At 30.5% G+C, this 225,608-nt stretch overlaps 1 protein-coding gene across 3 annotated transcripts; it reads left to right on the top strand.

The window, feature by feature from the left end:
* Window positions 1–49,088: 49,088 nt before the first annotated feature.
* On the top strand, window positions 49,089–221,969 carry LOC129958152 (TBC1 domain family member 4-like). Of its 3 annotated transcripts, XM_056070384.1 has the most exons (23): window positions 49,793–49,931; window positions 69,503–69,572; window positions 89,007–89,150; window positions 93,516–93,830; window positions 95,118–95,666; window positions 108,776–108,880; window positions 114,546–114,699; window positions 115,932–116,023; window positions 118,185–118,307; window positions 119,494–119,595; window positions 121,797–121,856; window positions 123,247–123,458; window positions 123,959–124,077; window positions 132,830–132,988; window positions 135,080–135,238; window positions 137,616–137,774; window positions 196,281–196,432; window positions 211,465–211,557; window positions 213,382–213,541; window positions 214,504–214,673; window positions 214,911–215,081; window positions 217,971–218,283; window positions 221,361–221,969. In XM_056070384.1, the coding sequence occupies exons 2-23, from the start codon at window positions 69,567–69,569 to the stop codon at window positions 221,564–221,566; spliced, it is 3,723 nt and encodes a 1,240-aa protein (XP_055926359.1). In that variant the 5' UTR covers window positions 49,793–49,931; window positions 69,503–69,566; the 3' UTR covers window positions 221,567–221,969. The 3 variants fall into 3 exon arrangements, with proteins under 3 accessions (XP_055926357.1, XP_055926359.1, XP_055926358.1); XM_056070382.1 differs by lacking the exon at window positions 69,503–69,572 and having other exon boundaries at window positions 49,089–49,931; XM_056070383.1 differs by lacking the exons at window positions 49,793–49,931; window positions 69,503–69,572 and adding an exon at window positions 81,610–81,630.
* The last annotated feature ends 3,639 nt before the right edge of the window (window positions 221,970–225,608 follow it).

Below are 225,608 nucleotides of genomic sequence, written 5' to 3'. Positions count from 1 at the left end.
CCTTGCTTTGATTTTTTGTGGCCATCAGAAAGATCAATATTTAGAAAAATTCTGGAATATTTTGCCTTAATAATCACTTGCAAAACTCAGTTTATGCGTACCGCTTCCATTCGAAAAGACATAAAAGTGATCCCATCTGTTCCTATTTATCATACCGGAGCGCCAACTTTTCCAGGATGAACAAATGTTTCCGTTCGATAAAAGTCGCCTAAGCGAACCACATTCGTTCGATTTATGTACTTAATGGCGAGTTAATATCAGTTTCTAAATAATGTTTTTAATTTTTTTGAAGGGGGAGGGGACTCGCTGCAAAATCACGCTTCAGCTTTCCACTCTTTATATTTATTATTCGAAAACCTTATTTTAGACAGCCCTCATTCTTCTGAAAATCATAATTGCGAGTGAACTTTTTAAATATATTTAACTTTTTCCTTAAAATTTTACAACAAAAAAAAAGCAAGCCTATTAAGCTCTTATAAAAATCGAAGATATTGTGTACATTATGTTTAGTAAACTCTTGAAATTTCAAGGTTTATTCAAACTTTCCCAATTTCATTATTTTAATGAAGGTTTTTATCGTTTTATTATTCTTTTTTAAGCATTTCAGCACGACCTACTCCAAATTTATTAACGAGATTCATTAATTTTTCATCGTTAGAGAAGTTCATTAATTTTCTTTTCATCTTTTCCAAGCATTTTTAAAATTACGTGTTTCTCGACTTGGTGCAGATTTTTATATTTTCCTTTGTCCTGCTACAGCATTTTTCACTCACGGCAATAATTAATAAGGAGACAAACCTGAATTTAAGAGTGCAATAATGTCACTAAACATTCTTCACTTTTCTTATGTCGTGCCAAGACAGTGGTTTATTTTCGAATCACTGCTCTTCTGAAACTGCTGAAGAAATAGGGAGAGGAGAACTAATTGTTTATTTATGCATTTAAATATTTTTTTTCTAAATTTATACTCGAATCATAATTTTCAATTTTTTTTTCTTTGCGAACTTACTTGTCTCCTGAAATCTAAACAAACGGCATTTTGAAAACTTTCTTATATTTTAAATTTTAATAGAAAAATGATTATGTTTGGGGCACTTAGATGTTGTTAAAAGAAAAAAATTCGCCTGCCAATTTTCAGGAGTTGTAAACAAAAATTTGCTTCCTGTTTACGGGTTTGGAAATACAAGTATAAGCTGCGTTGAATACTTGCATATAAGGCAGGGTATTTTGTCAAAACAAGCCCAAGAAATTCTCCTTTTTGTTTCTTTGAATCCTGTAATGTAAGAGGAGAAAAGAGCTATTGTATGAGAAGCAGTTTCATTTAAAAGATTTTGAAAGATCGGATTAAGTCCTCTGGGCCCTTCGGGTCCTTCTTTTTTCCCCCTATGATCCAAAATGAGATATTTTAATTGATTTTAATTTAATATCTATATAAAATGTTTAAGTAGCAAATTTTGGCTAACTCAAATAACAAGATATTTAATTGCAGGTCGCTTTCAGAGCATCAGGTTCAAAAAAAAAATCGAAAATTAAATTTAAAAGTAATATTAAACTACTTTAGAATATATAAATTATTTTACAATATGTTCGGATATTCCGTAAATTATAAAACAACATACTTTTTATAATTATAAAACATCATAATATAAAAAAAGGCAAAAGGTAATTAATTTTGGAATGATTTTAGAATAACGTTTTAAAACTTTGAATTTGATTTTTTAAACATGCATTTGAACATTTACACATTTGAAGATTTTTTGAATTGATTTTTTTTAACATGCAGCTAGATTAATTTTGCTCAGAGTTTCTTATGGTGTTTAGGTTTTGAAATAATAATAATTTGAGGAAGTAGGGAAGCTCGTTAGCGAAGAGGACTTTTAGTTTTCAGAATAACTTTCTCAGCTTTTAAGACGGAGATGCATCTGAAAATAGCTAAAATAGCTAATCTACCTGCTGTTGATATAACGTAACGCCTTCAGAGACTTCACCAAGACTCCAGAGAGACGAAAAAATTCGATTTCTTCGAAATCTTTAGTGATGAAGCTGAATGTACTTATCACTCAGTCCATATAATGGGACCCACTATATCTGATGCTTCCTAACACCTATGCATAAACCGGCTTCTTCAAATCTTACTGAATCCAGGAAACGTTCTAAAATGGACTTCAGGTCTCCTCCTGTCATCAAGACTTGCTCTTTACACATAGGTTGTTTCAAAATCAGTAATCTCTTGCCGACAACTACCAGCCTTGCTGCTGTTGTATATTCCCATCGCTTTTACTTTAGTACTTGACCATCCTTTGATCTTCACCACCACACTATGCCACTTGCTGGTGAAATCTCAAAGCCAGCGGACGGAAACCACTGAAAGTTCGAGGGGTTGATGAAGTGAGGCTAAATCACTGGCTGCAGCAACTGATTTCACCTACTCCAAAAGATAATCCCTGCTCTAACTCTGGAGGGTGAATTACCAAGAAGAGCGTATGAGTTCCAAAAGTGAAAGATTCATCTGATTTTTTTTTTCATTTAGGAGTGAAAAATTTATCTTAATTTTAAGAAAATTTAATGTAAAATTAAAATAAATTTTATTAATTAAACAGTTACAACTTTAAATGCCCTGATTTGTAACATCCATGATTGTTACAACTTGTTATTTAGATATGAAATATGTGAAATGAAGTTCGAGATAAAAAGATATTAATGATTGGTATTAAATAAGTAGTTTAAGTTCAAAGCCTCAAATAGTAGTAATTGTAAACCTCGTGTTTTTGGAATTAAACTTGAATTTATTACGTCTAACTGCTAAAATAAAAGTATAGTAAATGAAGCACGACAATTTAATTATTTATTTAATAAAATAAACAACTTAATCAGATCTAAATATTACCTGCAATCATATTTGGATAATAAATTAATTTCTAAAAAGTAGTTGATTTGGAAGCTACATTTAAAATTATTATTCTACATTTAAGGAAGGAACATAATACAAAAATACTTTATAAAAATTAGTGTTTACAATTAAACTTAATATATATATATATATAGAGAGAGAGAGAGAGGGAGAGAGAGAGAGAGAGAGAGACAGGATGTTCCAAAAAGTTAAATAAACATTTATCTCCTTAACTATTCCAATTAAAATATACTTCTGATTGCAAAAATTTCATCGAATGACCCAAATATATGAAAACACTTCGATTTTTATAGATATTGGAATTTAAAAGATATAAAAATTAAATTTGTTGCACAACCTCCATAACGAAAAAATGTTACTGTGTAAAATGCGGTGTTTTTACACTCATCCCTTAGCACACAAAGTTTTATTCTTCCATTTGAAGAATTTGCTGATGTATTAAAAGGCAAATTTATTTATTATTTAGATATTTTTTCTATACCTCAGACTGATGTTTAAGCGAGTCGCTCGTTGATGTTGTCAGAGATAATATGCATACCACAAAAGATTATTAAAAAGGACGGAATCACAATACATTTATATAGTAAGGCATTTATTAACTTTTATGAAATTTTGAAAAATTGTTAGACACTACATAAAGGAAATGTGTACAAAATTTGTTTAAAATGAACACCTTCGGCATCTGTACAAAATTGCATTCTTCTAACAGTATGTGCGTACATTCCAACTGGTTTATCACTTGTTATATCAAGACATGCTTCTTGAATTAGTCGGCGAAGATCTGCTGCTTCTGCAAGAGACGCGTTATACACTGAAGAATGTAACCAACACCACAAAAAAAAGTCTGTGGGCTCCAAGTGAGGTAATATTGGAGGAAATTCTCGCACTGTCGTTTTTGGAATGAGATGTTCTGAACTGACTGTTCATACACCAGCATGAGTGTAACTTGAAAAGAAATTAGCCAAAATGTCAGTTATCGTATAACGCCTCATCCTCTCAGGGGAAGAATAATTTGTAACCTCTAAACCATCCGAAAATACATTTTTCAAAAAGAATGCTGGAAAATCAGTAAATGATGCTTGTATTTTTCTGCAGTTAGGTCTATATTACAATTACATACGATATAAATCATCATCATTTCAGAAGGTTCCGTTACGGAAATATGTCATTCTTTTGGAAAGCCAATTATTACACGCACAACTGTAAACAAAACATTTTTTTTTTTTTTTAGGTGTTCCATTACTTCTCTGAGAGATTCTGTTTCTCAAATTTTAATGTAATGAATGTTTAAATCGAGATTTGAATATAATTAACGTTTCCTTTTAAATTTGTGACAAGCTATTCTAAATTTCAAAATAAAACTATCTCAGCAAATTTTTCGATAGATGCTTGAGACACGTTTTGTACACATAGATCAATGCAAGAGAAACATTTTAACAATGTGCGAATCGCATAAAAGTTTAATTTTTTAACTTTTTATTATCAACTTCCACAAAAGCCAAAATGTTTTATGCAGTTGTCTTCCTTATTTAATGAACCATTGTAAGAGGAGGTATGTATTTAGGTGCAATAGTCAAAGATTAAAAGATTTGTTCCAATTTTTGGAACACCGTGTATGTTCCAAAATACATAAGAATACCTATGAATAAATATTTAACAAATAATATCTATATTATTAATATTTACTATGAAAATATGAATTGATACGTCTTTTAAAAAATTCTGATGGCTTGCATATATTAATTCTCTTTAATGAATATCGTATTGGCTTGAAAAAAACGGCAGGGAAATTTTGAATGACTGTATGTGTGTGTGTGTGTGTGTGTGTCTGTTAATGATATTTTTAAATCTATTTAAACCCTAATTAATTTCATAATTTTTATTTTTATTTAGTCCGCGTTAACTTTATTCTAAAATATTCTCTTATTTCCGGATCCATTTCTCACTTTTTTATTTAATTAATTCTAACTCGTGAATAGTAAAACTGTTGATTCCGTAATTCCAATAGAAAGAACAAAGGAATAAAAATCTCTAGAATTCACAGTACTTTTCAAAGGTAACTAAGACTCTCTAGCCTAAATTGACATGTGGAAAAGAAATCCTTATCAGAATATTATAGTAAAATGACTGAAGGTAACATTTTCTGCCACTTTGCTCTTATAACGCGATGTAAATAATCGCCAATTTATCATCGCCTCTCTTCCTGTGCAAAAAATTATGACTCCAGTCGTAAAATAAATCGAAGTTAAAATTTCAAAAATTTCTCCTGTTCGGCCACGCATCTTCAAAATTATGTTTGCAGCAGTAAAAGATTGCCCATTTCATACAAGCAGTTGACGCAGCTGAAAAATAAGCAAAGAATAAATGTGTTCGTATGCTTTTAATCATACAGAGTATATCAGGTTATATAATGTGATTCTTATAATTGTGCGAATACTATGAATAATGCAATAATAATTATTATTATTTCTGTTCTTCATTTATTGGAATTTAAATTATACACTTAATTTGCATGTACTCGTGAATATTTTATAATTTAAACATCACTATTTAAAGAACTAAAGTTTAAAAAATAACAATTTTTGGGAAATCCTCCATCATATTCTTTCTCTTCGAGACTAATTGAAAATCAATTCACTGAAATATCGATAGCTCCCTGAATTTTAACGTTGTTCACTTAAATTTTTTATAAGTTGCCATTCATATCTGGCTATGAAATTATAACAAAAGAAATACGAAAGAAGACTTCACGCAATAAAAAATTAAAATTAAATTAATTTAAATAAATCTACGCGCAATTAAAATTTATTTACTTCAATTTTCTCAAATATTCAACATATTTTCTTCAAATCTTAATATAATGCTGCGCTGCCATATTGTTACATATTCTGCAAGTTTCGTATAATGTGGGTGAAAACTCTGTATGTTATAATCAAACAAGATTTCAAAAAAAAAAAAAAATCAATTTTTATATCTTTCCGAATACATCTGCCACTTTTACGAAAATGCAGATAAGTATTGCACACAGCATACAAAAACCATAATTGAAAGTTATCTTTCATTAATGGTTTTGTTAAGGTTCTTATCTGTTTTCTGTGAAGCAGCGGTAGCTAAAACGAATTTTATTTTCATCAGTTTCTGACTCATCCTCTAAATGCTCTCATAATTGAATCTTCACGTCATTGCGAGCCTATTTCTTGCATGGCAGAAACTCAAGTGCAATTCTAACTTTTCTGTAGAAATTCGATAGCAATATGTAAATTGGAAAGTGACTTTGGATCACATAGTGTATTTTCTGTCAACTTTAGAGGAAACATACGAGCTAAAGATATAGACTGATTTAATTTTTTTAATGCTTTGAAGATGCAAGAGTATAAGCAACCAAAGCTTTAATAAGGGGATAAAAATTTTAAAATTTCATATTGAATGATAAATATTCAATTTTCACCATTTTTTGTGACACTTGAAGCTCATGTAGGACTGGAAGACAATAGCTCTTATTTCTGGTTTTTTTTTTTTTTTTTTTTTTTATGAACTTGCAATTTTTCTACAACAGAGCTGCTTGGAAATTCTTTTATCTTTTTTTCGGCAAACTTTAAAACTTCATCATTTCTTAGATTGAAAATTTAACAAGCATAGCTTATAGAAGTCCTTGCTTAAAAATTAAGTTTACAGCATTTATTAATTTGCAGGGTTTTTTTTTTCATACATCTAGTTCTAATTAGCTGTTACAAAAGACTAAAATGCTACGATTATTTAAATTTTTTAAAGTCTCCCATACTTATCTTTTCTGTAATGTACTATATACCACAAGGAACTAATTTTTATGAATGAGTATGTATTGTACGCAGTTGTATCTCTCACAAGTATTTTTTCCTTTTTATTTAAAATTTCTTAACGGTTCAAAATAAAAATTTATCCATTTACTCAGAAAGTTTGTGCATTAAACGAAATATTAATCCCGTCTTATTTTTTTAAACCGAAGAGTTTTGATCCTCTAGAAATGTTCATAAGAAGAAGTAAATGATTCAGTTAAAAAAAAGGATAAAATCCAATCCTTGCACAATTTCAACAAAAAATTTTCTCAGTGTTGAAAGTTATATGAATATTAGATTAAACTGGGAAAAGAGTTCATTTTGTTATGACACATTATGATCGCGAAACTTGGGCGGCAAAGTATTTTATACCTTGCCAACAAAGCTTCGTAATGAATAATTAATCAATTTTCCAGGTCTAGAAGAATTTAATTATTACCTTCCTGTGTAGAAAAGGCGTTTCTTTTGACCACGTTTTCTGAAGATCAAGCTTTATTAAGTTGCAGAGCATATTTAGTTTCTTTTTGTTTGCGAAGCAGAATTAAATATTAAAAATCTCATTAAAATGTATTTTGATGCTACTAGACATCTCTGCATAAGAAAGCTCTTCGCCTAGGCCATTTTATTGAAAAGGTAAAGTAAAAAGTCTTATTGTTCGGAAGGAAAAAAAAGTTACAAAAGACCTCTCTCAGAAGATATTCTATTCAAAAGCCTTTCGATAAAAATTTAGCAGCTATCTCTCACAATGGTAGCTGCATATTCTTTAATAATGTCAGGTTAGAAATAAATTCATAACGTTTTATAAATTTTCTATGCATCTAATGGGTGGAAATTCAACATTAGAACCATAGTAGCTTTAGAATGTTTACGATTTTAATATGAAACATTAAAGCATCAGAATGCTAATCATTATATAATATTTTTTTGAAAAAGAGATATTTTAGGATTTAAGAATGAAAACTTGAACATAAATCCTCTTCGTTGCAATATATTAAGGATTTATTTCGCTTTTCATTTTCATTCCCTTGGTGACATATATGTAACCAAGTTTCGACTGAAGTGAAGAGCAATGCCTTGCAGGAGGTAAACCGTAAAAGTCAGTACGTAATAACATGAAAAGGCAGGTGCCAGCGCAAATGCGCAGTTCTTTTAAAAAACATAGCAAAAATAAAGGGGAGTTCAAGCGAAAGCTGTGGTGGTTGTTGAACAAGGAAATTTATTAAAAAATCGGGATTATCAATAACGGTAAAAAAGGAGAAATGCTGACAATAAATTGAGTAATTTTAAATTTAAAATCAAATATAACAGATCGGAAGCTGGATAGTAGCATAACTGACGTTTTTCACTACTGTTGGCAGAACTGAAAAGTCCTGGTCGAAAAACGATGGTTTCAAGCATAAAGTTTAACATTAGGACTTTGAGTAACGAGAACAATAGCAATTTATCGATGACTAAAAGAAAATTCAAATGATGTAAAAAATAAGAAATTCAAACAAAGTGAGTGATAGATTTTTGTCAGATAAAATGAGAGAGGTTATGAAGATCTTGAGCGTCGCCGAGCACACGTTGGACACACAGAATAATAATAATAATAAAAATGTTTTGAATGTTTTCGAAGAATTCAGAAAATAACGTATTTCAAATAACATATTATACATTTTATTAAACACATACATATTAGTAGACAAGTAGAGTAACGGTCTGTTTTTGCTAATTGTAACAAAAAATAACTTCCTCTCGTTGGTTGGTATGGAAGCTTGGAGAATGAGTTGACGAATCAAATGTCTTCCTCATCAAAATTATGATCTTTAAACAGCCCTTGTATGGCTTTAAAGCAGGTCGGTAATTTAACATAATGCAACAATACATTTAGCGCTGTCGTGAATGGACAAGAATTCATAAATCAAATCAAATAAAAAAGATCCAATCGAATCATTTTTCTTTCTTCCAGAAACATTAAGGTCAAACCAAAATGAGCTACACAAAGTCATCAACCCATCTTTGGTGGCTGCAAATAAGCAAAAGGAAATATTGAAAAGCAAATCAAACATCTCAGCTTCTTACTTTTTACCGATGTGAAACTCGAATTGCTAGGAATTGTGTTTATTTTATTAAAAAAGCAGATAGTTTGTCTCAGTCATTGATTTCTGAGTCATTCAGTTGCAGTGAAGTCAATGAAAGCCCACGCACAATTTGTAGACATATTGTTTTGAATTTTAGTGACAATTGATTTGATATGATTAATTGTGGAAGTTATTATACCAGAAATACGTATAGTCGCGGAAAAGAAAGGAGCCACTCAACTTTATTCTGCTGCTGATCATCATATATTAAAACTAAAAATATCATTTTATAGCTAGTAACATATACTAAAAAAGGTATGTGCCTGGAAACGTTCATAGAAGATTGTCTACATATTTAAAATTGTGTAACTTTGGAATTTCTTGCAGCATCACCCTTTTTTTCACATCCTGAATATATTATGCATCGAAAAATAAGGAAAAATATACATTGTGATTAATGTATCATCGGGAGATATTTGGCATTTTCTTTTAAAGAGTCATTTCCATATTTAGATGTGTAAGGTTTATACGTTCTCTTGATATCGGTGATCGTATTTTTTACTTTTGTGACATTTTAAAAGCTGCTTTAGAGTTGCCATCTGCGTGTTAAAATTATTTCATACTTCATGCAGGATGAAAAATTCAGAGTGAAAATTTTTGAGGGAAGTTTGACTTTTTTCTACGAAGAAATATTCAAAAGCATTGAAAGTTTTCCTTAAAATGCGTTTGAGTTTAAATCGTCATTTCGCTGAAAGCATCAAAATTGAAAGTTTTGTTGTATGAGTAAAATAAATGAAAGTGAATATATATATATATATATATATAGTGCCTTTTATTCACTGATAAATGTAAATCAGTTTTCTTCCATACTTTATCTTTAACTTGACGTTTTCTACAAAGGCTTTTTGATTGCTAAAGAATCCATTACATGAAGACACGTATACAGGATATACACTTATTACAGTCGTGGAGTGAAAATCCCAGAACATCATTTTAAATATCTATTAATTAATTCTACAGGTTTTTGCCGGCGTCCTGGCATAGGGGTAGCGCGTCTTCCCCGTGATCTGGGCGTCCCGGGTTCGAGTCCCGGTTTGGGCATGGTTGTTCTTCTGTTGTTGTATCTGTGGGATGTGTGAATGTCCCCTCCTGTAAAAAGGGGTTGTGCAAGCGAATGAGTGATGCGTGAGTAGCAAAGTCGTACTCTTGGTCCTAGTTGGCGCTGCTATAAAAAATAAGAGACGTCCCCCTCAGGCTTAAATCGCTGTCTTCGTAACAGCGGGCTTGTCAGTGGCAAGTGCCATAAGAAACAAACAAACAAACAGGTTTTTAGTTTCCATTATTGTTGCACTTTTCTATACTATTATTCCTCCCATATTTTGCTGCTTTTGATTTGAATAGAAATTTGAAAGCAGATATAATTATAGGGATAATTATTATATTTATATAATTATGAGAGCAATTATTTCGTAGGATATTTTAAGAAACTCTAGTTTAATAATCGAAAATTTATGTTAAAATGTGTCATTTTTGTACAATATGTGCTTTGATTCTTAACATTTTAAAAGTCTTTTTCAAAACGATAAAAGAGTAACGCTTTAATGCGCTTGAACAGAATAAATGGGCAAATTGCAAATGTTTATGTCATTGAGATCGAATAAAAAATTATCCCAAACGTTTTTATTTATGATCTCTTGTCCCCTTTGTAAGTATCAAATATTTAAAAAAAGTATTAACTTAAAAATAAATTTCATTTGAAATTGTGTGCAATATTTTATTTTAAAATATTTTTGCTTATCAAGAGTCATTCTTACAAAAGTTTATTTTTCAAGAAGATCATTTCGACTTTCAAGTAAAATGAAGTTTATTGTTTAAAAATTTATTTGATTTGCTTCGACGTTTCATTTCAATACCAAGCAAAAACGACGTGATTTTTTACATAGAAAATCCTTAAAGTTATTTGAAATTCTTCGCTCTTACATGTCAATAGAATAAATGGAAGATATGTTTTGCATTCAAAAGATTATTATTCAATGCGTTATCTAATAATGTTTTGTTGCTAGAATGTTTTCCCATTTATGATTATATTTAATAATATAATAATTACAATGACGGCAGATTTATTTTATGAAATTTGAAACTTTTGTGAAAGATGTTGAGCACTTAAACAAATATCAATAAATTTAATCTCGAAATACCTTTTTCTAGTTACAGAACATGGAGTTCATTATGCATTAATTATAAAGAGAAATCATTTTCTCAGCATGCTGGGATTGTAACTATTTCCTTTTACATAGTATTTATTAAAAAATGAAATTCATATTCCCATTCTTCAGTCATTTCTTATATTCTGCAAATGACATTTTTAAGCCGATGGATGAAAATTCTAGCTTACCACAAGAACAGAGATTATAATAAACACTTAAATACCGCGATTATTAACAAAATATTATGGCAATGGAAAGCTTTTTTCTTACTTTGTATATATAACTTACATTAAAACAAAACAATGCAGAAAACGACATTTGGGTCACGAAATTCATGATCTGAATGAATGCCAAATAAAATTCTATTGACATTTTGAAATGTGTGAATGCTCCCCTAACTGCATCCTTTTAAAGGCAAAACAGAAAACATAATGTAACGGGAAAACTACTCATAGAAATGAACTAAAAATTTTGCATACCCCCATAAAATAACCCTGTCCTTCAATTTATGGCTAAATTTTAGAGTGTTTATATTTAAGAATCTTTAGACTCTAATCATGAAATTTTTTCGCATATTAAAAATTACTTTTTAAATGATAAATATGTGTGCAAAATGTATAAAATACGTTACATTCTCATATCAAAAGTATTGAGATCAATAAAAAAAATCATTATTATTTTTTAAGATATGAATAAAAGCTAAAAATTTATTTTAACATTAGAAAGCCAAAACTTTGGTAGCTCATCATTTCTAAATGAATCAATCAGGACTAATGAAATTTGATTTCCAGGAAGAACTTTTGATGGAGTTTTGAAATTTGCTGAGAAAAATGGGTGTTGCTATTGGAAATTTTTAAATTTGTATAGAAGGCTCCTTATTAAATTTTTAATTCAAAAATCTTTAAGAATACGTTGATTTTTTTTGAATAATAGCCTTTTTATGTTTGTACGATGAACGATGCCGGAATAAAGTTAGGTAGCTCCTTTTTTTTCCGCAACTGTACATATGAGACGGAATTTTCAGACTCAATTGTTGTTCTTTGCTTTAAAAATTGATATTAATTCAGTAATAATTTCTTTTCCACTTGCAAGCTGTTTTGACAAAAATAAATAAATAAAATTCATTTCCCATTTTCTCAGGAACCATTTAAGCCGTATATTAACATTTTATTTCTTCCACTTGCTAGATAGTTTGGCAAAAATAAATGAATAAATGCGTGACCCATTTTCTCAAGAAACATTTAATTACCACACCGAAAGCGGAAATTGGAAAATTAAATATAAAAGCTTTTAAGAATTTTCGCGAAACATTTTATGCTAAAATAATCTATTAAGATTCAATGAAAAAAAATTATTTACAACAATATTTCTTGGAAATATGATTTCAATATATATCTTGTAGTCATAAAGTTGCGTGAATAAGATCGATTCGAGATCAAACCTCATTTATGAAATTCGATAATATACTATTTTTAAACATTTCTCTTTCAAATAAAAATAAATATTATATTGATTGTATTTTCAGTACAACACTCCGGTTTAATGATGGTAAAATAATAAAATACTGAAAATATTGAAATCTAAATATTGCAATTGCAGTATCTAAACTTTAACAAAATGTATTTTTAATTCATAAAGTTTGTGAAAATTATCTAATCATACATTCAAAATCTGAAACGTTATCAGAAAAATTTATTATTCTTAAGTTTATTCTTATTATTTTTACGTTTGATTCGGATTAGATAAAAAGAAAACTTACCTTTTAAATAAGTAATTTCATCATTATTTTATTCCTTTTGAAAGCATATCCGTAGCTTACTTAAACTAACCGTTTATAGAAAAACTGAAAAATAGTAGAAAAATATATTTTTTTTATTTATTTATGTATTCAGTAAACATTTATATTAAAACGAAAAAAATTTACGACTTTCGCATCCATTTTTATCTGAAATTTACAAATGAATATTAATTTAATATAACCATCGAAAAGTTGCGACCCATTTATCCCAAATTCTGAACGAGACAGTAAGTGTATAACGTTTTTGAAAATACCTTTATTCTTTCCACAATTGATATCATAGATTATAATATTCCCTTTGGTTGGAATATCAGAACCTTTAATAGCAGATTCAGTAATTTTGAACTATAATTAAATGCAATAATAATAATAATAATAATAATAATAAATGCCAAAACATTAAATTCCGCACTGAATAATACAAAGAGCAGGTTCATTTAGTAACGCCAGGCTTACATACACGATGGATATTTGATCCATTTAACTCAAAGTTTCTCTTTAATTATTCAGAATCCTTGAATATGAATTTCTTTTTCAAATAATTATTAATGATGAAGCATTTAAAATTTCTTATTTATCACCTAGTAGTTACTGATTTTAAGTTTGAAAATATTATTCGGTATATATTGTGAAAAGAGAACAAATTAACATAATTTTATAATTCGGTATAATAATAATTAACGGTAATGATAATAATATAATTCGGTATATATTATGAAAAGAGGAACAAATTAATATAATTTTTTGTTAGCAAGTTGTGTTACTTTTAAAATTGAATTAATTGATTATATAACTAAATGTATATTAATCGATTAAATATACGAAACGAAATTCCCCAGAAACATGAACTAAGTAAAACCAAATTCCTTCTCATAATTTCCCCTTTTGAACTGCGCTTAAAAGCTAATCATTAAGATTGCGTTTGCAACGAAAGAATTTTCAAAATGTTCATAAATGTGTCTCTTACGTACTCTTTTTCTTCCCTGTATAAATTTACGTTTCTTAAATGGATGTCATGTTTAAAGCTTTCGTTACGGATGATCATCGTCCATTCACGTATCATCTACGGAGGCTTGTCCTCAAACATTTTTGCGATAAGAAATTGAACGCAAGACATTTTTATAGTTCGCACATTGAAAGCTTTCCTTTCTCCTGGAAGGTTGAAAGCAAAAGAGGGAGAGAGAGCTATTTCGCACCTCCAGAGGTGCTATGTGGGGTGTCTGCAAAATAAGGAGTGGCATTTGTAGGCTTAAATGATACTAGAAGCCACTGAGGTATCGACAATGCGTGCTTTTTTTTGTTTTGTTATTCTAAAGAACAATTTTTTTATTTTATATATTTCGCTAAAAATAAATTGATATTTCATTTAATATTTCTTTCTTATATTGATTAATAATGCGTCCTTTTCTCAACCTTCTTATATAAGGTTTTCGTATTTGGGTGATATTTAGAAATTCAGCTTTAAAAGAGTCAAGATCGAAAAAATAGTTGAAAAGTTATACTATAAATATTCGTTAGTTATTGTAAATTGATTTTTCACACAACAGTTTTTAAATATTCGACATTGCCTTGTATTCAACATAGCTGAGAATTCGAATGATAAACAACAAGTTTTACGTTTTCTACTGAAACAGATTAAATCTCAAAAAAGATTATTTTATTTTACAAATTTCATTTTGTCCTACATTTCCTTTATATTAATTGTAATTTTCTCAAATTCACGTTTTTTAGAAACGAAATTAATTCACTGTGTATATTAAAAAAATATATGAACATTTCAAAAATTGTTATGAGATCTGAAGCTTCGTTTGAAAAAAAATAAAAAAATATCAACCAATGGGCTTTATTGATTTCAGAGTAAACGTTTTGCATAGGATTCTCATGCATGTCCCTTTGTAATATTTAACTTGAATTAATATTTGAAATAAATTCTGTCCGACTTCGGAGTCATAAATTAATTCTGCATCTGAAAAATATGTTTTTTACGTAGCCATAGAGCTCATTCTATATCAAAAATAATAAATTCACTTTGAAATTTATTTTTCCTTAGTTTACTAATGTCTGGATATTTCTGGCATTAATTTCCGTTTTTTCTCTTTCCTGTATCATATCAGTTCATTTCTTATATATATATATATATATATATATATACATTTTCATTCAGTACACATGATTTTATATTTATAATTGATTTTGAATTCTATTGAGGATCTCGACACACTAGACAGTACAATTAGTAAATGTAAAGAGCAAATGAATTCATCCATCAATCCTCAAGTGCGCTTCGATTTAAGTATGTCGAGTATGATGACTACAAAGTACCCTAGTGATCACAAAGGAGGAAACCGAATCCTGGAATGCTTCAATTCATTCCTTATTGACTTCGGGTGGGCGGTGACTTTGAAGTCCAAATTTTCTCTCAAATTTCGTAAAGTTAAAAAGTGAAGTCATAACTTCATAAAACCTAGAATATGTCACAAGTAATTAGTCCCAATCTTGCTCTTATTTCATTTTCTGAAATCGAATTTGTAATCAAATAAATCACAAAGGTTTGTCACAGCATGCCGCTTCTGTATTCATCCGTTGGATTTTTTTTTTAATTCCTACAAACTTAGTAGTTTTCACTTTTTCTACGCCCCAAATCCATTCGTGCACTCTCATTCCTCAACTGTTTAAAGCTCTCCCCGGATTTCCCTTAAATCTTCAATTTCATTCTTTTTAAAAAGTGTGAAAATGGGTTAGCCAGAAGAAGAGAATAGCTAGTTAGTTCCCTGTGGGATGCCTTTTATTTGTATGAAAATACTTTTTTAACCATTTCACATTGATTTATCCTTTGATTATGCGACTGTTGTTTTGACTGAATTGTTCTACCTTTTGTTTTACTATTTGCTTTCAAATGTGTTACTAAATTATGATCTACTTCCTCGACTTCTTTGAACTATAGCATTTTGTGCAATCATTGTGATTGTGTTTTATAAATACCGTCACTCCCAACTTTTTCTGCACTTTTTGCATTTTTCTTCTTTATTCAGGTTACTTTCGAATTTCTACTTTTTTTGTATACATTTATATATATTTTTTGTTTTCAAAAAAAATAAAAAATACTAAGACTACTATAATGCTTAACATATCTCACAATGGGATCCAAAAACTCTGGGTACAGTTTCAACCCTAAAATCGTTTCGAGAATACCTCTCCTAAGTTGGCCTTATATTACAGAATTCCTACAGAAGGTCATATTCTAGCTTTTTTTTTTGTTCAAGGAAGGAGGATTGCTGCTACGCCTCAACTCATTTCACATAATTTCGCTGCATTAGGGACAAAAATATCAGTTCTTAAGGTATAAAAATGCCATCACAATTATTATATGCAAGAAGGCCACTTGTGATTGTCCATCCTGATCGAGACAGAGAAATGCCGTTGATACTGGACAGTAGAACGTATTACATGCACCAACAACTGCACCCTTCATGGATGAGTCCAATTTTACTCTAGATAGTGATTCAGATCGTGTTCTGGCATGAAAAGTACAATGAAGAGTACACTTGCATAAAGAGTATATCAATCTGAAGTTGTTAAAAGGCTTTGCTATAGAGGAAATGGAATCATGGTTAATATAAGTATCATATTGGGTGGTCTCACAGACTAGTTAGTTATAGATGTACTCCATGGATAACTAACTCTTAATTTTCATTGCTGTGAGATATAAAGACCAGATGTAAGATCCATATATTGAGTGAATGGACTCATCAGTTCAATCTCCAGAACTTAATCCGGTTAAGCATCATCGAAACTATTTCGGAAGACTTGTGGCTGCTTCAAGTATACTTCCAAAGACTTGAGTTAACTTTTAACAAGAGTTCTCCATGAAAGGTCTTTACATCACTTTTAAAATCCGAGAAATAATTTGAAAACACCGAAAATTGATGCCGCCATCGCATTACAACTAAGGAAAGACACACTCTTTATTAAAACTTATTGATCTATATTTTCAATAAATATCTTTCATTTATTACTTTTCTCCTCTTATTGACTTTCATAGAAAGATGTATTAGTTTAATTGTAAATTATTCTAGATGCTAAAATTAACTGAAATTCAAGAAATAAGTTTATTCAAAATTTTGTATGATTTCATTCAGTCTTAGAGTCTACGTAGATGGATTCCACATAATTCAACATAAAAGAGTCAAAGCACTCAAATTTTGCATTAAACATGAATAAAAATTCAAAAATTGTTCTTAACAAATATATATATTGATGTGTTTTTTATTTAAGCTTAAAAAAACAACTTATTCAATAAAAAAAGGGGAAACTAGCTCATTAAATCATCAATTCTTAAATGAATTATATTGCATTTTACTATAAACAAAGTACTCTCATGTCAAATTTTATATTCCGTCAAAGCATCGAGTTGGAATAAATAATGCAATTTTTTTTTCAAAAGTGCTGAATGGTAAGTATACTGTATTCATAATACTTGTATAAAAAGAAGCGAGCTAAAAGGACTCCTCCAAAGGAGCATTTTTAGAAATTAGCACTTTTAAATAGTTTAAGATAATTTTAAAAAAAAATACTATCTACTTGAGCTTCAAAGTAAATGATTAAAATTCATCCACTGTTCCTTTTTTTTTTTTAAACTTATTTTCTTAAAAATGATAATGTGAATTGCAAAACGAAACAAAAATGAGACAGCTTCAAATATATCTACACAAAAGTGTACCATAAATGAATTGAAATCTTAAATTCAGTTTATTTATATATTTCTTGATTTCGATCAAGAAATTTCGATTTTAAATCAACATTCTTGTAAAGCAAAAAAAGATATTGTAGTACTAAAGGATAACAAAAAATTAATTTTGCAGGGAAACACAAAAATGCATATTAAGCAATATCAAGGTATTATTTTTGAAATGGCAATAAAAGAAATAATTGGATAATAAATGATGACAAAAGAAATCGGAGTAAAATTTTACGAATACAAAAACAATTAGTGAAAGATATCAAAATATTGAATAGTTTATTTTAATTGTCGACCTTATGTGTCTATAATTTTCTAATATATATATATATATAGATAAATAAACTCATTTTGAATAAATCAGGGCTAAGTAGGGTTATCTTATATTAGTCTGCAAATAGTATTTCGTGGCATATTTTCGAACACAAAATGATCTCAAATGTATATAATGAGAAATTGTGCGTGTGAGAAATGTTGATTGCAGACCATCTACAATAAACTGGAATTGATACATTTTCCTATTCGTATATTTAAGGAAATGAATGTCCTTAAAATACTTTTCACACAAATTATTCTCTTGATTAAAATTATTTAAAGAAGAGACAATTGAAAAAAAGGGCTGTTTTCCCTGATCAAGAATCAAAATTATGTACTGTTTTCATGTAATGTTCGTTTCAAGGTCCACAGATTAGCACTTTTCGACGATTGTACTTCACTAAGAGGTGATGCGCAGAAAGATGAGTGGTTATCACTCCTACTAATTCTGAACGAATAGTCTGAATTCATCCTTTCACTAAATGTAAACATCCCCTCCTATCCTTTCATTCCCTTTTTCAGGAAATAAATGTCTCCTGATGCATGTGCAAAAGCGAAGAGAGTTTCCGAAACCGCGAATGAAATTCAACTTAGTATAATGTTGTGATGATGTGCCATAACAATCTCAAGATGAATTTTGATGATAAAAACATAAATTGGATAGAAATCCATCTGTGTTTAAGCTCCACATTTGGCTTCAGATTTGGGCTGGAATTCAAAACATTATTTGCATTTTGTTCGAGATAAATTAGATAAGTATTTTTATGTTCTATGAACTAACTATTTTAATATTGAACAATCGCATTTACTGTCATGCGTGCGAGTGTAAGTAGCTACAAAATATCTGAAAGTAAATATTTAATCTCAAAGTTCAAGTAGTAGTTGTGAATGTTCAAGTAGATACTCATTTATTTTTATGTATGGTATTGTATTTGATTGCTCAACATGAATCTTTTGAATTTCTATCTCAAGAGACAATGGAATGCCCCTCTCGAACTCCTCTATCTCTTCCTGCTGGTAAATGTAAAAAATGTCTTTTATCTTAATAAATCTGTTCATGCTTCAGGAGAGTGGTGGAGGAAGAAAGTGCGGTACACTTGCCGGGCTTCGGTTATCAAAAAGAAGTAAAATAAGAATGGTAAAAAAAAGAAGCATTAAAGTTAAGGAGAAAGAAAACTATTCTCACTTTGGGGCTAGAAACTTATAATTTTATTGGTCGGTTAGGAATCACTACTATTTAAGACCATAATTAATGTGTTAAGCAACCCTCGAATGGAACTTCAGAATGCAAATATCCTTAATAGGCTTTCTTCTTAAACAAAAAATCTGAGAAATGAACACAGATATAGATGCCTTATTTATATTCCCCTAGTTCTATCACGTCCAGTTAAAATAGCAGAATCACTCCAGTTTTCTTTAATCACTTCTTCTGGAACAGAATATAACAATAAACATTCAATGAAAACCTCTTCATAGTTATTGCTCTTGTGAACGTAATTAGCATCATGAATAAAGTGGGCGAATCACCAAAGAAATGTTTTCTTCTGTACACAAAGCACACAAATTGGAAGTGAGGTCGGGAGGATAGCTTGTAAGTAATTATATACTTATGTCAAACTAGTACTTATTTCTCCCATCATTTAATATGGGTGTTTGTTTATTTTTAAAGAAAAAAAAGTATATGGAAATTTTCTTTAAAGATTCTGTCACTCTTAAAGTAAAGGCTGCGATGTCGTTAACTCGGCGTTGGCTTAGCACTGCAATGTATAACGAATAGATTTTGAACCCGGCCCAAGATCTCCAGGCGAGTGGAAACTGTCTCTTGCAAATGTGCTTAAAACCATCATGAGCTCGCTTAATAAATTGCACAGTCTTAAATCATTTATCATTGAATAAAAACATCTACTTGTTTTCTCACAAATCACTGAATTTCATCACAAAAGAAAATAAAGCTAAACAGATATTATTCCGCTCATTGACAGAGCATGATAATAAAAACATGCCTACTCTTCCATCTGTTCACTTTTCATTAATGAATTGACACGTCATTTTCAATATGTAAGAAAGAAAGAGAAATATGGTGAAATGCTCTTAGTAAAATAAACCACTCGCATAAAAAACAGGGAGGTGAAGAGGCAAAATCTCTCTTTTTAATTGTTGTACCTATTTGAAGTTCGCCAATTAATAATAATAAAAAAGATTATGCAAGGTTCTTTGCTGCCATAGTAATTAGTTAGTATTTAACAAATTCAGGAAAATTGTATTCCCTACCATTTTCCTTAGCACTTCAAAGAAGCGTACCAATAGCAATTCATCTCTCTCTCTCTAAACTTTCTGCTGAGAGAGATTTCAGAATCTAATGATTTGAGATCCGCCTTGTTTGTAAGCATAGGAATGAAGCGTGAGGCGGCTCTCAAGATTCAAGATGTAGCTTCGCAATGGAATGTTTATCTAACAAATCAATCGCTAAGCAGTATACTAAATATGAATAAATTCTTTCGTTGTTCCTCTTCATAAAATTGAGTTACTTTAGAGGAAAGGAACCGAAATCTGTTGTTTAACTTCGCTTCTGTGATTTCCTGTTATGTTGCATGATGAAAAACGTCTACTCATTACCTACCTCTACAAATATTTCTATAGAGGTAAAAAGAACTCAACTCACTCCGGCTTTGAACTCAAATCAAGAAGAGCAAACTTCAGAAATAGGAAGAAAACGGAAAATAACTTTAACGTCAAGAAAGTATTCAAATATTTATTCACGTTCGTCTCAATTTTTTTCCCTCTCCTTTGCAGCGAAAAACTTTGAATAAAAGTGTTGAAATGTGCTTTTATTCTTGAATATTCGCATGAGCAAGATTAAGAGATTTTTAAAGCTGTGAAAGTTCGAAAAAATTCTATTTCGTTGTGCTGATTTTGAAGTAAAAAACATGCCCATTTCTATCTAATATTCATTCTAAAAGAATAGTATTTGGCCATACTCGTCCATTTCCTACGGTTAACTAAAATATTTTCGAAATGATTGGATTAATGATCAATTCTGGTTTTAAAACAGAAAAGTCACTGTAAGAATGAAAGGTAAATGTTTCATGCAGAAGTAATGATTTGCAGAAAGGATAATTTTTTTTCGCTTAACAATAAAAATTCTATCTACAAAAATTCTTACAGATCAATAATCAATGCTAATGAATTCATACAGATAACGAATGTTTGGGACATGTCCTTTTAATGAAACAATGTGACAAACTTTAGTGTAAAATATAAAGGCGCCAATAAAAGTAGTCTCATTTTGCATTACATGGCTCTTATCATCTCGGATTTTTTGTCTTATCAAATTAAAAATTAAAATATGTTCATTCTTAATTTTCAATAGGAATTTAGAAACTAACATACTGTTTTATGATCTGGAATTCTAGAATCGACAAGCTTTTAATAAGATTTTCGTTGTAAATTAAAAAAATTCACATTCATAAATTCGGGATGATGATATTTATATGAATGAAGATGACAAACTAATCAAAATTACTCTAACATAATGCCAGTATAGTACAAAAATGAGCAGAACAAAATATATGGAACATTTTCGACGGTATGCGGTGAAATAAATGAAATGCTCTCTGCATAAATTGAAAAATATGCCCACCTTTTGCTGAAAAAACTATCACTATGGGTGTTTTATTGAAATATTTTTGTCATGCACTACAAGCAGTATTTACAATGCCATGGTACAATGATCAAAATTATGCGACTAGTTATAGAATAGACAATCTCACCCTTGTATCAATGCTATGAAGAGTATAAAGATAAATTTAGGAGGAGGATGATATGTTGCAACCTTTAACTTTTTTGACCATTGTATTCAAATCAGGAGAGAAAGTCCACCATTCCAAACAGATGATGACTTCTCTAAAACATGCGTCCACCATGGTTCCACGGAAAGGATGGGTGCTTTTATTTTTAAAAATTTGCACCCATTACATCCCTTTGGAAACTAGCATTTTGTTACAGAATGAACAAAATGTCTTGTCATTTGTCCTATAAATATGTCTTGTCATGATTCCACACTGGATATGGAGAAATATTCGAGAGCTCAGGTTAACACTATATCAAAGAAAAATTCTAAGGTCACCATAGAAATGACAGTCAAAGGAGTTATCTTAAATACAATATATCCCTGGCTCTCGACTCCACTGAAATTACAGAAATCATTGGTACAAAAAAATATTGGAAAAAAATATTTTCGTCAATTTAGGATTGGTTTCTCATTCTCATGAAATTCTGTCTCCGAAAGGGATCTTTCTCGAGACTTAAAAAAATCCTAAAATAGTCTTAATTTTCAAATGCAACAACAAGGCCAATTTAGAAAATTAATAGTTTTCAGCGTCCAGCAATGCTAGCAATCATTGGTGCCTTCGGCATTACTCCTACATCAGATCTTCAAACTACCTTAGAACTAGAATCTGCGGATCTTATTTGTGAAATATAAACTGCCTTGTTTAATATAAAACATTACCCAAAAAACATACATTTTTTACGACATTGGTGGAAGGCTCTAAGCTCGCTTGTGTCGAAGATTCTCTGGTTCAATTTAGCCAATGTTCTTCAGTGCAGTGGGATTGTTCTAACTTCTGTAAACCGCTATTTTTTGCAGACGGTTCCAAATTTAATGGCCAATGAAGAGCATCTGTCTGTATTTTTTACAATAATTTCATGAACGAGATTCAGAACAGACTTGATGGCCATTGCTCTGTTTTTCAAACTGAGCTCCTAATCATATACAAAGATCTAGCCTGGGAGAAGCATAACAGACCTAATGATACTGGACATCTATTCACTGGCAGAATGTCAGTTCTGAAAGTTCTTCAAACATTTTATCTTAAAAATAAGATTCTTGAAGACGTTAAGATGCTTGTTGATGGGATGATTTTATTGCACTGGATTAAAGCCCACATTGGCATAGCTAGAAATGAAGCAGCCTATAAAGCAGCTAAGACTGCCGCGACTAAAGCAGAAATGAAAATAAATCACATTTCAGAAAGATCTATTAAAATGTCACTGAAAAGCACTCTATTAAAGGGATGACAAAATTGCTGAAATAATGTAGAGAAAAACCAATTTAATTTTCAGATTTTTATTAATGTCGAAAATTCTAAATGTATAATCAATAGACATTTTTCTCAAAGAGCAACGAGCCATGCATTGTACCCCAAATGCTTGAGAAGGTTTAAATTTTGCAATTGCAGTTGCCGTTGTGGATATGATGAAGATATTAAGTATTATGCATTCAAGTTCCCTCTCACCAATCTCCTAAGGAGGAGGGTACCCGGTAATACAACCTTCTTTTTATCCTCTCTAACTTATTATTTATTGTTTATTGTTAACTTATTATTTATTAGCTATTTAATTTATTGTAATCGAACTCTGCAACTTTTCTGATCCGCACGAGGAATTGACCGTTGTTTAGTGAACTCTACCATTGTCTAAACCGCTTTGAATATTGAACAGCAGTTAATTCTACTAATTCTTTAGTTCTTTTTATTCATTTTTTTTTAATTATTTCTATGAATAATATTACATTTTTTTTCTTCCTTTCTTTCTTTCGCATTTATTTCCCTTTTTTCTTATCATTTCTCCTTATTAATGTTTTAATTTTTAATTTCTTTATTTTTATCTTTTTTGTTCCCTTTTCGCATCCAGTATGTGTTATCTAGTGTCTTTGTTTCCTAATTTGCAGGCCTTACTTTTTTTTTGTCAGCAAAATTCTAATTTTTATTTAAGACCACTAAAGGAAGTGGAAATCAAAATTTCATTCTATCCAAAAAACCACGCATCCCTCGAACAACGAAGAAGTCTAAGATTCTTAAAATCATTAATCATGTTTCAAATGTGATGGAAATCTGGATCTAAATGCACAATGCTAAGCATACGGATGCTCTCTGGGCATGTGCAAGACATCGACACTTAAAATTTCAATTAATTTATAGATATTTTGTCGTCAAATTTTATTTTAGGAAGTATAGAATAAGTATTGGAATAAATACTTATTCTATTCGTATAGAATAAGTATGGATAAATACTTATAGAATTCGTGTAGAATAAGTATGGAGAAAAATAATAAATAAAAACAAAGAATAAAAAATTATACGTCTACTTCCAGACTTGAACTTAAGTCCACCAAAAAGGAGACCAAATCAACGCGTCATTCTATACACCAGGCCACGGATCCCTCAAGTTATGCAGCAGACTCAGATTCTTAATACCATCAACGAAGTTTCAACTAGGGAAATATCGATCTAAATGCACAATGCTAAGCGTACGGTTGATCTCAGCGCATGTGCAAGACATCAACATTTAAAATTTCAATTAAATTTGTAGACATTTTGACGTCCAATTTTATTTTAGGAAGTATGAAAATTGATCGAATTCGTAGTAACTATAGAATAAGTATGAAGGAAAGAAAAGATTGAAAAAAATTATTCGTCGATATCCAGACTCGAACTTAAGACCACTAAAAAGAAGAAAAAATCAATATGTCATTCTATCCAACAGGCCACGCATCCAGTCTAAGATTCTTAATACCATCAAACAAGTTTCAAATGTGATGGAAATCTGGATCTAAATGCATAATTCTAAGCATACGGATGATCTCTGCGCATGTGCAAGACATCGACATTTAAAATTTCAATTAAATTTATACATATTTTGAAGTCAAATTTTATCACATAAGGTATGAAATTTGATCGAATTCTTAGTAACTATAGAATAAGTATGGAGAAAAAAAAATGATTGAAAAAAATTATTCAGCGGCTTCGAGACTTGAACACCAGAAAAGACAAGAAAATCAACATTTCATTCTATCCAAAAAAACCACGCATCCCTCGAACAACGCAGCAGCCTAAGAATCTTAATACCATTTATCAAGTTCCAAATGTGATGGAAATCGGGATCTAAATGCACAATGCTGAGTGTACGGTTGATCTCTGCGCATCTGCAAGACATCAACACTTAAAATTTTTATTAAATTTATAGATATTTTGACGATAAATTTTATTTTAGGAAGTATAAAAATTGATCGAATTCGTAGTAACTATAGAATAAGTATGGAAAAAAATAACAAATAAAAATAATGAATGAAAAAAAAATATTCGTCGGCTTCTAGACTCGAACTTAAGATCACCAAAAATAAGAGTGATTCAACATATCATTCTATCCGTAGAAACACGTCCCTCAATCAACGCGGAAGTTCAAGTTTCTTATTGCCATTAATCAAGTTTCAAATGTAGAAATTATTCGTCGATTTCCAGACTCGAACCTAAAGTGAATATCAATGAGTTCTTCACCGGTCTAACAGCATTAATGGCTCATACTCTACATTCATTAATCTTACTCAATTTTAATTCCCAGGCATGGGAAAAATTCATCAAATTTTGCTAGTTATAGATCAGTTTGTATCCTTTCTACATAATTAAAAACTTATAAAAGCTCAATACAAATCAAACTGGAGATTCTTGGAAGGTTATCAACTTATGATTTTCCTAAAAATCAACATATATTTTAAACGAATCATGGTACCATTATTGTCCTCGAGAAAACTGTGAAAATCATCAATTATGGAAAATTAGAAAATAGAATTACCTATATGATCGCCCTGAACATTTAAAATACTTTTAGACACATTTTAAACAGCTAATTGTAAAATACAAAACCTCAAAAAGTATTTATCTATTAAGAGACAGTTTTCTTTCAAACAGAAATGTTAAAGTAACCATTAAAACTCAATAGTCTGGTGTTCCAGACTATTCTTGTGAAGAATATCTAATTTGGTGATTAGTGGCTAAAGAGTATCGGCTCTGTTAGATGAGAACACTTAGGTTCAAGAATGTGGGGACGATGCCTATACATCATATCCTTTTGCAACTATTAGTAATATTCATTATTAAACCGTATAGAGTTGAGCTTCAAAATGCAGATGGGATTTTATTCAGAATAAATCTGGATTTATCATGTTTAAAAATTGTATGAAGATCACAAATTCCCCAGTATTTTGCTTAACGGCGCAGAATTACATACAGAAAACATTAAAAAAATTAAGTATCAGTTTCGATCCAAATATATCATTTCTTCTTTATTGAAATGAAATTTCATGCAAAATTTGTAACATTAATGAAAAACAAAGTAGGATTTCATGAGTCACTTGCAGGTCTCTGTCACTGTTCGTTAAAGAAAGGTATTTAAATAATATTTATGAAATTCTATTTTATGGTGAGAAATTTGATACAGGGCTTAACTAAAATTAAAAAATAATTAGTACATATTCAAAAGTCATCTTTAATGTCCATAACAGAAACATACAGCATAGTTTCAAACGAAGGCGCTATAGGGATGAATTTCAACTGGCATAAAGTTGACGGAGAAAATACCAATGGCAAAGGTGATAAAGATATTTAAAAGGAAACTGGTTTGGGATACATTTCAAAATTTTGATTGAGAGGATTTACCAAACTTTGGAACACATCTACATTTCATTTTTGAGAAATTAGTTCGGGAAAAATATTTATACTCATGAAATTAAAAAAAATTATATCGATAAATCGTGTTCTTCTTTTCATCGGTCTCAGTCATAAAGAACCGCTCATTTCTGAATCTGCAATCTGAGTATATAATAAATTTTTTCCTTATTCGGCTGTTTCATTCTTGAATTTTGACTCTAATTTTGATCTCTGATATTTCAACGAGAATTTTTTGCATACTTCTAGGCGTAATCTTTCATGAAAAGATTTGCAATTCCTTTAAATGTATAGAAATAGATTTTTCGTTCTAAGATTAAAATTCAGTCCTAAAATCATTAAAATCGAATTAGAGCTTGTAATATTTCTTTTAACAAAAGAAACTTTAAACTCACTCAGATGAAATTACTTTCGCTGCCGTAAACGGAGAGCCTTTTCACATTAAGCAGATTCAATTAAAATTATTTGATATAAGATCATAAAAGAAAAAGAAATGTGAAACAGTTTGCAAGGAAAGAATCAATTTCGTTTAATTTTCAATCAAATTACTAGATGGAATATTTTCTTCCTTTTCTTTAGAGCTTTTGATAAATTTGAGATCAGTTTAAAATGAATCTCTTTGCAATTAATATCATTTCAATTTTCTAGACAGATATGTTCTCTACTGGACTTATTGAGAAAACTGATATTTTAGTTAACAACAGAAAAAATGGGTTAAGAATTTGAAAGCTTAAAAAGCATTACTATGTAATTTAACTGAAGGAAATATAAAATATTCTTTCTATAAATCGTCTTTCCTGTCTGATTATACATTTACTTTAATGTTCTTTTCTTGGAATTTCAACTTCTTTCAGAGCAAAACGATCAATAACATGCATCTGAACTTCAGCATATGTGTCGGTAAACTTTTGAGTCTTGGCAGCTGAAATGACTTTTCGTATTTGTTTGTTCATTTGGAGCCTATTGCTCAAGGTAATACCCATTCTGGCGCACTATCTTCAAATTATCTAACGGGACATTGGAAGAACATTAATAAATTTTTAAATGTACCGCGTTAAAATTAAACAAATTGAAGCGAATTTAGTATAAATTTTGGACAAAGATTTTTATAATTCATCGGTAATATTTATGGATTAGAACATTTTAATAAATTTTTAACTTTTATATAAAATGACATTTTTTAATTAAAAAAAAAACAATTTTTTTGGAAGGAAAGTGTAATGGAAGGAAATGATACTCACAATCTTATTCATATTTTAAACATTCTTTGACTCAATACCATAATGTCTATAAGCTTTATTAAATTCTTCATCACAACCTTAAAATCTGTTACTTTTCCATGATGTTAAATGACAAACTGAGAAGTGGTGTTATAATATTTAAAAATTTCATTTATAATCAACCGCTTTATCAAGCTTTTCCAATTGTATTTTCTCTCATACTTTGATATCTACAAGCTAAAGTCCAATCTAAATCACTAACATTATCTAAAAAATAGATCGCTTAATGTGTAATATTCAGAAATAGATTTCCAATGAAATTTATGAGAATGCATTGATATAAATTTTTCAAATAATCGTTGATATTTACAAATGGTATCCCAATCAATGAAATTTTCATTGTCAGCTATCAATTTTTGAAACAATTTACTATAAGCTAACATGTTTTGTCAACTGAATTTAAATTCTAAAATGAATTTTTCGAGCTTTTGAAACCTAGAAATCACATTCACTTAACTTTATCTTTAAATTTTTTATTTCATTTTCAGTCAATCCATCATTTTTTAAAAATGATGGATTGACTGATGGATCTTTGCTCATTTATTCGAGGAAAAAATGTTTTTTTTTTGGGGGGGGGATGATAGACTTAAGTCTTTAAAGGCGATGTCTTTAATAATTTTCTCAAAATAAAAATAAATTTTCATTCTTCTAAATATAATATTGCTTGAATTGTAAGCAATTGTATATATATTTTACATATCATTAATATTGTCACACAAAAAATTAAAAAGTCTTTTTTATCTCTAACAATAAGCTATTATTATCAGATCAGAGGTCTGAAATCAAAACATCATTAGGTCGTATTTGTTTTTGCTGAAAACTACCTTCAAAAGTTAATTCCCAAAACAGTATTGTTTTCATATATATATATATATCACAATTTGGTCACATTTTAGATGTTAATAAATTGATACTGAATGTATTAATTTTACTAAAGTTCTCCAAGAATGTAAGTGTGATAGTCTTCAATAAAGTCTTTTTCAATAAAGATGGAACGAAAGTCCATCATGATCTCTCATTCAAATAGCACAAACTCTTTTTTGTTATTTATTTTTCTTTTCTCTTATCTGCATATTGTTTAAGAATTCCGTCATTTTTATTTGGAGGATTTGAAAAGTGTTTCAATCCAATGTTCTTCATAGTGTAAATTCCTTCATTAAAAGCTAATGATTATTTTCTGAATATGGTTTACTGGCAATGTTCATATCACAGACTGAATTTCTGACATTGGTAATAATTTTACCTCTTGCATCAGAACTACTGCATTCAGAATGAATAAAAACTCTTTGAAAATTCAACCACTTGAGATTTTAAATCTGAATCGAATCAGCATACAGTTTAGTGGCTGAATCATTTATATTAATCAGATCTTTTACACTTTGGGTCGTTTTTTACCATATCATAATGTCTTTCATCTGTTAATATCAAACCAATAGATCCTTCTTTAACATTGCCATCAAAAAAGGATAATAAATAGTCATTTATAAAGAATAGAATTATTAAGCTATAGACATAAGCCCTATATAGCTATAATTTTAGTCTTTATTTTCTATTAATCATCATTGAATTTTTAAATCATTTTTTTTTTAATTCTTTTGTTCTTTCAAGTTAAAATAAAATATATAATTTTTTGAGTATTATTTTTCAATCTCCAATTGAATTGTAATGCCCTTATTTTAGAGAAGTAAAGTTTTTATCATGTGACAAATTGAAAAAGATAATTATATATTTATTATATAATTATCTTTTTCAAAATGTGTATAGTAATTATACAACCTGTTTCAAATATCAAAATGTGTATAGTAATTATACAACCTGTTTCAAATATCAAAATGTGTATAGTAATTATGCAACCTGTTTCTAAAGTAGGATTAAGAACATCTGTAATTACATTCCATACTATTATTTCTTTGAAATTCCATTGAAACATGAAATCCTGCAAACATTTTCTATATTCATTGAAAATATTAATGACATATTTCAAAGCAGTTCATACATGAACGGCTTGACCATTTTTCATCTTTTCTGAAATGAATGCCTTAAAACTTAATCTAAAATCGAACAATAATTATGATTTTATTCAATTATATAACTTCCACTGATTAGTTTTTTAGCTTTAGTAAAATCACCATAATTTACTAAAGCGATGTTTTTCATTTTCACTTTGATCGCCATTATTTTTGAGAATTTCCGATTGTTGATGTAGATAGACTTCAGAATAAAATATATTATCAACTTCACCTAGAATATCAAATGCATAAACAAAATCTTCATAAGGAATAAAAGTTTTATTTTCTCATTGATTTCCACTTATTCAAATTCTTTGATAATTTAATTTTAAAAATAACGAGCAACCGTTAAACCAAAATTTTTGTCCATTTATTAAAGAAAGAATATATTGTGGAAAAATTAGATTCACCAAACCTTCACAAAACGAAATGGCAACACATGTGAGTAGCGTTGTTTATGGTAACGCGCTTCCTGGGTTGACAGAATGTTCGATTAATTCGATTCTAACAACAGACAGAATTTGATTTTGTTAACTTTCTTCTCGTAAATATATCTTATAAATAAACCTCTTTTCTTTTTTCCTCTTATTTTATAGTATGTTTTGGTGACACGGAGATATAAACATGTTTGATACTCAACATGTTGGTACCGAAACACGTCCTTAAACGTCAATTACCTTCAAAACGATGGCGGAAGAGAAGATTAAGCTCCTGAAATCGAAATGGCAAGAACTCCTGTTTCTTTATTTATTATATAATAATTAATTAGTTAATGTCAGAATTGAATATTGAAGAATTGAATGATACTGTAAAATATAAAATTAATCATCTAATTGATTCTTTTAACTAACTGACAATCCTAAACCATGAAATTCATGATTTATTTACGAATTCGTATTATGATATTAATTTTGTGAAATGTGAAGCGTACTTGTGAAAAAACTGAAATCATTCGTGGCGATATTGAAGAATGGTAATATTTTTAGAACCTATTTAAACTATCTATGATGGCAATCCGAATTTCTCTGATATTAACAAACACGTTTATTTGTGAGTTTATTTACAAGACCCCACACACACACACACACATTTTCTTCTTCTTTTTTTATGAAATTAGGGATTTGAAAATAATCATTTAATGGCATCGGAATCTCGTGAGATTGATGTTCGAAGTATTTGGACTAAACCTAAATTGATTGGACGAATGTGAGTGATAATAATGATAGTGACAATAAGAAAAACATTCATCCTTTTGAAATCCGCATTTTTACGTAAGATAAAATCTTCAAGTTAGCAGATATCCATCCAATCGAATTTCTTATAGGTAGTGATCTGTCTCGGACCACCTGAGGCATTCAATTATATATCACCGTCATTTACACTTATTCTTCCCGAATTAGGTTCGATGATTAAAGATGACGGACGCTCCAATCGAATGTAAAATTGAATAGATCAGTGCGCATTTAGTAGCAATATTGATGTGGTAGATTCGAACACTCACCTGAATAATCCGAATGTAGCTTTTAAGAACTTTATCAATAGGAATTTATGATAAATTAAAAGATGAAGGGGAGCGCCCTAAAATGCCATTGTGTAATGCTGAACTTTTTCAAGCATTTTTAGATTCATGTAATATTGAAAATAAAAGAAGTGTGGTCAGTTCATCATGGAAACTGGATATATTTATTATCTCAGATAATAAAATGGCAACTCTGCCTCATTTTAATACTTTCGAATAAGATTAAATTTTAATATGGATTTCAGAGCTATTTATATTCAAATTATTGCGTCAGAGAAAAATACAAAACAATGTTTGAAGATTTATTCAACAGAGGAAAAAAGAAAAATGCCTCAATGACCGATTTATCGCTATTTTATTATTCAGCCACCATTAATATTAAAAAGAATAGTGATAATTTTTTCTTTAATGTTCAACCAAAAGGAAAGAAACAAATTATAGATGGTAAATTAAACATGAAGGAATTTAAATAATTATGTAATAAACCTATTCAAAAACTTTATGAATTTTTATTATAGAATTTGAATCTGAAAATAGGATATCGAAAATATCTTCAAAATATATAAATATGGATAGAGACATATTTAGTAAAACGACTTTTTGTGCATCAAAAGAGTTTTAATTATTTTCAAAAAATATTAAATCATTATCAGTCATTACATATATTTGAAATAGAACGGATTTATCTGCATTTGTATTTTTACCATTAGACACTTTAAGCTGAGTGATGGAATCGTCAAAATTATTGAAAAATCTTTGAATATTATAAAACTAAAAGAAGATTATAAACAAGTTTATAAATGTTATAAGCAGGTGCTCATTTTTGTAATTTGATATCTTTTTAGAGCAAAGAAAAATATAAAAAAAAAGCTGAATTTATAATTGTTAAAGTTTATATTTGTTGAAAAATACGTTAAATAAACTCAACTGAATGATTATAAATCAATTTATACTCAAATAAGCGCAATGCGTAAAAAGAATACTCATACATTTGAAGAAATCAACGATACAGATACCAATGGAATAGCTAAAGGCGCCGAAACTGTTTGCTGGTAGCCAGAGAAATTAAATGCTTTTGAAATGCTCATTCCAGGATTTAAATGTTTTGGACCGTTTACAAAATCAGGATGACGTTTTAAAAGTAGGTATCCAGCTAAGATACAAAAAAAACAAAAACAAAAAAAAAAACCGCATGGCAGGTCAGGTGAGTTTAAATGATTTAGAAGCGATTGGCAATTCAAGTAGTGACTTTACCTTTTAGGTGAAAAAATAAGCCGAAGCCCTTATTAACCCTTTTATTAAAGCAAAAAAAATAGATTAGTTATAGTTGATAAAACATATTTTTTAAATGTAAAACACATACAGAAACAAAAGATATGAAAGAAAAATTCTATGTAAAAATAACAGCCCTGCATTAACGATGGGTTATTATAGAATCAAAGAACTAAAAAGAAAAACTAGAAGAAGTAAAAAATAAATAACAGACTTTTTATAGGAGCAAGGCATTTATATTAAATATAAGCTTTTTATTAGATTTTTTAAAAAAAGAGCATTTGTGCCATATTGAAGATTAATAACAATTTGACCTATTAGTCATCAAACACTTTAATTAATAAAATAACGGTATCAATTATTTATTAACAATTATTACATTTTTAGCAAATATAATTCGGCCATTCTAAACAAAAGAAAAACGGAACATATAAAAGTTAAAAAAATCCTAAAAAAATACAAACAGAAAAAGGAGCAGAGATTTTTAATAAAGTAACATAAAAATCTTTAAAGATTATAATATGCATTGGCTTACAACCAAAAATGTAGAAATTAAATGTAGAAATGTAGAAACGTTGGAGAAATTAAATGTTGTAAACTCACTTTATAAAGTAAAAAGTATTTAGCTGCTAATAATATAAAAAGATATATTGAAGTATTAGATCAATTAGTTAAAAATTATAATAATTGATATCATATATCTATTAAAAAATATCTATTGAAGCAAGGAAAGAGGAAAATGAATAATCAGTTTATCAGAATTTATTCAAAGAAAAAAATGATACGATAACCAAGATTTAAAACTGGCAATACTGTTAGCATATCAAATATATAGAGGTCTTTACAAAAGAGGTCTTAATCTAACTTTTATGGAAACTTTTTTATTATAATTTGCATGCTGAAAAGGAATCCCATCATTTATGGAATTTCTGATTTAAAACAACAAAATGTTAAAGAAACTGTTACCAAACTGTTAAATATAATTTAAAAAATTAAAATGGAAAAAATTACCAAAAAGAAAGAAAATCAGTGTTTAGTTAAATGACTTGGATATCCAGATGAATATAACAGATGGATTAATATAAAAGATATTTAATTAATATTAATAAATTTTAATTATATAAAAGAATTAATTTTTCAATATCTTGCTTAAATTGTTCTGGTTTCTTTTCCATTCTTAAATGACTGAATTTAACTTTTATTCATGTTATATTTTCTTTTATTCCATTAAAAAGATTTGTAGCATTTCGATTATTCTTAATTGTATGAAATATTATTAAATTAGGATATATATTTATTAAATTATACATAGCTTTTTAAATATTTCATTTTGACATCTAATTGCATAATACGGATAATCAGAATCGTTCTTATTTTATTTTATTTTTTTAAAACTACAAACTTTTTCAGCCTACAATGTTTTAGGTGTAATACCTTCGTCGTATTTTTAGTTTTATATTTTCAATTCCTTCATTTTAAATTTTAATTTATTTAGTTTCTTTTTTAATCTGTTTTCATTGTTTTTGTATCGTTCAATAAATTCCTTAGCTTCATAATTCTGTTATTACATCCTCCACTTTTTTTTCAAAATTCAAGAGAAATCCAACATGCTATATTTACAGTTAAATCCATTAATAGTATTACATTTAGCTCCTTCTCTGATTTCATAACAAGTTTTATGGCAAGTGGAATTATAGCTGCCTAGTATTGCTTCTGAGTGATAGAATAAAACGTTCGATTCTTGGTTTTGCGATCAATCTTTAAATCTTTTCCCTCCTTGTTTGCATTTCTTTGCTATGTTAAAATAACGAGTATTTTTTTAAATCTATAATTAAAGATTGCCAGACTTTCCAAAATAGAAATTATTCTTTAATTTTGTTATACCAAGTATCGCAATTTTATTTCTAAATTAATTTCTTTAAAAAAAAATTCGATTTAATAATATAATAAAAATATAAACGAATAACATAATAAATAATAAATACAATATAATAAATAAAAAAATATTTACGTATTTATAATAAATTAAATTATTGTTTTAATTATTGTTAATACTTATTATCATCTAAATATATAATAATCTTAAAATATGAGACCTAAAAAATTAAATAATATAACATCATTCTTAATTTCTAATCTAATTCGTGTATAACATTTTCTTTTAGATTGTTATAATCATACAACCTAATAATTTAAAAAGTAATTATAACCTTATAACTTATGATTGTTCTTAATATAGAATGATATTAAATTTATAATAATCATAATTTCATTTAATTTGTCATCTTAAAATTTTCTTAGAATAAATCAATCTTTACTATTGTTCAATAAAAAAATCCGCTCTTCTCTGCATATCTGTCATTAAGTAAAGAGACTGAACGATGAGATATCAGCAGCATATCAGTCATTCAGGTTGATTCAATGTTTGATAAAATGTTCATCCGAAAACTAAGCGCAGCCTTTGAAATGCAGATTTCCGAATTGATTGATCTCTTCTTAAAAATAAAAAAAATACAATCGCCATCTAATAAGTAATTAATTTAACAATTCTCTGAAAATGAATGTTACTATTAGTTCTATTGCAATAATTACGAATTCTTTAAAAATGCAATAATTAATTTATATTAATAACGCAATAGTTTATGTCATCTATATTTCATCCTAAAACTTAATTTCAATCATAACTTGCACATAAATGTTTAAAGTTCAAAAATTATTGTAAATTTTTTCAATGCCACTGTCCTTGGCACATCATGGCTGATATTCAGCAGTCCATGCTCAATATTTATTTCACCAAATCAAAATGTGAAAATACATCAATGGGCTTTTTTTCCATTTTATTTATATTTGTACATCGAATTTAATGTCATAAACAATATTAAACACGTTATTTATTTTCATTCTTAAAACTGCTTACAGCGCGTTGCTGACACACTAAATATGCCTAATTTTATAAAAATTGATAGAATTTGCAGCTGCCGGTAAAAGTACTGAAAAATATTTTTGGCCATTGATAGACAGTACTTAATGAACTGTTGATATGGATTTACATTAAATGAGTTCGAGATTTTAACGATGTAAAATGAAATTTTTTTTCATTTGATTTAAATAACAATTGAGAATAATGAAACATTACTTATCTTAGCACTAATCTTACATAATTGACATAATACAAAATTGTTAAATCTTTAATATAAAAACTCATGTATTTGTTATAATAACTAGCTATTGATAGAATTTAATGAATTTTTTCATTTAACACCTTATACGTCCTTCATTCATTTTAAGACTATTTACCTGAAATTATTTGAATTTGAATTCATTTTCACTTGCTGGATCATTTAAAGAATAAATATACTTATAACACTTGAAATACGCAAACAAAAACTGAATAAATATGAATACTCGTTTTATAGAACATAATATACAATTTATGCTTTCATTAATAGATAGTATATTTGCAGTTTATATATAAATATTTATTATGCTAATTTAACATTCTGAAAATTAAACTAAATTAGCAAGAAAAACGACAACAAAAAACAATATCCTGAAAATTAGTATTATCTACAATTGTCTTTTTAATATATGCATTTCAAACAACAGCTTAAGGTTTTGAATTCTTATATAAACGCAGTTCAAATGCAAATAAAAATAGCGCTTATTTAGTTTAGTAGTATAATGAATTATATAATCGGAAGTGAGGAAACCTGACAGAAAACATGGACAAACATTTAAAAACAAAATTTTGTCACATTTACTGTCAAATATATTATTGACGTTAATAAATTTTAAATATAAATTTTTAGATTTTTCCTCCTTCTTTTTATTTCACTACTCTAACAGGTCATGAATAAAAACGTTTTACAGATTTATTTGTCTCTTATGTTGAGAGCTTTGTGAGCTCTTGAGTCCTTTTTAATGTCCCTATTCTTCCGATTCGCCGGGAATTTTGCTATGACGCCCATCTCTTCAGAGAATGAAACTGAACACAATCGAACTAGCCCAATGCCACTTGTCTTCGTCGATTAGTTGAGGGCCCGAACACAATCAACTCGCGTTCTATCATCCGAATCCACCGCAACCGCTGCGTGTGAACGTACCTTAAGGGTAAAGCTTATGGTGACACCATTCAGAAATCAACAGTGCGTCTTATTTCTTTCTTTCTTTCTCCCCCCCCCCCCCCCACACTTCTTCTTTTTTTGTTGGGAACAATGAAAAATTTTTTTAAACCTGATCGGCATTTTTTCATTACCTTCCTTTCTTCTTCTTTTCCACCCCCACCCATTTCCGCACTGATAGTTTAACGTTTCTTATCCTCTAGGACAAGGAGTGGATTTGATGTTAAATTTTAAGGTTCAAACCCATAGTTTTTTTTTTTTTTTTTTTTTTGCAAGCAATTAGAGCGTTCTACCTCGGGTTAAACATTTTTTTTTATATAAATATAGCCCTTCGTATATGACCCAATTAATAAAAAATAACGAAAGATTAGTCAAGCGAAAACAAATTAACAAAAGTTAAAGCAAAGCATTTCATGTTTAATATTAAAACAACGATTTTTTTTTAAAAAAAATTATGAATATTTTAAGTATATTTATGTCGATACGTGCTGCCATCTAGTTTTAAAAGTTAGCATTGAATAAATAAATGTATTCGAATATTTTAAACACTTTTATAACTAGAAATGATGGAGTTTTGAAAAAAATGATTGGGATGAATTGCTTTCTCACTAATTAGATGGATTTTTTGGAATTTAAAAAATAAGGTTATCTGTTAACGATAATATGCATTTTTATGACATCGCTCAAACTGATTTTTTTAAACAGAAGTATGAAAGCCGTCAATGATATTTTAATAAATTGAAAGATAAACACAAGTTGGAATTCATGGAGCAAGCACATGAAATGTTTTTAAATTATTTTGATTTCATATATTTTGAAAAATATATGAACTATTTTCATATTCATATTTCATATTATACATATTTTAAAAGAGATGCGGGAATTTTATAATATGCCAAATAATATAAAAATTAGGATCTTTAATAAATTTAAACGTACATATCAGAAGTCATTAAATGACTTTTTTTTTACAAAATGAAAATTTTCTATTTTAAAAGAAGTGTAATAAATAGAATACAAGATTTACAAACAATGTCAAATATCTAAATCCTTAACAGAAATAGAATTTTAATCTTATATATATTTATTATCATTATTATTACGATTGTAGATTACAAAATATTTTAAAATATAATATGATGTGGAAAAAATATATAAATAACGCGTAAAAATAGATATTTTAGATGCAAATACCATATGAAAACTGTGCAATTAATAAGTAAGGGGTTGGGGTTTAATAACTAAAGAGCCAGTTTTGAGTAAGCTGCGCCATAAGTTAGTTTAAAAATTTATCCTTTTATAATAAGTTCAAAATTAAAGAGAGAAAAGTATCAATAAATTACTAAACGCATTAAAACAATTAAATTTTAAGCAATTTCAGAATGCAAAAAAGTGATTTAATCAGATTTTTAACCAAATATATTAGAGAGAGATAAGTAAATATAAATCTGTTTTATTAGATTTATTGCAAATAGATGTTGTAAATTATTTAAATAAAAAATAAGACATTATTTATTAAATATACTGAAGAAGGCCTAAATTTAAAAAATTTAATTCATTTGGATTACAATTTAACAATAATAATAATAAAGATAAAGATATGCCTAAACAAAATATGATACTCGTGGTTAATATTATAAAAATTATATGAAAAACAACATTTACAAAGTTTAAATGTAACGTGCAATCATTGTTAAAGATGAACAAATTGAAGAAGAAAAAAAAACTGCTTTTAAAGAAAAACTAAAAGCATATTGGATAAAACCTTTACAAAAAATTTATCATAATCGTTCTCACATAACAATAACAACTCATTTCACCTTGGAAACAATCTTTTTGGAAAGTAAAAGAACTATTGTTGTAAATCAGATTAAAGATATAAAAGATATAATAATTCATTAAAATAAGCAATTAAAAATAAATTAAAAACTATATTTCGATTATCAAAGAAAAAATTAATTTTAATTTTAAAATTAACATTTTTAGATTATTTTAAAATTGCGTCTGTCAGCACAGCAAAATAAAAAAAAAAATGAGGAAATCTGTGTTTAAGAAACAAGACAATTTTTCTGAAAATAACTTAGAGGCGAGAAACCTCCAATGTAGAACTTGTCATAAAAAGGGCACTTAGCTTTACGATTATATGAATTCTGAAGAAGAAACAAAATTATTTAATAAAAAAGAATTTTATAGTCAAAATAAAATGTGATAAACCTATTTATGTTGAAACGAGGTATTAGATTCATCAAAATATTTAATGTACGATTTTTATTATAACGTTATGAAATAAAAAATATGATGATAAAGCTATGTTGATGTACAGGGTGGTTATAATTAAAGTGACCCTCTTCAGTCCTCCTCTAGAACCCGTTCCATTCATCGGATTTTGATTAAACTTGGTATACACGTTATATGGACTATGGGAAAAAGATTTCTGCAATAAAAATTAGTTCAAATTTTGCCCAATAGAGGGCATTTTTTAAAAATTCCTTATAGAAATTAGTGAAATCTATAAATAGGCTTGTAGTCACAGCCCGAAAACCATTCTTCGTGCCTTTGTCATTCTTAATCATGCCCTTTTAGAGGAAAGATCGAGTTTTACTGGTAAAACTGGGTTACCAAAACAGCAGTAATAGAACTGCGGGAATATAGTCGTTTAAAGGGATTGCGAAACGAGCCCATGTCGAAGAACGGTTTGATGAAGATGATTATGAAATTTGAAGGAACTGGAAACTTGGGTGTGCTGCCAGTAAGAGGGCGGAAACCTTTTGCGAATGAAACTGTTGAAGAAATCGCACTTTGATTAAAATAGCTTCCAGTTTCGGCTATTCTTCAGCAAGTGCTCGATCGGCGTCACTTGTTAGCGAATCGTGGTAGTATCGTGGTCGACAATACGAAAAATACTGCGATCCATTTTAAACGGGGTATTCATATAAGATGCAAATGCTGCCACCGAACACGATATAAATTTGCTTGCCGATTTTCAGCGAGAATGGAAGTTGAGGACTCGTGGCCTTGGCAAATTCTATAGCCAGATGAGTACTTGCAGAGAGTCAGAGGTGTACTTTTCTTTAAACGGAGCTGTGAATAATCAAAATTGCCGCATATGGGGTGTTTCACTTCTTAGTGACCTACACCAACAACAACTGATTATGTGACTGTATGGTGTAAATGTACTACTGATTTTATCTCCGGGCCGTTTTTCTTTAAAATTCTCACTCCTCAAGATCCAAAAACATGTTCTGCCACGAGTGCATGGTACAGTAAACTCCTTCGACAAAAAGCCATTCCTGCTTTACAGGAATGGTAATGTTTGCAGACTACTGCGTCCATGCAAGATGGAACAACTCCCCACACTGGGCATCAAGTCAAAGACCTGCTTCGTGCTAACTTTGACGAAAATCGTGTTATATCCAGAGCTTTTCTGGATGCCTGGTCTCCTCGTTCACCCGATTTAAATCCCTGTGATTTCTGGTTGTGGAGATTGCTAAAAGAGGACTTTACTTGAGTTGAAAGCCAACCTTACATGCCATGTTGCTGCAATCCCTCGAGAGTTTCTTCGCGCTACCATTGAGAACTCTATAATGCTCTTTCAACACGCAGTTGATGCCAATGGAGCATACACTGAGAGCATTCTGTAATTGAAGAAATTTTGATGATTCTGACAGATATTTTTACCTTCTTTCATCACCAAGCATAAAATACTACTTCATACAAACAAATAATATTTTACTAAATTAAAAATGCACATGATATTTTGATAAATTACTGAGAAAGCAATACTTTTGAAAACATAAAATTCCATTTCTGGTATCAATTAAATAAAAAGTATATTTAAGTATAGCTTTCAAGATATAAAATAATTATTCGTATTTTTACTTTATATAAGCAATAAAAGACTCTTTATTATTCGAAGTAAAAACATATAGAATAAAACAGCAAAATCATACTCAACAATTAATATAATTCGAATAATATAATATAAAGGCAGATTTTATGAACGTGGAAACAGACTAAAAAAAAGCTTCGATGAATATCGAGATAATTTTGTGGATGCATTAGCAAATTAAAAAAAATAATAATAATGTTGCATCTCAATCGTACAATGGTGTTTTGATAAATTCATCAAAAAGAAGTCATTCTTTTAAAAATGTGTAGATCTTCTCATGAAGACATAACTAAATCCGAATTTTAATAAGTTTACAAAATATTTGCACTTAAATGTATGGAGCAATAAACAATTTGTTATCTTTGGAGTAAAAATCCTATATCAAATGACTTTAAAACTGATTATGTATTTTTCTATAACAAATCAGTTTACCATTCATGAAATAATTAATTGTGTATTGAATTTTTAAAAATTATCTTGTATTTGTGAAAACGGTAAATATAAATCTCCTTGAGAAATCGAAAATTCCTCTTCCAAGATCAGTATATAACAAGAAACATATTTTGATGCATACTCATTCATTCGAATAGAAAAAGACCATTCAAAATATCATACTGAACAAAATCCGAAGAACTGCGTCAGAGGGACTTTTCATTCCCAATGCACCCAGAATTATTGAGCAAAATGTTATTCGGCGATTTAAACGGGCGAAATTCTATTCGATGTTTTGCTATTGGAATAAGAAATCAGCGCTTGAATTGGATATTCAAGGATAAATCGCATTATGTATATAGCTGTAAAGAGTAACACGACCCCCCCCCCCTTTCAGTTGCATGGCTTCATTCCTTTTGTTGCTTCTTTTGGAGTGTGCGAATTACTTGGTATAGGCATTTCTTCATCACATCATCACTTCAACTTAGAAGATTCACTTTGGAATATTGTTTTTAATTCTTCCCAAAGAATAATCCTATGACTAAAATATATTTTGAACTGTTTAATAAAACATGACAGATATTTACATTTCTTTCAACAGTACCTTTCAAAACTAAATTTAGACTATGGGCCGAACTGTACAAAATAAGCACTTGGGATTTTTTCTATTATACGTTGTTGCTCACCAGTGTATGCCTTGCTCATTACTGCTGCACCATTAAATCCTTGCTCTCAACATTTTATGAAGTCCTTTTTCATGGCCTTGATCTTTTATTCTCCTAAAAGAGAGAGAGAGAGAGAGAGAAAACCTTCACAAATGTTTAATTCATCGGGTTTTGCAGTTTCGTCATTCACTAGTTTCACATATGTATAAAACTAACCAAACTAATCTTTATCCTCGCATGCTAAGAACTTGATAAACTAATTTTGGATTTTGAGACATGAATATTTTTCCTCACCATGAGAACGCTACATTCGCACAATACTAGATCATTCTTTACTCAATTCCTCTTATTTTTAGATTCAAATCCATCACTAAAGTCACAAAAGCAAAACTGCTTGCAGCAAGAGTTTGGGTTACGTTCAAAATTCTGAATAATTTCTAATCAGAACTATTCTTTATCTTCCATTTTTCTATTCTTTTCTTTTGCTATAATCCGATTTCCCTTACTACATTTAATTCCCATTCTTGTGCCAAAGCACGACTATGGATTCCGCATTCTTTATTGTTTCCTATCTGGTGTCCGAAAATTTTTGAGTTCTTCGGCCGTTCTTTTCTTGGGAAAACAACCAACAAAGTAGACAATAAACGCAATCAAGTCTCATGGAGTACACTGCTTGAAAAAAGTGGAAGGACAATAAAATTTTGTAAATTATGCTTTGTGTTTTGATTCTATCCAGCTAAATTTCTTTTTTATACGTTGTTTGACTAGTTTTTAATTTTATTTTAAATTAGTAAATTTTATGTATTACTAATAAAAATTTACAAAACAGTATTAACGATTTTTGGTGTGTGAAAAAAGTAGAACTGAAACTAAAATAATTATTTTGGAAGATATTGTTACCCTTAAAAGTGGGTGTTTCATTCTTTTTAACATTTATTGTTAAGAATAACCGACTATTTTATTAAAAACCTCGTTTCCATTTTTTTTTTATTTATTATTTTTTTTTTTTAGAATGCCTAGAAATAAACCTTTAAAGTGAGTTTCAAAAAGACCAAATTGTCCCCTACCTGAATGATGGTAAAGCTTTGAGAAAGATTGCAAGCCAGCTACATATCAATCCGCATACTGTTTCTAACTTCATTAGAGATCCTAGTAGTCAGGAGACAGAAAAAAAGACTATCAGATCTAAAAAACTAATGCAACGCGACCAAGGAAAAATCAATAGAGAACTAAAATAAAATTTTTAAAAAAACGGATGGAAGTGCTGCCAAAGCTCAAAATAAGACAGGTATCACACAAGTTTCAAGAAGAACTGTCTACAACTACGAAAAGAAGCCCAAAAAAGCTCATATTCAGAAAGAAGAAGTACCAGCTTAAATGGATTGACACCAACACGGATTGAACACCGACTACAGTGAATTCTAAACCACATGTCTGGGAATTCAGAATGGATCTCCGTCATATTTTCTGATGAAAAAAAAATTATTTAGACGGTCCAGATGACTGTTAATACTGTTGGTATCACCTCGATAATGAAGAAAAGAATTATTCTACCTGACAGATGAGAGGCGAGAGTTTAATGATTTGATTGGAATCAGGCATGAAGGAAAAACAAGCATAGTGTTCCTGAATGGCACAGACTATATCCAAATCTAGAATTGATACATTCTTCTCTGTGACGCTATGTGGAAATGACTGGATTTTTCAACATGTCGGAGTATTAATTCGCACAACAGGGGGGATTAAAAATTAGTTAGTAGTAAATAATGTTCGGCTTTGCCCTGATCTGCTAAAAGTCCCGCCCTCAACATTACAGAGAACATGCGGAAAAAGATTGTTCGTCATGTTAAAGGGAATGGCAAATAGTTTGAATCTGTAGCTGAACTTTGGAGAGCTTTGAATGATATATGGGAACGTTTTTGCCAAACAGGAATTCAAACTTTATATGATTCGATGTCAAGACGAATCTTTGAAGTGATGAAAACCAATGATGGAAGAATTCTCTATTAATAAGATTTTTATTTGCAATATTAAGAAGTATCTTTTTACTTTTTTCACAGATTATGGTATAGTCAAAACTGAGTTTTTTTATTGTAATTGACTTTGTAATTTGTTTTACTTCAAGTTTCAGATACAGTTATCTGTTTGTAAAGATATATCTAAAGTGGTGATCATTATATTGTTCTGAAAAAATTCAGTGTTCTTCATTTATCTAAAAAAAAGTTTTGTATCATTTTACTTTTTTCATGTAGTGTAGACGACTAATATCTATTTATTTTAAATCCATCTTTAGTTTCAAAAAAATATGTTGAAATATGAACGACCTTATTTCTCGTCATCTCTTGGAAAAGGGTAATCAGATTGGTTTGGACTAGCCACTTTGGTCTTCTGCTCACTCTCTGGGTCTTCGATAATATTAGAGAAGAAATTATACTCGATAACTTCCTTTTTGTGTTCTGAATTTTCACAGTATGATGTAATCTACAAATAAAGAGACAGGCATAGAGTAATTTAAATAGTTTCTCAGTTTGTCAAGTTAAAATGTAAATACCATTAGCAAAGTTTAAAATTTCAACATTTTAAAGTAGAACTTCCTATATATATATATACACAAAGAAATCGACGCATTTTGTGTTTCGTTCCTGTTCCTTCACTGATAATTACTACCTTGAACGAGAGTAAGAGGCAACAGGAGCGTGGCATATATATATCAAGCTCCTGAACCGTACATACATAAAATGGCATCCAGTGCAAAGTTACCTAAAGCAGCGCCCCTTCCACCTTTCTTAAAAAACTACCATCCTCATACCAACCCATTAAAAATTTATGGGAATTGAGTTAAATAATTATATGTAAAATATTTTTGAATAATATGATCTAGCAGCTGATATAAATTGTTCAATCACATTAATTAAATTGTTTTATAAAAATTAAATAATATAACAATTATAAAGAGAATTGCGAACAAAAATATAGTTAAGATGTGTAAAAGTATTTAAAATTATATTTTAAATCGTTATGACTCATCAGTCGAATTGAATATTATATGAGATTTTCTTAGAGCGCTCCCCCCCCCCCAAAAAAAAAGTTTATTCCGAGTAAAACAAGATCAACTACATATTGATACTCACTACATACCGATTTTAAACTTTTAGAATAAATAAATATTTTCACAGGAAGAACTGTTCGAATTTTTTATTCAAATCCTTTTGAAGTTTGAAGGTTTGAAACATTAATATATGAAACATTTCTTGAATAATTGAAAATTATCGTTAAAAACTTTCGAAACAATTTCAAAAAATTTAAAACTTTTTCATGATATATCATTACGATGCCTTTTAGTTGTAAGAACTCATTTAATATACTTTTTGCAATTATTTCTATTTAATACTACTAAAAGCGAAATTGTGTGACTCTGTTCGTTGGTGCAGTCAAAGCCAAACAGTTTGATTTAGTTTTTTTTTTTCTTTCGAATTTGACTCAGATATATTTTGGATGGCGAGAACTTCCACCACTAAATGTTTTTCGAAACCTTAATTAACTTAATTTCTTGTCGGCGTCATGGCATACGGGTAGCGCGTCTTCCCCGTTATCTGGGCGTCCGGGGTTCGAGTCCCGGTTTGGGCATGGTTGTTCATAATCTTTCCTATATGTAAGATGTGTGAATGTGCCACCCTGTAAAAAGGGATTGTGCAAGCAAATGTGATGCGTAAGTACCTCAGTCGTACTCTTGGCCCTAGTTGGAGCTACTAAAAACAAGAGACGCTACCCCACCTGCTTAAATCGCTGTCTTCGTAACAGCGGGCTTGTTCATGGCAAGTGCCGTAAGAAACACCAACACAACAGCTTAATTGCTTAAAAATAAAGCGAAATTTCTTTCGTCAGTAATAATTTCTAAAAACATTAAACGATGCGTCTTATGCTGTCTACAATTCGAAAACTCATCTCTTCTATGTTATATAGTTGTGCACTTTTCCCCAGTTTTAATTATTTTAAAAAAAGTATTTCTAGATTTGATTTGCAACAGTACTTCTCCTTGTTGTGATTTAAATCAGACCTATTTTATCATTTCACCAAAGTTTTAAATAATTTTGTTTTTCTTCTGTTGGAAAAGATTAATATACTTACTATAATTTTTTTGATAAAGAATTTTGATCAGCGAAATGGTGATAAATGATTTTGTAGCTTATCAGATTATTTCTCTTTCTATACAAAGTTGATCCTACGGTAACTTTTATTTCTTGGTTAGATTCGTTATATAATATTAATTAAGTATATATGAATTAGTTTGGAGATTTTCGTATATTATTTTGGAGATTTCGTATTATTATTTCGTATATACATATTTCTGAAAAAAAATTGGGTAATTTTTACAAATTAGCTTTTAATTCTGGTCTGATATTTTGGAAGTGTAAAGAAATTCAAATCAAGTAATTTGAATTGTGTTTGACATTTAGTATTTTGTTGGAGACATGATTTAAATACCCAGATGACCTGATGGCAAATTTTCGACTTTAAAATCGAAGAACCGCAATTCGAAACCCAATCTCACCAAAGAACTAGAAAGTAGTTCTGGTGCCATCCTGCCAGTGTGGTAAAGAAGTTTTTTAAGGGGTTCCCAGCTCATTTGTTGAAAATTAATAAATCGCTGTTCAAAATTAAGTTGCCCGTCACAAAATAGATTTGTTGTTAATTCAGAATGAAATGTTAATGTAATTAACAAAATAGGAGATTATGATGTCGCATTAAACTAAATTGCTGTGAAGAATTGAGCAATGAATTCATCAAACACGTTCGAAAAAAATTTTGTTACGCTTACAGAACTAATTAGAGTAGTAAAAAGTTCTGGAAAATTCTTGATTTATGAAATAATAAAGGATAACGCAGACTAATAAAAGAATAACAAATAATAAAAATTAATGCAGGTATATTAGTATTTTTTGCTCTGGAAAGCTTGCAAAATTCTGTTGATTTTTAGATTTTGAGTGTTTAATTAAAAAAATGTAATGAAAGCCATTGCCCATATTTAATTTCTGTTATGGGGACAGAGCATGACAACCTTATTATTTATTATATATGCATAAAGCGTTTTAATATTTTCAGAATTTAGCTTTCAATTAATTCACTGATTTAATTAAATTTTGATTCCATGGGAGAAATGTCAACTGATAGGGAATTCGAGAAAATTGATTTCAAAATTCCAGAATATCTATTATCTATACTTATAATAGAGCTCAATGTGTGTGTGTGTGTGTGTTGGCGCTCTACAGGCCAGGTCATTTGACATACAGCTATCAAATTTGGTACATGTATACCTTAGAGGTCGGGAATGTGCACCTGGGGTCCCTTTTTTTGAAATTTTAATTAGAATTTTAATTATTAATTAAAAACTAACTTTCCCGCCAAAAAAATCTTCCATTTTCCCCACCGCCAACTTTTCCGCCAAAAAAAATCTTCTATTTTCCCCACCGCCAAATGAGTAAGGCTTTAGTTTTTTTTTTGTTTTTTCTCCCAACAGTAATGATGCTAGGGTTAACATTTTTCGGCCGATTATTTCAAACGATTCTGTTTATTTTCTTAATGTTTTATGCATTTAAAATTAAACATTGTTAATTAATCCATGTTTCAGATTCCTTCTGAAGTACTTTTGAATTAAAATAACACAGAATAAAGGAAATTAAAAATGTCTAATCTGCATAGCGTTACCCCAACTGGCGTAGGAAAATTCACGCATTTGCGTTACCGTAAGTGGCGAAGAAAATTCACGCATGCGTATTCTGATTGCTGCCATGACAACCGTTATCAACGGATGATTAAAATTATTTTTAGGTTAGTTGCATGCTTTTGTAATTAAATTGTATTTATGTTAGCTATATACTTTTTTGTATATGCTTATAGTTTTAAGTACATCGTTTTTTAAGTAGTATTTTTAAACCTGTTTTCGACCGATTATTTTAAACGATTCATTTTATTTTCTTAGTGTTTGATGCATTTAAAATTAAACATTGTTAATGAATCGATCTGTTCATGATGAATCTGAGAAATTTTTGTTGACAAATTCTTGAGATATTACATAAATTAAGAAAGATATTCTTTAGTGCCCATAAAGTTTAAACGCTCAGTGACTCTATTATCAGTAATCATATTATTAAAAAAAATGCTTTGTTTCAGTAAAAAATATTATTATATTAATTGCAGATTAATCATTTACACTTTAATTTAAAGCATAATTTCTACGAGGGGTAACAGAAAATTAGAGAGATACATATCACGCTATGACTAAAGTCCTTTATAATATTATGAGTGAATTATATGACTATCAAAATTTGAAGTTTTAAAATATTTTGCTGAAGAATCTATTAAAGTTGGAATTGCGTAAAATATTTAATGGTACAACCGGAGTTTAACCCCCTGCTTGGCGCACTTTTTAAAAATCGCCAACTACGGCCTTGCGAATTGTTCAAAAGCAAAGGAGCAGATGTTCAATTATAGTGCATAATAAAGATTGCCACCTTTGGAGCGTTATCGCATCTTGGCGAAGAAGGGGGTTAAACTCCGGTTCAACCTATTTAATTATTAAAATTTAAACGAACATTAAGAGTGGCGAACCGGCTGGTCGCCAAAGGCGGATAGTAATGTAATAAAAATTCAAGATAAAATAGCAGAAAACAATTAAAATTAAAAAAAAAAAACTTTTTAGTCCATCAATGAAAGCGTGTTTTTTTAATTTGTCTTCAAACTTATTTGACTCAAATTATTTTTAGTTGGATATTTAAAAATTAAATTCTACTTTTTATTTTTAAATTTTCATACTCAAGAAATCTAAAAAAGGGAAATGCAGATTCGCTTTGTTTTCCCAGAGATGGAGTTTTTAAATGTTTCGAATAGATCGAATGTACTTTCATAGATTTAATTGTTTTGTCACAAGTAATTGATTTATCTAAGCAGGAAATAAGCCACCATTCAATGGTGAATGTGAAATATTAGCATTATTAAGAAGATGCGCAGAATTTTCATGATATAACAAATTTATTTGTGCAGTTTGCATTTAAACTTGCTTTTGTACATCCAATTTTATTAAAATATTTTTATTTTTAATACATATGTGTAATATGTACACGTGAACCGAAAAAAAAAAAGAATTAAAAGTAAACATGGAAGTTAAGCCGCCATCGTAAATAATAAAAGAAAAAGTATTTACAGTTTATTCTGCTACTATTCTTAATTATAAGTAAAGAATTTGTAAACACTTTTATTAACGATATGCATGGATAAAATTTTATTCTTTATTATGATTTCATCAGTGAGCAATAATGAAAATAAATTTGAATATAAACACGAATGCATTTTTAAGGATTTCTAATGAATTTGAAATCAAATCGCTCTCGGAGTTATTACCATTTTTACGGATTTGCTACTGTACCTACAGTGTTTGTTACAAGGTCTCCACTTGGCCTTGGAAGTAACAATAACAGGTCGTATAAGAGTTAAGTTTTCATTCCATAGATGGCGCTGTTGCTCTACCAATAAACAGAAATGGGCGGTAAAGAATTGTGGAGCGAAGGTGATGAATAAATAATGTATGCAAGAAAAACACCGTTTCGGCGCTGTTTTGTTTTGGCATGTTTCATAGTGGTATATTGGTAAGTGTAGTTTGAACGGCGATTATGTAATTGTGTGGGATGCTCCAAAATGTAGTACTTAAGAATTTCTGTACTGCTGTTTGAACAGTGTTTATTCGAAGAAAGTTGTGATTTATTTTTAAGAATGGAGATTTCTCACGTGTGTTATTTCTTCCAAAGATGGAAACCTACCTATGCCTCTGGATTGAGTGAATTTGTTAGTGGTGCTAAGAAAATGAGTTTAATTAACTTCCAATATTCATAAAGTACAAATTTATAGCAAAATTTAGAAAAAGAAAGCTTTGTTGCATGAATGATACTTTTAAAATGTCGCACCAACAGTCAAACCTAAAATCATCAAAAGATTTGGAAACATTTCATTCGAATGAAAAATGTAATATTCCAAAGTCTGAATCATTTTCTTCAAAGAACAGCACAAATCATGTCACCTTCCAAAGAACCTACAGGGTATTTTACCTTGGTTATGCCGTGCTTGACCGTAGATATACTCTACCCATGTTACCATGGGTAATAGCCGAAATAAAAAGACATGGCTCGGATAATGAAGAAGAAATAGATATAGAAGTAACTGAGCAATCTTTGAAAGCTACAAGTTGTGCGACTAAAATGCTAATTTTTGAGCATAAACTGCAAACGATATCCAAGTTTGCTCAGTCTTCTCAAGATCCCTCCTGTTTCACTTACATGACTCGTGAGGTGTCAGCAGGCCCATGTGCATATCATGTGTTTCAAGCCAATAATGAAAAGATAGTAAGAATTATTTATTTTATTAATATTGAGCTTCCAAACTTGTATTAGTTTGGAAATTTTTATTCTTATTATGGTAGTTTTAAAGTATTTGTGTTGATTGGAATGACATATTATTTATATATAAACATTCTTTTTAAAATATACTTTTGTATATTTATAAATTGACAATGAGACATAGCTTGATCTTGAAGTTTGGTTAAAATTTAAGTCATGTATTTAAAATTTCTTTGCATATTTTTAAATTGTCAAAGGCAATTGAGTATGAAAAGAATTTATATTTGGTTAGTTGTAAAGAAGAGAAAAAAGTTATAAAGATTCTTTAAAATTGAAAGTATTGAGTATACATTTTAATGAGAATAACAAAATTTGCATTTGAGTCTTTTCTAAAAAGATTGATCTAGTGTTTTAAAGGGGAAAGAATAAAATGCAGGCTTCTTTTGTATATTATAACTGTGATATTATAATCCTATTGTATGCATTTAATGTTTGTTTTTTTAGCATTAAAGGAAATGTTTTAGAAATACTACTTTACTGAATTTTTAAAGTATTTTTTTTTCTTTTTGTTTGTTTATAATATTTCACTGTTTATCATATGACCTTTAAAATCTTGCATTATTTATTTATTTATTTTTCTGTAGTGCATTATCTTATTTCTTATAAAAGTGCATAGATTGGCAATTCTGGAGAATTTGATATACTTCAGTTTTATAAATATGTTTTAAATAATAGGTGGTTGGTTATTCAGCAATTTCATATTCATTCAGAATATTAGAATCAATAGGCTGTTGTACTGTGTTCTACAAAGATCCATTTCCTGAATACGTAACATGCATTAAAATTAGGATACATAATCTACTACATGCCTCATAAATGAAATAATTTTATTTTCTTCAATTATTATCTACTTGGAATTCCACCTTATGATTGCTAGTAGTCTAAATGAACTAATTGTGCTCATAAAAACTTTCATAGCTCATAAATTACCTTGAAATGAAGGAATGCTACAAAAAAGAAATATTCATCTAATTTTAAGATACAAAAATATTTGTTCAGTATTAAGATTTACTTTTAAATTGTCATGCAATTAACCTATCAGTTATAGTACTGAATGAATTGAGCTAAAAATTGATGTACATGTACTATAATGAAGTATATGGAAATTTTAATATTATATCTTGTCTACTGATTTGTAAAATTTGTAGGATAAATTAAGGTAAATTATTAAATCTATGACAACTGAATATTAAGCTCTTAACTTTTTTTAGTGTTACTGAAGAATAGCACTAATATAATTTAAAACTCCATAATGAAATAAAATATAAATTCATTAGCGGTATTAATTGGATAATTAGATATTGATTTATGTTAGTATTGAAAATTAATTATGCAGCAAATTGTTAATATGCAATAAATGTCAAGTATGAATGTTTGAAAATAATTATCTGGTCATAAATTATCAATTAGTATATCATAAATTTTCCATTAATGAGTATTGGTGGAACTTGTAGCAGTTTATAGCATATTTCAGCAATCAAATTTTCTGTTTCACTATTATTCTCGACTCATTTATTGATGAGTTTTCCTTTCTTTCTCTTTCTCAGTGGTGTGTTCAACTGAAATCAGTTTGAACAATACTGATAGGAAAATGCTTTTTATTGTTTTATGAATTATAAAGAAAAAAAAAAGGAGCATGCTAAGTAGAATACCTGCCTTTTTTGTTCCCAGCCTTCATCTACTATAAAAGTATGCATCTCTTTGGGAGATAATTACGTAAACAGACGTGACAGCAGGGTTGGATACATATTAATATTTGAGAGGGAGGGGAGGGGAGTTCATGACCATTATTATAGTCTTGGGTATGGAAGTTTTCTGTAAGTTTTTAAGGACCAATACAAAGTCTCAAATTGGCTTATGATGAGACATTTGGGACTACACTGTGTCGTCATATGCTGTGTGATTTTATTTTAAATTTGAATGTACTACTAACATGTTCAAACTTTAGTTGATTAATTTTGTTGAAAATAAAAGGAATTGTTAGTGCAAATCATCACTTCAAGTTTCCGTGATTGCCATCTTGCAATATTAAATTTACCTGTAGCTTTGACCATGTAATACTTTATATGTAATATACGGAGTATATTACAACTTCCTTGATAGTGCATCACAAATAGTATGGACGTGCAGGTTTGACTGTGCAGAATGTTTTATGTTTAGTATTCATAACACTGACTAGACAAGAGTCCACAAAGTCGAATTTGCTACAATTTGCTTTGCATTCATGTTTATATGAATGCAAAGATATAAAGTTGCATGTATGATTACATCCTATTGAACTAAGATTAAATACAATTTAGAGGGGGGGGGAGAACACTTCATGGTTAAAATTTAATGAAGTATTTTAACTTGCATTTGCTGTTAAATAATAATTGAAAAACCTGCAATTAAAGTGCCACTAAAAGAGTTATAATAAATTTTTAAAGTGAAGCTGCTGTTTTTGTTTTTCTTATTCAGACTGGCTGAAACTAAGTAACATTTAGGAAACCTGTTATTGATATTTCTTGACATAATTACTTGAATGTGTGTCATAATTTAATTCTATCTGAATTTCACTTATATTTTGAAAAATTAGTTATTCGTTGAATTAATAAATGTATTAAGATAATTTTAGTTACAATGCTGAAATAATGTGGCTCAGACAGTTAATAGTTAAAATTAGTATATTCATAAGATGTTAAAACATAGATATCTGATCCTTGTGTGGAATTTGGGGGGGGGGGGTCCAGAAAACCAATTTTGATAATGAAATGCTGTTTGAAGTTTTTAACTATTTTTTACTTATTTTTTGAGTCATTTGGAATTGACAATTTATGTATTTATCAGCAAATTAGTTTCAATTGAAGAATTAAACTAAAATTAAATATTGAAATAAATTTGCCTAGATTTCATGTTTTTTGTTCTTTGCTTATATTATTAGAACTTATCTAGTGCTTTGCATTGCATTTTATATTCAAGTAGTATTAATTTATAATGAAACATATCTTAAATCATATTTGGAACAAAAGCTAAAAAAATTATCCTTTCTAAAGTCATGTGGAATGATGGCCACCAAATTTTTTAATTTTTACCAGCTGCCATTTTTTAAAAAATTTTGAAACCACAAAAAAAAAAAAAAAAAAAGAAACGATCACTTATTGATCTAATGGGGTTTTAACAATGTAATTGTCCATCAGCTTTTATTTATTTTATTTTTAAGGTTAAAATAAATGTCAGCACTGAAAGGAAGATTCAGGTGTAGTCATGCCAGTTTTTTTTAAATAAAGCAAGAACCTAAACCTTTCACTTTCTTATCTTAAATCCTCTTACACAATGTCGTGAAATGCTTATAAACTATTAATAATTCAAATTTATTATCATATTTATTTAATCTAATAAACTAAATTTTTCTGAAATCAATTTCATTTTAATATAACCTTATTTATAAAATATGATTCTTTAAAGGTTTAAATAAGCTTCGATGAATATATCTTAGAAAATCATTTCATTTATTATTGATTGTAAATGGAAAAGACCGGTTATTCATTAATGTGGCGCTTAGTTGTTGTCTAGGTTGTTCAGATAACCTTGACTTGCTATCTTTCTCCAATTCTTCTTTTAAGATTTTCCGATCGTCATTGTTCATGCAATCATAATTGAATTTCCCTTGCTCTTGTCCTATGTTTTTTAAACGGAAATCATTATTCTTCCGTTTAATTTTTTTTTTTTTTTTTTACTTTTGTTATCCCAAATTTGATTATTTTGATTCAGATTTTAATTAAAAATATTTTCTTGTACTTGTATCTTCTCCAGACTACAAACAATAAATAACAGATTGAAGTAATATGGGATATTTCTGTTTTTCTAATAGAAATTTTTATAAGCTGAAAATGCAATATACTTGAACTGTGGACGTTTTTCCAACAATTAATTTCTTTAACCTTGTTTTAAAAAACTTAGTTTTAGGTCCAGAATGTATTTGATTGAATAGAATATTTTGAAATAGGAATTTAACATAATCGATTTGGAATAAAAGAATAATAAATAATAAAAATAATTTGGAATAAAAAAGTTCAAAACTTGCTGTACAATTTTTAGTTTTATCGACAGGAATGCCGTGGGTTCATGAAGAGGTTGGATACATTGGAGCATGGGCAATTGAAACTTTTTTAAATCAATTTTGTCGGCGAATTTTTTCTGGGTTTTTGAACATCCTGTTAATATAATGTTAAACATCAAATTCAAAATTGTGCGAAGTCCTTATCTCCTGTCACACTTACACTCCCAGCCTGCTCCTGCTTAAAGACACGTTTTAAATAATACATTAATCCTGAATGGCTTGCACTTCAAATATCTTTGTTCTACTATTTGCGTTTAACCATTTCCAATTGAACAGAAACCACATTCCAAGATATTTGTATTTTTAAAAGAAGCCGGTGTAACACCTGATATTTGATTTTAGCTATTCATGCATTTTTTTGGGACGCGGTGGTCTGGTGGTAAGGTCTGGGCTTCGAGACAGGAAGGCTGCAGGGGACTCGATTCCAGCGAAGAACCGCCGTGTAAGCGGGTCTGGCGCTGTTAAATCTGTAGGGGCCAAATGCCCTCCCGCTGGTGTGATGCGGAAGTGTGGAGAGGAGGGAGGTGCAAGCTGAGGTACCGTTCTTGTCATCTGAGCGAGGTTCAAAATTACAAAGTTCATCACAAAATAGTCCTAGTGTAATAATATTCACCTTCATTTATTATTTCTGCGCTTTATGTCCCTAATGATCATGTGCAAATTATTATTTTAAGGTCCTTAATTCATTTTAGTACTTTACTGCTCTATAATGTATTCAGTCCAAAGAGCAATCATAATTTCTAATTTTTCAACTGTTTTGAGTGCCTGACATGTGAATTGTTCTATTCAAAGTTGTATCCAACATTTTTTGCATTCAAAGTGCTTTATGCTGTTAAAATAATTTATTGGAATTATTACTTGTAAAATTATATTACTTTATTTGTTAAAATTGACTGTTATTGATTAAAACTGTTAAATAATAATATATGTTTATGGCCACTTTTAGTTTAAAATTATTGTTTTCTCTTTCGGTACTGCTTTTAGAATTGCTAAATTCGAATTTTCGTTGTGGTCCAGAAGTTGTTAAGTTTTGAGTTAGCCAAGTTCCGCGTATTGTATCGTCGATTTCAGCCCTATATGAAATGCTTGCTATTCAAGTGCTCTAAGAAGAAAAATCCCTCTTAACAACACCAATTTCGAGAAAATATGGTAATAAACTTAATAACTTTTAAAAAATACGTTGAAAATAAGCTTCCACTGAAACTTAGATCGATCACAAGAAGTTATTGAAAAAAAATCTGAAAATAATTTTCACGCTTCATGAAACGATCGATTAATGTCCTCGCACATTTTATCTTGGAATAAAAATGTTATGTTTTATTTTATCTGAAATAGTTCTTTATGTATTTCGATCTAGGTGGCGAAATATCCCCCTCCCCCTTTTTTTTTTGTTTCTTAAATTATATACATTTTTATTGGTCGCTTTTCACAACTGCACAGTAATGGAGGATCCGCTAAATTCTTTGTATAGTCATATTTGGGAAAAGAAGTTTATTCTCAATATAAATATATATATACAGTATTTGTTGTCATAATTGCTGTAGTTTAGATTGCGAATGCTTTTATTTTTTTTTCTTGCATGTAATACATTTAGTTTTTATATTTTATTAATTTCATTTTGAGGGAAAATTGAAAATGAATAGAAACTTAAGCTTTGTTGACAGATGGCATCTTACTATTGGAACCTTTTCTTTTACGTGTCTTCCAGTTTTTTTATAGTCTTCAATTTATTCATGCTGTTGCATTTCCTTGGGACACTATTTAATCTTTTTGTAGAAATTTATGCCTTAATCCTGTGTGATGTTTATAGTATGATGGCTTGAGTTATATTTTGAAAGCTGGGGATTTTAGCATTAAGTTTTGCTATTAATTTTTGTTTTTACAAAAAATACCTGTTGGCAGGAATGGGAAGGAGACCATCCTATCCCCCCCCCCCGAAATTTGTATGAGAATGGGTATTTAGAAATAGAACCTTGTTTCTTGCATGGAATTTAGTCTGGTGTTCGATCTAGTCAAATAAGTTTTTGATCTTCCTGTGCTCATGAGTTGTACTGTAATTATGAGTGTGTGCCTGTATGGGATAATTTTTTCACTAATTTTATTACATATCTATATTATTTTTCAAATGCATCTATTAGTTTTACAGAAATTCGACAAAATGTGAATTTTTTAAAAAAATTTTCAATACCAGGGTAGAAAATTTACTTTGCTCGCTTTGCGATAACAGATAAACTAGCTAAAAAATCTTGTTTTCTTTTGTGGTTATCGATTTTTACTCCTTGCAAATAAATAGAATAAAAATTCACGATCATTGTAAACATTTTTATCATTTTAACTATTACGTAAATGTTGCTTTGGAAGATTAAAGAATATATATATATATATTAATTCCATTGATTTTTTTTTTCTGTGCTCATTTGTATATTTAAAACTTTTTTAAATCTTCATATATTTCAATTTTGTAAACTTCAAATATTATTGCTACTTTTAAGTATTTTGTAATTCAGATAAAGTGATAATATTCTTGATGTCAAACCTGTTTAATCCGAATTTCCCGCGCTGTGCCTCGTTATCTTTTCATTGAAAGCTGAACTGAAAATGCTCCAAGGGAATTGATGTATTCCGTGATATTGTATACAAGAGGGGGGATATGTAAAAACTGGGGCGCAGAGTAGTATTTGTACAATTATTTTTACTTTTTCGAATACAAAGTGAAATATTATAATTGTCGAAAAATTCGACATCGAGATTTTAACGAATTTTCACGTTTCAGACTTCAGAATACAACATTTTGAGAATTTGCCTGTCTGTGAAAACAATAACTTATATAACTGATCTTCAGTTAATTTTGCTTGTAAATGGTCATGATAATTCAGTTTAATCTGATTTTGATATTTGTCAAGTTCCGTCCGAAATTTGTTGGATCTTACTGGTTTTAAAATTGTGACAAAAAAAAGTAAAAAGAGACCTAAAAATCATACTAATCCAAAGGCAGAGATCAGCAATGAAAGCTATCCAGATACAGTCTACTTTAAACTCGCTTCCATGCAAGTATTTTATCTGTCTGCGCAAGCAGCTGAAATTCTATCTAACCACAGTTCAAAGTTGCGAAGTCTGTTTCAAAAGGAGAAGTAAATATAATTAAGGTGAGCAGATTTTCTAACTTCGCTCTGCGAAGCTCGTGGAACCCTAGCGCACAATCCAGGATAATTCGTAATATATATATATAATATAACGAAACCAGGAATGTTTAACGAAGCACAATTAAAATATTTTGCATTTCCATTTACAATTTTTCTCTAGTTTGAGTCAACTATTTTTATTATATTAAGAAAGTACCTATCAAAATACAATGACTATTAAAAATTAGAAAAAATTGTTTGTAAAATAATTTTTGTAATCGATTTTTCACTCCCTTCTTGATGTGCTAAAGTTCTAAAACTTCATTAAGTTGTGTACTCACGGTGACAACACTGTATTTGAACATCATGTTTTCAGCACTTAAATTAATTGATTAACTGAATTAAATTGTGATTCTGTTAGTGTTGCCATCTAATAGAGAATTTGAGAAAAATTAATTTGGAGATTTCACATTATTTATTATAATGAATTATGAAAGGTATTTAAAACTAAGAATTAGAAAATATAGAATACAAATGTTTTTAAAAGTACGTTTTGATTATTGTTCTAGAAAGTTGATGATAATTTTTTAAAAGTTCATATTTTTGATAAAATTATTATTAAAATGCGAAGTGCTGAAAACAGTTGTATTAAGAAATTCCAGTGAATATCATAAGAAGTTTCTTAATTATTCATTAATCAAAATTAGAATATATGACGAATGTAATTGAAATTCCAGTTTATTTAAAATATTTCTATATGTACCTCAGTCTTTTACGATATTGTTTTGAAGTCCATATTTTTGATAAGAATATTTTCTACTTTCTGATTCAGTAATAAAAAATTGTTTTTAAAAAGTTTTTTTTGAAATTTTTTATTTTTAACATGTTTGTGTCTTGCGTTTTTACCAGAACACTGTTAATCCTCCCTCCCCCATTTTTCTCCAGTGAGGCAAAGATAAGCGAAAGCTTGCTCTAAATAGGCCTGTTTGAAGATTGAAAGGTGACGAAACATGCTAAAAAATGGTCAAAATACAAGAGCAATTGTATTAAAGACTATAATAAATACTTCACTAGTTTGAGCTTTTTAAAATTACACGGCATTTGTATTTTATCCCCAGAGTTAAGTTTATGCACTTGTTTGGCAAAAATGTAGCTTAATAGGTATTTCTAGTTGCTAAGGACGGAGAACACTATCACTTATAAAAACAACAACAACAACAACAAAAAAAAAAAAATGTGGAGAACTAGAATAAGTGCGGAAAAGGTATGCAAATTTTCTTTTATAGGCCATTTATGATAACGCTGATAAGAGATTTAAAGAATTTGACCGCGTTTGGACAGTTTTGTCCAGATAAAAAGTTTCCGACGAAATAGAGATTTTCTGTATGTCTTCCTTCTATCACTTAGATAATTTTACACGTGCCGTATCATTGGCATAATCTAAGAAAGACGAAAAATAATTGTTGTTGCCAAGGAGCTAGAATCGCTCGGAGCTTGTTTCACGGTTTTGGAAAAGATTTTAAACAACTTAAATATATAGTAAGCGTCGCAGGGAAGGTCGTGTTGTAGAAATACCATGCCTGGAGGAGATATCCATATTGTCCTATTGGCAAAATGGAACTGCTGCATCATAACTCAGTAGTTTGCAGATATGGTACAGAATCAACCCCAAACCTCGTATTTCGTACCACATTAACATTTTTCTTTCGTTTCAATAGTTAACGAATAATAGTTATAGTTTTAAAAGCTTATAATTTACTGAGCACACATCGTTTCCGTAAATTAACTTCAAAAATTTTCCTAATTATGGATTATTTAAATTCAGAGGTCAATTCAAACTTAGATGTGAAGGTGCATTTTAGTGCTTTGCGTGTAGCGGAATTCCGTCAAGAATACTCCTGTAATTGGAGGCAAATCAGTTTCTTGCTGCCACAGGACAACGAATCTCTCCAAAAACCGTAGTCAGGTGTTTGGTTTGAGAATTATCCGACAGAAACCTGTAGTGTGTACCCTGTTACTTCACACTTGCATGTAGCATCCTTTTATAGAGGCGTCGTTAGCATCACAATTGGATTGAATAGGCTTGCATTCTAATCTCAGATCAGAGTACGTTCAGTCTGTCATTGGATTATAGACGGACGTCGGAGTGGCTTAGTTACCTACAAAAAAATGAAATTTTTATATGATTTCAAATAATAGAAATGTCAGCATTACATTAATTTTTATGATTTAAAAAAATTATTTAAGTTTTTCTTACATTATTGTCAACTTAAATATCATAAAAATCCTGTTGTATTACTAGTAGAAGCTCTTCCTACATGAAGCATCCCGAATTCATATACTTTAATCTGCTAAAAAAATTACTTAGCGCCAACTTATTGGAAAGGCATACTTAGATTATGAAAAAAAAAATAAACCTATTACAAATTTCATGTATAGTAATAATAAGCACAATTTAACTTATGTAGAAACTTTCATAAATCTTTAAGGCGTTAGATAATCTCTGCTTTGATATTTGACAAAAGAAAGGACTTTAATTTCATAGCCATTAGATTCAAGTGCTTCAATTAAATTCTTTGGAAACGCTAGTAATCTTCAAAGAGGATTAGGGATGATGCCAAGCATATTAAGTCGGTTTTTGATCCATTTAAGATTTTTCTTTCTCTTTTTTTCTCATTAAATTCATTCATACGAGTAGAACTTAGAAACATTGAAACATGCCCCATTTTCAGTTCATGGATTCAGGAAGATTAAAGATTGTTTTGGAACTCTCGATAACTGTTAAAAGTTGACGAGAAATTTCGTGAATAGTTTCGCTTAAACGTACCGCAATTCAACTACCTACCAACTTCCTGTGGCAATATTAGGAAATGATATATATTCATCTAACCGCTTAGAATTTGTTTTTAGGAAGTGCTCTCTATATTTGCCCGATTTTGATCTTTTTTTTTTTCAGTTTATCTCTGATTCTAACTTTTAAATCATTTAAATTGTCTTCTAAAAGAGATGGAGCACCATGTTCTTGTATTATATAATTTAAAGAAGCACACTTTCTTTTTCTTTTCATTAGTTGTCATTTACCAAACCTCGAAAAAATTTCGGCGCGAAATTGCGTAATCATCTGTAATGAAAACTAGTGCTAATGTCGCAAATACACGCTAGCACATTTAAATATTTTCTATATATTACAAATAAATCTTTCCGTTAGACGTAATTACACATTGGTACAATGTAATATAATGCCCTAAAACTCAAGTTCAAATTCAGTTATTCAATTTTTTCATATTGGGGAATAAAAGAAAAAAAAAAAAAAAACACCCAACCTACGATTAATTTTATATATTCGTGATTAAATTAAAACATATTAATGTGAAATCGTAAATAAACTAATAATGATATTTCTATAAAAGATAACCCATAGTCACTACTAGCACACAGAAGTATGGATTATTCATCAAGGAAACTCAGACGAATGACTTGATCGCTTAGAACACTTGATAAGTACAGCAATTGGATTGTTCGACTTCTTTTTTTTTTTTTTTTTTTCTTCTAGTGTTTGGTTTTTAGAATGTAAACCTTTGTTCTAGATAATATAGTTTGTTTCTTATGTAAAAAAAAAAAAAAAAAAAAAATTGAACTGCTTAGACGATAAGAAAATTAATTTAGGTTCCTCTAAATTTCGAAAATACCAGTGTGCGATGGGAAGAAAAATGAACTGAATGTAGAGGAGACAATGAGTTCACTACCGGAAAAAAGTACTGCTCTCTCCTGCGAAAATATTAAGTTTTTTATTTCTTATATAAGAAAAAAAAAATATTTTAATGCACTTGAAGCGCTTTTTTAAAATGTGGGAAATTATCTTTTCATTGGTATGAAATGTTGTTCCGTGCAATTTTTTGTGAGTTTTTAAATTAAATCTTTAGTCATATTTCAAATTGTATGCTGAGCCAATCTTTCAAGAAATTCTATTATCTTACCACAAACAGAATCTATAAATATTGAAACAATAAATGAAAAAAAATTAAACAGCGTTTTACTTGTATAAATTTATAAAAGAAAACATTTCTCTAACTTCTGATTAATATGAATTGCGTTTAAATATACCGTAATAATAGATCAAGCAATAAGGATTATTGCATTTTTTAAAATTTTAACTTATGCCTATTTTATATTTTTATGCCATGTTTGCTGGAAATTGTATCGAATTTCAAATTGTTTAAATGATGCAACAAGAAGTTTAAACCAATATTTGAGATGTGGCGAAAGCTTCCCTACTGATAAATTTTGAAGTTTGAATTGATGCACCCCTGAAAATGATTCACATTTAATTCTGATACTTTTGAATTTCATTTTTTATTTTGGAATTAATTGGATATTTATCTGGTTAAGTATTAAAGATTGAATCTGAAAGGTTATTTATTTCTTAAAAAATAAACATTTTCTTAAAAAATTTTACTTGATTTATAATAGTTTAAATCCACAATTTTATCCATCGTCTTTCTCAAAAATGATGCTTCAGTTTGCTCAGAAATTCCACTTGAAAATTACTTTGTCAAATAGATTTAATATCAGATTATTAGTGGAAAGTGCAACACCAGTGTCTATTTTAAACAATTCTAATTTTGTACTCTTTCAGTCCCATAATAATAATGGAAGTTGATGAATTTAGTTTGTCCTATAATTATAGTAGCATATATAATATAAAATATGTGACTAAAAAAAGCAGGAGCTTGTAGGTATGATCTCATGATTTCGAAATTTTGCTCTTTTTTTATTGTTTTTTGTATTAAAAAGGCTTTATGGTGCTTGAAACTCATTTTGTGAATTTTCCTTTTTTCAAAATTGAGTAATCTAAAAGAGATTTGCAGGGATTTTTAATAACTGCTTGATCAGTGACCCTGGCATCGATGATAAACTTGGCGATGAAAATAAAGATCGTGGAAAAAAAAAAAAGTAGGAATTATGGCCATATCGCCATTAAGAACTGAGAGCTGGACACCCTTCTATAGAATTCCATAACACATTGTCAGAAAACCTATATAACCAAAGAAGCTGAAGAGCAATAATTCTCTGTTGTTGAATTCATAGAGCGAGATAGAAACTTCAGTGGTTGAGTGCAGTTATTGTTATTGGCGATTTGCTGTCAGCGTGTGAAGTTAATGTTTACAAATGCTGTTCTTTGTGTACATCTTTGCTGTGTATTTGGTTCCTTTGTTTCATTTTTCCTGGAATATTCATGGAATAAATAAAGCGTTGCTTTTCATTATGGACTTATTTCGTGTTGTGTATTGCATGCATTATGTTGGACTTGTTTCATTATACAACCACCGAACCATTTTTGTAACAATAGACTCACAAATTAAGGATGTAAAATGTGTATGAGCAGCATTCCGCTTTTCTCCAGTCTATGTGAACGGCTGTGGAGGTTGCTGTCATTTTCCCCTCGACTAATTTCTGAAGTTCATTTTTTTTGTTTTTGTTTTGTTTATATTTCTGTACACTTTTCTTAATTTTGACCAAGGATTAATTTATGTTTACTGACTGTACTTTTTTTGAGTGAAGGATATTGTTTTGTTTTTTTAATTTGACTTTAATTCGTTGGCATTTACGCAAAAAAAAAAAAAAATGTCGCATTTAGGATAAAATTGGAATATTTCCTCTTTAGATGAGCAATATTCCATGATTTTCTTTCCATAATAAATTTTGTTGACCTTGTGTTTGTTTTCCCTTTTTTTTGTGTGTGTTTATATAACAAGTCATAAACAAATATTCTCTACGTCATCTTCCGGCTTTGTTGTAGATCTTATATTTTCTTATGGAACTCTATTTTAATTTCCTCTAAATTATTAAGTAGAAAAGATTTAACCTGTATTTAATTATTTGTTTCATTATAAAGCTGCATAATCCATCGTTTACTTTTGATTATCTTTAAAATATTTAAAAAAAAATACCCTGGAAAATTCAAGTTGACCTAAGCTGTGTATAAAAAAAAAATTTAAATCAATTTTTGGGAATATCACTTGTAATTAGGGATCATTTTTCTGCTTCTTAGTCTTTAATTTATAATTCATTATTATAAATATGAAATCAGATCAATTTTTTTCTCGTATTCACTACCAGGCGGTATAACTTTCCAGGGGTTAAAATATGATTAACTGATAATTAAGTTTCGAAAATATTGAAATATTACAATGTCATATAGAACATACAAGAGTACAAAATTTCAAAATGCTTCAGGAAGAAGTTTAAATATCTATAACAAAATTCGATCATCAAAGCATGAAAGAAATCAAATTAAAATATATATAAAATGAGAGTTTCTTGTTGACTCTCTGTCATTATAATTCGTGAACAATGAACAATGATGTATAAAATAATCTAACATGCTTATCAGATTGTATGTACTCTAAATTAAAAGCGTTCATTTAAAGGCCGTCCTACTAAAAAAAAAAAAATCACTTGTTAGATTGCCGTTTTTCCCCCCATCCCAGAGAAGAATGAAGAAAGTGATGTCTCAAGTGTCTCATTGCATCACGCAGAATTATAAATCATTTTACAAATGACATTGAACGGAAATAACATATCATGTGCGTCTTCAATATAAATTTGATATATCCTGTTTTGAACTGAGTTGGGGAAATAAAATTATTTTGTTCCTCATCATACATAATATGTGTACCTCCACAAACTTCCGTGTACCATTAGAATATGGCAAGAAATACATTTTCCAAAATGTTTACTATTCAAGGTCTTATCAGTTATCGTTATGAGAGAAAATTTGAATTTTAAAGTTCCTTAAAATATCTTTTTTTTTTCGGAGGGTTTCAAGAGAAACCAGCGTTTCACTCCTCGTTTTAATTGTTAATAAGAAGAAACACTTAAATTATGGCTGCAGATAAAATAATGTTACATCGTACAACCCTTACTTTATGTTGGATCCGTTTTGTGCTGCAGTAGAACTTGGGAGGGGGGGGGGAATCGGAAATCAAATGTATAAATTGTCTTTATTCCTGAATTATTTTCTTTGGTTAAATATATCTTAAGTGATTACGGATGAATAATATTTTAAAATTCATTTGCAGACTTAATTGCTGTACAATAATGATAAACACAGATTCTCGTTTTTTAAAGAAGGTTTTTAACTCATGAAATGAGAATTGTACTGTTGAATGTTTTATTTTGTAATCGCTGCATTCAGTGTACATTATTTAGTTTGTACATTATCTTTGAAATCTATTTTAAAAGTTTGTTTTATTGAGGTTAATGTGCAATTTTTTCTTTATTCTTAACAAAATGGAAAGATAAGATACCCTTTCTCGACTAAACGATATGTAGAGCACAATAAAAGAACAATGCTCTATTTAAACACTTGATAGTCAAGATTCTGTATTTCATTTTTATAACGACCTGATTATCATTTATCTTCACCACTATCAGCCGAAAGCTCAATTCATTGTGGAAAAAAGTGAGCTATTATATATATTTTTAGTTTGAAAATAAAAGTTGCCGGCTCCCCCCCCCCCCTCATATTTTTCATCATTTACCCCAATTTTGTTTGCTCACCCAAAACATCATCTTTTTAAATGGAAGTTTGGAACTTTTCATTTCTTCAGTATGTGTATAAATGACAAATAAACTGCTTATTAGTGGTGTTTTTTAGAATTCTTAAAAGTTGATATGACTATTATCATATAATATATATATTATTTAATGAGTTGACGTTTTATGGAAAAACATGCCAGATATTCTCCTGTAAATTAGATGTAATTCAGAAAAAAAAAAATCGCAATTATTTTTTTCTTTTTCTCTGAAGTCTATCGGACTTGATTAGCAATGCCTCATATAAGTCCAAAATTGATTGCCTCATAAAATTCAAAATTGCTTGCTTGATTGACTTGCAACCAATTTTGAATGCAAAATCACTTTTGCAACACAATAATTTGCATGCTTCGTTCTGTTCAAATTGATTATTTTTCTTAAGATTAAAATTTAATTGGATTGAAAGTAGACGAATCTCAAAGCGAAGCAAATAAAAGAAAACCAGTTATTCTGTACATTTTATTGTTTTCAACTTTGAAATTCCACTGGGCTTTTTTGAAGTTGCTTACCATTTCCTACAGAGAAGTCTCTCTTTGTTTTATACTTAGTCTGCTATTTGTGTCACTTTTGATGCACATAGATTTGCTTCTCCTTCATAGTTAAGTAATTTATACCTTTGTCCATGAAAAAAAGTTGCCTTAAAATCGGGAATTTTGTGGGACACACTTTTTTTTCCTTGGTTCTAAATTTACTCGTGTGATAACTTTTCAGGTAGAGAAGGATTGGAATCATTCAATCGCGTTGCATTTGTTTTGTTTGTGTTTTGCTTTATTTGCATAGTTCATCAAAAAAGTCTTACGTCTTATTGCTCGTAATCTGTAAAAGTTAAATTCATGGAGGAAAAAATGTCATTCGATTCGAGAGATTCGATTAAGTATATGTGAACTGCATTCTCCATAATGTGCTATCTACAAATTTATACTATCTACCAATAAGTAATTGAACACCTATGATAAAACAGATAAACACAATTTATTTTTATCCAATAGTTAGTAGAGCCTCTACTTGAGGCAATTACAGCCCTGACCTTCCAGGGCATACTTTCCACAAGTGTTTGGATTATGGACAGTCATATTTTCTTCTCGGCTTGTAAAAGACATGCAAGTTCTTTCATCGGTTTTGAACGGTTGCTACGCCACTTAATTCCGCGATCCAACTCGGCTCAGAGGTTTACTATATGATTCAAGTCTGGACTCTGGGCAGACCAGTCACCCATTGTCAACATATCAATCCATGATGGATCTCGTAACATGAAAAGTGGCGTTGCCATCTTAGAAATAATGATCCAACTTGTAAAATTGCCATAGCGTAGGATGCGCATTGTTGTCCAGAATAGTGGAGTAGGAGTCGTTATTGAGCTTACCATGAATTGGGATCAAGGATCCCTGTCCATATCACAAGAAACATCTCCAGACCATAATTCCATCTCCTCCAAACTTTAATGTAGGCACAGTGCATTTCAGCAAAAGACGTTCTTCATGCATACACCAAACCCAAATCTGCCATATGATTGATAGAGATTGAATCTTGATTCGTCACTCCAGGGAACCTGTTTCCACTCATCTACGGTCCTTGCAACACCTCAAACGCGTAGCGCGTTTGGATTTTGTAATTAAAGGCTTATGTGCGGCAACACGACCATAGAAACCAAGCAAATGTACTTACTTGCGGATGGTATTTATCGAAACAATAGTCCCAGATACTTGTTGGAACTCCTGGAATATGTGGGCCATCGGTTTGGTGCGGTTTTTCCGAATTTTTTGGGGCACTACTCTTCGGTCTCTTATCTCTTAGTTTCATGGTTCTGCCGGGTCAAAGCACATTTCGACAATCACCAGTCATCTTCCATTTCTTAATCAGAAAAGCCACTCTTTATTTTGGAATGTTTAACTCCCTGGATATGTCCTTTAAGGACCGGCCATTTCTATGATATCCGACAATTACGCCTTTTTCGAAGTCAGATAGCTCTGAATTTCATGGCATCTTAAATGCGACTAATGCCAGTGCTGTTTCTTACCCGATATTTAGGTACAGAAGGCGTGACCTAGATCAGGACCGCAAGTATCCTCATTTGCATGGGTGTCCGAATACTTATTGGTAGGTAGTGTATATTTGCATCATCTTAATATTTTCCAATCGGGACCTTTAATTTTTCTCTTAAGAGATTCTGCGCAATGACGAATCCTCAGATCTAAAATATTAGACTGGTTGATTCAAAATAACTGGAGACATACGAGAAAAAGGTTTTAGGGTCTGTTTCAGTGTATGCAGACGCAGCAAATAGGTCACTATTAGTACTTGCCTTTATTTCATTTCAGTCGTTAATATAGTAAAGTTGCTGTAAGAAAGATTAATATATTTAAAAAAGTTTTCCGTTGATAATAATAATAAATGAAATTAAATAAGAATTCAAAATGTTTGCTTTTATTTGTATATTTTATCACAAATAAATAATATTTTTGAATCATAATGTTTGAAATAAGATTTCTGGATAAATGTAGCAATAAATATTAATAAAAATTTAAATTAAAAGTTTTAGGAGTAGCTGAAAATGAAAGTCAGATGCTTATTTTCTGAAACATTCTTTTGTAATTGAAATCTAAATAACATTATGCCGTTGATTTTGTATTCAGGTTTTCATCAATCAATACTTAAAATCATTTTTAAGAATTTTGTTTTCATTTAATTCTTTTTTATGAGAAAGAATATTAAATAAGATATAATTAATCGAAACGTTTATAAACTTCTGTTTCATTTTTTATAGATATTTTTTTGAAAGTTTAGTGACATTGCATTATCCACTCACAAAGAGTTGCTTTTGTAATTCAATAATGTTTTATTTATTTATATTTTTTACGCTACATAATTTATACTTTTTTCAATAATTAAAGATTTCAAAAATCATTTCTACTTCTGTAATTGGTTTAATTGTCTGAAACGAAACTTCGCTTGAAATATTAGAGAAGTAGAATCTCTTACATGTATTGGTTTTTTTAAAAAATTCACAATCATATTTATTTTTTAAAAAAGTATTTTTGTATATATCTTAAGTAACGTTGAAAGGATATGCGTTGTTTTCAGTTTCATTTAAGGGATTTTTTTATTCTTGTTAGAGAATTCTTTTTATAATCTTAAGATGCACCCTCCCCCCGAAAAAAAAATAAAAATGGGAAAATCATATTGTTGTGCAAGTTTTCGGTTATTGCTACATATTATTACTTCGATAGAGAGAATGGTTTAAATAGTGAGGTTTTAGGACCTGTTTTTCAGTTGCTATCAAAATCCGAGTTTCTGTTTATTAATAAATTTTTTACTTGTGAATTAAAAAAATAATTAAATATAAAATATGTTTTCATATTTTAAAAACTTCATAACTGTTGCTTTATTTACTGAGTGTTTTAATGTAAAATAAGAATTATTTTCGAAGATTTATTATATCTTGAAATATATTGAAAAACAAACAAACAAACGAGAGCTCTAATTTAGCATTAAGAATGTAAATTTTCAATTGCTTATAGCCCGTCAATCATTTAGTCAAAATTGCAAAATTTTAAATGTATCCAAGCTATTTTAATTTGGAGAATTCATACAAATATTGAAAATCAGGTGTTGCTTTTAGGGGAAAAAAATGTTTATGTGAATCTCAATATGGTGACGACCCCTTATATGAAAAATTATTTCAAACACTTTTAGAGAATATATTTTTACATCGACTGGTATTAAAATGCTTATTCTGTTCTAATTGGTGTCGGTATATAGAGCTGTAACCAGATACGTTTTTGATGGTCTGTACAAATGTTTGAAAGTTGATTTTTTTTCCTGTACAATGTGTCAAAAAAAGTATTACTAGTTGTAATTTTAAAAACAAGCCTCGCACTTGGATCAATATCAGTGGATTAAGGATAGGCTTTAAAATTTATTAATATTATGATTAGAATATCAGTGAAGTCGTATTTTTTAAATAATGGTGTCCATTTTTAAATACATTCAAATTCTCCAAACTCGATTATGAGCATAAAATTTAACTTGAGTAGTTGTGTGTATAAAAAAAGATACAATGCAAGATGTAGAGCGCAGTACAACTAAGGGGCATCGCAAATTATATCCTACTTTTTGCAAAATGAGTCTTACAGTGAATTAGCTGGACACAAACAAGAATTTCTTTAATTTCGCTGCAAAACGTAAAAACCGTTCGTTCTCCATCGTGCTGGCCGGTTTCCATGCGGAATGAAGTAGAAAAGGCTGCTCGAAATATCACCTTCCATACTGAGAAAATCCAGCGCTGCTATTTGGTTAGCATGTGCTAATATTTATCTTTAACAGATATATTAACCTATAGAATTCATACTTAGAAGAATAGTTACTGCCACTGACGTCATAGGAGAATCGATATGATTAATACTGAATGACAAGGGTTTTCCTAATATTTTGGTCTCTCATTGCATGTTAGTTTTATAAGTTGAAAACATGTTTTTTCCGCAGACGTTTCCATTTTTTTTTTTCAACTTATAAAAAAAGTTTAACCCCAACAAAATTTTTTTAGTACTGTTTTAGAACCATAAATGCTCTTGATTTTTTTTTTTTTTTTTGTTATGATATATGCATCTATTTCTTTAATGGTTATTATTTAATTAATGGTTGCTTATTTATATAGTGATTCAGAAATGTGTCAGAATTTAATCCTTTATATATTTTAGATGCTGTCTTGGTTTGTAGATTTCACCTAAAAGATAATTTCATTTCGAATGAAAGATTCCATCCATGAAAGTAAGATACATCTCTCGTAAAAATGAAATATGTGTTTTAACGTGAGTCTCAATAACGTTTTTATCTTTCACGTGTCACCCAAACTTGGACATTGTTTGCTGTCTCAGGTTTTTACTTTCCCTACATTTCCTTTGGTTGACACTTTTTATTTAAGAGGAGATGTTCGTTATCTTTTTTTTTTTTTTTTTTTTTCCCCTGAAAGAAGAAACGTTTTTGAGCCATCAGTTGCGTTTAAGCTAACACATTTACTACTTTCGCGAAATATCTGTCTGTAGAGAATTCTCTGTAATAAAGTAAAACTTGAAAAATAGAAACTTGCAATTAAAATAAATACCTTATTAAATACAATTCTAATATTGCATTTTCTATCAATTTTCGAAAATTATTGTTAAAAAGCAAACGGCGATTAGAGTGACCTGGCAATCTGAAAACTTTTCATTCAACCTTCAAAAACATTTAGTGTGTCCCCTTTTATTACTTACTGGTATACGAATTTGATACAGGAAGTATTGGAATGTTATGTCGCGAGATTTTGAAGAACCACCACGTTTTCAAACATCTTATTTTTGCAGTTATGTTTGTGATTATGATAATTCAACTAGTTAAAAGGATCAAATTTGTTATGCGGTCTTTTATGCATCTTGCAAATTCTGTATGAGATTCGTCCGTGTGCGTGTGAACGAGCAAGATAGATAAAAATCATGTAGAGTATAGAAAATTTGTTGAATTGTCAGATATAAAGTCTATTAACTTTTCATATAAATACAATCTAGAAACGTTGGTATTTCTCATTTGGTGATAATTAATTTGAATATTTTCGTAATATTCACGGAAATCGTTTCTTATGTGACATTGTGAAAAATTAATAGCCTCCAAATGCCTACCTTCTTCGTTATGTATTTTGAGCATTTGTGGAATATAAAAGAGTTCATTTCGCGCTTAATGTCATAGTTGTTGAAAATTTAACTAGAGAATTCTTTTTAAAAATATCTTAACATTTGTAAACTGAAAATAACTAAAACATTTCAAATTTATCAAATCAATAGTTTTACTTCAATATTTATCAGTAATTTAGTATTTAGTAGTATTTTACCATTGAATTAGTAATAATAGGTAGTATTTATCGTTTATTATCATTTTATTTGTGTATCTTCCTGCGTTTCTCATGCGTTGTTTTTAGGATTGTAATATCAAAGCTATGATTACAATGAATGTCCGTCATATATGTGAACACGAAATACAACACGTCTAAGCTACCCCCTATTGATGAATCGCCGAAGTTAGAAGATAGTGGGTGTGTCGTTTTCAACTGACCAGTGTTCAATATTATTGTTGTGTAGACTCATAACTGGATCAGGTGTATGTTAATATTTTGTAGAACAAAATCCAGATTTGGCTATGCTGCACTAAACTCGTACTGATAATAAAACAGTAAAAGAAAAAAGAAAATATAAATCAGATTCGTTTGTTCGAATTAACTCACGGTGTGTTTATAATTTAGTGTGCGAGTTTTTTTATACCTATCTATGTTAACAATTTCTGCTTGTATAAACTATTTTTGATATGAATGTTAGTGTCATTTAATAGTGATTAAAAAGATTGCTGTACTTAGTCAGCTTCGATTTTCGTTTTACTTAAAAAAACTTATTCACTCCATTTCGAGGAAATAGAATGGCATAAAAAGAAAGTATAGTAATAAAATAAATTAAAAGATGTAATTCTAGTATTGTTCAAGTGTTTGATACCAATAAACTTTTAAAAAGAATAATATTTTTCCTAAGCTATTGACAAGATTCTCGCGTCGTAATTAACTACCGAGGCACAGCAATTAGGAAGAACAAAAGAAAAATAATTCTATATCCAAAGCTCTTCGAATTTTTATTGGAAATATCTGCGATTTCAATTTTATATATTATCATGTGGCTGGCTTTAGCGCCATAAAAATCCAAAGTTCAGCTCTTTTCTACATGAATATTAATAGGTCGATATAGTGACATCATAACAACTGTGACTAAGTATGTCAAAAAAAAAAAAAAAAAAAAAAAAACGCTATCCCTTCAAATGATTTTTTAGAAGGTAAAATTAGATTTATACGGTACACATAACATAACATCATCCTGCGCCTCCAGTGGCTATAACACTATCTAACCATTTCGATAAGCACAAGAGAGAAGGAAAGGGGGGGGGGGTCTGAAAAAAATAAAAATTGATAATTAACATTGGGGTATAACAGTTACGATGGAAGAATTTAAATTCATCAACCGTGGACATATTCTTTACACATATGGACGGCATAGTGTGGGCAGTGACATAGTGTCAATTAATGAGGTGCTGAGGCTCTAAGCGGTCAATAACAAAAATATACATCTTTTTGGTATTTTTAAAAAAAATCGACCTCCCCCCCTGTCAAACTCACCTGCTTTCTTCCTTCTCTTCATGAATTACCCCCATCTCGCCTTCTAAAGGTGCAATACTATCTCTTGGAGAATGAAAATTCAAACACTATAGACAGTAACTTCAATTACAAATTCAAAGGAATACTTTGCAGTATTATGAAAAACTTAACTGAATTTATTCCATTTATCAAGGAAGGTAATTGGGCTAATGCGTGAGAAATTCAGCTCGGATTCAATGATGGTATATTCAGTAACATAGATTAATGGTTTCTAATAATTTTCTTCAGATATGAGGAAAGTGCAGTTGAGACAAATGCATTGAAGACGGATTAGCGATATTTATAGAAAGACTGTTGGTGGGAGATCCCAAATTTTCTATTCTTTGGGGAGGGAGGAGAAAAAGGCATAAAAGAAGGAGAGAGGGAACCTCCCCAAATGTTTCTTTTCTGCTTACTCACACAGGTAATTGAAATCAGGAAAATTATAATATCTGTCCCACCGTAGCTTCAAATCTTTTATGACTGAACACAATATTCTATTTCTTAATGATTTGTGATGTAATTCTGACCTTTTCTCTAATAGAAGCATTTAAAACCAGACCTAATGTCTTTATATTGTGCCTTTTATAGGTTGCCAAAATTGCAAAATGATGAGTCATTTTGTAATTTGAAAGAGAATTTTTAAATCTCATACTCATTGTTTTTATTATTTATTATATAATCATTCTATTTTTTTTTTTTTTAAATTCTGTATAAGAATAATAGAAAATGTTTCCATCGTCAGAAAATTCGAGCTCGAGATTTTGATGAATCTTCCAATTATAAACCTTTAAAAATATGAAAACACTGTTTTATCTATATGTGAAACGATAATTGCAAAGACGAATGACACCGGAATTTTAGATTAGAAACTTTCTGAATTTTTCAAATTTTGGGCGAAATCCATTGATGAGAAGTCTGTTTATTCTTCCTAAAATGTCGAAAGCAGAGCATCCAGCTGATTTTGTGAAGCACAAGGAGCATCTCGAGTTTTTTAATTAGTTTTTCGGGATACGACAGAACACCCATCTTTAGTTTAGTAGTAGCATATCTGATGACATCATTATCCAGGGTGAAAAAACCCTCAATTAAACGAGAATAAGATTTCTGAAAAAAGTAACTGAAATTTTTTTCCAATGAAGATGGGAACGCAATTTTGAGATAAGAGACTTCATAACACATTATTTTTAGATTTGTATTTAATTTTGCTTTTTTTGGAATGGAGTTGAATGCGAACACATTTCAAAGAAAACTCCAAGGCACATGCAACTCACGTGATTTTCAAAGATCCTAGACACCTTTCAGCTGGCAAAGAGAAACGATGGGGAAAGAAAAAGAACGTGGTAGGATCGACTTGTGCTCAGGAAATAGGGAGAACAACAGAGTTGAAGAGCTCCGTGTCTTTCGAACTGCTCTTAGCAACAAGCACCAAAAGTTGGCTGACGGACAGCGCAGTTATTTTTAAACTCATCAGAAAAGATGCATAAGGAGAATTTTCGTTTTTTTTTTTTTTTAAATTTAATATTCTACAATAAAAAGAAGAGTTATTTTGTGAGAACTGTTTATTACGTTTGGATGATATTAATCAGAAACGTGACTACAGTCCTCGTAAATGTTGAGAATATGGGGCCCCTTAGAAATTTAACTTATAGCTAATTATAAAAGTATATGAGTATATGTTTTTAGATGTTTCTGTTACTTTTCTGTTAGTTGATATGCAAGGATCTTATTATTTCGAAGAAAAATGTTATGGTTTAAATTTGTGTTATTCGGCACAGCATTGATTTTATGAATATATTTTTTCTTAAGGATAGGATATTAGCGATGTTTATGCTCATATCCAGGGAGGGGGCTTAGGTCCCTGATATTTTGCCATCATAAATTAGCAACTGATATTAATAAACTTTGCTTAGCTGTACCTATGTGTATTATTGCCAAAGGCGTCAATGGATTTCACTATCATTTTTCATAGAATTCTTTACATTATTTACTGTTAATATATTATTTTGCATATATACCTGTATACAACTCTGCTGTGATTTGGTGTCGTGAGTTTGCTAAGATCCGTTTTTTGTCTAAATCTTCTGCGCGTTAATTCCTTTCGAATTGAAGCGGCCTTTCACTGATATAGAAGTTACCGGCTCGTTTCAAAATCTCTCTTGATAGTCTTAGATCAGCGTCAAAGCAGCCAGCAGAGTGTTAAAATATCAAATTAAAAGCTTGTCTGTGAAGCTAGTGAGGACTCTGTATTATATAGTATATGAACAAATAAAATGATGTATAGTGCGAGAAAACGAATTTGCACTCCCGCATTATTTTGCCGAAATAACAAATAAAAGGCAAATGGGATGATATTGTTATTCATTTAAATAAAAAATACTCGTCATATCTGTCTAAAGTAATAATATTTATTTTAAAAAGAAATTAAATAACATTTTCTCGTGCCAAAAGAAGCACTTGCATTTATTGTGCCTTATGGATTTTGTTTTCAGCACATTTTTTACAAACTTATTCCGATTAACATGACTCTAATGGTTATGTAGGAAGAAGTTGAAAAGTCAATTTCATCTTTTGTTTTCTTCTAAAAAAAAAGTAAGTCTAAGACGGAAAAACATACCACAAATCATTGAACAGAGCCATAACTGAAATTGTATAAACCGAATATTAGTCGTATTTGGTAATCATAAATGTTCTCTAAATTTTTTATTTTCATTGCTTTTTATTGATAGATACTTTTTGTTACGAATATCCGTTATTTATATTTTACTACTTTTGAATATGTATATTAAGTGCCGGAATCCTGGCATAGGGTCAACGCATCTTTCCCGTGATCTGGGCGTCCTGGGTTCGAGTCCCTGTTCGGGCATGGTTGTTCTTCACCTGTTCTATCTATGAGATGTGTGAATGTGCCCCCTGTAAAAAGGGGTTGTGCAAACGAATGTGATGCGTGAGTAGCTAAGACGTACTCTTGGCCCTAGTTGGCGCTACTAAAAATAAGAGACGCTCCCTTGGTTTAAAATCGCTGACTTAGTCAGCAAGCGTGTCCATGGCAAGTGCCATTAGAAACAACAGCAACAAATGTATTTTAAGTGAGATATCAAATATATTTGTTTTGTAAATTTTTTTCTCCTTTACATTCGTAGTTCAATTAGTGTTTATTTATGTTGAGAGTAAAATTATAATGTACGGTTTACTTTCATCGAAATTATGACTGCTGAAATACATGTTAATTAACGGGTATTCAAAGATGTTTCAGTGTTAGGAACATATTAATCTCTAGATTTCAATCTCATTGAGAATTTTGGATCTGCAAAGTGGGAAAGAAAGGATGATTTCATGGAGGAATAGCTAAAATTTAGTGACTATGTCTTAATTGAATAAAGGGATGCATTCCAAACATTAGTACTATTTGATAATGTTAAATATTTCCTACCTTTTTATTTTTCTTGGTAATGTTCATTTGCAAGGTCTGTTATTCATGCGTTTTTTATGTAAATATCAAATTGGATAGAAATGCAGTTTTTATTTATTTATATGTTGCTGATAAAATAATATAGTTTGAATTTTTTTTTTTTTTTTTTTTTTTTTCCTTCTGTATGCCGCTCTCAATTTTTATGAAATTAATATGTTGGGTAAATGCACATTGTAAATTATACACTGTTGAAACGTGATATAAAAATTTTCTTTTATATTTTGTATATAGAATTTTTAAAACAATACAAGCTATTGAAATATTTACTAATTAAACGCAGTTATGTTCGAAATTAAATTAAAATTATATATATAAACATTACATATATTTATGCATCATATAAAAGAAAATCGTTTAAAAACATGTTCGCAATGCAATACATTACTTTCAAAAGATAAAGATTAGTGTTCTGTTAGAACTCATGTTATTGAAGTTTCTTTTATTTAGTTTCCGGGAAAGGTAAAAGTAAATCGTCCGTTATATTTTTCGAAATCTTATTGCACTATCATAAATTTTGCTATGAAGATTACTTAATCCCTTAATAGATATTAAATCATTTTTTTATTTTAAAAAACAGACGTTCTGCGGTAAAAAAAAAAAAAAAAAAAAAAAAAAAAAAAAAAAAAAAAAACGCTTTTTAAAGATATCTGAAATTGTTAAATTCAATGAACATTTTTTTTTTTTTTTTTTTTTTTGAAGAATAGCATTTTCTTCTTGGGATACAATGACACGCTTTTGTTGGGAAAAAATATTGCATTTTTTAAAAACACAGTTACAAAAAAAGCAAGATGAACGAGCGGAACACGGAAACGAATTCGGTCCATATTATGGAAGGAATTCAAGTTTATTATCGCATCATGAGAAATACCAGCGTTTCTCGACTGTATTTATATGCGAAGTTAATAGATTTTCTATCTGAAAACTGAATGAAAATTATAGAAAATTTATTATTTTATCTATCTTGCTTGATAGAAAATGTCAGACCATGAAGAAACAAATTCATGTCAACCATATTTCCATGGAAATACACTCACACATACGATGCTAAATAAGATGATTCGCATAGAGGATATAAGATTTCTCGAAGCGTTTGAATCTGGGGGATTGAAGACTGAAGCTATGAACAGTTAGTTCACTAATACAACAGAGAAACTTCATTGCATTTTAAATATTGTACCATGTGAACTGTAACATTAAATATTATTGAAAAGCAATTCATTTGATTTTTTTTGGTTGATTATAATGCAATAAAAGAGAATGTGAAGCAGCTTTTGAAAGGTAGATGCTAAAAATTGTAGAAATTTTAAATGGAAAATTACAAATATCTATTATAATTATTAATGTATGCAGAATGTTAATCACAATAGTTTACGTTATACCGTTTTTTCAGATTTAAAATTAGTTTGACATTTACTGATTAATACTGTGAAAGGAAATGAACTTAAATTTGTATTAAAAGAAATTGAGAAAATTTTTAAAATAAGATTTCTGTTGAATATTATGTTTAAATTTTTGAAAATAACACTTTCACGTGACTACAAAAAATGATAGCCAAAATCTTATTTATAGAGGGACTTATACATTCTGATAATTAAATGAGTAGAATTAATTGACGAATAAAAAGCGCAAATTTTATTCAAAATATAATTGGATTGTCTTTATTTTTGTTATGAAGAATTCTGTGCTTGATATGGTTTTCAGTTGTGTCTTCTGTTGCAAAAGTAATCCTTGTCCAAAGTGAGCCAGTAAAATTGTGTGTGATTGATGTTTAGTTTCTAAAAAGATACATAACGGATTTGGGAGTTTTGTTCTTTTTATGTAGTGCATTATGCGGTGAGTTAAAAAAAAATCAGTATACTTTAGCGATGGATATTTTCCAAAATAAATATTGAAATCTTTAAAATTCTATTCACATAATCAATGTTAGTTAAAATTATTCCATTATTTCAGGAATTTTATGTGTATTTTAATAAAAAAAATTCGCAATAGATCTATAGAAAACATATCTGTCATAATTTTCATTTATAAAATTTGCAAAATATGCTTGATATAGGAAGAAATAAAGTTTTTCGTTGTAAATGGTCGTATTTATGGTTTTAAATCTTAAGTTTTTGTAAACTAAGTTTATAAAGTAACAAAGAGAAATAAGTACAATGATCAGAGAATTCTAAACAGTTACCCTTGAATAAGGTTTCTATTCTTTGACAGTTTTGTCGAGTAATTTAAGAAGGAAAATATCTTGTTGTACTATTAATGCTTGATTTTAAAATGGTATTTAAGTCGCGAAAGAAAAGAAAGGTTGCCATATATGAAACACCTAAACAATTTTTAATGTAGAGTGACTTAAGAGTTATTCACCAATTCACATTAGTACATTAGGCATGAACCCAAATATGACATTCTATGCACAATATATTATTGCCTTGTATTCTTCTCTATGCGCTGTATCATCTGCAACGCAGTTAATATTTGTTCTGTGTGAAGCAACACTTGGTGTCTTGGAAGTCCCTTTAAGTTTTTTTTTAATCTTTTGTTTGATCCACTTCTAATTTATGAGGATTACTAGTTATTATCGCTGCGTTCTGAAGTTCCTTTGATTCGAGATAATAGTCACTTTGAAGAACTGTTTGTGAAACAATCTGAACAATTTTTTAACAGCAAAGTTCAAAATATATTTATAAAATTATTATAGTTCATTATAGTTATATATTATTGTAAATTATAAGTTTTTTTATTAAAATATTTGATTATTTTTAAATATAAGTACTTGTTTACTAACTACAACCACGTAGCAGTTTCTCTAAAAGAAGGGGGGGGGGGCGCATCATATTTACGTCGTTGCAATATAGATTTCTTATTTTTTGGCCTATACATTCAAAAGAATTGATATTACGATAAAAGTTCAATCTCCAAATATCTCTCCCCTATTTGCAAGAAATTCAAGAAATCAACTGAGAAAACTATTCATGGTAATTCAAACTATTTATAAAACTATGCTATTTCTTAGATTGCGTTTACGCATACTTAGAACTAACTGGATATACGCATTAAGGCACTGATAATGCTTCTAAGGAATTGCGAATGAAGCGTTACTTCCTGACCCTATACCTGAAAACTAAGTATCACTTGTAGACGTATGTAGCCTCTTTTACGTATATTCAATCATCTTACCTTGCAGTCGATAGTTATTTTTTTTTCTTTATTTAAATTTTCTACATTAAATAATATATACATTGAGGCTTTTTATTATGAAGTTTTAAACGTACCATTTTCTCGCACATTCATTCTCAGCCTCTGGGGATTTTCCGTAGTCGTTCATTCTCACTGTCCATCTGCCCCAAATTCTTACACTGAGGGTTGAAAGAAAGCAAATTGCTCTGCTCTGCGGGATATCACAACATTCACCTTGAAAAGAAATTCATTAGCATTTATTTTTAAATTTCGTCATTTCCGTCCCGTCTGGTTTTGGCTTGCCTTCTTATTATTTTGCTAAAAAACTGATTTTAACGCAACTTGCTAACCTAACTTCGATGTAATAAAGCATTTATTAACGATTTTCAAATATTGACTTGGAGATTAAATATTTGTTAAAAAAGAAATTTTTGATTTCAATATTTCTTATTAATTTTTATTTGGTTAGATAATTTTTCTATACGTCCCCTCCTTGCCATTATTTTATTAGTTTTTTTAAAAAATTCTTTTCATGAAACTTTGTATTGAATAATTTTTAAGAACAAATTGACACACTGCATCGCAAGAAAGATTTTGTACACAAAACAATAGTGGAAAAACCATAAGTTGCGTAATGAAGATAAAATCAGAGAAGAAAGTATAATTGTATATTCTGTAGTGTGATTTTGCCAACCAGTTCTTTATAATTTATCTTAATAAAATTAAAAAGGCAATATATGTTAAAAAAATAAGCGGCATTTTATTTTTAAGGTTCCTCTGACTGTCTGGTGCATTTTAAAAGAGGAAACTTAATGCTGTCCTTAGTATATTATGTAGCTTAGGGCTCCACCAAATCTAAAGCAATCTACGAGTATCGTCAAATATTATTTTGAAACATTTGCATTAATTTTGTTTTTATTCATTTACTATAAACGAATTAGATTTTAATTAATTATAATTTTTAAATAATTTTAACTGTAAATTTGATAGTCTTGTAGGAGATAGGTAACAGTTTAATAAATTAATAAAATACTGTAATAATATTTTATCAAACTTTGGATGCATTAAAATCTTTTCTGCGAATCGAGGAATCTACAGTATTTAATTTATACTTAAAAGGAACTTTAAGAGTTTGTTGGACATCAGTCATTTTGAGATTGTACTAATTACCGTATAATCATGGGAATACTATTGCCTAAAAATATTATTCTCAATCTTTTTTATCCATTAAAGAATGCAATAGGAAATACACTATTTTAATGTTTTCTGAACTTAATCATTCGTTGATTGATCTTGATTAAATTTTGATTCCATACAAGTAGCACCGTTTAATAGTAATTTCGAAAAAAAAAATGATTGTAGTAATCTATATTACTTATCATAAAGAATTATAAATTAGAGACTGAAGAGTAGAAAGTAATACAGAAAATGTTTTAAAAATTCACTTTTATTAATGTGTTAAAAACGAGAAATTTTTATAAAAAATATATGCCAGGAGGGTGGGTCAAAAAAAAAAAATGTTGAGCATGATGTTCTTAAAAAACGAGAAGGAAATTCCTAAACATTCATTAAAAATTAAATGCAAGACTTCATTGTACGGTATGAGTTTTTCACCGAAATATTGCGAAGCATTAAGTATGTAGATATCCTTGTAACATAGTGTTACCATATTGGTGAGTTATCGCCGAAAGTTCAAGTTTCGCGAACGTAACGTACAATTAAATATAGGTAATTAAATGAAATATATTGTAAATGTGATTAAAATTCTAATTTAGTTAAAGCATTTTTATCAGCGCTTCATACTCCTGTGTTTTTCTTTTGAATCTCAAATTTTTGGTTTAAAAAAATTCTGCTGTTCATTAAACTGATAAAACATGTTATAAAGTTTTTAAAATTTATTTTATTTCAATTTTCGTACGATTTCTTAATTTCTTTTGCATTGTTATTGCTATTCGAATTAGATTATATTACACGTCTCTTACTTTAATTGGGAAATGCGAGGAGTATGTATAATATTTCGCAATTTCTTTTCCGAGACACTTTAAATTCAGATCAAATCAGACATTTGTTCCACTTCATACGATTCGCTTATGGGTATATCTCTGCTAATTATTTCCTGGTATCAACTTATGCCACCAGAAAAGAGTTGCAAGTCTCTTGAAGTGTTTAGAAAGTTTTTCCTTGTACATAAAAAGAGGAAATAAAGAATAAAAGCTTAGAAGAATTTCAGAATAAAAACTTAACATAGAGAAGATGAAAGGAGGAAGTGGACACATTTTTGGAAAATTCTTTTTTTATGAAGAAAAATTTACAAACTTTTTTTTCTTAAAACTATCTAAGTTAAAGCAGAAATTGTATAAGCTTATAAGAAATGGTAATTTTAATCACTTACATAATCTATTTTGAGTTTTGATGAATTTAAAGAATTTTCTCTCTTTTAGTATCTGTGTTTCAATTTCCTAATCTTGCCTCAAGCTCTTGTGATTTTTGCTTCGACATTTAGGTATTTGATAAAAAAAAAATTAATATCTTATAAAAGCGTGCGTTTTATTAAAACTCTTATTTTCTATTTATTATTAATATATTTAATAATTCATTATCATAATTACAATACAACACTTTAACCGGGAAAGTATAAATCGTGGAAAACCTTTTACATTGAATACCACATAAGCTTAATCTGAGGAAACCGACAAAATGCTGATTAATATTGAATTATGAAATCTTATGATCAGTTTTTCTCAAATTCGCTATCAGATGGCGCCACGTATTGAGTTGAAACTTCTGCTGTTTTCACTAATTAATTCTTAAAAAATTTAAATGCGTAACATCTTATGACATTTCAATAAAACAGTCTTCCTGACTTAAAATGGAGGAGAAAAATTAACATTTGTCGAAGTCTTAATCTGATCACCTAACCATTGACAGTAATAATTGCTCAATCGAACACACGGTATTTGATGAAATATAAGGTGATGATGGTAAGAAATTTCTTTAAAAGAGAAATGGTTATGTTTTATGCTTTGTAAAAATTGCGAAGAAGAATTCTTCAAACGGTAATTCGAATTAGTGATTTTTCTCATTACCATGAACTATTTACTCTGTAGATAGTTCGAAGCGTCTTATACGAAATATTTGGTCACTTTATTTTCCTTTATATTTGAATATGTGACTACTTTCTAGGAAATCCAAAATTTACCTTAGCAAAATGATGAAAATATTTCATTATTATTTTTTTTAAAGTAAATTTGCTAATTTAGTTCAATTATATCATAAAAGAAAATTCTTTATATTTCGACATAAAGATGGATTGTTGTAAACACTACTGATGATGTATCAATTCATAACAATGCAGTAAATCTTGAAGAGGACCCATTTTAAATCTTAGAGCTTTAACATAACACATTCGAACAAATATTTATAAACAGTTTTGGAGTTGAACATCTTGAAAAAAATAAATATAGCAAAGGCAGTGGGTCAGAAGGAAAAATAAATCACGTTCTGGAGATTTTCCAAACTTACTTCTTTCGTCAAAAGAAGAAAAATATGGATTATGCCTTTTAGTGATTATCACGGAGGGAATAATTGAAGAGAATGGAGTATCCTTCCATAATGAAGAAAATGAAGTGAAATCGTTGTACACATTTACAAGTTTGTATGTGAAAGGGCACTAGATATCAGAGATATACAGAGCGGCAGTCGGGTGGACCTCGGATTTTGTCAAAATTTTGAAACAGATCCATAGTTATGATTACTAAACGATGTGATAAATTTCATCTTTCTATCTCATTGCGCTTTTAAACGCTCTTACTCGCATGTTTCATGGTTGTAAGGATGGAATTTTTTTTACCGTTTAGTCCCCGGTAACAATAGAACGTTTTTTTTTTTTTTTTTTTCAATTTTAGAGTTCTTTATTATCAGTTGATATGTTAATTTAGCACAACCTTTATGAAATTAATTTTCAACTATCTAGAAATCAATTAGAGGAATACCAATTTTCAGATCACATAATATTTGCAGTTATGGATCATGTAATATATTACAGACTACGTTGTAGAAAATAAGAAAGATAAAAATAAATTTTATTGACTGCTTTATTATTTAAAAAAATATTTCCTATATTTTAGTAATCGAAAATCAAGCAATATTATATAGAAAAATACAATTTAATCATTTAAAGTTAAAATGTGATAGAAATGTAATGAATATTCCAATTTACATGATTTTTTTGGAATTGCATGCATTTTTTGCTTTTATTTTCATGAAAAAAAAATTAAAGTATAAATTTAAAAATATTAAAAAAAAAGATAAATTATATTCTATAAAAAGATATATTCTTAGAATAGGAATATTATTAATTTGAATATAATTTTAAATATGTACAAATTAGAATATTTATTCTTAAACTTCTAGAATATCAATAGAGATGAACTGTAATGATTATTTGGAATCTGAATGTCAATGTGAAGAAAGCCAATTGATTTAATATAGCAGTCTACCTACGGCAATGCAACGTGAAAGTGGCCGCATTCCATTCTCGGATAAAGCTGAGATGTTTGGCATCTTTTTTTAGCCATGATGAATATCACGAGAAATAAAGATTAAAAATTAGAAAATAATAAATGTTAAAGCTTTTTAAAAAATGCTTTTAACAGTGTATTAAAAAAGAATCATCTTTATACAAAGCAAAAATCATAAAAGCATGAGACTCGGAAAATAATTGGTGAAGGATATAAAGCCATAAGGAATATATATCATAAGGAACAAAATTTCAGATATTCATACTTTAAATATTAAATGCACTATAAGTATGATTGGGATGCTAATTTACTAAAAGCTTTTCTTTCTTCCTCCGATGCTTTTTCGATTTTTGTTTTAGCTTCTAATTTTTAGTCCACAATGATTTTCCATTTTAATACATCGATAAGAGATTTTTAAAAGAAGTTTCTTATATTTAATGTGCTTAATTTATAATGTGAATGCATAATAGCTTTTTATTGTGTTATATTTATGAGTCATTAGACGCATTAATGTACTGATAAACCATCCATAACAGATTTCGTTCAAAAAATTATGTTTATCTAAAATATTCGTGTATATACCATGTTAATGGCTGTATTTCATATACGAAAAAAAGTAAAGAGCGACAAGAACTACAACTTTTCAAAATATTCAAATACCCCTGCGGGAAATTCAAAGGATTGTTAATAAACAACAAGGATAATGTATAATAAAGTAATTGCTCTATCATAACAATTATGATTACTCTATGATCATTATTATGATTGTTCTAATCATAATAATGTAAGCATAATTATTTTCTTTTTCGATGACGCAGTTTACTATTTTATTAGAGCTTATAATTTTACCCTTGGCAATAATCCTTGCACAAAATAATGCAATGCAGATTATTAAATATTTTCGGACATCACTCATCAAGGTTTACACTTACGGATGAGCTATCTTCGATCGATCAGATTTATTAGGAAGAATAGAAAAATTTCTGAGCTTTGCAAACATGACACATTTCTGTGGATATCATTGCTTTCGGAATCTAATTTTATTATTCTTGAGATGGCTTACAATCTTTGTTTATTTAATAATTCTACAATGTTTTTAATATTTCAAGCATTTTGTAGAAATTTGTTCCAAACTTCTCTCATGTCTGACTAGAAGAAGTTGCATAGGATGAAATGTCAAACCTTCACATGCTTTCAGAACATGCTGATATCTATCCGGGAACGCTTTATATATCCGAATTTATTTTAATAACTGTAATGATGTATATTTCAATTGCATATGACTTATGCATCTTCTTTGTAACTTTGGCAGTAATCTATCATCACTACAATGACAGGGATATGATTTTGCTGTCATTTGCAGTTGATGATTGCGTTAATGCAATTATCAGTTGCGAATACCTTTCAACCCCAATACGTTAAACACGACAACTGTTTGTGTGTGTGTGTGTGTGTGTGTGTGTGTGTGTGTGTGTGTGTGTGTGTGTGTGTGTGTGTGTGTGTGTGTGTGTGTGTGTGTGTGTGTGTGTGTGTGTGTGTGTGTGTGGTAAAGGAAGGAAAATATTTCGGCTTAAATATACATATATATATTCATTTCATCTTTCGATTGATTTATCCACTCGCAAGATTTGTCAGTTTTCAAAGTGACTTAATTTTGTGCTTTCATCTAAATCACTAGTGCCGTGTATTTGAACTTTTTAAAATTTAAATCAAATATCGTTTAAAATTTGAAATTATTTTAACAATATTCCTAATTAATTACTTTTTACGAATGTCATATGTTGCTTTATTAAATATATTTCTTTATAATTAAATATAATATTGATTTAATTAAAAATGTCTTTATTTTTTTAATTTTGTCTAAAACTTAATGTGTTTGTTTATACGTAAAACCACAACTTTTTCCATAAACGCAATTTTTTTCCATAAAAAGTCATTGCTTCGGGAAATGCGAATACCGTGAAGATATTATATACCTATGTAACTATGGGTGTTTATTAAAAGAATGAACTCTTATTTTTAGACGTAAACAGTTGTTAATCGGATTGAAGATTAAGTTCACTACTGTAAGAATGACTGAGTGATGGATATTCTTTGTTATGCAACAGCTGATGCTATCAAGATAAGAAAATGCAAACGAATTCAGCCAAACATGTCATTCTATAGTATCTCGAACCAGAGGTTCGAAATCATTTTAATGATATTTTTAAAATATTTTCCACCTAATTAAAGAAGTTTATGAATGCGTACTCAACATTAAGCTATTTTAAGTACTAATTAATTTTTACTATTTGTGTTAATTTACTGAATGGTAAGAAATTGTACGGATTTCCTGGAATCTCGATTTCATTTACTTGCAAATGATAACTGCCGATAAAGAGCAAAAATTAAACATTCCAACGATCAATCTATCCTGCAATCTAATTTTATATCGTCTGAGTAAAAAAAAGAAACATTAATTTAAAAAAAAACTGAGCATTCATGTTCAATTAAAATCGCCCGATCTGAAAACAAATTTAATATTTAACTAAATGTGATATTATAATGGCCGTTAAAGCTCGTGCTTCGTAAAAATTAGATCTTTAAATACAAATAAATTTTAGATACGGTCCCTCAAAAAGACTGGATATTTTGCAGTCTTTGTGAATATTTCGAAAGCTGTTTGAGGTATGAGCATAATTTTCTGGATTTCGACAATTTAGCATGTCAGCTTTGCTCCCATGCAAAAATTTTACTATGTTACAATTCAGGTTCTTCTCACATTCATCTTTAAAAATTCTTAAAAATATTAAATTTTAATTATTTGTGCATTTATTTCATGAATTTATGAAATACGATTACTTTATTTAGGTAAGGGAATAAAGTTTTAAGAAATATGTTAATAGTTTCAGAGATATTTCCAAAAGTTCATAAGATTCATTTAACATTGGAGGCCTTATTTTTCAAAACCCTATAACTCTCGAAATTAGCATTTAAATTCTATGAAATTTTATTGGGAGGGTTAATTTTATTTCATTACGAAAAAACAATTAAAAAAAGATTGTACTCAATTAACCATGTTAATTAACTCGATAAATCATTTTGTCTATCTCAACAAATCTGTATCCTCGAGTCATTTCCATCAACACCAAAGTTGTGTAGATGCGATAATAAATAACAAAATTATAGTTCAGCAACGGATTGTAAAACCCTCCGCGTTTTTGCGCATCCGTTAGGATGGGTTTAATTCTTCAAAATAGGGGTGAAAGGAGGAGATGTTTACATTTACAGTACACTCCCGATTATCCGCGGAATTGGGTGGCGCGGCCGCCGCGGATAACAAAAATCGCGGATAATCCGAAAAAAGCTAAAAACGGGTATAGCAAAAGAGAAAACAGTCATTCCAACTTTGAAAAATCGTTTTATGTACAATAAAACGTAAAATAAACAGCACGAAATGTTTATCTAACGCTTACTATTTTAGTATATCGCTCAAAACTAACCGAAAATGCATTTTGTTAATGAAAACAGAAAAGTGCTTTGTACTTACGAGAGGTGTCAAGGATGCATAGAAAAAGTAATACACATGTACTGTTTTAATACTATAATGTATTATGTAATTACAAAAGTATAACTGTAAAACTGCACCTTTTTGAAAAAATCAATAAAAAGAAAGAAAAAAAAAAAAACTTTGTGCGGGAGGCGCGGATAATCGGGAGTCTACTGTACTAGTATCTAATAGGTGAAATCCAAGGTCAAAGAGAATACCGGAAATGCACTCATCGTTCCGCGTCTCACCCCTTAATGAGATGGAGTCGTCGAAATGTGGTCGTCTCAGAATCCGTTGACGAACTATACTGGGGTCTCTTCCCCCTTTAATTGACGACTGTGCAAGGAAAATAAATGCGCATGCTAGGGGGTTTGTCAGTAAGTGCAATAGGCGGGGGAAGAGCAAAACGGAATTTATTTTCTGAACACGCATCGTGCTTTAAAGAAATTATCTAATATCGACTCATTAGTCCAATGCATTATACCTACACAAAAATGTTTGTTTTCGAATTCCCCTTAAAATAATTTTAGAATTGTACACATGATTACACATTTGGTGGAGAGAGGCTATTTACTGAATAATGGTTAAATCGCGTTGAAAAGTTTAGTTCATAATATTTTCATAACCTAGTTCAGGTGTCGACCTCGTTCTATGACCACGTTTAAAAATTATGAGGTCCATCTGAAAATAGCACTCGTGTTGCTTCGAAGCGGGACGTAATGATAACTAAACAAACTCTGCATAATGTTTGCGAAACTAAAGTCAGTGATTGAATCGTATGTTATTAAATGTTGGAATTTTAATAAATTACCTGCATTATAAAATCTTTTATGGGGCCAAATTTTTTTATGCATTATTAGATGAAAAGTTTTTTTTTTTTTTTTCACATATATGTTTGCTTTTTATGCTTAAGGTATAAATAAGTTATAGTATCTCTAAAAAATATCAATGGAATATTTAGAAGGAAATTTTTATATAGGCATATGCAACCTTGATAAAATTTTGAGCCATTAATTCCCCCTCCCCTTTAAATTGATTGAGAAACATCTGTTTGAACTATTTCTAGAAAGTTTGCTGCTAGAATGAGGAGAGTTAAACAAGCTATTAACAATGTGTTTCATTTGCTATTTAAACATATAGAATTGAAGGAAAAATGTTTCACCTGCTGAATTCACGAATTCATTGATGAAGCAGCTGTAATGAATCGAATTGAATTCACCGAGTTCAAGTGGTTTACGGATTTATTAATTAATACGAGCCAGATGTAGCTTTTCACGAATATAAACTAAAAATGTTTTTACTTATGGATATGTTTAGTTGCATGTTATTGTGAACTAAAATTGCAGAATATATAGATCTGAAATTGAAGGTTTATGCTTTGATCTTGTCTTTTTGAATGCATCTGATTTATAGCTAGTTTAATCGTTAGGTTAATGTGAAATATCTATTAATCGCGGAAAGTTTCATATATCCTTATTCTGTGTTGTAGGAGGTAAATTCCTTCTCATCTTACAATTTAACATTGATTACCCCTTTTTTGTAGAGGATGAGCCTGATTATGTTTAACTAGTTTCATAATTTTGTAAGTCTGAAATTTCCATTCTATTCTAAAAAAATTCTTCATATATCGTTTACACAGAAAAAGAGGAATTACATTCGTAATAAATTTCGTTCCATTAGGCCGCCCTTTATCTTTTTCTTTCTTTCTTTTTTTTTTTGTATCTATTTGTTTTTATAAAATATTTATGAAAATAATAAGAATCGATCTAAGTTTCGCATAAACTTTGATCGATTCTTATTATTAAGTTTCGCATAAACTTTCTCTCTTCTTTCTTTCATTTTAATTTGTCTATATTTTTTCCTTTCTTTACCAAAGATATTGGGATATATTTGTCGAAAATCATTTTTCCTATTTGTTTATATACAATTCACATTTTTCTTAATTTGTAAAGGTAGAATTTTGTAATTGATTTTTCATTCGCAGCATGGTGTGCCACGTTTTAAAATTTTGTAGGTAATAATTTTTAATTTAATTTTTTCTAGATATTATAGTTTAATGTTTTCAAACTTTAATTATCAGTTAAAAGAATTAAATTTTGATTCTATATAATTTGATTCTATATAAGCAGCACTAAGACTGAAAAGTAGGAAATAATTAGGATAAAACAAATATAACCTTTTAATTTACTAATAAAATTTTCCTTTAATTAATCTCTTTAAAAATCTTAAAATAGAGATTTATTTTTTCTTAAATTAATTTCTGTTGTTGCCATTTTAATATTTATTTTTTTTCCTCCACATTTTCTAGGTGATCGAATTATTTACAGCCATGCGAGAAATGAGCAAAGAAATGCACCACCCTGTCCTGACGAAAACAAGTAGCGGAGTAGCACTTGAGACTATCATTCATGGATGTCAGCAGTATGAAGTTCTTTACTTGGGAAGAATTAAGGTATTTAACCCTTTAAAGGGTCATTTTTTTTCTAGTCATATTATGTTAAAATATTTTTAGGCTTGAAATTAGAATAAGAAAAGGGATTCATTTAACTTATTAGATAAATTTATTAATTAATTAATTTGGTTAATTAATAATTAAGTAACAAATCAAGACACATCATTTTGTGTAAGATAAGGAACTGAAGCATCTAAATTTCTGTCTTTCTAAAAAAAAGTGTCTGTACTTATGCCAACCTACATAATTTCATACAAAGATTGATAAATTTGGTGGGAAACATGCTTCCTACGGCCCTAGAAAGGGTTAAAATATTAAAGCATTTTTAAATGTTTCAGTTGTTAAAAGTGTGTCGAAAATGGATGTTGAAAGTTATTAACTTACAAATAAAATTAAGATAAAATTGTAAGTCGCAGAATGAACCAAAATTAAGGTATATAAAATTAATCATGCGTCATTATTCTAATTAAAGAAAGTATACGAATGACAAAAACAAAGAATCCCTAAGTAAAAATGATAAAATTGAAATAAGAACTCTAAATATTTTTAATTTTTATTGAGTATATTCATATACTCAATATTGAATTGCCAACTTCTTGTACCGGGTAATAATTTCTATTTCTTAGAGAAGAAAAATTCTCAATCTAATGCTGGTTTTATTTTACAGTTTGACGATGAGTACTTGTGAACTTTCAGATACATCTTCAAGTAATTCACACGAGATGTATTCCAAGATGTTATTTTCTGATGCACTCGAACTGCTAATTTGTGTATTAAAATCAATTTACTCTAAAACTATTTTTAGTCCGAACTACACTATCATGTACTGATTCACGATCAATATTTCCAGGAAAGAAGGATTGGATAATATAATTTACTGTGATATCGTTTATTGAAATTATTTCTCAGAAAATAAATCACTTATTCTCATTACATAAACTTTTATTGCATAAAGATAACTAAAATAAGATTTTTAAAACGGGTCAAAAGCTATATAGCCTTAACACAAAATTATATTTTTAAAAATTCCAATGTTATATTCGTAGCTGATATTTGATACAATCTTGCCGTTTGCATGCTTATTTCTTTGTATGGTTTGTGGTTCCTGCAATAGGATTCGAATGGAAAGCTGTAATGTCTCAAAATTCATATAAAAATTAATGGTCATTTTTTTTTTTTTTTTTTTCATTTCCTTTCTGTGATATCCGTTATTGCTGTATACATGTTATGTCTGTGTTTCAGATGAACACATTTACAGATATCTTTGAAATATTTACCCTTTTGAAAATATTGAAAAATATAATTGATATTTTATTTATTTTGTAATTAAAAAAATGTCTTTGGGGTTTTAACTGATAGAATCGAAAATACGACACATGACTACAATTTTAGTGTCAAAACGACAATCCAATTTTATAAATCTACCATGTTGACTCTCGTTTGAACACCCAGTAATCGACAGACTAACTAGCAGTTTACCATTTGATCGATCTGGCCCAAAATTTGATACAGTCTTATCTTGAAACCATAAGCCAAATTTCATACATCTGACCTCTTTTTAAGCTATCATATTCGCATGCGTGTGGTAGGGTAGACAAACCTAATAATAGACATAAGATACAATATACAAGATACTGATACAATTCGAAAATATTGTTTTGGTATCAGGACGAAATACGAAATTTCTGTAACTATAGTTCGTTTCTCTAAATGGCTCCTTTTCTGAATTTTCTCTTTCGCAGACAGGTTTCAAACAATTCCAAATAAATTTTTTTAAATCTTCAGAAATGTGTGAAAGATTTAACTTGAAAGCATTGGAACCAATGCATTTCATTCACAATAAAAATTTATCTGTTATTGAAATGTCTAAGGCGGGATCAACCATAGAGACGGATTCGTTGAAATTTGAAAGTAAATGTTCATGCAAAAAATCGGACTCATCTGAGTCACGTTTGGTTAATTTTTTGGCATCAGAGTGAAATAAAGTGAAAGAAATTGTTTTTTGCTTTTAGAAATCTGTTTCCGTAATTTCGATTTCCGCAATGGGAAAATTCTTAGGTGCTAATTAACTTAATTAATCAGTTTTTAGATCTAAATAAATCTGCCGTCTCGAGATTTTTCATCAGCACTAATTGCGATAGTAAATAAGAGGTGTCCCATTATTTTTTGTTGGTAATTGTACGTAATTTTTAAGTATAGTATATACATTTCAGTCGTATACTGTGTTTTATAAAAAGTTTATTTTCTTCTTTTTACCATTTCATTATGCGAAAGGCAGATTTCCATTTTCTTACCTTTCCAAGGATGTTCTGTGTAAAGGCTACATTTGAATTATATTCATTTTTAAAAGAGAATGTAAAATTTTATATTAAAAGGCTTCCATTTTTTTTTTCTCTTGAAAATTCACTTCTGATGCTTGAGTGTCTTGTTAACTTTGGATTTTTTTTTTTTTTTTTTTCCTTTTCTGAAATGAATCTATTAAATGTACTAAAACAATTAGAAATGATAATTTTTTTTCTTTCAATATTTTCAACTGTGAATACTTTCAACAAACATCCATACATTTTCATTGTCTCAAAGAGATTTACAAACTGAGAAACTCTCTGCTCGCTTTATTCTCAGCAACAATGAAAAGGGAGTAGTTTAAAGAAATTTGTCGAAATTGTCTGGCGCATATGTTCTCATATGTATGTAAAACCGCCACTATCTATTTAAGTTCTTTCGCCACGGTAAAAGAGAAGAAATAGCGATCAAAAGATTATTAATAATAAAAAATAAAAGAACCGCTGAATTTTGATTTGATTTCCAACGCATGATATTGACCTTGCTGAAAATGGTATGGTTTTCCAGTTTTTCTTTCTTTTGAACGCTAGTGGTTTTTTAGAGCTTGTAATTAACACAAACTTCTGAAATTAAACATGAACTTCATATTCGGCTGTCTGCACATACGGCAATTGGCTTTAAGATCCATTTTCATTTCTTGGCATTTTTTATAATCTTTCTTATGGATTGCATGTCTTGTTATTGCAAGCATTTTTTTCAATTACTATTTAATCGCACATTTATCACCTCTATTTGTTCTAATGGAGTCTCCGATGTTTATCGAAGTTACTTGCCTCGTGATATTGTTGGAGAGGGTACCGAAAAAGCCATCTGCGTTCCTTCCTAACATTACTGGGTGTTCAGTCAAGATTACATTAACTATACAGAAAACAAATCCTCGATCAGATTGCATAAAATTAATCAACTCTTACAACGCATTGTTTGAAAGAAATATGTTAGAGAAAAATATGTCACATGCTGAACATTATACGCTTTATTAAAATTGTGAAACAGTGGGACGGTTTTGATATTCTAACTGCTACCGTGGCTTGTTTTGATTGCTTAAAGTTTTCTACTTGGAAGCATTTAAAGAAAGCAGTACATTTAACTTCAGTTATTGAATTGTTCGTATGCATGTTTTCATTTTGTGGGCAGTGCTCTGTTGGATTTTTGCAATTAGCCATTTTACGGAGCTTGTGTTCTGCGCGGCACTCATTGTATATGTTAAATACTGTGTCACAATTTCGTCTGTTTCCATTGAAGCACATTTTCCATATATTATACGCGACTGCATACTTTTTCTTGAGCATTTTTCTCGAAAACTATTATGTATGGATGTTTCTACGAAATTTTATATTCTCCTGGCGAGGTACTCCGCTGTATTCTATTCATATAGCTTTGATGGAACATCCGATATAAAACCGAAGATAATTAATTTTAAAATGAATAAATACCAAGAAAATGAAGTTAAATGCTGAATTATTATTAGAACAGGCTAAAGCTTTTCAATTTAGCTTCCCTCCAGTTTAAAATTTTTATATTGTATTTTTTTACATCTCTTATTGATAAATATGTGACTTATGCCTAATTAATGTCATTAAATTTATTTTTAAAGAATTAATCAAATTAAACAAATTGTTTCATATTGTAAATATCTTGACCATAATACCTTATTCCACTACGTTATATTCTTATAATAAAAGAAATAATGTTGTATCGAAATTATTAAAAAGTCTTTTTTGTGACATTTAGTCAATATAAAACTGAAATGTCCTTTTCAGCATTCTTCTTTTTTAAGATACAAGCGAACATATTTGTTAAATACGTAAATCAGACATTTCTGCTCTAATTTAGAGTAACTTATTAAAAGATCATTAAATACAAATTCAGATATAATTCTTTTTAGTTTTACAAGATAGATGAAAAAAGCTAAGCTATTTTTAAATATTGAGTAATCATTTATCAGATATGTTGATTTCATATATTCTTGTCAAATCATATAAATGAAAGGGCTCATAAATAAAATGCAGATATTTTTAAAAGGTGTCTGGAAAAAGGGCCCCTCCTACCTTCATTGATGATGCTGTTGAAAAATTTCGTCTCTTCGAAATGGAAAAAACGAGAAGTCACCATGGAATAAGTAAACGACGGCGACATGGAAGTGGTGCTAGTGTTTCTAGTCTGCCTTACACTTTAGATGTTCTTGAAAAACCTTATGAAAATGGACTACAGAAACAGATAAAACTTTCAAGCAAGGAGGATCTAAGCAGCAGTAGTGGAGTAAGCTCTTCTGAAAGCATTAGTCAGAAAAGCTTGGATATTTTGTCAAGTAACCAAGATACTCAATCAATTAATCAAGTAAGTTACAAAGAATTTAAATTGATATTTGATCTAAATTCTCTGGAAAGTTTCATTGAATAACGCTTCTACTTATCCGCAAAGCGTTAAACAATGTTCGTCATTTGTCTTATTTGTTATATCACAATATCGGCAATGACAGTCATTTTTGTTACGACTTGACCGCATATTTTGGTTTTTCGTTCATTTTTGCATATTTGTATGTAAAATTAAAAAAATTCTGCTTTTGTAATGGATAATATGTTCGTTTTTATTTGGAAACATCAATGAAAATATTTCATTAATTTGGAATTTTATGTGAATTGAAATAATGAACCGTCGCATTTATATACCAATAACTTGATCACATCGTTTTATATAATAAGTAGGAATAGGTCTGATTTTAGATGCGTCGTTGTTATCATACTTTCGATTTCAGTCTCTTTCTTATTTTATAGTAGAGTCATTCGTTTTCAAATCAGTATATCTAATACTTAAAAATGAATTTTTGTTTGTTCGTATCTTATGCGCTGCCGTATCGTTCAACCGATTGTGATGAAACTCGGTCAAATTATTGCTTGTACCTGCGCGAAAGTTATAGGCATAGTACAATTATTTAAAATAAAAAACTTTCACATTTTTTTAATGTTAAAAAAAATTGAAAAAAGTGTCTTCATTGATGAAATCTTGACTTACGCGTTTAACAAATTAGAGATAAGTTTAATCTATTAATAAAATACCGATTATAAAATGAGTGGCGATTATAGACTTAATTCTCTTAAAATAAAAACTAGAAGAGTAGTTCCTGGAAGGGAATAGATACTTACAAAGGTTGTAGAAACAAATGCTCAACGCTATAAACATTTTTTATTTGTGTGCTGCATACTTGAGCTGCCATAATTCACATGGCGTGAATTGCGCATTTTTCTCTCAAATAATTTATCGACATTTGACCTGAAAAGAAGAATCGACTACCTTGCTTGGCCATTCTGTGTTCTTGCATACACACTTTGCACAATCGGTAGAACTGTGCTTGGATTAGAGGTATCTTGTTACATAAACGATACCAATATATTTTTAAACAATATACTAGTGTTAACAAAGTTAGGGAATTACTTACTAGAACCTTTTTAAAAACGATATGACGTGATTAATTTATGGATGGGAAAAATATAATATTTATTAGAAATATTGCTTTAAAGTATTTTAGCGTTCATATTTATTGTATATATGTTTTATAGATATTTTATGTATAAAAATTAAAAATTCACCATTCGTTAATATTAATAATACATTTCTTCTCTTTAGATATACTGTGATACTGATCCTGCCGTACATTCTCCTCAAAATTCACTGCTTAACTCTGATCTAGCATGTACATTTCCTGTTCATTCACAGTCATTAGTGTCTCATAGTCAGAGTATGGATATTGCCACAGCTGCTCAAATGCTGACAGAGTTCAAGCATTCTGATTTTAAATGCAGTTTGATGCCTCCGTCCTCTCTAATCACTCATACTCAGAGTTTAGATGCTCCAGCATGTGCAGACATTGTTCGGGACCTTAGAGACATTGATCCAGGTGTAATACTCAGGGACAGAGTACGCTCTTGTAGTGGTGATATACCGAGAGCAAAACAGACCTCTCTTCCTACATTTCACAATAAAGGAGCTGAAAATAGTGGATTCTGTGATGTTCGGCGACCTCGTGCTTATACTAGTCCTAATCCATCTGACAACCGTCAGTGTAATCGAACCATGCTGTTCTTAATAGGTCGTATGGAAATATGCTTAATTGGAACAGACAAGAAGCAGATGCTGATGTGCAAAACTTTTAACGATATTGCACATTGTTCACAAGTATGACTTTCCTCTCTCTATATATCTTTATTAATTAAAAAAAAATACGAATAATGAACGTTCTCTTAGGAGATTTTTATGTTACTCATGATTTAAAAAATTGTTCATCTTTTTCTTCCTGCTCTTGTATGCATATTTTTTGTTTATTTTTAAAGTCATTCAGATTCCAGTTACTTTTTCATGATAAACCAACTGCATATTATTTTATCATTTTTAAAAAAAAATGTAATTAGGCTATTTGTTGCTGTACTTTTTTCAAAACGTTTATTGTTTTTCACTCTGGCTCCTGAGTCCAATGTATGCAGGCGTTATAATACTAATTCTTTTACCATTTTAGATTCTTCAAAGGAAGAAAAAATCAATAAAATTAGCGTTTTCCAAAAACATATTTATATTCTTTTATTTTATATGTATATTAAAAAGATTTGTAAAACATTGGAGTCGCTATTATTAATTTTTTGATAATTTTAGAATTTATAACTGTAATTCTTTAACATGATTTGATACTCTGCAATGTGTTTTCATAGAATAGTTTTTGATCGGGTGTTGTTAAGCTGTCTTAATTGCTAATATCTTGTGGATTTCAATTAAACAAATTTCAACGGTATTTTGGATGTACGAGATTTGTTCTAAAAATATCTGACCATAATTTTGCACTAGGGATCTGTGGTTTAAGTCAAGTATCAAAATGGCCCTAATGCATCAATTAGCCTCCCCCCCCCATGCTTGCAACAGCTGTCGGTCTCTAGCAGAAATCTAATGATTTCGAGAACATAAGTGAGCGCCGTAGGATTTTCATTTTTGAAATAAATGTCTGAATCAACAGGCTTTTCCGGAGTTAGCAGAGGATGCAACGTATTTAAAGGAGCTGTGCAATCTTGCAAACATAACAATAGAGACTGAAACACATTTTGATATGTCTTTCCAGACATGGGATCATCATTAATCTAGTGAAAACAGACCTTGTTGATGCAAAGTTGTTGTATCAAGATAAAAGTATTTGCAAACGAGAAGAATACGTGCATTCCATTTTTGATTGAGGATTTGGACTTCAGAAGAATCTAGGCGAAGTTCTTGCAAAAACTGCTTATGGTCGAGCTCAGCGATACAGAGTTTCTTGGATAAATACAATATACTTATACTTCATCAGGTTCTCTAATCTCCTGACATTGTTGCATATGGATTTTCTCCTAGTTGAAAATACTCTTAAAAAATATCTATTCTTAAAAAAAAAAAAAAAAAAAAAAAAAAAAAAAAAAAAAAAAAAAACCTTCGATTTTAGTCTAGAAAATACATCATACAGAATGAGATAGGCCAGCCATCCTTCCAGCATTGCTTCCAGTAGTGACAGAACGTTTGGGGGAGAATTGTGTTACTTTCCAAGGGAACTACTTTGAATGGAACTTACTTAAGATTGGTCAAGCTTAATACTCGCACCTTTTTATGAATAAAGGTTGGAAACTTTAAAGAAACCTCGTATCTTTATTACTTGGTAGTTGTAAGAATCAGATTTTTCTCTGCATGTCGTTTTTAAATTTGTACCTGAATAGCGCTGTTCTTAACATAGTGTAATGAATCAGCTTCTTCCTGGGTGACCACTGTGACATTCCTTTTTCCCACACTCGATAATGTACATTCCGGGCCATTCTTCATCAACGAAACTCCCACAGTGTTAAGTGCCTCCAGATTGCCAAATGGAAGACCCTCCTTTTAAGTACGGTCATCTGGCCATTTAGTGCTAATCCAGATAAGGAACCACACGTGCGTTTCCCAGGCAAATAAATCGTGTCTTCGAAAGGCGACAGTGTCAAACACTCCAGATGTCCTGCATTTTTCCCATGGTGGAGGGTGAATCATCAATGGACATTTTCCCACGGGCGACCAGAGACGATTCAGGTTGTTCTGAACGGTGATTGGGTAACAGGGAGTCTGAGAGGAAAATAAAAGGTGAGATTTTTCGGAAGAAGACGGAGAGAAGCTTCGTGTGAACCAAGGAGAGGAGCTTCGTGTGAACCAAGGAGGAGAAGCTTCGTGTGAATCGGACTTCTGCGTAGAATTCCACCCGAAGAAAATTCGGTGGATTCCGAGAGCTACCCCCGGAGTAGCCTAAGACGCCAACAGCCTGTTCGCTGTTCTTGTAAAGTTGTTTCCTTCGAAATAGTTCGAGGAACTATTCTTGTGTAATTTTCTTGTTGTAAATAGCATCATTCATTTAACCTAGATTAGAAAGAGTTGTTTTTATGTAATAAAGCTGTAAATAAAAAAAATTTGATCATATCGCTACCTGTTTTTGGATCGAGACTTTACAGCTTTAATATTTGGTGGCAGCGGTGTTGATAGAACTTTGCGCGGTAAGCTATCATTAGCTAACTGGACTTGCGTTTCAGACTCAGAGATTTCTAGTCTGAGAAAACTTACAATATCTAGGTTAAAGTTACTTTTAAAAAAAGTTGCGTGGTAATTGCCAACTTCAAGATCGACGAGTGGAACTCAAAGCGAGGAAGAATCGCTGAGCTGCAAGAGCGTACTGACCCAAGTTAGAAAGGAATTCTCCAGCCGCAAGTTCGACGAGTGGACTCAACTTCGATTGGAATTCCCTCTACCTCCAACCTGGTATCAACCAACCGACGAAGTGTTCCGAGTCTCCTGCACACCGGTGAGTGCTTCCTAACTTTCCTTTCTCTAGAGGCAGTAAATTTATTATAAAAGTAACTGTCGATCACTGAAGTAAAATTTGAAATTTCAGTGTAGCATTTTAGAATTGGCTATTAAAGCAATGCAGTAAAGAAATTTTTAATTAGTTGGGACTAATTATAAAGATTAAAATTTTGGTGTACAAGTTCTGTTAATAATATAGAAGTAATGTTAAATTGTAGATGCTAATTAACTTGTAAATGCTAAATGTAACCACAGGTTTCAGTGGCTGAACCAAATGCATTCGATGAATGATAACTTTGACTTTTATCGAATGTGTATTAGATGAAAAATTGTGTGACAGTTTGCAGTAATTAGTTGAATAGAAATCTGCTGAATTCAGTAAATTATTCAAAACTGGTGAAATATTTAATAGAATTTATTTTGTGTATTGTATAAATCAACTGTGTTTTATGTGTAGTGTTGATACATAAAGGAGTTCCTTGTGTTTAAAATCAGTTGAGTTTTGTGTAGCTTAAATTTTTTTTTGAGAGTAAGATAGCTAATCAGTTTGTAAGTAGAATTAAATTAAGAAATGGCTTTCTTAAACAGAGCGTTGAAAATAGATTTATTTTCCCTGACGGAAGAATTAGGGATCGAGACTGACCCTTCAAATAAAGTAGTAGATCTGATCAGGAAAATTAAAGAGTTCCCAGATATTGACTTAGACTTCGTAAAAGATAGATATGAAGTTATAGTGGAAGAACGAAAGACAGAGAAAGAGCGCGGCGTAGAGGCAGAATTACAAGCTGAAAGGCAGCGCGAACGGGAATTTGAGTTGGAGCGTTTAAGAATATCTAATTCCTCGGAAATTAATAGCTCACATTCAAGCCGAAATGAAAATTCTAGACCGCGAAGAGATATTAAGCATTTAATGCCTAAGTTTGATAGTAACCAAACTGATATGTCAATTTATCTGACATTACTAGAGAGGCAATTAAAAACCGCCGAGATTGACGAGGCTGAATGGGTCTCTCAACTACTGTCATTATTGCCGTTAGATTTGGCTCACATCATAGCGAAAGAACCGGAAGACAAAGCTCAGGATTACGAGCATATTAAACAAGTTTTGCTGGAACGATTTAAGATAAAAACTGAGACATATAGGCAGCGTTTCGTGAGCCATCAGAAAAAACCGAACGCATTGTGGAAGGAATTAATTTTTGATCTGGAACATTTCTTAGATGGTTGGCTTTCGGGATCGGGTGTAACGGATTTTACCGGGCTAAAGAAATTGTTAATCACCGACCAGATAAAAAAACGCGTCCCGAGCCAGATAAGAGACCATTTTCTAGACGTATGGTCGGAGTTCGTAGATCCTTTTGTTCTAGCCGAGAAACTAGACCACTACGAATCGGTGCGGACGAAATCCAACTTTGTAAAATTCCCCGAAAGAAAAATGGTTGAGAGAAACAGACCGTTTTCGCCTAAGGAAGAAGAGAAGTATAAAGCGACGGAAAGAATGGCAAACGCTAAACCCAATGAAAATAAATCGTGGAGGAATTTAGCCCCACAAAGGAATTGGAGGGGAGACAATTTTGATCAGCGGAAACAATTACAATGTTATGAATGTCTGTCTACGACGCATTTAAGGCCAAACTGCCCTCAATTAAAAAAGAATCAACCGACAGAGCAGATAAATCACGTAGGAAGCGCGCACGAAAATGAATTATTTGCTCCCTATATAAGTGAAGGATCCGTTAACGGATCGGAAATTAAAATTCTCCGGGATTCAGGCGCCAGCGTAGATATCGTAACACGAAATTACGTCAGTAATGCAGATTTTACCGGTGAGGTAATTTGGGTGAAACAACCATTGGACTTAGATTTGAGGTGTTTGCCTCTGGCACGTGTAAGGCTCAATAGCCCAGAGTTCGGGGAGGTCGTCACAAAGGCCGCTATTGTTGATTCATCTCTCGATCAAGGAATTTACCTTCTTAGTAACGCCACGGCCGAGTTACTTAACAAACGTATCAGTATTGCCACTGTGAATGCTGTCACTACTCGTTCACAAAAGAAGGGGGAAAACGCGAAAGGGGATGGAAAAGCAAGGAGAATAGAAAGCGGGACAGGAGGGAAGAATGAGATAGAACCTGAAATGCAACTGAGAGAAGAATCGTTACCACCCATTGAGATAGGGGAAGGAGCTGAAGATTTATTCACTCCGTTCAAGATAACTCAAGAAGAATTTTCAAAGGCTCAAATGGACTGCGGAACCTTGGAAGAATGTAGGGAACGCGTTAACAAAGGACATGAGGGATTTAAAAAGGAAAAGGGATTGTTTTTTAGGGTAACAAAAGATCATTTAGGAAACCCGAGATCTCAATTAATTGTGCCGAAAAAATTCAGACCGGCAATATTAGAGATGTGCCACGAGTCGACGTCGGCACATCTGGGGGTAACTAAAACGAAAGATAGGGCCCTAAAATATTATTTTTGGCCAAATTGTGTAAAGGATATCGAGAATTACGTTCGCTCGTGTGATCCTTGTCAACGAATCGGTAAACCAAGGGAGAAGACAAAGGCCCCTCTCAAATTAGTTCCCGTTATATCGGAAATTTTTAGCAAATTAAATATTGATTGCGTAGGACCATTACCCATTAGTGAGAAAAGCAATCGATATTTGTTAACGGCGATGTGTATGTCTTCAAAATATCCGGATGCAATCCCTATAGAAGACCTTACGTCAATCACAGTGATAAATGCTATGTTAAACGTTTTTAGTAGAATGGGGTTCCCCCGTGAGATACAGTGTGATTGGGGTACGTCGTTCACTAGCTATTTAACCACAGAATTTTTTGATAAGTTCGGAATAAAAGTCACTCATTCATCTGTGCGGCATCCCCAGACAAACCCGGTAGAGCGTTTCCACAAAACCATTAAGCGACTTCTAAAGGTACTATGTTTAGAGTCCGGGAAGGATTGGGAGAAAAATCTTCCCGCAACTCTGTTAGCTTTGAGAACGGTTACTCACGAGAGCACAGGATTTAGCCCCGCTGAGTTGGTTCACGGAAAAAACCTAAGGACTCCAGAAGTGCTGTTATACGAGCACTGGGTAGCACCGAAAGAAAACGAAACGGCGGTAGCCAAATACATGTACGACTTAATAAACCGCATGAGACGTTGTCAGGATATAGCAGTAACCAGGATGTTGGAGACGCGAGATAAGAGAAAATTATGGTATGACAAAAATGCTGTCCATCGCCAATATAAATCCGGTGATCAAGTGTTGGTGCTCGCAGCATCTATGCCGAATAAACTATCAGTACAGTGGATAGGGCCAGGCGAAATTCAATCTCAATTGTCGGAAACGAACTATATAGTGAAAATGACAGGAAAGGAGGCCAAGCCCCAAATTTTTCACGTTAATCTGTTGAAACCTTACCATAAAAGATTGGCGGAGGTGAATCTAGAGTTCCACGAGGAAAAAGTGAATGTGGAGACGGAAAATGATTTAGAGATCGCATACCCGACGGGAGACGTAAACGCGTACGATTTCGAGGAAATATCTCGAAGTAGCAACTTAGAAGAGAGGTTAACGACGGAGCAGATTGGGGAACTCAAAGAGTTGTTACATAAACATAAAACAGTTTTTTCAAATAAGCCGGGAAAAACCCATCTAGTTGAGCACGATATAGAACTGATCAGTAATCAGCCGGTTCGGTCGAAGCCATATCGCACATCACAACGCCAAGCCGAAATTTTGAAATCGGAAATAAAGCAGATGTTAGATCTGAAAATAATTGAAATGGGACAATCAGACTATACATCACCAATGCTGTTAGTAGAGGCACCGGGAAAGGCCCCAAGACCTTGTATTGATTACCGAAAATTAAATAGTGTAATTAAAACTGAGTACTTCCCCTTGCCCAATTTAGAAGAGCGAGTAGAAAGAGTTTCCGCCGCAAAATTTATTACGGTACTAGATCTAGCGAAGGGCTACTGGCAAATTCCAATGACGAAGAACGCAAGTCGGTTAGCAGCGTTCGTAACTAATTTCGGGACGTATCTCCCTCTAAGAATGCCATTTGGATTGGTGAATGCGCCATATTTTTTTAGTAAGATGATGGCTGAGATATTAGGGAATTGTGAGAAGTATGCAGTACCTTACTTAGACGATATTGCGATCTATTCCGAAACATGGGAAGAACACTTGAAACATGTTGACGAGGTTCTTAAAAGAATAGGAGCGGCAAATCTAACCGTGAAACCATCAAAATGTCAGCTAGCACAGAGCCGGACGAAATATTTAGGACATATGGTAGGAGATGGCGTTCGAACACCAGCCGAAGCAAAAATCAAAGCAGTGATAGATTTTCCTACCCCCAAAACAAAAACTCAGATACGAGCTTTCCTTGGGCTAGCGGGTTATTACGCACACTATGTGGAAAAATTTTCTGTCATAGCCGCACCTTTAACCAATGCATTGAAAGGTAGGATGACGAAAGAGCAGATTAGATGGACGCCCGAATGCGAACAAGCATTCCAAGAATTAAAAATGAGTTTGACAAAAAAACCCGTCTTGCATGCCCCTGATTATACAAAAAAATTTATAGTCCAAACTGATGCGTCGGATGTAGGGATGGGAGTTGTAATGTCTCAATTAGATTCCGAAGGCAAGGAACATCCTATTTTATATCTAAGTAAGAAATTTTCAGACGCGGAAAAGAAATATAGCACGACTGAAAAAGAGTGTGCTAGTATAGTATACGCCATAAAGAAGCTTAAATTTTACTTGGATGGCCAGCACTTCACTATTGTCACGGACCACAATCCGTTAGTTTGGCTAAAAACCAATGCGGGTAACAACCCTAGATTGATGAGATGGTCATTGGCTTTACAACCATACAACTATACTGTCACACATAAACCGGGCAGTAAGCACCAGAATGCTGAGGGTTTGAGCCGCTGTAACCTTTAAAAAAGGGAAAATCTAGTGATAAATTTTAATGTGTAAACGGTATTTTAATGTGTAAATAGTGTTTTAATGTAAATTGTTTTTTAAAATGTATTTGTATTGTATGAGTGCCTCTAAGAAGGGATAGTTGGTTCCACGACCCAGTAGTGACTTTCGTCCAAGACTGGACAAAAGTCCCCTTTCAAAGGGGGGGGAGAGTTGTAATGAATCAGCTTCTTCCTGGGTGACCACTGTGACATTCCTTTTTCCCACACTCGATAATGTACATTCCGGGCCATTCTTCATCAACGAAACTCCCACAGTGTTAAGTGCCTCCAGATTGCCAAATGGAAGACCCTCCTTTTAAGTACGGTCATCTGGCCATTTAGTGCTAATCCAGATAAGGAACCACACGTGCGTTTCCCAGGCAAATAAATCGTGTCTTCGAAAGGCGACAGTGTCAAACACTCCAGATGTCCTGCATTTTTCCCATGGTGGAGGGTGAATCATCAATGGACATTTTCCCACGGGCGACCAGAGACGATTCAGGTTGTTCTGAACGGTGATTGGGTAACAGGGAGTCTGAGAGGAAAATAAAAGGTGAGATTTTTCGGAAGAAGACGGAGAGAAGCTTCGTGTGAACCAAGGAGAGGAGCTTCGTGTGAACCAAGGAGGAGAAGCTTCGTGTGAATCGGACTTCTGCGTAGAATTCCACCCGAAGAAAATTCGGTGGATTCCGAGAGCTACCCCCGGAGTAGCCTAAGACGCCAACAGCCTGTTCGCTGTTCTTGTAAAGTTGTTTCCTTCGAAATAGTTCGAGGAACTATTCTTGTGTAATTTTCTTGTTGTAAATAGCATCATTCATTTAACCTAGATTAGAAAGAGTTGTTTTTATGTAATAAAGCTGTAAATAAAAAAAATTTGATCATATCGCTACCTGTTTTTGGATCGAGACTTTACAATAGAATAAATATCCGAAACGTGTAAAGCACTTTTGAGTTTATTTGAAATCTTTGATAAATGGTGTAATTTCTCAGGAATAATTCAAGTGATCTCAATATGATCGAATTCTTAATAGATGGAAGAATATATAATATATATATAATAATCTAATGATATTTTAAACTTTTAATTTCAATTTAATTAATTTCCAAGATTTTATCTTAATTTAGCTCATAGTAACTTCATTCTAAAATATTCTCTTATTTCGTGATCCAATTCCACTTTCTCTACTTAATTAATTCAAGAGAAGCTTTATAAAATTGCTTAGTCAGCTAAACGCCGATACTTTCGCACGCTCGGCGTGAAGGGGTAAAAATGTCCAGTAAGCACATTCTTTCTTAAAAGATCCCTGTGTTTCCCTTACATGTGATTGACATGTGTCAGAAATCCCTATCAGAATCTTATTAATACATTAGTACTATGAAGAAATATTTTCCCTATCAAAATCTAAGGTTATATAAGGCGAGGGCTAATTTATTTCGGCCCTTTTCCCCACTTCGGCTTTTGTACTGCACTGTGGCGGATGTCTTGTCCGCGTCTCTGCTTGTAAATAACTATGCTTTCCCGATGGATATTAAAAAGAATTTAAAAATGTAAAATGTTTCATCTATGTCTATAATGTTTCATCTATGTTTCAAATAATGTTACACACACACACACACATTATATTTGTAAATATTACCTCACAGATATATTGATTTTACAGTTTTACAATAAAATACTTCAGATTTCACCAATTCTTAGATTTTATCTCGCAATATCCATTGAGTATTTTCTCTATATATGATCCTTATAAATATTTTATTCATCTGTACTCTATTTACATTAATGATGCTGATGTGCAAAGAAAATAGGTTTGGAATGATAGAAAATCACTTCCAAACCAGTCAACAATGTTTCTGTTTACAAAATCAAAATTTGCAATTTAAAAGCTGCACATTAGGGTGGAACGAAAAAATCAACTTTGGATTTTTAATTTATAATAGAGCGGAAAAGTTGCCTTCTGGTATAGATAAATAAAAATTATAAAAAATATTAGAGTATATCTTGAGGTGCCCCAAGGACGTTAAAGTTTCATAAAAACACACTTTCTGCAACTTTTTAAGGATTTTTGCGTTCCTCAATTATGAAAATAAAAAGCTTTCATTAGGCATTGTCATATCAATAAAAGTATAAAAGCAGTTTTACTATTGCACTGGCATGGCACTGGTCGTCGTCGGAGTAATTGCTATTGTGGTAAAGGGGGGGGGGAGGATTTGTCTGCGTCCGATGACAAGGACAAAGCTGGTTTCAAATCAGTAGCTTTGCCGTGTTCAGTTGAGTTGGCGTCTCCCCTCCGTCTATTGTGTAACTGATTTGTTAGTTTGTGCTTGTGTGGTTTGCTGTAAGTAAATTTGGCTCAGTCTAAATTAATAAAAGAAGACAAATATCGGAGTGTTCAATTTTTGGAAAATTTAGTGGTTTGGTTGAAGTTGAACACACTACTGACGAATCTAGTGAATTTTGCAGCTGTATCATATATTGGACATAATCTCAAAATTGCTTCCGAGAAGGATCCTACTGTAAGCGAAATATGACACTTTAGTTCCCATAATAGAACAAATAAGGTCAAGAGCTTCTATTCCCGTTGCTTCTAGCAAAAGAAATTCACAAATGATAAAAGCTTATTATGCGAAATACAGGATTTTATTAAATTCTAAAAGCAGAAAATGTTCACATAAGTTTAATTTCAACCTCACAGAATTTACAGAAGAAGCTAGGCGTTTATTTAGTATTGCTGACTTGTATATAAAAAAAAAAGGGCCAATTATGGAATAAAAGGTTCTAAACGATCAATGCTGTAATAGGAAAATGGTTCTAGGTAATATTGATATTGCTACCACAAGCGCTTTGAGGAAGACAGAAGCAAGAAAGAGTAAAGAACTACAGAGAATACTTAAGTTTAATCAAGGACAAAAAATACTAGTGCATCAGAAACGATTACTGGTGATAATGACAACGCTGAAGAACAACAGTGTTGTTTACAAAAGACTCAAGCCATCAAATAAACAAAAAGCGGTAAAAATACCAAGTGCCTGTGCGGTTTAATGTAAGTTAAAACTTTATACCGAAATCATATGAAGCTGAACCAAATAGTATAGGGGACTCGGTTATCGACTTTCCCTGGCTTTCTTGTCACATGTAAGCCGTGGAAAGAGCTGTGAAACAGGTGGCCAAATCGGCTCAAAATCTCTGTGGTTCAATCGCAAGAGAAGAATACACAAGAGCAAAAATTGACGCACGTGTGAATATGCCAAAACTTAATTTTAAAAAACTATTTAATGTGGCAGTGAAGTAGAAACAAACATTTTGCAGCTGCAACATTTGTGATCATAGGATACAGAAGTAAGAATTGCAAAATTGGACATACAAAATATTTTTTTTATTATTATACTTTGTAATTAATAATTTTTTCCAATTGTAATGTTTATATATGTATTTAAAATCATCTTTTGTAACATTATATGAACGAAAAATTCATAAATATTTTATCGAAGTTTATAATTTCAATTTTTTTACAAACTTTAAGCAATTTTCGGCACCTTGAAATATTGCTGTATTGCAACCATAATTTTAAAAAAATTCTTTTTGAACGTAATAGTTTTTTAGTCATCAAGCATTTATCGGATAAACCTCTCATATGAATCATTTTTATAAACATTTGCAACATGCTATTGGAATGATCTTAGAGCTTTCGGTCTTGTGATGAAGCAAATGCATACATTCGTCATTTTTCTCTTACTTTGATAAATCACTTCAACACATAATCTCTATCCCCATCCCTTCCATATCGTTTTTATTCACGCGTAAAATTGGCATTTTTTCGGTCTACAGATTCGATATCATCCCTACATTTCGGGAATTAGGAAACAGCTGGGAAATTTTCAATGTATTTTTAGTCCTCCTTCTTAGTCAAGGAAGCTGATCATATTCTTTCAGGAGATCGCAATTTTCTTTTACGTTGAATTCGCAGCATTTGCTAATTAGGAAGTTGTCGGTGTTCTTTGGTCACAACCATTATCTTACAGAGTGGAAGGAGGTAGAACAGTGCAGAAGCAGATGGTTGGTCCAGTGAAGGTAACAATCTAAAGATGCATTTTTTTTTTACCTTACTGCCGGTCTTGGACTTAGGATTCGAGCGTCGAAATTAATCATTACGAACGAATTGTTGATCACTAGAATTTACAGATTTTGTGTGTATTTAAATGTGGAAGATCCGTTCCATGCTATTTTGATCAGTAAAATTGACTGATCATTATATCCGTGATCCCTACCAGCGGCGGTTACTGCAGATTTCATTATGATCATCACATGCATGGAACTCTTAGGATTAGATAGATCCCATCATTGCCGATAGGGTTGTTAGCTAGCCACAGCATCGTTTGTATACCACAAGGGGCCAATTTTTTTTTGTTATTAATTAAAACAGTTAAATATTAAAAATAATATTTAATTGTTTAAAAAGATTATTTTAGTTTAAAATTATTTCTTATGTTGTTCTCACTTTTAGATTCAGGTTTCCTTATTGCAACTTTTTATTGTCGTTCCTTCAGATTCGAATTAACCAAGCATCTCTGTATTACAAATTGTTTTGATTTGCTTTGTTTTAATTTGTTTTATTTTATTTTTGAGTTGATATCTTCAATCTGGTTCATCTTCTGTTTAAAGAATCTCTATATTTTAATATATATATTTATATATATTTACAATTTGTTCTACAGAAAAATAAATAATTTTTCTCTAAATTTTTCCCTAATATTATTCATAGAAAAGAAATCACTTCATTTTCTGTTTAATTTTAATAAATGTAGTAAAAGATACTGCCAAAAAGCAAGCAAGATTCTCCAAGACATAAATCATGAAAACGTAACTATAAATATTCATTGAATTAAAATAAATCGGAGAAAGATTTCTTTTTAGTGAGGTAATTTAAATATTTTAAATTCTTTTGTTCTCCGTTTGCAAAGTTTTTTTTTTTTTTTTTTTGCAATAATATATTTAATCATTCTGTCTTTCAAACAGCTACAAGTAAGATATAAAAGTAGTTTGAATAATTTTATTAATGTACAAATGCATTTATGCAACAAGCAAAGTTAGAAGAATATCTTTTCTTAATAAATCATCGTGCAAGAAATATGTGCTATGCCTACCTTCTATTATTGTTATAAAATATTTTAAGAAAGTATGGATGGAGTTTTTGGTTTACAAACGAAAAAAAGTGAATTGTAATTTTTATGCACGGATATTTGAACCTTAGTATCCAAATATGCTGGTAAAATTTTATTTTGCAAGTTTTGAATTCTTGCAGTAACATAATATTATGAAACTTCTCATGTAAATTTATCTTTATGTCAATCTTTATTATCTTTATGTTAAACTGAATTTGTGATTTCGAAAAGTTTTTTGTTATAACATGACTTCTAAAAAAGCTTTTAATTTAATCTTGGAAAGTATAATTGTGAATTTTGTTTTCTAGGGAGTTAAACATTTAGATCATTTTGGTTTTATATGCAGAGAAACTACGTTATCTGGTGCAGACTGTTATTCAGGTTATATCTTCCGATGCCAGACTGAGAAAGTGGTTTGTATTATCTTATATATCTTGTCCGTTTTGTTGATCTTTTATTCTGTTTTTATGATTTGGTGGCTTAAATGCAATCAATTGTTGAACTATATTTAGAAATGTTTATTTTTTTATATTCATATATTTTATCTGATGATATTCTTAAGGCAAAGCTCTATTTTGTATAATGCATGAATAATGTAATGTCTCTTGAGTACATCAGCGATAAAATATTTACCTAAATTTATAAATATAAATTTCCAAATTCTCGATTCTTGGAATCAAGGAAAAACTTCATTTTCAAGGCTATCAAATTTCATAATAAGGTATGAAGAATCCTAGTTTTTTGGGTGGAACATCAGAAGACATGACGTGTAAAACTGTGAATATTTGCATTATTTCAAGGTTATCAAGAAGTCACAGAGAAATTTTTACTGATAGTAAATATTGCTTTTCCCATTAATTGTCTATATAAAGGAGTTTCAATTTTCAAAGCCAAAATTTTGTTTTATATAGTATTGTCGAATTTAGAATGAAAATTTCTTAATATGTCCGGCATAGAGATAAATATTGTATACTTCCGAGAGAAAAAAAAATTTAAAAAAGTTGATTTCCATTTATATCAATCTTTAATTTTGTATTTTTTTGCAAAATTTTAATTGAAAGAAAATGTTTCCAATGCTTTATAATTACAATTATAAAAATTAGCGATAGAAATGGAAGAAAATAGAAATGGGAATAGAAAAATTAACGATTTTGTCCAGTCGTTTCACAGATCTAGTCTTCAGAGAATTCGAATTTCACAGCCCAGGCTGATTTTCTTCGCATTCACTTTTGAATTGGACGCTTGCCCAAATAGCGGCTTCTCGGGATGTTCAGCACGTTGATGTAGTCAATCCCTTCTTTCGATATTCATTTTCAAAAACTGTTTTCTCCCGTCAGTTCTTTTCGAAAGTTTACTGCAAATCAAGGACATACTGATGTTGTACAGGCCTCAAGAATTTTTTTTTTTACTAGATGAACATCATATTTTTCTGGGTCTTTTCAATTATTCCTAAAGAAACAAAACCTTGGCCAATTTAGACGTTTGGTTTTAAGTCAACAACAACAACAAGAAGGGAAAGGGAAATACCTCTGCAACTCTTATCTCATCTTCACAAATTTGGCGTCAATAGAAATGATTTAAGGGAACAGATTTATTCCAAACAACTGTATGACCAAGTTAATTAACATAGTTATATTTATGTTAATTAACTATCACGAAATTTTCCATTATGGCTATCAACGTTTTTTGCTCAATCGATTTTTCAACATGGAATTAATATCCCAGCACAATTTTATGGAATTCTGATGATAGTTTTGAGAATTAAAGGTTTTGAAAATGACACTTCCCAGTTTAAACGAATCTTCTGAACTTTCGGTTACATCTCGGAAACTATTATATATTTCTCAAAAACTTTTTAACTCGAAGAAAATTATTAGATTTTTATAAATTTACAAAATAATTGCATAAATAGGTCAAATTTAAAACTTAAGAATTTTTAAATATGAATGTTGGAAAAAAGTGAACTGTAACATAATGAAATTTTTCCATGGGAGCAAAGCTGGCATGCCAAAAAAAATTCACAAAAATTGTAAAATTCCAATAGTCGATTTACAACACCCACTTTTTGAGGGACCGTATATTAAAGGTATTTGTATTCATAGATCTACTCTTGATGAAGCATGTGCTTTAACGGCCATATTGCAGTTAAATTTGTTTTCAGATCAAGTGATTTTAAATTAGCATACATTTTTGTTTTCTTTTAAAAAATGAGCTTTTTATTCCCATTCAGAGATATAAAATTTGATTGCAGGACAGACTGATTGTAGAAATGTTTAGTTAATTTTTACTTTTTAGTGACAGTTATCGTTTGCAAGTAAATGAAACAGAGATGCAAGGAAATCTTCACTATTTCTTACCATTCACTATAAGTTAAGTAATGCTAAAATAAGGGAATTAATTAATAATTATTATTTATATACTTAACAGTTTATCTTAAACTCATTCATAACTTTTTTAATTATATGAAGGATTTCCCAAATATCCGTAAAATGATTCCTTTAGAGTTACTAAATATTATCTTGCAAGTGTGTTTAGGAAAAATCATTGTTTTGAATCTCTAGTTTGAGAAATTTTGGCATAACTGCTGAATTCACTTGTATTTATTTGTCTCAATTTCATTATCCGTGCATAGCAGAAAGAATATCCATCACTATGTCATTCTTACAGTAACTCTTTATAACACTAATTTGTTTTTTTAACTTTCGATGAGTATCGAACATTTTTTCTTAATTTAAAATTTTGTTAATATAATATTTACAGATAAATCATTAAATATTTAACATTTGCTTTGGGCTTGAAATAATTGTTTAATTCTATGTATAAATCATGCTTGTAATATTGTTATTATAATAAAATATTCCTTTGAAACGTAAGTCTTCTAGTCGATTAACAATAGCGTTTCCACCAGAAAATAAAATTCCCTTCTTTTTATAAACGCCGATAATTTCATTAGCCTCAAGTATCTTTACTGTATTCGTTTCTGACCACGCAGAGATTAAAAGGGGGGGGGGAGAAAGAAAGAAATCTGATAAACAGCGTATTTCATTAGCCATAAATATTAAAATGATTGTTAATTTCATAGGATGGGGTCAACTAATAAGGCTGAATAATAAATTGATTTTAATAGTAATGGAAATACTTCAGTATCTAAATAAAACAAAAAATATTTATATTTTGAAAAATCATACTCATATTAAAAATGAATCTAAAAGTGTTGTTTATTCTTTCGAAATTTCTTTAAATAAAACTGCGAAAATTCTTTATTTTACTGTTTATTAACTGAGGTTTACCTACGTTCTCCGGAAGTGGCTCATTTTGATGGAATTTTCAAACAAAATCTCGGAACTAATGCGAAGTTTGGAATGAATTGACACACATATACGAGGGTTGGAACTTTAATAGTGGCGACTATTTATTTACATGGAATACAAAAGTGATTCATGTCGCCATGTTTTACAGTCCTTCAATATTGTCTCGAGCATTGTGTACAACCCGTTTCCAACGATGTGGAAGTCGCAGGACACCTTTTGTTCTGTTGATAATTCGAATGGAGCAGCCTACTGCCGCAAGAATCTTTGGAACAGTTTTGAAGCGAATATATTGTGGCTCACTGCATTTTCGAAGTCTGTTTTTGTGATTTTCACCGAATAAACGTCACCTGTGACACTGTGTTTTATGGTAATTTTTCATCTCCTTCATGCCTACTATCACCTCTCTGAATTTATATTTTGAATTTGACAACATCCTCTGCAAACATCGGTACCGATGTTGCAGCGATGTTTTCTGGTACACATTTTAGTTTTTCTTGAATATCTTAAAACCTCTTCAGTTTAATACTACATGCTTATATTAAATTAAAGAGTATGAAATTTCTTACATTTTCAAGCTTTTATTTTTCTTCAAGTTTTGATACTTTTGCAGATAAGGGTTATAAACTACTTTTTCGTTTTCAGTAATTTACGACTCTCTGGATCATCAAATCGGCATGTTACCTACATGAAAAATAACCTTTTAGAATGTACTTTCACCTAAAAGAAAATTCATAGTTCAAACATCATTTGCTATTATTAATTTTTTACAGTTTCTAACAATTTTTAGACTTCCTATATTTTTCACCTACTAAACGTCGTTTGGGAACTTATGTTGTATAGTAATTCTTAATCCTCTTGATGCCTACTATCACCTGCCTGAATTTGTTGGTAGAATTCGGTAACACGCAGTAGATTTATGCAATATGTTGAATTATTAAAACTTCTTTTCACCATTTGCCTATTTAAAGTTAGGAAATCCAATAGTCCTTGCATTAGGGCACAATAAAACATGATGGCTCATTTCCGATACTAATAACAACCTCGTTTCTTCATCTGTGTCATTCTCTCTGTTTAATCCAAATATCGAGCAAAATAAAAATAATTTGATTCTTGGTGCTCTGTGTCTCAGTACTAAATAGGAACAGAACTTCAATTTCTAGAAGACAGTTCTACAGCCGTTTGTACTTCTAATTTAACTTTGGCATGCTTCGTATTTTCCTTAAAATAGAAACCTTGCATAAATAAAGCTATCCTACCTTCATTTGCTACTTCGTTCTACAGGAACCGCATCAAAGTCTACAAGCGAGATTATTACTTTGCACCTTTCTTATCGATCGCTTAACCTTCTATTACTACTTTGCTGAACTCTTAAGGCTTCTTCGTTCAACCATGATTCAATTAGAGAAAACAATTTGCATGCGTATTTGTGTAGTAATGTAAAATTTCTTATCTAAATGCATTTAGAAACGGTTCACAGCTTTATTTGGGTTTTTTTTATGTTAAATGCTAAAATCAGTTTTAACGATTCACTTACGCATAATATTCGTTTAAGAGATCATCTCGAAATCATAAATAGTCAACTATTTTCCAGTAGTTTCTGTAGAATGGCGGAAAGATATCAGCTAATTACCGAGTTCTGAATTTGAGAATATTTGTTTGTTCTAAATACTAGGACATGGGCAGGTTTGTCAGTATCAGGTTCATAATCATTTTTTTTTTATTGTTCCCAAAGCTGTAGCCAGTTTTTGATTTCTGTGCCAAATTAACTCTAATTGTTGATGTGAACCAGTGTCAATAACGGAACTAGTGCGCACGATTTACATACTTTAAAATGTATGTGAATATTTGTCTGCTGAAACAGTTTCTTTTGTCAGTATAATCTTTTACTTCAGACGTTATCATTGAATTGTAAAAATTAGCCATTTTTCTCTTAAAGCAACTGAAAACTTACCAAACATTCCAAATCCTTTGATATCTTAACGATTATTTTTATTTTGTTACTTCATCGGATTCATTAAACAGTCGTGTAAATTCAGCATTTACCTTTATACTTATAAACTTCAAAAAAAAAAAAAAAAAACTGTTGTTATTACTTTAAAATATTAATTAATTCCTAATGGCAAAAATTTATCATAAAAAATCTTATTGTATTTTTAAATTAGCGGTTTCAAATCACAAGACGATCGCGGATCCCATGTCTCTGAAATCGTCATAAAATGGATTCTTTTTCTGTGATTGAAACAGCTGGGAATCAACAGCAAACATTTATCTTCTCTAAAAGACTGGACATAACAGATATTATACACAAAATCCTACATTTAAAAAAACGCTGAGCTTTTTTTTTCTTTCAAATCTTCTCAATTGAGTAAAGGGGGTGCGATGATTACTCTTTCATGTAAAGTGAAAGTTCACATTGTGTATTGAGGACCGTATTTCAAAAAAGGTGACCACTCCTGTACTAGATTCATAACTAATGAGGATAAACAACAAATAATGACTGCATACATATGTACAGAGAAATTATTGCATGTATATCATTTTCTTTTTATATTTTCTAATACTTTTATGGAATATTTAGATTTTATTGAAATTATATAATAAAGCATTGTTCGTTAATAATACATACCCTAATAGTGCAATTTTTTTCGAAAATATTCTCTTTTTGTATCTCATCTCGAATTTCATGGAGAATTTTAACTCACCTCAAATATTTTGACAGTTTTAAATAACTTTATCCCTAAAAATTACTTCACTACAATTTTTGTAGGTGGATGAAATGATGCAGACTCTCAAACTAGCATTTAGCAAAGCTCATCAAAATTATCAAAAACTCTTAGAAAAGAGTATTCCAGTGCCAAAAGTCTTCATTTGTGATTCTTGTCCTATGCATTGGTTCCATAAATTATGTTCGGATGTCGAAGGTCAGTATATTTCTTTATAGATCAATAATTAGTTTTTTTTTAATCAAATACAAAAACTTGTTTTTTTAAGTTAAAAAATTGTAGCACTAGATAAATGTTTTTTACTTAAACTTCACAATTCAAGTACAATGTTAAATAAGTACTTTAATCAAAACATTAATTTTTGGCCGTGGTTTATTTACAAGCCAAGTTACGGTCCAGATTAAACACTACCTTTTGGAAAAAAGTTTGTTACATTTAAAAATTAAATAATTTCATTTAATAATTCATTTTTTTATATATTTTTTGCATTGTGTTTTTTGCTCTATTATTGCTGAAGAGTATTTTAGCCAGTGTTCTAGTATCTCATTTTTGCATAGTTAATTTCCATTTCTTTTTTTAAAAAGATTTTTTGTCATGACACTTTACATTTGTATTAGAGTTAGACTTTCGTTTCTTTCTAATGCATTCTGGTTTCGAGATTTCTTCTCGATATTGATGATTAATTAAGGGTAGATACCAGGAGTAGTGTTATTCTCTCCGGTAGTGGGACATTGGCTGTTGGTGGATGAGTATGTTCTGCTCTATGGGGTGAGGGGTGTAACGGTTACTCTCTCAAATTTTCGTCAGACCTTTTTTCTCTGGTTGAATAGACCGTTACGGAAACTAGATACAAAAACAGTGATTGGGATATCTCTCGAGGAATTTTTTAAATTCTATGTAGCTTATTTTTCTGACTGTATACATATCAGATGAAATAATTACCCTCACTACTGACACATTTAACCATAAATAACGTAATTGAACTTCTCCTTATGAATGATAATCAAATTTATCCTTCTCGTGTGCTACTCAGATATGCGAATTTGCATTTATTGATTTTGAAGGATAAATATTTCCAGTTGTACTCCTTGTTCTATGCTATTTTTAAACTATTCAAAACTGATATTTAGTTGATTTTATAGACATTATATGTGTTGTTAGCCCTAATGTATTAACATTTACAAAAAAGAATGTAAAGCTTGTATGCGTGTAATTAAACGAAACTTGCATCAAAATCCAAACATGTTTCTTGGGATAGAAAAATTACAAACTGAATATTATATATTTAATTAGCCATGAATATTTCTGCTGTTTTACTTTTTAAAAAGCAAATTGTAAGGTATTTATTGCATTTTGATTTCTCAAGAGTGTTTCTGTGGCAATGCAAAAATTTTATTGGAAGATTAGATCTATCATTTTCCTATTTAAAGGTTTATCTCCGGAAGAAGCACATTTGATAATTTTGAGGAGACTTGGGTCTTTGTCCGACAATGATAAAGAAGACATTATAGTGAAGTTCCAGGTATATTTAAAATTTAACTATTGCATTCTGTATTTTCTGTTTTTCCCGCCTTAAACTAATAAAGTATAAATTGCTATTTATTTATTAGTTTATTGTATTTCAAGTAAGACTTGAAAATGCTCTAATATAATAAAGTTTTATTCTTTTTTCTGTTTTAACCATATAGTTGTTACATAAAATCACATAATTTCAAAAACAACTTGAATCCAGTATATCTTGTTATAAACCAGTTTATTCCAGCATATCTTGCATTTCTTTTTAGTGTAGTGTTATCCAAACGTGAAAAGTAAAATTTTACTTTTTAACAGCATATGCATTACACTTATTAAAAGCCTTTGTGACTTTGAAGTATATGGGAAATGAATTTGGAAGTCGTGAGAAATAGTCATTTTCTAAGTATTTACCTTTTATAATTTTGCATTTAATATTTTCTTTATTCATAATAATGCTTCTGCGTAGGTGCTTGATAATAATGAGATAAATATAATGGTGAGAGAATTTGTCCCAATATTTCACTGTTACGATTAAAACATTAATTCATTAAACATTAAAACATTCTTTCATATTTCCTTTATGGAAAATCTTTCTCACCACGTTTAAATGTATTAAGTACAAACTATCTGGATGGAAAATGACATCACTGCAATTTTTATTGAACCGTACATGAATATTTTTATCAAATTTCAGTGATTAGTTTGTGTAATTTTAAAATTATTTGCAATAAAAAAATTAAAAAAATCTCATGAATATATATTAATCATTTAAATAAATTTTCAAATTATTTTAGAATTAAGAAGGGGGAAGTCTGACTTCTAAAATAGAAAAAGGTTTCATGAACTAATGGTAGCAACGAGTTTCTTTTTTCTCTCTGGTATTGGCCTTATATCCAAAAGAATTTAATGATTGCACTTGTTAAAAACATGAATGGAATTGATGATTAATCAACGATGATAAATTTACCATAATAGCACATTCAAGTGAATTTTAACAACAATCCGTAGAAGATAAAGTATAATAAGATGGAAGCTTCTACTATTCACTACTTCACTTAGAAAAATTATTTATTTATATAAATTTCTAAAAATGCTGTAGATTGTACAAGGCGCATTTCATTATTAACATTTGAAATCCTAATTATTAGTGTGAATGAATTTTAATGTGAATTTCTTGAAGGATTTTTTACATTTTAAAGGAAGTTCAAAAACGATCTTTTACAAAATCATTTAAAGATTTCATTTTATTGCGATTTATTGAACATAAATGTAATTCACTACATTTAAAAATATAATTTGAACTTCTCCAAAAATCTCATTTCAAAAATTATGCTGCAGTAGTGTGGAACAAGTATATTAAGATTCTTGTGCATTAAATTTAAGCAAGGTTAGGTGATTGCAAGAAAATGACTGCTGTAAGTGTCTCAAAATGTAAATTTAATTGCTAATTTGATTCAGTTGTATCAAATTCTTAGCATTAATATTCATCGGAGGTTATAGGAAAATTTAAGATGAAGAGGAGAAATTTTGAAATTTGATTGAAACTGGAATTTTATGCAATGAATTTTGTTCTCACTAAGCGCTTATAAAACTTTTACGTTCTTTCGAGCTAATTAATGGATTTAAGAATTCTCTTTTGATCTTTGATGACAAATTATGTGGGCATATTTAAATAATGAAAGATTTGCAAATTAATAAAAAAAAATTAATTTTTTTATTTTGAATCAACTAAAATGAATTCGAAATATAAATTTTACTATCACTTTAATGGGAAATTCAAGGAGCTGGAGAAAAATTCGAATTACTGACAGTATGTGTTAAAAATATCCTACTTTGACAATTGTCATATTAAATACAATCTTATGAATAAATTCTAGGAATTCAAAAATACACGGGTAATTTTAAGGAATCTGGAGAATATTTTATTGATGATGCTTTTGTTTTCTGGCATAAAAGCAATAGCCATTATATTCATGTTGAAGAACTATATAGATGAAATGTGCATTTTTCAGGAAAAAACTGACTGTTTGTTTTCCATTTAAACATCTGTATATACAAACTTAAGTATTGAAATTTTTATTTCCTTTGAAATATTTGGACAAATGTGTTTACAAAATGCATTTTTTAAATGTAAATCATTGGAATCGATCATACTTTTTGTTCCCCAGGAAACTACTAACAATGGTGAACAAGAGCAAAATGAAATCCTGATGATGCTGTTAAGAGAACTTTGTGAACAAAAGCAACTAAAACATACTCATAATAACAGTGCACACTTGAATGGGAAAAACGTGCGTAATTTTTATATATTTTTATGATTTATTCATTGTATAAAATGATAAAAAAGGAAAAAAATATATTTAGAATTATTACTGTATAAGAAAATGCTATTTTAAAGTATTATTTTGCTTCAGTTTTAAACTTGAAATGGCTCTGAAATATGTACTTTTTTTCTATCGCGTACATTTAACTATATTAATTTTCCCATAAGATTAGTTTTAGTTTATTTATAAAGGAATTGTAATGTAATTTTTTTTTCCAAACTACTTTTATTAGAAGGTTGTAATGTTTTTTTAGTTTATTAATAAAGGAATTGTAATGTTGTAATTTTTTTTTTTTCAAAACTACTTTTATTAGAAGGTTGTATGCATACCACCTATTTAGTTAAAAAAATATTCTTAAATTAAAAGGAAATGTATTTCGAAAATCGTAAATAAATGATAAAACATCATTAAGGTTTAGCAATAAAATTGCAGAAGACTGCAAAAGTAAAAAGATGCTTCCAAAAGTTACATATAAAAAGTAATTTATAACTAATCTTTGAAAGATTTTTCGAAACAAAACTCTGTGTAGTCTTTAGTCTTTTTATAACTTCAAAAATTAATGTTAATTAATTAAAGATAACCAAATAAAATATGGAACTGCTGTCTTAAGTAGAACAAAATATATTAGTAGGATTTTTTTGTTGGTAACATTGCTTGCTGTTCTCTTATTCGTACTTTTGGACTACATTTCTTGTAGAAGGCACTTTTAGTATTTTTTACACGCCGCTGAAAACTAAATTAAATGTTTACAAACAATTGTGATGAAATTCATGTGTCTCAGATACTTAATTTCTTTTATTAAATCTGAAGCTCTTTTTATGCTTTAGAAGACTCAGATAATATGATTTAGATATATTTGGCAGAAAATTTGCACCCAAAAAATATTTAAATGAAAATTCTTCTGGGTTATCATTTTATGCAGTAATGTTTAATTTTGAAAAGGTAAAAATTAATCAAACATTTTTATGCAACATCATTAAAATCATTCATAAGATTTCAAGTATTTTTATGAATTGATTTACTTATATTTATAATATGATTTAAAATTTTTTTATTTAAAGAAATTAGATTTTTTTCACAAAATTTGTTTATTGAACTATTTTATAATTAGCATTTTGTCCTTTTACCTGTGAGCTGAAAGTTTTATTGACAGGCTCTCCATGTCAAGGAAAAAAGTTCTAAATTGGAAAGATTGGATTCTTTTCGCCAGAAAGCTAAGAAATCTTTATCGAGTTCCTTTGAAACATTTTTAAAGGTATGTATCGCTTCTGAAAAATATATTTGTATTTTCATAACTGCAATATAAGGTTCAAGTAATTTAAATAATAGATAATTCAAATAGATATGATCTTCATGAAATCATCAATAAAATTACGCCCGTTCATGAAATCTGTTTGCAACAAGCACCACTTCTCTTGATAAAACAATTCTGAAACAGATTTAAAATTATTTTGTATAGTGCATTTTAAGACCATCTGTATTATTGCTCTAAGTAACCCTTTTCTGTTCAAATAATTTATTCAAATGAAATGATTGCAGCTATTTTTTGCCCATCTTCTCACATGAGAAGTACTTATTTCCAAATTTTTTTTGCTTTGTATTGCCCTTATATTTTTTATAACCTTTTGAATTTTGATTTTTTTCTTTTTACTTTGGAATTGTTTGAAAGGGTTTTCTTAAAATGATTTTAAATTTTTACGGAACTATTATGGTGTACTTATTCTTTTTTTAAAAATTTTTTATTTTATTTTCTTATGAAATATAAAACTAAAAATAGACTCTTTTGCAACATTTTTTTTCACCATGTGTCTATTGTACCATAGACAAATTATTTTGCTTTTTTGACAGTGAAACATGCGAAATTGTATGAGTCCATTATCTAGTAACAAGAAAAAATTATGATAATATTAGGATGCTTTGAAATATCTAGTTTTTTATCAACATTTAGCAAACTGCAACTTTTTATCTTTATTTGCTCATTTAAAGTTCATTTTGACTTTTGGATCAGTCTGCATTTGTTGAGTTGTTATAATTATTGGAACTTATCGACTCTTAATTTTGCTGTAACTCTTATCTCAATTTTTATATTTTGAGTCATTTATTGATATAATTTCTTTTCTATATTTAATAATTCAGAAATATATTTCATTAGAAATGTATTGGTTTTAAATCCCCAAAGCATGACCCAAATAAATTTTTTTTATGAAATTTGGCAGTCTTTTCATACTAGGGGATAAATTTGTTAATATTGACCGAACAAGAACTGAAGCATTCAAAATTAGCCAAAGGAAGAGAAGTGGAAGAAATGTGCCTTCTATTTCTCAAAGTATTGTTGACATCTTCCGATAGAAAATGGGATTTGAGACTTCCTTATCAATGTATATACTGTTACGAATCTATAATAATGTTTCCCAGCACAATTGGTTCCATTTTAAGACACAACGTTTTACGGACAGATCTATTAGATGCTGATCGGATGGCGTATCAACGCCCTCCCCCCCCCCCGCTTGGCGTCAAACTTGGCGACCATTTGGTGACTTTAGCGTGAAAATGGACGTGCTAGCATCTTCAAAAATTTTGACAGTAGGTCCGTTAGGACGAGATTTAAAGTGATCTTTCGAGATCGTTCTCCGCTGTGTCTCAGGAGCTATAAAAGGCCGAGAAACTTCTGGAGGCAGTCATTTGAGTTCAGCTCTAGTTAACAGTTGAACGAGTTCTCTCCCTGAGCGGTTCGACCTGCTTATCATTGTTGTGTTGCTTGCGTTCTACTGTTTGCTAGAAGTTCTGTTTATTGCTTGTGCATGTCTTGGCTGTGTTTGGTCGTCTTGTTGTTTGGTGTGTATTCTTGTCATACGTCGTGACCATGTTAAAGGTCATCATTTGTTATTGAGGCCCGCTAACTATGTCACCATACACCCACTGCAGCGAATCCGTCGAGTTTAGAATATTTCATAAGAATTCTTCTGTTTTGTCCCACCCTGATAAAGAGGTGTCGTCCTCGTCGACTGACCGCGGTTCAAAATTACGAGGTCCGTCCCAAAATAGCCCTAGTATTGCTTCAAACGGGACGTTAATATAACCAAACCAAACCCACCCTGATGAGCTACTAGTCTTTCTAATATTTTTAACTTTACTCATCTTGATTAGAATTACTATTACTGTTATCTTCTAAAATTCATGAAAGGGCCTCATTTTGCGGCAAAATGCTGGCTTCATGTTTAGCTATTCGTTGAGTCGAGTTTTGATCGTACAAGCTCAGTCAGTCTGTAAAATCAAACGTCCACACCCAAGGTGAAACGAGAAAGCTTGGAGAATAAAGTACCTGCTCAATTGCCAAAATAAACTGAAATTTCATAGATGCTATTTATAATTTTCTCTGTGTATAAATTATTAACGTTGCTTTGTTTTGTAATAGTTTTGTGAGGATTCACTTTTATTTTTATCTATTAAATTTAGCTTACCAATCGAGAAGATTTAAAAGATTCATCTTCTGGTTTGGGAAACAGAGCTGCATCTGTAAGTAAATATAATTTGTTCACTTTATTGCTTTTGTAGATTTATGTTTAAAAACCATTCGTGCAACTTATTTAAACCTCCAAAAAAAAAAAAAAAAAGTGGAAGAGGGTGGGCAAAGAGTTTCAGTCATTATTATTATTTAAATTGTATAGTCAAGTGTATTTAGAGAAAGTAGTGTCTAATGTATTGTAAATAAGGATATTTTTTTCTTATCTTTACTGAAGTTTAATGTCTGGATTTTAAATGATTATTTGAGTATAATCATCGGAAATAATTTGAAAGGGGAAGCTTTAGTTTTTAAAATGCAAGCTTATTTTTATGCCAATCGAATTATATCTTATGTAACTTAGGTTCTTACAATCCTTCTCTTACTTTCCTTCACAATTTTAGTAGATAGATCTAGGTTGAAATAAAGTTTACTTCCTTTTTATTGTATTTTGTTTATTTTTTTAAGAGAGGAAGAAACAAACTGTTTTGCTGGACATTTTTAAGGAATTTTGTAGCAGAAAAGGAATAATTCCCTAATTTTTCTCTAAAAAGTTCATAAACTAATGCAACTTTGAGGTTTGTGACTGCTGTTGTGTCGGCCAGCTCATATGTCTTGTCTGTCTTGCTTTAGTTATAACATTAAATATTGGCATTTCTGAACATCTGTCTGATGTTTTGAGTTGCTCTGTTTCATTCTTATTATCTGGCCATGAAATTTTGACTTCGTTGCTGGCTACTAGATCACGATTCTGATTCTTGCTTTTACCAAAAATCTGTCATTTTATATAGATTATAAGCATTGCATTTAATGGTGTTTCAACTATTATGTTATTCTTTAAATGAAAATTAGGAAATGGCGATTCAACTATTTTGTTAATTATAAACTAAATGGTACCTATTAAACCTCTTGCAAATAATAATAAATTGTGAAATAATTTAATGAATGTAAGGTCATATTGGTTATCAAACTGAAATTGGAATCTGCAAGTTGTCTATAAATTAATATCGAATGTCATCATAAATAATTCTTTCATGAAATTCTGTATTTTTTGTGTGGAGAATATATTTCTATATAAATGAACACATTTGGACAAAAGAAAATTTCAAAACCCAATTTTCATTTTATTTTTTTATATACTAATTTCTATTATACAAATATTTTTAAAACGAATCAATTTTAAATAGATTAATTATCCGTTTCTCCGAAGCATCGTAGATATAAACTATTGGGTTGAAGATGTTATAGTTCTTTATTTAATGTCCATGCAGTTTTGTAGACACCACCGACGAACTACACAAAACAATATCGAGTTCACTCAAGATAATATTGGCCTTTATTGTGTTACATTTTTTCAATAAAAATTCAGTGATATTATAATTCTTTTATTTGAATCTTTTGTAGGTTAGTGAGCAACCATCAAAAGATTTGGATACAAGATCTTACCGAGAAGGTAGTTGTGACAGCAGTCGCTATCTTTCTGAGAGAACATCACCATTAAGTACTCGTCCACGAAGTTCTACCTTTACATCATCCCGTGAAGTGAAATCGCCATCTTCTAAAAAAATAAATAATAAACAAGATTCCTCTCAAAATAAAAGACCGATTATGAACATGTAAGTATTTTTTTAATGTGAAAAAGTTTAGTTAGGACTTTTCTTTAATTAAATTTTCTTATCGCTTTTCTATGTTTCAATGAAATTTAATTTCTGAAAACTGCTGAATACTTTTAATTTGTTTATAAGTTTTCTTAATATTTGAATAGTTTTTCTTATTGTCCTTGCAACAAAATTTTTTAGGAGATTATATGTTCAACATTAAAATTTTGCATTGTCTTTTTAAGCCTTCTGGTTTAAATGAAAATGATGAGCTTAATAATAATAAAATGAGCTTTAAATGTATACAATAACTCTTAATAATTTTTATACAGTTAGTCTTAATAATTTTTTAATGACTGGTTTATAAAATGGAATATTGGCAGAATGCCAATGTACACTGTAACCAAAAAAGAAACATTTAAAAGCTACTAGAAAATTTATCTTTCTCACCGTTTTTGTACTTATCTCAAAAATAAAATCAAAATTTACTTTTTTTTTTTTTTTTTTTTTTTTTGCAGGTTTATGAAAGCTAGTACTCCAATAAAAACACCATCAACCGGACAAACAGAATCTAAGGGATCATGGAGACAAGCAATTTTCCATCGTGTGCAGACTCCTAATCGGAGCCAAAATACTCGTGAGTAAATAACTTCAAAACAGATTTTAAAAAATGTTTTGATTTGTTTTGGATGATTAGATCTTTTTAAAAACTGCTATTATATAAAATTGATTTTTTATTATTAAGCTGATTGAAACTTTTCCATTCTCAATATCATCTCTTATTATGAATTTCTTTTTCTTTTTCTAAAGATTCTTTTAAATCAGATGAGGAGTAGTTCGAGTATAGACTCTATAGAGCCGCATCATCTCCTTTCCATCACTTTTTAAATATTATAATGAATTTATATCTACATAAGTAATATTTAAATCTGCCTTTACTAATATAATGCAGCTTTCATTCTGATGCAATCTAATTTAACTAAAAAACGTTTTTGAGATACTCTTTAGAAAAGAGAACATTTACCAACGCTATTTTTTCAAAGCATCATATTTTCACTTATTTAGATGCGTATGTTTTACTAATGAAAGCGGAGAAAGACCGGAAGTCCTCAACTAATTTTTCTTCTCCTGTTTCGGAATTATCCTATTACAACCTGTAAAAGAAATGCAATTTTTTTATATAGTAATGTCCATATTCATATTTAAAAACATAGTGCATATGCATAATGCAGTGGATTAATCGTAATTTTTTTGTATACATGTTTAGTGTTTCTTCGTAATCATTCCTCTACATCTAGACATTTTTCGTGAAATGTTGTCACTAAATTGGGCTGAATAATCTTGAAACAAGTTATCATTGCATGCATAGATTGATTTATTACTTCAATGAAATTTAAATTTTAAAGATACATGTATGTGAGTTTCCTAATTAGTATTTCGAAAATAAGAAATTCGGTATAAAATTATTTTATAAATTTGTTAGTTTTTAAAATAAATTACTTGCTGTTGAAATAAAATTGACCCCAGAAGCTTACACAATGACTAATGAAGAAAACTGGGAATGCATTCAGTTTCAATATAATAAAGAATAATTCATATTCTATATTAATTGATTTATAAAATTCACACCTAAAATATTAATTTATTTTGTGTTAGTTAAATTATATAACGAACTAAGCAATGACGCAAATTCATGATGATTCCTTAAATACATAAAAGACTGAATCAGTCGCGGATTTAGTCATTTTGCGGCTTTGGCAGTACACATTATAAGATTTCTATTTTAGTTAATTTGTCATTATAGTTTCTCAGTTCCAGTTTACTTAACTAGTATTTTAATTCAGTTTACTTAATCAACATGTTAATGATTTTTATTAATTAAAAACTCATGACAGTGCGGCATTCACGTTTGTACACTATTATTTAAGCAGACTCTCGATATATGATATATTGTTCATATACTGTAATGACAATGCGAACGAAATTAGAAAGTTGGTTTGCATTTCTATTTTATTCAGTATCAGTGTATAGTTATTCTTTTTCAAAATACTTTACTGGTGAATTTTTATTACATTATCAAATCACTAATTTTTAATTTTCTTTTGAATGCATTAGTTTTGTTCAATTCAGTCTCCCTCTTTTTTACGGAATTCGATAAGAAATTTTAATTGGAACTTGTTTTTAAATTTCTCTTCTTGAGTTGTATTTAATTTGCAGCATATGGTCACGTTTTTGCAGAAGTCCATGAATTGGGACTTTACAGAAATATTTATACACGTTAGTTTGGCTTTCTAATAAGCTTTCTACAAAATGCTTATTAAGGAATTAAAGAAGGGATTTCATTTCCCTCATCTTACAAAGTCCTTAGGCATTTCATCTATTTTTTAATGTCTTCTAAACTCAAAGTGTAGATCTAGATGGTGAAAATTTAGCCCTAAAACATTGACTAAAAATGAAAAATACACACTCTGAAAATGTTGGGAATTTCATCAGTAATGTAAATTTAAAAAAAAAAAAATAAAAAAAAAATAAACTTTGAAGATTCTGATTATTATGCATATATTTTATGATATTGTTTCGAATCTGTAATATTGCTTCCCAGCACGTTTAGTTCCATCGTAGGAAAAATCGTTTTACGATCAGCTCTATTGGATGCCGAATCAATGACCCCCGGACGTGGCGACTTTGGTGACAAAATGGGTGATACTAGAATCTTCAAGAATTTTGGCGCTAGAAGAAATAGGAGCTGAGATATGCTTGGTTTTCCGAGAATCTTCTCTTCCCGGAAAATATAAAAGGCTGGCTGGCAGTCCGAGCCGAAGACAGTCGTCGAGAGGTTTAGAGTCACATAGCGAATCTACGGCGAATTATTTGGATCAGTCCAGGGATGCGCAATCGTTGAATGGAGCTCAAGCGATTGGTGAATAGAGCTGCGAACCGAATCCTCAGCTTATTATATAAACAACATCGAGTCGTGTGAGCAGTAACCAGTTGTGTAGTAGTGAGTTGGCAGTTGGATACAGCTAAAGCGAGGAGACAGTGGAGAATTGTAGGAATTTGGAGAAACCGTAAAGAGTAGCTACGAAGATTTTCTCCTCCTGTTGAATTCTATCTGGCCGCTTTGTGTGCTGTGATTGTTAGCTACCGATTAATGCTAAGTGTATTGCTTTGTTTTGTCGTTTGTGTTTTCGTGTCAATAAACATCGTCATTTGTTATTGAGGCCTGTTGATTGTATGTTACACCATACACCCACTACAATCGAACCCGTTGAAGTTATGATTTTCCGTAATAATATAAAAAAAAATTAAGGGAAAAATAAAAATGTTATGCTAATCAAGCCAGATGAAAACATATTATCTGGAAAATACTAATCCCAAATTAGATATACTATTTTGAAATGAGTGCTCATAGAACCTACTAGCTCTTATTGTACCAAAAACAACTTATTTGATTAGATTTAACTATCAGAGTTTCGTTTTTTATTTAATGTAAAATGTTATAAATTTGGATGGATTACAAAACAGAAATGTAATAAGCGAATTTGTTAACATTCTTACATTGTTCTTGCATCCATTTTTGTAAATTTTGATGTTTGTATGCAAGACATTTACTGTGAATTTTGTAGGTGTATTGTTTTTTTTTGTTTTTGTTTTTTTGTTTTCGTTTTTTTTTTTTCAGAAATAAAAATCTAATGCGACTTAGAAAGTTTAATTTAAAAAAAACATATATTTTATATTCACACGATCTGTGGCGAACCCAGAAGATTGCTGTGGGGTTGCAGCACCCCAGAGCTAATCAAAAGAATTATTCATTTTTATTATACTTCATTTTTTATACTTAATCTCATATATATATATAGTATATAAAATTATTCTAAAGATAATTTTCTAATCATTCGATCTCCGGCTTTACTGTAATTTTAGCTTTTATGTTGCACGGGTTATTCTCGTTCTCTCGAAACCCAAAGTCTGAGTCGACAAATTTTTTTCTAAAATTATATACGCTCAGAATATTTTCTCATGTTCTCTTTTTCATGTTTTGTGTCTTCCTATGCAGCCCGCTACAGCCTTCTTACCTAGACAAAAACATCCTAACAATAGCTAAAAATTGTATTATTTCGATGAAATTATGAAGAATTAAATGTTATAGAAGGCAAAAACTGTTTCTTCAAAGCGTTGCATATGCACATATATATAATATTAAAATGAGGCAGAATTGTTTTCTGGCTTTCATGCTTGGAAGTTTTTCCGCTTTTGTAGTCATAAACGGCAAGTTGGTTTTATTGAATCCGAGTCGTATTTATTTCTCTCATTTCCGGATCCCCTAATTGCAATAAAATCAGAATGGGATTTTACTTTATGAAAATATTCTATCTTCCTTTTTGATATGTGGCGCAGGAAACATTAACGATTTTGACATATTGTTGGAATTTTACGAAGATGACCTTGAAAATGGCACCTACATCACTACTGAACTAATTAGTAAATGTTGAGTATTTGTTATGAAAAAGACAATTGAATGAATTTCTTTCAATCGTCTACCCCACCCAAATATCGACTATCGGATGAATGTTTTACTATAGGTTCTCTACTATAACGTAAGAAGATTAAAGACGTAGTTGAAGAATCAACAGGTGAAAATAAACTTACCACCTTGGTACTTATGAATACACTAGCTTTTACCCGCGACTTCGTTCGTGTGGAAATTTTGATGTGTATGTATGAGAACTGACGGTCTGATTAACACTTAGCAGTGTTTGTCTAAAATCGCCTGAGAGCAAAACGGCAAAGCCGTCCATCACCGCCTGATTGCCGCGGATGTCCTGCAAACTGCTGTTTAACGCCTCTAATGCATGCTTGTGCGACATTGTACACTCGTCCCATACTATTAACTTGCACTGCTGCAAAAAGACTCCCCGGTCGTTGTTTTCGGTGATGTTGCATGTTGGGGTATGTTCGCTTGTAAGATTAAGCTGCAATTTGAAAACGGAATGTTCAATATGGCCACTGTTAAGCAAAGTTGCAGCAATGCCCGAGGAAGATACAGCCAGAGCTATATTTCGGTCCTTGCGGAGTTGGGCTAGCAGGAGATTCAGCGCAAACGTCTTACCCGTACCCTCTGGTGCGTCAAGAAAGAATAATCCCTCCTCTCCACTATTTATTCGGTTCAGAATCGTTTCGTAGATTTGACGCTGCTCGGAAAGTAATCGTGGTATCATTTCATTGGCCTGCTCTTCTAAAACCGCGGTGTCGCAGTTTAGCTCCTTCACAACTTCGCTTGATAATTCCCCTCTTCGCTGCGGTGGGGGTAGGCCGATATCAATGAGACATTTTCCAAATATGGAAGTCATTTTATCCTCAATCGATATCAAAGCTTCCTTAATGATTAGGTTATTGTGAGTGCCATCCAGCCTATGCACGATAACTTTTGATAAAGCGTCCTTGTATTTGTCCCACAGCTGGAGGGGATTTGAAGCCCGCAAGTGCTCACTAAAATTGCAAACAGGTCTTCTAGCTACTTTCATAGCAAGAGCTTTATTACTCCTCTTCGAAAGATTAGATTTGCGTTTTCTGGGCATTTCGAAAAACTATCAATTAATAACAAATCAAAAAAAAAAAAAAATAAATAAATAAAAAAAAAAAAACAACCTAAAAACCGATGTACTTAAAACTATAAGCATATGCGAAAAATATATAATTAACATAAATATTATTTAGTTACAAAAAAAAAAAACACAACTAACCTAAAAACAATTGATTTACATTGTAACCTGAAATAAAACAAAACAGCGAGTCCGTATTTCCTTAAAATCAAGTCAAGTCTATTTTATTTATTGATCGAGATTGAGATAGCTACAACAGTATAATACACATAATTTTTTAACTTTTAATTAAAATGAAAACACAGTTGTCAACAATTAAAACACACTGCGCATGCGTGAATTTTCAACGCCAGTTTGGGTAACGCAATGCAGATTAGAAATTTTTAATTTCCTTTAATCTGTTTCATTTTAATTTGAAAGTACTTCAGAAGGAATCCGAAAGATCGATTAATTAACAATGTTTAATTTTAAATGCATCAAACACCAAGAAAATAAACGGAATCCTTTGACATAATCGGTCGAAAATATATTAAGCCTAACCTCATTAATGGGGGGGGGGAACTGAAGCCTTACTCATTTTTGGCGGGGAACTTAGTTTTTAATTAATAAAAAATTAACCACTCAATTAACCGGAATAATTAGTAGCCTATGTCCTATTCCAGACTATAATCTATCTCTGTGCTAAATTTCATCCAATTCCGTTCAACCGTTCTGGCGTGATTGACTAAAAAACATCCATCCATCCAAACTTTCACATTTATAATAGTTGTATAGATATAGAAAATACTCATGAAATGCTTTGTAAGTTACACCGTAAGAACCGTTGTATGGATATTATAATTTGCTCTCATTTTCTGACTATAAAGTTTAATGTCAAAGTATTTTTGTTCTAAGATTTTGTATTAAACAAAACTTGATATTACTTTGTATATATATCAGCATCGTCAGATCTTTAAAATATTATTTTTTATGTTTTGTTTTCTAAATCTCCTATTTATAAATTTATGGTAATAGATTAAGAATATACACCTTTGTACATTAAAATAAAATTTTAGAGACATTATTTCGGTGCAAAAATTTCATGACTGGCCCAAATTATAGATTCTTCACTGCACACGATATTCAAAGAGAATTTTCTTTTTATAACTACTAATAGATAAAGTAACGGTCATACTCCTTGTTATAATGCAATGAATGAAAAGAATGCAATGGATGATTTTCGTCGCAACAATAAAACCCCATGCATTGGTAATAGCTTCATCTTAGAAACCTGGAATACAGATGCCGGAAGTAATGTTCATCAAAGCTGATATTGAATAACTGGTTTGAAGATAATTTTCCTGCTTTTTATTCCGAATGTGGAATCTTTTTCTTTTAATTGTATTTATTTTTATATTCCTCCTGAAACTAATTCAGCCATCTATTTTATTGGATCTCGCTTTTTATAGTGCCAAAAAAAAAAAAAATGCTTTCTATTCTTTCACGTTAATTTGGCTATGTGTGATGTGCAATATCAACAGTAATGCCATTCAAATTAGATATTAACTACAATGTTCTCATCACATCATCTTATTGCATGAAGATAGATAGCTAAACTAAAACTTAAAAAGGAAGGAAGCTATATAGATTTAACGCAAAAGCATATTTTTAAAAACTTCAATGATATATTCGTAGTTGCACATTTCTTTCTATGGTTTGTGGTTCCTGTAATAGGATTCGAGCTGAGAGCTGCAATGTCTCAAAGTTCGTATAAAAATTAATGGTATTTTTTTTTTCTTTTTTTCTGTGATATTTTGTATGCTGTATACATGGTCTGTCTGTATTTCAGATGAATACATTTGCAGGAAAGATTTAAAAACATAGTTGATATTTTAGTTATTTTATAATTTAAAACCATGTCTTTTGGACGTTAACTAATGGCATCTAAAATTCGACGCATGATTAAAGTTTTATTGCCAAAACCACAAATCAAGTTTTATATGTCTACCTTGATGCATCTCTAAGCAATTCCATTTGAGCACTCAGTAATCAACTAACTAAATAGTAGTTAACCGTTTAACAGATCTGGCCCAAAATTTGATACAGTTTTATCTTTAAACCATATGCCAAATTCCATACATCTGACCTGTTTAAAGCTATTGTGTTCGCATGCACGTGGTAGGATAGATGAACGTAATAATTTTCCTTTTTCAAATTTAGTCAAAAGATACAACATTTTTGGTGTAAAGACTAAATATGAAATTTTAACAACTATAATTTTTGAATTTCCATTTTCACGGACAGGTGCATGTAATTTGAAATAATTTTTTTACTTTTATTTCGGGTAGATCTAAAACATGAAGTTTTAAGTTAATTCACAGGATCAAATTATTAGAAAATTACAAGGCATTTTCTTGTATAATTCTTATGTGAGTAAATTTTAAAATACAAACGAACTAAGAATTAAATTCTGGTGAAGGGTAGAGGGGTAAAAATGTTAATTCTGATGATTATTTCATCACTTTAAATCTCATCTTTATGTAGTCATTTAAACCAGAAGAAGTCAACTGAATTTTCTTCTATGAAATCAATCGTTATTTGTATAAGTTAAAATCATAAATTTACTTATTCTGTTGATGTAATTAAAATATTATCGAAGTATGTTTAAAACCAATGTGTTATTTTTTTATTATAAACAAAAAATATTTCTCAGCTTTAAGATTTTTGTCTGATTGGCAATTTTTTCTATTTCAAAATTAAATCTGTTCCTTTAAATAAAGGCTGATAAATTCATGGTCTTAAAATACCTTTATGCGAAATAATTTTTACCAATGAAGTAAGATTATTCTAAAAAACATTGAAATCAAGGCTTTTCATTCATAGTAATAATTTATGGTCATTATTGAAATGTCTAAGACGGAATCAACCGTAGAGGCAAATTCGAAAATATTTTTTAAAGTAATGAAATGCTTGAATTTTCAATTTAATTAAATTCATATGCTAGAATTTGAAAATGGATGATCCTATTAAGGATCTGACCCATCTGAGTAGGTTTCTTTAATTTTTTGAATCTCAGCAAGATAAAACGGAGGAAATATGTATTTTTCTTTTTTGCAATATGAGATTTACTTAATTAGTGAGTCTTTGGTGGGTTGTCTCATTTTAGGCGGAGTTTTAAGCGAACAAAATTGATTATATCTGAAGAACTAATACGAATTTTGAGACTAAATTTGATATCCATACTACATACTCAATCGAATTATTGAAAACCTCGATTTCAGTAAAGGGAAAATTTCGAGTTTGTAATTCATTGTTTTAATTAACTAGGATAATCAGTTATTTCTTTCTAAATAAATCTGACCTGCCCAGCAATTTCCAACAACAGGCGGTAATAAATAACAAGGTTACAGAGGTGTCCCATTATTTTTGTTGAGGACTCACCTTTTTGTCAATCAATGATTTCTGTGCTTATTCCTTTGCTTTCCCTCCAAAAACTCTGCGGCCGCATATTTGTTATTTTTACCCTTTCAACGTCATTTTTTACTCTTTCTATGTTATTGCATTTTTTGTTCGTTTGTATGTGATATGTTTGGTGATATGTTTTGTCACCCTTCTATATATATTACTGGATCTAAAATATATTATGTATAATCTTTCTTTACGTTATATCATTGTAGAGAAGAAAATATTGTTTTAGTTATTTCAAATAATGATGAAATTTTCTTTTTGTTAATTGCTATAATTTTGAAGCTTAAATTAATATCGATTGAAGATAATTGCTGTTGAATAATATATAATTACTTTCAGATGTCAGTAATGAAGGTCATTTAAGTCATGGACTTTTGAGTGATGGATCTAAATTTCATGTCAAAAAAACGAAAGAAGAATTGCGAGCTTTATGGAAGAAAGCTATACTTGAGCAAATTTTATTGATAAGAATGGATAAGGAAAATATGAAACTTCAAGGTAAAGTGATTTTGTTTTATATTCGCTTGTATGTAGCATTTCTTTTAAGCAATTTCATGTATTATTTGAATTAAGCTTCGTTATTAAAGACGGGGTATATTTATAATATGTGTCTATATATCTACCATCAGTGAATCTTCGCTGATGGCGGATAAGAACATTTCCCGAATAATTGGATAACCGATATATTGTTCGTTTCAAAATCACATGCTATTACTTTTGGATTAGCCTACTCCGCAGAGGAATGATGTATAATGAGCAAGAGAACTTTACCGATGTATTTTGTTTGACGGATTTTTCTCCTATTCTGTTCTAATATTGATTTTTGTTTTGTTTTTGAGTTTTATTATTTGTTTTAACTCGAAACTATGTAATGTTTTTCTATAGTGTTTGCTTAAAAAAATTAACATCTCCATTACTGGTAAAACTAAAACAAATTGATGTACACACACACACACACACACACACACACACACACACACACACACACACACACACACACACAAAAAAAAAAAAAAAAAAAAAACCCGGAGAATTTGTTTTTTTAAACTTTTCTGGAGAGATCTAGAATGTTCCATATTTAAGGAACAATTGATTTTAAAAGTTCGATTGCAATGACTTTTCTCAATTCAAAGAAAGTATAAAATTAAATCTCTCTGAAAATGCCGCAATATACAGTGAAATCTCTCTGAGCTGTCACTGCTCCGTTCCGAGAAAATTTGGTCGCTTTGAAGAGTTTTTTACAATTGAAGATAATTGCTATAATACATAATATGAACAAATCTGACACATTTAAAATAAAGTTTGAGACTTAACTTACATAAAGAGAAAATAGTACTTTATTTAATGCGCTCTTATTTTATTTTATTTTTTTACATTTTATTGAAAAAAATGATGTAATATGATTCTGTTTTAGTTTGTTTTTTTGCGCTTCTCAGAAGCAACGATTCTTTCAACGTTTCTTTCAGTTTAAAAAATAAATCTCTAACCAGTTCGTTTCCAATTGACTTCGTCTATTTTCCTCAATGTCGCTTGAGTTGAAAGTTTATCTGGATTAGAATTACAAATGGTATCAGAAAATTCCTCGCCAAAAACAAGAGTCAGCGCCTGAAAGGCACAATAAATTCATAAAAAAAATTTAATGCACTAAATATTAATTAATTTGAATCAATCTTAAATTAATTTTAGATCTAATTAAATGCAGGTAAAAATTGCTTACCTTCGATAGACTCGTCAACTAAAAGTCGTTCCTCCCAATCGAAACTTCCATCAAAGCTGGAAGTATTCAGAAGCGTACTCTATTCCAGCAAGTTTTGTCAGTTCTGCTAATTGATCTTCCGCCGTTGATTCGTCGAATAAATCCAATTGTCTCTCGATTTTTCTGCTACTGATTCCACAGCTAACGAAACATTTAGCGATTATTTCTTGACATTTGAGATTTTAATCCGTCAAGAGCATCTCCGACAGAAATTTTCTTTGAAAGTTTGCTAGCACTTTCGCTTCCATCCATACATGCAATGACATGTCGCAGAGTGCATTGTCTGTATTCCATTTTGAAACATTTTATAACACTATGATCCAAGGACTGAAGTTTTGATGTTGTATATGGCTGTAGAAGTAACAGTTTAACATTTGTCAGCTTATTTCCGTGTACATGACACTCTGCACTGTCCAACACAAGGAGAACTTTCCTATTTTGATTCCTCTTTTTTTTTTTTTTTTTTTTTCCCTCGGAGTTTAGTAGACATTCTTCAAAAATGGATGATATGATCTATTTTTAAAGGTTATTCATACCATTAAAATCTTAATGAAATAAACTGAATTATAAGTGCTTTTTTCAGTGGTAAGAGAGCTGTAATGAATATAACTAGTTGCCTTAAAATTTGAATACTTACCCTAATTTGTCATGTAGCTTCCGTATCCAAAATATCGATAAATATCAAACTAATATTGTGTATACATTATTGCTAAAATATAATTTTCTGTTAAAAGTTTCGTAATACTTATTATTTTCCTCCTGAAAAATTTTGTAGAACTTTTTATCTCATTGTATTGTTCTATATTAATAAGGTTTGGTTATTTTCTTTATAGTTAATCAAGATGCTGTTTGTCATAAGCGTATGAAACTTAATTATGAAGAAATTACTCCATGCATCAAAACTACTATTCAAGAGTGGGACGAAATTCTTAATGACCCCAAGCGCAATGAGCGTATGGATAAAGGGCGATTAATGGAAATGGTGAAAAAAGGTATCGGATATTATTATCTATCCCTTATATTTTTCAGATTCCAATCATATCAATAAAGATATACAGGGTTAGCAAAAAATAAGTTACCCACTTCAGAGGACTCTAAAAGGCGCTCTTTTGGTCCAAATAAGATAAAATTTGAACTACAGATTATTTAGATGATGCGCTTTACATTTATTAAGAAAAAATAATACAAAAATTCACCAATAGATGGCGCTGCAACACAAATTGCATTTATTTGCATATATTGAATATGTCGTATTTATTGCATATGTCGATTACCATTTTTCTTTGGATAAAAAGAAGGCGGATTCTACATGAAGTTTAGTTTCTTCTCTGTTCGTCATGCCTACATTGCAAGAAAAAGCACTTGTGAAATTGTTCTACCAGGACCAACAACACTCAGTCGCAGCTCTAAAGAAATTTCGTGGCATGAAGCAGATGCAAAGAGGTCCAATGTCTCCAGGTATCCTATTCAAGATGATGCAGAAATTTGAAAAAAACTGGGCAACTTAGCATTCTTCCAGGTAGAGGACGAAAAAATTTCGTCTTCCGGCGTGGAAAATGTTGCGACCGCGCTCGTTGAAGCCAGTGGTCAGTCGCCGCATTATAATGTGGCTTTGCCAGTTGTTTCCCGTGTTCTGGATATGCCGTATTCAACTGTACGAAAAATCGTATGGCAGATTTTGCAATTTTATCGATACAAAATCAAGTTTATGCACCAGTTGCAGGACGGGGACTTAAAGATAAGTAAAACTTTTGCACTTCAGTTCCTTGCTCGAATGGTGCTTGACACAACTTGGCCATGGAACATTCTGGGGAGTGACGAGGCCCACTTTTGCCTCAATGGACAAGTTAATCCCCACAACTGTCGAATTTGGGCAGAGGAAAACCCTCATGTTATCCAGGAACAGCCCTTTCATTCTGAAAAAATGACAGTATGGTGTGGTTTTACAGTTAGCTACCTTTATCTCTGGACCGTATTTCTTTGAAGAGATAGCTTCAAATGGAATCCAAACCTGTTCCGTCACAGGACAACGGGACCATAATATGCTGAGGGATTTTGTAATAGCAACTCTTCTACACCGTGGATGTCTTCAAGACATCATTTTCATGCAGGATGGTGCACCACCTCATATTGATCGTCGTGTAAAGCGATTGTTAATACAGCATTTCACAGAAGCACGAGTAATCTGTCGTTATTTCCCAATAGCATGGTCTCCTCACTCGCCGTTCATTACCCCTTGTGACTGTTGGTTGTGGCGTTATTTGAAGAACAATATCTACCTTCAAAGGCCATCATCTCTACCAGATCTGAAGGACAACATTCGGCGCCATATTCTTAATATTCCAGCGGACTCACTCCGGTCATCTATAGAAAATATGGTTCTCCGATTAGAACATATTGTTGAAAATAAAGGAGGACATATTCAACAATTTTAACATTACTTTATTTAAGAATTATAAACCATATTAAATGGTTTTATAAGTATTACAACGCCACCTAACGGTGAATTTTTGTACTAATTTTTTTAAAGTTAATAAATGTAAAGCGCATCATCTCAATAATCTGTAGTTCAAATTTTATCTCATTTGGATCAGTAGAACGCATTTTAGAGCCCTCTGAAGTGGGTAACTTATTTCTTGCTAACCCTGTACATATTTAAATTTTAAGTAAATTCCAAAAAGAATAAATGCAAGTGTTTTAAAAGAATTTTTTGATTCTAAGAATTGAGAAATGAAGTTTCAATTTAGAGGATATTGATAAATTTAAATGAATTTCTGTATTTAATTTTTTGACTATCTCGTCTCAGAGGAAAGATTTTGATATATTTAGCTTTAGGAATTGTGGTATCAATTTTTATTTTTATGTATGTTGATGAAAATCAGAGAAAGAGATTGTAAAGTATGAGGTCATTTAAATAATAACTTTTTAATGAACATTTTTGAATAGTTTGAACATGTCTTGATGCTTTAATGGTATGGTTTATTTTATCCACTGGCAATGATGTACCGATTAGAGTATAGATGAGTATAAAGTAGGAAGGGAGTATAGATATTCAGGCACCAGCCCTAGGGGGCGCAATGGGGCAAAACATTAGTATATTAATGCCACATTTTGATTAGAAATATAATGTGTCGAAAAAAAAATTATGTCCTGAACTTTATTTGCTCTTGCTAAACCACCTCTGTCGAGTGGGGGCAAAGAAAATCATATTATGCTTCAGTTAATTTTTATCCTCACTACGCCTCTGCCAATTGGTCAGTCAGATTTCCAATATTTTTTTTTTAATTTAATACATTAAATTACTGTATTAAGTACTATATTTTTGAATTAAATATTTTGTATTAATTCAGCTTTTTAAAAACAAAATAGGAGTTCCGCGTCACAGGAGAGGAGAAATTTGGCAGTATTTAACACAACAATCTCAAGACGTTTGGTGTGGCTCTAGTAAGGATCTTCAATCAAACGAGACATATGACGAACTTTTGAAGCAGCTTACATCTCATCAACATTCTATCTTAATCGACATCGGTAAGTAAATGTTATTAACATTTATTAATATTTTATTTTATTCGAGGTGGATACCATTGGTGGGTGACTTATATTGATGTGTTGAATTAGGATTGTGTTGTAAGGCTTCTTGTATGATTCGTTCTTTTAATTGTCTTCTCAAATGTTTTATGGCCAAAACTCATCGCTTTCTTTTCTGTTTACGAGTTTTCTGCAAAATCTGTGCAAGCAATTTAACTTTTTAATAGTCCTTGCTTAAATATTTTAGTATATATGTTTCTTTGAGATTTTTCTTGTAGCTACATTATTTTACATTATATTTTTATAAAGTGTGCAATATTTTAATTGTAATCAACTTGTTCATTGTAATTATTAAAAAGATAATTATTCTTGTGGATGATTTTTTTTCTTAATTTTCCGTTCTGTAATTTTTTTAGAAAAAATCAGAAATTTAAACTGTTTGTTAAATAAATTTTTTATTTGTTATTAATGGATTTATTCATAGTAAGAATATCATATTTTATAATCATTAAACAAATGAGTCTTCGTCTTTATTCGTACTACAAATTTCATTTCAAACTGTACTTTGATGTCTGTCCGCACCCTTCGGATACATTTTAAACTCTTTGAAGCTGCTCACACACCAAAGAAGTTTCTGAGAGTCATAAAGCACGTTCTGGTTTCTCTTTTCAAAAACCAGTTTTTACCGCCGAAAAATGTTAAGGGAAGTTTCAAGCACGCTAGAAAAAGCTCACCGAAAATTTTGCTCCTCAAAGGCTGACCAATCATTTTCAACTTGCCTGATGACATCAGTGGCGTGTAATGAAGAATTCAACGCTTTTTCTGAATTTAGAGCTGTAATAAATGTTGAACTATTAGTATAGTATATGAATTCACAAAGACCTTTTTTATTAAAATTTTTATTTGAAATGAGTTTTTATGTGATTAAATTTGCAATATTTATCTATTTTTATTAATATTGTGAATAAATTACTAAGTTTCAATTACCTTCTTTTTTACACATTTTTTCTGTGAAATTTGTAAGAATATTTAATAGATGGAGAAAGAAAGATTTTTATGTAGATTCTAGTTGTATAAATTCTTAAAAATTTACTAACTTCAGATAAAAAAAATCGATTTCTTATGTTCAAAAAATAGGTTAATTAGAGTTATTGCTGGAATAGCGTTCCAAAATTAAGCGGCACTTGATTTTAATTTTGAATAAATTTTGAGTACATAGTTGTCGTAATTTAGATGAAATTACCAAATTAAATTACATTGAAAATATCGTTAAAAATATTAGGCCTTTTTGTTGTTGCCTACTTAACCTATTTATTATATCTTATAATACTTTTACCATGAGCATGAAAATTTAATCTTTAATCACATTATATCTAAACATTTTGTGCGAAATGAAAATTAGTTTGAATTCAAACTTTAGCTATTATTTTACAAAGCTAAGTACTTTTTAAAAGTCATAGATGGAAGGAAAGCCTAATTTCAAGAGTACCGACAAAATGTACAACCAGGTTTGCGAATGAAAGACCTGCAAAAATACAAGCTCAAGTAAAGCAATGTATGATCATCTTAAAAGCTATGAAAACATTGCGGGACTTTCATTTTATAGTAGTTCAGTTTGAATATTTATTTCTCCGCCTCGTGTATACTAGGTTATTTCATATGAAGAGTTGGTCACATTTGGAAGCTCAAGGAAATTTCGGTAGTGTGATTTTAATTTAAAAGTATCAAAATGGCCTTGTCGTTGTAAAAGTATTGTTATTCATGTTGGTGGAAATTCGAAATAAAAATTAATTACTTCTACTGAGATTGTGGAATTAAGTTGTGAATTATCAAACAAAAGCTAGAGAAATATTAAGTAAAAGCAAAATTAAATCATTGGAGTAAATAAAAGTTAATATTTTTCTTAATCTCAATTTATTTATTTTTTAAACTTACTTTTTCTACAAGATCGATTTGACTAATTTCGAAATTTTTCGTTCCTATCTGCCTTTAATTGCAACTGTTCTATTAACACTTTCTGTTTAAATGGTTCTGAAAAAGGTAAGTTATATGGTGAATAAACTGAAAGGATATTGCTTGAAACACTGGTAACTTTGAATTAGAAAAATAGATATCTTTATTATTCTAATTAAATTTCATTCAACTAAATATTATTTCATGTATTTTAATTGATTGAAAACAACTCGGTCCTTAATATTCTTCAAGTTCTATGCTCAGTAAAATATATTCAAATGACTATTTTTTCACTTGAAGAATTTTTTATGGTTTGAGTTTAATTTTGCAATACTGGACATTAGATCTTTCACTAATTTTAATATTTTTAATTCTGACCATTTTCCTTATAATTCATAAAATTTTGTTGCTCAATAAGAAAGAATTAAGATCATAATATGCATTAAAGAATTTCTTATATATTATCTGAGAAATTTACCTTTATTTCTGACAATGCTGAAGAGATGGCATTTCTTATTTCAGGTTAATATGTTGAATAAGTTTCAAACATTTATACTTTTTTATCCTGTAAAACTTATTATTTAAAGATGCATTCTTAACTTTTAGTAAAGCAAACAATCAACTTGTGGATTCATTATGATAACGTCAATCATCACTTGTTCACACAAATAGTTTTGAATTTTATGTGCTTTTAGTCTCGTTTTATATAAAAACTCGAAGATTAGATGTGCGCTTGCTATTATTATATGAAATTAATGTCGAAGTTTGTGGTAGCGGTTACCTTTATACTTTAATATTTTTTCCCTTCACTTCTGCCCGATTTATTGACTACTTTGAATACATCATTTATTCTGGTTACCGAATTCCCAGATTTTTTTATTTTTTTTATGTTTGAAATATAATTTTTTGATGCATTATATGCATGTAAAAATTATTATGACAAGTTAAGTTTTGGAAAATATTTATCCAAAAACTTAATGTTTAAGGAGGGACTCAAGTCTGTATCTAGTGTCTAACTTTCAGGACTTTTAAAGTTTCTTATACTAGCTGGGAAATGAAACGCATATTCTGTGGAGCTTAAGAATACATTTTATTCTTACTTTAATTTGCTGTTTCATATTTAATTTAGAATACTATATTTTTTAATGAATATTTTATGGTTGTGATTGTTAGTAACATTCTTAATGTCCATTTACCTTTTCTCCCCACTAGTTGAAGAATATTTCCAGGAAAATGTATGAAAATACACGTAGCTGTTATTGAGATATTAGATTTATATAGCAAATATACGTTATTTAATTCTAATAACTTGTTTATTTCTTTCTTTATATTTATGTGCATAATTATGCTCTTGTAAAATAGCTTTTATGAACGTCTGAGAAAGGTTCTGAAGACGTAAGTCTTATTTTTTTTTTTATTACATTTATAATTTCTCGATGCCCTTTTTATCTTTTTTTAGAAGTTTAAATAAATGCAGTTCAAATAGTAAAAGAAAATTTCTGCAGTTGCATTTGAATTAAAGAATAATCAAATATTCATTAACATATTTTAAAATGTTTTACAATGTTTACTGTAAATTTTTATCAACATTTACTCAGTTGGTAATTAAGAAGGTAGATCCTATATATTATCTTTCTATCTAAACGTATCTATTGTTAATGCTGTAGATTTTTCTGGCTGTTGAAGATATTATTATTTTATATTTAATTTCTGGAAACTGGGTTTGTTTCCATCTAAACTTTCAAGAAAGCTTTTTTTGTTTATCCTGGAAATATAATTTATTACAGAGACTGTGTGTTTAACACACATATAAATGTTAATTATTTACTCTACTCCTAAATTTTAATATTGCACATTCAGACATTGACCGATATTTTAATCCTGTATTATATTTGTTTCAAAAATTTCAGAATGAATACAGATATCTTGGACAAATTTTTGTTGGTGAAGAATTTGTGAAATATTAGGCAAAACGTACCTATTCTTTGGCAAATTAGTAGTATTGTATTCTAAATGTGCAGGTAAAAAAAAAAAAAAAAAAATCGAATCCACATCAGATGCGTATCGTGGTTTTTCTGTTTATGTTTTCGTAATAATGGTAACATCACTGAAAAATCACAGTGCTATCTGTGATTTCATGAAACTCATTCTACTATTCTGTTACAACATAATTTCTGTTGGGCATACAAATACTATATACACTACATTTCGTTTGATCAATGTGAAATGTACAAAAGTATAGCAAAAATTGGAATTTTAACATAACCGTTTCAATATAACGGCAGCCGTCATTATTTACTGTTAAGTGAGAAAAATATACTTAATGTGTTTCACTATCTTATAATTCTGTGGTTATAATGTCCGGCTATATAATTATTAATAATAAATCATTCTTTTTGCCCACTCAATCCATATCTACTCTGAATTTCAGCTAGTATATTTCCTTTAGATCTTATGTCGTATTTTTATTTCTTGGAAACAAAGTATATGACAATGAGAAAGTTTTGTAATCATCACAAATATCTTGAAATCGAATTTCTTGAACTCGATGATTGAGTGGAAGATGCACTTAGTGACGTAAGGCCGCGGTGGCCTGGTGGTAAGGTCTCGGCTTTGGAACCGGAGGGTTTCAGGTTCGTGACCCGATTCCACCGAAGAACCGTCGTGTACGGGGGTCTGTTGCACGTTAAATCCGTCATGACCAAATGTCCTCCCGCTGGTGTGGTGTGGTGTGGAGAGGGGGGTGCCAGCTCAGGTGTCGTCCTCGTCATCTGACCGTGGTTCAAAATTACGAGGTCCGTCCCAAAATAGCCCTAGTGTTGCTTCAAAAGGGACGTTAATATAACCAAAACCAAAACCAAAAAACCAAAAAAAGCACTTAGTGACGTATACTTACATCATTAATTAGTAGTTTAGGCACTCATTTGCTCGATAATTTGGAATTTAATTAATTTTAGCTGGAAAACTTGATGAATAACTAGGAGAACTTCAGCGAATGTGTATTTCTCATTCTGATTAAAAAAATAATTAAGATTCTTTGTTATCAGGTAATCAAAGTTTTTCCTATGCAAAATTTGACAGTTATAAATGTGTAAAGTTGGGAAATTTTATTGGCCCGTGGTGCCATTTCATTACAAACTAGTGTATAACTTATGCAAAAACAAATAAACTATTTATAAATATAAAAAGTGACAGAAAAAGAGAATAAATAGATTGTTCTTAAAATAACATATCAATTTATTTAGAATTCGCATTGGGTTGTAGGTATCTACTTTAAACAGATGTTTTTGAAGGAAGTTTCTGCTTATAAGTAAAAATTTTTTTTAATTGAATATATTTCCTAGCATATAATTATTACAAATGTATTGGAGAAGGTTTCAAAATGTGATAAATATGACGAATCGAAATTAAAATTTTTAGCTTTTTTCCCCCCTTGTTTATGTGTTTTGCAATTTTTAAGTCAGTTATAAAGAAATTTCTGATTTTCTTTTGGAGTGAATATTTAAATGTTTTTTTTTTGTGTGTATTCTTGCTTAAAGATTTTTTTATCGTTATGTTTAAGTCAACTTTTGAGTTCACTGGGAAGTTTTAATATAAATAGTAATATGAGAACAAAAATAGAACATATTCTTCAGCATAGTTATATCAGATGTTTTTTATTTCAACAAGTGAATATGCAAGTTTTTAGATACCATACCATGTGAAGCTAAGATTTATCCTTATACTAGCATTTTTTTTCAGGCCTCGCCTGAGATAGATTTAAATTGATTCTTTACTGATTATAATTAATTTATTTCGACTGAGTGTACACAATATTTTTAGCCTTTCGATCTCTTGCTTTTGAAGTACCTCGAAATAGATACTTCGAGGATGTGCCGCCTATGACTTTCTGGTAAAAATTGGAATTTCTCAAATTAGAAATAAAATGAAGAATTTTTTCTTCAAATAAAAACCAGTTACTTGATCTCAAAGAATCTTGTTAGACTGTCTTCAGTTGCTTCAGCCAGTATTCGATTATGATTTGCAAGTGCATTATGAGAATTCCTTTGCTCTCGTTATTCCTTACTTTTTCAGTTGTTCTCAATTTTAAAATTCACAAATATTGTAATTCTTATCAGTCTTTCCTTTCTTCAAAAATCTCATGATTTCATCCCATAGTTTATTATCTATTTTTACCTTATTATCTATTTTTATTATTTATTGAGTGGACGAAGAAATATCATGCTTTGCAATTGCTAAGTCACTGAAGACGATAGTGGGCAAAAAAATCATTGTGGCGTTTGCGACAGTTATTTTGGTACATCACCGGATAAAATATTTTTTTTTCTTGAACATTTATAAATATTCTAAGAGATTTAAGAAAAGTCGATGACTGATTATGTCTTTTCTTTAAGCTGAATGATAAATTTACTCAATTTTCTTCTGCAGTATCATTCTTGTATCTCTTAGATCGTTAAATTATATGCAATTCAGATCTCTACTTCTCTCCCCCCCCCTCTCTTGTACTATCACTGCTTTAAATGCAAGGTGAAATCTGTGTCTTTTTCTTTTTTCATTGATAAAAATAATTTTGGAAATTTAAGAAAGTCACTTATTGGTTTGGACATTGTCTTAACCAATTAAACAACTAAAAACTAGGTAGCACAATTTTTTCTACAAACTTAGTAAATCAGTTTTTTTTTTTTTTTTTTTTTACCCCTGCCGCGTTTTTTGTTTTCGGTGTTCAACAGGAACCCAATTCAATAATGACCACACGCACTCCATTGAGTTTGTTATACATTATTTTTAAAATTAGTTTTGAAGGGCGTTTTAAAAATTTTTTATAAAATATACCACAATGAAATTAATATCATTTAAATCATTAATAAATTTATATCATCATAAAAATTAATATCATTAATAAATTAATTAATTAATATCATTTACTACTTATTAAGATGGAGTAAGAATAATTTTTGTGCGAAAAATCTTTCCGAAATTACTGCCAAAAAAGCGATGGAAATTATTTTAATATTCGCTATTTCATTAAATATTTTAATAATTAATTTTGAAGGTTGAAAACAGCACATTTGACCTATAAATGCACCCATGAAAAGCATGGGGCTGTTTCACGTCGATACCGTTCACTGTTTTGGAAGAATTCTTGTGACTGATAGATAGAGCGCATTAGGTATTTTCTACTTTAAATTATAGGTATAAAGATAAATATTTGTATATTTTTTTTTTAACAAATTAAAATTTTTTGTATGATCTTGATAAAACTCGGCGCACACGCTCTTCAAAAATCAATCAGTAAATAAATAAATGAAGGAAGAAGAAGATCCTTTCCAATTTGAAGTCCGAAAGTTAATTAAACAGTGCTCAGGTCTTTTGATGTTTGCGAACTATATCTTCCGAAAATATTATCTCACAAAAATAAATGTTATACTGTCTTCAAACTCAAAAATATTTTTTTAACAATATACATTTTATTTCCGTTCAGTTTTTTCTCTAATTTTAAAAAAAGTGAAAATTTAGTTTGATACATAATCTGTAACACTATTTTTATGGTTATGGTAAAAATCAAACTAAGTTTTTCCTTGATCAAACTAGTCATTCGCATTCTTTTGCCACAACATTATTTTCATTGTAGGAGTTTTACTTCTGCTTTCATTTCGTTGTATATGCACTTCTTAATTAGAATGCGCTGCAATTTGCAGTAGGCTGATTTCACTACATTCATATTTTTCAATCTTATCAAATTACAATTTGAAAATTTAAATAAACGCATTCCATATTAATAGTTTAATAGCCAGAAAAGTGAATACTCTTTACATACCGGCTGGTGTAAAATATCAGTAAAAAAATAATTCATTTAATTCTTTATAGAATTCATTTTTTTTTCATTCATTGAAATGCAGTAAAGAAGAATGTGTGACATTGAAATACAGTAAATGTGTTGGAAATAGAAAGTATTTCAAATAACAAACAGCTGATATTAATAATTGATATTATAATATTAATCATATATAAATATAATAATATATAATTAAGATATGTAAGATGCTTATTAGTGGTTTCTTTTTATATCCTTTTAGTAGACTTAATTTTTAAAAAATCTAAATATTATTGATACTGCAAGGGGCAATTAATTAAAACAATTATACTAAAGGCAATAACAAGAAAGTGTCAAAATAAGATTCTACTATATATTATTCCAGAATTATTGCAAATTACATTTTTACTTAACTAACAAAAATTGAGAACAGAATTCAGTTATGTAGGATGTAAATAAGTGGTTATAATATCCAAAATAAGAAATTTAAGTTTTGTTCAAAAAATAATGGAAGGGTTCTTCTTCTTTCTATTATAAATAATTATTATAACTTGTAGCTACAAAAATGTATAACAACAGATACCAAGTTTTTGTTCTGTACTTTTTTATATAATACATTACATAGAAGTTGAAATAAAACACTTTTTGTTTTAACATATTGTCATGGAGAATATTTTCCAATATTTTTTAAAAGTTCTATTTACACAATTCATATAGTTGTTATACAAAATGCAAATATTCGTATTATTTTTGAAATATTATGAATATTTCAGAAAAAAAATGTGAATATCTATAGAGGACATTTTCATATATGAAAGTTGCAGAATATATGATATTTTGGGAGCTGAAAGTTTTTGATGTGAATGGATAGGTTTATGCCTTTGCATCTTACTTTCTATGGTATAAATGTATGAATTAATCAAAAATCCAATTTAACTAGTTAATGCACGGAAAAGTTATAAATGAACTATTTTTTCAAATGTAGGGAATTCAATAGTAAAATGACAATCCCCTAAAATTTTTGCCAGATCATTATTTTCCCGTTGAATAGTCCTTTGACAGAAAGGAGCATAAAAATATTCTGAACATCCTGGTTGGCGTTTTTTTCTATGTAATCTATTTATTTTACGCATTTCAAAAGACGTAATTCGTCGATCACTGAAAGTTTGCCTCAAGTATAATTCTGTTTTCCTTCATTAGAGCTATTTTTAATTTAATTTTGGCTTAAAAAAAAGCTGAAATAGGACGTGACTCTCAAGTGATATATATATTTTTTTAATTCAGTTGCGAGAACTTGTGTTATTTGTGGTTCTTACGATTTTTTTTTTTTTTTCAATGACATATAGGAATATTTGAGCATATGCAACCGATTGAAACGTGAGAAAAGAATTTAATTTAAATATTTACAAATATATAGTGTACGGTTGTGTTTATTCTCAGATGTCCAGCAGTACATTTCACTCTGCAAAAAAGGGCTTTTGAATTATAATAAATAAATATGAGATTACAAAACAAACGTAACCAAAAAATTTGTTTTATTAAAAAAAATAGGATAAATCAGCTCATAATGATACTAATCCTAATGTTATTTGTGCTCCTGAATTCGCCTTTTTAGATACATTTTATCAAACTTTTATACTATATAGTGCAAATTTAATTTTCTTGATAAGCTACTATTCACTCTAAAGACATTTTTTTTTGTATCTATTGTCTTTTAATTTGCTTTTGTTTTCAACTCTGGTAAAATATAATTTATTTTGTTTAAATTTCACACAGTATTTACGCAATGTTTTTAAAATTTTAACCCCTTTTTTGCTACCGCGATCCTGTTTATCTACCAAAAGATAGGCCAACGTGACTCTTGCGCCATTAAACCCAACGAACCAGTCTATAAAGATTATAAATCTTTGAAACATATTCTAAACCATTGTAGTGCATATATAATTTTGAACAACTCGAAATATACAGAAACTTTTTTTGCTTGTACATTTTTCGCTGATAAAATGCATAGAATTATTATCAATATATTCATTTCGCAAAATACGTCAGTTCGCGAAATGTACTGTTGCAGTTGTAATAATGTTTACTGGATCGATGCATACAGTTTTTTTTTTTAAACAAAAACCCGACACATATTTTCCAGATTTATTTTCAAACATATTATTGCAACATATAATTGTGTTGAAGGAAGTAGACGCTGGAGGACACTTTTTTTACTGTTAAAGAATTTTGAGAACAAGTGGAATAGCAAAGTATTACTGATATACATATAAACTTCAGGTCAAAATAATTGCGTTTGGTAATACAGTACTTGTGATATACTGCAATACACTTAACCTAAAGCAACGATATCTTCTGTCTTCAAAACTGTTGGTGACTGTGGTGACAAAACTTTTATGCCTAACAGCGTCCAGGACCCAACTATTTATATATGCATAGTAAATCTAACCATATCTCTGGTGAAACATAAAAAAGCTGCTAATAGGGAGAAGAATCGCAAAAATTACTTCTCAAAGAACCCCCCAAGATATTTCATACCTCGTCAGGAGGCACATCATCTTCTACGAGATAGGGGACTGGCCCTGTGGAAATTTTTTTGTTCTGAATACCATTTACCTTTCTTTCTCTAAATGTGAGTACACATTGGATCTTTGATTGAATCAAGTTTTGAGGCTGTTATTTTCTGATTGTGAAATATGCATTATTTTATTATATCAGCATGAGTCAAACATAAATTAATAATTAATACTGTATAAGATACAATAGCAAATTTTGTCATATGTATTGTGTGTGTGGGGGGGGGGTCATCTCCAATCAAGCACATTTTAGCGGGAATATCTCTATCCTATCGATGGTGCATTTTTTTCACATATTCTGTAAATTAAGAGCTTTTTAAATATTGTATTTTTTTTTAAACAAATTTCCCATCCCTCAAATGATGTTGAAATTATACTAAGTTGATTCATAGAGCATTCCATCTTCATTTTTTTTTAAATAATACCTTGTAATAGATTTTTTTACTAATTCTGCCCCAAGATAGTGCTAACTAGTTTTAATATGTGTTGTGGAATCTTGTAGTGCTTTCATGTACGGACTAAAAATACGTAAAATCATTTGAGCTAATAAGGAATGCTTTTTGAGTTTCGCATTTAATGAGTTTTGGTTAATATAACAGCATTACTCAGAATTTAAATACTTTCGGGTTTAATATTTTAATATAAAGCTAATCTTATAGAAATTAATATAATGCGCAGAAACATTTTATTGTGCCATACCACTTGTTTGACTACTCTTGGACTTTGGTCACTTATCGTTTGAAACTGAAGGGTATAATAGTTCGTTCTTCCCTTTCATTTTGGCACCATTAAATAACTACTTTAAATCAATAAAATTTTAAAAGATATGAAAATGAATAGTGGCTGAATGATTAGAGCCTTACTGTGTTATTGTATTTCAAAATCGTCTATGTTAAATTTTAAAAAAAATTAATAAGAGTTCAAAAACATTACATACAAAAGAATTTGGTATCACTGAATAGGTGAAATTTTGAATGTTAAGATGGTATTAAAACATAGTGACGTAATTTGGTTCGAAGTTACGGCGTAAAAAAATTGCAATATATATATATATATATATATATATATATATATATCCAATTTCTAATTATTTGAATATTTAATTTTAGCACTTAGAAAAGTTATTTGAATTCTTTCTATTGTCCTAAAGAATAAATGGTCAAAATTGGCCTAGTCATTTAGGAGATGTGGAACAACACACGTGATCACAATAACCTTTATTTATATTAACATTATATTAGAAAGGGGGGAATACGCTGCTCTGCGAGTTTGGGTTTCCCTACCCCACCTGTCTGCCGGTTCTGAAAACAATGCTCCATCAAGTTTCTCCCTTCTCCAATGTTGTAGATTTGTAAAAGCTGAATAATAGATTCTAATTTTTGTTTCGTTCATTAAAAGCTCATATGTTGAGCATATTTTAAAAATTCTTTCGAAAAGCAGCTTGTTTTTCTTTCTTTCTTTCTTTCTTTTTTTTTTTCTTTTTTTTTTTCGCTAGAAGGAGATAAGTAAAACCCACTTGTTTTCACGAATGTCTTACCTCCTCCTCATAATTACGTTGAATATAAATTATAACTTTTATTCTAACCTAAATTTGAAGGGAAAGTATTTGGTATATTATCTCGTACTCTCATAGATATTTAATCAGTGCTACTCCAGTATGCAGAGATAAAGCCAAAACAATTTTCCTTATTCTCTTTTGAATAGCAGTTCCTCAAACGAGAATCTGTCGAACTGTAGTGTCGTCTTGTTATTAAAAAAAATAATAGCTTGTGTCATCTTTTTTTGAACTTAAACATTCTTTTGCCTAACTATGCCAATTTTTTTTTTCTGGTAGAGCATTTCAAATGTGAGTATAAATGAAATGAGTTTTTATTTTGGAATTCTGAAGATTTAATTTGTTGAATTATTTCAAATTAGAAAGTGTGCCAACGATATAATGCAATCAAGAAACAAAAAAAAATGTATTTCATTAAATCATTGGAAATTATTTTCAAATAAGTTGAAAGAAGAAGGAAAAAAACACACATTTATGATTTGTAAATAATTTTAGGTTTTCCTAAATCGAGATGGGGAAATAGTATGGTTAGAATTGAGTGCAATAATTAATGACATACTAAGAATAAGTTGCAATCAAAATATAAAACAATTTTAAAACCCTGATCGCCATGAGAAGTTTATGGTTACAGTAAATGCCAGTCGTAATATTGTTATTTCGTTCCCTCTCCAAATATGATTTTTATAAGCTATCTGAGATCACTAATGCTGTGCCGTCCTGGCACTCATAAAGACAAACGTCCGTTCATCCATTATTCCCCGCCCCCCGACAGCTTCGCCACAAGAGGGTATACACCACTGTTTTTTTTTTTTTTTTTTCAAAGAACGTTCTACTCTGTGAATGCAAATTGCATATTTCCTTATTCTGCATTTAACTTTTTAACTATCCGCTAGATGGCAACACCTGTTCTACAGTGTGATTGATCTAGGGGAAAAAGCGTATCTTGAATTCAAGAAATATCCCCCCTTCTTTCGTGTATTCTTAGGATTCTGACATATTCCTTTGCAAAATGTTTATAATTTTTTTAAATCCCTAGTTTCTTTGAAAATGTAATTCTAAATAAATTGTTTACATAGAGAATTAATAATGCCAGGCGATTTAGTGTATTCGATTGTGTCAGTAGTCATGCTGTTAAATTGTTTCTGAATCAAAACAGGTGGTTGTAAAATTTTCATTCAAATTACTTTTAGATCAAAACCTTTGGCTGTTATATAGATTTAAGAATAAGAATGAAGAGCTAATTAATAAATTCACGTTGAGATTTTTTTTTTACACAGTTTAAAAATTTAAACTATATATATATATATATATATATATATATATATATATATATATATATATATATATATATATATATATATATATATATATATATATATATATATATATTATAACTAGTTGAAAAATTATAGCTCTTTTGAAAAGTGTATCGATCAGGTCTTAATTTTCTTTTTGTCCATCTAAGTATTGTATTGGTTAACATTTGCTTTGAATCTGAAATTTAACCTCAATTCCTATAGGAATAATTGTTTATTTCTATCACCTGGCTTAAATGTTGGAGAAACTTTTCGTCAAGAGTGCCCAGTTGACAGTGTTTTACGTCAAACATGGAAAACATCTTGCAAATCTCAAATTGCGTGAATATCTCATGCTAACTAGCTCTGTTTATTTATTTATTTTTTTAATGATTGTCGAAATGATATGTTCTTTTTTGTCCGCTAAGAACTAGTTTCTACAGTTTTCATTCTAAGGGGCGGTTGGAAAAGGGTAAGATTAAGAATTTATTATGTACGTAATGTTCGGGCTTTAATATTTGTATGCTATCTAATTAAACAAAACAAATACAGGGAATCCCAAAAGTATATTCACGCTTCAAATAATTGTTGTAGAAACATTTTATTGCTTACATGAGTGTTTCATTACTGGAATTAAGTCGTTAATATGAGCATCGCGACGTGAATTTCTATCTGTGGGTTTAATGGGCAAATGGTTAGGACGATGCCCCATGCATTCCACTCTCATTTTAACGGATATCGTTTTGTAGGAACCCTTCAAACATAATATTATGGCTTAAGATCCGAAGAATTAAAATAGCCATTTAAAGAGTTAATATAGATAGCAGCTTTTGTACTTCCCTCAGTCGGCCAGGACAATAAGTGAAAAACAATTATCCTGGTATTTGGGTTATTAACTTTGATTTAAAATATGTATGCGTATTTGGGACTGCCTATATGTTATATATTCTTGTTGAAATATGCGGTTTTTCCTCATCATTTGGAAAGCAAATCTTCCAACCGCTTTGCTGAGTGTTCAGTTTTTGTACTCGAAATGCGTACGAATCTGCAACTAGGGTTTCCACCCAATTCCTCCTTGCACTTTAACTCTGTTGTCGTGGGTCAAACGGCCTAATGAGGATGTACCATGAAGATTGAAATGCTGTTCCAAGGTTGCGTGACTCGTCTGAAAATAGCTTTTGTCCAACTTGAATATCGAGCAAGAGGCAGATTTCACACTCCTCCAAAAAAAAAAAAAAAAAAAAAAAAAAAAAAATCCTTTTTATTTTCACTATGCTTTTAAACCCTTTTCACTATATTACATTAAAATAAAATATTTTATCCCAACAGAGGCGTACTGAATTAAGTCGTCGCTTGCCTGAGGAACTTGAATCTGAAGTTTGAGTTCTATTCTCCTCTTGACCGGAATTATTTAAAACCTTATATATCAGTTTGCATTGTAGAAGCGTATTAATCCATGTTGGATATTTTCATAGTTTTCCACGCTCCGCAGTGGCCTAGTAGTAAAGTTTCAGTTTCAGAACCGGAGTTCTACAAGTTCGAAACCCGATTTAACTAAAGATCCGTTGTGTATGCGGGACTGGTGCACGTTAAATCTGACGTTGTGAGCAAAATATCCTCCTGTTGGTATGGTGCGAAAATTTGGAAAGGGGGTGTCAGCTCAGGTATGTCCTCATCTGGCTGTTCCAAAATTACCCTAATGTTGCTTTCAAAAAGGACATTATTATAACGAAACTATTTTCTATTTTTCCTACTATGGAAGCATAAATATGGTCCAGCTCCCCCCTGGAGACAACTATCCGTCTATAAATGAAATTGAAAGATTTCTGGTCTTAACTTACGTATGTACTCCAAGGCGCTTTGAACAAATAGATTTTTTTCTTAACCATGGGTACTGATTCTCTGTAAAATCTATGAAAATATTCCTTATATAAATTCCTATAATTTATTTTTGATAATTGTTTGAATTTGTTATTATAAAGATTATGTTGAAAATAGTGAATTTTGCGTTTAACTCATATTTAAACAGTCAGAAGACATCGACATGAAATGCATTTACATACCCAATACGTTTCATAAAGGTTAAACGCGCATTAACTTTTGACCTATTGGAGATAAGTAGACACTGTATATCGCAAAACTGCCCAAAATAAGGTAATAAATGTCTTTATATCAACGAAATAATTCTGCTAATAGTTTTCAGAAAGTTATTTTTTAAATGCTTATACGATCCCCTTGACAAAACTGGTCATTCTCTCCCCCCCCCCCTCCTTTTGCTATTTCTATTATTTTAAAAAGCTTCTTATCTGTATCTTTGAAATTAACCGAGGTATGCTTAATTGAAAATTATTGTGATTGTATATTGAATTAGAATTATAAATAAAACTAGAATTGAAAACTAACGTCTTACGATACTTCTGATGAAACTCAGAATGCTCTTTCACATTCAAGTATGTCATAGATTTGCGTTTTGGCTGAAAATCATCACACACTCTCTCAGCCGAGCTCTTAAAAGATGAATTCATAGACGATTTTTTTCTTTCAAATATAACAGGCAATTCTTGCTCACGTGATAAATGTAAAATTATTGGCAACGTTTAAAATTTCTATTGTACACTACATTATGTAATATTTCTCTACTTTTATTGCTTTTCGTTATTCAAAAACTCTTTCGAAAAAGACTTCGTTATTGAAATGATTATGCAATTTTCACTTTTTTTAACACAATCTTTTTAACTTTTTTTAACACAATTCACTTTTTATCACAACTTTAAATAATGAGGTAAATTTAATAATTATAAATTAAGCTTAGTAATTATAAATTAATAAATTTTGTTATATTTTATTAATTTTCAATCTGTGTTTAGGTTTGAGAACTAACTTTGAGTTTTTTTGTTGGCGGTGTTGTTGTTTCATTCCCATTATTAGAATAAATTTCATTTAATTTGTATTGGAATTAATTTAATTATATAATTAGGTTAACTTACAGTTGAAAAATACGTTTAATAAAATACGTTTTGTAACTAATCTAAAAAATGCTATTGTAAATGTGTATATCGTCCTTATTTTCAGTGCTTTAAGTGATATGAGAAAATAGTATAAGTTACCATTTATATAATAATTTGGTCCATTTTAAAGATAGGATATGCCGTTATTTATAATCTAGTTTTAACAAGAAGAAAAATTTTCTAATTGATCAGTTTTGTTCAAGAGAATCGTGTATATATATATAATATGCAAATTAATAGCAAAGATTTTTTTATTAACATATACTAATTTCTTACCTTAATTTGAATACTTTTTAAATTTAGTGTTCTTATCTTTAGTGGGTAATAAGTTAAAATGTGTATTAACCTTATTATAGCATCCTGTATGTTAGTTTAAAGTTGTGACTTGTATAACAGAAGCATTATCACAAAACTTTTTCGACTAAAATTAGTATTTTTCTACATGGCACGTGAACATGAAGATAATATATAATTTATAGCAGTCAGTTATCCATCTTTGCATTTCTGTTTGTACTGGTATAGAAATTCTAAAAGTGAATAAGGTTCTAAATACGATTATCTTTTTACAGGATTTGTAATATTCATGCAAAACCTTAATTAGTAAGGCTTTCTATGGGAAAAATCGATTAGTCGATAATGACTAGGTAACGATGCTCTGCTTGACTTCTTCGTAGCTTGTATTGTTCTCAAATTTTTGCATTTAAAGACATATTCTTAATACCTGTTTAAAGTAACACTTATAAAATAGCAATAACTAATACTTTTTAAAAAATTAAATAGAACACGTTTTTAAAAAAGATTTACTTTCGAAAGACAGTTTTTTAAAGGATAGAAAAGAATCGGACTCGGTTAAAATTTTAAAACCCCTCTAAAAGTTTCGAAATCGTGAGAGAAAATTTTATTGTTGACCTCGGATATTTTGAGCCCATAAACCTTTCGCCACTATAAAGCACGATGCAAGTAAAGTTTCTTATTTTGAATACAATACTTCAATGTGAGCCCGCATCTGCCCTCTCCTACCATAAAACTTTTGATTTATTATTTAAAAACGTGCTAAAGAATAAATGGTATCGTTTGCTCTGGATAGTGTGGTATTTATTTCACTTGTAAATGTTGGAAGAAAAAGTGAACCGATGGAGTCCGCCTGCATCGAACTCCCTGGAATCTATTCCTAATTTGTGAACAATGGGTTGTCTTAAAACATGCAAACATTCGCAACCAAAGAATGCTTCAATTGATATATACTTTTTCTATTTGTGCTTCTGACCTGTCTTGAGTTGCTTTCCTTAGAGATTAGCTTCGTTGAAGTGATTCAAACGCAGTTTTGAAATCGCATTTTCAAATCAGAAAGATTTAGTTAACAGCTTTTCAGACGACTAAAAAGGTTAGATGCCATGCTTTTTGATGTATTATCTTTCATCATTTGAAGAATATTTTGTTGTTATATCTTGTATGGAAATTCTTATTTCATTGTACAGTTTACACATTCAGCTTTGATTCAGTTGCATTGATTCAGTTTTGAAATTTGACTTGCTTGTAATTTTAACGACGATACAATATTTTTAAATTTTCTGAACTTTATTATTAGTGATTAAATTTTAATTGTATGCGGGGAGCGCTTTTTGCTAGTGGATTTGAGATAAACTTTCATTTGAAGATTTAATAATATTTACAATAGTGAATTATAAATTTAAGATTAAAAGTAAAAAAATAATAAAAGAATCTACTTGTGATACGCAAATAAAACTATTTTCATTAAATTCGTATTGCGCAAAACTAGGGCTGTGTAAAGATTTACCGCTTTTTGCATTAATGTATTAAGTTTGTCACAAATTTATTAATGTTAATTTTTATTAATGTTGGTTCGAAGCTCATTTTTGACCGAAAATTCTGTCTCATTTTAATGCATATGCTTTTAAATTCCCTAAACTGTTTTTCTTGGATATTCAGGGAACTCTTGAGTTTAAATAAAAAGGAAGCAATTTGTAATTACTTTTTTTAGATATTTTGCAATATATTCTAAATTGTTTAAATTTGAGTGAGTTTGAACTGTTTTTAAACGCTATAATTACTAACAATCATCTTCCAGGTCAGAAAGTTCCGCCGTTACTCAGAAGTTAAAATTATATATATCCGACGAATTTTAGTGGCGCGAAGAATTAATCTTAAACGAACGAATTAATTGAACTTTTTACAATTTCCCTCTCTTCAAAAGACATATGACAACGGAGTTTTGCTGTTGCACACTCAGCAGAGGTGGGAAAGCTTATTTAATATTTTCAAAAATGTAGCTAATATGTTTGGTTAATGATCATATTTTGCATTGCATGTTCATTATGAAGAAGTATATAAAAATATCATTAAATACGAAGATAAAGAAACATGGGTTTTGATATAAGAGCAAAAATAAATTTTAATAACGTGCTAACGTTTAAATATTTCCATAATATAATCAAGTATTTTTTTATTCAAACAGCTCTTTAAATAATATATTAGAAAGGGTCGTAGTCGTAGTATAGTAATGCAAAATAAGTGTTTATTGCTAAAAGTTGTATCTCTATAAGAGTGAAAAAATTTCTTTTTCTCTCACTTTTTTCAATAAATGACGTAACTATTGAGTATACTCTTTTAGCAGTCTGTGGTGCATAAATTGACGTCCTGAGGCCTGATAATGGAACGAAATGATGTTAATTTTCTATCGTTTTCCGTTCTTTTTCCGATAGTGAATAAACATGAAATAAAAACATTTCGACTCTTATTATTTAATGATTTGCATCAAATTACATTTTAAACCAGATTTTTTTTTTTTTTTTTTTTTTTTTTTTTTTTTTTTTTTTACGGGAAATTTTATTTATGCGAACATTTTAAAACATATCAACTTAAATTTTATTTCCTGGCATTTAAAAAAATTAATAAAACAGTCTTTCTTAATATCAAAAGTTTAAATGATATTTTCAAATTTGTATTGTGATCTCAATTTCAAAATATAAAAATGCGCAGTAAACAAAATTCACGAAAGTCTCAACTTTAAATAACTTGAACAAAATTTCATTATCTAATATATAAAAATGATTTTTTGTTTCTTCCTATTTTATGCGCTGCCGAACCGTTCATCCGATTGCGATAAAACTTCGCCAACTTATGGCTTGCACTTGCAGGAAGTTATAGGCATAGGACAATTATTAGCATTCATTTTGAACACAATAAAATTTACTAATAAATCATTTCTTTTTTACATTTAATCATTTTTTAACATATCTTTGAGAGTTTTCATGATAAAATTCTGAATTTTTTTACATGACCTTATTAAAGGATGGGGCACATTTTACTCATTTGGGAATTTTTTTGTACAGGGTCCGTATAAAAATTTGAATTTTGTATTTTTTAAAGTTTAATCTCCTGAAAATTTTAATCGATTTCATAACATTTTGCACCTTTTTTTACACAACTTTGTAATTTACAGTGTATGTCTATGATCAATATTTGAAGAATAAAAGCAGCGGTCAAGGTTTTTGAGACAACTCGTATATCATACAAAATAAAATTGTCATCGATACCAATCAGTGTGAGTGAAATAAAATCGGAAATATTTTGTGCAAGCACTCATTTTCTTTCTTTTCGTTAATGAATAGTGATTTACACAAGATATTGTTATTCAACGGGTACAATATTTTTGCTGCCGCGAATCGCACATATTATTCAGAGTTTATCTCGTACATACAAAATAGAATTATTATTATCGATGCCTATCAAGGTAAGCTATATATAATGGAAAATTTTCTTGTGCTTTTTATATTTATTCAGTGAATCAACAAACGATATATCGGTTATACAAGCGTATAACGTGTTAATTGCTTCGTTAAAAAATATACTTACCAAACGTTCGTCAGTAAATCTGCCACGTAGAAATAAGTGAATTCGAGCTTCTCAAATAAACGAGGAACGACAAGCGAGCAATGAATCAGATCGTTTACGAATTGCACATTCACATGTTTCAGAATCTCAAGATCAACATGCGGCAAGAATCGAAAGACAACATTTATGTGCTAACCGATCACGCGCATCAGAATCAGAAGACAAGCATGCGGCAGGAACCGATGCAACTATTTTTAACAGGAAGTCGAATGGAGAAGATGTGCTCATTTCACACATTCCCATTACTCCCACCGACATGCCTTTTTATTTCAAATGACTGCAGTTCCCCATTCGACTTGCATTCTCGAAAACCATCAACAAGGCGCAAGGTCAATCGCTTCAAATAGGGATTGAGCCTAGAAAATCCATGTTTTGCACATGGCCAGTTGTATGTTGGATGCTCACGAGTCAGACAGTCAAAAAATTGGTTTTTGCTGGAAAATAACGAAAAAAAAATATTGTCTAACCTAAAGCACTTGAATAATAAAGCTTAAAAAAATAGAATTACTATTATTTATACTTCTTCTTTATATATTATTCAATTTCAATGAATGTATTCACTGTTGACAAGAATATAAATATCATTCTTTCTATCAATCCTAATTAAGCAAGATAGCTATTTCAAACGATATTTCCAAAATTATTTTTTCTGTGGCAAAAACGTGCCAGTTACCAGCTAGTATGCAATAAAATGAACAAAATTTCTTTCAAAAGGAAAAAAGAAAACTAAAGTTCCCATTTCGAAAATGAAACTAAAGAATTATTAATCTGTAATTTGAGGTAGTTAAAGTTACAGCCTATAAATATTAGGAAACTTGGGAAAAAAGCAAAAGACTGCGAAACTTGGAATTCATATTACTTTTATCCTGAATTTGTTTGGTGAGAAAAAAATGTGCATGTTTCAATGCAATTGTTGTGTTACTAAAATTTTAAATATTTCGTGTTATTTCAAGAATTGTTTCAACTTCAAGGCCTTTGAGAGTAGCTTTATAGCTGACTGATTCAAGTGAAATTTTGTACAGTCTGGTTTTATTATTATTGTTAGAACAAGATTAGATGATGGTTGCAGCAAATTTTTAACTTTCGGGAAATAACCTATAGCTAAGGGCCACCCTAATATATGATAAATAAGACTTCCAAGTTTTTCAGATTAGTTTACTCACCTTCTGATTTTAAACATAAAAACAGTTGAGCTTTTGAGTCGTTTGGATTTTTCTTTTTTTCCAGGCCTCTCAAAATCTAATCACCGTATCTTTAAGTGCCTGCCATTTATTGGGTCTTGTGCATAACGCCACTAACTCTAAAATTGTAAATTAAAAAATGCTCTTAAGTTTCGGTTTCCAAATGTGAGAAAATTACTGGCTTAAAATGCTTAGATTCCAGGCCGCGTTGCAAAGTTTGAGACTGCTTCTTTTTGTTTTTGGTATTGTATCGTCACTGGTAAACCATCCTGCGGTTTTCGTATGTAGTTTTTTCCGAATTATTAAATTATTCCGTACTGTCTCTCTTCCTCTTTTTTATTCCTTTGTGTTCACTCATTGCATCATTTATCTTTGACAAAAATTGATACTTTTAGTTAAATTTGTTTTACAAATTATTTTTGTAGTTGAATGTTTATAATTAGTAAAAATGTCAAATACAGGTAAACTGTAATTGTTCATTAACTATGTGCGTGAATTGTATATCTTAAAGTCCATCCATCAAAACTATCTTTTTTATAGGTTTATGTGCTGTCTTAAGTAAATGCTGTGATAAGTGAACATTGTAATCAAATTTGAATAATCGATCCCGACATCGATGTATATGTATATATATTTCTCACCGTAAGCTTTGATTTGTTAGTGTATTTTTTCAACTTTTTTTTGTTTTATTTTTTTATCATTAGCTTTTCCTTTTTTGCTTCAATGTTAAAAAGATTTTTCAGTACCCTTTTTTTATAATATCATGATACAAATTTAATTATTTTTTCAATAAAACACCTATATATTTTATATGGCTGAATGATTTCCTTCTACATATAACATTAACTCACAAAATGATCATCTAATTCATCTTGACCCAAGAAGTCTAAAAATGTATTTTGAACGAGTGTATTTTTATGAACTCTTTTAATCTTAAAGCTGGGGTGAGATGTATTGCTGAATGTGTAATGATATGGAGCAATGTTGATATAAAATGTTTTTTGTCACCGTGTTTCGTTTTACTTTTTGCATTAACCGCACCTTCGTTAATACTCTTAAGAATTTGTGATTTTATCAGATCAAACTCAAATGTCCTCAATTTCTCGGACACATTTATTCCATGCATCTTGATTTATATCCGAAGCATCTTACAGACGCCTATTTTTATGAAATAGTTGACAGTGCTCTCGGAGATGTCTCTGCAAAAAAGTCTTTATCTCATCTGTCGAAGTGTGGAATGAATGCTAATAATTTTCAGGTATTAGAAGCGGGCGTGGGTCTGTCATAATTCTCGTCTGCGTGATCGCTAACCAAAGATCTCTCTTTCGTATATTTTACTTTTCCCTTTTGTTTTATATTTTACAGTACTAGAGATAAAATTCTGTAGAATTTGATTTCTTTCGTTAAGATTCTGTAGATGCCTAACTACTATGCAATATCTGTAGATTAAAGCAGAAACAAAAGAGTGCGTCAAATTACTATTAATATTTGATTTGATTGTGACGATTTCTGATTTGAAGTAGGAATGTTTTCAAATGAAGAAATTTTGATTTAAATTGCAGGGTTTAAATAATTTCAATTATATTTTTAAATACTCCGATTAGTGACTTTTAGAATTTTTGACTGCGGTTGAGCTTATTGTTAAACCTAAGTTTATTCATTTATTTAATTTTTAAAAATGCATCGCATGAATTTATAGATTATTTGAATATAAAATTGATATTCTCAAAGCCTACATAAAAAGTTTGTCAGAATCATGCATTTATTTACTAGAAAATGTTGCCGTCTATATGGTCTGCTATCCCGTTAACAATATCTCATATTTAATTAAACTACATTTGGCTTTGCTTCACCTTCCATTGTGCAATTCTCTTCCTTGCTAATCTTTATTGCTTTGCAAAGGGATCTCTTTACTACTTTACAAAGGGATATGCATAATGTTCGTGAATACTGAAATCAAAACTAATCCCTAAAATCGAATTCAAACGAATAGATACCTACAAAGAGAAAAATAATACGGAAAATCGGCAAAACGGAAAAAAAAGAAAGCAAATACTTTGTAAAGAAAATAATTTATTTAATGGCCTTGAAATAAGAATGTAAAGAATTAGCATAAAATTGCAGGCCTCAGCTTATTGACCTTTGCTAAAATCTAGCATAAAAAATGAAAATTAAATGACAAGTTTACGATAGCATAACTATTTTTTTTTCTCGTTCTTAGCTTTAATCGCTTATAGATAAATCAACCAGTTTACATATTTGGAGGAGAGGGGGTGGGGACCTGTCCGAATATTTTGACGTCAAAACAGTTGTTATTTGCGTTTCCGATAATGAATGGGCAGATGGTATTTTTAACAGCGTTGAATAATTATGTTATTTTATTAATGTGTCCCATATTACTTATGAAAAATAAATAGGAGGGATGGTCCATCGCACTTTTAAAGTCAGGGCCTTCCAAGAAATCGATCGTCATTAACGGTAGCATCGTGGATTGGTGTGATCTTATTTGAAATCCAAAACTAGGCATTCTCTTTATGCAATTTTATATTTGTCCTTTAGAGAATGGCTAATGAGTTGTTTTATTCTCTATATGTATTCAGTGTTTCTCTTTCATCCCACGCAAGAGTTGGTCGTTTCCACTTGAAATCGAGTCCGTGACTATGCTAAGTAGCAGAAGCGGAGTGATAGTGGTGGTTACCTAATCCTCACATGAATTTTCGAAGGTGTGGCACTCAGCGGTAGTAATCCGTTCGGTTTGTGAGTGCTCTCATCGTTTCTTGACAGAATGGAAGAGGAGCAACTCAAAAAAGATCAGGTCGACAGTTAGAGCCGCTCCTACGTCTTTTCAGTGTATCAATAAGCTCATACTTTTGGAAGAGGATAAAAAGCGATTAAATTGGCCAAGAAATCGATGCTCTGTAAAGATTAAATGATTTCTATGTTGAACGCAGCAAACAGTTCAAACATATGGTTCAGATTTCAAAAGAGTGATTGATTGCTTTGTCTGTCGATTCCACCAGTTGATTTTCTCTATTTGGCCAGATTATTCTTTGTTACGAAAGAAGGAAAATTTCTGTTTTTTTTTGCTTAGTATTTGTTTATTGATACAAAAATATGCTTTTCCTGGATTTTTGTTTTCAAAATGATTAGAAAAACTTCACCGTTACATTATTTTCGTACATAACTTTCAAAGAAGCTTAAATACTATTAAAATGAACACAATCTTTTATGCACTTTCGATCACAATTAACAGAATTTGGTAAAAAATAAGTAAAATACGCTTGCAACTGTATATAAAAAATATAAACAAGAATGCTCTTACTTGTTGATATCTGCCGTTCTTAAACCTTCTAATCTGGAAGAAGCACTAGGGTATCGTAACTTTCAGTTTGTGATAAAATCAATATATCACTTTTGAAGCTTAAATTTGCCATACAGTTTAAAAAATGCTTTTTCAACTATAAATGTTTTTTTCCCCTTGCAAAAGTTGTTTGTATCATCTATAAATCTACCGTATCTATAAATCAAATATGCCGAACTGTAGTACCTAATGTAGTTTCAATTTTTGTAGAAATTAAGAATCTCTAAAGTTTCATATTAGTGAAGTTAAAACATTTATGTTTATGAAACAAACTCCAATTATCTGAATAGCAATATCGAGGTCAGCAAAATTGACTATATTTCTCAAAGGTACTTCTTGAAAAATCGAATTAATATTCAACACAAGAACATTTTGCGCAATGCTTATGATTTTTAATAGCTCATTTTTAAACAGCACGAGAACATTACTTATTAACTGATGAAATAAAATGATATTAAAGTTGTTCCGCAATAATTTAAAATGTGACATTCAACTCTGTATATCGTTGAGGCATTTCATTTTATTTGTATCAATTTTTATTAGAGTTAACGCTAGCAAAGTCTTCCTTTCGGACTATAATTTGAACTTTTGCCCCATTTCTTTTGGAATGTCATCAAGTCATTGAAACAAGTTTATTATATTAAGATTAGTTTTTGATTCTTGCTATTGTCGGGGAAAATTTCATTTTCTTTTAAGAATGAATTCACTTTTTACCAAAATGATTGTCGGATAATCATCGGCAAGCATTTAATGAATCTATCCTGTGGGCACTACATCTCACCTTGATTTCTGAATAAAGATATAATATTATTAATGACTTGAATTGTCGACATGGAGAGTGCGGCATTTTCATTTTCATCCGTCAGCAGGAGTGAGTGGGTATGATCTCCGTTTTGACCCATGTTATCACTCTCGTTCCAGCTGTTTAATCCGAAACGTTAATAGCTTTTTTTCCCCTTGTATTTCGACATTTTGAACTTTCTCCATGTTCTTTGCTGCTCGAATTTCTATCTTTCCCTTCTTGTAACACTATAAACATAAGTTAAACATCCGGATCGAATAATTGTTTTTTCAGCATACACTTCTCGCGTTTATATTCATCTCATTGTTCGTAACCATGAATGCATTTTCGGAGCATTCCTTGTATCTTAATGAGACTCTGAAATTTCGAAAGAGTGCTTTAAGAGCCGCCCACTTTTCTTATCAGATCTTGGATCGTTTTAAAAATGTTGATTGCATCCATGAAGCTTGTATTCGAAGGTAATGAAGTAATTGCAAGTAATTTTTAATATGTATTTAAATTTTTCCTTTCCATGTTTCTGTTTTCTCGGCTCTTATTCGCCACTCATTTTCTATAACCCCTCCAAAAAAAAAAGTGAGCAAGCAATAACAATTTGACCAAAGATAGAAAAATTTTAGTTTCTTTCTTACCAGACTTCTGCACTGTGCTCCACGAAATTTTATGATTTGTGTATTTTACTGATGCTTTACTCGCGATACCTATCAGCATTACATTTGTGACGTCACAGCGATTGTCACAAAACAAAATCGCTTTATCAAGATGTAACTGCAGCGAATGCGCCCTTGACGCAGTTCATTAATGATTAAGATGATTATTGTAACTTGTTTTGTAATCATCAGGTGGCTTATTTAAATTTTCAATTTAAATTACAGGACTGGAATTTAATAGATCAGGTAAAATATGTCATCAGAAAATTTTGGTCTGTGGCAGTTTCTTCGGCTTAGAAATTAGCATTCTGCGAAAAATATCTACCAATTTTGCAATTTTTTAAATAAAGCTACTTTAGCCATAAATAACTTGATTACTAAAATGAAGTTTCAAAGCTAGACATAAAGTTTCTTTCATTTCAAAAATTTTAAATTACCAGTATATGATGCAAATTGCTTGTAGTTTGTAATGTGAAAATTATGTGAACGTTGAAATGAAAATTCAGTAGATAAGAGTATGAGCACCCCCTCTCTCGTAATAAATGATCTGCATCGTTTTTTTATATATGTAATAATTAATTAAATCTAGCCGCCTTTGGTGATCAGCTGTTCTGTATCATATATATACGTTTACTAAAGATCGCGCGCGCGCGTGTGTGTGTGTGTGTGTGTGTGTGTGTGTGTGTGTGTGTGTGTGTGTGTGTGTGTGTGTGTGTGTGTGTGTGTGTGTGTGTGTGTGTGCGCGCGCGCGCGTGCGTGCGTGTGTTGGCATTCGGCAAGACTGTTTGACCTAAAGCTACCTAACTTAGCTCATATGCGCTTTGGTTGGAATAGTGCACCTCGAAGCGATTTTTTTGAAATTTAACTAATTAAAGATTTAAGCGGAAATTTTGACGTATTTTCGCGGTAACTTCCGAAATAATTACTACACCAACTTAAATTTTTTAAAATTATCTTTTTAATGATGCTAGTTTTTTTAATGATAAATATATATATATATAATTTGTTTTTAATCGATTTTTTAAACATATCTGGATCGTCTTCTTTGTTCAAGTGAAACTCAAATCGTTTTCGTTGTTGCTATTAATGCTTTATCGCTGCATTTTTGAATATCAGGATAAAAATATGATTTATTTTATCATGCTGAATCAATTTCAAATCAAAGCATGCAAATAATATATATAATATATAACTATTAAGTTTTAACTTTAGAATCAAGCAATGGTGAAATGTTTTTTTTAAGTGTGCCAATTTTTAAATACAGTTTCTCTTTCCTTTGATCTATAATTGAATGCATAAAGATGTGGACAGAAAATTAGGGAAATGTATAGAACAATGAAACTGATTAGTAAAGATTCTAAAATAGTGGGAGTTATGTATCTATCGAAATTTGGTTAAAAAAATATTTTGCTGAAGAAGCTATTGATATCAAATTACACAAAATATTTAATTGAAATTTGAGCGAGTATTACTTCTGGCGAGCCAACTGGTCTCTAAAGGCTCTTAGTTTAAAATAACCTGGCAATACTAAATAACCATTCACCTAACCTCAAATATTGTGTCAGTTTCGCGAAATTCAGTTTTATATGAAATTAATGTTATCATTGATCATTTGAATTACATATCAAATCAATGGTGTCTTCATCTCAAACACTGTATATTTCCAGGAAATATTTCAAAAGCTTATTTCACTGTACGTCTTCTGTGGGGGAAGACCTTGACAAAATTGTCATTCACAGCTACTAAATAAGCTATCTAGATAGATCCTAGATACGTCAGCAAAAATCGACTGCCTATTCTGCTTCCAATTTCCAGAGATAGTGCAAAATAAATTTAAAGTCCCCAATCTTAATTGTTGGACCTCTTTCGCTAACTTTCGTTCCTGTAAATTTCGTCACTTTGCAAACATCGCCAATCGCATCATCGGAATATTTTATCATTACCATGCAGATTTATTTTTAAATAGTGCTTCCTTTTGTTTTAATAAAATGTATTCTATCAAAATTCGTCGACATGATTATATTAATATTATTTATATAGTCGCTGAATTATTAAGAAAATTATTCTTTTCGGTGAACGTTAATAAACTACATCTCATCAAAAAGTATAATTTCAGTATAAGTTGCACAATAATGATAGAACATTCTACTTACTTAGCTATACTTCAAAGTGAAAAAATTGTTTCAGTTGAAGAATGTTTCAAAGTTTTATTCTGCAATATCTCTCTAAATGGGGAAGGACGAGGATAGATGAATACCGATAACCTGTCCAGGGATCACGAGTATTCATATGAATACCAAGATTTTTGAAATCGCTTAGGAAACTTATCTAGGTTTTTCCTCCATAGTGAATGCATTGCGATATTTTGTCGTTTCGATTTCTCTTGAAAATGGGGTATGATTAAAGACATAGGACCCATGATAACATATCTAGAAGACATGATCTTCACAGAATTCAATTCAATGATTTTGTCTGGCGAACTCTGTCGCAAAGTTCTCCGTGGAGAATGTTTTATGAAGTTGAGCTTTTTGGATTTCTTTCGAAAATGAAGTAAGGTGGAGGAAAAGCGACTCTCGATGACATATCTAGAGGCCATGAGTTTTCATATGAAATTTCAACTGGCAAAATCGAACCTGTGGTTGAGTTGGGGCCACTGGTTCATTGGTTTTCCTTATTATTTTAAATATATAAATTGATACCTTCTTATAAAAATTTTCATTTAAATAATATTTTAGAAAATTATCCACTTTCTTATTTTTTGAAAAGTAATTTCTAACGAAAGAAAATGAATATTCAGTAAATCAGATGTGTTTCTGTGCAGACAGCAAAAATCGAAACCAAAACTCATAAATAGCCATTGAGGAAGAGGGGGGGGAGATTGCTAGGCGAACGAAGGCTAAATTTGGATAGCAGTTAAAAGGGAATTCGAGTCCCGCGCTGAAAGTCGAGACTAATTTTAAAAGTGGAAAAGTTGCTAAAACTATACTAAAAGTTGCTAAAACTAATAGCTACTTGCCGAAATATATTACCAAATGGATGGAACTTCGATCGCGAAATATCGAAACAGTTATATGATATTTTACAAAAAAAGGATAAGATTAATTAATAAATAGTCCCGCAGTGTCACTAGGTGACGTTGCCTTTTACCAGGTATTGAGTGTTTGGCTAATTTACAAGATCGCTGTGAAATATTTTTAACCTTCTGGTGCTGTATAAATAATTCCATTTTGGCAATAAAAGATTACCTGGAAAATATAGGGCTGGTGAAGTGGCACAGATATTTATCGTAAAATATGATTTGAATAAAAAACTTCCATTGGTGTTATGCATACTATATCTTATCTTCGCAGGAAAGATTTGATTTGCTTCTTTTTAATCGATATTTATTATCGTCAAAAACTGAATGCTTGACCTGCAACTTGATTGTGCTAAAGAGCAGAGCATTCTCAAATAAAATTATTTTCGCCACATCATTTTTAAAGTAATTTTATGTATAGCCGTTGATGATCTGATCTGTGAGAATTATTTTGTTGGTTTTAAAGCCAATTTCTTAGAAACCTATGAGCATTATTGTGTTATACTGGTCTCGAAAAGGTTAAATTAGATGGATGTTCCACCACATACGAACATTGGCAACAACTGATTGAAACATTCGCCGCTTACTTACCGAAACATAACTTTTCTTGGAACATTTTGAATATACTTCCCGAATCTCTCGGAGACTTGTGCGTTTTTTTTTTTTTTTTTTTTTTAATATTTTATTCAGAATTAAATCAGATACAGCTACATAAATTATAATATTTCTTATGTTAATACTGGTTGATAAATCCAAACCCCAAAGTGATGGATGCAGTTGCATTTCAACTCGAACCAATACTACTAAGCCGAAAAACACGTGGCTAAATGTGTGGCGTCACGTAAGTTTTCAGTAAAATCCAAGAAAAAAGCTTTATATTACTAGTTTCTTTTCAAGGGTAATGAGCGTCACAACTTCATTTTTTAAAGTGCACTGTATATTTCAGTGACACTGTTGTATGAGATAATGATATTTGATAGGTATTGTTCAATTAAAATTATTTGAATAATCGAAATCAATAATTTTTAATCATAAAGTAGGTCATCATTTATGTCTATCTAACCGTATAAAACTATAATTGTTTTTGTTGTAGTATGTAGCAAAATCTGTAATGATTATTTGTAGTTATCTAGTATTACTAAGGAAATATAATTTATATTGGGTAGTTTGCTACGTTGATTCTGGATATTTTTACAGTGTTTTATCACTTCTTAAATGGCCTGAATGTGTACAGTATTTGCACAATGTAACTTAGCCGTAATGAGTTAAACTGAAACAATTTACTATTTATAAAATTATTATTTGGCAATAAAATGAAAGATTTTTTTTCCCTTATATGCTTCTATAAGATGGTACTTTTTTAATATGTAAAATACTAATATTTTAATTTTCTATTTATTTTCTACTGATGAGTGACGTGGAACCTTGTATCGTTGTAAAATAAGTATTGTTTGTGGCTATCAATTTCTAGTTAAATTAAAGCAATTAATTTTTAGATAATTGTTTTTAAAAGTCGCTCTCTTATTAAAGTGGAAAATAATAATGATATTTTTCTGTAGTAATTAGCTTTCTGTTCTATATAAGCATTTATACATGAAATGAAAATATATTGAGTGTTTAGTTAAGCAGGAGGGGTTTTAATCTCTGTAAGGCATTAATCTTCTCAAACTTCATGCACATGTTCTCCTGAGTACAAGGTCTCGATTTCTATTTCGTTTCTGTCGTGTTCATATTTTAATGTTTTGACTGATTCGTAAAAGAAATTAACTTTGTCAAATGCGTGTTAAGCAGTTTTATCTGATGTACTTAATGCATTTCGACTGGTAAGAGGTTTACGTAGAAGCTCCCAGACAATTACAGATATTCGAAAAATGATATTGCATTCTGAAGAGTCTGGAACTTTCGGCGTTAAATCCGGACGAGGCCGCAAAATAATTCGACTGCTGAAAACAAAATTTGTAACTGCAGTAGTGGGGCAGGGAGAAAGTGCGTTTGGTAACTGTAGTGTTCGTGCGATATCACAGAAATTAGACATGTTCATATACAACTGTGTGTAGAATTATGAGAAATGTTATGAAGTTTTATCCGTTTAAAATTTCCCACACTCAGCTGTTGTTTTCTGGTAATAATAAGGTGCGGAAAACTTTTGCTTTGATGTTCATTGCTGGGGGTTGACAGTGGCTGATGAATGGCTTTAGCTGGTACTCTGGAGTGATGAGGCTCATTTCTATTTGAATGGCACGGTAATAAGCATATATAGCTACCATATTTCCTCTGACACAAATCTTTATGTTCATCAACTAATTCCGTTGCAGGCTCCAAAAATGATAATGCGTTGTTGCTTCTTCTCATTTTTGAACATTGGTCCTTAGTATTTTGAAGAAAACACTGCCTTGGGGCCACCGATATATTTTGTTACTTGCTCTAGGTCCGCTTTAATGCTCCCTAACTTCAACATGTCATTCCCTTACTTCAACAGAGAAATTGTCTTCATACCACAATCATATGTAAGATGGTGCACCCCTTAAATATCACGTTGCCTATTCAAGCTTTTGATACAACAAAACTTTTCGGATAGAGTGATTTTCACTATTTTGTCTGCCTCGGTCACCCAATCTTTTTCACTTTTAGCTACGAGGATATTTAAAGAGCTGCGTTTATAAAAGCAATGTTCTAAATTTAGTGTCTTTAAAAGACAGATTTTTGAATATGCATCCCATCTGCAAGCGAATAACTTATGTTCTGGCGTGGAATTTTTTTTCATCGATTACAGTTTCAAGAGCAAAGAGATGAAAGACATATCGAGCCGTATCTGTAACAATAATGTGGTTCTACAAATGATAGCTATAAACTTAATAACTTATGGCACAAATGATAGCTATATAACTTATGGCACAAATCCTTTTTTAGTCATACTCTTTAATTTATATTTAATGTCATGTGATTGCAATTAAAATCATTAATGTTAAAACAATTTTTGATTAGTGATATTTATTCCATTTCTACATGATATTTACAAACAACGATAGTTGTTAGACATATTAAGACGCATGTAAATTAACTTCTCTGAAGTGCAATTTCCTCCCGCGACGGTCGGAATATGAATTAAAATCTTTATCAGAAATTAAAAACCTTTTAGAGAGCACTTGTACGAGATTTGGGTGAAATTATCCCCTCCCCCTACAGAGAAGTTGAAATACCTACTGTTTATTTGATCCACTCTGTGGGATGTGATTTCAATGTCCTTAAGTAATATCACGTTTTTAAGGACTGAAATTTGGAGGGTGTAAATCTTGTTTCAATAAAGATCTACATGTCGACTTATGCTTCTTCGACAAACTATTTAGTGTTTAATGATTTACGTCTAAAGTTTCTTTCTTATCGTGCAGATTTAAACAATCAAATTTATGCCTTGAACTGAGCAATTTCTGACATTCGTAATCTATCAAGAAATTTAAATTAATTTATACTTATAGATGTACAGACCGAGGAAAAGGTATAAATATATTCCCGAAACTCCTTTGTATTAATGTTTATTATAATCATACATCGTCCTTGTCATCTGACTGCTGATGCCCCTGTAGCCAATATCATTGTTTCAAGCGGGTAATTAATTTAAAGAATTTATAAAATTATTCAAATAAAGAGTGCTTAAATGATTTAAAGGGAAGATTTCCGGTCGGTTAGAAGAATGTAACTAAACAGTTGCACATTTTTGTTTGTAATGATGTTTCGTTGTTCTTTGCAAATTTTTAAACGATCGGTTTTATAAAACCATTGATTTCATTTTTCTTCGTTTGAACTAAGCTAAAATAAAATAATTTTTAGGCACTAAAATTCGAAGCAAAAACTTCGTGGAATCCGGAAACATAACAAATTTTATATGAACTCTTAGTTGAAGCGGAATAGTGATGTTACATAAATTTTTTCAGCATAGGGAAATCTTAAACGGTTAATGCCAATCTTGAGAATCAGGTGTCTCTTAAACAATCTGATTCTTTTTCATTCTCCAATATTCAGAAAATGAAGACGAATAATTTAAAATTTTTGTGAAGCCTAATATATCTATTAGAGGGGGTCATTTCTGGAATTCATTTTATGCTCATTGTATGAAAGAATAGAAAGCGTAGCATCTGAACTGAAATACACGCTCTTTTCGAGTTCTTCCTTTTGAAAAAATTGCGCCTTTGATTCGAAGCCGTCGTGAAAATAAAAAACCCAGTAATCCTCAAATCAGTTTTGTCTCCTCACAGGGCAATTGAATCAAATAGCAGAAATATTCAGCGATCGTCCTTCTGGTGACGTCAGTAGGGGTCGCCAACCCTTTGCCCCAACAACTTCAATGAGGCCACTAAGAAGGAGTGGTCAGGGCACTCGTGATTCACCTCTCAACCCGCAGTGGACATCCACCAGTGACGGATGCTTTTCCTCGAGCCAAAGTTTATTAACCAAGTTAGAAAATAAATTAAAGTGTTTAATAATTTTAGAAAATAAAGTATCTCAAAAACTCTTTGAATTTAAAGACAAAATTAAATTAATAACAATCCCAACGTAACATGTAACAACATTCAGATATTTCGGATGTACTTTTATTTCTAAATTGCTACATTGGCGATTCATCCCTTTGTCTAATTTTATTCGACCACACATTACAATTGTAAAAGAATTCTTTAACTTTTATAACGTGATTTGAAAGGTATTTTGCAATTTTTTTCACTTGGTTCTTCATATAATATTTTCTAAAATTTTTACCCAGCAGTTTACTTTTGTTAACAATAAAATATTTTAATATTTTAAAAACTTAATTTTGAATGAGTCAATTTTAATCAAGTTTTGATTTCATGCGAGAGGTTCTGTCTGACTGTAAATTTGGAGAAAACTTATTTTGATTAGTGTGCCATTCATGTTAGTGAATAACTTTTTTTAATCAAAAATACAGAGGAAATATTTGGATAATTTTGATCAAACAACCAAATCGTAGTAGCTTGAAAATATATCACGGTAAAAATGCTAAATCTTCATTAAAAAGATGAAGTGTTTTTATCAGCTTGTATTTTAATCTCCGTATTTGTGAGAATTTTTTTTTTTCAGTTCATGTCAAGGATTTTAAAAGCTTTTACTGTCATTCTACCTCCTTTTCGTCCGAAAACTCTTCATTTATCTCTCATTCGATAAAAAATTAAGTTGTAATTTAAAATGTGTTTTTTTATGTGTGTTTTAAACATTTTATCTAGCGGGAATTGATAAGGCCTTTCTTTGACTTTATAAATAACCGTAATTTCACAAATAAATCAATAAATAATGGATGCTTTTGAGACTAGCCTAAATGTCAGTTGCTACTTTTGTTTCAGGCTGAATATTTTTACAGGAATGAAGTCAGGAAATGCCATTTATGAATTTTTGATAAAATACAACGTATTCTTTCCTATTTGTTTTATACATTACTTTTCTAATTTTTCAAAAGAATAAAGAGATGGAAGAAGACAGACTGTTCCATATATTATAATTAGATGAATACTTTAAAGAGCATGCTTTTATTTCATACATATCTGGAGGCTAAAACACATTACAGATTTATTTCTTATTGCATTTCGACTGTATGACGCATTTAATCAGAAATATCTGTCACAGTGTTTGCTTGTTATTTTCATTTTATAATTATTTTTAATCTATTAGCTGAGAATTTTTCTCAAAAATAGTTGCACATTTTTGGATGAGGGCGATCTTTCAGTTCGTTTGGGTACATTTTGTGTCCACCTTAAAATCAAATGACGATGATTATAAGCCGTTTTAGCAATCTTCTTGGAATGATGAGAAACAAAATTTTGCCATCGATCACCCACCACTAAAAGCCTGAAATCTCATTCCTGATTTCTCAGAGTGCAGTGAGTGCCTAAGCTCTCAGATTTTTCCTTCTTATTTGTATTTTTTAAATTGTATACTATAATATTACATGTAAAAATGTTTTTATTTTGTACTTTAACGATGGCTACTAATAAAATTCCGAGGGAATGCGTTTGCAACAGTGTGGAAATATATATAAAAATAAATGTATTTTATGTATTTAATTATTTAAAACTATTAAGGCGTTGTAGAAAAAAGAATGCATAAGATCTGAGAAATGACAAAACCTTATCAAAGATTAATAGCGCTTTTGTTGAATCAAAATATTTTGTAATATGTTCATTCTTGAAACATGATAATTCTATCCGAATTTCTAACGATTCCTTCCAAAATCTGCTTAACATACATGCATAACAAAATAAGTTTTAGCTGCGACTTCTTCTTCTTGTTCTCGGATTTCAAGAGGAAGTCACGAATCAAATATACGACGCTAGGTAAATGAAAGCCCGTTCGGATGATTTCGTTTTTTTCCAAAAGACGTGGGAAAGTCTCCAACTCGATCGAGGGGCCAAACCACTCCACCCCCAACACGGAAGCCTGCGAGTGGACCCAACCTTTACAGCGAGGTCAATTAAAAGGTCAGTCTTCTTGGCCAATTGTAAGTCAGCGAAAACGTGACCTATGGAGGATGGACTGACGTGAATCGGACATCCCCGTGCATCTGTAAAGGACGAACATCGGCGAAACTTCGATCCTTTCGATAATCATACCTTTAAAGCACAATCATGGGCTCGAAGGAGGGTGCAACTACTAACAAAGAAATGAGATTGAGAAAAGGGATTACATAAATAGTTTTCCTTTGACGAAGAAAATATGACTGGATAGAGGCGTGGAATTTCGGTTTTCTCTCCATATTAAGTTTGCTTTTATTAAAAGGAAAGAAAAACAAGAATTCTCATTCATATATATATAATTGTTGTGTATGCCCTGCATTGTCTATTGTCACTTTGTCTTTTTGTTCTCCCCACCCCTTGTTTTCGTCCTGTGAGTAATATATATTACTCGATTTTTTTTATTCAAGAACTTTGTATGCAAATTCTTTTTTTTTTATCTGTATATTTCTTAGGAACCTTTGTGTACGTGGTGCTAAACAGGCTGTACCTTCAATAGTTAATTGAATGTAAATAAAAATGTGGAAGGAAAATGACAAAATTGAAACTACTCATAGCTTTTAATATATATGTATGTGGAAAATAAAGGAATGATGACAGAGGAATTTAAATGTTAAATATATTTAACTAAAAATTAAAAGTAAAAGAAAAGAAGAAAAAAAAATAATAGTCAATACAAAGAAAATGCCTTTTTTTTTTTTTTTTTTTTACTGTTAATTATTAGAGTTCCGAGTGAAAGTTTAGGGAGTTGTTAGCTGGAAGAGCGCCTTTCATGAACAAAAGGTTCTTGTTCTGGATCCCAAGTATATACAAATTATATTTATACTTTTATTCAACTAATTTTTTGTCTTTCTGTAGTTTTAAATTATTTTCAATTAGTATTCATCATTTTTTTCTATATATTTGGAGGTTGTATTGTTGATATGCAATTTATAATGATTTCGTTGTGTCATTCATCCCCCCTCCCTTTGTGTGCCTAGCTTTTATTTCGTATGATATTTACTCATTGTGACTGTAAAATAAATAAAACACCTTAGCTTTTTCCAGGAATCAAATGAGATCACGCTGGCATTTTGACACTTAGCAAATTCGCCGGCTTTAAGTTTTCATCTATATTTTAAATTGCAATATAAAATGTCATCACGAAGAAAATTACTTTCTATTAATATTCTATTCCAAGAATAAGTATTTGTGAAGATTTATGCAGCAAATATTGCAGAACATCAAAAGTATTTATTTATACAGCAACACACACACAAAGGCATTACAGTAAAAAAAGATAGCTAAGAACATGAAGGAAGGTTAACAACGGTATCGGAGGAATCTTCAATCATTTAGAATATATGTGACATAAACGTCTGGCAATTTACGTAATCGCAAATTCTACTTTAGAATATAGGGGGTTAAAAAGGAAAAAATGACCATTGACATCTAACATTTTCACCTCGCCATATTTATTTTACAAATACACATAAAAATGAAAATAATATTCTAATGAACAGTATATGCCTTATATAATTAAATATGATAGTGATAATTGAACAGTAAATGTAAACACAAGCATGAATTTGGAGAAAAATCATTACTTACTAATACTAGTTAGTCCAATTAAATTACAACATATCTTAAGCTTATTAGCATTTAAGCTTTTAGATAAAACATCAACATGCATTTCATTAGAAGGTAAATATTTTAAATCAAATAAACCATTCTCATAAATTTTACGCAAAAAATGGTGACGAATATCTGTATGCTTTGTGCGGTTAAATTGTTTTCATCTTGATGAAATTCAATTCCTAAGCAGTAATAAAACATTGTCAATTTTTTCATTCTGAAGGCTTTTGTTAACTCATCACGAATGTTTTCATAAACAATCTTATTCTTTGTAAATTTCATTAAATCATCAACACAGACAATTGATGGCTTCAGCTAATGCGAAGCCATCATAATTGTCTGTGCTACAATTCTTGTTTTAATGTGATAAATGCATTTGTCAGAATTTAATGTAATGATGTAAATCCAAGAGATTTCAGTTTGGAATCCAGTCCCGTTGTTTGAGACCATAAAATGCACGATTTAGTAAACACACTTGATCCTCTGAGGAAACATGAAGCTCTTCTGGTTGTTCCATGAAGATTTCTTCATCCTAGTCTTTATTTACGTATGACATAACAAAATCCAATTGATATCAAGTAAAGCTGTTTTCATCTGCATAGGCAAATATAGTTCGCATGAAATTTTATCTGGCAAAAGGAGAAAAATTCTCATTAAAATCTCTTCCAGGTTTTAGAGAACCACCTTTTGCGACAATTATTGTTTTTAATTTTTTTAATAGTTCTATCTTCTTTGAATTTCATTTTTAAAACCCATTTTGATCCAATTACTTTCTTTTTATTTGTTCTTGATACTTAAGTCCATATCTTTGCTTTAAGTGCATCATCCTCTCCTTTTAATGCTTTCTTCCAAGCATTGTTATTAAGACCTGTTAAGGTTTCCTTAACAATAGGAGTTAATTCGAGACAAATTAATGAAACTTCTTCAGTTTCTGATTGTATTTTGTATTGCTTCTTCGGTCGACTTATATTTTTGGATCTCTAAAGCTTTGATCTTCCAAGGGCACTGCGTCGAATATCCTTAGCGTGTGCAAGTATTGCGTCAGAGTTTCTGGTATTATTTTCGAATTCAGAAGCTGATATTCCTGGTTGATTCACCAAGGTCGGATGACGTACTATTTTTCTTGTTTACAATACGTGGAGAAAAATTTTGATTTTCATAATGAATCATAAATTCTACGTCTGGATTCTAATTCAAATCTTAGATGGCAGTTGGTTTTCGAACTGATCAATAAAACGAACATCGCGACTTATTACTACTTTCTTCGTTTTTTTTATCGTACAGGTGATAGGTTTTGGATTTAGTAGAATATCCAATGAATATGTGCTCGTTTTACCTTTTTTACCTTAGGTCGTATTTCTCTTTTTTTATGCGTTATTTCTCTTTTTTTATGCGTGTGCAGAACGTATACTTTTTATGCGAAGTTTTTGAAGTGTGACACACTAGGCTTGATTCCACAAAAAAAAAAAAAAAAAAAAAAAAAAAATTGTACGGAGTTATATTTTCCACTAAACATTTAGGAGGAGAACGATAGAGGATGTAAATAGTACAATTTATTGCTTCTGCCCAAAAGTAAAGTGGTAATCTAGATTGAATTAAAAGACATCTAGCAGTTTGCAGAATGTACCATCTAGCAGTTCGTCTGTACCGTTTTGTTATGGTGTTTGAACACCTGATTTTTCTCTTCTTATTCCTTGTTCTAAAAGAAAATTTCCTATTTCTGCACCGCAATATTCTAATCCATTATCAGTTCGGAGTGTTTTTATTTCCTTTCAGATTTGATTTTCAACCAAATCTTTGTAGATTATGAAGGCTGTCTTTACTTTATCTTTGGTTTTCAGGAAATTTATTACAACCTATCTTGATCAGTGAAAGTGACAAAATAGTATGAATCTGCAAGTAATGGTACTCGCATAGGTCCACAGACTTCGGAATGCAAAGTTGTAAAAGTTATTTGTATTTAAAACTTAGATTCTTTTCAAAAAAGGGTTAACTATCTGTTTTGACTTGATACAGATTTTATAATCTTTTACGGAATCTTTAATATTGATATTTAATCCCCGCACCATTCTTTCAGTCTTTAATTTCTGAAGATCACTTTTGTTTAGATGACTCAATTTTTGATGCCACTTCTGGAATTCGGTGACAGTTGCGGCCATTCCGACTTTCGTTTTTATGTAATATAAATCCTTTTCGGATTGCGTCATTAGTACAGTTCTGTCAGATTCAATAACTCCAGCTTCTTTTTCAGAGAAAATAACGCGTCTGTTGTGTTTCGTTGCTTTAGATATTGAAATAGAATTGCATTTTAATTCAGGAATGCGCAACACATTTTTCAGTAAAATTTCTTTGGCCTCTTTTGCATTCTGAATTTTAATCCGAATAGATCCTTTGCCAGTAACTTTATCCACAAGTTTAACGAAACAGTTTACTCCCTTGTTTATATCGCTGAAGGGTTTTTCATCGTTGCACGATGAGAGGTAGCTCCGCTACCTAAACATCAGGGATTTGTAGTATTCTCGATATGGTCGTTATTGAAAGGAAGTAGCACAGTTTGCATATTCATTTTTCACTAACATGAATGACTATGATTTGGAAATACATGTTTTCTGCTTCCTATTTCCTTTCGACATTTGGAAGATCTATGTCCGGGCTTTAAATAGCAGTTGAACTCCAGGTTTTGGAAATATTTTTAATTTGGACCTTTGTTTTGATTTGTATTCCAGTTCTCAGAATTCATTTTCAAAGGCTGCTTATCCCTTTTTATTGAAGAATATAGAGTAAAATGTGATACAGAATTTATTTTTCCTTTACGGTCTTCGAATTCTTCTAGTAATTTTATTTTCAGAGTTTCAAAATTAGGTAGTTCATCTCTGGATTCGATGACACGTCTAAAGTTTTCGAAATAATCTGGGAGGCTGTACGGGAGTAAAAAGAATAAAAAATCATCGGCAACTTCGATCTGCATTTCTTTCAGCTTACCATTTTTCGAAACAATAGTTGCTTTTTTAGAGAAGCCTTTTTAGTAGGACCTTTTGGATACGAAGACACCTTTCAGTTTATTCCAGATTCATTTGACATGATACAATGCTTGGCACGACACAGTTCACTTGGGCTGATAGACAAAATAATGCCCGCGTGAGCGTTTCGATCAGCTAAAATCTAATTTTCTAATGCTGGAATTGGCCTGAGGCTTAATTTGTTTTCCGATGACATAATCTCAGTGGTCTTTCCTAATTAGAGCTGCTTCAGTTTGAAGATTCCAGGTATAGAAATTGTTCTTAGTAAGTTTTTCGATGGCTATTAGTTAATCCATTTTTGTTGCTACTGGCTGTTCAGGAATCGAAAGCATCTGTTCCGCAATTTCGTTAATGCTGTGTGTGCTGTATCGCAATCGTTTCTGTCGTTTTGCAGTTTAGGGTACTCCTGATCCCATAACCATTGGTGGAGATTTACGCAGCGAATTTTTCAAAACATGAAAAGTATTTATTTATACAGCAGCACACACGAAGGCATTACAGTAAAAAAGGTTAACTAAGAACATAAAGGAAGGTTAGCAACAGCATCGGAAGGATCTTCAATCATGTAGAATACATGTGACGTAAGCGTCTAGCATCTGGCGCATGCGCAGCTTTGGAAATTTACAAACAGCAGATTCTACTGGATAAGGGGGGGGGGGGTAAAAGGGAGAAAATGAACATTCTTATCTTCTTATAATATTGTTGGTTCATTTTAAAATTATTTATTGAAATTTTGGATGTCAAAAAAAACACCCATAAAAACGTAAAATTCTGATAAAAACAAATCAATAATGAACCAAGAATTTTTTATGATTACTTATGTGTATTAATTTTTTATAATCGAACTCTAAAATTATTTAAATATTTATTTCATTCAGATCCACTGGTGGTGGAAATTCGATTACAAAAGTTCATCCTTACTAACATAAAACATGCTTAGCTGAGTTCAAGTGTTTAAAATCACGTCTAAGAAGAAGTTTTTCCTTTTATATATTAATTTTCTTGATTTAAATGCTTTTATTTCCGACATTTGCGCTTTCCATGTATTATTATACATCAGATTAACAAAACTACGTGAATCTCTTGTTCTGTGAAACATTCCGTTTGGATTTGTATGAAAGTATTGGACCAATTATTTAGGCTGTTTCATGTTAAAAGAAACAGTGAAAGCAAAAGAAACTAATTGTGCTTTCAAGGAAATTGGGACTAAAAAAATATTTAATTAAGCACACGATAATAAAATAAAACAGTAAACAGATTGGCTTTCAACTAACTAAATGTGTGTTTCACACTGAAATCGTATTCTTTTTTTAAGTTTTGAACAAGGATCTTCCATATTCAGGTCAAATCAAAATCTTTTCTCGACAAGTGACCCCCCCCCCCTCTTTTTTTCCTTTAATTCGTAGTTTTCGGAAATTGAAATACTTTTTGTTGAGCCATACTTTCGTGTATTTCTTGTAAAAGGAAGTTTTTGAATATAAATTGATCATTGAACGTGACTCGAAATCAATTGGCTTCGCAGCACTTTTGTTAGATGACCTGCGGGGAGAACGGCTCCTCGAACCACGACATCCCTTTTGCACCGATTGGGAGAATCCTCCTCTGGATGTCCGTTACCATTATCATCATCTTCATTGTTTGTATGATCCCAATCCTATCATTAGCTTTTACACACAGAAAAAGGCTTGCTTTTGTGAAACGCCGCTTTGTGCAAACCAACAAAAGGCCAGTTTAGTCCAAATCTCGGCCTTTGTTGACCTCGATCGCGCTTTTCCTACACTTGATAGGAGACATTATAATCTGGGCGGCCGACGGCGTGAGGGTTCTCCATTGTTCCACGCCGAAGACTGTGGGTGCTGGCCTTCTCTTTTATTTCATTTACACATTTTGCTCTCCATCTGTTATTTGCACGTGTTTCTGCAGTTTCAGCTCGCCTTTCTGTCATCAGGTTCGAAATTTATAAGAATAGTCAAAAGGAATTCCATGTTAACTTCTGACTCTTAATGATGTTTATATTTACTACCTGTCCCGAGATAAACAAATATGTGGTGTTTGTTTTCTTAATTTTTTTTTTGAAAAATTTGGTTATTATTATTATTATTTAACTGCTATGGAAACCAATTTCGATTACCAAATAATTATAAAAAACGTTTGTCTGTTTCTAATTTACTTAGAAAAATCAACATAATATAATATTAAATAATAGATTATAAAACGACACAATAATATCAAAAGGAATTCATAGAAATCCTAAAAGGACGATTCTACATGCTTCATGGTCTTCTGTGTGTTGCACCTTCTATGGTTATTTAATTAATAGTGTCATTTTCATTGTCGTCTAGTTTTTTAAAGAATTTTCTTAGCGGCTTCTTGACTTCCTTCTTGCTCTGGCAATAGCTCTGTTCATTTTAACTACGTTTCTTTCCTTTTTTTTAAAGCCTAGTTTAAGTTTTCGCCAAGGAGCTCTGGAAATGTCGTTCTAGCAACACCGTTATATATATTTTCCTTGAGTGACGAAAGTAAGTGTCTGTCCTTTTCACAGGTTTTAGTATGATATGGAATTAACTAGTTGTCTTGGTTATTTAATCATTTCTGACATTTTGCATTAATTAATGAAAATTTGGGCCAAGTTTTGATGTAACGGTTCTTTTTCGTTGGATCTCTACGAATAACTATAAACTTCAAAATGGATAGTTATTTTTATAAGTTAATAATATGTATGCGACAAAAATAACCACAGTTCAAAAACGAGCAACATGTTGTTGTTTTTTTAATCAGAAATATTTACAAGCATTTACTTAACATTTTACAAGCAAATGGGTGCCAAATTCTCCTGATTTTGCCAGAAATTTACAAATCATGTGAAATTGCACATTGGTACATTTTTCCATTAAATATTTCAAATTGTTTTCTACACCTTGTGTTATAATGGGTCAGTGTACTTTCAAAATTCCGTAAACCACTTTCAAATTCTAAGCTTAGTTTGTAGAGTGATAACGTGTTTTAATTAAATGCACAGAAATTTAAGAAATGTTGCGAATTTGCTTTTGAATAGCCAGAAAATCGATTAATTGGTTTTTTTTAATTTTAATGAAGAAATATATTAAAATTAAAATTTATTGCGCTTGCAGTCTTCAGAATAGGCAACTTTTTTCTGTAATAATGAACATTTCTTGGCTTAACTAAGATATGAAAAACGATCTACAACCTTGTTTCTGCTCAGGAAGACTAGAAACAACTGTCATTTTTTAATTGGCTCTGTAGTGCTGAATAAGATGTTTTAACTTGATAAATTACTAGCCTTGAATTGTTCTTAAAAGCGAGCCTGGCGCAAATTGTTGTTGATGAAATCTTTAAAATGCTTCAAAGTATTATTTCCAGCCGAAGTAATTGGATTTTAGAAAATAAAATGGTAGTCGAAGACCAGGACATTGACATAGGTTATCATTAGCTATATAGTAATATAAGAGGGTAGAAAAAGCCACTGTATATGTATTCTCCAGCCGTTTGCAGTTGCTTCTTCTGACGTTTATTGCCACCAGCGTTTCAGTAACTCTAAACACGTCGATACATGGTATTAGTTTCAGGAGAATAATACCATTTTAGTGTCCGGCTATAGACATCTAATCATATGAAGAGAGGATTAAGTGCGCCCAATATTTATAAGCAGAATGAAGGAGGTGGATTGCATGTCTGTGCTAGATTCTCTTGTTTGTCATACCGGCCTGCACATCATCAGATATGGATTATAGAATACTCCATGATATAGAGATGAAATCTGAGCCACTTTTTAGCCCTTTACACTGTAGCAGTTGTAAATGGTGTCATTCTCTTGACGATAAAGCAATGCCACATCGTTGCCTGGCTTTTTGACGATTTCCTTTTCGATCTTCACGGTGGATTAACTGAAATTAGTTCTCCAGATAAGGTTAATGAAATGCTTTATGAAAAATTTTTGACAGACGATTTATCTTATATCAAAGCACATCAACTACGAATTATGGGATCACTAGCGAAATTTCCTCGAGCCAACAAGAGAGAGCTCGAGCTTTTTCTCTTACTTTCAAGTTTTCGACTGCTTAAATGGATAAAGGGAGCTTTCATGCGATTCAGAAATTTCATGCGGAAATTTTTACTCCTTAAAAGGCATCCAACTATTTTCGACCATTTATTCCAATGACATCTTTGGCGCCGAAAAGCCGAGATACTGCTTTTTTTTAATTTAGATTCCGAATAGGTGTATGTATGGTATACGAATCCACAAATATTATTTTTAACTTTAAGTGTAGGAAAAAATTTAGAGCAAATAAATTGCTCGTAATAAAAATTTAAATTTTATCTGTAATGTGTTTTTATGCGATAAGTTTGCAACATTCATTTTGTTAATTCATAAAATATATAACTTACTAAGCTTCAATTATCCAATGGCATAAATTCAGTTAATTCCAATAGAATAAATTCTTTAAAAAATTCAAATAACTAATTTTAAATTTGAAAATTTTTTAAACACTGGAACTTTTTTAAATTTTAAAGCAACGCTTTTTAAGTATAATAAAACTTGTAAAACTTCTTAAGCATAGTAAAATTTGTTATTATAAATATTCTTAAAATAAGTTCCGGTACGCACCAATTGCATCTTAAATTACTTTAAAATACTGTAAAAAAGATATTCAGACCTCTAGATAGTTAGTTATCTGCTTTATTTAAAAATACGGCCCTGCATATAATTGTTTAAAAACGAATATAAGCGTCTCATGAAATATAATATCAAGATTTCGAGGAATTCAAATGTCCTCGAAATAAAGATGCCGTTTTGCAAACAAAAATTTATATTTTGCATCGTTTCATAATAATCATTTTTCTTTAAATCAAGCTTTAGCTGTAAGTAAAATTTCTTTGCTTTTCTTTGCTTAAGAAACTATCACATTCTTTTTCATCATTTACCTTTATCAAAAGGAGAAAAATGATTTGTTTTGTAGTTATATTTAATCTTTAGAACCTTGTTTTATATATTGTAATCAGTTTACTGACATTTCAGTGAAAAAAATATTTTTCTTGAATAAATCTTACAATACTTTTCTCGTGAACATGAAAATTTAATCTTTCATTATACCTACATATTGTGTGCAAAATGAAAAATAGTTTAAATTCAAAACCGTAACTATGACTTTACAAAAGCTAAGTACTTTTTTGTAAATTCATATATGAATGGAAGACCTAATTTCAAGTCCAACGGCAAAATGTTCAACTAGGTGTACGAATGGAAGACCTACAAAAATACAAACACACACACACAAATTATCTAAGAGGCATTTAAAAATGACCATTGTGAGTCTTCTGTTTTGGAGTTGTCAAATTATAACATTACTGTCTTCGCCTCTTGTTCTCGAGGGGATTTCGTTAGTGTTGTAAGCCCTTTACAGGACTGGGATAAAATTGGTAATATCCTTAATAACATGCCTCAGATATATACATTGTAGCTTTGGATTAGAAATTATCTTACCCCATATTGAAACTTGTTTATATCGGAGTATTGCGTGGTTTGTTTATTTTTATGGCATGTACAAATTATGTGTATTTTATTTCAGGCAAAATACTGAAATATAATTTTAATTAATCATTGTTTCGTGCTTACTTTTGTTGTTGTTGTTGTTCAAAATCTTGTGGTCAATCAATTTTCTTAAAATATTTAGTAGCGTCATCCCCCCCCCCTACGTGTCAAACGTTTATATTACACGTTAAAATTGGCCTTTTTCCGTTTAATTCTCTCAATGAAATTAAATCCATCCATGGCGTAAATTAGCATTTTAAGAGCACAACTATCTTTCTCCGCTAGCTAGGCCATATATTAAAATTCTATCAGTGAGAACCTCTCATAATTGTGCTAAACAAATATGTGCTTACCATGTGTGGGAAATGCTGTATTTTGCAAATGACTTTAATATTAGAAAAGCAGCTCTTGTTGAAAAAAAGCGAATTTTGAAATATTACAAGTAGATAAAGTTAATTGGCGATTTGAAATAACTTTCTTTTCAGATACAGTAAAATCCTTATTAATATTTTATAATGCTTAAAATATTTTATAATGCTTATATGGTCAGGCAATAATAAAATAATTTAGCATTTTAAATATTGTGAAATTAAATAAATGAGGGTTTTGATTAATTTTTATAGGTAATTAAGAATTAATGGATAGTTTAGGATTTTTAATGCAATTACTAAACTCATATTTTTTTATATCTTGAACTTTTATTACCGAATTTTTAACAATAAAATATTTTGTTATTGGATAGACTGCGATATTTTACATAAATTCATGTATTACATGGACATTAAAATGACCTTGAATTGGTCATCTTGGTGTAAGGAAATTCTTTAAGGGGGAAATTTTTAAGAAAATGATCCCCTTAAAGAATTTTTCAAATTGTTTCGAAAAAAATTCTGTTATGCTCTGTCTTGCTTTTGTATTTTGGATTTTGATTCCTTGAAAAGATGGTGAAATCATTATTTCGTCCACTGTCTTCTCAGGCATAGTATCCTAAATCATTTGTTATTTAATACATTTTGTAAATGTAATTATGTTCACGTCTTCATTAAATATGGTGCTAGTTTCAATAAGAATACAAAATATTCGTAGTTTTAGAATTTAATTGTTATTTAAACGTTTAATTTAATTCAATTTTGATTGCATGCGAAGGGCGCCAGGTTTTAGTAAATTTGAGAAAAAATGTTTCAATATTCCATAAGCATTATATATATAATCAGTCATCATTGTCTGTAATGCTGAGAGGGATTAGAATCCCCTCCCTACCCTTCCCTTATCAGAAACGCAAATCCCAACTTCTGTTTTGGTGTCAAGACAATCTGTTAGGTGTTTTTTTTTAATGCGTAAATTTGCTGATTTATCTATGTAAGAATAAAGCTACTCATGCAAAAAATTAATTATGGGATAATAGCTGACTTCCCACTCCATTTAAACAGATTTTAGCAAAAATCATTGAGCTGAGGTGTACAGTTTTGTGCTAATTCATGACGTGTGTGTGCATGTGTGCTTTAGTAGATGATTGCCCAAGAGGAAGATACTTTTGAAATTTTAACTTCGCTTTATTTCATTCCGGGAGGCATAATTGGTACAAGAAACAAACGATTATAAACGATGCGTCAGTCTACATCTCGACACAAAAACAAAAGAGACCGAAATTTCTTCCTTCAGTGATGAGATTTTGATGGAGATTTCTTTGACGCGTGTAGGCTTAGGAACGAGAATCTTGGGTATCTTTAAAAGAATATTGGAAGCATTAGGGATCTTTAACCTTTCTCTCGGAACGTGAGGAAATGCTTATGTCAGCAATTTTATATAGCACGTGTAGAATTTATTAATTAAAAAGTGGAAATTGGATCAGGAAATTAAAAAGAATCATTTTAGAATGATGTTAATATGCGCTAAATTATAATAAAAATCAGGATTTAAATTAGATTAAGAGATATCATTACATATATGTAATAGTTCGTATTTGTCGATGCATCATTCTGTTTATGGATGTCCATTTATTTCAGTTCGATTTTAGTAAGTATTTTTGATCTGAGTGTTCTTGAGCGTTATGTATAGAGACAGATCCCACTACCAGAAAGAAAGAGACGAGCACAATTGAAGGCGAGACAAAACCAAATGACATTGAATCAGAGCTGAAATATTGTTAACAGGAGAGCATCCGTCTTATTCTAACAAGAATGAATTTATTAAATTAATTCATTTATTAAATTTTGCCTCTATCTCTTATTTTAAATGCATTGATTGATTATAATTTTAAGGAATGGAAAACGATGGTTTCGTTACTGTTTGTTATCGTATATTTGCTTTTCCTTGCTACATCAAGTAGCTTTAAACGAGGAGTCGAAACGAAAAGGAATAAATGAGATGAAACATGGAAGAACTGCCTCTTCACTTTTTCATTCTTCTTTGGTGGGACGAGAGAGAAAAAATCTCTTAGCTTAGATAAAATTAATTGATTCGAAACTGTATGCACTTTATTTAAATTATTTTCTTTTGGCACATAAGTGACCTTAAAATCGTTTTGTTATAATAAAATACATAAGAGAACTGTAAGGTCAAAAGAAAACCTGGCAGGTACTCGATCATTTTTCGGGGTCGAACGAGGAAAACTTGATCTTAACCTAACTGAAAATTAATTGGCATATGCTTCTGTAGAATTTTGGGGAACTACTCTAAAAAAACTGTAAATCAGCAGTACGAATATTAGTGGGGAATTCTTCTAGTTTTTTTAAAGGGAAGTAATAATTTTATTTGTTGCTAAATTACAACTGAGAACGTATGAAAAGTTTCGATTATTTAAATATATATTCATAACTACTTCATCTTAAATTTCAGACATTTTATTGCTTTTATCTTTTATGAAAATAGCTTAATTATTTCGAATATACATTGTTTCTTTGTTCGGAAAAACATTTCTTGTAGAATATTAAAATATATGAAATGCTGTCATTAATAGTAGGGGGAAAAAATCATGCTTTAGTTTTGAAGTATAAATTTGAATGCAAATAATAATAATAAAAAGGCTAGAAATTTATATTATTTTAATAAATAATAAAAAGGCTATAAATTTATGAAGAAAGCATGATATCCATTTCAAATAACTTTCAGTTCTAAAGTGTTTTTAATTCCAGTTGGATGTACTGTAAATTTTTATTTCATTTTTAAGGCCCTCCCTAAAATGATCAAAATGATACTTGTTTATTTTAAATTTCTGGTTCTCTGATATCACTTCTGCTCATGGTGTTAAAAATTTCAAGGTTAAATCCTTAATTTTTTTAGAAATTTAGATTTTTTTAATGACCTTTATCTAAATCTTTAAATGTGGTCTTTTTAAGTTATTTTCTGCAGGGATATCGCAGTCCAAAGAGATATGAATTGTTTCTTTTTATTTAACAGATAAATGCTACTGAAGAGAAGTGAGAAATATCATCTTATATGTATACTATAGAAATATCTATTTATCGGACCTCCTCCAGACCACATTATTTGTTTTTGAAAAAAGAATGTGGAAAATTTAGATATGATTATTTATTTGAATTCAGATCATATTGTCATCTAGGAGCGTATAAAAGCGATATGGTGGTATGTGTTGATTCTTTAAAATAGATTGTTCCAGTGATGGCAGATGGTCTCAAAGAGTCTGGAAATGTTAAGGCAGAAGTTTTTTGGTACATGTTGGCCATTTTTTAATTGATAAAACTGTGCATGAAATAAGCATTCATTCCTTTATTTAATTTATCCCTGTACAATAAAACAAATGAAATGCTATTAAATTTCCTTAGTTTGCTTTATGCATAACAGTAAAAATGTATATAAAACTTAATTTCAGATATATCGTGAAATCCATGCATAGACATTTAGGTTTTTAATATTTGTCTGATAAATATTTTGATACATTTTAATTTGTGTAATGAAATTTAAAAAATGAGTCTTATGAAAGTGCCTTCATTAAAATTTTCAGATGCATGGTATCAAAGTACTCTCTATAATATACTTATGTGCATAACTTAAGCAACTTCCTTCCAAAATGTAAATTTAAAGACATGAAATTCATACTTCAGAGGCACAACGTAGAATTTGAAGGCTGAAAAAAAAGTTTTAACAGAAGAAAAATGATTAGGATGCATACATTAAGGAATGAAGCAGAAGGCTTTATTGCTAGAATGGAGGTGATAAAAATAAATTGTCTGTAAGAGAAGGAGGATAACAAAGAGATGTCCCTTAGTAAGGGATATGATCTCCCTTAATTGTATTGATTAAGTGGCATCGTCTATTCATACTAAAAATAATATCCAGCAATTCTTGAGGCAAGAGACCCCTTCCTTAATAAGCATCTGTATAAGTTTTCTTTTGACCTTTAGAAATTACGATGGGGCCACAGACCTCTCCTTTAATCATTCCAAATATGTTTAATCGGATTTAAATCAAGAGAGACCGTTGGCCAATCCATTCGACGTATCTTCACTCTTCAGAAATTCCTGAGCATTAAGAGATCTTTGTGGTCGATCGTTATTGCCCATAAGCAGAGTCTGGGTCTGGAGTACCTCGGAACATACGCTCATGGGGGAGGGTAACTTCATCGCAATAACGATCTCTAATCACTGAAACTCTGTTAAAAATGTGGAGCTCCGTTTTTCCATTCATCGTTATGCGCCCCTTCACAAACGCATCAAGACTTCCCCAACGGTCTCTTTTCCTGATGTTAATTTGATCATGATCTACTCTACCGAAAACAGCTCTTATCGGTGTAAAGTGGACATGATTCCATTAAAGAGATGTCCTATCTTTGTGTTTGTTACGTCATTATAAACAAAGCCGCCGATGATCTGCCATCAGTGATATGTCGCATTCCGGGTGCCGGACGAATAAAACAGTTTTATACAGTCATCTGGCCACAGTAAACCGGGATATCTACCATTCGGTTACCATGTGCAAGTGCTGACCAAGGTTATTGGCTGTCTGGTTTTATTCTCTTTTTGCAGACTGACTATACATCGGTCAATTATTGCCATTGTTTTCCTTGGCCATCTATCTGCTTAACAACTGACAGCAAATAAAATATGCATTTTTAAGCGATTACATACAAAGTGATTTGAAATTCTCAATTAAGTATTCTCTTAATAAAACTCAACATTAACTAATGAATGTAACTCTTTTTCTGTCCCATTTGCTGCATATTTCGAAATTACTCCAATAATGCTTATATCCTTCTTCGTTGCTCATAATTTCTAATATACTGACTCTTTCTAATAGTGGCGTATAGCATATAGTGGCGTTAATTATAGAGTGGCAGAACTAGCTAAATGCATGGAATCCTCTATCTTAGAGATCTCTAACTTGATGTGTTACAATTACCAAGACACTGCTACTTTCCAGGACAGATAATTAGTTAAATGTATGAAATTATATGTATTAATGTATTGTTCTGAATAGTATTTAGTTAGTGACAGTGATGAGTTTGATTTTATACGGGCTACGCCATAACATTCTCCGGGGCTCTATACAACAAATATATGACTTAAGTAACTGAAACACAAGCGACTCTGGTTATGCTACTGCATGCAGAATTATCCAATTGGCCGTACCATATCGTCGTCCTTCCCCGAACTTGTGTCGTTCCGATGGCAATAACTCTGATTTTTTTTTCTTTGTGACTGACTATCCTACATAACTAAGTAGCAAAAATAGTATGTATCGTCTAGAATTTTTCCCAAGATATATGCATTTATTTTTGCGTTTGTCTCTTAAATCTAACTGCGTATAGATAATGGGATAGAATCATAGTCTCGAAATGTTGATAGAAAATCCCTTCTGTGAAGCATCATTTAAATGTGCATCAAAAAATTGATTTATCTTGTTATTAATTATAACTTTTTGGATTAATTATTGTCTGGTGTGATTGGATTTCCCGGATTAATTAACATTTCAAAATTATATCCTTTAGATGGTCCGAAATTAAATGATATTGATGTTGTAAAAACTAATTAAGTTTCTTTCTTAAAATATAAAGAAAAAGTAAGATTTATTAACGCTGTTGGTTTTTTTGATGTAATGAGTGTTGTAAGTACGAGTCACCAGTGTAATTAAACAAATTTTTAATTAAAATAAATAAAACGTCTTAGTAACTTAATTCAGCATTAACAGATGTGCTGGAGGAAATACCAAATCCAGGAATGTCTCAAATATATTTATAATTGAGACATTCCTGGATTAATATTTTCTCAAATTAGATTTACTACTCTGAAAGTATTTTTAAATATAAATCGTACTTTTCTTCCAAATTTTATTCTCTTTTAGAACAGTGCCCGTTCACTTACCGTTCAACTGATTGCATTCTAAGGGCCATTTTTTCTTGATAAACATGCATGTTTACAAATTGAGATTATTGGTGTCTTCTCTACCGTATAAAGTCAATAAGTATTTCGCTCCATGCCATGCATCTCTGTGGTGTCTGTTTCTCTCCCTTTCCCTCCAAGTGAGTTCGATGCAAGTCCTCTCAGAATAGTAGTTGTTGACTGACCGGTCTCAAGTTCCTATAGTGAGTATTCTACTCACGTGGAGGTTGCCTTTTAGTATCCTCCCACGCTCGGAGATCACGATTCGTCTGTTATTCTTTCTGCTTGTGGAGAGGGGGGCTGGATCGTCGGTCACAACATTCGCGTGTGAGCGTCTGTATATGCGCATGCATTGCCCTTGAGTGCAAGAAAATAAAATCGGGGCTTCGGAAAATTAGCTTTTTGAATGCTCATTTCCTCCCTGTTGGTCTTAATCCTGCGAGTTCTCGCACATCAGTATGAAGGAAGATGAGAGATTAACATTGTAATCATTCAGTAGTGTCTTGGGTCTTTTTAATAGATTTTTTTTTCCTTTAATGGGTGCGAATGGATTTGAAAATACTTTGTTCTTTATTTGAATAAATATTTAATTTTGCACGTATCTACCCGAATTCTGGCTTTAAATTAGAAATATTTCACACTTTAATAAAGAACAATGCGCGTGTGTGCATTGGCATCCTACCAAACTTGGCACATATATACTTTGAAGAGTAGGAATGAACTTGAATAAAATGATATTTTCGAATTGCAGTTAGAATTTTAATTAATTAAAAATGAAGCAAAAAGTTTAAATTTTCACCATAGCTTGCAAAAATTAATTTTACATCATCTTAAAATATAAAGGCATATTTTTTTATTAATACCAGCTCTCTGTCGTACAATTTTTTTTTCCATTTTTAATTGCTTTTTGAAAAAATATTGTAAGCATAATTTATAACTGTTTATTTCATTGCTGAAATCAAATCATTTTTGGTACTAATATTTTGCCATGTTTATTCAATCTTGACGATCAAGATATGAAAATTCGGCTTATTTTTTCTTGTTGAATACGTTTCAGTAAAACACATGCTTTTAATATTTTTTTTTGAAGTTTTGTTGTACTTACTATTAAAATTTAACTTCAGAATCAAGCAGTGGTGAAAATTTTTTATAGAGCTTCCATATTTAAACGTCGCTACTCTTTGATATGATATAATTGGATGTATTTATTTAATGAGATAAAATTAGGAAAATGCACGTACAATGAACAGAGTGGTGTAAAGTTTCTAAAATAGTATGAGTTATATGTTTCTCTGAATTTGAAATTATTGAATAATTGATAAATATTTTGAAATGTTTTCTTTAAAAAAATTTTTAAGCTGCGAAGAATGGAAACAGAAACAGTTTAAAAAATCTGCGCTGACTATCCATATTTAACAGAATTTTTAATATTTGCCACCAAATTCAAATTAATAAATGCCATGAATCCAGAAGTGGCTGATTTTAAAACTTGGTGGCCAACTTTCTTTAAAGAGGAAATAATAATAATAATTAACTTCTCACCATCCGAAGTCACGGAAGAACCGTTTTCTAAGAGCGGGGATGTTATTTTGCAGTGCACGACAATTGCGAATTTAATTTCGCTAGTGAGGAACCAGATGTGATAGCCAAGCTCCATACCGTTAACACCTTAGAAAAACGATTTTTATTATTGAAAAAACCAGAAAAAGACGGCTTCCTGCTGTTCATTCGATATCAGAAAACACATGTGCTGGCTTTCTATCAATATTAAAAACTTAAGAAAATAGAGGACACCAGGAAATTCTACCAAGTACATGTTTTACAATGAAATAATTAACGAATGACCCGTAAGTACAAGGAACAAAGTGCCTGAACAACTGTAGCTTTCTCTCCCATTTATCTTGGCTATGATATGTAAATCCAATAACGTTTGGCAGTGGTATTTGTTTTCTATCATGATTTTCATTAAAAAAATACATGTCATTTTTAAGTTAAAATGTGCTTGCTATTTTTCAAACCCCAGGTTCCTTTTGAAAACGGGTCATCTTCCCAAAGGAAAAATATTTTTCCTGGGTATCATATAGGTTATTAAGACGAAGTAGCTATTAAGAAGGTTATTACATCATGTGTAATCCCCTTTAATAATATTCAGACGTCACTGATTAATTAAATTTAATCAGTTAAGAAAATCACTGATTTAAGTTTTCTGAGAATAATATTGACAGAATATTTTTTCCCGCCTGTAAAATTTTTAAAAATGTAGATAAACTAACTCAGAATAGCCGATTCCATTATTCTGTTTTTAGACTAATTATTCTTGAAGAATTACAATATTAAGTAAATGTCTTTCGCTAGATTTGGAATTTTACTACTTGAAATATTGCTGTGGAAGGCAGTGAGGGGATTTATGTATTTTTAGTTGACTATTACTATAAAATAGTACTACATTTCTGACCAAATTCGCATTAGAAGTAAGATTTTTGTATTCAAATTCAGTTTTCTGTAATAAGATCTTACTCCGTTATCCAGAGTTTACTCTAGACTTTTTCTTATGCATTTTAGATTCTTCACTGCCTTGTTTGTTCGACAGTTATTCCAGTGTTTAAATTATTGTAAATTTTTCATTTATATGGCAAAAAAAAAAAAAAAAATGCTGTTTTGCACTTGTTTTATTTATGATACTCATCTTCAGTGAATATCCTACTGATTTTACTAATATATGATCTTCGAACGTACTTTATTTTTGGATATTCTCTGCATTTATTCTTATAATTTATGGGTTATTTTTAAATAACTAATCAACATATATCACTTTCTGTTAATAATTGTTTATTATTTCAGTGAATGGATATTCTATCTTTAATCGAGTGTTCTTGAAATCCACGTAGAAACAATAATTTACTTCACTTCCTTCTCCTATTTCTAGATTTTCATTGTTCATTAACTTCGGGTTTAGTAAAAGATTTATGGATAGCCTACACGAAGTAACCATTCATATGTTCAGTAGGACATAGGGAGGTGCTGCTTTGAAATAAAGCTTCACTTCCTCGTATATGGACTCGTGGTTATAATATCATACTATGACTTTTCTCTTTCATTGTTTGTGAGGGTGTCGTCTTCCATCAGACCATAATAAAAAGATTGATAGAAGGGTGCAAGAAGGTGTCAGTCGCATTTTGAAAAGCATCGCTTTTAATTAAAACTTTATTTCGGTGCAGCTGGCATTCGATGTGGACTCCTACCTCCCAACTCGTATTTCCAAGGTCGCCACCAACAATTGTTGTACTTGCTTTTCTCTGTCTTGGAATTGTTTTGACATCACGATATCGAGAGATATGCTTTATCAAAGATTTCTCAAAAGGAAGCATCCGGTTTTTGCTTTTTTTTTTTTTTTTTTTTTTCTGCTTTACTCGTTTCTTTGAAAAACATATCTCCAAAGTAACAATGAAAGAACTATTTTAAAATCAAGTTTTTTGGAGCATTAATAAATGCGTTCAATCATTAAAATGCACATTTTGGATACACGCCGCCTCACCTACTGTATTCTAAAGTTAGATTTTTATAAACAAACAGTAGAATTCTTCTTAATTGTTCTTCGGCGATGCCAGAAAAGCGATTTTTGCGCGTAATACAGTATATGTTTCTTAACTTGGTTTATGCATGTTGTACAAAGACATAGTGAGGACAAGGAGGGCCTGGTATATAAAATTGTTTCTTTTTCATCTTAGCTGTTACTATTGACCTAGGAACTGTAACTAATATTTGTTTTCCCTTTCCTCTCCCCCATCGTATTTGGTATTAAAGAGTGACATAAACACGTTTTGTTCCCATAGGCATCCTTTACACCTTCAGGCCTTCCCTTAATTAAACCATTGATGTTTCGTAATGCCATCTATTAAAATTGCAGCTTGCAAAATCCGGTGATAATGCTTTTAAACATCGGCCAGAATTAAAAAAATAGTATAGAAAATTGCGTGGAATTTTTTAAAAATTAAAACAACTTCACGTAATTTTTTTATTTCAGTTCGAAATTTCGAAGGGACAAGTGATATGATCTCCCTTAGCAAATAAACCATTAAGAATATTTTCAGAGGGGAAGTCGTATACATCTTCATATTATTAGCCTCGTATATTTATTTTTATTTCATAAGCCTAAGTTTCGGGTTTAAATTTATAAATGCAAAAATGCAATTATCTACTATTTTCACTTAATGGGTGAAATCTTTTTTGGGCCAATTCTGAACCTAGAAAATTCGGATTATTTGAGATTATCGGTTATCAAGAAGTCGAATGTTGCCCTCTCATTGTATAGCACTGAAAGCAACTTTTCTCTTGTTTATGAAAGTCATTTCATTCTCAGTTCACCCGTAATTTTTTGAACAAATGCTGAGTGACAAGACATATGCCAGTAAAGGGTTATGATAGTTTCTTGCTTTTCTCATTTTGATTTCATGCTTATTTTAAGATTATTTAAGATTTGTTTATTTAATTCTATAGGCCTAATATTGTGTCTTGAATAACTGCGAATTTCAGTTTTAAATATGAATGTAAATTTTGCTGCTACCAAATATTTTATTCATATTTGCGTCAGTTAATGAGTTCATCCACAGAAATTTCGAATAACGTTTTTTCATCATCCATTTTTTTTGTTTCGCTTTAGAATCATTTGTATGTTGTGTAATCAAATAAAATAGTATCCACTTTTGCCTTTACTATTATATTTAACGTGACATTGAATCATTCAGTGTTCTACTTGTTTTTGAATTTAAAATAACAATCTTTAATGAAACATAGGATAATGCACAGTTTTGACGTTCTTCTTTGAGATTTTAACATTATTGTATATTTAAATTACTGAGTATTAAATATTCCTTAATAATTTAAATAATTCTGAGGATACTGTAAAGGCACTTACCTATGGATTTTCCAGGATATATAGGTGATCCCCTTATCTTAATCATATAATGAATATTTAATTACTCGAAAATCATTCTTGGTATCCCTGAAATCTTACCGGGCCATGAAAATTTCATCCCTTTATGGGCTTTTTAATGAGATGAAACTTCTGAAAGGACCGGAAAGTTGTATGAAAATTTGTAGATGGTATCAAATACTGCTCTGCGTTTGACATTTATGTGAGAAATTTTAACACTATACGTTGAAAAGTGCAATCTATGAAGCTCACATTTCATATGCTCACTGGTTTTTTTTTTTTTTTTTTTTTTTTTTTTTTTTTTCCGCTTTCACTTAATATGACTTGTTTTATGTTTGTAAGGATAGAAATTTGCAATCGACTTTTCATTCATTTCTTGATGCTTGAATTGCTTGATTTCTTGATGCTTCACTGCTTTGAAAATTTATACAAATTTATGTTATTGATGATAATACGCTTTGTCTGTTAATTATTTAATATTAATTAAAATGTGATTTTGTACCAGTAGTACCACGTATGTGTAGAAGACTAAAATTGTTTACTCTATTCATATTTATAATAATCTGTTTATATAAAATTGAATGTCCGGTTACTTGTTTGAAACACACATTATGCCCTTTGACGAATCTAAGCATTCATGTCTCTTGGAACCTAGAAGGATAAATTGAGTTAGTGAAAAGTTTCTATGCTCCTGTAAAAGGGCATTAAAAGATTTGAAACTTTTCTGATCTAATCACCGCACAAATATTATTTTCCCACCATTTTAAATTCGAAAAATAAGCTTTATAGTTACATTAGTTTCATTTTCACTTTTTTCTCATAAAAAAATTGACTTAATTTTTATTTAAACATAACTTTTATCAATTCTATTTTTTACGACTATATGATTTACAAATAAATGTGTTGTCTTTTCTTGCATATAATTTAATTAAAAATTAAAACCAAGTAAATAATAAAACAATGAATTCTTTAAAGCAAGCTTTTATTAGTATGCAAAAAATTAGAATAACCTAGAAATATATACTTTTATATATTTCTAGGTTTTAGAAATATAGAAATATTATATATATACTTTTTTTAAAAAATCAAAGTTATATTTTTAAAAGTTTTGGGGCCAAAGCAAAAAAGTAGAATGGTGTGATTCTGAAAGTATAAAAACTAAGCCATATAAAAAAATTTTTTTAAACATTTATTAAAAATTCCAGTTTGTAATGAATAGGCTTGAAAATACAATTTACTTTCTATTAGCGCTACATGCCTCAGATTTTTTTTTTATAAAAACATGTTTGCTTTTATTGTTAGTATAATTGAGTTCTTTCTTTATGAAATACGTCCATTTTTCTTTCTTTAGGACGGACTTTTCCGAATCATCCTTTTTACTCCCAGACGCTGGGGCCTGGCCAGTTATCGCTGTTCAATCTCTTGAAAGCATATTCCTTGCTCGACAAAGAAGTTGGATATTGTCAAGGACTCAGTTTTGTCGCTGGCATTCTTCTCTTGCATGTAAGGTCTTCATTTTGGAACATCTAGTTGATATATAAGATTATTAATTAGATGATGTTAAAAAAATACATGATGAGTGCTTAGCGTTATTAAAGGTTTTTAGGGCTCATTATATAATTGTTGTATATTTTTGTCCAACTGCTTATTTTTCTATTTGACGGGTGGGGGGACATTTTACCACTCTAGATCTGCCCGATAATATGACTGTAGTTTCTTAGTAGTGGATCTCAATAAACCCGAAAGTCAGTGGAAAGGTTTTTATCTTAATTTAGGGAAGATGTACTGATAGTATGGGGAAAATATAACCCTTTCATTGACATTACTCTTCTTCACTTCCTTTTTCTCATTTAGATAAGGGAAAAATAATTTCTTTTTGGATATAATTTTATGCATTCATTTAAAACTACGTGAGTTAATTATTATTAAAAACTCCGATTTGTCACGCATTGCTTTTCTACACGTGGTAACATGTTTGTATAGCATTTGTTAGTTAACATCATGTAGTGAATTATTTAAGTATTTTACTACAAATAATTTTTGTGCAAAAGTTTTACAACTTTTTATAAGTAGGCTAGCAGAAGTAGGCCTGGTTCTAGGCTTCCAAAATTTAAAAAAAAATATTCATGGTTGCTCTAAATTACTTGTACATCATTTGTTTCTCTTGCCGAAAGATACTAAAAATGAATTAATATCAATAAAATTCAAAATTTTGCTTTCTCTTATGCGAAATATTCAAGTGGAAAGAATTGTAATCGTCAAAAAATTCAAGGTGGTAATTTTGCCCAATCTCGGCGGTTTAAGACGCCGAAAAACATTTTTGAAATTACATATATTTGTGAACACGATAACTCAAATACCCTTTAAGCTAGCCGGGTGAAATTTTGTAGGTTGCCTTTACACTGAATTTGCGGATTCCTATTATTAATTGTAAATAAAATCCGTTCTCGAGAAATTTATCTGTCTGTCCGAGTGCAAGTGAGCAATAACTTCACACCGCAAAAGGCTATATGGGTAACATTTGGCGTACAGTTTTAGTATCTGAAGTATAGATCCATATTGCATTTTGAACCTAATACGTCTTTTGTACATTTGCATGCATATAAATGCAATAATTAAAAAACACAACTCAGGTAAATAAAATTTTGTAAGTTATCTTGTTACTAAAATTTCAGCTCTAGACAAATTTTTGTTATAATCGGCAAAGCAAAAAACTTTATAAATGCATATTTTTTTTTTCTGCACTGCAACGCACAAAACGAAAAATAAACATCTGATTTTTCGTAGCTTTTGCAGCCTTGTCTAGAATCCCTAATTTTTATACTGGAAGGGAGAGGTGATAACACCTATATTATAGAGGAATCAAAAAAAGTCTCTGGGAGGCATTTTCCGGTAGTTTCACATGTGCTGCAGAGCGTATTAAGCCATTTCTTCAAATGTAGTAGAGTGACGACCCATTATTTTATGCATATGATATACATAAGTTAGTAAAATAATTGTGTCTTTTTAAAGCTTTGCTTAAAATTTCTCTGTTGAAATTATTTCTTCTGTAAATTTCTAATATCAATTTAATTTTTTAAATAATGCATCATGCTCTACAATTGATAAACTGAATACAGGTGTTGAGAGGAAATACATTGAAAGACTTTCATTGCATAAAAGAATTATCCCATAAAATTAATTATATGCTTTACAAGCATGATTGTCGGCAGTTTGTTTGAAAAATGTTAGAGAGCGAACGAATAGATCTCCAGAAAATTATGGATCCAGCAAGAAATGTTTTGATAGAATATAAGTTATTGTAAAAAAAATGAAGCATTTTCTGTGTTAAACATTCCTCTGAAAGGATGAAAATGCTATTCTCATGGAGTGTATATTTTCTGATCAAATCATCTTCATTCGCGTTTCGAGAATTTTAATGTCAAAAAAATGAGATTATCCTTTATGTGAAGACAATAAATTTGCAAAATTGTGGAGAGTTTATTTTCGAGTACAAGCAACACAAACAGAATTATTGAAGTGAATGAGTAATATCGTCTGTTTCACAATATCTTATAAAGCGATCTGGCGGAGTTCACTCTCTAAAGAATTGAGAATATCAATAGTTCCATTCTTTTGCCGACATAACTAATTGGAGTTATGAAAATTTAAATATCACTATTTTATAACCAGTGGAGGTTGTCACCCCAAAACTTTCTCGCCTATTTTCCAGTAAAAGAATTATCCTCCTCCCCTATATAAAATTGTGGACTTTGGGTAAGGCCACTATTTCCTTGAGTGGTATTGAGGAACTATTAGTATGAAATGTAGATCCTTGGCTTGAATCTTTCGTCGAATATGTATTTTGAGTGTATTTTTTTTTCGATCAATTAAAAACAAAAATTTGACACAGAAATGTGGTTTTAATCGCAAAATGAAATAACAAATTTATTTAAATCATTACGTTTATGAGTTATTGTCTTTACATGTATGCCGAAATTTAGATCAACATACGACTGACTCCTCGACAGATTGGGTTCGAAATTTGATAAGAATCTATATTTTAGATGCCAAATTATTGTATCAAATTTTATCTATCTAGCCATTTACGACTTGTAGTTAGAGTTCATACGTGTATAGCAAATCAGAGTTCTACTGAATAGATTCCGTTCAAAATTTGATAGAAATCTACACATTTGGTCTAGATGTGATATGCATAGATACTGTCAATGTTAATCAAACGCACATTTTGAAATATTTTTAAAGTGCAATAAAATAATATTCAATCAGCTATAGAGTTCCGATTATACTTTCAAGTATTTCGTACAGTCGGTATTTAATTTTGGTTCCGCCAACTAAAAGGATGTAGCATATCCCCGACTGTATCACCAAGAAAAATTTATGATTCGAGATTTCAAGATTTTAATGTTTTATTTATTTCCAGGCTAAGCATGAACTTTCGCTTCAGTTGCGTCTCTTGGTTTATTTGCATTCCTGGAGACGCTATTAAGATATAATTGCATCAAGTATTTCACTGAAAATTTTATCGACCATTGACCAGGCGAATCAGCTGATCACCAAAAGTAGCTAGTGTTTAATAAAATTAGCACTATCTTTTTATTCTAGATTTATTTACCTAACCCCTTCGGGACGAATGACGCGTTTGTGCGTTTGAAGGATTCTCCTCAGGGCCGAAAACCGAATCCTTACGGCGGATTTTTGGAACGAAATGATTTCTTTTAGATGGGGTTACTAATCCATGCTTTTATTAAAGATTGATCCCATACTTTATTATTTCTCTTTCCAAGGTCAGATTGAGGTTGGGCAAGTGTCTGTGAATCATTAGAATTTCTCAAATATAAAGAGAAACGCGTATTTGTTAATGTAAAGAGAAACACTTGCTCATTTTGAATTGACTGTTATAATTTATGCTCTCATTTGGGACAGGATGTTATTCTAGTAAGGGTTTTATTCCTCTCTGTTTCATTGGTGGAGTTATGGCTATAAGAATGCTTGTCTTCGCGGGATAAAGGAAAATATGTAAATTTATAAATGATCGATCAGTGGACTTTTACGATACAGTTACAAAATATTAATTTATTGTAAAATAAATGATTAAAAACTTGCTTAGTTTCCTCGAAGCAAAATAAATGAACGAGATACTGCCTATGAATATAGATGGTGTAATGTCGGTCTCGAAACTGACCTGCATTTTGAAATTTGAAGCATTAATTGTTACAATTTTTATGAAATATTTTAAAATATTAATTTTAAATATTCATTTTTGTGTTTTTATATTTTGCATCAATAATCTGGTGTTACTTTAAGTACAATCGATCTTAATAAAATGCACTATATTATTTTTTAGTATTAAATATCAAGTATTTTTAATTAATTTTTAAATCATGATTGAAAATATGATATCTATTGTCACATATTTAAAAACTGTTTCATTTTTATGCAATAAGTACTATTAACGAATTGTCATGTACATTTTTTACAAAATGTAATGCGTGTTAGGCTTAGCGGGAGAAAATGATCCGCATTGTAGGAACTGTCGGCGTTTGCTTGGTCCCGTCCTGAGTGTACATTACTTTTTGCGCGCATCCGTCCCGATGAGGTTAACTTTTTTTTTTTTAACAATGAATTGAAATGTTAATGAAGTAGTGGCATATTGCTTTTTTCTCTTTCTTAATACTACTAACTGTAGTGTAATAAAATAATTTTAGGTATGCAGTGAAAGCAATGTAATAGGATTTTTCAAATGAAACTTAATTAAAAAGACATTAGAAATAACTTAAATTCAATGCTCCTGATGAATATTGAGCAATTACTGGTGGCATTTTATGTTTATGTTTGTATATAATTGGATATTTACTTAATTAATACCCAGCTTTTTTTCATTTCGTTGTGCACATAGTGCTATAATCAAACTTATACTACGTTAATATTGGCTCTTATTTTTTATCTAAAAGTACTTAAAAAAATTGTCTATGTATCCTGATTATGAGTGATACGCATCTACAATACTGATGCAAAATTTCATCCTTCGACCCTAGTAAAATTATAAGTTGTTGTTTCCACATGCATTGAGCTAACGTCTCTTTGTCGTTTTTAATAGAATAATATTGTGTAAAATAACGAAATTTCGTGCCTCCAGGGAGACATAATTCACAAAATAAAAGATTGATGTATTCATCCTAATCTCAATATTATTTGTGTACGAAAGAAGTAAAGCTTTTTCATTTGATGTATGTAAATGCTTCTGACTGAGACTATATATAAAAGTTCTGAAATCTATTAAGAAAAGAGCAATCATTGCTATTTGCTAATAATCATATTAAATGCAAAATAGTACAATCTTGTAACTTCCTTGTTAACAGAGTAGCTAATGAGTCCTTTGGGTTTAATAGATTTTCGCATTTGAAATTAGAAGAAATGTGATGAAATTACATATGTATCGCCTTCTATAATTAGTACGAAACGTATTGTAGTTACGAGCTGCTTTTTTCTTCCTTTCTTTATATTCAATTTTGTAATGATAAATTAACCATACTATAATACTATACTCTAAAATTTTTATGTCTGAGATCTGATTTGTTCTAATTTGCTTAGCTGTATTCTCTTGTTAGAGCTTTCGAGAGTAGCAAGCTGATAATTTTTTTTTAACTGATAAGAATCCAGCCATGTGAGGAATTTTTCTGATGAGAATGATTTCTGCCGCAAATGTATTTGAGATGCTCCTTCTTAATCTCCAATAAAACTTTCTTAAAAAATGCTTTTTCATGCATTTTATTAGCTTTATATTCTTTCCCAAGATAAATTATTGGTTTGCAAATTTTGTTTCCAAGTCTTATCCGATATGCAAAACTTAAACTGATAGCTGTGCTATCATGCTAAACTTGCTAAATTAAAACACGTTGTTTTTCTTTGACATTTTTTGTCTTTCCAATAGACTCATTTTCGGAGCTGTAAAATAATCTGGACTTGAATATTTTCCGTCCCCCCTCCAAAAAAAAATATTTCTTCAAATCTATTTGAAGTAGTAGTTGATAAGCCTATAGTAGTAGGTACTTTATTTCTCAAACTTTTTGAACTATATTGCTTCGTTCTCAAAGGCCCTTTCCTTAACCTGAACTGGCTACTGTCAAACATATCTTTTCTTCTCCTTCGACTTCTGTTTTCAGAATTACATCAAATTATTAAACCTTTCTTTCGCGTCAGTGTTAATCTTGGAAATAGTACTACGATTCTAAGCCTTTAAAAATTCATCTGGAAAACAAGAATAGAATACAAAATGGATGCACATTTATCTTCGGCTATACCTAACGTTTCTAATGCACATAAATATGACTCTAGTTTATCATGCAACGAAGTTAATCAAAACTTGTCCTTAGTTTGCACAGAGATAATTAATCTTAGCAACTCTATTACGTATACTTCCACTAAAATATCATCTCTGCCAAAACGCGTTTGTAAACTCACAATAGCCTTATGATAGATGGCGTCAGTTGGCGAAAAATTTTCAAATACTTCCCTCGTATTAAGTATTGAAATCTATTTTTTTGGCGCAATATCCACCTCTTTATGCATCTGTTCAATTCGGCTCCGGAATAGGAGCCAATCTTTAATATCATCACCAAATTGTCTAAACTGCAATCTAGGCAACGTAAACTTTCTTAGAATTAGCAGTAGATTTGGAAGAAAATGGCATACCTCTATTTTGAGTTTGTATTTTTTCCAACTCTATTTTTTTTTTTTTTTCTCCAGCTTCAAGTTCCAGTGTCACAAATTCTTTATCTTCTCTTTCAGCTTTTTGTGATTTTCGTTCTGAAACAAACATTTTCCAAAAGATCTTGAACAAATTCTGGATCTTTCTTGCATTTATTTGTGTTCAAAATAAGATCCTTTAATCCCGCTGTTTTAATACTTGTTTATACATCTCCTCAATCTCAAACATATTTCAAATCTTCTTTTATAAAACCTTTTGCCGCTTGAAACATCTTGCAACATCTTACCGCTTGAAACAAACACAAATGCCCCGTCTCGGTCGTCAAAAAATGTTAAAACAGCCTAAGAAAAATCGTCGTTCCTTTTGTGTTTTCTAAATTTAAAGAAAGTAAAAAAAAGTTTCGGAATAAAAATATATTTAACCGAATTTTAGAATTCAATTACAAGTTGCCATCAGCAAAACGAGATAACTAAAAACATTTGTAACTAATGTTGCCTTCAAATAAATAAATAAATAAAATTAATAATTCATTTTTAACTTACATTGTCGATCTAATTACAAAATTTACAGGAAAAAAAATTTAAGAAATACTGTAAATTGCTTTGAAAAGAGCCGATAACGCAATTTTCTAATTAATAATAGATTTAATATCAAATTAAGTTTAAATCGTATTAATAATAATTCTACATAAATTATTAAGCGAATATTAGTTTATTCGAAAAATATTATGCAGCAGGATGGCGACAGAACCTCAGGATATCAGGGAAAAGGTCAGGAAATTTTGCCGTGCTTGAAAATTCAGGGAAAAATTCGGGAAATTCGTAAAAAATATTTAAAAATCGGGGGAAATTGGCAATGAGAGGATTTCGGATGGATGAGAGGGGATGATAAGAAGAACTATAAGCTAATGAACGTGGCTAACAGCAACCTGAATAAAACTTTCATAAAGATCGGTTTTCAGTTTTCAAAGAACTGAGAGAGAATATAATTTTAGCTCGCCTGCTCTTACAACCTTGTAATGATGCTATATCATTGTTAGAAATGATACTGATACATTCTCACGGCAGCAGTAATATTGAGAGAGAATTTTCTATCAATAAAGACTAAAAATATGAAAGGTGTCAAAGCAGTTGATTTTTTTTTTTTTAAGTATGAGGAATTCACGAGCAAGTATGAAGAGTATAAAGAGAAGAAACGGAAGAAATTAAGCAAAAATCTGAAAAGAAAAAGAGAAGTAGAGTATAGGTTTAAAGAATTAAATGCAAATAATGATAATAATAATTTTTAAGGCAGCTCAAAAAGAATTTAAGAATTGAGAAAGAAATTGCAGGTCCCAAAATCTTGCAAAAGAAGCTTTTAAAACTTTCCAATTCACTTAAAGCAAGACTGCTTGTTTTCAGCCATGTGTTTTTATTAGTGTTTTAAAAATTGATGTTTAAATTTTGAAATTAATAATTATTTGTAATTTTTTGCAGTTCTGAACATATTAAAAGCCGAGAAAGGAGTTTAAAAACCTTTATTTCATCAAGGAATGATTGTTTCTGCTTAAATAAAAATGTGTAAATCTCCAAAAGCAAACGGGATTTTCTAATAAACAGAACAGATTCCTGTTTCAAAGTTTCTCTTATGTTCATGAAATTTCCATATTTATTTTTTTATCTTAATACTTTTAGTGTTCATATTATTTTGATGCATTTATACAAATGAACCTGCATACCAACTGTTTCTGTTAGCTTGCTTTTGCAAATTGATATGGGGAACGCAAAAAGATTCGTTTTAATTTTGAAATAATCGTATAACTTCATTTGGCTGGCATTTTTCTATTCATTACTCATTCCTTTAGTCATTAAAATGAATACAGTATTGAAACAAGCGTGTGGTTATTACTTCTGTTAATTTATCGTAAACAAACCATTGAGAAACAGTCCTTCTGAAGCAATTCTGCTAGACAGCCCATTGAGTTAGAAAATATGAAAATGCTGTCTACAAGCATAAAATTCATCGTGTGAGGTCTGAGTGGTCACGATTTGTGCATATCAGCCGTTATACTCTGTCGGGAGTTGTTAAAAATTGCGATGTCTGGTTTTATGTCCACCAAATATTTCATGGCCATTTCTTCACATGGGGAAGTGGCATGTGGTCCGTGTCAGCCGTGGAATTCCTGTCGTGAAAGTGAGAACGTGTCTATTGATTTCGTTTTAAAAAGTGTGGAAAAGTGTTCTTAATGTTTAAAGATTCTGGAATTCCATGTTCAAGAAATGCTATCTCGTTCGGTACAATTCTGTATAAATCACTTTTCGATAAAACTTAACCTTAATCTTTTTTGAGGTTGGGTGAAATTCTTTGTTATCATAATGTAACCGCAGTTATTAGTTCCATGATGAAAGGAAAATTGATTTAAGATGTTATTTTTGAACTCATTCTAGTTAATTAACAACTATTATTTTTATAAAAAGAATTTCCCCTTCTTAAAATCGAGAATAGTTGAGATAACGAATAAAAGTCTACAACTAAAAATTGTTGAAGATTAATTTTTTAAAAATAATACAATAATAAGTGTGTGTGTGTGTGTGTGTGTGTGTGTGTGTGTGTGTGTGTGTGTGTGTGTGTGTGTGTGTGTGTGTGTGTGTGTGTGTGTGTGTGTGTGTGTGTGTGTGTGTGTGTGTGTGTGTGTGTGTGTGTGTGTGTGTGTGTGTGTGTGTGTGTGTGTGTGTGTGTGTGTGTGTGTGTGTGTGTGTGTGTGTGTGTGTGTGTGTGTGTGTGTGTGTGTGTGTGTGTGTGTGTGTGTGTGTGTGTGTGTGTGTGTGTGTGTGTGTGTGTGTGAATCTCATTGATATGACATACTTTTAAAATCTGATTATACAAATTTTTAACTAGCAAATTTACTTTGTCCTTGATCTTGAATTTCTATATTAACCAAGCTTGATATTCTTTGGGGATTTATTTTCTTAATATGAATAGGAATATTCTCATGTCTTGCAAATTCCTAAAGGAAGAAATTAAAGGCATTATCACCAAAACTACTACAGCATGCACGTGCACAGATCAATGTATCAGACATGGAAAAAAAAATGTGGGTCAAAAAATTTATTGTTCTGAAAAGAATTTCTTTCATATTAACATAAATGCACTTTAGATTGGACTTAATTCGAGATGTTTAGAACTGTCGCTTTTCAAGTTCATATATCATATTTAATTAACTTTAAATTTCTTAGAGAACAAGAGAGTTAGAAATTCTAAAAATATTTAATATACAAAAACTCGAGCCAATGATGATGTTAATTTCTTTTTAAACGTATATTAAAAATCTTATATGCTTAATCCTGCTTTCTTTTATCTCATTAATGGTCTACTGAAGATGGTGCATGAATCACAACATGATAATGAGCATTTATCATCGGGAGTGTTTTCTCAATATGGTGCTTTTCAGTGTAGCTGAGCTGCTACATTTTTTCATAGAAATTTCATTTAAGTGTATGGATGAGTAATCGCATTTATATGCACACAATCCTTTTCTTTCGAGGTATATTTGGACGATCAGTTATGCATCATTAACTTTAATTGAAATATATATTTCTTGTGTAAAAACCATAAACAAATTTTCATCAGTTTCCGTTTTTGAATTATCTTGATTTCTTATTTGAATTTCAGTGTAGATTCATCTACATCTCGACGATTCAATACTAAAAGCTTTTCATTGCCTCTGTGTTAATTGGGCTCTTTCCATTTGTTACAAACTTTTATCATGAAGTGAAATTCCATGAAAATGTTTTAAATGAAAAAGAATAGAAAGAATTACTATCGCAGGAAAGGTATTCATTATAACTCTATACTGGTGAAGGGACCGGGGAGAAGGGCAAGAAACTTGCAGTGTAAGATTTGTTCTATGTCAGTTTCTATTAGTTCCTCGAACCCAGGATATTCAAGAATCGTTTTACGTCGAGAGGAGGACTTAAATGTAAACAAAGCTGGAATCATAGTCACGATTTCTCATCGTGATCAATAAATCAACATAAATTCTGATTTCATTGCCACTTTCAATGCTCTAGAAATTAAAATAACGTTTTAAAATTATTTATTGCTTTTTTTATAACAGGAATAAAAAAAAAGTTCAGAATTTCTTTTTTGACGATACTTAAAACTTTTTTTATACCCACAGTGAATGAAGTTAGCAGATGTTTTTATTATTTACTATTATTATTATTCATTTAAATAATTCTATAGTTATAGTTCATTTTATGGGTTGAAATCAGAAATGACTATACTGGGTATTAGCAGAAATGTAATGATGAAATTATTTTAAGGCTAAATTACTTTTTAAATTCATACAGAGATAAGAAGTATATAGAAGGCAAATATTGCGCATGAAGAATTTTGTGATCACATCTCGAAGTCTTTCATCAGAAACCTACTTGTAATTTGATTAATATAGTAACTAAATTCATATAAGCTTTATTATAAAAATAATTGACGACTTATGGATTAAATGCAAGCTGAAGTAAATGTAAATAGTGTGTAGCTGTCCTCACTGTAAGAAAATGTTATAATCATTAAATGATACTGAAGGAAATCGGGGGTCACAAGACTGACTTTAAAGGATGGGTTAAGCGGACAAAAGTATTAATATATAAAGGTATATGAGGTATCTAAAACATATGAAAGCATATTAATATCTGTAAAGATTGAAAATAAAAAGTTCTATCATAACTTCCATATAAAAAAAAAACGTCATTGAATAAAATGTTTTCTTATACGCATCTATAAGCACACAAAATTTCATTTTTTCTCTTTATAAAATTTACCTCGATATTAAAGCGTTCATTTATTAACTAAGATCATCTTTCCATACATCAGATTGATGTTTGGACGAGTTTTTCAGAGTGGATATATCTATAACAAAAGGGCATATAATGTATAAATGAAACTTTCATTAGACGTCTGTGCAAAGTTACATTCTTCTAACAATGCATGACATCAGGACAGGCATTTGAATCCACCGGTAAAGATGTGCTGCGTTTACAGGAGACGGAAGAAGAATCCCTTAATTTTAAATCACTTCTGTTAATAAATTTTTTTAGGTGAATGCTGGAAATTCAAAAACCGATGTTCATATTCATTGGCAGCTATGCCAATATTATGATTAAATACAATTTAAATCCCCAATATTTCAAAACATTCTTTGTTACTGAAATATATCATTCTCTTTGGAAAGCTTCGTATCACACGTCCAATTTTCTTTATCGATATTCCACTACTTCTCTGAGATATTCAGTTACTCAGATTTCTATATGATGAATGTTTGTATACAAATCTGAATATGATAAATGTTTCCTTTTACATTTATCATCAGTCTATCAAAATTTGAAAGGAAGTATATCTTTTCACATTTGTTGTTAGAATTCGTGTGTGCGTAGATGAATGTAAGCGACATTTTACATATATGTGACTACGATTGTGTGACGCTTTAAGTTAAAATACAAGAAATACAAGTTACAATAATAAATAGCTCAATTATATCAAGAATAGCAAACTCAAGTGCTAATCCGAGTCAGACAAACAATATCTAAATTTTTTGGACGCCACAAAATCGATTTAAAAAATGACAGAAACGTATGCTATTTCGAAAACATACTATAAAAAAAGCACAAGGAGAACTGTAAAGTGACTGGTTTCTTTTTGACATTTGGTATCTCTTTTCTGCTGTTATCTTTCTTACATCGCGAGATATCTTGTACTCAGTGACTAATTTCAATAGGGATTCAAGTCAAATCATCGCAATTCTGGTTCTTACAAGAGACTCATTTCCTCTAATGAGTGAAAATTTTTGCTCATACCGATAAGTAACATAATATGAGTATTTTCAAACATGTTTAGCAAAATCCAGAATCCTGTTTTGTAGAATCCAGGCTCCTAGACTCTTTGCTTTTATATAAATATTGAATTTTAATTATATTCATTTGCATAAGGTTAGGTATTAATTCTATATCTATGAACAGATCTATGCGGGGAGGATAAAACCTTTTTTCCGATAAATTAAAAATATTCAAACCTTGTTCTTCAAATTCTGATCTTAGATTTATTTATTTACATACTGTTACGTTTGCAAGGCCGAAAAGATATTCATTGTGGATCGCATGTGGCCCTCAGACATCACTGAAAAATGCTCTATTATAGCAATTTTTACTAACACAAAATTCCAAGTTGTTACAATTGCTATGAATATGATCTATGAAATTATCTCCCAAATACATCATATTTGGGAGATAATTTCATAGATCTTAAGTATTTCTCATAAATATACAACCACAAAGAATATTCTCTCCTCAGTGGAGTCCGCCCAAAAATATACACTCCATTGGCGCATGTATTTTTATTGGTGAATATAAATTATTAGTAATTATTGTAAAAAAAATGCTGTAGGAAGCACTTTTCAACTTTGCTGTAAGTAAAAAATGTTTTGTATCTTAACGTGCCCATTCCTTCCTATTGCTCATTTAAATCCTATACAAGAAGTATTTTTTATAGCAAATCCTTAAATTTTATTCCATACATTTTAAAAAACTCTGTATATTGATTTTTTTTAAACCTGGTTTGCGTCTAATAAACATGAACTACTTTTTTTTTCCTTCTTCTTCTTATCAATAGCGGAATTTCTACTTTCTCTACTTCCTGATTTAGGCTACTATTGCGCATGGGTTTGAGTGGGCTTCTAATCCTTGATCAGAGGATCCTGAGTTCAAAATCTGGTTCCATAAATGATTTATGTGATATCGCACGCTCAATTCAATGCTTGCTCGGACGTGCTATGGAGATTTGAAAGAAGGAGTGACGGCTTATCGTCATTTTCTGGCAACGATTCAAGAATTTTGTCTCCAATAACTGAATAACTTCAAAATCTGAACCTCAACACTGGCATGGTGAAATTTTCATTTAAATGGTCATTCTAAGCTTAGTTTCCATCTATCAAAACAAAACAAATCGAATCGAATCAATGACGAACTGAAAATAGCGGATTGTAATCTAGTGTCTATGCAGTTTTATTATTTATGTGATTCTAATATTACTCGTTTCTTTGATCAGATTTTAAATATCTCTATATTGGTGCAGAGGTTATGTTTAAAAAATTGGGGTATCATTTAAAGCAGTGTCCTTTCAAAGTTTAGAAAAACTTGATTTAGCTTCAAAACCGGAAAATTTATTTAACAAATAAGTCACTCATATTCACTTCCTTAAAATAAGACAAAATATTATTTATTTCAAATATATTAGTTGTTGTAATGTACTCGATAATATCATGACTATACAGTATTATAGCAATAATAAATTAATATGTGTTTGTAAATCTATCCGTTTGCTTTATATTACTATAAGATTCTAAAGGTTAATCTTATTGGCTTGATCGTTCGTTTTCAAAGAAATTTTTTTATTATCTTTTGCCCTTAAAAGTGCATTTTTTTAAATTTTTTTTTTGTACATTTATATATTCTAAAATAATTTCCATATTTAGAATTCCATTGTTTCTTCCAAAAATTGCTTTTAAAAAAAAGATTTGTTTTCTGTAATGTGCTTATGGATATATCACATTCTTGTAAAATTATTATGGGCCAAGATATTTAACGATGAATTTTATTTCAAATCATTGAATTTAATTTTTCTATTCCGATTTGTGCAATTTTCGAAATGATGTTGAAAATATGAAACACCTTAATGTGTATTCAGCGTATGTAATGAATGTTTTGTGAAATGAAGTGATAAAAGAATGTATATAGGAAAGTCAACCATCTAACTCTCCGACCCGCCCTAAGGCACACGGATTTAAACCATAAAACTGAATGACCGGGCAGCCGCAATAGCAATTGGTGGGAACTGTGGTTGAGTAATAAGGGCCGTCACCGGCCACGGTACAACCCTCCCCGAAGGAAGTACGTCCCGTCATCGATGGGAGGAGCCAGATCCCCCACCTATTAGTGTACCTTCCAGGGTGGCGAGATCCAACCACCATGCCGGAAGCATCTCATCCTCATTGCGAGGTGCCCCCCCCCCCCCCGAGGGACATGTATATAGGAAAAACAAATCTTCTAATTAACCAATTTGCTTCGTGTAGCCCAATTCTTGAAGAAGAGTGAAAATAGGGTTCACAAATCCAGAATTTACAGAAATGTGCTTAAAATAAATGCATCATTCAAAGTTTAATTACGTGCAAGTGAAGTTTTGCAGTCCTGCTAGTAGAGATATAGAGCAGTTTTATTACATTGGTTTAAACCCTTGCTGATAGATCCTTGTCTCCGTTGCCTCGTCTTCTTCATCATTTGAATGTTTAAGTGAAAAGCCATTGTCTACATCGAAATACATGATCACTGAACTTTTAATTGTTAATAAAGAGAATTTATGATTCGTAGAATTTAAAACCCCTAAAAAAACTAGGTTAAATTAAATATTCTTTCTTAAACACTGTAAAATAAAAATGATAAACTTTTTGAAATAATATCATGAAAACTAAATTCATTTTAAATAAATTTATTCGTTGTTTGAGTATCAATCTGATATTTTGTGTTTAAAATCTGTCAGGTTTTTGCTTCATGGCAATTCCTCTCGAATATTCCAAATGGAATCGCAATAACCCCTTAATGTTAAAAGTTCTTCAGTTTGTGCTTTAAATTAAATGACGCTCTTTATGTCCGAATGATCATTAATTAATCTTGTGTTTGATACTTAGAATTTCATCAGCTGTTTGTACTGAAGCACTCTAAAACTTTCATTTGTTATTTCAGTGGCTTAAAAAAATAACACCTATATTGATATTAAGTTCTTTTTTCTGCTTCAGATGCCTGAAGATCAAGCGTTTTCTTTGATGAAATACCTTATGTTCAACTTAGGGCTTCGTAGACAATACAAAACAGACATGGTAGCTTTTCAAGTAAGTGTATCATTTATATAATTCTTATATTAAAATTATTACAACTAAATATTTATTCAGTTAAATTTATTCACTTCTAGCAAAATTTTCGGCGATACTACATCCGAGTTTCCCTCCAAGAGTCGAATATATATATATACACACTCTTTTAATTAATTTTTTTTTCATTGTGTTCTCTCTGAGAGAATAGAATTAAAAAAAGTACATTGTTACTAACATCGGAGCTAAAGTTTTATCCAAATGTAGGATTCCTTTTATACTTATGACTCGTTTTCCGAGAAGTTTATGATCCCATTTTCTTACTTGAAATTGGTGACTCACGTCTAGTGTATATTCAGAAAAGAAAGTAAGAAATGGGATCATGATTAGTTTGAAAAAATGATTATGCAAATATTGATCTGATGTCATTTATCCATTTTTTTACTCGCTTAAATTAATACAGTTCCCTTCATTGTTTTTGTTTACGTTGATGAATTGGACAGAAATAAGTACTGAATTAAGTTTCATGACTTCATTACCCTGCAGGGGCTCTTCTTTTGGTGAGAATGGGTATCAAAAACCGGAGGTACCTCTCCCTATAAGATTACTCTCCTCTGCGCCTTCATCTTTCAACTTCCATCCCTCGACGGCAAGCAAGGGAGAAATGAAGCGTGAAAAGCTTCCCACTCTGTCTGCTTCATGCTCCTCAGGGACAGATAAAAACCCTTCATGCCGGCTACACATGGTGATTCATTTGATGGGTGGTGCACTGTAGCTTAGTCTAATGGCTAACTTGCTAGGGTTCAAGCAAAAGTGGCCAACTTTCCAGGCTTGGCGTTAAGGCTGATCGGTGTTTCCGGAAGTGGCCTTCAGTGTAGAGGTCCTAGCTAGCACCAAGGTCAGCGCCAAAGCTGTAGAAACTCAGAATCAGTGTCTGTCTTCCCTTGCTGGACTCCGTGGCAGGCAATGTCTTCGAGATCCGAATTCTTTCAGTCTTTCATGGCTCTTTTACTCTCGCAGATGTTTCTATTGATGCAAAATTCTTTATAATACATACTTCTACTATATTTCACAATACTTCTCCATTCTTGGCTCACATAGGGAGAGCATGAGGTGGAAAATTGAGTTCAGGATGAGATTTACTATAATGACAGTATGCTTTTAAGATGTTCATTCATTAAAATATTAAAGCGCAATAGACAGCCAATTTCGAGAAAAGGGTTCTCAAACTTTTAGTAGAACTTATATACTAATAACGTGTCGCCGTTGCAGAGCACTCGAATAGTATAGTGAATAAGACGCTGGCATAGCATTTACAAAACCCGAGTTCGGTTCTGAGCTAGTGTTTTTTACTTCTATAGGATATCTTCATAACACATTCGGGAATCTTTTAGAATGTTCAAAATGCAATTCGTGGGTACAAATTTGAATACTTATCACCTCTACATTTAGCAAATGCACTTACTTGTGTGATCATTGGTTAATTTTTGTTCTCTCTGCAAGATAACACATGCGTTGCTGTGTGATTATTTATTTCTGAGCTCTCTGCCCCCCCCCCTCCGAAAAAAAAGTCTAAGCTTTTGATCACGAAAGTCCCTACATGCAGTAATGAACAATTATTTTTGTATGAATCTGAACTGACAGTGGGAAAAGATTTTAAAATTCCCTTTTAAGGCTTATCAAGTTTTCATAATTCCATGAAAACTAAAACTTCGTTGTAGCACAATTTTAGAGTTCATCGGTTTTAAATGAGAATCAGCTTAATTTCATTTCTGTGCTGTTTCTTATTTGCTTGTGTGTTTTAATAACTCATCTAAAACTTCAGTGAGTAATTATTTTTTCTAGATTCAAATGTATCAGCTGTCTCGCCTCATCCACGATAACTACAGGGATCTTTATGATCATCTTGAAAAATTTGATATCGCACCTACATTGTACGCAGCTCCATGGTTTTTAACTTTGTTTGCTTCTCAGTTTCCAGTAGGATTTGTAGCTAGACTTTTTGGTAAGTTTACTTTCTCTCTCTCTCTCTCTCTCTCTCTCTATATATATATATATATATATATATATATATATATATTGCCTTTTATACTGACAGCTGTGTTTCGCCATTTCAAGGAGTAATGATTTAGTCTGATTAAATTGTTATAAAGAATAAGCAAAAATACGGATAAATCTAACCTTGTATTCAAGAATTTGATTTTATCTTGCTTAAGTATATTTTTCAGTAGCCGAAGCCATAAAATAATCCGTAGTATATAATAACCATTTTTGAAGAGAATGATTCAATTTTCCGGTGATGAGTCCGTTGCGCACAAGGAGTTTGCGAATGAATTTGCGCGCATATGACAGATTTGCTTGAATGTAATGATCATTTTTCTATACTCATTCAAGAGGGGAATTCCTTGTTCTGATCTTGAGAATTTATTAAAGAGATGTTTTTTTAGAATATGAAAAAATATATATTTGCTCGAATTCGTTAAAGCAAATACTATTTTGTCTTAACATAAATGCATGGCTTCAACCTTTGTACTTAGTAGACCATTTCTAAACCACGGTGCTAGTCCGTCATTTCAAAAGAACAATAGTTATATAGAAATTTAGGAATTTCCGATAAAATCTATTTAATTGAAATCGATTGATTGTTATATCTGACAACATTAATTATCTTATATTAGGTTAACCATCCTCCAACCTGCTTGAAATATATATTTACAAGCTTTCAAATGTATGCCCGCAGCGGACATATAGCCAGATGCATATTACAAGTATGGGGAAAACTAATATGAATAACATTATCAAAAGCAAAATGAAGCTATGCTCTTTTTATATTTCTCTTCACTTTACAATATTTATTATCGATTCTTACTGTTTCTTATTTCTTGTTTTTGTTTTTTTTTCCTTAACTATATTTTTTTTATTACTTTTTCTTGTTTAACTGATTCATTTTTTTTTTTTATTCTGTAGATTTGATTTTCCTCTGTGGAATGGAAGTAATTTTTAAAGTGTCACTTTTACTTCTTGGCAACTACAAAGATTGTATTTTGAATTGTGACAGCTTCGAATCAGCAATGAATTTTCTCAAAGTCTCGCTGCCTTCTATCGAAGTTTTCCAAATGGAAATTATTTTTAACCAGGTTAGTATTAAAAAAAAATGTCTTTTCAGAAATGGAAAGTTATTTAATTTCACGTGAAGCAAGCTCTGGTTTAAGAATGAAATGAAATGAAGACTATTGGGATAAAATATAATGAAAATGAGGAAAATAAATTTTTCTATTATTGTTACAAAACCCTATGAGGATTCAAGAAAAAGTCATTGACTATTTGATATCAGAACAGTTAGTGATTTCTTAACTTTGTTTATCATTTTCTAGGTTTTGAACCTTGATATCACCAGACAGTTACATGCCTATGAAGTAGAATATCATGTTCTTCTGGAAGAAATGGTTCACTCTCCAAGTAAGGACTGTGAAGAACTGGAAAATTTGAGATCAGCTAATAAGAAACTCAAGGCACAGAATATGGAGCTAATGGAACAGTTACAGGCAATAATGCTATTTTCATTTCTTATTGGTCTGCTTATTCATTTCAAATACATATGAAAACTGTATAAAATTGGATCTGTTCTCCCAGTAGTATGGATTTTTCTTCGAGGCTAAATAAGTGTTAGATGAACGTACGCAGCGTGATATTAAAATTACTTTTTACGTAAGAAGCCTTTTGAGTTGAACTGTAAACTGGAATAAATCATTAAAAATCGATTACATAAATCTGATCTGTTCGGACTAATATTGCATATCGTGTATTGATTTTAGATTTGTGCTACAAAATTTAAAATGAATATAATTTATTCATCAAATTCATTCCAAAGATATCTTTCAGCTTTGCAAAATCTTCAATTTGTAACGATTAACATATATCAGTACGTGCTTTTATTTGAAAGGCGTAAATTAAAAATTGAGAAATATTGCGTTACATGTTTTTCTGCAGTCAGTATTTCGAAATAAATTAACTCTCATACACTATGATAATGAATAGTTTCCAAATCTGAGTAAATATTTAACGAAAGCAGACTGAAAACGTTGTTTTTCTCTTTTTAAAAAATTCGGACTTTTCTCATTTTTCTGTCGGTGGCAGAATCTCAGGTTTCGATCATGGAATCGAAGCCCCATTCAGAAAAACTTCAAAATGAACCATTATCCCGTGGGTAGGGTATAGAAATTTTGAGAAGGGCACCACTTGCTGTTTAAATCTAAGAAATCTGTCGAAAAGCCGATACTCTGTCATTTCCCTGTAATAGCTAAAAGCCTCATGTAGCTTCATAGTAGAACGTTAATTAAACTAAACCAAAATTTAGATTTTTTTTTTTTTATATATATATATTTGAAGTCTGATATATCGATGTATTTATTTTATCTCATATTAAGTCTGATGTGTTATTTTTTTAAAAAGATACAGCAAATTGTGACAAAACACAAAACGAAAAATTTACATCTGGTAATATATAATCTAATTTCCAAAATGATATGTAGACGTCTATTCCTATTTGAGTTACCTGGAGCATGCAAATGTCGTCTGAGGAAGACGTCACGTTGAATAAAATCCACCAACCCTACTCTTTGCGAAGCTCTTGAGTGCTCTTCTAATAACTTAAGGATTAATTAAAAATAAAATTAAGGCTTAACTTTTTATTTTATTCTCTAATCAGGTGATACCGGTTTCGGTATGTGATGTCAAACCAATTTAATAAAGAATCCATAGATTATTTGGGATGTGTAATTTGTGTCTCATTTATAACGTATTTAATTTTAGCTTATAGGTTTGAGAAGTAATAGCTCGATGTCACACGGCCGCGACGATTAAAGGTTTAAAGAGCGATAACTTACAAGAAAGAAAAAAATTGTGTCTCATTTATAACGTATTTAATTTTAGCTTATAGGTTTGAGAAGTAATAGCTCGATGTCACACGGCCGCGACGATTAAAGGTTTAAAGAGCGATAACTTACAAGAAAGAAAAAAATTGTGTCTCATTTATAACGTATTTAATTTTAGCTTATAGGTTTGAGAAGTAATAGCTCGATGTCACACGGCCGCGACGATTAAAGGTTTAAAGAGCGATAACTTACAAGAAAGAAAAAAATTGTGTCTCATTTATAACGTATTTAATTTTAGCTTATAGGTTTGAGAAGTAATAGCTCGATGTCACACGGCCGCGACGATTAAAGGTTTAAAGAGCGATAACTTACAAGAAAGAAAAAAATTTTAGAAATAAATTTTTTTAAAGCGAACACTTGTTTTTTCAGCATGGCATTATTTTTACCGAGTTTATCAAGGAATCGATGTAAAATGATTGACTGCAAAAGATCTTATAAAATTTTAAGGCGCGTGAAAATGAGTAGCATTAAATAATAGAATCTCGGCTTTTTGATCGTAGATTCCAGTAAATTTGTGGATGTTAAGGCAAACATTTATTCATTCGGGCAGGGATATTCCAGTTCTCTTTATCCTACAACAAATTATTCAGAAACAGACAGACTTCTTGTAATTTCGAAATGGGGTGAGAAGCTAATTTCTGTTCTGATTCCTTTCGAAGACTTTATAATTGAGCCATAGAAACGTTTTAAGTTTGCAAATGCTATGTTGTTCACCTATTTATCAAGTAGAAAAATTTACATAATATCCGTCTTTTTCCGCGGAAAATGTTTTGGGGATATTGTTGCTATATTAAAATGAAAAAAAGAAAAGGCGGCCGTTTTCCATGTTTTTACTTTCTGGTACACGAAACTAAAGTATTGTAATTATCCACTCCGATTTCGAGATGTTGAGGAATTTCCAAGCTTTAAATCTCAGCGAATCCCAAGAAAATATTTTTGGATTTATGTATGTCTATAAATATGGTAGTCAAAAATGTAATGAACTAGAACAATGAAATTAGGTGCATTGTTTTTTACCAATATTGTTTTCTTTGAAATTTTTGTGGAAATTCGCGTGAGAAAAGTCTGTCTAATTGCATATGAACACGAGCTGAATGGCACAAAGAATAAAAGGCATAACCAGAAGTTATAAATCTGTACCAAATGTTAGACTAAATCCATCGACTGATTGATTCAGTGTGCATACAAAAGCTATGAATCAGAAATGCATCAAGCTAGAAATAAGAAATTTAATACGTGGTCTTGAAATTATAAATTTGCATCAAATTTCGGAACGGATTGGTCAAAAGGTCCAAAATATTCATTCGATTCGTTCCCCAAAAATATAGAATGTGTATGTTCATATACGGGAGAGTCAAAGAAGGAAAGACTCCCGACGGCGGATTTTTTTCCCTGTTATATTTTTAATATCTTTGTAGATTAATTACAGTTAAAGGGTACAAAATTGTTTCGTATGCAAATTGGTTCGAATAGGCTTTTTTTTTTCTATTGTCTACCCAGGTTGCTTACTCAAGGATTCATAGCCTCGAAACTTCCAACTCCAGCTTGAAAAGTACAGAGAAGCGTTTGGAAGAGAATATCGCTTGTTTACTGGAAGAAAAGGAGGACCTTATCTATACGTTGAAAATTATGAAGAAACGTTTTGAGTCTCGAGAGGTGGCTCGTCTCAAAAGGGAAAGTACTCCGGAAGAAGAAGAGGAGCACCCTCCTCCCTTTGGTGTTGTGTACGCTCTGGCAGGTACGGAGAAAGAAGAGGATGAGCACTTCAGGGCCTTTATAAAGAAGTATTGTCAAGGGAAAGCAGTAGAGAGAGGTAAGTAAAGTTTTGCATATCGAAGTAGAGTATGAGAAGAATTTTCTGACCTTCAAAATTCCGCATCAGTTAATCTAGCGTATCTTTATGAAAATTTGACTATGATTCTAGAGATGTTATACCCCATTTAAGTAAGAAATTTCTCTGCTAGATAGCTCTGCATGTCAAGAGATATCTTGCACAGAATGATTAGTAACGATATATGGCCGAGTGAAACAGAAGCGATAAGACAAGTAACACCCTGCAATGGGATCCTTTAAATAAGCGTATGGATCTAATAGAAGGTATTAAATTCGAGACGTATGAGACTTGTTGAAGTGCCTGTTTCCAAAAATGCAATTTTTCGATAATACAGTGTTTTTCACTTTAATGTCTAAGATGGTCCTGGTTGTGGCACCCAGGTTGTACTCACCCAGTTGTACTCACATGCCTGTTATTTAAAATCATTGCACCATTGTAAAACTGCACTTTGCAACATAAATTGTGTCCCTTTACACGTTCGCCGTCTGACTGTCGGATCTACTACAATCTTCAGCTGATACAATCTAGATTGCTGAACTCTGAGCTTGTGCAGATGACTTCTCGTTCTGTTTCATATTATAACCCACGGTCTTTCTACCAAATTTATCGTGGCATGCAGTTATCTACGAGAGAAATTTCAATCTCCTGGAATAATGTCGCTAAAACAATCTAACTTCATTTCGGCGCGCAAAGAAATGCAAGAACCATGATAGTTCATTTCAGTTTTTAAATGCAGTGGATGCTGCTTGTAATGTAGTCCGTTTGTAGTGATCACTTTGTTTCTGGCCAAACTACAGCCGAACGGACCAAAATGCCTTAAAAATAATACAGTTCTGTCGGAGTACAAGGACGTCAGCAAAAAACAGATCGCATGGTGTATTCCGTATTATTCATTCGCTTTAATTTAAAAAATCGGCACTATGTACAGAATTGAAAATAATTCATACATTTAATTTTTTAAGCGTTCTTTAAAAAAAGTTACCGAAACTAATATATATTTTGAATTATAAAGCATTCATTGGATAAACTGTTGATATGCGTAATGTTCATCAAAATATTTAGCTCAGTGTTGAAACGATATTAAAGTTTTCGGTCTTCTGACGAAGCAAATGCCCATTCATACGTCCATACTTTTCTTTCACTTTGAAGGTCGCGGCTTCCTTATAATAAGGTCTCGGCCTCGGGGCTCCAGGTTCGAAATGGATTCCACTTAAAATACCGTCACTAATGATTCTTTATATATGCGGGTCTGACGAGCATTAAATTTGATTTCATGGGCTAAATGACCTCTTCTTGGAGAAAGTCTAGAAAGAGAATGCCGGCTGAGGTGTCGTTCTCGTTATCTGACCGGGGATTGAATTTACAAATTTCGTCCCAAAATAGCCCTAGTGTTGCGTACTAACGGGATGTTAATATGACTGAACTAAAGTTTTCTCACTTTGAGAAATGACTCCTTCAACGCGTATTCCACGTTCCCATCCCAAGCGTCAAATTATCATTCTTCCGGAGTACAGATTCAGTATCACCTCTACATTTTAACAATGGATTAGGCAACTGTTGCGAAATTTTCAACATACCTGTAACCTGTTAGTCAGTCAAGTTGATCATATTCTTTCCGAAGATCGTATTTTTCTTTCATGCTGAACACGCGATTTTTGCTCACAATGAAAACTGACAGTGTTATTTGGTCATAGGCGTTAATTCACTTAATGGAAGGAGGTAGAACCCTGCAGAGGGAGATGATTGGTTCAGTGGAGGTAACGATTTAAAGAAACTTTTTTTCTCTTTCGTTTGAACTTACGGCCGGTCTGGCACTTTCCCTTTCGACCATCGAAATTAATCGCTAAAAGCGAATTGGTGATCAGAGAAAACGGTAGAGAGAGAGAGAGGATTAGTTCAGCAAAGAGAATGATCTAGATAATTTTTTTGGGGGTGGGGGTATGACTCTAGAGTTTCCAATTTGACCTTCAAAATGATAATCTCAGATGAAATGTTGATCACTAGAACCAGCGAAGTTTCTATGTGTTTTTATGTACGGGAGATCCGCTTCACGCTATTTTGAACAACTTGATTAACACAAGCGGCGATTTCATTTTAAATACTATTTATATATAATTCGATCTGCCTAACGGTTGAATTGAGGGGCTAAACGCTGTGTCAGAAGCGAAATTTCTTAGCCCGTGCAGTCATCACTACCGATTTCTCATTTCTTTTGAACAATTAACAGGATGCTTTTTAAATTTTACCACATTATAAAACACTACTGATATGACATGAAAAACGGTGGTGGTTTTTCTATTTTGCACAACTTGCATTATTTGTCAAATTTTTCCGGAATAATTATATTAAAATTAGTGTAACAACATTTTTATTTCAAAGTAAAACAATTAAGTAGAGTACTGAGAGGAAATAAAAGATACCTTTTTCATTGTAAATGTGACTTTTGGGAGAATCATACTATAATTCAGGTTCCTTAAGGTTCAAAATTCGACTCGTGAATCACGAATGTGTGAATATCCATTAAAACCGAGTTAATTCAAATATTCTACTAAACATCTGTAATCAGTAAATGAGTATTTGGTATACGGCCACGAAGAAGCTGCCCCAGCAACATTTGCTGCAACAAATATACATGTTACTGTTCCGAGTAACCAATAGTGGAGCTGTTTTATTGTAAATATCATATTTTGGTGGCTTCTGTCTTACATAGATTACTTTCTCATCTGCTTTAGTATCCTTTTAGTGGTAATTTTATATCCTGCACATCATCAAAGGAATGGGGGGGGGGAAACGAAATTTTGCATATCAAGATGTGACTCAGTTGTAATTGTGCGATGTTTTATCTGCTCTGTGATGTGTAGTAGATTCCTATACTTGATTGGTTTGGTACAATGTCATTATCAATTGTTGTTTTATTGGGGGGAAATTCATTGATTTTCTGCATTACTAATTGAATGAATTGAAATGACGAAGAGATTCATTAAATATAATGATTTTTCTAACGTTTTCATTTTAATTTTTAAGTTTTATGTTAAAATTCTTACTTTTTTGAATAGCGGATGATAACAAACCATCAACAAGTGGCGGTAATGAATCGTCGACTGGTGGTATCAAAGCAGATGCTGAATCTTCAAATACTGAAAGTCAAGTCCATGATAAAATACTTAAAAGTGAAGTCGAAGATGAACTTTTAAGTGAAGTGAATGTCGAAAACTCCAGTGAAAACGTCATTGAAGATACTGCTGATTTCACTGTTTTGTAAACAAGTTTTGAAATTATTAAATCTTGTTAACATTTATAGCAAATTTAACTCACACAGGAATAAATGGTGCTGTTTTATGGGCACAAATTATTTAAAAAACGTTGTTACATAAGAAGTTTTAATAATATTGTATACTGCTAAGCAGTGGTTCTGATCTTTACATCAAATACTCGAAATGATAATGTTATTTAATAAGTGAACTTTTAAATTTTACTTAATTAAATGTTATATAACAAACATATATGTAGCCAATACTCATAGGAAGGATTCCTGTAAAAGTCACTAATTGTTATTTTTAAAATTTTCTTAATTCTCAGTTTGATTCTGTAAGTCATATAAGCACTCAATGTTGATTACATGTAAAATTTGTTAAAAGAAATAAAATAAATACTAATGTATTCGATGTCTTTTATTTTGTTCACCTGATGTCAGCTTGTTTTTGTAACAAGCAATAAAACATGATTTTGGTACTTAACTCTTTATATCTAGACCGTACTTGAAAATATCACTTTCATCAAGCGCTACTATTTTTTAATATCTGCACTTTCCCTGGCGGTACTCCCAAATATACGAAGACGGAAGCTTTTAATTATTTGAAATATTTTAATCGATTAAGTGTTTTTCTTTTTCCTGAAGTTATTCGGCATCAAAACTTAGGATGCACGTAAAAATTTGCTGACAAATTAATTCATGATATAAAAGGTTAAAAATGCTATGAAGAAAAGAGAAGGCTCTCTTTTCACTTCCGGAAACGAAGCGATGTTTTTGTTCCTCGAAATTGCAAACACTCCTGAAATTATTAAATGTTAGGCTCCGTTTCAGTAAATTAGGAAAATTCTGTGGAATAATGAAACAGATGTAAAGACCATTTCATTTCTTTACAATGCAAAAATATCCAAAATTTTCATAATTTCAACTTTGCAATTAAGAAACAAATTTCAGATAGATGTGAAATGTTTTTTATATAACTGAAAGTTTATGGATCGATGATACAAATTTAATTTTAAAGCACCAAATATTTGAAATATTATTGGAGGTCTGTGTCCGTTCGTGTGTATTTGAACTTAACTCAAAAATCCAACGAAATTGGTTTCTCGCTAATATAATAGATATTCTTCAAAGTTTGGACCAAATCCGCCAATCGGATGATTGTCTGCCTGCATATGTGAACATGATAAATAAAAAAAAAGAAAAATGGAAAAAGAAACTAAATAATTGAAATTTGGTTTGTGCACCAAAATTGAATCTCGTATATCAATGAGTCAAAATCCGTTCTCCGCTATGCTACGAAATTTAAAGCATGCCCTAGATATTTATTCATTTTCCGCATCATACTAAAAGTACAAAAAAGTGTCAAAATATAAAAATAATGTTGATTTAGAAATTAAATATTTAAAAAAAGGCAAAATATCGACATGGCAAAAAAAAAAAAAAAAAAATGCATTATCAGTCGTTTAGAAATTATAATTCAACATTATAAACATTAAAAAATTGTAGAATATTTCCCTTCTTTAAATCGTATAATGTAGAATCCCTAACAGAGTTAAGTATTTCAAGACAATCAGTCGCGTTATTAATGTCTGAAAAAAACTAACATAAAATAAATATCTCGTCGGGATTTGATGGCGATAAGTAGATGCTGAGAAATGCAAGTCTTGGCTTTTTAGATAATAAATATTTCTAACACTGCGTCTTAAAAATTTTCTTCTGCCGGTGTTTCGAAGAAGCTTGGAGAAGGAGGTGCTGGCTCAGATTTTGCTTTACCCTGATTAAGGTTAAAAAGGAATCCCAAATTAGCCCCGTTTTCAATTGTGGCAAAAAAAAAAAATGAAGGAGAAACGATTTTGTGAGAATGAACGTTTCGGTTAAGAAAAATTTTAGTTTCGTTCGAGTACCATTTGAAATTTTGTGGATTTCCACATGTGGCGAATAATCGCTTGAAAAAAAATGATACCGTATTCTTGTGTGTATATGTATTTGGTATTGCAACTAAGAGAGGGTAAATGGTGTTAGATTTTCTTATGTCTATCTATTCACATTTGTGTAGCTGACGCATCAGAATTGTAATTCTATCATCCTCTTGCCAATGTGTATGTTCGATGATTGGAAGGTCACCAAATGAATATCGGACATCTGGGCACGATTTCGAGTGTTCGCAGTAAATCTGTGATTATTTTTTATATGAAGTATGCAATGCGAAACTGTTATAATCTTCAAACATTTTGAACTCGAGATTGTTTAAATTCCCCACGTTTTCAACCTCCTTTATTAAGAAAATCAAATTTTTGGGAATTATGTCTTTTGACCTGTTTGTAAGCACGTTAACTCAATGACAGAATGGATTAAAAGGGTGTAATGTGATAAGTGAAGTTGATATCAAAATTGTAAGCTTCTATCAAATTTTGTCAGATCTGCCTGCTGGTTGATGATTTGTCTCTTCATGTTCGGAAGTGCAAAAGCCAATGAACACGATAACACAAAATTACGAAGAGGAATGATATGTGGCTTCATCTCAATGGCGGATCTGTATCAAATTTTAGACCGAATCCGTCTACCATTAGAATGACGCTTAGTCTGTTTATTCGCGCGCATTTTGACTCTAAAATTTGATGCGTCAAATTTTAGAGTCATTTAAACAAAGGAAAGACTGATGAACTTTTCTCCCATCCATAAGTCGCTCTACATTTTGGAAGTTTACGAAAATGTTTTGGGAAAAATCTCACTAGTATATTGTTCCATTATCCTGATTCCTTAACAGATTGCGAAAAATGTAATAAATATAATTTGACGCAAACTTAACATTTTAAATCTACTCTGTTTTAATTTCTACAAGCGTATTGGTGCCACTTCAAAAAGTTATTACTGTTGGAGAATGGATTTTTTTTTTTTTTTTTTTTACATAGTTGTGAGCTTAATGACATCAATAACCGTTGCTTTATTTTTTATGATTTGGTTTTATTCGCTTTGGAAAAAATCCATCGTCTTTTGGTCAAATATATTGGCTAATTACTTTCAAAATTGAAATACTCTTTAATTCTATTTAGGTTTTTTTTTTTTCGCTCAAAGACTGAACACTTTAAAGTAATTTAGAAATAGGAAAATGTTTTTCCGACGGTTCCATATTTCAGTGCCGTATCACACCCAAAGAAAACATTTCCGATTCAAAGCCAACGACGAATTTTCCTTTTTTTTTATTTCCTTATTTTGCAAATGCACTTCGAAATATTATATTTTAAATTTTCCTTAGTGTCTCCCACATGCACACGCACACGCGCACCTTTCTCGCTCAGCCCTTTTGTGAGCTTTCAGAAGATTACTTCCCACTTACATGATCTTACGAAATATACGCAGCGCATAAGGAAAGACAAATCTCTCTGTAATATATTACTTTTATTGTATCGTTGATAATAGTAAGTGGATGGACAAAAAGATTGTTACTTTGTTGAATATTGCACATAATCCATCGATTATGATATCTGTAAAGCGGGCAAAAAAATAATAACTTACCTGAGGTAAAACAGAAGTACCTTGCCCAAAATCTGTCACCGTATATAAGGTTATCATGGGAGGGGGTGGGGGTCACTTCGAACAAAGAAAAAAATATCTACAAAATGGTGGCACTTATTTTCTTGTTAACCTTTGCATCTGAAATAATTTTATTCTATGGCAAGTGAACAAAAGTTTAGACCAGCTAACATTCCGTATAGCATTAGCTCATTAGTTAGTAGATAGTTATTCCTCAAGAAAAGGGAAAGGCCGTCTTGCTTGCTTCTGAACAAAGAAGTTTCACTTGATGAGCGCTTAACCACTATAGGAAATCTTATGCTACAATAGCTTTCGAACAATAGACGATGTTGGAAATGTGGCAGAAAGAACCAAGAAAAGACCCGCAACATGTACACAGAATGTAAGGTGTCCTTGGTCGTTAAGACAGGCCGCGGTGGCCTGGTGGTATGGTCTTGGCTTTAGCACCAGAGGTTTTCAGGTTCTAGACCCAGTTCCACCGAAGAACCGTCGTGTAGGTGCACGCTAAATCCGTCGG

This window comes from Argiope bruennichi, chromosome X1, assembly GCF_947563725.1.
Source record: "Argiope bruennichi chromosome X1, qqArgBrue1.1, whole genome shotgun sequence".
Classification (NCBI taxonomy): Eukaryota; Metazoa; Arthropoda; class Arachnida; order Araneae; family Araneidae; genus Argiope; species Argiope bruennichi.
The sequence above is the reverse complement of the archived record's forward strand: the minus strand, read 5'-3'. Positions and strand labels throughout refer to the sequence as shown.

Excerpts from the sequence above, each read along its gene's own strand:
- LOC129958152 (XM_056070382.1), top strand. The coding sequence starts at position 49,470 with ATGAATGATACTTTTAAAATGTCGCACCAACAGTCAAACCTAAAATCA. Across the intron at positions 114,700-115,931 it reads ATTATGTTCGGATGTCGAAG|GTTTATCTCCGGAAGAAGCA; the intron begins GTCAGTATATTT and ends TCCTATTTAAAG. Across the intron at positions 218,284-221,360 it reads AGGGAAAGCAGTAGAGAGAG|CGGATGATAACAAACCATCA; the intron begins GTAAGTAAAGTT and ends TTTTTTGAATAG.